Source organism: Pipistrellus kuhlii, unplaced genomic scaffold, assembly GCF_014108245.1.
Source record: "Pipistrellus kuhlii isolate mPipKuh1 unplaced genomic scaffold, mPipKuh1.p scaffold_m20_p_7, whole genome shotgun sequence".
Lineage (NCBI taxonomy): Eukaryota > Metazoa > Chordata > Mammalia > Chiroptera > Vespertilionidae > Pipistrellus > Pipistrellus kuhlii.
This window is the reverse complement of record NW_023425573.1, coordinates 17,186,017-17,462,473: the sequence shown is the minus strand read 5'-3', so window position 1 is coordinate 17,462,473 and position 276,457 is coordinate 17,186,017. Positions and strand designations below refer to the sequence as shown.

At 47.7% G+C, this 276,457-nt stretch overlaps 15 protein-coding genes and 5 pseudogenes across 57 annotated transcripts in view; 12 read left to right on the top strand and 8 right to left on the bottom strand.

The window, feature by feature from the left end:
* DES (desmin) overlaps positions 1-1,449 on the bottom strand; it is a 7,800-nt gene extending 6,351 nt beyond the window's left edge. The window contains exon 1 of the mRNA XM_036421798.2: positions 770-1,449. Within this exon, the coding sequence (XP_036277691.1) occupies positions 770-1,350 (581 nt within the window). The 5' untranslated portion in view covers positions 1,351-1,449. The remainder of the gene's footprint in view (positions 1-769) is intronic.
* Positions 1,450-3,849: 2,400 nt separating this feature from the next.
* Positions 3,850-4,551, top strand: LOC118709227 (annotated as a pseudogene).
* A 2,253-nt stretch (positions 4,552-6,804) lies between these two features.
* On the bottom strand, positions 6,805-7,277 carry LOC118709609 (annotated as a pseudogene).
* A 19,555-nt stretch (positions 7,278-26,832) lies between these two features.
* LOC118709590 (aspartyl aminopeptidase) lies at positions 26,833-37,667 on the top strand. 3 transcript variants are annotated; one of them, XM_036421799.2, is made up of 15 exons: positions 26,833-26,966; positions 27,527-27,620; positions 27,710-27,798; positions 27,913-28,026; positions 28,287-28,412; positions 28,621-28,751; positions 29,050-29,125; positions 29,224-29,349; positions 30,087-30,164; positions 31,340-31,423; positions 32,215-32,375; positions 32,747-32,786; positions 32,884-32,985; positions 37,019-37,186; positions 37,527-37,667. In XM_036421799.2, exons 1-15 carry the CDS (start codon positions 26,952-26,954, stop codon positions 37,575-37,577), a joined length of 1,455 nt encoding a protein of 484 aa, XP_036277692.1. In that variant the 5' UTR covers positions 26,833-26,951; the 3' UTR covers positions 37,578-37,667. The 3 variants fall into 3 exon arrangements, with proteins under 3 accessions (XP_036277692.1, XP_036277693.1, XP_036277694.1); XM_036421800.2 differs by lacking the exon at positions 26,833-26,966 and adding an exon at positions 27,003-27,119; XM_036421801.2 differs by lacking the exon at positions 26,833-26,966 and having other exon boundaries at positions 27,355-27,620; positions 29,242-29,349.
* Positions 35,120-36,590, top strand: LOC118709162 (annotated as a pseudogene).
* A 25,132-nt stretch (positions 37,668-62,799) lies between the features above and the next one.
* PTPRN (protein tyrosine phosphatase receptor type N) lies at positions 62,800-78,744 on the top strand. Of its 2 annotated transcripts, XM_036421772.2 has the most exons (23): positions 62,803-62,930; positions 64,383-64,433; positions 64,679-64,792; positions 65,752-65,848; positions 66,581-66,842; positions 66,927-67,281; positions 67,680-67,811; positions 68,536-68,570; positions 69,216-69,481; positions 69,676-69,762; positions 70,082-70,161; positions 70,337-70,401; positions 71,072-71,290; positions 71,716-71,916; positions 72,014-72,161; positions 72,313-72,386; positions 72,626-72,703; positions 72,779-72,898; positions 73,795-73,961; positions 76,892-76,945; positions 77,584-77,648; positions 77,781-77,854; positions 78,073-78,744. In XM_036421772.2, the coding sequence occupies exons 1-23, from the start codon at positions 62,816-62,818 to the stop codon at positions 78,142-78,144; spliced, it is 2,931 nt and encodes a 976-aa protein (XP_036277665.1). In that variant the 5' UTR covers positions 62,803-62,815; the 3' UTR covers positions 78,145-78,744. The 2 variants fall into 2 exon arrangements, with proteins under 2 accessions (XP_045431691.1, XP_036277665.1); XM_045575735.1 differs by lacking the exon at positions 64,383-64,433 and having other exon boundaries at positions 62,800-62,930.
* Positions 78,745-79,365: 621 nt separating this feature from the next.
* Positions 79,366-87,503, bottom strand: DNAJB2 (DnaJ heat shock protein family (Hsp40) member B2). Of its 10 annotated transcripts, none has more exons than XM_045575737.1 (10): positions 87,304-87,502; positions 86,924-87,024; positions 86,172-86,281; positions 85,094-85,147; positions 84,803-84,925; positions 83,600-84,005; positions 83,355-83,425; positions 82,301-82,507; positions 81,413-81,441; positions 80,265-81,201 (listed from the first exon to the last, which is right to left on the bottom strand). In XM_045575737.1, the coding sequence occupies exons 2-9, from the start codon at positions 86,986-86,988 to the stop codon at positions 81,419-81,421; spliced, it is 1,059 nt and encodes a 352-aa protein (XP_045431693.1). In that variant the 5' UTR covers positions 86,989-87,024; positions 87,304-87,502; the 3' UTR covers positions 80,265-81,201; positions 81,413-81,418. The 10 variants fall into 10 exon arrangements, with proteins under 10 accessions (XP_045431695.1, XP_045431699.1, XP_045431693.1 ...); XM_045575742.1 differs by lacking the exon at positions 81,413-81,441 and having other exon boundaries at positions 83,600-83,702; positions 83,913-84,005; positions 87,304-87,495; XM_045575739.1 differs by lacking the exons at positions 80,265-81,201; positions 81,413-81,441 and adding an exon at positions 79,366-79,577.
* Positions 87,504-94,462: 6,959 nt separating this feature from the next.
* On the bottom strand, positions 94,463-109,121 carry LOC118709593 (tubulin alpha-1D chain). Of its 3 annotated transcripts, none has more exons than XM_045575655.1 (4): positions 109,065-109,121; positions 96,715-96,937; positions 96,226-96,374; positions 94,463-95,497 (listed from the first exon to the last, which is right to left on the bottom strand). In XM_045575655.1, exons 1-4 carry the CDS (start codon positions 109,104-109,106, stop codon positions 94,514-94,516), a joined length of 1,398 nt encoding a protein of 465 aa, XP_045431611.1. In that variant the 5' UTR covers positions 109,107-109,121; the 3' UTR covers positions 94,463-94,513. The 3 variants fall into 3 exon arrangements, with proteins under 3 accessions (XP_045431611.1, XP_036277706.1, XP_045431612.1); XM_036421813.2 differs by lacking the exon at positions 109,065-109,121 and adding an exon at positions 99,896-100,035; XM_045575656.1 differs by lacking the exon at positions 109,065-109,121 and adding an exon at positions 99,896-99,913 and having other exon boundaries at positions 96,715-96,964.
* Positions 109,122-110,062: 941 nt separating this feature from the next.
* On the top strand, positions 110,063-112,118 carry LOC118709594 (annotated as a pseudogene).
* A 1,356-nt stretch (positions 112,119-113,474) lies between these two features.
* STK16 (serine/threonine kinase 16) lies at positions 113,475-116,863 on the bottom strand. Of its 2 annotated transcripts, XM_036421823.2 has the most exons (8): positions 116,753-116,863; positions 116,220-116,408; positions 115,430-115,649; positions 115,057-115,190; positions 114,768-114,888; positions 114,547-114,642; positions 114,031-114,152; positions 113,475-113,926 (listed from the first exon to the last, which is right to left on the bottom strand). In XM_036421823.2, exons 2-8 carry the CDS (start codon positions 116,303-116,305, stop codon positions 113,788-113,790), a joined length of 918 nt encoding a protein of 305 aa, XP_036277716.1. In that variant the 5' UTR covers positions 116,306-116,408; positions 116,753-116,863; the 3' UTR covers positions 113,475-113,787. The 2 variants fall into 2 exon arrangements, with proteins under 2 accessions (XP_036277716.1, XP_036277717.1); XM_036421824.2 differs by lacking the exon at positions 114,547-114,642.
* A 13-nt stretch (positions 116,864-116,876) lies between these two features.
* Positions 116,877-128,229, top strand: GLB1L (galactosidase beta 1 like). 5 transcript variants are annotated; one of them, XM_036421783.2, is made up of 17 exons: positions 116,879-117,046; positions 118,418-118,525; positions 118,699-118,865; positions 119,125-119,275; positions 119,643-119,703; positions 124,698-124,792; positions 124,892-125,066; positions 125,154-125,212; positions 125,318-125,439; positions 125,545-125,585; positions 125,763-125,881; positions 126,198-126,272; positions 126,377-126,466; positions 126,598-126,711; positions 127,007-127,138; positions 127,412-127,627; positions 127,792-128,229. In XM_036421783.2, exons 2-17 carry the CDS (start codon positions 118,457-118,459, stop codon positions 128,059-128,061), a joined length of 1,956 nt encoding a protein of 651 aa, XP_036277676.1. In that variant the 5' UTR covers positions 116,879-117,046; positions 118,418-118,456; the 3' UTR covers positions 128,062-128,229. The 5 variants fall into 5 exon arrangements, with proteins under 5 accessions (XP_036277678.1, XP_036277676.1, XP_036277677.1 ...); XM_036421784.2 differs by having other exon boundaries at positions 118,407-118,525; XM_036421785.2 differs by lacking the exon at positions 126,598-126,711 and having other exon boundaries at positions 116,877-117,046.
* ANKZF1 (ankyrin repeat and zinc finger peptidyl tRNA hydrolase 1) lies at positions 128,162-134,470 on the bottom strand. 2 transcript variants are annotated; one of them, XM_045575653.1, is made up of 14 exons: positions 134,224-134,470; positions 133,901-134,050; positions 132,774-132,886; positions 132,470-132,572; positions 132,159-132,352; positions 131,658-131,770; positions 131,419-131,566; positions 130,917-131,145; positions 130,581-130,727; positions 129,496-129,967; positions 129,227-129,338; positions 128,927-129,094; positions 128,705-128,790; positions 128,162-128,496 (listed from the first exon to the last, which is right to left on the bottom strand). In XM_045575653.1, the coding sequence occupies exons 2-14, from the start codon at positions 134,046-134,048 to the stop codon at positions 128,373-128,375; spliced, it is 2,157 nt and encodes a 718-aa protein (XP_045431609.1). In that variant the 5' UTR covers positions 134,049-134,050; positions 134,224-134,470; the 3' UTR covers positions 128,162-128,372. The 2 variants fall into 2 exon arrangements, with proteins under 2 accessions (XP_045431609.1, XP_036277675.1); XM_036421782.2 differs by lacking the exons at positions 132,470-132,572; positions 133,901-134,050; positions 134,224-134,470 and having other exon boundaries at positions 132,774-132,892.
* A 143-nt stretch (positions 134,471-134,613) lies between these two features.
* On the top strand, positions 134,614-143,949 carry ATG9A (autophagy related 9A). 3 transcript variants are annotated; one of them, XM_036421774.2, is made up of 16 exons: positions 134,614-134,763; positions 135,701-135,757; positions 136,141-136,272; positions 136,387-136,430; positions 137,194-137,258; positions 138,032-138,193; positions 138,387-138,528; positions 138,765-139,513; positions 139,596-139,749; positions 139,853-140,032; positions 140,414-140,662; positions 140,865-141,043; positions 141,145-141,268; positions 142,052-142,339; positions 142,460-142,605; positions 142,884-143,949. In XM_036421774.2, exons 3-16 carry the CDS (start codon positions 136,170-136,172, stop codon positions 142,897-142,899), a joined length of 2,601 nt encoding a protein of 866 aa, XP_036277667.1. In that variant the 5' UTR covers positions 134,614-134,763; positions 135,701-135,757; positions 136,141-136,169; the 3' UTR covers positions 142,900-143,949. The 3 variants fall into 3 exon arrangements, with proteins under 3 accessions (XP_036277667.1, XP_036277668.1, XP_036277669.1); XM_036421775.2 differs by having other exon boundaries at positions 134,615-134,763; positions 141,151-141,268; positions 142,052-142,277; XM_036421776.2 differs by having other exon boundaries at positions 134,642-134,829; positions 137,192-137,258.
* A 356-nt stretch (positions 143,950-144,305) lies between these two features.
* Positions 144,306-151,780, top strand: ABCB6 (ATP binding cassette subfamily B member 6 (Langereis blood group)). Of its 7 annotated transcripts, none has more exons than XM_036421778.2 (19): positions 144,312-145,171; positions 145,490-145,627; positions 145,879-146,065; positions 146,266-146,367; positions 146,544-146,727; positions 147,559-147,680; positions 148,188-148,297; positions 148,493-148,558; positions 148,725-148,850; positions 149,005-149,081; positions 149,165-149,228; positions 149,347-149,432; positions 149,642-149,699; positions 149,914-150,018; positions 150,416-150,590; positions 150,723-150,835; positions 151,084-151,178; positions 151,252-151,359; positions 151,402-151,589. In XM_036421778.2, the coding sequence occupies exons 1-18, from the start codon at positions 144,623-144,625 to the stop codon at positions 151,322-151,324; spliced, it is 2,430 nt and encodes an 809-aa protein (XP_036277671.1). In that variant the 5' UTR covers positions 144,312-144,622; the 3' UTR covers positions 151,325-151,359; positions 151,402-151,589. The 7 variants fall into 7 exon arrangements, 2 of the variants coding, with proteins under 2 accessions (XP_036277671.1, XP_036277670.1); XM_036421777.2 differs by having other exon boundaries at positions 144,313-145,171; positions 151,252-151,320; positions 151,506-151,780; XR_004985054.2 differs by lacking the exons at positions 151,252-151,359; positions 151,402-151,589 and having other exon boundaries at positions 144,309-145,171; positions 150,674-150,835.
* A 128-nt stretch (positions 151,781-151,908) lies between these two features.
* Positions 151,909-155,979, bottom strand: ZFAND2B (zinc finger AN1-type containing 2B). 7 transcript variants are annotated; one of them, XM_045575658.1, is made up of 10 exons: positions 155,888-155,959; positions 155,705-155,777; positions 155,339-155,433; positions 155,047-155,178; positions 154,275-154,426; positions 153,483-153,575; positions 153,318-153,378; positions 153,165-153,232; positions 152,510-152,582; positions 151,909-152,305 (listed from the first exon to the last, which is right to left on the bottom strand). In XM_045575658.1, exons 2-10 carry the CDS (start codon positions 155,757-155,759, stop codon positions 152,261-152,263), a joined length of 774 nt encoding a protein of 257 aa, XP_045431614.1. In that variant the 5' UTR covers positions 155,760-155,777; positions 155,888-155,959; the 3' UTR covers positions 151,909-152,260. The 7 variants fall into 7 exon arrangements, with proteins under 7 accessions (XP_045431614.1, XP_045431616.1, XP_045431617.1 ...); XM_045575659.1 differs by having other exon boundaries at positions 152,163-152,400; positions 155,888-155,960; XM_045575660.1 differs by lacking the exon at positions 152,510-152,582 and having other exon boundaries at positions 151,909-152,400; positions 155,896-155,979.
* A 1,801-nt stretch (positions 155,980-157,780) lies between these two features.
* On the bottom strand, positions 157,781-163,357 carry RETREG2 (reticulophagy regulator family member 2). Of its 3 annotated transcripts, XM_036421793.2 has the most exons (9): positions 162,949-163,357; positions 162,627-162,733; positions 161,937-161,967; positions 161,434-161,569; positions 160,947-161,031; positions 160,516-160,662; positions 160,256-160,350; positions 159,963-160,098; positions 157,781-159,472 (listed from the first exon to the last, which is right to left on the bottom strand). In XM_036421793.2, exons 1-9 carry the CDS (start codon positions 163,212-163,214, stop codon positions 158,847-158,849), a joined length of 1,629 nt encoding a protein of 542 aa, XP_036277686.1. In that variant the 5' UTR covers positions 163,215-163,357; the 3' UTR covers positions 157,781-158,846. The 3 variants fall into 3 exon arrangements, with proteins under 3 accessions (XP_036277686.1, XP_036277687.1, XP_036277689.1); XM_036421794.2 differs by lacking the exons at positions 161,937-161,967; positions 162,949-163,357 and having other exon boundaries at positions 162,627-162,732; XM_036421796.2 differs by lacking the exons at positions 161,434-161,569; positions 162,627-162,733; positions 162,949-163,357 and having other exon boundaries at positions 161,937-161,959.
* A 3,882-nt stretch (positions 163,358-167,239) lies between these two features.
* Positions 167,240-172,383, top strand: CNPPD1 (cyclin Pas1/PHO80 domain containing 1). The gene is made up of 9 exons (XM_036421829.2): positions 167,240-167,362; positions 167,630-167,717; positions 168,146-168,254; positions 169,038-169,119; positions 169,281-169,401; positions 169,490-169,618; positions 170,147-170,208; positions 170,802-170,919; positions 171,143-172,383. The coding sequence occupies exons 2-9, from the start codon at positions 167,649-167,651 to the stop codon at positions 171,677-171,679; spliced, it is 1,227 nt and encodes a 408-aa protein (XP_036277722.1). The 5' UTR covers positions 167,240-167,362; positions 167,630-167,648; the 3' UTR covers positions 171,680-172,383.
* Positions 172,384-174,299: 1,916 nt separating this feature from the next.
* On the top strand, positions 174,300-181,150 carry SLC23A3 (solute carrier family 23 member 3). Of its 4 annotated transcripts, none has more exons than XM_036421788.2 (12): positions 174,300-174,629; positions 174,762-174,919; positions 175,032-175,129; positions 175,277-175,350; positions 175,527-175,708; positions 175,970-176,084; positions 176,249-176,363; positions 177,555-177,808; positions 178,941-179,046; positions 179,343-179,510; positions 180,447-180,542; positions 180,633-181,150. In XM_036421788.2, exons 1-12 carry the CDS (start codon positions 174,465-174,467, stop codon positions 180,923-180,925), a joined length of 1,824 nt encoding a protein of 607 aa, XP_036277681.1. In that variant the 5' UTR covers positions 174,300-174,464; the 3' UTR covers positions 180,926-181,150. The 4 variants fall into 4 exon arrangements, with proteins under 4 accessions (XP_036277681.1, XP_045431248.1, XP_045431249.1 ...); XM_045575292.1 differs by having other exon boundaries at positions 175,032-175,152; positions 176,236-176,363; XM_045575293.1 differs by having other exon boundaries at positions 175,032-175,152; positions 175,527-175,712.
* A 1,690-nt stretch (positions 181,151-182,840) lies between these two features.
* NHEJ1 (non-homologous end joining factor 1) lies at positions 182,841-265,816 on the top strand. Of its 4 annotated transcripts, none has more exons than XM_036421827.2 (8): positions 182,841-182,946; positions 185,255-185,469; positions 185,836-186,048; positions 192,433-192,571; positions 193,183-193,241; positions 262,790-262,907; positions 264,103-264,224; positions 264,834-265,816. In XM_036421827.2, the coding sequence occupies exons 2-8, from the start codon at positions 185,293-185,295 to the stop codon at positions 264,906-264,908; spliced, it is 903 nt and encodes a 300-aa protein (XP_036277720.1). In that variant the 5' UTR covers positions 182,841-182,946; positions 185,255-185,292; the 3' UTR covers positions 264,909-265,816. The 4 variants fall into 4 exon arrangements, with proteins under 4 accessions (XP_036277720.1, XP_036277719.1, XP_036277718.1 ...); XM_036421826.2 differs by having other exon boundaries at positions 182,842-182,946; positions 185,293-185,469; XM_036421825.2 differs by having other exon boundaries at positions 182,844-182,946; positions 185,195-185,469.
* LOC118709608 lies at positions 218,181-219,396 on the top strand (annotated as a pseudogene).
* Positions 265,817-276,457: the final 10,641 nt, after the last annotated feature.

Sequence of the window (276,457 nt, the reverse complement as noted above, 5' to 3'; positions counted from 1 at the left end):
GTGACCTCGCTGAGATTAGGAAGCCCGTCTATTTTATCCACCTCTATGTCCCTGGTTCCTAAGCCCCAGCTGGGGGTGCGATTAATATTTATGACCTGGGTGGCAGGGTGGTGACTGCTCAGTTGAGCTGTCAGAAGCAGGACCCATGAGCCCTGGCTCATACTTGTTGCCCTTTCCTACCCAGAGCCCAGTGGAGCCCACCACCCAGGCCTTCCAGCTTCCTTGAGGGCGCCCCCCCCCCCCCCCCCCCCCCCCCCCGTCCCCTCTCTCCTTTCCTTTAGAATCTAGAGTCTAGATTATCTGTTCCCCTGGGAAATGGCACAGCCTCAGCTAGGCCCAGGGCCCAGCTCCCCACTCTATCCTCCTCCCTCCCCAGGGTCTCATCACAGATGAGCTGAGAGCTACTGCTTGGATTCCCCGCCCCCTGCCCTTCCCAGCTGGCCCCAGATTCCCTCCTCTCCTATCAAACCCCCTTTCCCTCTGCCTGAACCTGGGCCCCTCCTTCCTCCTCCACCAATCTGCCTGCCTGACAGCCAGCCACACCACCCCATTGTCTTAAGATGCTTCTTAAGGGGGGCTGTCTACAGGGCCTTCCGAGGTGTCCTGTTTCCACCCCGTGATGTCCCCAAGAAAACCCTTTTTGCAGAGGGGAGCGCAGGAGAGAGGCCTGGAGTCCCTCTGGCTCAGGGGACACAGGCAGATGACCTTCTCCCTGCAGGGCGCGCGGCCCGTGGGAAGGGGTTTCCGGGAGCCCAGGGTCCTCTCTCACTTGGCCTTGAGCCGCTGCAGGTCGTCCAGCAGGTTGTCGCGCTCCAGGTCGACGCGGGAGCGCTGGTTAGTGAGCACCTCCACCTGGCGCCGCAGCTCGCGCAGCTCCTCCTCGTAGATCTCGGCCACCCGCGTGGGCTCGCGGCCCTTGAGCCGGTTCACCTCGGCGGCGAGCGCGGCGTTCTGCTGCTCCAGGAAGCGCACCTTCTCGATGTAGTTGGCGAAGCGGTCGTTGAGCTCCTGCAGCTCCACCTTCTCGTTGGTGCGCGTGGCCAGGAACTCCTGGTTCACGGCGTCGGCCAGCGAGAAGTCCAGCAGCTCGCCCGCGCCGTAGGAGGAGGAGGGCGCGCGGGCCGCCCCCAGCCGGCTGGCCCGCAGCCCGCCCAGGCCCCCCGCCCCGCCGGCCGTGCGCGACATCTGGTACACGCGGGATGTCATCGAGCTCGAGGAGCCCTTGGTGCCGAAGCCAGCGCGCGGGAACACGGGCGAGCCCAGCGGGGAGCCGAGCGAGAAGGCCGGGGCGCCGCCGAAGGTGCGGCGGTAGGAGGACACGCGCTGGCTGGAGGAGTAGGCCTGGCTCATCGTGGCGGCGCGGGCGAGGCTGGGAGGCGCAGAGGAGGCGGCGGGCAGGCGGCCGGCTGGAGAGTGGATTCCGGCAGGGGACACCGGGCCCCCAGCAGCCGGCACTATTTGTATCCCTCCTGACATCAGCCCCCGCCGCCCCTCCCCTGACAGCTGCAGGATCCGGCTGTCCTGCCAGGAAAGGGCGGCCACTGGCGAGGGGGCGGGGAACCCAGCTCCCCCGCAAGAGGCCTGTGGGGGGCTTGTAAGGGGTGTGAGAGAGGCTGATCCATCTAGGAGGGCAGAAGAACGGGCCGGCCGGCCTGCCAACAGCCTCAGCAGGGCAGCAAGCACGCCAGAACCCCCAGGCAGGCCCCTTCAGCCTTTGGGTGCTGGCCTCATACTGGCGGTAGTCAGGGGAGAGAGCCCGAGAGAGAGGCTTCCATTTAGTTTGAGGGTCTCCTTTTTGCTCCAAGGTCATTGCTCCAAGAGACAGTGGGTCATTTCCGGAAGGGACACGGCCTGCTCTCAAGAAAGGCTCCACGTCACCATTTTCCCAAAGATTCTCTGGAAGTGGCAGAGGTTTGGGAGGGCTCAGGCAAATACCACCAGCCAGACCTAGAGGAGGAGGGTCTCTGGGCAGCCTGAGCGGGTCAGAGAGCAATCACGGCCAGAGCTGTCCGCTGGCCCCTGGGTTCTAGCTCTGCGCCTCAGTTTCCCCCCAGACAGGTGTAGGCCGTGATTTTCCTCCCCCACTTACTGATGAGGACATGGCCTCCAGTTTATAAACAACAGAGTGATTTCCCAGAATGGTCTGGTGTGCTTTCAGTTTCCAATGGCTACATGCATGCACTCTCACCCCCACACCACCAACCTCACCTGGCTTCTGCCCCCTTGTGTCCGCTCCACCCCTCTCTGACTCAACCCCATACCCACTTCACCCACGCCCACACACACACCGGGGGTTTGTGTTTTGTCACGAGCCGCATGTCAACCCAGCCTTCTCCCTGACAGCAACAGCTGCCAACCCGAAATACCAGAGCCGGTATTTATAGAGGAGAATGCACGGGTCCGGTAAACAAGCGCACTGAAGAGAAGCTCTGGGAGCGGGGCCCAGATACCTGAGGAGGAGGCACGCGTGTCAGATGGTGGAGGAAAGCCCCACTCACTTCCCACCCCCATAATGTTCCAAGCCCCCAGCAGGAATGGAGCCCGGCAGAGGTCTTGCCCATCTGCAAGGCCCTGGCTGGCCCCACAGGGCATGCCCACTTTTCCATGAGCACTGCTGCCTCTCCACACCTCCACCTGGCACTCCCTTAGGCCTGACCCTTTCGGAATGCAAATCCTGGAAATAGAGTTCTGGTCCTTCCCTAGTTCTGCCATCGCCAGCAGAACTAATTACTGGCAGACAAGCCCTTTACTTCTCAGTGTCCTCCTTATAAAGAGAGAATACTAGCCTTGCCATGTTTACCCTATACATGTTTGAAGAGCCTCAGGTAACAATATACAATAATAATAATAATAATAATAATAATAATAAATGTACGAAGCACCTACTCTATGCCACTCTGCTGAAGCAGTCTGACTCCAGAGCCCGTGCTTTGTCCCCAGGGTGGGTGTGAAAGTGCCGGGTGATCTTAAAGAGCTTTGTTACTGCTGTCTTTTCAAAGCCCTTTCACATTATGTGTCTAATTTTTACCCAAGAGACAAGCTTATGAGGTCGGTGGGGAGTTCCAGCTATTCTTATCCTTTCTTGGAGTCATTGCAAGCTGTTGCATTCTGGTTATTTTTGTGTCTCATCTCCCAAACTAGATTCTAGACTCCTGGAGAATTTTGGAGATCATGTGGGTTCTTAGTACATTCCAGGCAGCACTGTCCTTGTTGTAGTTCAAAGTAGCTTGTGAGCTTCCTTTCTCATTTCCTTATTTTGGTAACAAATGTCACACACACACACACACACCAGAAGTGAATAAGAGACTCAGCTCCCAGCCAGTTTTAGAACTGCATCACTTTTACTATAGTGATTGGCTCAAAGGGTGGTGCTGGAGCTGAGCAGGGCCAATCAGAGACCTTCCCTAGGATTTATAGATGGAACTGGGATTACTAAATTGGAGCCTGTGGCAACCATGTTTCCTACCTGCTGGGAAGGTCTTTCTGGAGGAAAAAGAGCTCAACAAGCAAGGAGAGGCAAAGACACCTGGAGAGGAGGAGAACTGCCAGGCAGGCAATCCCAAATTCTAGGCCCTGGTTCTGTAGCTCTTACTCAATTTCATGAGCTCTCTCAGTGTTCTTCCTTGCTTTGAGGCCAATAAACTTTTCCTACTTTTCAGTTAAGGAGCTTGGTGTTGGCTTCTGTCACTTGTAGTCAGACAATCTTGACTAATCTACTGTAGGAAAGTGCATATCTATTTCCACAATGCTGGAGATGACAAAACATTTGTGGGGCTCCTTTCTGAAAACAGTTTCCAGTTCACATAAGGAAATTGCCTTTCTACCCCGCACTGTCCACTCCTGTTCCCCATGTGCTACCAACCCCCTGAGCTGCCCCAGCAGGCAAGGGGCAAGTCAGCTTCATGTGTACGAGGAAGTACAGGCCTGGCCCAGTCCACAGTTCTGCATGTCTTCCCCAGGATTCTGCAAGGCTAGAAAAGGAGAAAGAACCTATCCAGAATCCCTGCAGGACAGGAAAGGAGGGCTGTCTCAGCAGGTAAAACTCTGCAGTGAAAATGACGGAAAGCTGGAAAGTGAGGGAAAGACTGAAGATGATATATAGATACACAAGATGGAGAAAAGTCTATGAGGAAGAAAAGCCAGAAATGGAGGGGAAGCCAGAGCATGAGGAAAAGCACCAGTAGGAGGGACAGCGATGATGAGGGGAAACAAAAAAAGCAGAGCAAGCTGGAAGGTGAAGAAAAAGCACAATGTAAAAGCAAGTCAGAACCCAGGCCAAGCCAGAGAGCCAGTCCTGCGCTGCCGAGGAGCGCCAGGCTGAAGATTGTGTGCCCCAGAAAAATAAAGCCAAAAACGGACAGGGGGACAGATGATTCCCCCAACAACTATCAGTCGGACTTACGGGAAAGACATTTGGGCAGTGAGGAGATGATGAGGAAATGTGGAGACACTGCAAGGGCTCAGGAAGAGTTAAGGGAAAAAAGAAAAGAAAGCGGATGTTTTCATTGGATGCCAAGAGATGTACAAGATCCATTCCTACCTGGGGACTAATGGGGTGGAGGCAGCGGCCAAAGGGACTTACATGATATCCCATACCTTTAAAGCCCTTGGGCTTTAATTCTGATTCCTCTGGTAAGAATATTCTAACCCTGTTTTCTCCGGTGGGCATTTGCCAGGTGATGTGCTTTCACCTTAAGCTGATAGTTTGCTTCAGGTGTCTGTCATTCTTGTCACCAGCAGCCTTTTTATCCATTTATACAGTACTCTATATCAGCAGGGGATTTTCACCCATATGCATGGAAGAGATGTTCATGGCACTTTGTAAAACAATAAAGGGAAAAGTTTACACACACACACATACACACACACACACACACACACACACACGAAATTGTCCTTCTGACTATTCCAGTAGCTCAGTGTAATTGTGAAATAAGACAGAAAGCAAATAAGTAAATAAATAAATCCACCTATTTTCTAGTAAAAATCAACATCTCTACCTTGGCTCTGAACCACTTGATTCAGTTTCCAAAGTTAAGTTTCACCCTTGAGGATTTGTTACCATGGAGGGCAGCAAAACAACACTCCGAGGCTTGGACGACAGGTGAAAAAGGAGCGCTCTGTTGAAGCAGCGATACGGCTGGGCTGGGTTTACTGGTAGCCTCCCCAGGAACCACGTAGAAGCAAATATACTAAAAAATAAAATAAAAACTTATTTGGATGGTTAATGTATCATCACAAAATGCAAGAGGCCCATTCTGTGGGTTGCCTTTTCATTCTGTTCGTAGTATCCTTTGATGAACGCACGTTTTCAATGTTTATGAAGTCCAATTTATCTATTTTTTTTCTTTTATCGCCTGTGCTTTTGGTTTCATATTCAAGAAATCATTGCTAAATTCAATATCATAGCTTTTACCCCCTGTATTTTCTTCTAAGAGTTTTACAGTTTTATATCTTTGACCTATTTTGAGTTCATTTTTGTGTGCTGTATGAAGGTAAGGGTCCAACTTCATTCTTTCACAAATGAATATCCAAATTTCCAGCATTTGTTGGAAAGACAGTCTTTCCCCATTGAATGGTTTGGACACCCCTGTTGAAAATCATTTAGCCATATATGTGAGAATTTATTTCAGAGCTCTCTATTCTATTCCATTGGTCTATCTATAATCTGTCCTTATGCCAGTACCATACTGTTTTGATTACTGTGTGTTTCCAGTGAGTTTTGAAATCAGGAAGTATGAATCCTCCAACTTTGTTCTTCTTTGGCAAGATGTTTTGGCTACTCCGGGTCCCTTGAAATTCCATATGAGTTTTAGGATGTAATTTTCTATTTCTTCAGAAAACCTTTTGACAGGGATTATACTGAATCTGTAGATCACTTTGAGTAGTATTGATAGTTTAACAATATTAAATCTTCATTTAATAAACATGGAATTCCTTTCCATTTATTTCTGTCTTCTTTAATTTATTTCAGCAGTGGTTTGTAGTTTTTAACATACAAGTCTTTTATCTGCTTGGTTAAATTTATTCCAAAGTATTTTATTCTTTTTGATGCTACTGTAAATGAAATTGATCATTGGGGGGGCTTTCCTGCATTCTGTTATTGTGGTGCATTATCCTAATTGATTTTTCATATCTTAAACCATCCTTCCATTCCAGGAATAAATCCCACTTGGTAAAATTAAGAAGTATGATTTTATCAAGTGGCATTTATTCCTGGAATGGAAGGATGATTCCATATATAATTTCTTTAATATGCTGCTGAATTTGGTTTCTAGTATTTTGTTGAGAATTTTTATAGCAATATTCATAAGGCTTATAGTTTTATTTTATGGTGTATCTTTGTCTGGCTTTGATATCAAGGTAGTGATGGGATGACAGAGGAGCTGGAAAGAAGTCTCTTATTTTCAAATTATTGGAAGAGATTGGTATAAATTCTGAAATGTTTGGTACAATTCACCAGTGAAGCCATCTGTTACAGCTTTTTTCTTTGATGGGAGGTTTTTAGTCTTACTATCCTCATTTGTAATTCACTGTATAAATTTGCAATAGTTTATTTGGCCATTTATTTTATTGATAGATATTTATATTATTTTTATTATTTTGCTATTATAAACAATGCAGCTATGAACATTCTTGGGACACTTTTTTTTGGGGGGGGGAGACACACTTTAAATATATAAATTTAGCCGTTACATTATTTTATGGTCACCTCTTAAGCTAATTGATATTGGAAATGGGAAGCTCCACCAAGACAGACCAGTTCATTCAGCACTTACCAGAAAAAGAAAATTCACAAATATCTTTTTCTTATTAATACAGTATTTATTTGTCTTCCTTCTGTCAAACCCTGAGCCAACTACTTTCCCCAGGCTGCCTGGGGAGATATAGGAAAAAGAACATACAGGGACGATAAGACACGGAAGAACTATGGGATGAGGAGACAGCTCCTTCACATGGCGAAGAGGATGAGAAAGGCCACCATTAGGCCGAAGAGCTCCAAGGCCTCTGAGAGGGCGAAGCCCAGATGGCTAGAAATAAGTGAGGTTGGGGGACATGGGCCGTCAGGCTGCTGAGGCTCTCATCTGTCAGTGTCTCTGAGTTTCAGCACCATTGCAGTGATCGGCTCAGCTGAGAGGTGCTCCTGACCAAGGAGGGGGTAGAGACACACTTGATGCAGGCATACATTTTCAGGGGATGAGGGGAACTGCTCCCAGTGCAGAGAAGACAGAGAGGGGTGGGGGATTGGGTGGGGGGGATTCACAAATTTGTGTATGTGATATGGTGCCTTGTACAGTGCTATCTGTATATCAATATATTTTGTTGAATCAAATAAAAAAGAAAGTCAGTCCTGAAGTTTGCTTGAGATCTTCCCAAGTTACCCGGACCTTGGAGAGTCTTGGAAACCCCAGGTTGAAGGTAACTTTATTAATCACGAGGTTGACCAGTCTCATGGCCCCACTTCTCAGTGAAGGCTTAAGTCATCTTCATTGTGACTCCAGCAAGCCTGCTCCAGCCCAAATCCCTCCACCGCCTGGGAGCTTGGCGTCCCAAGGCAGCCCATTCGATTCCATACAGAGCCACTGGGTACCTAGCGCATGTCGGGCACGAGACAGAGGCCCGTTCTGCTGTTAGAAAATATTTCTTTGTATTTGAACCCAGGTGATGTGTCTCTGCTATGCCGCTTATGGTAACCTCAGAGCCAAACAGAGCACGAAGAACCCCCTTTGGCAGACCTGCTCCTCAGCTACTTCTGGGGAGTGCTCATTCCTTTGGAGACAGCCTGTTTCACCATCACCACTTTCTCTCCCTTCCCTGACCCACTGCACCAGCAAAACCCAAGCTCATCATGGCCCCAAAGTCCCCGCAGGACTGGCCCCGCCCACCTTGCCTTCTCAATTCACTCACCGCCCCTTTGGGCTCCCCTCACCTCAGGCACGCTGCCCTCTTTTCTGTTGAATCATATTGCGGAGCTCTTTCCAGCCTCCAGGCTTCTTTGCATTTCCTGTTCCTGGCCTTCCCCTCTGCTGAGTGTCTGGAGGGCGAATGGATGCCTAGGCATGTCTCCGAACCTCACAGAGGGCTCCCTGGCAGACAAGGGCCCTGCCTAGCCGTACCATAGGACCGCCTAGGTCCCTCGGATGGCACGAATAGGGAGCAGTGGCTGATGTGAGTGGATGGCAGTGATGGGGACACTGCCCAGGACAGCACAGACAGAGCATTTAGAGCACATGTGTCAAACACAAGGCCCGAGGGCCAAATCCGTCCCGCCAGGCCTTGCAATGTGGCCCACACCACGCTGTCATCACTGCACTCCGCTGCGTTTCCATCACAATGACAGTTTATGACTGTTCAGTAAACCATTCGGCCCGCGATTTAGGCTGGATTTTAGATTTTGGTCCCTTCTCTGATTGAGTTCGACACCCCTAATTTAGAGTGAGGAAAACTGAAGGGGATCCAAAAGGAGAGAAATGGAAGTGACTCTTCCACTTTGCCCTGTCTGAAAGCACCTCACTTTACCCCAGGTTCACCCCAGAATCCCTGAGGGCTGACACCTCCCTCCACGATTTACACCCACAGGGCGGGGGGGGGGGGGGGGGGGGGGTTGGGGGGGGGCACGGACACATCCTTTGCCCTCTTTTCCAGGGCTAATCATCCTCCTCTTCTTTTTTTGTTTCCCAACTGAGGAGGACCTCATGCTTCCACCCTTAGCCTGGCCTGGAGACAGTGTGGCCCGCGTGAAGCTGGGGAGCCTGGCTCTGGGCTCAGCTTTAGTACTTGGTAGGAGGCCCAAGCCTGGGGCCGTGGGGGTGGCCCCCGATCCAGAGGCGAAGGCAGAGACAGCACTCATCCTGGGGTCTCACCAGCTAAACACCTGTGCCACCTGGGCAAGTCCTGCCCTCCCCCTCCCCAGTCAGGCCCAGGTGTGAACGGGGACCAGGCAGGGTCATCTCTGGAGTCCCTTAGTGTCTCCCATCCTGAGTCTCTGGGCGGGACAGGTCCCCAGCCGAGCCCTCGCTCCCAGGAGCCTCCCTGCCTCATTGCTCCAGAGCCCCTCCCGCAGCGGCCTCCCATGCCGCCCCCTCCACCCACCTTCCCTCAGCTGTGATGCTGCTTAACCTCCACCGGCCGCGGCCGCGGAGGAGCCCGAGTGACTGTAAAAGGGAAGGAATGTCCAGAGGCAATTGTTTCTCTCTGATATCACTGCGGGGAGGTTGGGTTGGGGGGCCCAGCCAGACAGTGGCGGAGGCAGGGTTCTGGCTGAAACGCATCTCCCCCTTGCAGCTCTGGCCCCTCTTCCTCAGGCGCAGGCGGCTACCCACCCCCTCGCCTCTGGTACCCTCCCCATCTCATGAGTTTAAGACCTCCAGGCGGCGGCCTCCTCGCCCAGCTTTCTCCACCGGACCCCAGGCCCTTCCCCACGCCCCCTCCTGCGCCGCACACCCACCCCGGTTCTCACAAACCCCTACCCCGCCTCCCCCTCCTCACCCCACACCCTCGCTCCTTCTCCCGGCTCCAGCCCCCGCCTGCCCGCGCTCCTTTTACAGCCATGGAGCGCTGCGGGTTTTCTGCCAAAGTAGGAGAAGTCTGAAGCTCATCTCACCTCCTCCCAGCCCCCAACCTACCCGACCAAATAGGACGTCTGGCAGGCGGCGGGGAGGCGGAGGAGGCCGCGGTGGTGGAGGAAAGAAGGGGGCGGGGGGAGGAGCTAATGAGAAGGGCGGAGGTGAAAGGGCGTTGTGGACTCTGAGCCCCCCTAAATTCCAGGTGTTATTTGCATCAGGCAGAGATGGGGTGGGGGGATGGTGAGAATGGCGTCGGAGGTCCAGTGGAGGAGAGGGGAGGAGACTTAGGTGGCATTAAGAGAAGATCCCCTGGAAGGCACCCCGGTGTGTTGGGAGCAGCATGTGGCTGGGAGTCGGGATGGGCTGTGTGACATTGGCTGGTTGCGTGCCCTCTCTGGGTCTCAGTTTCTTTCTTTAAAAAAAAAAAAAAATATATATATATATATATATAATTATATATAATTATATATAATTATATATAATTATATATAATTATATATAATTATATATATAAATATATATATGTTTTATTGATTTTTTACAAAGAGGGAGAGGAATAGAGAGCTAGAAACATCAACTAGAGAGAAACATTGATCAGCTGCACAACCAAGACACATGCCCTCGGAATCGAACCTGGGACCCTTCAGTCCGAAGACCCTTCAGTCTGCTCTATCCACTAAGCTAAACCGGCCAGGGCTCAGTTTCTCTTGCTTGAAGTGAAACATCTCTCTCTATTCTGAGCCCAAGGAGAGGAGTGACAGAGGCCCCTTTCTCAGAACGCACCATGAGGTGGGACCCAGATCACTGGCATGTCCCCAGAACAGCCCGAATCCCACCACAGGGTGATGGATGTGGCTGCACCTGCCAGCAGAAATGGAATCAGCTTCCTCAGACACGTGTTCTCCCTCTTTCCAGGTTCCTCCCTCCTTCACCCTCCCCTTCTTCGCCCTGCCCCCAGGCTTTCATCCTCCCTGTGTGAGCACCTGGTCCTGCCCAGTGCCCAGCACTACAAAGGCAGCCCCTGAGGGCTCTCGGCCTCTCTGTTGTCCCCTCACCCCCTCACCTTGTCTGGCCACCTCCTCACAATTCCCAGAAGTCTACCCTTGAACTTCTCCAAATCCACCCGCCTGAACCATTTCCTGAAGCAGCAGAGACTGGAGGCAGAGGAGCCCCAACACAAACATACAGCCCCACACACCCACATTGCAACCCCCCAGCACAGTGGTCAGCAAACTCATTAGTCCACAGAGCCAAATATCAACGGAGCCAAATATCAACAGTACAACGATTGAAATTTCTTTGGAGAGCCAAATTTTTTAAACTTAAACTTCTTCTAATGCCACTTCTTTAAGATAGACTTGCCCAGGCCGTGGAACCCTGCCTCCGCCACTGTCTGGCTGGGCCCCCCAACCCAACCTCCCCGCAGTGAGGAGGCCAAAGAGCCGCAGTTTACCGACCACGGCCCTAGCAGACAGGAGTAGGTGGAAGAGAGTAAGAGGTGTGAGAACTGAGGTGTGGGGATCAGGGTGAGTGGGAGACAGGTGAGGTGTGCAGGATGGTACTCAGCCCCACCCCAAGCAGACCTCACAGTCTCGTTCACCTATGCTGGGACTCGCACCTGGACAGCCGCTCACGAACCCTAAGCCCTCTGCTGAACTGTAAGCCCCTTCTTTCTTCAGACGGTAACCCAGATAGAGAAAAGCAGTTTCCTTTCTCTCTGGCATTCTCTGTCAGGTTCTTGGTGCCGTCATTCAGCCTTCTCTTCGGCCTGATTCATTCATTCCTTTCATCTTCCCTCATAGGCTTTTTTTGGTTCCAGCCCCTCCAGTTTGGTCAGATCCTTGCTGCCCTGGGCCCTTTCCAGGTTTCCTTTGAGGCTGCGGGGTTCTTTAAACAGGGCCCGAGCAGGCTGGCAATGACCTCACAGGGCCACTATGCACAGTTGCTATATATAGCCTTATAGGATCATCGTCCCCTTCCTCCAGCCAGCTGAGTCACAGTCAGCTTGGGGTCCACTCAGACCCCAGGACCTTCGCTGCCACTCCAGACCGCACCCCACCACAGCACCCTGAGCTGTTCCTTACTCTCCAAACCGTCCAAGTCTGCAATGAAAGTGAGTCTTGGGTCCAGAAGACCTTCTTGGGCCCTCAGTGTTTTTATAGCCTCAGTCGTTCATCCCTCTATCTTCTCATACCTGGCCAGATGGCCAGCCATGGCCTAAGTCCCATGTGACTCCACAGAGGTGTGAGCAAGGGGAGAGGTTTGGGGAGCAGCTGCTGGATCACCACCTGGGCTTAACTCCTCAACCACTCTTGGGTAAGTTATTACTTTTTGGAGCCTCAGTTTCTTCATCTGTAAAATGGTAATAACAGCCTAGGTTTCCTGGGAAGATTAAATGGGAAATTGTCTGCAAAGCACACCTGGCACACAGTACATATTCAGAAAGTATCAACTATCACTAGAATTTTGCCTCCTTTGATAAACAGCTGGTTCTCGGATACCAGGGACTGGCTTGAATCCTTGCTTCAGGTCAGCAGGTTTAGGGCCAAGACTGCGTAACTCCAAAGCTCTCTGTCAGAGGCTATGCTACCTCTAAGAATAACAGTTATACCACTTATCAAGTACCTACTGTATACGGGACACCTGTCATGTAAAAAAAAAAAAAAATCACAGTATCTCCAATCCTCATGATGCTGGGAAATAACTATTATCCTCATTTTACAATCACAAATTCTAGGCTCAGAGAGGTTAGGTAAGTTCTTTAAGGTTGCACAGCAAGTAAACACACAGTCTGGATTTGTATCTTAGATAATGGCTCCTGGAAGCCAGGCTCGTTTCTCTGCGTGGTCTCTCAGGCCTGGCTACAGACTGGCTGGGCAGGCTCCAGCAGTTTCCTTTCTAGGTACTTCTTTTAACTCCGTATTGGGGGATCTCCGCCGGAAAGCCCCTGGTCCAGTAGAGGACAAGTCCCTCCCAACACTCTGCCCTGCTCTTCTGCCCAGTCCCAGTGCTCTCCAGAAAAGGGCCCCGGCTTGGAGAGGGCGGGTTGTGGGGGAGTCAGGTCCCATCAGCCAGCGGAGGAGTCTGGCCTTTATCCCACAATTCCCCGGGGGGACACTGACGATCTCCTGTACGGGGAATAAAGAGGCCACGGTGGGGGGTGGGGGGTATTAGGGGGGCTGCTTTGCCTTGTGCCATCCTCAGACCAGCCAGGCACTGGGGCTCCCCTGCAAGCTGGAGAGGCGCCCCTGAGTGCGCCCGGGCCCCAGACTGCCCCCAACCGGCCTGGGGGCGGGCCTGGGCAGCAGCAGCACAATCCCGTCCTGGAGAGGCTGCCTGGAGGACTGGCACTGGGGGCTAGGCTTGCTCCTGGGGAGTCCACTGTCAGCTGCCGGGGATTTCCACCGCCCAGCTCCCAGGCCCCAAAGCCACCTACAAAGTCCCAGGCGCATCCCCTTCCCAATGTTAAGGACCAGGAGACAGAGTTTGTTGAGAATGGAGCACTGGAGCTTTCTCAGCCCTCTTGTCCCACAGAGCCCCCTGGTGCCCCTCCCCAGCCAGCCTCAAAGGGAGGGGCAGGGCTCTCCTCTGCTTCGGACCCGGCTCCGGCCACCCTGCGCCCCAGAATAGACCACTGACCACCTGCCCTGGCGGCTGGGAGGGGCCACAGCCGGTGCTGCCACTCAGGCTGGGAGTGGTGCTGGGAAGAGAGGAGCAGGGAGGCTGGGATTGTGGGAGGGCGTTCCAGGGACCCAGGCTGTTTCCAGCTGCTCCTGTGTGGTGCAAAGAGCTCTCCACCAGCACCCTGCAAACCACAGCCTGGAGAAGCATGGAGCCCCGGACCCCTCTCAGGGCTCAGGCTGAGTCTCCGCCCCAACTTCTTCCCCCTCTCAGTCTCTGGCCTCAGCCCCTCCCCGGGTCTGGTCCCTGCCCCTCCCCGGGTCTGGTCCCTGCCCCTCCCCACCCTCTCCAGACCAGGCCTCTTCCCCTCTCCCCCTCTTCTCAACACTCTCCCCTATGGTGCATGCCTCACCCCTCCCCTTCTCTGGGGTCAGGGTCTCTGCCCTCACCCCAGCTCTTTCTAAGAGGATGCCCTTGCTTGGTGACCCCACATTCCAGCCGTGCAGAGCTCACAAGGGCTTCCTGCCTTGGGTGAGATCCCTGCCCCCCACCCTGAGCTCCAGCAGCCGGCCATTCAGCGGCTGGCCCTCTGCAGTTCCCTTCTGGGACATCTCCCTCAGCCCCAGGCCCAATTTAGCTCCTTTAATCTTCCCTGTAACCCAATCCGGCCATTTCCTGGCCACACACTGCACTTCCAAACGGCCAGTCCCTGGAGAGGGGCAGGGCCAGGGTGGCCTCGGCTCTTCCCTTGACTGGAACAACCCCACCCCCTCCACTTCCTGGGCCCTTCTGCTATACCCCCTCCTCTTTCCCTCATGCCTATGAAACCCCAAAGGAACCCAGGCCTGAGCCAAGCCTGACTCCTCACCTCCTGCTTTTCCACCTTTGCTCAAGGAGAGGTTCCCCAAATTCCAGAGGACAAAATCGGGAACCAGACTACCTGGGTTCCTAGTCCCAGCTCTGCCTTTGACCAGCCACGTGACCTTGGGCAGGTCACTTCCCTCTCCTGGTCTCTGCTTCTCATCTGGAAATGAGGACCATATCAGCACATACCTCAGAGTCAGCAGTGAGGATTAAGTGAGTTACTTTATGGAAAGTGCTTAGAATAGCTCCAGAGACATACTAAGTGCTTTTTAAGTGTTAAACAAAAATTCCCTTTCCCAGTCTTGTATTACAATGAGTTTATTTCCTCCACGTTAAGATACCATGAATTGTGAAACACTTCATTTATTTAATAACATCATTTCGAGGGGTGGGGAGAAACATTGCCATATAAAATGTACAAAGTATCTGTGAGCCATCTTCCAATTTCTTATGTGTAAATTGTTCAGTAACAAAATTTGTGTAGCATACTCATCTCTCCGAGGTCTCTTCTTCTACCCAAGGAGTACTTTTTCAGCTTCTGTGCATTCATTGTTTTGTTCTGTTTTATTGATTTTTAGAAAGAGAGGAATTTGAGAGAGAGAAATAGAAACACCAATCAGCTGCCTCCTGCACACCCCCTACTGAGGATCAAGCCTGCAACCTGGGCATGTGTCCTGACCTGGAATTGAACCAGCTACCTCTTGGTTCATGGGTTGATGCTCAACCACTGAGCCACACCAACTGGGCTGTGCATTCATTGTTGAAGGTGGTACCCAAGGTTTTGGGTTCAAGTCCTTACTCCCTAATCATACTCAGTTGAGTCATCTCAGGCAAGTCCTTTGGCTTTTTTTAAGCCTCGGTTTTACCTAAACAGCCAAGATAACTCACAGAAAATGTAGTGAATATTAAATGAGATCAAGGAATTTAGCGTGTATAGAATATTCAATACAAGAGAGCTATCAATTTTGTGATGATTTCTAAATGTTTGTTGAGTTGAACCTGGACTCTCAAAGTCTGGGTTGGGAGTTGAAGACCTGGTATTTCATGGTCGAAGCGCCCTCCAGTGGCCATACTGTGAAACTGCAGGCTTCCTGATTCACTTGGGAACTAACTCAGCTACCCCACCCCCAGGCCAGACTTATCTCACCCAACTGGAATTCTTCACTTTATCTTTCCTTTTACAGAGGCCTTAAGGGGCTTTCTGAAGTACTTAATAGGACAAGACACCCGGGGCAGAGCTTTAGCCCGGGAAGGCTACAGCCCGGACATAAACTGTCTCTCAAAGCTGTGGGCGGAGGGCCCTGAGGCAGGGAGGGAGGATGGTGGAGTGCTGTGTGCTGGGGCTTAGTTCTCCTCTGACCTGGACACTGTGGGAGCTGGCTGGCCCACACCCAAATATTCAGCATAGAACTAGTATAGCCCACTTCACGAATCTGCTTCTGGACATTAGTTCAACCTTCCCTCCTCCTTCCCTCCGTTTTCTTTCCTTCCTTCCTTCCTTCCTTCCTTCCTTCCTTCCTTCCTTCCTTCCTTCCTTCCTTCCTTCCTTCCTTCTTCCCTCCATCCATTTTATTGAACGCTGGCTGTGTACCAAGCCTCACGTCCTAGGTACTGGACGTTAAAAAGATCAATCTAATACAGACACAAATACTGCTGCCACTGTATTTGTTCACAGTGTCCCAGACACCACATGCAGAGTTAATCCTTGCATCAGAGTGTTTACAGCTTCTTTCTCTGTGTGGCTGAGTGAGAGGGCAGAGGCGGGAACCTCAGATCCAGGCTGCCTGAGGCCCCTGATGAAATGTGTCCATACTGGAAGCTTTGTCTGGCCAGGTTTGGGGGCTGACTTCCTCCCCCTGGGCCACACTGCTCTTCTGAGAAATGTTCCCCGTCTCCAACATTAGACCAGACTCCCAGCTCCACCCGCACTGGGGCCCCGGACCTCCCCTCCCTTTCCCAGCACTGCCCTTCGCTCAGGGTCCGGGCCTGGGAGTCAGGGAGGGGTGGTGTGTTTTTAACCCACCTTGCAATGAATGGGCTGGGTTAACTTTCTCCATATTTAGCATCTAACCCCAGCTCACTGGCCAACTCCCTGTTGTCCAGGAGTGAGAAGGAAGCTTACTCTAGAGCCACTGGGTGAAGAGTGGCTGGAAGTGCTTCCGTTTTTGGAAGATGCCTTCGTGGCAGGAAGTGCTGGGTGAGTGTCTGTTACAAGTGCCCATTGTCCCTGGGACTCTGTTGCCTCTTGTGCTGCCATCCTCCCTCCTTCCATTCGCGATCAAAAGTCTTCTACCCCTTTCTTGGCACCCCCTGCTGCCCCTAATCGCCATTTCCTTAGAATTCTTCCCAGCTGCAGGAACACAGGTCCCTCAACTCCCAGACCAATGCTGTCCAACAGAAATATAATGGGAGCCACGTATGCCATTTTATTCCTTTTCATAAATAATTATTTTATTATTTTAGTTTATTTTTCAATTACAGTTGACAGTCAATGTTTTATATATAAGTAATATATATATAAAATATATAAGTTTCAGATATAAGTAATTTTTAAATAAAACGACAAACTGAAAGTTAGAAGTATCACTGTCTTAGCTAGTTCTTTGTTTTGCTGTGTTTCAGGAGTGGGTTTTGTGTGTGTGAATGTGTGTGACATTGGTTAGGATAAAGGGGGAATAAACGGTGATGGACACACATACAATATACAGATGATGTAGTATAGAATTGTACACCTATGCCATTTTAAATGTCTTAGTAGCCACATTTCGAAAAGGTAAAAAAGACAGACTAATTTTAATAATGTATATTTAACAGGTTTTATCCAAAATATTATCAAGAAGTGATCAATATTTTACACGTGAGGTATGTTATACATATCTTTGTACATTAGTTTACATGCCCAGCACCTTGCAATGTTCAGTTGCCACTTGTGGCTTCTGGCTACTGGACTGGACAGCACAGTTCCAGGGCCTTCATTCACTCCTTTGCATACACACTCTGTGTGGTTGACGGTCTCCCCCCCCCCCCCCCCCCACGTCCTGTCTCCCAAGCAGCCCCCTGGCTCAGAGTCCTCATTTCATTCTTCCCTGCATCTCCCACAGCCCCTTCCCACTGTACACCTAAACACAGCACTGTGCACCACACTGGGGAGGCCCTCCACACATGTTTGTTGATGGGAGTGAGCGTTGGGGATTGATTTTTGTGGTTTGGTTATGGCTGTAAATGGTGTCTTATAGATTGCTTCTAAAGATGCACCCTGCTGCAATATTAGCAGAAACGAGCAGCCGGGGCTGTCAGCAGAGACCGAGGCCTTGGGGCAGAGCAGGCCCCCTGGATGGAAATCCTGCCAGACCACATACAATTTCTCTGGCTTAAGAGCCTGTCATTGCCGCCCTGTGCTCCTCCCTGCAGCCCCATCTCTGTTAAACCTTGGATATATAGCCCTTGTCAGGGTGTATTACACAACGGATGTGTCTCCGGCGTTCCACCGCCAGCCTGGGAGCTCCTGGGGCAGAGAAGGAGTTACTCGGGTTGCCAAGAGCCTGACCCACAGCAGATGTGCAAAACATGCTTGTCGAGTGAATAAATGAATGGATGGCTGGAGCCCGCAAAGACTCGTTCCTGTGTTAGTGCAACCACCACACCTTTACTGAGCTCTCACTGTGTGCCGGGCACGGTGCTAGGCCTTGAGGATTTAGGAGCAAACAAGGCAGGGGTGGGTTGTGCCCTCCTGGAGCTCATCCTCTGGTGGGGGAAACAGACGATGCATAAGAAAACACATAAGCCGAAATCGGTGTGGCTCAGTGGATAGAGTAAGCCTGCGGACTGAAAGGTCCCAGGTTCGATTCCGGTCAAGGGCATGTACCTTGGTTGCGGGCACATCCCCAGTAGGGGGTGTGCAGGAGGCAGCTGGTGGATGTTTCTCTCTCATCGATGTTTTTAGTTCTCTATCCCTCTCCCTTCCTCTCTGTGAAATATCATTAAAAATATATTTAAAAAAAATAAAGAAAAAAGAAAGCACACAAATAAGATCATTGGCACACTGACCAGGGAAGGTAGCAAAGGGGCTAAGCTGGCAAATGAGGGTGGAGGTCTTCAAATAAAGCAAGTCTACATCTATAGCTTCCTGGAACACAACCTGCTCAGGGTCATCGTTTACACGCTGGCCACGATAGGCTAACCTGAGGCCTGGGTGCTGCGAGGACATCACTGTATCAAATCACCCCGAGGGTGTCATAATGGGTTCTGCAAGTTAAAGCAGAGAGGCCAAGACAGAGGGAGGGGCCGGAGGGGGGGGAGGCAGTAGGTCCAGGCGTTGTCCATTCAGCCTCTGAAAGACCCAGCCCAGCTCCAGAAGAAGCGAGCAGGTGACCATGACAATCAGCCTCTCCGCCACATCTGTCCCCAGCAATTGGCTCCCAGGCCACCCTGTGTCCAGGTCTGTCTTCGGTGGGAATGTCCCTGCCAGTGCAGAGCACCAACCTGTGAGCCATGCACACTCTCAGGGATTGGATTGCAGGAAATAAAAGATGAATGAGTCATGGTCCCTGCCCTCAAGTTAGTGTCAAGTTAGAGCCTGAGCAAGAGGTTTACCAGTGCAATACCCATCATCAGCCAAGTGCAGTATGCTAAATGCCCATGGAACCACTCCAACCACCCACTCTGGGTCCCAGAGCTTCTCTCCACATTCCCTACAATGCAGCAGACCACCCCTGGCATCAGTGTTTTCAAAATAGCAGATGAGCCGAAACTGGTTTGGCTCAGTGGATAGAGCATCGGCCTGCGGACTGAAATGTCCCAGGTTTGATTCCAGTCAAGGGCATGTACATTGGTTGTGGGCACATCCCCAGTGGGGGGTATGCAGGAGGCAGCTGATCGATGTTTCTCTCTCATCTATGTTTCTAACTCTCTATCCCTCTCACTTCCTTTCTATAAAAAATAAATAAATAAAATATATATTTTTTTAATAGCAGATGAGTAATCCAAGGATAGCTGAGTTATTTGCAGCCTGGGTTAAAACTGCATGTCCCCGGGCTGCAGCCCAAACCTTCCAAATCAGAATTTTCAAGTGTGGGGCTCACGAATCTCCCTTTTAAGAATCACTCTTGGTCATTCCTACCCCAAGCACTGCCCCAGAGTTGAAACACCTACCACAGTGCCCACATCCCATGTCTGACTGACCAAGGTGGGTCGGTTTCTCTGTCCAGGATGGGTGTGAGTTTTTCATCTTTTTATTACTGATGATTCACAGGCTGCTGGTAGACAGCTGACAGCTTGGAAGGAATCAGCAGCCACTGAGTACAGAAATCTCTATCTTTTCGACCCGTCTATAAAATGCTTACCTGAGCAGACACCGTTTAAAGGCCATTAAAATGCCAGACACAGAATAACCTAGTCCCCGGAACTTTATAGATATATTTACTCAAGCCCAAGTGCTTGCAAAGAGTAAATAAAAGGGAAGCAAAATGAGCAAGCGCCCCTAGAAGTAAGAGATGGAAGTAAACAGCCCCGTTCACTAAAACAAACAGGACAAATCCAGCGAGGATTAAATGACCTCTAGTCAGACAGGCCATAGGCTCGGAGCCAGATATGCCCCATCTTGGCTCCCTGAGGACGGAGATGCCCCAAGAGTGCCACCTGGACCAGGCCTGCAAAGCCTTGGGCATTACCTTGGGGGGAGTGCCAGTGCCGCCCAGACCTCCTGGCAGCCTGCCACAGGGCCTGGAAATCTCATGATGAAAGATCAAAGTGTGGGCTCATAGGTCTCTGATAAAATGCAAATTTCCAGGAGGTTGAGGACTTCAAGGCACTACTGTCATTTATTCATACATTTAGAGAGCATTCATTTAGCCTTTGCTGTGTTTCAGGCCCCGAGCCAGTCACTAAAGATATCGAGATGAGTAAAGCATGAACTTGGCCTCAAGTAACTCACAGTTTAATATGAGAGATAGTGATGTGAGAGATAAGAATAGCCAACATTTATTGCTCACTTACTATTTGACAGACTTCTATTTGATAGCAACCTCCAGATGTGGTCTCATTTAATCCTCAAAAACATTGTGAGGTGCCCTGGCTGGTTTGGCTCAGTGGATAGAGCGTCAGCCTGAAGGGTCCTGGGTTCGATTCCGCTCAAGGGCACATGCCTGGGTTGCAGGCCTGATCCCCAGTCGGGGGTGTGCGGGAGGCAGCTGAATGGTGATTCTCTCTCATTCTTGATGTTTCTATCTCTCTCCCTCTTCCTTCCTTTCTGAAATCAATAAAAATGTATTTTAATTTAAAAAAACATTATGAGGTTATGACTGTTATCTTCCCCCATTTTATGGATGAGGAAACTGAAGCTCAAAGTCTGTTGTGTGGTGGTAAATGTTGAACAACTAGCTCTCTTGAATAACATCCTATCTAATAAAAGAGTAATATGAAAATTGACCATCACTCCAACACACAAGATGGCCACCCCCATGTGATCAAAGATGGTTGCCTCCATGTGGATACAAGATGACTGCCACAAGATGGCCAGTAGGGGAGAGCAGTTGTAAGGGACCAAGCCTGCAGGGGAGGGCTGTTGGGGGAGACCAGGCCAACAGGGGAGGGCAGTTAGGGGTGACTGGGCCAGCAGGGGCAGGCAGTTGGGGGCAATCGGGCCAGCAGGGCAGCAGTTAAGTGTCAATCAGACTGTCAGGAGAGTGATTAGGGAGTGATCAGGCTGGCAGGCAGAAGCAGTTAGGGGCAATCAGGCAGGCAGGCAGGCTAGTGGTTAATAGCCAGCAGTCCTGGAATGTGAGAGGGTGCAGACTGGGCTGAGGGAGACCCCATCCGCCCCATGCACAAATTTCGTACACCGGGCCTCTAGTAAATAAATAAATAATCCTGCCGGCACCGGTTTGGCTCAGTGGATAGAGCATCGGCTTGGGGACTGAAGGGACCCGGGTTCGATTCTGGTCAGGGGCATGTGCCTTGGTTGCGGGCATATCCCCGGTGGGGGGTGTGCAGGAGGCAGCTGATCAATGACTCTCTCATAGATGTTTCTAACTCTCTATCTCTCTCCCTTCCTCTCTGTACAAAATCAATAAAATATATTTAAAATAAATAAATAAATAAATAATCCTGATTTTTCATGTTCGCCATTCTTGGTAGTATAACTTCTGTCCGATGTCACTGAGTGTGGAGTATGTGCTACTCCAGTGCACCCCTGCAAATATGGCCCGCAGCTAATCAGTGGAGCAGTCCAGATTTGAACCCACATTGATTGATCCTAAGCCCACCATATAACCACTTGGTTTTGCTGTCAATAACGATACAAGATCATTGACATTCAAGAAGGATACATCTCAGACCTTTGCAAAATGCCAATTTACAATGCTCCATAAAACTTCCAAGATTTAATAATCAGCACTTCTCTGTATCTCTTTGTTTTTATCACCAACAGGAGCAGTGGGGGTTTTTTTGAGGGCCATTTCAAAAACCTTTTTATTTTGAAAGAATTATACATTTCACAGATGGTTGCAAAAACAGTACGGAGAGATTCTGTGTACCCTTCATCCAGTTTCCCTCAATGGTTTCATTTTACATAACTACAGTCCAATCTCACAACCAGGCAAGTGACATTGGTGTGTGTATACTAGTAGGTCCATGTCATATATATATATATATATATATATATATATATATATATATATATATATATATATATTAGAATTGCCAGATTTAGCAAATAAAAATATAGGACACTGCCTGGCCAGCATGGCTCAGTGGTTGAGCATCCACATATGAACCAGGAGGTCACAATTTAATTCCCAGTCAGAGCACATATACGTCTGGTTGTGGGCTCCATCCCAAGTGTGGGGTGTGCAGGAGGCAGCTGATCAGTGATTCTCTCTTATTATTGATGTTTCAATATCTCTCTCCCTCTCCCTCTCCTTCTCTGAAATCAATAAAAATGTATTTTTTAAAGTAAATAAAATTTACTTATTTAGTTTTTTAAAGTAAGTGATATACATATGTAGGAAAAAAAATCAAAAGGTGCAAAAGGAGCCCTAGCTGGTTTGGCTTGGTGGAGAGAGCGTCAGTCTGTGGACTGAAGGGTTCCAAGTTCGATTCCAGACAAGGGCACATGCCTGGGTTGCAGGCTCGATCCAGGGCGTGCAGAAGGTAGCCAATCAATGATTCTATCTTAACATTGATGTTTCCCTCTCTCTCCTCCCCCCCTTCTCCCCCTCTCCCTTTCTCTCTGAAATCAATAAAATATATATTGTTTTCTAAAAGTGCAAAAGGATTTATAGGAAAAAAGAAGTGTGTCTTTCACCTTAGACCCTGAGCCCTTCCATTTCTCCTTTTCAGAGACAGTTACTATTTTCTTGTGGCATATTTTAAACAAATAAGAATATATATGTGTGCCTCTATGTTCACACACACATACAAATGGCCCCACATCATAACTGCTATTCTGCATCTTGTTCTTTTCACTTAATAGTCTATCTTGGAATTTGTTCCTTATTAACATCTATAGAGGTGTTCCATTCTTTATAACTACTATATGAAGTGCTTTGTAAACCTCCCTCCTAGAACATAATTGGTTGGAAATTATAATCTTGCCTGAGCCTCTCACCTCAAGGCATCCTGGGAGTTGTAGTCCTTGATCAATTTAGCCTTGCTTGGAAAACAGAACTTGAGCAGAAGATACACGTTAGAAACTAAAGTGCCCTTCCAACAACACTGTCAGAGGACAAATTGTACGGTTTATGCAGGTTCCTATCCTTTTACCCAAAAGCAAATTATTTATTCATTAAACCACCAAGATATCTACCAGCAACAAGATACCCAGGGCTGTCTTCACACACACTCAGCCCACACCATTCTTTCTTACTTTGGTCTCCTCTATCCCAAATCACCTTAATAATTATGTGACAAACTACTACTTAGAAAGTTCTCTCATAAACTGATGGGTCAGAAGAGACAGGCATATCAAATCAACGCACACTGAAGTGTGTATAACTGATTACAATGTTAACTCATAGGCATTTGTTAAACCAAAAAGATAAATAAATGGAAGATTTTCTCAGGATGCTGGAGGCAAGCATGATCCTCAGAAACTCTTTTCAGATAGCTAAGGTTCCCCCTTGGTCCTCCCACCTCAAATCCAATATCAACCCCCAGTCCAGACACAACCACTCTCCCAAACCTTTTCCATGCATTTTCATGTATATTTTTATAAAATCTAGAAATTAGCTTATTGTGTGAGTTTTACCTAAATGCCCTATAAACATTATTTTGCAAATTGCTTTTTTTCATTCAACAATATATTTAGAGGGTTTTTTTGTTTCTACAATACATGAAGATTGGCCTCACATTATTTTTTACTACCACATGGCATTCAAGCACTGTGTCTCACACTTTAACATGCATTCAAATCCACTAGAGATCTTGTCCCACATTTCTAAAAAGTGTCCAGGTAAAAAAAAATCACACTTTGAGAATCAAAGATATAGATAGATTATGGGTGAAGTTGTGTGCTAGAGCCAACTTGGACCAGCTCATAGAAACTATCAAATTTCCAGGAACTTGTGATCCCATTGTTAAAGACAGCAATCACTTAAAATTTCAATTACATAAATTATATTACAAACAGAAATAATATATACTCAGAAATCATTTTCCTAACTGTAAATCTATGCTTTTGGGGTTAATGTCTATTATATCTCTACTAGAGGCCTGGTGGGGTGTCGCTCAGCTTAGCCTGCACCCTCTCACAATCTGGGTCTGCTGGCCCCTAACCGCTCACCTGCCTGCCTGCCTGATTGTCCCTAACCACTTCTGCCTGCCTGCCTGATTGCCCCCTAACCCCCTTGCCGACCTGATTGACACTTAACTGCTCCCCTGCCGACCCAATCACCCACAACTGCCCTCCCCTGCAGACCTGCTCTCCCCCATCTGCCCTCCTCTGCCAGCCTGATCGCCCACAACTGCCCTTCCCTTCTGGCCATCTAGTGGCGGCCATCTTGTGGCAGCCATCTTGTGATGACGTGAGGATGTCTCGAGAGGGCGCAAGGACCACCTAGGCTTTTATTAGTATAGATGGTGGGAGGAATCTATACAATGCTGTGCTTTTGCAAATCTCTTCCCCATTCCACATTCAGTTCACATTGGCAACTTGGAATCACCCCAGGGAGCAGTTGTACCAAAGAAATTGGGCATAAACGCATGTATTTTCAAGCCTTCTCCAACACTTGATATTACCAATCTTTTTCATTGTTGCTAATCTGACAAATCAAAAAATGGTATGTCATTTTTAACTTGAATTTCCTTAATTACAGTGAGATTGGATTACTCCTATGTTCATTCCTAGGAATTTAATGGTTTTTGTTTTTTTTGTAAACAGAACGTTTTTACTATTACATATCCTAGCTGATTCCTGCACAGGAAAGCTGATAATTTTTAACATCAGGCCATCCCTTCCACCACTTCTTTATATATATATATATATATATTTTATTGATTTTTACAGAGAGGAATGGAGAGAGATAGAGAGTTAGAAACATCGATGATAGAGAGTCATCGATCAGCTGCCTCTTGCACACCCCCTACTGGGGATATGCCCACAACCAAAGTACATGTCCTTGACCGGAATCGAACCCAGGACCTTTCAGTCCCCAAGCCGACGCTCTATCCATTGAGCCAAACCGGTTTCGGCCCTTCCACCACTTCTAAAAGTTTGTCAGTTTATTTTCTTGGAGGTCCTAAGTAACCAAATATTCTACAAATAACTACAAATTGACTTTCCCATGTATAATTGTTTATTTTGTTCTGTGGCACTGGCTCCGACTGCAGGTCCATATTTGCTACCAGTGGTAACAGCTCACCAGTGTCTTCTGATGTGAATACGAGCAGTTCTGTACTTTCCCACCAATGTCTGCTAAGGATTTCTGGCAAATAGCCTTTATCCTTTCTCTTCGTGGTTTCTTAAGAGGGGTTTTGTTTGTTTGTTTGTTTGTTTGTTTGTTTTATAAAGAATGGATGCTCAGCTTGGCCAGTGTGGCTCAGTGGTTGAGCATTGACCTATGAACCAGAAGATCACAGTTTGATTCCCTGTCAGAGCACATGCCCAGGTTTTGGGCTCAATCCCCAGGAGAGGATGTGCTGATCAATGATTCTCCCTCATCCCTGATGCTCTATCTCTCTCTTCCTCTCTGAAATAAAAAATATATTTTAAAGAAAGAACAGATGTTCAGTTTATCTTTAACTTTCTAAGCTATGCATTTTGGTGATATTTTAATTTCTCACATTTACATGTACTCTTTTTTGTGACCAGAAGAACATTAAAGATTTTTCTTTTAAGTCTCTTTCCTTTACACATTGTACCCGTTTCAGCTCTTTTCACTGTCTCTGAATGTGTCCCTTCCCCAAGGACACATGTCACATCAACACTGAACCTTTATACATATGGCATTTCCATAAATGATTGGGGTATACCATGAATTTAATCTATCGCCTAGTGTGTATAATCTTTTTATTAAAATATGTTTTATTGATTTTTTACAGAGAGGAAGGGAGAGGGATAGAGAGTTAGAAACATCAATGAGAGAGAAACATCGATCAGCTGTCTCCTGCACACCCCCTACTGGGGATGTGCCTGCAACCAAGGTACATGCCCTTGACTGGAATCGAACCTGGGACCCTCCAGTCTGCAAGCCGACGCTCTATCCACTGAGCCAAACCAGTTAGGACCTAGTGTGTATAATCTTAAAATTTTTTTTTTTTTTATTTCACAGAGGAAGAGAGAGGGAGAGAGATAGAAACATCAATGATGAGAAAGAGTCATTGATTGGCTGCCTCCTTTATGCCCCACACTGGGGATAGAGCTTTGAGCCCCCATCCCAGGCATGTGCCCTGACCGGGAATTGAACCATGACCTCCTGATTTATACGTTGTTACTCAACCACTGAGCCACACCAGCTGGGCAAGTGTATATATTCCTGAACATTCCCCTGCAATATCTACTCCTTCGAAGTTAGAACTGCAGGATCTTTCCCACCCCAGTGCACACATGAAGATTTCTCCATCCAACTGTCAAAACTGGGATGCTCACAACACCCCTGGTTGCAGGACTTAGAGGCCTCAAGAGTCCTGATCAGAGCCTATGGTTAGGCAGGTGAATGGTTTTACTAAATTGCTACTCACCACTCTTTATACAGGAATATGAGAAATATCTCCAAGAACATATGGACCTAGGTTTTTATTTTTATTTTTATTCCTGTCTTAAGCTGTGGGAAGAGTACATATATTAGAGTCGAATCCCAGATGCTCCAAACAGCTGTGTGATCTTGAGCAAGTCATTAACTTCTCTGTCCCTCAGGGGCCTCCCAAGTAACATAACACTTACCAAGAAAAAGCAAGGCCCAAAAACGACCTGAGAGTGGGTTGTTCCAGGGCCCTGTAATTAATTAATGAGTCCAAACTCCACCTCTGCCATTGACTACCTTGGACAGGTTACTGGTCTCTGTTCATGTATAAATGATGACAGTAAAAGTACAAAGTCGATAGGGCAGTTGTGAAGATTAAGTGAGATGACACCTTAAGCTTTATCATAAAGCCCAAGCTCATGGTGAGACTCCGTGACTATTAGTCGTGTTGCTTTTGCCATCACAGGGTGCCTATGAAAGAGAAGGCACTTTGTACCGCATCGGTCAGACCAGATGAGCTGGAGGGGGCAAGCTTTTTCTGACTTTCTGACCTCCAGGAGGGGTGGGGACGGTGTTTGGCGGCTGTCCTACCACCTCCGGTGCGGCAGAGGGCGCCCGCAGGACAGGGCGGGCGGGGACGTGCGGACCGCGAGGCCGGGCTGGCGTGGAAAGAACGCGGGGCTGGCCAAGTGTAAGGGCCCAGCGAGTCAAGTCTAGCCCACGAATGGGGCCAATGCAGGTAGGTGGCCACCGCCCGCCCCGCTCCAAATTCGGTCTCAGACCCACCCACCCGGCCGGCTCGGGCCCCAGCTCCCCTGCTCGCGGGGTTGGGGCCGCGCCCACCCCTCAGCGAAACCGAAAGCCCAGCCCCGCGTGACCTGACCGTCCCGAGGTGGTAAAGGGGTGGCCTGCGAGAGACTGGGGGGCGGGAGAAGGGGGTGTGAGGGAGGTGGGGTATTCCCCGGAGAACAGGGCTGTGATTTCGGAAAGGGATCGCGCTCGTGGTGCCGGCGGGCTTGCAGTTAGAGACCCGACCGGGATCGCAGCTGGGAGGGCACGTGGGGCGGGACCCAGGGGCCGGGCCAAGGATTGGGGCGCGGCGTCCGGGACGAGCTGGGCGGGGACCGCTGCCGGGGTGGTGATACTTTGGCTGGAGCGCCGGAGCTTCCCGCAGACTGCGGTTCGCCCAGGCTTGCGTCTCTCCGTGGAACTCGGGGAGGCAGCATTCTGAGCCTTGGGGCGGCCCCTTTCGTGGTTGGGGTGGAAGTCCCTGGAGCCCCTGAGCGCCCCCTCCCCTAGGTGGCCATGAACGGATGGGCCAGCAAAGAGGCGGTGCAGGCTGCGGCCCGGGAACTCATCAAGTTCGTGAACCGGAGTCCCTCTCCTTTCCACGGTGAGTGAGTGCCCAGGGCAGCGGCGGAGAGGGGGAGCTGGTGCGCCCCCGCCGCCTTCCATCGCTGTGAGCAAGGCCTTTCCCCACAGTCGTGGCCGAGTGTCGCAGCCGCCTCCTCCAGGCTGGCTTCCGTGAACTCAAAGAGACGGAGACCTGGGATCTCAAGCCCGAGAGCAAGGTACCAGGGATGGGGCAGGGGCAAAAGGCAGGTTCCCTTAGGCTGGGGCTCAAAGTCCTCTATGCCTGGCAGGCTGGCTAATCCAACTCAAAACCGCCCCTCCCCCGCCCCCAGTACTTCCTGACCAGGAACTCCTCCACCATCATCGCCTTTGCTGTGGGAGGCCAGTATGTTCCTGGCAATGGTTTCAGCCTCATTGGTGCCCACACGGACAGCCCCTGCCTTCGGGTAAGCAACTGGGGCTGTGCTGAGATTGGGGGGGTGGGGGAGAGGGACAGAGAACAAAGCAGAAGAGAGCCAGGAGGTACATGTCTGGGGCACTATTCCCTGGAGCGGGGCCTCTTCCACACTTTGGGCCCTTCCCTATCCTGAGGATTCATTCTGTTTCTTAGCCTGTGAACAGTCTTTCTCAGATTTCTCCAAACAGATTTCTCCAAGTCACGCCAAGCAGCCTTCTCTGACATCTCATTCCCCGTCTTCACCCTCAGGTGAAACGGCGATCTCGCCGCAGCCAGGTGGGCTTCCATCAGGTCGGTGTGGAGACCTATGGTGGGGGCATCTGGAGCACCTGGTTTGACCGTGACCTGACCTTGGCCGGACGCGTCATCGTCAAGGTAGTGACGGGTGGAACCTGGGAGGTTCTCGGCTTCAACTGCCTGAAGGTGGTCACCTTTCTTCAGGGCCCCTGTGGAGAGTACCCTGGGGAAGGGGGGTGGGATGGTCCAGGCCAGAGGACCACCGTGGCTAGTTTGTGTGAAGCGGGGGCTTTAGCCAGCTGTGGGTGGGAGGCAGCCTGGGCTGACCGGGCCTCATTGGCCACAGTGCCCGACCTCAGACCGGCTGGAGCAGCGGCTGGTGCATGTGGAGCGGCCCATTCTTCGCATCCCACACCTGGCCATCCATCTGCAGCGAAATGTCAACGAGAGCTTCGGGCCCAACCCGGAGACACACTTGTGAGACTGGGCAAGGGCTGTGGTGACCGGGAGGGGTGGGTGTGGCACCCGGTGTCGGAAGGAGCTCCAGTGGGACCTGGGAGAGTACCACCTAATGGTAGCCGCCCTCAGGTTCTACTCTTGGGACCCAGGGGATGTCCAAGGCCCTCACTACTCTGCCATTGGGGCGGGGGTGGGGGAGAGGACTAGAAATTAAAGGGCAAGGGCACCCCATCAGGAGATGTCTGAGCTGAGGTATGCCCGCCCTGCTGTGCCCTCTAGCCCTCCCCACAGCCCCTCCTCATGTGTCTCCCCACAGAGTCCCCATCCTTGCCACAGCAGTCCAGGAGGAGCTGGAGAAGGGGACTGCTGAGCCAGGGCCTCTCAGTGCTGCAGTAAGACAGTCCCCTGTTCCCCGGGAGGGGTGAGCAGGTGGAGAAGGGACCGGTCCCCTGAGAATGGGAGAGGGAGGAGGAGCAGACCCTCCTCCTAGCATCCTTCTGCCCTGCAGGATGACCGGCACCACTCGGTCCTCATGTCCCTGCTCTGTGGCCACCTGGGGCTGAGCCCTGAGGACATCTTGGAGATGGAGCTCTGCCTTGCAGACACGCAGCCTGCGGTGAGGAACGGCTGCAGGTCTCATGGCTGGGGGGGGGGGACCTCAGGGACCCCAGCCTGTCCCCCTGTGCCCCCGAAGCCCTCACCCACTCTGCCAGTCCCCCAGTTCATCTCACTTCTGTTCTTCCCAGAAGACACCACCTACCTCTGTGTCAAAAAAAAAAGAAAAGGTAGTTTCCCCACACTAGGCCTGCTTCCGGGCTTTCTGGTGTGGGGTGATCTGTTTTCCCAAGATTCCCTAGGAGTTTCCACCACAGGTGGCCCTGCCCTCTGTACCCACACTGGCTCTGAACCTCCAAGGGCAAGAGGCCTCGATGTTCCCACCCCTTTTCCGGAGTCTTCCTTCACATCCCTCCCAGCTGCCGACCATAGGACATTGCTAAGGCTTTGGATGTTCGATCCTGTTTGAACGTGCACTAACTTTCTGTGTGTGGGCTGGTCTCTCTTCCTTTCTTTATTTCCTTAGCTTTTCTTGTGACCGTTCAAGATTCTCCCTTTTCCTGTCCCATAGGAACTTGTCAGGAACTACAGGCCTGCCACCTCCCCTCCCTCTGCTCCAGCCCAGCCCCATTCTGCACTCAGCCCTGCACAGCAGTGTCACAGCCCTAAGCCAGAGGTCAGGGGTAGGTTGCGCAAGGAACCGAAGAGGTAGCTCAGGCTCAGGCCCTTGAGAGCAGGGAGAAGCAGGTGAGTTGGGAGGAGGGTTTAAAGGTCAGGTTGACTGTCCTGTCGTCCTAGGTGCTGGGTGGTGCTTATGAGGAGTTCATCTTTGCCCCTCGCCTGGACAATCTGCACAGCTGCTTCTGTGCTCTGCAGGTGAGCTGGGCACCCCCACGGGGCACACAGCCCCAGGAGAGATGGAATAATAGGGTGGGGGGCGGTGTGAACCCAAACAGTTGTGAGATAACTGTAGTCCCCCCACCCTCACCACTCCTGGTCTGCTGTGCTGGTGGGCCATGGCGGGGAGGGGTCTAAATGCTGCAGACTCTTGGCTCCATCCTTGCACTGATCTGGGGGCTGGGGCTGCAGTGGGGAAGGCGGAGAGGCGGTTTGGGGCACCATGGTGTCTTGTCCTAGCCCTGCTCCTGCTGCCTCTTTTTTAAGTTAACTCTGCTTCCAGGGAAAGGCCTTAGCCCGCCAAGCAGTATCACCCACCTCTCTCTGCTCCTCTCCGCCCTCCTACCCCAGGCTCAAGCCCACCCAGCCTTCTCTCTTTGCCTGGGGATCTCTTCCTCCCGGCCACCCTGGCATTCCCACCGTTTCTCCTCTTACCCTTGCCCCCCTGCTCTGCCCTTTTTACACCTCTTCTTCCCTCCCGTCCTGTTCTTAGAGACAGACTCAGGGCTGTAATGGAGGCCGGAGCTAGACCTGGGACACTAGTCACTTCTGCCACCAGCCGGCCAGTCATGTCACCCTGATGGGACCAGTCACTCCCTTGGACCTCAGTCTTTTTGCTGAGGCCAATTAGTTTGCATGATCTGTGTGGTTCCTTTGACTTTATGAGATTCTCAGCCCTTTCCCTCTATCCTACACATCTGCCTGTCTTTTTTATTTTTAAAAAAATATATTTTATTGACTTTTTACAGAGAGGAAGGGAGAGGAATAGAGATCTAGAAACATCAATGAGAGAGAGAAACCAATCAGCTGCCTCCTGCATGCCCCCTACTGGGGATGTGCCCACAACCAACGTACGTGCCCTTGACTGGAATCGAACCTGGGACCCTTCAGTCCACAGGCCGACGCTGTGTCCGCTGAGCCAGACCGGTTTCAGCATCATCTGCCTGTCTTTTGCATGGGACGGTGTGGGAGAAGAACCTCATAGGGTGACTTCTCCCATCTCAGGGTCCCCCACCCCCACCCCTCTCCCAGGCAGGGCCCTCAGGCAGTTGGGGATTAGGCACCTCCGAGGTGTTGGTGGGCTGAGTTACAGAAGCAGGAGGGGTGAGGATGATGCTTTTGACACCCCCCCCCCCCTCTTTTCCCCAAACCAGGCCCTGATCGATTCCTGCGAGGCCCCTGCCTCCCTGGCTGCCGATCCCCACGTGCGCATGATTGCCCTCTATGACAACGAAGAGGTAAGCGGAGGGCTGAGCCGGAGGTTGAGGAAGGAGGCAGGCCGGGCGCCCACTGAGCCGGCAGGGGAGACGCTGCCTGTGCTCCTTCACACTTGGTCCCCTCCGGCTCAGCCTTTATCTGCCTCTGGCGTGACCATACCTCCCAATCGCTCTGTGCCCTTTTGTCCTCAAAGCCCCAGGACAGCGCAGGGTGGGCCCTCGTGCCTGCTGCTGCTTAAACGCCGCAACAGGACTTGAACAGCTGGGTGGTTCTCTCTCATGTAAACGCACGGGTCAGAGTTAGCAGCTCGGGGCAGGCCTCCGCCATCCTGCACACGGGACTTCCGGTTCCGGACCCAGGGTGGATGTTCCAGCTCATGCCCTCACGTCTATGCTGCGTTAGTAGGAAGGGAGAAAAGGGCACAAGGGGAGTGCCTGCCCATCCTTTTAAAGGGCATGACCCGAAGACCGCATTCCTCACGGCCTGCGTTCCACAGAACTGAGCGCGGCCATGGGTGGCTTCAGGGGAAAGCAGAAATGTCACCTCACCTTGGCACGCCACGCGCTTAGCTTGGATGTTCCGTTATAGGAGATGCCATGGACACATAGGAGATGCCTGAGGCAGTTTGGCCCCAGCCCACCGTCGGGTTTCTGGTGACACTAGGGTTGGGGAAGTTGCTGATAACATCCCACGTTCCTCACCCAATGCCTCAGTGGGGTCCTGGGCCGGTGTGCGCTGTAGGCCCCTCTCCCTGGCCTCCAGCGCAGCCCCCTCCGCCCAGGTCCCAGAGCCAGGTCTCTGCTGTCGGCAGGTGGGGTCTGAAAGTGCCCAAGGGGCACAGTCGCTGCTGACGGAGCTGGTGCTGCGGCGGATCTCGGCCTCGCCCCAGCACCTGACGGCCTTCGAGGAAGCCATACCCAAGTCCTACATGATCAGCGCAGACATGGCCCATGCCGTGCACCCCAACTACCTGTGAGTGTACCGTGCCCGGCATGCAGTCCTCACACAGCTGGACCACCAGGCGTAACCCTGAGCCCTGGCTTCTTCTCCCTCCCCCTTACTCATTCCACTGACTCATTCCACTGGGAGGTTCAGCGGGAACTTCCTCTGACTGCCCCCAGGCTGAGCTTGGTCAATGTCACGTAATGCCTGAGCTCCATCTGTGAACCTATAATAGAACCTAGAGTGCTAGAGGCTGCCTAGAGCACTGCTTGGCATGACTAGCTGCCGGGCTGGTGGGAAAGCATGCTGTGATCCATTAGTGATGTCTGCTGTGGAGGAGGTGGGTGTTGACAGGCCCGGCCCCTGGTTGCCATCTCTTGCCCTTAAACCGCCTCTTACAGGGACAAGCATGAGGAGAACCACCGGCCCTTATTCCACAAGGTGAGGTGCCCCTGGTTCTTCTTCAGAACTTGTCAGTTGGGCTGGTTCTGGGCCTCCCGGCTGCCTCACTGTTGAATCCCGGTTTCCCTCTCCCCAGGGCCCTGTGATCAAGGTGAACAACAAGCAGCGCTATGCTTCCAATGCAGTTTCAGAGGCCCTGATCCGCCGGGTGGCCAACAATGTCGGGGTGCCCCTGCAGGTGAGAGCGGGCACTGCCTCGGAAGGGAGCGGAGGGGCACAAGCAGATGGGCCCTCGATGAGTGGGGAGCATGGTAGACAACCTTTAGTGGAGAGGGTCCCAGTAGAGTGAGGAGGACAGGGATTTTGGATATAGGCAGAGCTGGGATCCGTGCTGATTCTGCCGTGGTACTAGCCCTGTGACCTTGGACTAGTCTAATTTCTCGGAGTCTCAGTTTCTACATCTGTAAAATGGGCCTGATGACGATGCTGGATTTCTTTGAGGATTAAAGGTACAGTGTGCTTATGGCACATGGTGAGTTAGTCCTGCCCTTTTCCCATCCATCACTCCCACCTCCCCTGTGTCTCTCTTACACACCCTGGGGCTTCCATAGGGGAATTTCAGGAATGGGGAGCTTGGAACTTTTTTTTTTTTTTTTTAAATATATTTTATTGATTTTTCACAGAGGAAGGGGGAGAGATAGAGAGTCAGAAACATCGATCAGCTGCCTCCTGCACACTTCCCACTGGGGATGTGCCCGCAACCAAGGTACATGCCCTTGGCTGGAATTGAACCCGGGACCCTGCAGTCCACAGGCCGATGCTTTATCCACTGAGCCAAACCTTGGAACTCTTAACTATTCAATTTCACTCTTGCTTTGGCAATGGTCCATCTAGTCATAGGTATAGGTGTAGACACAGGCACACCTCGGAGATTCTGTGGATTCGGTTCTAGACATAAGCTATTCACATGAAGTTTTTGGTTTCCCAGGGCATATAAAAGTTACGTTTATACTGTATTGTAGTCCAGTAAGTGTACTATAGCATTATGTCTAAAAAGAATGTATAGCCTGGCTGGTGTGGCTCAATGGTTGAGCGCCGACCTATGAAGCAGGAGATTACAGTCAAGGCACGTGCCCGGGTTCCAGGCTCCGTTCCCAGTAGGGGACATGCAGGAGGCAGCCGATAAATTATTCTTTCTCATCATTGATGTTTCTATGTCTCTCTTCATTCCTCTCTGAAATCAATAAAAATATATTTGAAATAATAATAATGTATACACCTTAATTTAAAAATACTTTATTGCCTGGTGGCGTGGTGTGGCTTGCTCTTTCTTTCTCTCTCATTCCCTCTCTGAAATCAATAAAAAATACATTTAAAAAATACTTTTTTGCTGGCCATAACTGGGTAGTTCAGTTGGTTAAAGCATTGTCCCTATACACCAAGGTTGTGGGATTGATCTCTGATAAGGGCACATATAAGAATCAACCAATGAATGCATAAATAAGTGGAACAACAAAGTGATGTTTCTCTCTCCCCCTCCATTCCTCTCTCCCCTCCTCACTAAAAAAAAAAAAAAAAAATCTGTAAATTAAAAAAATACTTTATTGCTAAAAAACGTTAATTATCATCTGGACCTTCAGCAAGTTGTAATCTTTTTTTCTGGGGGAGGGTCTTACCTCAATGTTGATGACTGTTGACTAATCAGGTGGTGGATGGTGAAGATTGTGGTGACTGGCAATTTCTTAAAATAAAACAACAGTGAAGTTTGCTGCATCAATTGACTTCTTTCACAAATGATTGTTCGGTAGCATGCAATGCTGTTTGATAGCATTTTAACCACAGTATAACCTCTTTCAAAAATGTAGTCAGTCCTCTCAAACCTGCAGCTGCTTTATCAACCAGATTTATGTTTTATTATAAATCATTTGTGGTCATTTCAACAATCTTCACAGCACCTTCACCAATAGTAAATTTCATCTCAAGAAACCACTTCATTTGCTCACCCTTAGAGTTGCATTAAAATCTTCCAAGATTGCAGCCATTCAGTCACATGTGCAGGCTCCACTGCTAATTCTAGTTCTCTTGTTCTTTCCACCACATCTGTAGTTACTTCCTTCACTGAAGTTGAACTCGTTAAAGTCATCCGTGAGGGCTGGAATCAACTTCTCCTAAACTGTTAATGTTGATATTATGACCATTTCCCCATGGATTGTGAATATTCTATAATGGTGAACCCTATTGTTTTCAATTGCTTTGCCAAATCCATGAAAGGAATCATTTTGTAAGGCTACTATAGCCTTGTAAAATGCATTTCTTAAATATAATAATAATACTTGAAAGTTAAAATTATTCCTTGATCCGTGGGCTCCAGAATGGATGTTGTGTGAGTAGGCGTGAAAACATGAATCTCTGTCTGTCTCCGTGAGAGCTGTTGAGTGACCAAGTGCATTGTCAATAAGCAGTAATGATTTGAAGGTTGAGGCAGAGGAACCGTTGTCCACTGCCGCCACTCCAGCCTGTTCCCTGAGGTCTATGTGGGCCCCATCTCAGCCCTGACGATCCCCACTTTCCAGAACAGCCACTAGGAGGATTTCTCCAGGCCCTGGAAGCTGGTGGCAACCACGACCCACATCATGAAGTCGGTGACCGTGGAGAAGCTAGCTCACATTGCATATGCCTCCTCTCCCCAGAACGATGTTTGGAGTCAGTGTTTTAAGAATCCAGCATGGCTTTGGGATTGAGTTCAGTGCACAAATGCCTGAAGTAGCCTGTGTGGAAGAGTGGCGGCGAAGCAGGACGGAGGGAGAACACTCCACAGAGGTTATTAAACCATACAACAGATTATAAGGAACATTTCTGGCGGAGAGTGTCTCAAGTTAAAGGTTGTACCTACAGCAGATCTTATAGATACAGAGAAATGGAAAGCCAGAAAACAGATTGGTTTGAAGAAGTTCTGTTTGAGAATGAGCTTCATGATCATGGAATTTCAAACCTAAGTATGAAAATTAGAGTAATGCCTTCCAGCTATTTTTTTCCCATTATAACTTTTCTTGATAATTGATGCAGTGCTTATCAGAATGAATGACAGGAGACCACCACAAGGCTAACAAAACATGTTACAAGTACATCTGTTGCAAGAGAGCAAAATTGCTAATTTAGTGCATGTTTCACCTTTCCTCTTCATGGAACCTAGTGAAATGTCACAGTATTTACTGATCAGGGAGGAGTTTGTGAGAAGCTACGATTTCCAGAAAGAATTGATCATCACCCCGTAGAGACAAAAGAAAATTCACCTGTGGAATAGAGTGTGTTGTACTGTATACTCGCCATGGAACCTGATGGAGATGGGTATTTTTATTTTGAGATTTAATTGCCTTGTCAATGTGCCGTTTTCAAAGGGAACAAAAAAGATTGTTGCAGGTCGGCTCCACCCAACTGCAGTTTGTACTGTCTGTCTTCAAATTCATAATAAGATTTATTTTTCCTGGAGTTACCAATGGCATATTTCACAGAATTTGAATCATGAAAGACCCTGAAGAGCCACAGCAGTCTTGAGAAAGAACAAAGTTGAAGGAATCACACTACCAGATATCCTTCCAGTGTAATGCCTGTGTATTTTGACATGGTTAAAGTTATTTTGCTTTTTTGACACTACAAGAATCTACAGGCTCATCTTGTTCATTTCTCTTCCCAGACTTGGTAGCTTTTAATAGATAATGATATCAGAGATCATGGTCTGGCATCAAGAGTGTTCATTGTTATTGAGAGGGCATAGCTAGAAGTGTCAAACTTCATAATATATACATTTTGAAAATCATGAGTTAATACTGTTAAAAAATTTTTTTAATACTGTAATTCTTAAAAAATAAGAGTTGTTATTACTTAATTTGGTTTTATAATTCTGTTTTTCCCTTATACTAATGTCTTGTTATCTAACATGATTTTCTTACATAGTTTTTTACCAGAATATAAAGAAAATAGTTTAAAAATGTCAATAGCAAAACTATGGAGTGGTTTTTCTTTATGTGTTATATGGGGGTGAGTATGTGTTAAGCGAGAGAATGGCATAAAGGATACTTTTTTCCTTTAATTCCCCTGACTGCTATCTAACGTTCGTTTTGTGATTTTAGCTGGTCACGTCCACTCTCTGGGGGGTAGAAGTAAACCATCTGCCAGGCCCCTTTCAGCCCTGACGTTGTAAGGTGACTTCCTCATTGGCCTTAATGAGTACAGACTACATGTTACTCAAAAACCTCTTCACCTCTCCCCAGGATCTCATGGTCAGGAATGACTCTCCCTGTGGGACCACCATTGGACCTATCTTGGCTTCTCGGCTGGGGCTGCGCGTACTGGATTTGGGCAGCCCTCAACTGGCCATGCACTCCATCCGGGAGACAGCGTGCACCACAGGAGTGCTCCAGACCATCACCCTCTTTAAGGTGACTCCCACTCCCACCCCACCATCGGGCTGGGCTCCTTCCCCCTCTAGTGCTTGGATTGGTTGCTGGGGCAACATCATCATCACTATGTGGCTGGCCTAGGTGATTGTGGTGGTTGTCTTGGTACTACCACGTAGAAAAAATAGGGTCCCTATTATTATCAAGACTTGGGCCTTGATCAACCCTCAGGGGATAATGAGGGGACAGAGAAGGGATCACTTGTAAGTGGGCGAAGCAATTATGCTTCTCTTGCTGGGGCCCACGTTGGTGGGAGGTGAGTGGTGGGGAACCCCGATATGGTTTCTACTGATTGCAAATCCCATGTTGCCTCTCATTTTAGGGCTTTTTTGAGCTGTACCCTTCTCTGAGGAGTAACCTCTTAGTGGATTGAGGCCTCTTGGAAAGATTTCTCTTGTACTTGAAGAAGGAAAGTTCTCAACTGAGTTGAAGCTAGAATATTAAAGTGGATTTTTCACTTAAACTCATGCTGTTGTGTTTATTTGGTGATTGGAGGGGTGGAGTTTGGCCTGGCTTAAACCTCTGGGACCAGAACAGGGGAGGTTGGGGTGCAGGTAGAAGAGACCATAACTCCTGGGAGCTGATTTCCAATCTCTTTTTTTCCTGAACCTCATGCCTGAAGTGTGTGAAAGATGGGTGGGCCCACAATGGAAAGGTCATTTCTCCCATCTTCAGTCCTCCCTCAGTGCTCTTACCGACTTCCATTCCCAGAATAGTCCTGCAGCCCAGCTTAGCCCTTAAGTCTCAGCGTTGAGCATTAGCCAGCCCCCCCACTTAAAAAAGGGGAAAATACTGAAAGCATTCCCCCTGAGGTCAGAAATGAGACAAGGATGTCTGCTCTCACCACTTTTATTTTTTCTATTTTTAAAAATACATATTTTTTATTGATTTCAGAGAGAGAGAGAGAGAGAAACATCAATGATGACAGAAAATCATTAATCCACTGCCTCCTGCACAGTCCCTATAGGGGATCAAGCCCGCAACCCGGGCATGTGCCCTAGACCGGAATCGAACCCAGGACCTTTCAGTCTGCAGACCAAAGCTTGCTCTACTGAGCCAAAGCGGCTAGGGCTGGCTGCTCTTGCCACTTTTAGTTAACATTATACTGGAGTTTCTATCCAGGGCAATTAGATGAGAAAAAAAGTACTACTAAAATGAGAGGATATAACAAATTACTTTTGCAAATCATGCAAAAAATATTTGACCATGTGACCACATTGCTAGGGCTTCTACCAGAGTCTTGGAAGAAGTCTGAAGATGAGGACCCTTGAACCTAAAGATTTGTTAGCTTCAAAGTACATCCTACTCTGAACTGTAATGTAATGTTATTACAAATAGAAAACTGTACAGCAATGAAGATGAATAGGACATAACTACATTCAGCAATATGGGTGAATCTTTATAATGTATTATTGAACAAAAGAAGTCAAACACAAAATAATACATATTCTACTGAGTGAATGGAATAGTGTCTCCCAAATAGTGTCTCATATCTACCTAGAACTTTAGAATGTCCTAAGTTGGAAATAGTCTTTCAGATGTAATTAAGTATCTTGAGATGATTTAGGGTGGGCCTAAATCCAATGATTATTGTCTTTATAAGTGAAAGGAAAGGGAGATTTAGAGACACAGGGAAGAAGGCCATGTGAAGATGGAGACAGCAATTGGAGTGATGTTGCCACAGGCCAAGGAATGCCAGGATTCCCAGAAACGAAGAGGCAAAGAAGGACCCTCCAGAGAACCTTTGTCAGAAGCATGGCTCTGCCAACACCTTGATTTCAGACTTCTGGACCCCAGAACTGAGACAATACGTTTCTGTTGTTTTAAGCCATCAAGTCTGTGGTAGTTTGTTGTGGCAGCCCTAGGAAGCTAGCACACGGTATAATTACATTTTTAAACACTGGTCTTTACAGATGTGTACTTATGTTTTACAACAAAGATAAAGAATGACGTTATGCCCACAATGTAGAGAGTGATTAACTTTGGGAGGAAGGAGAGGGAGGGATGTAATCTGGAAGGGACAAGGAGCTGTTTGGGGTACTGGCAGCGCTCTGTTGTCTGCAGAGTATCACATGGTTGTTCACACGAATAATCCGTTGAGCTGAACCTTTATATTTTATCCACTTGTTTATCTGCACTGCTTTTCACAATCATAAGGTAAAAATACTCTTTTTAAGGGAAAAAGAAAAAAGCATAAAGGCTTCCAAACACAAAAGGGAAGCATTCTAAATTGAAAGAGGAGTTGCTTCTAAAGTGATTGGATTGTTAGAAGTAAAGAAATGCCCCCCTTCTTGCCTAATAAACCCAGGAGCTCCCGGACTGGCCCCAGGTGGAGACTAGATGAGAGTTTCAATTGGGCTCGCCAAGAAAATCCCCTTCCCATGGCTCATCTCTCTGCTTCCCCCAGAGGGCGCTGCTCTCCACTGAACTCAGCTTCCAGAAACTAGAGTAACCCTTTTGCTTAGTGCACAGCTCAAGAAAGACTGAAATATTAAAACAAAATTTAACCAATAAGGAAGCCATTTGACAAAGGAGAGCCAAATGCAACCAAAAAGAAAAAAAGGAGAGCCAGATGCAGAAAGAACCATGAATCTGCACGTTCTGGACTCCTCCACAGCACATAGCAGGTGACATTTCTAAGCTTGCATGTATATACCAACACATTTATGCGTGCACACACACATGTACATGCTCACACACACATATTCAGATATACCGGAATTCATATATACCACAAATTTATATATACACACAAACATATATACATACATATGCACACACTACCCCACACACATACCTGCATGTACATACAGTCTTTTAACTGTCCAGGTCCTTCCTTTTACCTAACAGGTAAAAGGGATCACTGCCTCAAAGCCCAGCTCCCCCTGCCAAAGCCCCTTCTCCCACAGTAGGGTGCTGGGGCTTTCTCTCTCACTTTTAAATTTTCTTCTTTATTTTTTATAATTACTGTTATCTATAATAGTTAAAGAAATAATGATTTTTCCATTCCTTGAATTTAAAAAAAGTGAATCAACTTTCAAAAGTAAGCCAACCATAGTGCAATGATACAAAGATAAGCCAAAAACCATATTGGTGGTTCCTAAATAACTGGTTTGGAGAAAGCTATGTTAAGCTATAATGCTTTCATTTTGTTAAACTAAATATATTTGTGATTTTTAAATAACTGTATTGAGATATAATTGCTCATTTAATGGTTTTTAGCATATTTATGGAGTTGGGCAACCATCGCCACAATTGATTTTATCATACCCCAAAGAAACCCATACCCTTCAGCATCACACCCTGCCTATCCTGGACATTTCATATAAATGAAATCATGCAATACATATACACTGAGTGGCCAGATTATTATGATCTCTGAACGCATAATAATCTGGCCACTCAGTGTGTGTGTGTGTGTGTGTGTGTGTGTGTGTGTATTAGAGGCCTGGTGCATGAATTCGTGCATGGGTGGGGTCTGGCCAGCCTGGCCAGGGGGAGGAGACATGGGTGATTGGCCAGCCTGTCTGCTGGTCGAACTCCTGGTTGAGGGGACAATTTGCATATTAGTCTTTTATTATATAGGATATACACTAAGTTGCCAGATTATTATGCGTTCAGAGATCATAATAATCTGGCCACTCAGTGTATATCTTTTGTGACTAGCTTCTTGCTTAGCTTAATGTTTTCAAGGTTCATCCATGTTGGAGCATGTATCAGTATTTCATTTCTTTTAATTAATGAACTAGAGGCCTGGTGCACAAAATTTATGCACAAGGGCGTGTGTCCCTCAGCCCAGTCTGTACCCTCTCCAATATGGGACCCCTCAAGGGATGTCCGACTACCCATTTAGGCCTGATCCAGTTAGGACATCGCTCTCACAATCCAGGACTGCTGGCTCCCAACTGCTTGCCTGCCTGCCTTCCTGATTGCCCCTAACCATTTCTGCCAGCCTGATAACCCCCTAACCACTCCCTGATTGATGCAAAACTGCTCCCCTGCCAGACTGTTTGCCCCTAACTGCCCTCCCCTGCTGGCCATCTTGTGGTGGCCATCTTGTGTCCACATGAGAGCAGTCATCTTTGATCACATGGGAGCAGCCATCTTGTGTGTTGGAGTGATGGCCAATTTGCATATTATTCTTTTATTAGATAGGATAGAGGTCTGGTGCAAGGGTGGGGGCCAGTTGATTTGCCCTGAAGGGTGTCCCAGATCAAGGTGTCCATTCCCTTGGGGTGTGGAGTGGCTTGGGTGAGGGGCCTGTGGTGGTTTGCAGGCTGGCCATGCCCCCCGGCGATCCAAGCAGAGGCCTTGGTATCTGGAATTTATTTATCTTCTATAATTGAAACTTTGTAGCCTTGAGCGGAGGCCAAGGCACGCCAGGTCAGGTGGAAAGCTTGGCTTCCTCCATTGCCAGGGAAACTCAAGTCTCCTGCTCTCTCCATGGCTGCAGCCATCTTGGTTGGGTTAATTTGCATACTCACTTCTGATTGGATGGTGGGCTGGCTTGTGAGTATAGGGGTTACTGTCAATTTGCATATTACTCTTTTATTAGATAGTAGTAGGGGTCCAGAGCAAGAAATCACATGAGACCCAGACCCGGTGCATCATGGGATGCAGCGTCAAGGCACCTCCTGGTGACTGGTCTTTAGTCATTGTGGAGTTATGACCACTGGGTTTTTATTATATAGATAGTATTCTATTGTATAGATATATCACATTTATTCACTCATCAGTTGAACATTTGATTTGCTTCTACTTTTTTAGCTATATTGAATATGCTGCTGTGAGTTGGTTCCATAGTGTAATGGTTAGCACTCTGGACTCTGAATATGCTGCTGTGAACATTTATATAGAAGTTTGGTGTGGACATGTTTTCATTTCTTTTGTGTGGATACCTAGGAGGGGAAGTGCTAGATCATATGGTAACTCTATGTTTAACCTTTTTTTTTTTTTAATCCCCACCCAAGGATATTTTTCCATTGATTTTTAGAGAGTGGAACAGAGAAGGAAAAAAATACATCGATTGGTTGCTTCCTGTATGTGCCCCGACCAGAGCCCAGGCTGGGGAGGGGCCTGTAACTGATGTATGTGCCCTTGACTGGCATATGTGGGGATCAGGAGGGGTTCTGACTGGTAAAATTGTATACTTAACTAGTGCACTAAGTTAAGTATACAATTTTAGCTATATGTTCCCAAAAATTCTAGTTTAGCACTTCTTAATTGGGATTCAGGAATCTGTAGTTTAACAACTCCACCAGGTGATTCTCATCATGAGAGAAGTTTGGAAAACACTGGTCTATGCCAAGGGAGAGTGAGATCTAGAGGACACAACTGAGACCATTTGAAGGCTCTTATTCAAGGTCCCTGCTAATGCCATTCTCATGCCCTTAGAGCTGGCCAGACTCCTCCAAGTGGTCGTTGACCCAGTCTTCCAATCCTGGCAAGGTTGCTCCAGCAGCTTGTGCCTCAAGATCAGATCCGAATTGCTGGAGGAAAGAGGCTGGGCCTGTCAGATACAGGGGTAGAGAGGGAATCCCACCTCGACATTAAAAGCTCCTTCCCCAAACTTTTCTGCCTGAGCTTTCTCATCATACCCACCTCTGGAACCTTATCTCCCCATACCCTGGGCGAAACAGGGGTGGTGTCCTCTCAGTGTCACAGGGAAGCTGTTCACATTGGGTCTCTAGGGAAGCACAGTATCTGGAAAAGACAGCATCTATTTTCTTTGGGACTGGTCCAACCCACTGGTGCTATCTGAGTGCTCCAGAGCCAGGAATAATGGGGTCCCCTCCTCATCCCCACATATGCCAGACTCTGAATTGGGTAGTGGGCATCTCCGTGTATGGCAATGGATGACACGAAAGATGGGGGTGAAGAGTAGGAGGTGGGTTCCTCAGAAAAATATGCCTGACCCTTTCTAAAATCAGTTTCATGATTGCAGGGTTCAGAAGTTTTGAGTTCAAATTGCTACTACTATTACTAATAGTGTCTAATGTGCGAGTAATACCTTATGTTTTAAAGCACTCTTTCCATCCTCAACCTCACTGAAGAAACAACCGCCTTATTATTAAATTCCCATTTGATCACTTACTATATGCCAAGCACTGTGCTAAGAAAGTTATATGCATTATCTCCTTTAATTCTCTCACCAATCCTCTGAGATTAGTCATTTCATGGATGAGAAAACTGAAGCTTGACAAATTTAATTACGTTTCCCATGGTCACAGAGCTAATAAGAGCAGGGATTCAAATGCTGAGGTGGGCAGGATGCAAACTTCTGTACCCTAGCCAGTCTCTGCTCCTTCCAATGCCCTGTGGTCCCTGTGCACTTGAGGAAAGCAACTTCTGGTTTTGGGGGTGGGCCAATCGGACTCTCCCAAGTGTCAACTCTCCATCCTTTTACCCTGCAGGTCTGTTCTAGAAGGATTATTTCACTCAACATGTGAAGACCTGAAGATACGTAGGCTCTATGCCCCAGAGACCTGCATGAGGGATGGGCAAGCAGCCTTCACCACCAAAACCACTGGGCTGAGGCCTGTGGTCTGGAAGACAAAGCAACTGGGAAGAGCATGAGTGTTAGGGGTACAGGTAGGAGCTATGGGAAGTCCAGTGAATTGAATGAAGACAACACCTGTCTGATTTTAGCCAGAAACAATCTCATGCTCCATGAGTGATATCTGCAAAGGAAGGTATTAGGAAGTATGACTGCTAATGCTGTCTCCCATCTTTGTCTTCTAGGGGCAAGCATGAAGAGAAACTAACTATTGACCTCTAAGATGAGATTCTTTCAGAAATGTTGAAATCCTTTATTTGGGCTCTCTCTCCTCTCTCTCTCTCTCTCTCTCTCTCTCTCTCTCTCTCTCTCTCTTCTCTCTCTTTCAATATTTTTATTGATTTCAGAGAGGGAGGGAGAGGGAGAGGGAGGTAGGCCTGTTTGGGGCTACTGAATTGTCCAGGTGGGGTCTGGTGATACCTTGGACTAAGATCATGGCAGCAGCACTGGGAAGCTCCTAGCTGGGCTCCATCCAAAGGCAGCCTGCGTCTGAAAGGTGCTTTAGGCCCTCACCCCTTTCAAAGAAATTAGTCTCCACCCCTGTTACCATGGTAGCTGGGCCTCCTTAGCTTGGATTGGTTGCCAGATCACATGTTGGTCCTGTGACTGACCTCAGGACAGGAACTGGTTGCCATGGTTCCATCAAATACGCAAACAAGGAACTGCCATTTTTCTTCAGGCTCAGGGGACCATCGGGGCCTGTCTAATGGAAAATCCCAGGAAGGAGACAGGATTAGAGGTGGGGATCAGGGAAGCGCCCACAGAAATCTACTTTAGACTTTTACAAGTGTGTGAATCACTTGTCTCAAGGCTTATTTAGATCAAGACTGCTATTAAAACATTTTTTTTTTAATTTTGTGGGGGAGGGATAGGGAGGAGAGTGGCAATCCCTGCCTCTGTGCATTCATTGAAAATTCCTGTTTCTCCTCATTTTAGGATGTCCTCGAGCCATTTCCTTGTAGCTGACTAAAGCCTGGGGGCAGGGGCTAGAGAGGAACATCCAATCCCCCACACTTTCATATATATATATAATTGACTTTCCACAGAAAGGGAGAAGGATAGAGAGCTAGAAGCGTCAATGGGAAAGAAACATCAACCAGCTGCCTCCTGCACACCCCCCACCGGGGATGTGCCCACAACCAATGTACATGCCCTTGACCAGAATTGAACCTGGGACCCCTCAGTCCAAAGACCGATGCTCTATTCACTGAGCCAAACTGGTTTTGGCCCCCCCACTTTCCCTCATCTTCTCAAGAAGGGCAATTTCAGGCTGACTCAAATCTGGATTATAAAAGCCAATTCTCAATTAAGCTTTCTCTAGACTTTTCTGGAGACAAGATGGATGGGGTTTGGACATGATCAGAGTCCGGTGGGACAGGAAGGTTGGGGTGTCGTGTTCAGAGAGCACAGCCCCTGGTTTCAGATCCCTTCCTCCCACAGATCATTTCTAAAGCAGGTGAAACGCAAGGTGAACTTACAGCTGGAGTGACAGCCATCCCCACCCACAGCTTTCAAAAGTGTCTCGGTTTTTCTTCCATTTATAGAAGGAAATTGCTCCAGAAACCCAGGTCAGGCAGGCCTGGGAGCTTACTCTGCTTTTTTATGTTCACAGTGTCCCCTAAGCATTGGGGTCCCCTACAGAGCAGTCATGTCAGCCCTGACTCCAGGAAACCACACAAAGAATTCTGCAACCAGCCCTAACCAGTTTTGCTCAGTGGATAGAGCATCAGCCTGCAGACTGAAAGGTCCCAGGTTCATTTCCAGTCAAGGACATGTATTTTGGTTGCGGCGGGCATATCCCCAGAAGGAGATGTGCAGGAGGCAACTGATTGATGTTTCTCTCTCATCAATGTTTCTAACTCTCTATCCTTCTCCCTTCCTCTCTGTAAAAAAATCAATAAAATATTTTTTTTTTAAAGAATTCTGCAACCAAAGGTTATTCACATTTAACATTTAATGCCTGTGGTAAGTTTGCCCTTGGGAAAGGGGAGACCAGCCATCGAGCCATCGTTGCTCAGCTCATACATACTCCAAATGTCCCAATCCAAGTTAAAGGCCTGAGAAGCAGAAACATGATGTCTGGCTCAAGCAGAGAGAGCTAATTGACCCTTCCTCCACCTTTTGGTTCTATTCAGGCCATCAGCTGGGTAGCTTATAAACAGAAATTTATTTCTCACAGTGCTAGAGGCTGGGAAGCACAAAATCATGTGAGGTTACAGCAAGAAGGCACCTTCTAGGAATCAGGAAGTAGGCCTTCACCAGACACCAGTGCCTTGATTTTGGGCTTAATAATAGTTCACTCTTTCTTTTTCTTTTTTAATATATTTTATTGATTTTTTTACAGAGAGGAAGAGAGAGGGATAGAGAGTTAGAAACATCGATGAGAGAGAAAGATGGATCAGCTGCCTACTGGGGATGTGCCCGAAACCAAGGTACATGCCCTTGACTGGAATCGAACCTGGGACCTTTGAGTCCGCAAGCTGACGCACTTTCCACTGAGCCAAACCGGTTAGGGCAGTATTTTTAAATTATTGCCTAAATAATATGAGGCCTAGCAGCAAAATGAGTGTGAACATTCTTTGAGAAGTATAATACTATAGGACATAGTGACATATGCTCTTTGGATAGCACTGATGGAGAATGTATTGGTATAGGGCAAGAGTGGAACAGATCGACTTGTTAGGAAGCATTGTTTTGGTCCAGGGACACTGGGTGGCTTGGATTGGGCTTTCTCAGTAAAGCTGAGCATCTCCAGCTGGTCATGCACTCTACCCAGAGGCAGCCTGAACTTCAGAGGGAAGTCAGACTCTCATGCTCTCCAAGGAAACAGCTTTTGACTCCTGTCACCATAGCAACTATGCTTCATCTGTCTGGATTGGTTGCTGGGGTGACATCATCATCACTAAGTGGCTGATGCACTCAGAAAGAACTGGTTACCATGGTGCTAAAGTATGGAACCCTATTCTTCTCCAGATCAAGGTCCTTGACTAAACCTAAAGGAAAGGAGATCAGATGTGGAGCCAAAGGGAAGCCAGCTGGCAGGCAGTTGCTGAGTCACTCTGCCTCAGGACTTGCCCAAATCAGGACTGCTTTGTAGCATGTCATTTATTGGGGGAGGGGAGGTTTATGTTGTAGAGGGGAAGTCCCCAGGACAGAGGCACACAGATCACAAATCTCACGTTTTCTCCCATTTCAGAGCTGCCTTGGACTGTTTCCTTCACTGAGCAAAACTTTGAGGCATCCCCATCCTCCACCCCTGCATTGCCCGTCAGAAGAGACAGTCTAGGACAACTACATCTGAATTTTTAAAGTGGTTTTTGTTGAAATGCTTTTGGTGGCCTTGTTTGATGTCAGGGCAGGAGGGTTCCAGCCAGAACCTCTGAAGTAAACTACACAGGACCGGAACAGAGGGGAGTTGGGTGGGATGTAGAATAGATCCTTGGTGGAGGGTGGAGGTCTGGTATCTAAACCCTTTCTCCTTTCAGACATCGTACATAATGTGAATGCAAGGTAGCATAGGACCACAAATGATCTGCAATCTTTCCTCAACCACTCCCACCCTTCCATCCGCCACACTTTAGGATGGGCATTTTTCCCCTTGGGAAAGGAACTTCCTTTGAACCTCAAGGTCAAAAGGCCTGAGGATCTGCTTGGTCTTCTGAGAGTCTTGCTCTCAGAATCAGGGCCCCTCCAATAAATACCAAAAAGAAGCACAATATCAATGCACACATAATCTACCATTTCCATAGCTATTTCCCTGGTAGTTTGACATCTTAAAGTGGAGAGAGAAGCACTCCCACCTATGCTCAACCTACCCAAAGAGCATATGTCTGTGTCCTGTAGTATTATATTGTACTTCTCAAAGAATGTTCACACTCATTTGCTCCTAGGCTTCATATTATTTAGGCAATAATTTAAAAATATTATGCATAACACAAATCAATGATAACCAGATAAACCTCCAGTTCCTGGTGTGACAAAATCACTTGTGTCAGACCCTCCCACTAGCAAGACAAAATATAAAAATATAAAATATATAAAAATGTATGGAAGCATGGAGACCAGCCAAAAGCAAGAAAAACTAGGTGGAATATAATCCTTGAAAAAAGGGTTTTATGTGTTCCACATTTAACAAGCTTTCCCCCTGAAGACACTGCACCTACCATTCCCTGCAGCACAGGGAGAAATATGGCTCATGCAGAGAGTGGCAGTGTGACTGAGGAAGCAGAGGCTGGCAAAACACCAGAGCAACTGGAAATGAGGGAGGAATCTGGGAAATGAGTGAGCTACAGAGAGGGGAAACCAAATCCACGTGCAAAGTTCGCTCAAACTCTTAGTTGGCTACCTTCTAAGTGACACGTTTGTCTGTTGTCCATTTGGATGCAAGGTACCCTCTTGTTTCTGAGCAGAGCGCCTGGCAGGATGTCCCGCAGCATGTGGAGGAAAGAGCAGAGGGCTCTGATCCTAGAGGCTACGTACAAATTCTGGCCACCCTCCCAGTCTGAACCCTGAAGGGGTCTTTGGTAATACAGCGACGTGTCCACAGTTACAAATGCACAGAGGTGCTGAAACCAGTTTGGCTTAGTGGATAGAGCGTCGGCCTGCAGATTGAAAGGTCCCAGGTTCAATTCCGGTCAAGGGCATGTACCTTGGTTGCAAGCACATCCCCAGTGGGGGGTGTGCAAGAGGCAGCTGATCGATGTTTCTAACTCTCTATCCCTCTCAATTCCTCTCTGTAAAAATATCAATAAAATATACATTTTTTTAAATGCACAGAGGGCCCTAGAGTCTCCTGGAGTCGTGAAAATGGGGACCACACACATCAGCTGCAGAGACTGTCCTGATTTCCAATCCAGCTCTGCTCCATCCTGGCTGAGAAGTGCCGAGGCCTGGTTCTTACCTGTGAAATGGGAATGATGTGCTGGTCCGGCTGCTGGCGAGCACTGGCTGGGCGGCAAGGATGACTCTACCTTCTGTAGTATTAGGAACGGGCCGGCAGAGGGAGGCAGCATCTGCCACCTCCTGAGAAACCCAAAGCAGGCAGCTGGACTGGGTGGAAACCACACCTGATTTACACATCAGCAGGGGTAAGTGGGAGGCTGCACTATGGCTTTGGGGCCAAGTGTTCCGCCCACCACTCTGCAAATGGGTCCCCTCTGGTAGCCACACTGCACAGGCCGAGCCCTTCAGGAGGTGGACGTCAGCAGAGGTCATGGCTTTTCTGGGGGGCGGAGTGTCCACCTGGTGTCTGCACCCCTAAGTCTAAGGGGTTGATATGGGGATTTTGAACAGGAACGTCTTCCCCTGGGCAGGATGGCTTTTCCCGGGCTCTTTGTCGGAATTGAAGAATGAAATCCCGGACGGAAGATGGTATAGCAAAAATAGACATTTATCGAAGAACAAGTACAGACTCCCATCTGGGGACAAGGAAAGAGTCCCACTGAGTCCCTCTTCCCTACAGTTTATAAAGGCTGCAGATATGTGTGTCTTGATATCTCCTCTGATTGGTCACCATTCCCTTCTGATTTGGTCACTATAGCAACTTCTGAGTACAAAGGTCAAACCTCACTAGGACACGTGAGTCTCTCCTCCCTCACTGTTCTCCTATTCCCTATGGGCTTTCTTCCTCCTTCCCTTTATTCTATAAATACCTTTTACCTTCTGCTACTCCCAGCTTCCTTGTCTTATGGAAATGTAACTTCTGCTCCCTGCTCCCTTGTCTTATGGAAATGTCCCCTTGTGCAGTTCAGTAGTCCTGTGTTTTTTCCATGGGCCCCTTAATTTTTAAAATTTCCTAAACCTTCCCAAAACTGGTTTGGCTCAGTGGATAGAGCATCCGCCTGAGGACTGAAAGGTCCCAGGTTCGATTCTGGTCAAGGGCATGTACCTTGATTGCAGGCATATCTCCAGTAGGTGGTGTGCAGGAGGCAGCTGGCTGATGTTTCTCATCAATGTTTCTAGCTCTCTATCCCCTCTCCCTTCTCTCTGTAAAAAAATCAATAAAATACAATATATATATATATATATATATATATATGTATGTATTGTATATATATTTAAAAATTTCCTCAACCTGTCTATTTCAAAATTCCTATTTTACCCAAAAAAACTCCTTTCAGGGTCAACTCACCTGCCCCTCCCAGACTGGTTTGAGGACTCTGGGGCTGCAGGCAGGAACTGGGGAACTAGTGACAGACTGGGGCTGAATGGGGACTCCAGGGGATGAGAGATGCTGCCACGGAGGTAGGATGGCATCAGAGACTTGAACCAGGTGACAACAGGACAAAAATTACCACATCTCACAGATTGAATGCAGGAAGTCAGCCAGTTTGCAGACCCCAAATCAATTTCTTTTTGAGGTAAAATAAAATCTGCCAGAAGAGGCAGGCAGCAGAAGCCAGACAAGGGAAAAATAATGATACTTTGTAATCTAAGCCAGGGCATTCTCCACACAAGCCTCCCTGCACCCCCACCCCCACCCCAATGCAGAAGGACTTTGCAGAGGTTACCAGCTAGGAGGGACCACAGGACAAGGAGAGCCGCTGCCCAGAGGCACTGGTTTGATGATAGGACCCCTCTCTGCTGGGGGTGGAAGAAGAGAGGAGGGGGGAGGGGGAAGGCCATCAGAGCAAATGGCCACAGGGTGAGGGCTGCTTACCCAGAGGTCACAGGTAAAGGAGGCACAGGCTGTGGGCAGCCCAGGGTTCCAATTTTAGCCCTGCCCTTTTACTGCTGTGTGCTCTCAAGGAAGTCGCTCACCCTCTCAGTGCTATAGCAGCCTCACTTGTACAGTGGGCCACGCCTGCTCATCACAGGAGTCTGGGGTGATTTTGTGTGTGCCCACTTGTCCTGAGAGCTCTTCTCTGCCTAAACGGCACTCCTGCCTCACCACCTCACCATCCTTCCCTCCCCCACCTTCTAAGGACTGCACAGGCCCCTCTGGACCTCTTGCATGGCCTCTGGATGGGCCACCGCTCCCCTGTCTCCTTTCAATCCCAGCTGTCACAGTTCCAGCAGGAAAGAGATGGCACAAACAAACGATTTTCTGGAAGGACTTTGGCAAAGGGACTGTTGACAGGTGTGAGAGCAGGGGCAGAGAGCCAAATCAGGGAGGTAGCACCCTGGATACAGAGACCAACCAAGGTTTCAAGGGAGCGGGGCCAAGAGATCAGCCAGAAGTGGTCACGTGAACAGGGGGGCAGGCCACGTGATCAAGCAAGCGTGGGCACATGAACAATGAGGCAGGCTCCTGTCTCGTGAGGATGGAGGAGGGGCCATGTGAAGATCGAAAGGGTGTGGCCAGGAGCTCCCAGAAGCTGAAGAGACAGAAAGGACCCTCCCCTGAAGTCCTTCCAGGGAGCACAGCCTCAGAAACCCTGATTTCAGATTCTGGCCCCAGGACGGGGAGGGCACATGTTCCTGTTTGATTAGGCCGGTCTGTAGTCACCGGAGCAGCAGCCTCATAAAATAGACCCCTCCTTGCCCCTCCTTTTGGGGCTTTGACTGGGTTCTGGGAACAGCTGAGCCCTCTGCTCCAGGGGAGACCCCTAGACCTCTCACTGCAGGGGCTTACAGGGAGATCCATCCCTGTGTCTGAGCCTCTGCCCTGTCTCCTGCTCCCCGGGGGGCTCCTCAGCAGTGACAATGCAGTGGGCACACCAGGGCAGGCTGCTTGGTGGGAAGTGCAGGCTTCGTGGCTCAGAAATTCCTCACCACCTTGCCAAGCTCTCAGCTACAGGATGATGCAGGGTATTCCCCAGCCTGGCCCTTACCTCCCGGGCCCACCCCCTTTTGACTCCAGCCTGGGCCTCTGCTTCCTGGAGCACCTGGGTTGAGAGGAGCCAACAACTGGGTTGCCATACCCATATTCTATTGTAGATGCCAAAACTGAGGCTCAGAGATGGCGAGCAGAGCCTCACCCAGCCCACCTCCCCCTCAACTCAGCCCAGCTCACAAGTGGCTCCCCCAGCTGCCGCCTGGTTGCTAAGGTGTCCGGGAGGAGATTTCTGAGAAGCAATCCAAAATACACACCAGGTGGTCCCTCCATACTCACTCCCTCTCTCCAGCTTCAAAGCCTCCTTTTGAGCAGGTAGGAGGGGCCAGGCAGCGGAGGGCAAAGGAAATCAAGGAGGCAGAGGGGACAGGCACTGGGTCTGGAACCCCAATCTCACCCTGCAGATTTCCTGGGCCTGGACTCCAGCACCCTCCCACAGTTCCCCGACCACATGGGCTTTTTCTGCCTCCCTGCCTTCGCACATGCCGTTCCCTCCATCAGGAATGCCCTTCCTCATCCTTCAAATCCCAGTTCAGCTTTAACTCCACTGGAGAACCTTCCCTGAGTCACTTGGGGCTCCCCCGGCATCCCACACCCACCCCAGTCACAGCCGTTTTCTGGATGATGCTCTCACTGGGCGGTGAGGTCTTGGAGATGCTAGCTTTGCCTTTGTACCCCAGCCTCTGGCACAGACAGGTGCTCAGTAAATCTGGAAGGAGGGAAGGATGGGAGCAAAGAAACACTCTCGTAGGATTGGAGAGGATCTGTACCGTGAGCACCTGGCACAGGGATAGGCACAGAGCAAAGCCTACTCCCTTCCTGACACCTCCACTTGAGCCTGGGCTACAGCACCTTCTGCCTCATCGGATTGGAGCCAGCTCAGGGGTTGTCTCCATTCTGGCAGGCCTGTGTCTGTTGCCCATTTGGATGCAAGGTAATTACACCAGGATTCAGACATGCACTTGACTTCCTAAGGAGCTAGTGTGTTTAGGAGAAAGGCCTGAGAGCTGACCTTAAGCAGGGGTTTTCACACTGAATACTTTCTGCAAACAATGCCTTACCTGATGGCCTTTATATAAAACAGATGGAAACTAAGCTGACTTGGGAGACAGGACCAGAGTCCCCTTTCTCCTGTAGCTATGGGTTCTGGGGAGATGAGGGTTCGGGTTGGTCCTGATGGTGGGATAGGGCAGCCAGGAAAGAGGAAGAGACCTGAGAGTCCAGTGGCTGATATTTACTAACTGGTACAGAAGGGTTTCAATCTTTTCAGAACTGCGTGCTCATGCCAGTGTGTCTGGGCCAACGAACTCATCTTTCACAACAAGAGGTCAATCTATATAAGCAAAAATGAGCCAAAACTGGTTTAGCTCAGTGGATAGAGCATTGGCCTGTGGTCTGAAAGGTCCCAGGTTCAATTCCTGCCAAGGGCTTTGTGGGCACATCCCCAGTAGGGGGTGTGCAAGAAGCAGCTAATTGATGTTTCTAACTCTCTCTCTTCCGCTCTGTAAAAAATCAATAAAATATGTTTTTAAGAAAATGAAAATATGTCCTTGGAAAAAATCATAATACTTCAACCTTTAATGTTCCCACAGTTTCGTTTCGTTTCTTTCTTTCTTTCTTTCTTTCTTTCTTTCTTTCTTTCTTTTATCTTGAAGGAATATTTTAAGGGAAGTATCTCTTGTCTAGAAAAAATATTTATATGAACTCAGCAATTGCATCAACTTCTCTTTCTTTTTCTTTTGTGAAATTATTTTTGTCTAAAATAAATAAAATAAAATTCCAAGAGCAAAAGACAAAGAGAGAATATTAAAAGCAGCAAGAGAAAAGCAGGGAGTTATCTATAAAGGAGCACCCATACAATTGTCAGCTGATTTCTCAACAGAAACCATGCAAGCCAGACGGGAATGGCAAGAAATATTCAAGGTGATGAATAGCAAGAACCTATAGCCAAAAATACTCTATTCAGCAAAGCTATCACTCAGAATTGAAGGCCAGACAAAGAGCTTCACTAATAATAAATTAAAAAAAGCTAAAGGAGTTCATCACCGCCAAACCAGAATTATATGAATTGCTGAAGGGGGTTCTTTAGGAAGAGGAAGAAAATAAAGATAAAAATTATGAACAACAAATACATAACTATCAACAAGTGAATCTAAAAACCAAGGAATTTTTAAAAATCTGGTAAATATAATAGAATCAGAGGTATGGAAGGGGAGTGAACTGACGATTCTCGGGGGAAAGGAGAGTGGGGGTGCAGGAAGAGACTGAACATAAACTGTGCACTTATGGATGAGGAAAATGAGGGGTGGGGAAAGGGCAGAGGATGGGGTGGGAACCTGGTGGAGGGGAGCAATGGAGGGGGGGGGAAGTGAGGAACATTTGTAATAATATGAACAATAAAGATTTATTTAAAAATAAATAAGTAAAAATAGAAAAGAAAAAGGAGAAGAAGAAGAAGAAGAAGAAGAAGAAGAAGAAGAAGAAGCAGCAGCAGCAGCAGCAGCAAGATGCACCGCATGGTTAGGGAAGAGCTGCCCGGGGCTGTGGGGAGGACAGGGGACCAGGATCTCTGGGTACAGGAGCAGGGATTGCGGATTGGGGTCCTGGTTCCGGAGAAAATCTGGGCCAAGAGATGAGCCAGGGCTTGTTCATAAGCCCGCAGAGCCTGCTGTCTGGTATCCGGCTCTGTTAAGAAGGGGAGGGCTGCGTTAGGGTAAAAGTGACGCAAGCGGAAAGGGTCCAGCCTTTCCCTCTGCTCGGCTCCGCGCCAGCCCGAGACTAGCGCAGACTCAGCGCTGAGCGGCCAGAGACCATCTGCGCAGCCTCGAGGATTCCGCGCCTGGGGTACGGGGGGCGCGGGGAAGACGGCCGGATTCCTAGTCTGACGCCAAGTCTCCCCTCCGGATTCTTGGGTTTAGAGACCAATGCAGAGGGCTGAGGAAGAATTGTGGCAGGTGGCCTAGTGACGGAGGACAGAAAGGAAGAGTGGAGTTGTGGGGGAGGGGGAGAGGGGGGTGCAGGAGGAAGTGGAGGGCGGGGAAGTGGGGCGGTGGAGGACTGTTGAGCCTTGTAGTCTACCGCCCTGGCCGCCTCCATGATCCGGCACCTCTCAGCACCACGGACAACGCCTGGCCCAGGGTGCCCAAATCACCTCTTCTATTAATCCGAAAGCGTTGCTTCAGAGAATGATCTTCTCTTCCAGAAACTCTTTTTATTTCTCAGCAGGGTCCTGGAGTTTCTGCTCCTTCCTAAAGCCAGGAAATTGATATTAGGTTCCATTTGATTGGGGAAGAGAATTCCCTTTTCTTAAGGCTTGTACGTAATGAGTTATGATAATTCCACTACAGGAAAAAAGGACTCTGCCACCCCTACCACATCTAACTGAGCACAACATTAGGGACTCTCCTCCCCACCTTCTGTCCTTTTCCCAGGCACAGTAGGGCTAACTGTGGCCTTCAAGACAAGGGTCCAGACAATCAAACCCCATACTTTCTCCTATAAAGTATCCAGGCCTCCTCTCTAATACCCTTTAGGCTTCAGATTCTCTCCCATGATGCAGTTCACCTGCTTCCCAGGCCCCACCTGTTCACCTGGCTTTGTATTCCATGTGTATAGCTGCCTGAATCTGCTTACCTCAACCTCCTCAAGCTACTCTTTGCCTGAAAGCTTGGTTCTTACCTGAAGTCGGTACCAAAGGTGAATGAAAAACAGGACAGGTGGTGATGAGGAAAGGAAAAATCAAAAGAAGGAACACTTAAAAAGGGAAAGGGATCTGGCGAGAGGGACATAAGAGACCAGGAAACACAGGAGTCATCGTGGAAGGAAGCTGCTTTTCTTCAACTGGAATTTGGAAAGATTCTGGCCAAGCTCCATGCTGACACCATCACTTTGCCTTTAGATGATCAGGACCAAGTGGGAGTGGGGCAGCTCTGGCCCTTCCAAGGACTTACCACCCTAGTCTTCCAGTACTTGCATGTTGTAGTCCAGCAAACTGTGCCCCAAGGTGAATAGGAGCTGGAGAAGAGAGGCTGGGGCCTGGCCAGATACGAGGGGAGTGGGGATAGTGAGGGGCTGTTTGATCTGAGAATGGGCTTCCTTCTTCAAATGTCTCCACCTGATACTTTCCTGTCATGCTCACCTTATGGAGAAGGGGTGATATGAGATTAAGGGTGAAGTTGGATGGATGTGCTATTGAAGCAATATTTTACTGATGATTTCTCAATTTTCCATTTGTCTTCCAATAGCATACATATCAAACCACATATATATCAACATATGTATAACTCCATCGATTGAAAAAAAATCTGCATTATTAACTGGTACACCTAGTATACTACCGTGTTTTCCCGAAAATAAAACATCCTCCGAAAATAAGACCTACTTACAGATTTCCTTCTGAGTGAAATATAAGGCATCCCCCCCGAAAATAAGGCCCCCCCTCTAGGCTCTGTCTCAGAATGAAAATTAATTTACTGTAAACTGGTCGCTAGGGCCGCCCCGACTGACATCTAGAAACCAGTGACATTACGTGGAGTCCTGACGTCACTGCTGTGTGGAGGCGGAGCGGAGGTCGGAGTGAGTGGTGAGCACGGGACGGGAGAGAGGAGGAGACTTGCAGATGCTTGTAGAAGAACAGGAGGATTAGAGCAGACGGGACGCGGTTAAGGTGGTGAGTGCTGGTCTGTCTCTGGTGACACTACCTGATGCTCGCGGCTGCCCTCATGATGACTGAAGGTTCTCAGTCAGTGGCAGACCCTGTTCCAGTCCAGATCCAGGCCCCAGCAAGCCCAGTGACAGTCCCCAAGCAGGCCCCAGGGGGTAAATGTCTGATAAAGGGGTAGGGGGGATGTCTGGTGAAGGTGTTCAGTGGCACAGGGGGATCAAAAGGGGTTACTAAAATGGTAATCCCCCCTCTGATTCTCTTGTGCCATTTTGATTCCCCCCTCTAATCCCCCCTGTGTCATTTTAAGTGATCCCCCTCCCCCCACCTTGATACCTCAATTTCTTTTTTTTACCCCTAGAAATGAGCACAAAAAGAAAAAGCTACTCTGTGGAGTACAAGAAAGGAATCGTGGGAGACTCTTGGGGCCAAAATCTTACTGCTTTCTGCAAAGAGAAAATGTTGAGTATCTGATTGGTCCGAAAATGGCGAGCAGAGTATGGTAACCTCATTGAACAAGTGGACAAGGGAAATGCTAAAAAGTGCAAGTGTGGATCAGGTTGGCAACCATTATTTTCCAAGCTGGAAGACCTGATCTGTGAATAGGTTGTTGACAGGAGAGCAAAGGCTTTGGTTGTGAATAGGGCTCAGATTCAAGAATTTGCCCTTGCAATGGCACCACAGTTTGACATAGCCCCCAAAGACTTCAAAGCATCACAACACTGGCTGGATAATTTCCTTCAGCAAAGTGAACTGTCTTTAAGAAGATCTATCGATACAACATTGTTTAGGTTGGAAGATACTCAAGTTATTAAGCAAGCACTTGCATTCAAGTCCTTTATTGATGATGCTGACTTCTCTAAATACAGTCTTTCCAACATGATTGCTATGGATGAAACTGCAGTGTTTATGGGCCAATCACCTCAAACAACAATTGAACAGCGGGGTACCTCCTTAGTGTACATTCCCTCCACTGCTTACGAAAGTGCATGTGTTTCCTGTATTTTGGCAATTCATCTGGATGGCACTAAAATCCCACCTTTAATCATTTCTAAGGGCAAGAAGGAAAAGATTAAACGTGTTTTGAGCATTTTTATTCTTGAAACTGAAAAAGCCTGGGCCACACAAGCAGTTATAAGGAAGTGGGTCGATTTAATGCTGCTGCTTGTTATGCGAGGGAGCCAAAGAGGTCTGCTAATCTGGGATGCAGCCAGTACTCACCGCACTAAAGACATGAAGACATTTCTTCACGAAAGAAAAATAGATCAGATAATGATTCCCGCAGGAATGCCGGCCTATCTCCAGACTCTTGATATTGCAATAAGCAAGCCATTCAAAGACAATTTGCGCATGGAAATTAATGACTACATTGAAAATAGAATGGAGAGAAATCAGTGTGGAAACTTTGTGAAACCTAAACTGCAATTAGTTGTGACTTGGGTGAAGAATTCATGGGAGAAAATCACTGACAGTTGCATTGCAAATGCACTGCGAGCAGGCTACCTTGACAAGAAGTACTCATTTAAAGACAGTGCTATTGCTAAACATGAGAGATTTGGTCCACTGATTCTGAAAGAAATGGAGTCACAAGAAATTCACCAGGAAATTCAGGAATTGGATTGTTATAATGATGATGACATGATTGTCATTGAATAAATGAGTAAATTCTTGATACTGTAGGATTCACAGTTTGTCTGGTTTGTGTTGACAACTACCGTACTACCATACCGTATACAGGTAATAAATTTCCTTTATTTTCATTTAACAATAAATGTGTACCGTATTCTTCTTCATGAAAAATAAGACATCCCCTGAAAATAAGACCTAGTGCATCTTTGGGGGCAAAAATTAATATAAGACACTGTCTTATTTTCAGGGAAACAAGGTAGTAATCAGGTGGCAACAAGAGGAAAATATAAAGGAAGTCCTCCAGGGAGAGAGCACTGCAATGACAAGTGTTCTGAGACAGGGATACCATGACATGTTAGAGGAACAGATGGAAAAGTCAGGGGAGAAGATCATGTGGGAGAAGTAGGCCAAGGACTAACTATACGGGGCCTCATAGATCATGGTTAAAAAGCTTGAATTTTATTCTAAGTGTAGTGGCAAGTTAACAGGGAACTTTTAGGAAGGGAATTTCATAATGTGATATATGATTTTAAAAGACCACTTTAGTGCTGCTGGGGAATGGATTGTGAAGAGAAGAGTAAAACAAGCCTGTAAGGAGCCCATCACCCTGGTCCAGGGGAGACTGAGGAGGCCTGGACTCAGGTAGTGGCAGTGGAATCAGCACCTCCAGCTGGCCACTCCATCCAGATGCAGCCTGCATCTCAAGGGGCTTCCAGCCCACATGCTCTCCTAGGAAACTGGTTACCACTGCTGTGAGGTGGCATTTGAGCTTCCTAAGCCTGGATTGGTTGCTGGGTCAATGCACTCAGAGCCAAGTGACAGACCCAATTGTGAGGGACTGGTTACCATGGTGCTTCTGCAAATGCAAACAAGGTGCTGCCATTCTTCTCCAACCCTGAGCCCAAGGGAAAATCACAGGAGCAGAGAGTGAGCTATGTGTGGGAGCCAAAGAGACAGGCAATTGGTGGGCTGAGTCACTGGGCTTACTCAAACCAGGTGTTATTGAAGCTTTGGGGGAAGGAGAGTGAATGTGGGAGGGGTGACCTCACCACATACTGATTTCAATCCTTTGTTTCTTCTTGTTTTAGGGCTTCTTTGAGCTCCCGGATCCCCATAATAGGCCACAACCTTGTCACTGATTAAGACTTCGTGTGAAACTGCTCTATCCCATTGTCCTCCCCATCCTCCTCCAAAGGGGGCAAAGAGGGTGGTTCTAGGATGAGCCAAATCAGGACCATTAAAATGGACTTTCATGCAAGCTCTTTCTGTGATTTGTCTTGAGGCAGGATAGGTGGGGTTTGGACAAGGCCAGGGCCTCTGCAATAAAAAAGGTGGGGCCAGGGAAGGATATGGGGGCGAGGAGAGCACAACTCCTTAGTGCTCATAGAGGCTGGTCTGTCTGTTTTCTCTCAATGACCATTCTTAAAGTGGGGAGAGTGAAGGTGGGACTACAGCTAAAATGCCAGTCTTCCCAGCCCACACCCCGCTACACTGTGTGGTCTAGTTGCCCACCCCTCCGTGTCAGACAGGCCTGCACCCTGCTGTTTTATGAGGGTCTTCACGGCCAGCATTACAGTTTCTGCCAGGGCTCTCTCACTCATCCTGCTCCCAGGAATCAACAGAGAAGTGCTACAAAGTGTGCACACATTAACTATTTTGACAGCCCTTGACAGTTTGCTTCTAGGAGCTGAAAAATATTAAAAGGGAGTGGGTGAATCTGACCACCCATGCTAAGCCCAACCAAACACTGGAATATCCTTTTTGCAAAACTTTATACTTCTTAAAGTACTCTTACTCACTGTATATTCACAGGTATAAGCAACTGGGTAGGTATCAAGATTTGGTGTCGCACAGGAAAACCAAGATGGTGGCATAGGTAAATAGCGAAACTGCTGCCTTGTACAACAATTTCAAAACTACAACTAAACTAAAACCGGTTTGGCTCAGTGGATAGAGCGTCGGTCTGTGGACTGAAAGGTCCCAGGTTCGATTCCATTCAAGAGCATGTACATTGGTTGCGGGCACATCCCTGGTAGGGGGTGTGCAGGAGGCAGCTGGTCGATGTTTCTCTCATCAACGTTTCTAACTCTCTATTCCTCTCCCTTCCTCTCTGTGGAAAATCAATTTAAAAAATATATATATATATGTATATATACACATATATATGTATATATACACATATATATGTATATATACACATATATGTGTGTATACACACACACACACACACACACACACACACATATATATATATATTTTTTTTTTATTTTTTTATTTTTTTTTTTTTAACCTACAACTAAAAGACAAAACGTCTATCACCCAGAACCACAGGAAAGCTGGCTGAGTGGAAGTTCAACAACTAGAAGGAAAGAGAGCACAAGCGCTGAAAAGCTGAGGTAAGGAGGCATGTGTACCTTAATACATTAAATTAAGACTACTGCCCTGGCTGGTTCTTCTCAGTGGTTAGAGCATCAGCCCAGGGACTAGGGTCCCAGATTAAATTCCTGGTCAAGGGCACATACCTGATTTGCACGTTCCCCAGCCTTGGTGGGAGAGGCAACCCATCAACGTGTCTCTCTCATGTTGATGTTTCTCTCTTTCCCTCCTCCCTCCCTTCCATTTCTTTCTCCTTCTCCCTCCCTTTCACTCCCTTTAGAAATCAATGGGGAAAATACCCTTGTGTGAGGATTTTAAAAAAATATTATCTATAAACTCTTCCTTACACCTGAAGACTGTGAATACATTGTCTCTGCTGCTATGTGAATACAAACTTCTTCCAGCTGTCTGTTCTGATGAGAATGGAAAAGAAAGACTTTTTAAAGTCAGTGATTGTGCAGTAGAAATATAATATATCATTACATAGGTAAGTTTAAATTTTCTAGTAGTCACATTTTTTAAAGTAAAAAAGAAATAGGACTATGTCAACTCTCCTCTGCAAATTATTCAATTGGAAGCATACAAAATCACCTATGAAGTGTTTTGCTTTAAAATTTTTTAGACTTGATCCAATCAAGACTTTAGCCACAACTTCCAGTTTATAGGAAATAAAGGGGAAATATATATACAGGGGAAATATATCATGAAGAAATAACCAGACAAATTCAGAAGAAAAGTTGACTCATCTCTTCAACAAGAAAATATTAAAAATTGGGGATGGGGAAAGTGAGGAACTCTGCCTATGCTAATTTAAACAGAATTAAGAAAATAAACCAGCCAGGACCGGTTTGGCTCAATGGATAGAGCATCGGCTTGGGGACTAAAGGGTCCCAGGTTCGATTCCGGTCAAGGGCATGTACCTTGGTTTTGGGCGTATCCCCAGTAGGGGGTGTGCAGGAGGCAGCTGATTGATGACTCTCTCTCATCGATGTTTCTGACTCTCTATCTCCCTCCCTTCCTCTCTGTACAAAATCAATAAAATATATTTAAAAAAGAAAAAAAGAAAATAAACCAAACCAAATATAATGGTGGTCTATGGCTCCTATTTTATTACCTTTTTTTTTTTTAATGTAGTGCACAGTAAATAGATGAGCTAGTTTTTGTTTGTTTTTTACTTTTATACTTTATTGATTTTTTACTGAGAGGAAGAAAGAGGGATAGAGAGTTAGAAACATCGATGAGAGAGAAACATTGATCAGCTGCCTCCTGCACACCCCCTACTGGGGATATGCCTGCAACCAAGGTACATGCCCTTGAACGGAATCAAACCTGGGACCTTTCAGTCCACAGGCCGACGCTCTATCCACTGAGCCAAACCAGTTTCGGCTTATGACTCCTATTTTGAACAAAAGAGCTGAAAGGGGCATTTTAAAACACAGTTTGAGAAATTTGAAAAAGAACTGAGCATCAAATAATAGTGGACATTATTGAAAATTTTATTGGATGTCATAATAGCATTTTATTTATGTGAGAAAATATATTTCTTGGAGTTGCATACTGAAACATTTATAAGGAAAATTAGTACTGTTTACTTTTAAGTACTAAAAAGAAGCAAATATGACAAAATACCAATAACTGTTAAGTCTAGATGGTGAGTGCATGAGTGTTTACTATGCACTACGATCATTTTTTGTATTTTGGAAATTTTTTACTGAAAAGCAAGAGAGTAAAATGATCAAATTTGAACTTTAGAAAGCTCACTCCCTAGCTCACTGGGTGACAAAAGTGGAAGCCAAAAACCAGTTAGATGATTACTGCAACAGTCGGGAGGAAAGAGCACAGTGGTTTAGATAGAATAGTGAATATGGAGAGATGTGGTGATACAGTATTTTGCAGGTAGACCATTTTTTTTTTTAAATAGACGCAAAGTGGAAGAGGGCGAAAGGAAGGAGAGTCAAGGCTAATAGCGAAAGCAAGTATGCACCAAGTGTTTGGTATATGGCAGTGCAATCATTGTTTAAGCGATCCACAAGAGTTAGGTGCTATCAGCACTTCCATTTTATAGATCAGGAAAGGGCGCATAGAGGTTAAGCCACTTGCACAAAGTTATACCCTCAGTAGGTGGCATTGCAAGGACTGGAATCCAGGCACACACGCAGAACCATTGCTGCTCTTAATTTAGATACCTTTGTGGTCACTTGAATGCTCCTCATCTTAGGGTTTATACTCCCCTACTCGCGTATCTTTCCTGGTCCCCATCCACCCTTTTCGCCAGCCCTGTGGCTGGGTCATAGAGGCGGTGGTCTCTAGGGAAAAGCATAGGGATAGGGCCAAGTGGGAATTCTAGAGAGGCACATATTTGGTGGAGGAAGGAGGGGGTGGGTAGGTCCCCTGCTAAAACAGTGCTCTTACGCCACGTATGACGCACATAAGCTGAGCGTCAGAGCCGGGGGTGGACGTGTCGTCACTGCCCGCCCGGGGTTGGCCAAATTGCAGCGAGAGGGGCGTGTAGACCCCGCCTCGTAGGAGTGGCAGGCCCCGCCTTGGACCTTCCGGCAGGCTCCCGCCAGCGTCGCTGCAGCTCCAGCTGGGCGGCCAGCGCGCGGAGCCGGGAGGATGCGGCGCCCGCGGCGGCCTGGGGGTCCCGGAGGATCCGGAGGTCTCCGGGTGCTCCTCTGCCTCCTGCTGCTGAGCTGCCGCCCGGGAGGCTGCAGCGCCATTAGTGCTCACGGTCAGGAGGAAAAGGGGGAGCCGGGATAGAGGAGTATGGTGCCGGGAGCAAAACTCAGTGGGGGGTGCGGGGGAAGTGCGTCCAAGGTGGGAATCGCGGGTAGAATACGTGTGGAGCCGGGTAGGGGGAGGCATGGCGAGATGAGGACGACAAGAGGGCGTCAGACAGGAAAGGGGCGTAGGCCTGGAGGCTGGGCTGGGATGTGGGGCGGGACCTTAGAGAAGTGGGCTCCGGGGAAGATCGCGGGTTTTTTGGGGGGTGGAATGGGGGTCCATGGACAGAGGACTTAGAGACAGGCTCCAAGTCCACGGGAGAAGCAACTCGTGCCGAGGCGCCAAAGTGGCGACCGGTGCTGAGGGGTGGCGAGGTGGGTAGGAGGAGGGTGGGGGCATCCTGATCTCCGGGAGAGAGGCGTCGGGGCCGCGAGCTTAGGAGTCCCTGCTGCCTGTAGAAAATCAGGCCGAGGGGAGGGAGAGTCAGGGTTTCTCTTTGTGCCTAGAGAGCCAGATTGCTGTGTTCTGATCTCCGACAAGAGGGCGACAGCTGGGGGAGGGGACATAGGAGCGTGAAGAGGGAAGGGTCCTCTCCCATCCCCTTCCCCACCGCCTGGCCCAGTGCTGACTCACATCTCATCGGGCAGAGACAGTCAGCGCTGACTCATGGGCAGGGGGAGGGTGGGAGTTAGGGGCTCCTGGGAGAAGGGGTACAGCCTAGCTGTCTGGCGTCCTCCTTCACCACGGGCTTGGAGGCAAATGAAGGATACTTCCTGTGGCGCCGTGTTGGTAGGATGGTAGATGAAGGCTGGAGCGAGCGGTGGAGGGGTCAGATCCCGTGGAGACTCCTCGCCCTGTCACCCCTCCCTTCCCATAACTGCTTCCAGGCAAGCCCTCCGGGCTCCAGGCTCCAGGCTCCAGGCTTCAGCACCGCGGACAGCGCCAACGGGCGGGGGGGGGGGGGGGGAGCCGTCCAGAGTGGTGACCGTGTGGGAAGCACTGCCTTAAAATTACCCCACCCTCTTCCCTTTCCCACACAGAAGGGAGATGTGCTAGGGTTTTTACCGCTTCTGAGTCCCGGGCTATCATAGTTAGAATGCTTTTGGAGATTTGGGGAGAAAAATCCTCCTTTCCTCGGAATTTGGCCACAAACGCCCCCATGGTAATTCTATGAGCATAGAAGGTTTAATCCTACCCCCATGCACAGGGAAAGCTCCTTTTCCCCATCCTTCAGTTAAGTGAACTGAACCTTTATGGAAAGGATCCAAGACTCACAGATGCTTAAAACCCAAAGCCAGACACTGTGTTCCCTTCTCTTAAGAATTCTAGGCCTCTTACCTCCTCTTCCTTAGGATGGAAAAAATAGACCCATCTGCTTCTCCCTTTCCCAGCCTGTCCATCCATCTGACTATTCTATGTGTGGTTGTCTGAACCTCTGCTCACCTGTCTCTCTCTACAGGCTGTCTGTTCGACCGTAGACTCTGCTCTCACCTCGAAGTCTGTATTCAGGGTGAGGCCTGGGTATAGGATTTACAAGATGGGGAGGGGGGGGGGGAGACACACACACACAATAGACTTGGGGGGGACGCTGGCGGGAGAAGGGATACTGGGCTTGAGCAGAAGGGCAACTAGCCTGGAGGAGCAGACCTCTCTGAAGTCAAGAGAGGAGATGTGGAGAGTCCTGCCCATTTGTAACCTGGACTTTGAAAGGCTTTTTGTTCAAATCCTGTATTAACAAAAATTTTGTGCTCTTAGATGGCTTATTTGGACAGTGCCAAGTGGGGGTGGGGCAGGCTCGGCCCCTTTTGCAAGTCACATCCCCAGTTCTTCAACGCTTACAAGGTGTGCTCCGACAGCTCATGTCCCAAGGTGAGGTCTGTGTGCACTGGAGGAGAGAGATGGGAACTTGGTCAGATAAGGGTGGGGAAGTGAGGGGCCACCTGACTCAAGGATTTCTCTCATGAGACATTTCTATCACACCCATTCTTAGAGCCACACCTTTTCAGCCCTTGCTGGACAAGGAAGCAAGATAGGAGTGGAGTGGAACCCTAGAGATAGGCTCTTCACACTTAGACTCTCTGGAGGAGTCCAGAGGAGGCTTCTAGAAGAAGCCACTGGAACAAAGAAAACTAAGTTTCAGGATTAACAAAAAGACTATAAATAATAATTATGATAATAGCCGAAACCGGTTTGGCTCAGTGGTAGAGCATCGGTCTGCGGACTGAGGGGTCCCAGGTTCGATTCCAGTCAGGGGCATGTACGTTGGTTGCGGGCACATCCCCAGTAGGGGGTGTGCAAGAGGCAGCTGGTCGATGTTTCTCTCTCATCGACGTTTCTAGCTCTCTATCTCTCTCCCTTCCTCTCTGTAAAAAATCAATAGAATATATTTTAAAAAATAATAATAATTATGATAATAATAATAGCATTTATTGGAAGTTCACTATGTGACAGGCACTATTCTAACCACTTTATATTGTGTTATTTTAATTATCACAACACATCTTGGGAGGTATAAATGCCCATATCACAGATGAGAAAACTGAGGCTCAAAAAATTTCAGCAAATTGCCCAAGGTCACACAATTAGTGAGTGGCAGAGGGTTGAAACCCAATCTTACTGGAGGCAGTCTGACTCCAAAATCTGTTCCTGAGGGTGGGAGGAGGATAGCTCAGATCACCTACCAGGTCTCTGAACCTCTCCACTGCTCCTCTGCTCTGTCAAACTCAATATACTGCAGGGAAGGGGCACAGTGGTGATCTCTACTGATCCCTGTTACTGGACCCTCAGACTGTGCTGAGCCAACCTTACCCTATCCTGCCCCCTGGCAGGATTGTCCTGGCATGATGACCTCACCCAGTATGTGATCTCCCAGGAGATGGAACGCATCCCCAGGCTTCGCCCCCCTGAGCCCCATCCAAGGGACAGGTAGGCATTTTTTCTCAACCACTTAGCACCATAAAACTGGTGGGTCTGTGGCCTTGCTGGTGGACAGAGGGAGGGAGATGGGTGTCAAGGTCAGCAGGCTGAAGTATGGATATAAGAAGTACAGGAATGGACATAAACCCGGTAGGAGCAGAAATTGCTTAATGTTCAGTTTCATTATTGTGTTGAATTGTATATCGTAGGCGATACTGTCATTTTTTTGTGGTGAGGGCCTCTGAAGGCGTTGTTCAGACCCTGTAAAGCAGAGAAAGTAAATGAGGGCATGGGGCACAGATGATGATACAAGTTTGAAGAAGGTAGAGTGGGGTAGGGGTGCAGAGTATTGAATATTTGAACCTACATGGAGAGTAGGGGACATGCACCCAGGGGCAAATGGACAGTGCAGCCACAGTTCATCTAGAGAGGCTCCAGGCTGCCTTCCGCTGCTGCTGTCCTCCCTTTCTCCATCCCTACTCAAGTTTCCCTAGTTTCTGCCCCTGTGTTTCGGGACCCAGGCTTACCAGGGAGGCTGTCACTTCTTCCCCAGGCTTGGCTTTCTGGCCTTCCCCGTGCTACTCTCTCCTCCCCTGAGCTGCCTCATTTTTTAAGAGGTCAGCCTCACTCTAAACTGCTGAGCCTGTCTGGCCCCATCGGCTCTGCCTTGTAGGCTCCATATGCCCTTGCCCCACACACCAGCCTCCTCCCCTCCCACACACACTTTGCTTTCCTCCCCAGATCTGGCTTGGTGCCCAGGAGACCTGGTCCCGCTGAGGAACTGCTTTTACAGGGCATGCCCACTGGCCCCGCCCCTGCAGCCCCACACCGACTGCTTAGACCTCCAGCGGGTGGGGACGGGGCTGGGGCTGGCTCCTCCCTGTCCCCTCTGCAGGCTGAGCTGCTGCCCCCCCTCCTGGAGAATCTGCTGCTGTCCCCACAGCCCCCTCACCCTGCCCTGAGTTATGAAGCTACTCTGCTGCAGCCCTACCTGTTCCATCAGGTGAGCCCTAGACACTGCCCCACCCCCCTCCCTAATCCCCCAGCCCTGATGTCTGCTCTTACCTGGATTTCTGGTTTTCCACAGTTTGGCTCCCGCGATGGTTCCCGGGGCTCAGAGAGCTCCCCAGGGATGGTCAGTGTTGGCCCTCTGTCCAAGGCTGACCCCCCTGCCCTCTTCAGCAGAACTGCCCCCAAAAACATGTTTGGGGCTCACCCTGGCCACTCCTATGGGGACCCTCCAGGGCCTTCACCTGCTCAGCTTTTCCAGGAGTCAAGTCTGCTCTACCTGGCCCAGGAGCTGCCAGTGCCCAGCAGGGCCAGGGCACCAAACTTGCCAGCACCAGGGGACAGCAGCCAGGCAGAGGACTCCTCGGAGAGCTATGAGGAGGAAGGACTAGAGGGTCTCGGAGAGAAGACTCCTTCCCCAGCAGAGCAGCCAGGTAATAGTCCTCAGCATCTGCTTGTGGAGGCTGCTTCTGGGAGGCTATCCTGACTATCCTTGTACTTGTTAATTTGTCCTTAAAGCCATTCAAACACTGAATTAATGTTTATTGATATACTCATCTATGCCAGGCACTAGGTAGACAGTGTGGGTACAGAGTAGGTGGAGCTGACATGACTCTTTCAGATGGAGAGTCTAGGAGTCCATGGTCAGCCCAAGTTTTGTCTTGGCCCCAGGAAGATCTTTCCCCCAAAGTGTGGACAAGGGCTGGAAGGGGAGAACATTAGTGCCTTGGTGTTTGAAAAAAACCTCTTAAATGTGCTAGTCCCCTCCTACCCCCAACTCACACATCTGAGTCCTACAAGTCCATTTTACTACCAGCCCTTTGCTCTGCAGATGTGACTCTGCAGAGACTGGCAGCTGTGCTGGCGGGCTACAAGGTGGAGCTGCGTCAGCTGACTCCTGAGCAGCTCTCCACTCTCTCGACCCTGCTGCAGCTGCTGCCCAAGGGTGCAGGACGAAATCCGGGTGAGTCTTCAAGCAGAGAGACTAGCAGTGGTCTCGTGCCCCACCTTTCAAGATCAAATGTAGCAGCCTAGAGGGGAAGGGTCAAGGTTAGGCTCAGAGTTTTTTTGAGACATGGAGTCATTGCCAGCAAAGGGCAAGGAGCAAGGGGGTGCAGTGATGATAGTTTTGAGAGGTGTGGCCAATGACAGAGGGGAGAGTTAATAAACAATGAACTCCCAAACCTGAATAAAAGGGATGACAAGGCCAAAGCAAGGCTTAGTCTTCCCACTAGAGGTGGGCTCCCACCTGGTCCCCATATTCCCAAATTAAAAAAAAATAATAAGAAGAAAGAAGCACAGAGCCCTAGCCAGTTTTGCTCAGTGGATAGAGTGTTGGCCTGTGGACTGAAAGGTTCCAAGCTCGATTCCAACCAAGAGCACATGCCCAGGTTGTAGACTTGATCCCCAGTAAGGGCTGAGCAGGAGGCAGTTGATCAATGATTCTCTCATCATTGATGTTTCTATCTCTCTCTTCCTCTCTGAAATCAATTAAAAAAAAAAAAAAGCACAGAGACATGAGGCCATGCTAAGGATGAGACCAATGATAGAGTCTTGGTCACTGATGGAGAGGAAAGAGGCCACTGCAGGTGTAACAAGCTCAGGCCTCTGGCCCTTCCTGCCATCTGTGTTGTGTGGACCTTGGCCTTGGCCCTTTGCCCAGAGTCTTGTTTTTCCTGTCTCTACAGGAGGGATTGTAAACATTGGAGCTGACATCAAGAAAGTGAGTTCCCATTACCTCTCTGATTCATAAGTGCCCCATGGCAGCAAACCCCCTTGCTGAAGTCTAAACCTCAGAATCAGGACCCAGAATTGTATTCTCCTACCAAGGCCCATAGTCATTGCCTAAGTTTCACCTCAAGTTGATGGCAGAGCTCAGACTAGAAGCTAGCATTTCTTGATTCACTGCTTTTTTCAATACAATCATTTGACATCATGCTCTGAGGAGCCCCAAGGGAAGTGGGGAGCTGTGAGCAGGCGGGTTCCTAATGTTCCTGGAACTTGAGGAGCTCTAGCTGTTTCATGTCAAAGATTTTGTTGCCAAATCAGAGTCTAAAAACTATTGACTGCCTATTCACCTACCTACCAAACCACGCTCCCAAGATTCCCCGCACTCCAGCCCCATCCTGTGGATTATCACAGATCATATTCCACTCATTCACTCCTTCATTTATTCATCTATTAATACTTGGCTTACTTTTTTTGGGTGCCCTCTTTGTACCTAAACATGCACTGAGCCCTGAGGATACAGAAAGAAACAAGTCCTAAGCACCATTGTGTTCAAGGTCCAGGGTCTAGACTCCCAGCCCAAACCCACCCCCAGCCCTTCCACTATACAGAGACCATACTTTTCATCTCTTCTAAACAGACAATGGAGGAGCAGGTGCAGGGTAGAGACGCAGCGGAGCCTGCACCTCCTACACCCTCCCTGCCTGGAAACCCCACCGCCCACCCCATCTCCGATAAAGCCCAGCAGGTGCTGAGCTCTGAGCCCCCCAAAGCTGCTGGCCCCCCTGCCATGCCTATCCTGATGGAGAAGAAAAGTCCACTGAGCCAGAGCCAGCCCACGGTGGCGGGGCAGCCTTCAGCTCGGCCCTCAGCAGAGGAGTATGGTTACATTGTCACTGACCAGAAGTAAGGGCTCCAGCCTGGGGAGGCCTTCCAGTCCCCTGGGGGTTGGGCTGGCTTGCCTGGCAGGAAGCAGAGAGTAGAAATCCACGTGTGAAGTAGACAGGGGGTGGGCTGCTCTGCACCCTTGGAGGTGGCCTGTTTCAAAAAAGTGGCCAAGATGGTCTCCACCTCTTCCTCTGCCTGCTGCCCCCCTCCAGGCCCCTGAGTCTGGCTGTAGGAGTGAAGCTGCTGGAGATCCTGGCTGAGCATGTGCACATGTCCTCGGGCAGCTTCATCAACATCAGGTGGGGCTGGTATCTGGCTGGGGAGGCAGGGATCTAGAAGGCAGGTGGCTTGAGTGGGTAGGTGGCTGGAGGAACTCAAGGGAGGAGGGGAAGAGTCCAAGGTAGGGTAAGAGATGCTCCCAGGTGCATTGGAGGTACAGCCACACCTAGCCCTGCAGCTGGCCTCATCCAGTGTCTCCCTGGCTTCAAATACCCTTGTAAGGCATCTCTGATTGGCTTCAATCCCACTCCTCTAATTGGAAGAGGGTCAGAGCTGGCCTCTCTTTCAGAGTCTTGGGTCTATGGTGGGTGAGGCAGTAACATAGCTCCTATTTGGCAGTGTGGTGGGACCAGCTCTCACCTTCCGCATCCGGCACAATGAACAGAACCTGTCTCTGGCTGATGTGACCCAGCAAGCTGGTAAATCCTGCCTGGCCCCAGCCCCAGCCCTAGTAGGATATACCCAGGCCTATGATTGATGCCCCCTTTGAAATAGTCCAAATTCACATGGGCTCTGCCTGCCAACTGGCATAGCATGACATGAGGTGGGGACCAGATGGGACTGGAGATAGCCTGACCTATGTCCTCCCTGCAGGGCTGGTGAAGTCTGAACTGGAAGCACAGACAGGGCTCCAGATCTTGCAGACAGGAGTGGGACAGGTACAAACTAACTGCACAATCAGTCAAAGCCCTAGGACTGACATTTCCAACAAAAGGTGGAGGCAAACTTGACCGGAGAACAGGGAGCTGAACTCTTATATACTTGGCTGGCTCACCCACTTCTCCAAAGCTGCCCTTCCCCATGCAGTTTGTTTTTCTGGCCAGCAGATGGCCCCAGTGGCTCCTCCCTGCAGGACCAGCCTTCCATACATAGGAAGGTAGCATGTTTGGCAAGAACTAGTGGAGAGCCCATAGCCTTCAGAGCAATCTCTAAATTCCAAAGGACAACCTTGCACAAAAAAGACATTAAACTCAAACTATATCTCGATTTTTCATCCAACACCGATGCCTCACAGTCTATTTGATTCCTTAGGTTGTCTGTCCACTTCTCTAGTTCCATTTTTAAATGCAAGGACTCCTAGTGGGGTCACCCACTAAGCCTCCAGCAACTAAGTGTGGCTGAGTTGGTCTCATGGGGATTGAGAAGGAAGATTTGGGGTCCATCTGAGCCCTTCTGCCTGTACCATCATGCCTCTGCTCTCCCAGCTTTGCCCCAGGAGTTACCTTAGCAGGGAGTGTGGCATGGGACAGGGGTGAGAAGCAGCTCCTACATCTCTCCCTAGCATTGCCGCTCCCCCACCACCACCTTGATTCTACTTTGTTCCTGCAGAGAGAGGAGGCAGCAGCAGTCCTTCCCCGGCAGGCCCGCAGTATTTCTCCCATGCGCTCAGTGCTGCTGACTCTGGTGGCCCTGGTGGGTGTGGCCGGGCTGCTGGTGGCACTGGCCGTGGCTCTGTGTGTGCGGCAGCATGCTCGGAAGAGGGACAAGGAGCGCCTGGCAGCCCTGGGACCTGAGGGGGCCCATGGCGACACCACATTTGAGTACCAGGTGTGCAGCCCCAGAAGCTTGCAGAGGAGATGGAATGGAAGGGGTTTGGGAGTCTGGGTCTCACCTGGGATGAGGGTGGGGAATTGGATGGGAAGTGAGTGCCCATCCCTCGGAATGTTTGAGAGGATCTGGAGAAGCCCCAGTGGGAGTGTTGTGGGGTGTTTTGAATGGGTTGGAATAGGAAGCAGATGGTCCCTAAGTTCTTCCCAGTTCTACAATTCTGGGGTTCTGGGATCCCACTCTGTAATATCTGAGGTTGTCATAGGCACCACCCATGCAGAACAGCCCCGAAAAAGGACAAGGGCCAGAACAGGAAGATGGGTGTCATTCAAAATCAGCCAAGGATGAGCCTGGGGACCCAGAATGGAACCCAGGACCCTGTTGAAAAGGCCACCCTTGCACCCCTCTGGATCCTTCCTCTGCAGGACCTGTGCCGCCAGCACATGGCCACAAAGTCCCTGTTCAACCGGGCAGAGGGTCCGCCAGAGCCTTCGCGGGTGAGCAGCGTGTCCTCCCAGTTCAGTGATGCGGCCCAGGCCAGCCCCAGCTCCCACAGCAGCACCCCGTCCTGGTGCGAGGAGCCCGCCCAGGCCAACATGGACATCTCCACGGGACACATGATTCTGGTCAGGACCAGCCTGGGCCCAGAAAGGCGAGGGGCAGGATGGTGGGGGAGGCAGGGCTGACAGAGTGGCCCAGAGCCTGGCTGTGGTGTCCCTGCAGGCATACATGGAGGACCACCTTCGGAACCGGGATCGCTTGGCCCAGGAGTGGCAGGCTCTGTGTGCCTACCAGGCAGAGCCCAACACCTGTGCCACTGCCCAGGGGGAGGGCAACATCAAAAAGAATCGTCACCCGGACTTCCTGCCCTGTGAGTGAGTCCTGCTGGCTGACCGCTCTCTGCTGGGCATTCTGGAGGGTGTGGGGGAAGAGGCTGGGCTCCTGGTTCGAGCTAAGAGGCGGAGATGCCAGGACCCCAGTAACTGGGGGGCACCTGGGGTGGGATGCGGGGGTCTGTGCAGATGATCACGCCCGCATCAAGCTGAAGGTGGAGAGCAGCCCTTCTCGGAGTGATTACATCAACGCCAGCCCCATTGTGAGTGGCCCTGGCTCCTGGCCTCACCTCTGCCCCATTTTAATTCTTTTCCCATAAACTCCATTCCTGTATGATCACCACCCGCCCCACCGGAGGCCCTGGGATTGTGGGGCCTGACATCCTAACATGGAAATGGGGGGTTTTCAGGCTTCCCCAGACCCCAGCCTGCTCCCTTTGACCAACCCTTTCCACAGAGGCGTTTCCCATTCTGGCTCACGGTGTGTCTTCCCTGCCCTCAGATTGAGCACGACCCTCGGATGCCAGCCTACATCGCCACGCAGGGCCCGCTGTCCCATACAATCGCAGACTTCTGGCAGGTGGGCTCTTGCGGGGAGGGCTTCTCCAGGTCCCAGTGAGCTTAGAATGGAGCTTGCCTGAGTCTCTATCCCTAGATGGTGTGGGAGAGTGGCTGCACTGTCATCGTCATGCTGACCCCCCTGGTGGAGGACGGTGTCAAGCAGTGTGATCGCTACTGGCCGGATGAGGGCTCCTCCCTCTACCACATATATGAGGTCAGCAGGACCCCACGGACAGGGGACAATGGGAGTGGGGAACATGGAGGATAAGCATTCATACACGTATGGCTATAGAGGTATATACACATACACATGCATACACACATATACTCATATGCAGTCTAGGGCCCAGAAGCATGTGTAAGGACTTATCGTGAAAGTTACAGAAGTAAAACTATAACACTGCTGAAACTGAGGCAAGAAGTCAAGAGCCAAAAGACAGGGAAGATGAGTGTCCCCAAAGCCCATGATTTAAGATCTACTTCAATTAAGCCCAACTTGGCTCCGAGTTCCCTGGAAGCCAAAGTGGGGAAAGAAATACCATTAGTCACACGTGGCGTATGAAAAATAGGAATGTGCTTTTCCTTTAAGAGAGAGGGAACTGAGGCAAAGCAGGGGAAGGGAGAACCAATTCCCAACCAATGGGAGGGTCCCCCTGTATGACCCGAGACATAAGAGCACCACAGAAGCTTCTCATGACCAGACGAACACTAGTCTTTCTTAAAGAACAAAGTTTTTGTATTGGTCTTGCTCATAGTCAAAGAAAAAGTGTCAAATGAAAATATCGCAGAATTTCAGTTTATGTGTGTGTGGCACAGACACTTTCCTACACTATGTGAGGAAGAGGAAGGAGAAACTGGCCTCAAGAAGCTCATTCTAGTTATGTCTGGGTGGAAAAGCCACCAGTTGCCCTAAGCAGTAGGTAAGTGACACAGGCAGCTAGGATTCTTGGGCACAGCTGGGAGACTGGGGCAGGTGGTTGGGTAAGCTTCTCGAGGATTCAGAATTTGAAGGAGCCTCTGAGGCCGGGAGGATTTGAAGAAGCCAAGGAGCGAGCAGGCAGACATGGGAAGGGCCTGAGGTGCTCAGACCCGGACCCCATTCCTGGGCAGGTGAACCTGGTGTCTGAGCACATCTGGTGCGAGGACTTCCTGGTGCGGAGCTTCTATCTGAAGAACGTGCAGACCCAAGAGACGCGCACCCTCACGCAGTTCCACTTCCTCAGCTGGCCGGCAGAGGGCACTCCTGCCTCCACTCGGCCCCTGCTGGACTTCCGCAGGTGAGCTCACTGGATGTTATTGGCCCAACGATCAATGGGACGTCCTAAGGGAGGCTCCAAAGAGCCGGGGATCAGGAAGCTGGGATCTGGGTTCTCCACGTTCTCCTAGCTCACCAGGTCCTCCTGGCCTTGGGAGACAGACCCTTCCTGACTGAGAGCCTGGCCTCATCTCCAGCTCCCCCTTCCAAAGAGCCCCAAACCAGGACTGATGCTCTTTCTGTGCCCATCCCTCCACTCCTGTGGTCCAGGTCCATTTCTTCTCTATCAGATGTTCTTCTCTCTCTCTCTCTCTCTCTCTCTCTCTCTCTCTCTCTCTCTCTCTCTCTCTCTCTCTCTCTCTCTCTCTCTCTCTCGCCCTTTTTCTCCCCTGCCTCTCTGACTAGCTCCTTCTTATTTACCTACTTCTCCCAAGAGAGGCTCACCTTATTTCTGGCTCCTCCCCTCTCCTTCTCTCTCTCTCTGCTTGGCCCCTGCCTCCTGGATCTCGGGTTTCCTCCTGTCCTGCTCTTCCTGGCCTCTGGCACTATCTTGTGTCTGCTGTCCCCTCTCTGCCTCTTACTCCTGCTGCCCTTCTCCCCTCTTTATCCCTCTCTGCCTCTATTATTTCTCTTTTCCTGTCTTTCCCTCCCTTCCCTTTCCTCTCCACTCTCCCTCTCATTTTTTTAATCTCTCTGTATCACTGACTCACTTTTACCCTCTAGCCCATTTCTCTCTAACTGTACCCTTTCTTGTTCCCAACCATCTTTTCCCTCACTTCTGTCCCATCTGCCTTTTTTGTCTGTCTTCCCCCTCTTTATCTCTATGTCTTCATCTCCCCCTCCCTTTGTCTGTCTCCCCTTCTCTGTCCTTCCATCTCCCCTCCTTCTTCTGCCTCCCCCCCCCTCTCTCTCTCTCTCTCACACACACACACACACACACACACACAGCTGCCAGTGTCATTTTTGTGATCTGCAGCTAGTATTCTCGCTCCAGTTGCATAGTCACAAAAGTGATCATTGGCAGGTGTGGCCGCTGCATGGACAACACAGACAGAACACAGGGTCCAGGGACTACCCCAAAGGCTGCTGGGAGAGCGGGGGTTATGGGAACACAGAGAAGAGACAAATCAAAGGGAGTGTCCGAGGGTCTCTGGATTCTTGGGGACTCAGTGGAATGGGGTGGGGGCTGGGACAGGAAGCTGAGGGACTCACCCTGTCCTGACACCAAAACCACAACCAGGGCAGGCTCCAGCTTCCCGTGCTTTCCTCCCCCCGGACAGGGGGCTGAAGCCTGTCGCCCTGGCGGGGCCTCCCCCGCGCTGCGGCCTCCTCCTGCTTCTTTGCCCCTTGCCAGGCTAGCCTGAGGTCTCTAGGTGCTGGGCAGAGAGCAGAGGAGCAGAGTTGGGTGAAGACCTGGGGAGAGTTTCTGAGCCTCAGAACAACGGTTTCTAACTGACACCCATTGGGCCTGAGGCACTGGCTTCTCAAAACCAAGGCCAGGGGCATCAGAGCTATTTCCTGTTTTCCACATTTTAAAAATCTTTCTAGAACTTGGACCCATTTTAAGGCTGCCCAGGTAAGCTAAAAAGTTATGTTCCTTTGCGTTAGGCTGAATTATGTAAACCCCGTTTGCATTAGGCACCCAGAACAAATTGCCATTTAATATAGTATTTATTGAAGGTCCACCAGAGGGAAGTCTCAGAAAGTGACCCCGAGCAAGTTCATTGCCATCCTTCTGTTTCCTTACCTGCAAAATGAGATGATGACCCAGCCATACTTTAGTGGGTTGTGGCAAGAATCAAAAGGATAAAGTCCACAAAATCTAGTTTAAGTGCCTGGCACATAGCAAAGCTCGATTCTCAATACTGTTTATTATCATTATCATTATTATTAGATGGTTGGGAACCACTATTGCAACTTCTGTTCAACCCCAGCCCTCTAATGTGTAAATGAATGTGCTAGAAAAACTATGTGGACTCCTTTAAAACCACTCAAAGTCACCTTGCCCCTACAAGTCTGGGGAATCTTCCCCTGAAACAATTTATTAGCCCCTAAAACAGTCCTCCCTAGTCCTGGCCCATAGTGGGTATCAGGATTCTGCAGGTTACTCTCAAAGCAAGAAGGTTATAATGGGTAAGGGCAGGTCAGACTGGGTCACTAAAGGAAGGAGAAATCCTCTGCTTCTTGGTGAGCTGTGGTAAGGGCAGCAGAGAAGAGTCTGAGGTCCAAGTGGACCCCAAGTCTGAAATGTGACCCAACCACGGAGTGCCTGTGCTGAGGGGAGGCTGATCCAGGGGGATAGGCAGCAGCACTGCTTCGAGTTGAGGGATTGTCCTGGCCTGGATAAAGGAGCTTTGTGCCTAGAGCTATAGGACCTCCCAGCTATGAGCACTGAAGGGAACCTGAGTGGTGAAGGGGTCAGCCTGGGCAGTTGTTGAGGAGGGCAGAGGGGTGTGATGATGTGGCAAGACTGACACCTTTGAACGCACCAAAAAGCTCATTCTCCCTGAACTTCTGGGAGATGTGGCTGTTAATATTATGCATTATCGTTAATAGTAACTGCCATTTATTGAGCATCTACTGTGTGCTACACCTGGCACTTAGTTATTTACATGGATTAGCTCATGTAGACATGAGAAGAACCCTAAGTAGAAGTTTGCTATCATTATCACCCCCATTTAACAGGTTAGATCAGGGAGGCTCAAAGAGGTAAAATCAGTTGTTGCAGGTGTGTAGTCTGGGCACAGAGCTTGTAAGTGCTAAGGCAAGCCCAGTGCTACCTACACCGCCTCCAGTTCTTTGCCTCCGGCCCTGACTCCTCTCTCCAGCCCTCTCCCCTCCTCTGTTCTGGGCTTGTGGGGAAAAAAGAGAGAGGGGTCCACAGATGTGTGTTTCGCTTTTCCTTTCCCTCTGCTGATGCCCTCTGGCCCTCACACCCATTTCTTGTTGCAGGAAGGTGAACAAGTGCTACCGGGGCCGCTCCTGCCCCATCATTGTGCACTGCAGGTGCGTGCAGGGGGCTGTGAGATGGGGATGGAAGGGGACAAGATGGCTCGACATGGCCCAGAGGTGGAGCATTCCTGAAATTGGCCCCGCTGGCCCTATACCCTACCCAATGCGCATCTCCACGCACACCACTTGCCTGTGCCCTGGATGCCGGCTGGCCATCTGCAGCCCGTGGGCTACATTCAGCATACCATGCTTTTAATGGCCCATGAGCTAAGAATGGTGTTCACATTTTTCAATGGTTAAAGGGGAAAAAGAAAAATGAGCAACAGAGACTCTACGTGACCCACAAAGGTAGAAATATATTCCATCTGGCCATTTACACAAAAACGGGCTGGAAACCCATCCATTTCCTCCTGCCTCCTCCACCCTAGGGTTGAGCCAGGGCTCATCTTTCTCACTGGCCTACTGCCCAAGTGACACCCCAGAGGTCCCAGGCTTCCAACTCAGGGCCCAGTTCCCAGGGCCCAGGTGCTGTAACCGTTCCCTCAACCTTAGCTCACTGACACCCTCTCCGAGCCAGTTCTAATGGCTCCACCAGTGTCCTCCCACCCCAGGCCTTCACACCCTCTCCCCACCCCCCGCCCCGTCTGCTGGGTCCTGCGCTGGGCTGAGGCCGTGGCCCTCTCCCGTTTCAGTGATGGTGCAGGGCGGACTGGCACCTACGTCCTCATCGACATGGTACTGAACCGCATGGCAAAAGGTGAGGACCTTCCCCACAGTGCCTGCAGCCCAGCCCAGGCTTTGCCAAGCCTCCCACCCCAGGATGGCCCAGCCACTGGGTCCTGTCCTCCTCTGGACACCCCCTGAGCTGCCCTGTGCCCCCTGCCCCCAGGAGTGAAGGAGATTGACATCGCCGCCACCCTGGAGCATGTCCGCGACCAGCGACCTGGCCTGGTCCGCTCTAAGGTGACTGTTCTTCCCTGCCCCCTCCCTCACTGCCACCTTTCCCTGGGAAAACCAGCAGCAGCTGCCTCTCCTGCCTGCCTCCCTGCCTCCCTGCCTGCTGTGTGGCCACCTCCCACCCCCCCAACCAAGTGGCCACTCAGCTCCCCTTTTTAAAGGCCCCTTGAGGCCTGAGCAGAGATCAGGCCTTCCCATAACTCTCCTCCCACTCCCCTTCCCAGGACCAGTTTGAATTTGCCCTGACAGCTGTGGCGGAAGAGGTGAATGCCATTCTCAAGGCCCTGCCCCAGTGAGCCCAAGGGGCCCCCAATGGGCAGCCTGGCCCCGCCCCTTCTATGCCTGTGTGAGCATCTATCTGTGTACCCACTCCTCATTTCCCACCCGCACCTTGGTCCCTCCTGGGCAAGGCCCTTCCAGGAGTGTTAGGAAGGTACGGGAAGGGGGAAGGGGCAGGCCTGCTCAGCCTCACACACATGGAGCCCCAGGTGTCCCATGGGGGAGCTGGCAGCCAGCCAGGAGAGCTGTGGGCAGTCACTGCACCCAGAGCCTCCTCCTGCCTGATCTCCCTGGCCCGCCTCTCCCGCTCCTGGATGCTCCAAACATGTGTGTGGGGACACCCCCACCTCCCACCTTCCAGTGTGGACAAAACAGGGTGGAAGGGCCGCCATCCCCAGCTTCCCCTGCTTCTCCAGCCCCTGCTGCCTGCTGTTCCGGCGCCCTGACCCACATTCTGGCCCCTCCCCTTCCTGCCCTCACCCTCAGCACTCCTCTCCCAACACCCTGCCTTTTGTCACGTGCTGCTCAACTTTCTCCCTCTGGCACAGAACATTTCTAGAAAAATCTACTTTTGTATCGTTGTGAATAAAGTTAGTGTGTTGTGTGTGCAGCTGCAACCTGGACTCCCACGCACTCCTGTCTGCTCTGCTTCCAGACCGGGGCCGCAGCCTCTGTCTGGAGCCAGCCCATGGCCCTTGGGAGAGGCGCAGGCTCTCCAGGGTTCGAATGGGAGCTAATAACCTGGAGTTGGCAGAGTTAGGATTCAAACCCAGGCATGCCAAACCTCTTCAATGCCTCTCGTCTCAGTTCCCAGGCAGCTTTGTGCCCTTGGGCCTCAGGAATGATGTACGTCGTGCAGGCTTGAGATTAAGATTAAGCGAACTGCCTGCCACACCTTAGGCAAAATTACCTAAACTCAGGCTGTGAGATGTCACAACAGACAGTCGCCTGCAAGGGGCACCTCTTCCCTATCCCCTTGCTCCCAGAACTGTTTTTCCGGTATGGTCCCAGTTGCGCCCTCCCTTGTGTTTCATGAGCATCCTCAGACAAAGAAATGAGACAAAATGAACCTTGGGCCTGCAGTTACTTGGGAGTTACAGCCACTTCATCTTGCCAAGGCTCAGTCCCCTCACCTGGAGAACAGGGCAAGTCCTCTCTGCTCCTTGTAGGGAACGAAGGGACCAGCAATGAGACCCCCTGGTCCTCCTAGGCCTCACCTGGGCTCGACTGAGGCGCACGCATTCACTTGTTTAATCTTCATACATTCCAGTATGTTTGACCTCTCAAAGGCTAGAAGTGGGCAAAACCACCACTTGGCAAAATCCCAGAAGATCTCTCTCTCACTCCAGATAGAAGCTTGGGATTCTTCTTTCAGGTTAGGCTGCTTCCTTGCTCTCAGAAAAATACACTATGGACCTTTGGCTATTGACGATGGAGCCAAGCGTTTATCCTGGAATGGGAGAGAGAGTTGGTGGTGAGCCGCACCGTCCCGCTTGGCGATGAAAAGGTGCTTGCCCCGTGGCTGGAGGGGCATCTCTACAAGTGTCTAGAGGACAGGAGAGGTGCCTGGCTTTCTCCTCCCCGGGTCCTGAGGAGTTGGGGGCCTGGACTCCTAGGTCCTGAGGAGTTGGGGGCAGACCTGTGCCACTCCACATGGGGGAGGCGGGCCCCTGAGACTCGCCACTGGCTCTGGGCTAAGGAAACCTGGGAAAGGGCTTAGTCTACGTACAGTTGCACAGGTTCTCACCACGTGTCCCCTGCTTTTTGTTGTCCTTAGGCTTTCAGTCTAGTCATACCTTAGTCTGGTCCTAACTGTGCTGCAGAGTGTTGGGTGGTGGTCCCTGCATAAGAGGAAACGCAGCTGCCTGGCAAAGCCATTTGTGGGGCCCAGGAGATGAGTGAGCACTTTTTGGGATTCCACATGTGCTGCTTGGGGCGGTGGTGGGGGGTGGGGGTGGGTAGAGGGAATGTGAGAAGGGGCGGAGCAGACCAGTCAAAGAGGGGATGTCTGCCCTCAGCCGGGAAGGCTTGCAACCTCTAGGTGTTGGGACACTAAAGGAAGGTGTGTCACCCACTGTCCCAGAGGTCCCCGGGCCTCCCTGGAAAGGAAGGACACAGGCGCACAGCACCTCCGAGCTCTCGAAACTCAGCTTTATTGACTGACGTCCAGTGTTTCCCTCTGGCCTCTGCTCAGCCCAGCTGGCTTTGATAGGTCTCTGAGACACAATGACACAGAGTCTGGCATACCCCGGCTCCACCACTCCCCTCCCTGGCCACTGGGCTCCCCAGGCAGGGAGGAGGAGTGGCAGCTCAGCTGTGGTGCTGGAAAAAATGATCAGCGGGGTCAGAGGCCATAGAAGCCATACAAGCAGCAACATGCCTGGAGTACCCATCGCATGCCAATCCCAGATCCAGACACACACACACACACACACACACACACACACACACACGTGTGCGCGCGCCAGAGGGCCCTTCCCTTCAAGCTCTCTGCCGGTCCACACGCATCAACATTTTAGGGATCCCATCCCAGCTGTTCCTCAGACCCCAGTACTGTCCACAGAAAAAGAGCCTCTCCCAGATGCCACAGGGCTTTGATTTGTACACGCTAATCCCACTGCTAGCAAGAAGTGTCAGGGGAATGGAAGCTCGGACCATTACCCCTTCATCCACATTTTCAACATCCCTGCTAGGGACACGTCAAATGGTAAGTTCTCCCCATCTCACAGCCAGTGACAGGCTGACCTGGAGTGGAAATACATGTCCCAAGATGCACAGCTCCATAACCACACACCACTTCCCCCAAGCACAATCTATCAGAAATGAGGCCAGGTGTGTTGCATTCTGGGACTAGTAGTATCCAAGAGACAGCACTAAACACCCAGTGACGAGTTTACAGGCTAAGACTACTGACGCCTCCCACCCAGCCCCCACCCACCACCCAAGCCCAGCTCTATGCTCAGCACAGGTGAGGGAGAGGAATGGAGGGTCCCCTCCCAGCGCACAGAGGAGAGCGCTGTCCTGTAGGAACTGTGCATCGACTCTGGATCCCGGACATCCAGCTCAGAACACATCTGGGGAGAGAGTGGGGGTGGGTGACAGGAGAGAGGGTCAGCAGCAAGCCGTGGAGGATAGTGCCACAGAGCATGCAGACCTGGGCTAGCCCTGTGGCCTCTCCCTGAGCCCTGATGCATGGTGAAGTAAGATGGGGCACAGTCTCCTCGTAGGCCTCCCTCCTGGGGCACTCTGGCACTATCCCACTGTTCCAGGGTTAGCGGGCCTCACCTCTACTTAGTCCCGAGGCTTAGGGCAGGCTGAGGCAGCAAGAGGAAGGGAGGAGGAGTGGGCTCTGGTTCCAAATCTGGATGACCCAGAAGTTCCCACCCCACCCAGCTCGCCTCCCAGAAAGACCTTATGGCCCTACCGGCCACAGCATCTTCCTAGACACACAGAGAGGCCTTCCTGGGGAAGGAAAAAGGGAGTCCTAGCCAGAAAGCAGAGAAAGCAAGCGATGCGGCCCACAGGCAATTGCCGAGTAAGGAAGAGCAGCGGCACCAGAAGGGAAGCAACAGAGACAGTCAGAGTTCAACACAGCACAGAAACCAGGGCAAGGTGCCCGCAGCTGGACAGGGAGAGCTGAAGGCTCCTCCGTGGAGCTGGCGACTCGGGCTCAGAGAACCCCAGGCCAAGTCCTCCTTCCTTGACATCATCAGCAACACAGGTTGCAGAAGATCTGCGCACAGAAGGCCTGCCCCAAACCACTAATGCCCCTTAGGGAGCCCCCATCGTTTACGAAGTGCATCCTGGCTCCCCAGGTCCTCCCACAGCCATGGTGCCCCCAGCCTGGGCTTCACCAGGGACCTATCAGCCCAGCAGAGCAAAGCCTGAGTCCACACTGGAGTGCAGGGGACCTGGAGGGAAACTGTAGGGGGAGCATGGAATTGGAGGGGCCACATCACCCTCTGTTCTGACAGTGAGCAGGACCCAGGTCACCAGAATTGGGGTGGGGTGAGCCTGGTGATCAGAGGATGAGGCACCGAGAGGCCTTATCCTCCAGGGGTGAGCCAGGTTTGGCTGTGTCATCCCTTGCTCTCCCATGAGTCGCCCCCATGCCCGGATCTTGGTACTGGGCCTTGGGCTGCCCCTGCCGTCTTCGCTGTGCGTCCCGCCCACCTGCCGGTTTCTTCCCAGCTGCCTCCATCTCTGACAGGCTGTAGGCCATGGCAAGCTGCATGTCCTCATCCTCATCCAAGAGACTGCTGTCAAGAAGGCGTGAGGCAGGGGGCTGCTGCACCTGAGCGCCCCTGGAGCTGGAGGTGACAGCCTGTCGCTGTTCCCGACGGCTTAGCTCCAAGCCCAGTTCCAGGTCGTCTGGGATACCTGCAGGAGTCACAGCCACCATGAGGCCCTCTGGCCCAACCCAGGGGAATCCTGCCAGGCTGCCTCATGCAGCAACGACTCTGGCCACTTCCAGCTCCTGTTTTGGAACTGGCATCCATGCATGTGAACACCTAGCATAGTCGTTATGAACTTGGGCAGGGATTCAGTTCCAGCAGGAGCTACCTTCCTGGGCAAGTTATTCAACCTCCCTGAGCCTCCCTTTCCTCATCTATAAAATGGGAATGATGAGAAACTCTGCATTGCCAAATTGTTCCAATGATTACACAAGACAGTACAGTGTTCCCAGGGTCAGCAGGTCTGCAGGCATGAAAGGTTAGCCATGGCGACCACCCTGCACAAGGGGGAGTTGTGATAAGAGTTCATCTCCAGGAATCCTGCGTCCTGAGTTTCATTCCTGGATTTTCTCCGTACTAAGTAGGACAGAGCCTTGGACCCCAGGGTACGTGGGTTTAGAGCCATTTAACTGTGCTGAGGCGCAGCCTCCTCCAGTGAAAACTAGGGCAAACACCAACTGCCCTGCTTTTCCCTGGCTGTTTGAAGAATATAGAGGATGTGGTATGCATGCAAGTGCCTTAAAAACAGCAGAGTTCTACAAATGCACCCCACTAATGATAACAGTTATTAGCTGTGTCCTTGGAGGCTTCTCAAGCCCCTGTCCTGGTTCCCATCCCCATGATCACTAACAAGAGATCCTGCAAGTCTGGCCTGTGGCTGCCATTCCCTCCCTGCTCCAAGGGAGTGGAGACTGCAGCAGTGTGAGGAGGTAGCTTTGGGGCGTGGGGCTGGGGCTTCCTGCCAGGGACTGAGTGGCAGAGCTGCTCCTCACCATTGATTGACACGGACTTCAGCTGCCCGTCCTCCTCCACTTCCACCCGCTCCTGCCCGTTCTCCATGATTCTGGGGGAGACAGCACAGGTCATTCAGCGGGCATGCCTGAGTCCCACAGGCGCTGGTCCAGGCTCTGGGATGCTGCAGTGAACAGGACTGACTGGGCTCTGCCCTCAAGGGGCTGACTTTCTGGTTGTATGCAGCTCCCCCTCCACCCCGTATGGCCCCAGAAGGAGCCCTCACCGGCGTGTCGTGATGCGGTGTCCTTGGACAATGGCGGTGGATGTAGAAACAGAGCGGAAAGCACCAGCCCCAGGACTGAAGGAGAAAGACGAGGCGGAGATATCTGGCATTGGGACAGAGGAGGAGGAGGAGGAGGAGAGGTTGTTAGACCGGGGTTGTATGCAGCAGGCTGCAGTCACAATGGGCCAGAAACCTGTGTGCTCCCCCCACAGGCAGGGCTCCTGATGCAGCAGAGCGCCCTGGAAAAGCCAGGAGCTGAGGCAAAGGGTTCCAGGACACGGAGGTTGTGAAAATGGGAAGGGACAGCACTTACTAGCGCGTCCAGGGAAGGAGGTCGAGAAGGCAAAGAAGGGGCCTGCAGGTCGGGAACCCCGGCTGTGAAGATCTGAGAAGGGGCTCAATTCTTCTGCAACAGTAAGCATATTAACAATCATCTGGTGAAGAGATTTCCTCAAAAAAAAATATATATATATGTGTGTGTGTGTGAATCCTTCTTTAAAGTCTAGAAACATAAGCTGCTAATCATAAACCATAAGCCTGATTTTTTTTCTTTTCTGCTTGAACTTATTTATAAATTCCTTTTTAATATTATATGTGAAAAAGCTCAGTAGTGAATCCTGTCCACAATAAAGAATAAAGGAAGTAGGTGGGAAGGGAAAGAGTGAGGGAGGACAGATAGTTCCTTCAATAGAAGAAGAGCAGTATGGTGTGATGTCGGGCAAACACGGCGACGAGTCCCGCTCTGCTCTGTCCCGCTCTGCCGTCTGCTGTGCCTCTAAGCAAGTGATTTGAAAGTGCCTCAGTTTTGTCATCTGCAGATGAGGATAAAATTATCTGCCTCATAGGGTTCATATTACGCATTTCAAAAAATGGTCTCTGCTGTTGTTTGTGATGGCATTAATACTGTCACGTGAGGCTTTGAGCCTTGCTTCATGGCTGTCATTGTGGAGGCCTAACAATGTATCATTGTTATCGTTTAATATGACAAGTCTCCAAAGCGCCACTCCGGGGCCACGTGAGTTCAAGCCTGTGTAAGGTTCTGTCCCCACTCTCACTGGGCCCACCCCCACAACATCTTCCGTCTGTGGAATTCTGCTTCCCTCTCTGCCTCCCCCATCAGGACCTTCCAGCGGACGGAGGGCGGGCCTGCGGGGGGGTTGGGGGTGGAGTCAAGCTAGTCAGAAGCCTCCAGAGTCCACTCACCAAAGAGCTCCGCGAAAGGGTCTCCAGTTCCGAAGAACTCCCGGAAGACCTCCTCCGGGCTGCGGAAGGTGAAGGTGAAGCCGGGCCCACCACCGCCAGCTTCCGCTCGAGATGGGCCAGTTCCTGGAGAGGCAGATTGAGGAGGGGGCTTAGCGTGTACACCCTGGCAGAGCCAGGGCACCTCACCTAAGGCACGGCCAGGACCCCCGAGAGAGCATCCGCTGCAAGAAGCTGCCCTCCCCCTCTCCTCCCTGACCCACTTCCATTTCTGGGCCCCACCACCCCACCTACCTGCTCCAGTCAGCCCTTCCCGGCCATAGCGGTCATAGATCTCTCGCTTATGCTCTGGAAGAAGAGACCAGGTCATTTCTCCCTGCCTCTGGGGTGACAGCCTCCCCTTTTGGCCTAAGACTCTCAGAAGACCGCCCAGAGGCTGACACTTGGGGGTAGCAAGGTGCAAAGGGGACAGGGGCTATAGGATTTAGCTGCAGCTCATCTGTAAAATGGACATAACAGCACCTACCTCCTAGGGTTGTTGCGGGATTAAATTGAGACAATTCATGTAAACAGTTTAACACCATGCCTGATGCATAGTAAGTGTTCTGTCAATGTGAGCTCATTGTTACTGTGTTATTCTTGGTTAGGGCTCAGCCTACATGTCACTTTCTCAGAGAGGTCTCTGGGACCATCGCAGCCCCCTGCTACTTTCCTTTGGAATACTCTTGCTTATCTATTTATTTGGCGAATATCAATCTTCCCTGACCAGAAAGTGATAAACCCATCAGGATGAGGACAGTGCCTTTTTGCCCTCCATTGCTCCCCAGGACCCAACAAAGAGCAATGGAGGGCAAAAAGGTACTGTCCAGCACCATAAACATTCAATGAATATTTTCTGAATGAATGAAAAAAAGACTTGGATTCCTATTCCAGCTGTGTGATCTTGAGCAAGTCACTTCACCACTCCCAGCCTCAGTTCCCTTGCCAGTAAAATGGGGGTGATAGATTCTGCCTCGCAGGATGACTGTGAGTACCCTTGGAGATTACACCCACCAATGCCTGGCACAGAGGCGGCTCAGCATACATGCCCGGCATCCTTTCCTTGCTCAGGACCCATGTTGCAACTACTAGACATTGGGGAGCAGACACTGAGCTCAGAGGATCAGGGGAAGAACAAAAAAGTAGTTTGCACATAGTAGGTGCTCATTTGAAGGAACAAGGCCCCAGAGTCCCTGTGGGAAGTGCGTGTGTGTGGTGGGGGGGGGGGGGGGTACCTAAATGCCAGCTTGGAAAAGGCATGGCTTTAGGAAGGAATGCAATGGGGCATGAAGTGGGGGTGATGGGTGCTGCCCTGCTCTGTCCGTGGCCTTACGGTCTGACAGCACTTCATATGCCTCCGCCACTTCCTTGAACTTCTTCTCAGCAAACTCCTTATTATCCGGGTTCTTGTCCGGGTGCCACTGTAGAGCCTTGCGCCGATACCTACAGGAAGTGGGTTCAGAGGGGAGGGTCGAGGGACAAATGGGGGCACTTCCCATCAGAGAACAGAATGACCCACTTTCCCATTAGCCAGCCAACGTCCTTTCATACGTGAGCCTGTTCCACCCCAGCGGCTGGGCGGCCTCCGCTGCGGTGCTTTAACGAGTCCTATCTCTCCTCTGCAGCCGGTGCTAGGACCACTTGTAGTGACAGATGATAATGTGGGGGTGAGAAGGCCCAGCCCCCAACTCTCCCTGGGGCTCCATGGGGCTGGGGTGGCAAAAGTGTGTGTGTGGGGGAAGTGGGGGTAAGGGGGAGCGTGTACATGTGGCCATGGAGAGTAGAGGGGCTGTGGTCCCTCCTGGTCACAGTGCCTGGGCATCTTTGCCCAGCATCCTGAGAAAGCCCCCATCTAGGGGCTGGGGGTTGGGGGAGGACTAGAAGGGAGGAGAAGGGAAAGTTTACTAAAGAAGGACCCAGCTCCCAGCAGAACTTCACAGCTATGGACGTTCTCCTGCTCATCCGGGGGTCTCCCTCCTCCCTACAGATGTCAAGGACTTGGCTCTGCCTCTGACGGGCCCCAAGGTGCCGGTGGTGGGAGGCGGGGGTGGGAGAGGCTGTGCGGTGCGCAGGGGAGGCACTTACGCCTTCTTGATGTCATCTGCGGAGGCGGTCGGCGGCACGTCTAGGATCTCATAGTAGGATGCCATGGCAACCTGTCAGCAGTCAGGAGGGGCCTCCGTGGGCTGCAGGAGAGAAGGACGAGTCAGGCAGGAAGACCCAAGGGCGCCTCCCTGGGGCCGGAGCCCCCCAGGGTGGCTGGCAGGCGGCGCTCCCAGGGGAAGCGGAGCCCACCGGGCTCTGCTCGCGGCGGGGGACCGGGCTCGCTCGAGCAGCCTTATCGGCCCCCGCAGGCCGGTGCCACTGGCTATCTCGGTGCCCAGGCCCAGGGAGCCCTATCGCAGCAGCCCCTAACTCCGCAGCCCAGCCCAGAGCCCCCAGTCGGAACGGCACCCTGCCCGCACCTCCTCGGCCCGGAGTCCTCGGGCCCCGGCGGCGCCCCGCCCCTGCACCCCGCGGGGAACCGTCTGGCACCGGCTGCCTGGCTCGCGGCTGCTGCGTAGGACGCTCCCGGCCCAGCTGTGCGCGCAGGCATGCGTCAGCTGCACGGAAACTACTAGAGAGTCAGAGGAGGCCGGTCCGGCCAGTCACCGGGGTGTGGGGAGGCGAGGGGGGGTGCTGCTGCACGGGCTGCCGGGAGATGGGGGCGGAGCCGGCTATTTTGGGCTTGCACCGGGACGACGTCATCCCCAGCTTGGACCTGGGAGGCGGTGGCGAGCTCCTTCCAGGCTTGACACTGTTTGCCAATCAACAAGCCACCTGGCCCCTGGTCCCGCTGTCGCTTCTCTGTAAGCAGGCTCAATGATCAATAGTTACCCCGGAGGAAATCGCCACCTCAAGGACTCACAGATTTCCCCTTTAGGTCTAAATCCCCCCCCCCCTTTTTTCAGATTCCACCTCTAGCCCCAGGTCCTCAAAAGAGGACAGACCTGCCTCTCTCATAGCACCTTGAGGCATCCTTAATCACACTTGGCAGAGTTACAAATGACCATTTATTTGTTTATTTGATTGACATCTACTTTGCCCACTAAAATGTAAATTCCTCAGGGCAGAGATTGTGTTTTTTTGTTTATTTTGTTTGTTTGTTTGTTTGTTTGTTTGTTTTTGTACTAGAGTATTGGGGCTCAAATACAGTGGTGGGGTTCAAAAACAACCATTGGATGATTAAATAATGCACAGTTGCAAACCTCTTACTGACAGTTTTAACACGTTTGGGGAGGTAGGGTTAAAGGGTAAAAGGAAAACAAAACAACAACAAAAACAAAAAAAAAACAAAAGGAAAGGAAATTCCCTGGTTTTAAGATTTTCCTTCCCAATGTGATCCTATTAAGTAGACTTCTGCCTCAAAGTGACTCCTGGGTTCAGGCTTCCTGGGAGATTTAGAGAACTTCCAGAATTGGTTCTGCTTGATATCCACCAAGCATTAATTGAACATCTTCTCCATAGCAGAGGTAGCCAGGATATAAAAGGAAGACTGTGGCTCATTCCCTGCCTCCTCAGAGTCCCAACATGGTAAGATACTAGCCCATTAACACAGCTCACAGGGAAACCCCAAAGTTTTGAAAATAGATCTGGATTTGCAGCCTGGCACTACTATATGATTTGGGGAAACCTCTAAGGACTCCATTTTCCTCCCTACATACAGGGAATGTCCAGGACTGTTTGAAAGTCAGATGAGGTGGAGTGCGTAGTAAGTCTTAGCACAGTCCTCTCCGGCATCGTTATTGGCCCAAGCAGTAATGGCCGTGAATCCAGAGGAGTGTTTAGATTTTATGACCCAGAAACGCTTCTCTAAGGAGAAGGGCTTAAGCCAGAGATGGACAAAGAGTGGTATTTATTTTTTATTTTTTTAATATATTTTATTGATTTTTTACAGAGAGGAAGGGAGAGAGATAGAGAGCTAGAAACGTCGATGAGAGAAACATCGACCAGTTGCCTCTTGCACACCCCCTACCGAGGATGTGCCCGCAACCAAGGTACATGCCCTTGACTGGAATCGAACCCGGGACCTTTCAGTCCGCAGACCGACGCTCTACCACTGAGCCAAACCGGTTTCAGCAAAGAGTGGTATTTAGAAGTGGTATTCAGAGGGAGTATTTAGAAGCTCATTTTGGCTGACTAGCTCAGCTACGTCCTCAAATAAGAGAACTTTGTCCAGTTGTCCTGGCTGCCCACAGCCTGAGCCTCCTGCCTACATTTGGGGAATTCCTATTGCGTAGGTCTTGATGGCAGCCAGGCCAGCCACCGCCTGCCAGAAAGCCCAGACACTTGCTCTCCTAGACTTCTCGGCTCCAAGGGTGCAGGCAAAAGACACGGCTCGGCCAGTGGCAAGCTCCCACTGGGACTCTGAATCTGGATCAAGTCACAGAAAAGCTGGGGCAGTTGAGAAATCATTTCTGCATTGTGATGGCAGTGGAGGCAGCAGTGGCCTCTAGTGTCTGGAGGAGAAAATGTCAGCCTCGGTGCCTGGTGGGAGGGGCCCTCACTGCAGTGGGCAGAGAGACTCGCAGGCTATCCTGTGCCCTGACCTTCACTATGGTGCCAGCAGCCCACGTTCCCTTGGTGCTTACCTGTTTGCAGAGGCTTGTTTGGTGGTCCTCATATTGATTCTGTGTGCTACCTGATATCTCTCTAAGTCTGTGTGTGTGTGTGTGTGTGTGTGTGTGTGCTCCTTTTTTAATCTGCCAGGGTTAGTTTCTGCTGTTTACAACAAGAGTACTGACTGATCTTGGTTAAGAGCACAAGGTTAGGTTAGATCACTCTAAAATCTTCCAAATCTCTCTCTTCTTCTCTTATCCCCACAGACATTTTTCTAGCACCTTCCATATATGTGGTTATATTAAGAATAGGAATACAAAGAGGCTTAAGTTCCAGTCCCTATACTCAAGAAGATGAAAATACAGCTGGGAGAAATTATATAAAACACATCTAGCAAGCAGGATTCATCTCCTTTGTTCACAAAGAATTCCAACAAATCAATAAGAAAAGGCAAACAGCCAAAACTGGTTTGGCTCAGTGGATAGAGCGTCGGTCTGTGAACTGAAAGGTCCCAGGTTCGATTCCGGTCAAGGGCATGTACGTTGGTTGCAGGCACATCCCCAGTAGGGGGTGTGCAGGAGGCAACTGGTCAATGATTCTCTCTCATCGATGTTTCTAACTATCTAAGCCTCTCCCTTCCTCTCTGTGAAAAATCAATAAAATATATATTTTTTTAAAAGAAAAGAAAAGGCAAACAAAGCCATTTTTTTTAAATGGGCAAAGGGCACAGACAAGACAGTTCATAGAAGAAAAAGTACCGACTTTTATTTTATTTATTTATTTTTTAAATATATCTTATTGATTTTGTACAGAGAGGAAGGGAGAGAGATAGAGAGTCAGAAACATCGATGAGAGAGAGTCATGGATCAGCTGCCTCCTGCACACCCCCCACTGGGGATATGCCCGCAACCAAGGTACATGCCCTTGACCGGAGTCGAACCCGGGACCCTTCAGTCCGCAGACCGACGCTCTACCACTGAGCCAAACCGGTCTCGGCAAAGTACCGACTTTTAAACAATTGAAAAGATGCTCAACCTCATTCATAATAAGAGAATTATGAGGGAAATTATAAGTGAAATACTTTCACTTATCAGGTGATTGACCAAGATTATAAAGTCCAGTACATCATATGGGCAAGGCTGTGGGCACAGGCATCCTCATATACTGGTAGAGGGAGAATAATTTGGTATAATTTCTAAGCAGAGCAATATGGGTATATTAAAATTAAAGTTGCATAGCCTTGGACCACGATTGCAATGCTATGGTTGATTATACGTGCAAATAAGTATACACAAGGGTTGCAGCATTCTTTTCAATAGCAAAGAATTGGAAACAACCTGAATACCCATTTAACCAGCACACTGATAGAATGAATGGAATATTAAATTGCCACCAGGTAGAACAAGGTATGTTCTAACACAGACCATCTTCTAGATTTATTGTTAAGTGGGGGAGGGGGAACAGGTATAGAACAAAGTGTATGTAGATGTGTATACACGCATTAGTATGTATACTAGTAGATTCTCTAGAAGGAAACACTAACAAAAAAGTTACCAATGGTGGCTGCCAAGAGAGAAACCAATGAAGGAAACATTTTCACTGTATAAACTTATTTTTGTTAATCTCTTTAGTACTTTTAAATTCTGAAGCATGTGTACCTAATTGTACAGATACATACAGAATTAAAAAAAAAAAAAGTCTAGTTGGGAAAATGGGTTCCTAGTAAGAAGCTAAGCAGCCTATGCCAAGTACAAAATGAGTGACAGACACAGTAGGGGCTGGGAGAAGCGAGGGGAGACAGAGCTCCCAGGGTTGGATGGGTTCTGGGTGACCATGACCTAAGCTAGAAGGAATGACAACATTGAGACAAGCAGAGGGAGTGGCATTCCAGAAGGAGGGAATGGTGAGAATGCAGGCTTAGAGGCAGGCATGTTCCTGACACATCAGAGGCGAGAAAATGAAGGTATATGGTGGGATCCAAGGCTGGGAACCTGTTCTGGGTCTGCCTGCAAGAAATAATTGTAGTCTAGCTCTAGAAGCTTCAGGGATGAAAGCATCCCCTTCACCGAGGGAGTCCCCAGGAGACCGGCTAGGTCACTCCCAGCTGCCCCGTGGAGGTCTGAGCTGCCTCCTCTACATACCCACACCCAGTCCAACCTAGGCCTGCCAGCACCTGCCAGCAGAGTTTCTAGCTGGGAGGCCTCTTGGGTCTGAGAGGAGATGGCCTTATAGCTGCTCAGGCTGGGCTGGCTGGTACCGTGGACAGGAGGGGAGCCTGACTGCCTCTCTGGATGCCCAGCATCCTGGCAGGTGAAGCCCTCCCTGCTGGCCTCCCCAAGCCCTCACCTCACCTCCTATGAGATGTTGGGGGGTAGGGAGAGGACTTTTCAGAAGGCACTGACAGCCCCAAAACATGGGCCCGAAGACACCTCTGTTCTTGTTCAGCCCAGAAACTGGTCCCTTGTTACCCCCACCCCCACCTCCAACAAATGCCTGGGCAGGGCATTGTCAAGGGGAGTGTCACCCTCTCCCTGCCTTTGAGGCACCTGAGTCACTGTCTGGGAATTGAGGACTTGGCAGGCCCAAAAAAGTTGGTGTCTGGAGTGGGGCCTATAATTGCTATAGGCAGGAGAGGGGGGCATCTGAAGAAAGGGAGGACAGCAGCATAAGCTTTGGCCCAGGCTGGCCTGGTGTTTGAATCCTTATGCCTTCCTTTACTGGCTGAGTTACCTTGGACAAGCCTCAGTCTGCACATCTATAAAATATGCATTCATTTAACAAGTCTATTCAACAAATACTGAATAGCTAACATATGTTGGGCAGCATTCTGGTACTGAGAGTAGAATAGATCTTGTTCCCATAAGGCTTCCAGCCCAGTAGGTATAACTGTATTTACCTCAGGATTAAACCAGGTAATAGGGACATAGGGCCCAGTAGATGCTCAATAAATGACATGATTGCTTGAAGCTGTCTCCCCAAAAACCTCTCTTCCCTCCCCAAGTTTGAAACCAATCGAGAAAGACATGAGTCAAATAAAGATTTGAAGATCAGTTCTCTTAGTGAAAACCAGCTTTGAGAATATAGCTGAGCTATTCAGCCAAAATGGGCTTCTAAATACTCCCTCTGAATTAAATTGCCCCCTACCATCAGCTCTATACACAAATATACACAACCTCAGGCCTCCTCCTCCCAGCACAGAGCTTCCTGTGTGAGCTTAAATCCTCAAATTAAGAATACTTGCTTTTGCTGAAACCGGTTTGGCTCAGTGAATAGAGCGTGGGCCTGAGGACTGAAAGGTCCCAGGTTCGATTCCGGTCAAGGGCGTGTACCTTGGTTACGGGCACGCCCCTAGTAGGGGGTATGCGAGAGGCAGCTGATCAATGATTCTCTCTCATCGATGTTTCTAACTCTCTATCCCTCTGTAAAAAAATCAATAAAATATATCTTAAAAAGAGAGAATACTTGCTTTCTCTGGACAAATTATTCCAAACTAGAAGGAGGAAGTTGCTATGCCGGGCACGCCCATTTTCTTCTCTAAACCCCCCACTACTCTGTTGTTTCCACTCCACCCTCTACTTACCCCAAAGTAATTATTGGAACAAAGGTGACAGGGACAGGTAAAGGGTCTCTGAGAAGGCAGGAGTGACTCCATTTCTGGTGTAGCCCAAGGTGCAGGTATGTGTTTTATTAGCCTGCTTTCTCTGAGATCCATTCCTCCATCTTCCCTGCCCTGCTCTGTGTCTCAAAGACTGCACTTTCTTTTTCCTTGGCCCCTTTGCAAGCTAGCTTCTTGTCTAGGTTCAGCCAATGGGAGACATTGATCGAAGATTGAGGGTGGGAGGAAGAGAGAAGCCAAATCATGGGGCACCTTAGTCATTGAGTCTCCTCCATGGCTCTGAGTCTTGCCAAATGTCCCTCCCTCCTTATTCCCTCCTGGTTGCTCTGGGTAGCTCTGCTGTGGTTTCAGCTCCCACCTGGTGTCCCAGTTCAAAGCCTCTGGCATTATCATCTTACCCATTGGCCTCCAGTCTTAGGGGTGATAGCAGCTTCCTGGTGTTACTCACTTTAGGGTTGGCTTCCCAGCATCCCATCCTGAGAGCTGGAGGCTGCAGGAAGGACTGCAGAGGGCAACACTGGGCACTGAATCTCTCCAGAGGGTTGGGGGTAGGGTGGGGTTGCCCAAGTGTCAACAGCTCCAATGCCAATGACTGACCCAACCCTCCAGCCCAGGGGGACTTAACAGAAAGTCCATATACAAAGATTTTAGGGGCAGCCATCAGATTGGAAGTGAGGTCTGGAAGCTGTGCTGGTATAACACATGGCATTGAAAAAAAGGGTCAATTGTCTTCATGAAAAAATGGCGAGTGTTGATGGAGCTTGCCGGAGGGCAAGCCCAGCCCCTTCCCAGCCATTCTTCCATGGTTACTGCCACAGTGCCACTGTTCTGCCTTAATGCCAGCTTCTAGTCCCTCTAAACCCAAACCACCTGCCTGAAGAAGATAAACCCCTCTACAGGGTGAACACCAGCTATGTCAGACTGTGTCCGCTACATCAGACTACTCTAAGGCACCACTTCAGACCCTCCTGGCTCACCAGCTCCAGTTGCCATCTTGTGATGATGCTCTGACCAACTTCACACACATGCTGTTTAAAAGCACCTTACCTCCTGTCCCAGGGTTTCTTTGTTGACGCTGCAGCCCAAGTGTGTGCAATCCAGAAGTTGAGGGGGGTTCATGCTTAATGGACTGATGGTTTAACCAATGGAAGAGTGGAGTCGGTGCATAAACTCCCCCATCCTCACCACCACTCCTACCCAAGGAATTCTTCTGAGATGCCATTTATTCAGCTGCATCTGCTCTAAATTCTCCCCCCTTTCCTGCTTTACACCCTCTTCCTGGAATTGCACCCATTAATGAAATCTGAAACCAGATCTGTTTTCTGGGGAGCCCGGGCTAAGATATCAGTCTTCTTGTCTCACATTGAAGCCTTCACCCCATGGTTTTCCCCAAGAGAAAAAGACATTTGTGAGACAATAATGCCACAGCACTTTATTTAGGATAGATACAAAGGATTCCCCTAGTATTCATCCCCCTCATCCTCTTCTCCCTCCCCCTCCACACTATCCATGCCTACCTCCTCGTAATCCTTCTCCAGGGCAGCCATATCCTCCCGGGCCTCAGAAAACTCACCCTCCTCCATGCCCTCGCCCACATACCAGTGCACAAACGCCCTCTTGGCATACATCAGGTCGAACTTGTGGTCCAGACGTGCCCAGGCCTCGGCAATGGCGGTCGTGTTACTCAGCATGCACACGGCACGCTGCACCTTGGCCAGGTCACCACCGGGCACCACAGTGGGTGGCTGGTAGTTGATGCCAACCTTGAAGCCTGTGGGGCACCAGTCCACAAACTGAATACTTCGCTTGGTCTTGATGGCAGCGATGGCCGTGTTGACATCCTTGGGCACCACGTCTCCACGGTACAGCAGGCAGCAGGCCATGTACTTGCCATGACGGGGATCACACTTCACCATCTGGTTGGCAGGCTCAAAGCAGGAATTGGTGATCTCCGCCACCGACAGCTGCTCGTGGTATGCCTTCTCTGCGGAGATGACTGGCGCATAGGTGGCCAGGGGGAAGTGGATGCGTGGGTAGGGCACCAGGTTGGTCTGGAACTCTGTGAGGTCCACGTTGAGGGCCCCATCAAAGCGCAGGGAAGCTGTGATGGAGGAGACGATCTGGCTGATGAGGCGGTTGAGGTTGGTGTAGGTGGGACGTTCGATGTCCAGGTTGCGGCGGCAGATGTCATAGATGGCTTCGTTGTCCACCATGAAGGCGCAGTCTGAGTGCTCCAGGGTGGTGTGGGTGGTCAGGATGGAGTTGTAGGGCTCCACCACAGCCGTGGACACCTGGGGGGCTGGGTAGATGGAGAACTCCAGCTTGGATTTCTTGCCATAATCAACAGAGAGCCTCTCCATCAAGAGTGAGGTGAAGCCGGAGCCGGTGCCCCCTCCAAAGCTGTGGAAGATGAGGAACCCTTGTAGTCCTGTGCACTGGTCAGCCTAGAAAGTGAAAGCAAAGAGAAATGTGGGGTGTGACGCACAGCTGACAAATGGGAGAGAACCAGCTTGTGGTGTTTCACATCCCCGCCCCCCCCTCCCCCCCCATGTATCACAAAATCCAGGGAAGACTTTCTCCAAGAGCTCAAAACAGGGCCTGATAAGGTCGGCCCGCTCTCTCCTCCTCATCTCTCTTCCTCTCTAAAGCCTCCGGAGGTCTCTAACAAACAGCTCTCTTGAATCTTGTAACATAATCATTTTTGTCATCACAATTTGCCAGCTCTACCCATCATACCTGTGTCTCCCTGATTTAACTCCAGATATTTCTGGAGGGTTTCCCCAACAATCCAGAAACTTATCCCCGAAGTCAGTCATAGAGCCCTGGCATTATTTGGATCCCTGCTTTTCATAAGGCCTTCTACCCTCACCCCTACAATACAAGGTGATATTCTAGGAATGCTTATGGACCTCCATCACTTGGCCAGGCAGCCCATGGGCAGGTTTGCCCTGATGGCCATGCTGCCCAGGATTGGGCCTGCTGCTGGAGAAGATAAAGAAAACATCCAGCTCCAGGCTGCAGCTATACTCTGCTTCCCCTGACCAGGATACAGGGCCCTGATCCTGTGTGCTTAAGACTTTTCCAGGAGGTTCTCCCAAGGGCTAAAGCTGTCTTTCCCCTATCTGGCCTCCAAACCACAAAGAGAATTCCCAGCCTTTAGCCCTTCTCTCACCAGTTTCCGAATCCGGTCCAGCACCAGGTCAATGAGCTCCTTTCCGATGGTGTAGTGGCCTCGGGCGTAGTTATTGGCAGCATCTTCCTTGCCTGTGATGAGCTGCTCTGGATGGAAAAGTTGGCGGTACGTGCCCGTCCGAACTTCATCTGCAATGAACAGAGTTTTAGGCCTCACTCCTCTTGTAGCCTGGCTCCCAGAGCCCCAGGGTACCCAGGTGAAGTGGGATCTCCAGGCTCCAAGTCCTACCCTGCAGGAGCTCCATTCAGGTTGCTCCTATTGCCCTTGACTTTAAGTGTTCATTAAGAAAAGGAAAGGGATGTGGGGTGACATTGGAACTCTAGAGCGGAGTGACAGTGGCTCTGCAGATGTGGAGTTCTAATTGGCTGCAGTAACTGGGAACCACACACTCCAGTGCTCTCCAGTTATAGAAAAGGACTTGCTGTGGTATCTGAAATGAGGCCATGGAAGAGATGGATCACTACTCACCAATCACAGTGGGCTCCAGATCCACAAACACAGCTCGGGGCACATGTTTTCCTGCCCCAGTTTCACTGAAGAAGGTGGTGAAAGAGTCATCGCCTCCCCCGATGGTCTTGTCGCTGGGCATTTGCCCATCTGGTTGGATTCCATGTTCCAAGCAGTAGAGCTCCCAGCAGGCATTGCCAATCTGCACGCCGGCCTGGCCCACGTGGACTGAGATACACTCACGCTGAGCAGACAAATGGCAGAAAACACCCTTAGCAGAGAGAAACGTATCGTGCCTAGACACAATTCCTGCCTTGCTTCCTTGAGTGGTTCTCCAGCTGAGGGCAAAGATTCTTGAACTCTGCTCCAAGAAATGTTTGGCTAAACCCTGTGGCTAAACATTTACAGGTGGCATTGAGGACCAGCAGGCACTGGTTCTGGGGGCTGGGCCAAACCCCTCAGGGGAAGCAGAAGATGTGGGCAGTTCTCAGGTTATAGTGTCGTGCTCAGGAACTATGCATCTGGAGGAATGTTGAAGGGATCAAATGAGGGCAGAGAACCAAAGTCAACCCATTCGTGTTCAGAAAGAAATTCGGGGCCACTGGTGAAGGAAACAAGATCCAAGTGAAGTTTCAGGAGTCAAAGATAAGGAAGAGGTTTATAGAAGCAGAAAGAAATTTGGATGCATGTGACAGCCAGAAACTCCAGTGAGAAAGGAAAAGGGGTCCTAGAATGGATATGGAGGTGCTACTATTTCATCTTGGGTGTGCATGGCTCTGGAGTAAGGTGGGACTGAAAAGAAAGGTCTTCCCTACATGATTCAAGGCTGGTGGCCAAAGAACCCTTCGCCGCTGAAACAGGACTGTTGGGTCTAAGAAAAGAGGAAGGCCAGTGTCCTTCCTGGGGAGTCCCATGAGAATCAAGAAGGCTTGACTCTCTTGCTTCATCAAAGATTTATTGAGCCTCTACTATGTACTATGTACTGCACACTGAGCTGACACATAACACCTAACACTCAGTCCCTGCCCTCAAGAATCTCACTAAGGAAGAGAGAGTTTCATAAGTTAACAGATGTGTGGCAGTGTAGTCAGTGGGGTACCAGAGACGTCTCCCAGACGTACTTCTCTGCTTGATGAGTAGTTTCCACAGAGCTTTCTAATAAAATGAGCACATTCATCAAATTTCCCCAAATTAAGGCTTAACAACACAGAGGATGTAGAGAAATGTGAACTCTTACACTGCTAGTAGAAGTCTAAAGTGTTGTATCTCAAATTAAGAAAAACCATATAATATGATACCATTTCTATAACCAATACTATGAATCATTGATAAATTTATATATTTACTATATAGTCTTGTAATGTGTATATACTGCAAAAATAAAGAAAACAAAAGGGAAAAAAAGAAAGCAAAGGAAAATATTAACCAAATTTTGAATAATGGTTCTCTCTGGTAGAGTTTAATGTAATTGGAAAAAGATCCCTTTTCTTTCTTTCTCTTCTTTTTTTTTCTTTCTTTCTTTCCTTTCTTTTTCTTTTTAGATCCTATTTCTTGAAGTGGGTAACAGGTGTTCTTTATACCTTTTTACATATCTAAACTAGTTCGTAGTCGAAACCAGTTTGGCTCAGTGGATAGAGCTTCGGTCTGCAGACTGAAAGGTCCCAGGTTTGATTCCGGTCAAGGGCATGTACACTGGTTGTGGGCACACCCCCGGGGCCCGCAACCAATGTACAGTGAGGGAGAGGGGTGCAGGAGGCAGTTGGTCGACGTTTCTAGCTCTCTATCCCTCTCCCTTTCTCTCTGTGGAAAAACAATAAAATATATTTATAAATAAATAAATAAATAAATAAATAAATCGTAATTTTTTAAAATGAGGATACTTTCTCCATAAATTTGACATTTTTATCCTACATATAATAAAACCCCAATATGCAAGTCGACCAACCAGTAGAATGACCAGTTGCTATGAGGTGCACTGACCACCAGGGGGCAGCTCCTGTGTTGAGCTCCTGCCCCCTGGTGGTCAGTGTGCTACCACAGGCGAGCACTGCTCAGCCAGAAGCCAGGCTACATGTGGGCAGGAGGCAGGCTCTGTCTACAAAGTCAGACACTGTGCTGGCCCCAACTGCTGGCTTGTTCAAGGTGTCTCTGACCTCTCAGGTATTCCTGAGGTGCTAGAATCAATGCCCCTTATGGTGAGCCAGCAAGTTTGGGGCAAAGAACACCCCTGGTGTCACAGAGACTTGGCCTCAAAGCCCCCTCATTTGACCTCAGACAAATTACTTCACCTCAGCTGCCCTTGCTCTTTTTCTTGACTGTAAAAAGAGCACAATCTCCTACCTGTATCCAGCAGGCTTTGTCATTATGTTGATTAGATCCCATATATTAAGCATTAATCAGTTCCAGAAACTATGCTAAGTGTTTCACATACATTATCTCATTTGATCTTCACAACAGCCCCCTTGAGTAGGTATTTTTATTAATCCATTTTACAGATGAGGAAACTGACTCTCAAAGAGGTTAGGTAACTAGTTCAAGGTCATGAGTAAAATGAGGAATATTCAAAGCAGGGACAGTCTGGCTCCAACTATGTTCTTAATTGTTCTTCTATCCTGCCTATGTGGGGAGATAGGTTAAAGATATAAAATAATCCCACACCCAGACAACTCTGAGTAACTGGAAGAACCCTCCCTCCACTTCTCCATTTCCCCCCCTCCCCCGCCCCCACTAATATGTAACTGCAGTTGGGCAAGGCTTTGAGGGTGTATCCCCACAGATTCACATGACACAGTGAATCTGCCATGGGGCCCAGGGTTTGTAGGGCAGTGCCTACATTTTGTGCTCCAGTCCTGCTTACCCCACACTCCCTACTCCTAAATTCAGAGCCCTTTAGCAGCCCTGCTCCTGAGTTCAGGCTCAGGAAACACACACACACACACACACACACACACACACACACATACACACACACTCACACATCCTGGTTACCATTACCCTGCCCTTCTTCACCCCTGCACATAACCCCTTATATCAGCACATTTGGGAAGGGGTACAGATATCTGGAAGTCTCTTTCCCCCTTCCCCACCCACCTTCCCACACACTGTAGCCCCATGAGTACCTGGACTCCCAGAGATTCCTCACACCACCTCCTGGGCCCACCGGGACCCTCGCTCGCATGCTTAGCACCCCACCTTTGCTCACCATGCTGTTGGTTGAGTGCTGACTGGGATCGTCTGTCTGCTGCTAAATAGAAAACAGGGATGAGTTCGTGAGAGACCCACAGCCTCCGGCCTCCTTATGCTCTCTGGTCTGCTCTCTGGTGGAAATGTTGTTAGAAACATCCCCAGGAGGGCAGGCCTATTGACTCAGTTACCAGGCAGCAGGCAAGTCCTGGTCCGGGCCCAAATAGGGAAGTGAGGTGGAGTGTAGGCGGGGCTATGAGGAGTCTGTGGTGAACTAGAACAAGGAGTCCTTGGGCAAGAGACCAACCTCAGGGCCTTTGGGTGGGAACTCTATCATAGAACATAGGGAATAAGAGCTTGGGTTTAGCCTCATCTCTAGCATTTAACTTTTTTGCCTCAATTTTCTCATCTGCAGAATGGGAAGAGGTGGTGTTGTGAGGATTAAACATAAACTTCCTAAGTGCTCTGTCCGGAACTGCTGTTGTTCTCCAAAGGGAAAACAAGCTGATGATGCACTGCCTCCTGTTATTTGTCGGAGTCTCTCCCTATTTCAGTGCAAGTTGTTGCTGGTCTCGTCTGCCCTGATTTCTCCACAGAAGGACTCGCCCTCTGGCCTGAGGCAAAATTATGAAATAAAAATGTTAATCTCTCGCATTTGTATTCTGTGTTTGTAGTTCTTAAGGCTGCTTCACCCTTATCTCCTTTGAGACCCTCAACTTTGTGAGGTAGGCAAGGTGGGGCCTCCATTCCCATGATGTCTTGCCCATGGTCACATGGGGGTTAATTAGTGGTAGAATTAAGAATCTGGGGCTCAAGCCCAGTGCTTCTCCACTTTCCACATTGCAGAGTTGTCACTGTCCCTCATCCCCGTCCTGTGTCTCTACTTTCTTCCTTTCCTTTTCCAGTTGCAGTGATGATCATTCTCTTGCGTACTCCTCAACTCCCTGGCCTCCCTCTAGCTTCAGCAGCCTCATTTGACTAAACCACAACCCTAAATAATCCATTTATTCACCAAGTCTGTGCCTGTACTGACCCAGCGAAATAGGGGGGAGGGGGGGGACCAGAAGCAAGCTGATGAATCTGACTTTGAATTTATGACCTCAAATGGACCCTAATGCTGCCTGGAAACCACACAACATCTCGTCTGTCATTTTCCCAAATAGCAACCACGACCTGGAATAGGAATGCCAGATTTAGCAAATAAAAAAATTTTATCTACCAACCCTATCCACGAAGTAGTTGCTACTATGAGATTTCAGTCACTGTGGCAATTAGTGGAGGTTATTTTGAGGGAAGGGCTTTTTCAGAGTCCTTCTCATCACAGTTTACTAGGGAGTGACCTGAATATCAACGTGGCTAACTCTGATTTAGGTCGTAGACTGAAGTCTTCTCTCTTCCACCTGGACCTAAGAGGCCAAGATCCCCAGAGAGAAGACAGTCAGCCAGCACTTCAAAGGCAAGGAAGCCCAGCCTCCTAAAGGGCTGATTCATGAAGCCACAGACCTCAGGAATTGTCATCTTGGGAATTATTATTCGGATGGAAGAATTTGGGGCCTACCCACTTAGGCCCCAAACTCTCTTATCTAGTACTTTTTTAAACTTTTATTTATTTATTTATATTTATTTTTAGAGAGGAAGGGAGAGGGAGAGACAGAAACATCAATGATGAGAGAGAATCACTGATTGGCTGCCTCTTGCAACCCCCTCCTACCCCCACTGGGGATCGAACCTGCAATTCAGGCATGTGTCCTTGGCCGGAATCAAACCTGGGACCCTTCAGTCCACGGGCTGACGCTCTATCTATGGAGCCAAACCAGCTAGAGCTGTTAAGCTTTTTAAAAATGTTTTAATTGGCCGAGACCGGTTTAGCTCAGTGGATAGAGCATCAGCCTGCGGAATGAAAGGTCCCAGGTTCGATTCTGGTCAAGGGCATATACCTTGGTTGAGGGCACATCCCCAGTAGGGGGTGTGCAAGAGGCAGCTGATCGATGATTCTCTCTCATCGTTGTTTCTAACTCTCTATCCCTCTCTCTTCCTCTCTGTGAAAAATCAATAAAATATATTAAAAAAAAGAAAAAAAGAAAAAAAGAAAAAAGAGTAGAAGCAGAAAACTGATTAGAAGGCTACACAGTAGGTATCCAGAAATGGGGAATGGGGCTGGGACTAGAGTGGGAATGATGGGAAATGGCTAGGTTCAAAGTAATGGGACATGTTAATGTGTGCAGCAGACCACGCAACAGCCTTACCTGCCCCCTGCCTCCACTTCTTTGTTGACAGGGTCCTGATTTGTCTAATGACTCCCCTTCCACTTACTCAAGGAAGATAGTTTTCCCCCAGGCCCATGAGTGAGTATAGCGCAGTTTAAACCATTCATAGTCGTTCTAGTCCCTCTTTCCAGAGGTTAGTTTAGAAATGGGGCCAGTGAGCTGGAAGGGGAAGCCTCCAAGGAAGTTTTAAGGAAAGGCTTTTCTCCCTGATAATAAGAGATGTGGGAGGAAACTCCCCTTTTCCTGCCTCAGGACAGTGTCAGTCGGAGACATGATACTTGGAGCTGTTGCAGGCTTCTTGTGATCAGGAGGGAAGAAGTCACCAGCTCACCGAGGATGCCAGAGCAGAAAGCTGGAAATACTGGGTTATTAGTGACATCACTGAAGCAACCCTGGAACCGCCCTATACTCAGAATCCTTGTGGGACAATAAATAGCCTCATTGTTTAAGCTGTTGTTAGTTAGGCTTTTCATTATTTGCAGCCAAAAAAAGAAAAAAGAGATCCAACTAATAAAAGAGGAGAAGGAGAGAGGGAAAGAGGAATGCAGGATGATCCTAGGGTTTAGACTTAAGCATGTGGATGGAAGATGATACTGTTCACTCAGACTCAGAAGCCTAGGACAGAGCAGGTTTGGCAGGTACTGGGGTGAGGGTATTGAGAATTCTAATTCAAATCTGTTATGTTTGAGATGTCTAATGGCTTCCAAGTGGTGATGTCAACAATGCAAAAGTCACATGAGTCTGAAGTTCAGAGAAGTCCAAAATGGAGATGTAAATTTGAAAGTCATCAGCATGTAGATGTTATTTCTTTTTATTCCATTCTTTCACTATGGTTGGGGAAGGTATAGATTGTAGTTCTGTTCCTTTTGGATAACCCTAGAAATGTAACTTTTTATTAAAGACATTTAAAAATACACTTAGAGGAGAGATAATATAAAAAATCCCCTTACACTCATACTCATCATCCCCCTTCAACAGTTACTTTTTCAGGGGCAAAAACAAAGAAAAGAGAGAGCCCAGGACTGAGCTAGGGGAACTCCCTTTAGAAATAAACCATGAAAAACTACGAAGAAGTGGCCAGGACAAAAACCAGGATCGGGGTGTGGGGAGTGTGTGGGGGTGTGGTGTGGTGGTGGTGTCATTGAAGCCAAGAAAGCAGTGTTTCAAGGAGGAAGGGAGGACCAACTAAGTCAAACACAGCTGAGAGGCTGAGAAAGGTGAAGATAGAGATGTAAACATTGGCAAGATGGAAGTCACTAGAGAACTTGGCAGATCATCTCAGTGCAGCATGGGAACCAAGCCTGCATAGAGAGTGGGGAGGAGACCAGATATGGAGATATCCCTTGAGAAAGGTTGGCTGTGCGAAGGAAGACAGCTGGTAGGTGCTCCAGTCTGAAAACAAAAACAAAAACAAAAACAAAAAAAAACAGAAGGATGTGCACTGAGGCTCAGCTCCACCTCTCCCAGAGGGAGTCAGTGGAGTCATTTGAAACTTTGAGGACCTTATTGCTCTGATCCAAGATGGAGGTGTAAGGCCCTCGCTGGTTTGGCTCGGTGGATGGAGAGTACGCCTGCGGACTGAAGGATTCTGGGTTCGGTTCCAGTCAGGGGCACATGCCTGGGTTGCGAGCTCCATCCTCAATGGGAGGCATGCAGGAGGCAGCCGATCAATGATTCTCTCTCACCATTGATGTTTCTGTCTCTCTCTCCCTTTCCCTCTCCCTTTCTCTCTGAAATCAATAAAAATATATTCTAAAAATAAAGATGGAGATGTAAGATTCTGGGGAAAGGTTAAAAAAGACAGATAACAATGCACAAAGGGAAAAAAGTATAGCAATCCAGAGAATGTGTTTTACTGGACACCATGTACAGGATGGACTAAGCAGAGATTCAATGGGAAGAGTGAAGTGCCTGGAATCATCTAGATTCTGTACATGTATGTGAATGTCTAAAAGTTTTCAGTCTGGTAATATGGACCGTTACCTGCATATCCATGCAGAGCTATGACCCTCATTTAGAAGCATCTGTATACATCTTGAGGATATACACACTCACACTCATGCGTGTGTGCACACGTGTGCATGCACAAAATCAGAAGTAGAATCTCCATTCCACTAACATGCCTTGGATATTTCTCCCTGCACCTTTGTCTTCTCCATGTTCCCTGCTAGAAGGCCTGCTCAGGGGTTGTAAACTTCTTGCTACAGGGGCCAGGTAACATAAAAGTGTAATGTAGGCTGAGCATATAATGTTAAATGGCAACAGATACTTGTCTTCTGTGTCAGGAAGACACAAAATGGTGTGTACTGAGTGAATTGGAGCAACTTGTTGCCTATCATAAAGCTCCATTTGTTGCCATTTTGGTTTCCTGTTGCTGCTGTAACAAATAGCTACAAACTTAGTAGCTTGAAACAACATGAAGTTACTATGTTCCAGTTCTGGAGGCCAGCTATCCAAAATTGGTCTTATGGGGCCAATTCAAGGTGTTGGAAGTGTTGCCTCCTTCCAAGGACTCGAGGAGAATCTTTGCTTTTTCCATCTTCTAGAAGCTGCCCACATTCCTTTACTCGCGACCCCCTTCCATCTTGAAAGGAACAATCACACGTGACCTTTGCTACTGACCTCTTCTTCCCTGACTCTGACTCTCCGGGCCCCCTCTTCCATTTCCAAGAAGCCTTGTAAGGGCTGGTCCCACCCAGAAAATCCAGAATTATCTCCACATCTCAAGATGTTTCCCTTAATCACATCTGCAAAGCCTTTGCCATGTAAGATAATATAGTCACAGGTTTTGGGAATTAGGATGTGGATCTTTTTGCAGGGCTAGTATTCTGCCTACCACTGTTGGTAAATGGGAATGCAGGCCTAATATGGCCAGACCCACCAGTTCTTTTCAATTAAACCTAGAAATCTGCATTTTAATTTTTTTATTGACCCCCCTCCCCCAATTGACTTCAGAGAGAGGAAGGAAGATGGTGCCTCCTGCATGCCCCCTACTGGGGATCAAGCCTGCAACCCAGGCATGTGCCCTGACTGGGAATCGAACCCCAAACAGGGCAACTTCCTGGTGTATGGGATGACACTCAACCAACTGACCCACACTGGCTCACCTAGAAGTCTGCATTTTATATGACTGTGTAGAAAAAAGTTAACATTAAAGGCCTCAGACTGCTATCCTTAGAAAGGCCTGCTTACAAGATTGGCCGGTGGCTGGCATCTGGGAACTCGGCTTTTGAAGTCTTCCAAATCAGCAGTTAGCTGACAGTGATGGTTCGTTGTGCCTAGACTCTTCATCTAAATATAATTTATGCTAACACCTGCTTTTCTTCTAGGAGTCTGGAATTGTTGCATGTGCTAGGCAAAGGTGCTTATGTGACCGGCACCCAATAAAAACCTTGGGTGCTGAGTCTCTAATGGGCTTCTTTGAGCAGAAACACTGCAGAGAAATAGCGCTGTATTTTTATTCTGGAGGAAGAACACACTTTGTGAGCCCTTATGGGTGGAAGAAGGCATAGATTACTCCACACACCCTATGTTTTTTCCCCTTAAGATCAGGCTGTGTATTGTCCTATGTTTCTGTAATAAGCCTTAGTTGTAAGTACAATTTTATAATTTTATGCTGAGTCCTTCAAGTTCTTCTAGCTAATCTCCTAACATAGGGGTGGTCTTGAAAATGCCCCAACACAAAGACAATTCCTGAATTTTTTCATAGTTTAAAAGTTACATGGGGTTATTAACACTGTGTGGGCCAAATAAAACATTTCTGAAAGTAAATTTGGCCTCCAGGCTGCCAATTTGTAAATTCTGGCTTCTTAGATGTCTACCCTAATTTTAATCCCATCTCTGAAGTGAAAAATTCACCCGACACACTCAGCACACTCCTACTATGTGCTAAGCACCATGGTAGGAACTAGGGATACAAAGATGAATGAGAGCGGAAACCGGTTTGGCCTCAGACTGAAAGGTCCCAGGTTTGATTCCGGTCAAGGGCATGTACCTTGGTTTCGGGCACATCCCCAATAGGGGGTGTGTAGGAGGCAGCTGATCGATGGTTCTCTCTCATCGATGTTTCTAACTCTCTATTTCTCTCTCTTCCTCTCTGTAAAAAATCAATAATATATATATATATATATATATATATATATATATATATATATATATATATTTTTTTTTTTTAAGATGAATGAGATACAGTCCTTACCTTCAAGTTTGCTATGTAGTGGAGTGGAAGTGTACACAAATAAATGCAGCATGATGCGCTACACCCACTACTGTAAATAAAATGAATAAAATAATAACCCAGATAGCTGCTTACAGTGCTTTGCCATGTCTATACACATTTCTAAATCATCTGGTCCTCAGAATCTGAAGTTTTCCCACTTTTACAAATGAAGAATCTGAAAGTCAAAGACATTTAGGATTTTGCCTAAGCTAAAATCTCCTTTGGTATGCCTTGTGCTGAGGTGGGGTTGCACAAGGGAAAAGAGCCAGGGATGGTCTGCACGAGGCCAGATGTTCTGTTATCACTAAGGTTCTTGCTCTGTGGAGACCATAACCCCATTTCCCAAAGCAGCCTCAAACTATGCCCTTGTCAGCTCTTTTTTATAATGAGTCTTGTTCTTCCAACCAGATGATAAGTCCACTGGGAAGAGAGACCTTGTCATGTTTCAACATATTCCTTTCCCTGTCTTGCCTAAGTAAGATGTCGTTTAGCTATCTTGTTGAGAAAAAGTTGTCATGCTAGTTATTAATATTTTGTCCTACTGTGTTGTGTTGTCAGAGAGCCCTGGCCCTAGCAAACACTATGGTAGGAGAGGCAGGTGAATCCTTTCCAAGGGACTAGCCGGAGGGACAGGTTCCTTACGTGTGTGCCGATGAGCACATGGGGCACTTCCTGATGGAATTTCCCCAGTGAAAGGAGACAGCTAGGAAATGTAAGGCACGCCAAGGAAAACAGAAGTGAACTGAGACGTTCACTCTTGCAAGAAGTGGAAATGAAACACAGAAAGAGGGAATGGCTTCTGCTGAGGCCTGCACCTGAGTGCTGACGCTCTAAAGATGCAGGTTGTGGATCCTGCGCATGGCTGAGGGTCAGAAGAGGATGTGAAAGACAAAATCGGCCTCGGTATCAGAGTCTTCGTTTCCTTTTTTCCTCTTCCGAGTCAACAAGCATTCTGATACTTCACAACATTGCTTTCAGGGTGGAGTCGTCTCCTATTCTCTGATGAAGAAGCCAAGGGCTCAGTGACATTAAGTCACCTGCCCAAGGTCACAGAGGGCAGTCAGGATGCGAGTCCAGGTGCTAAGGACTTCAGGCGGAGCTCCCGCGGTTCCGGCAGCTGGAAGGCGGCAGGCGGTGGTGGCAAGGGCTGGCTAAGAGCTAACAGTGACGGCACTGATGACGAGGCCACTATCCAGCGGGCACCGGCCGCGCCGGGGCAGGTTCCCCGGGTCTGCCTTCGCAAAATGGCTGCAGGGAGTAGCTCGGCGGGGCCGTCGAAGGGATCGGCACCCGGGGCTCAGGCGGTGCAGCTCGCGGTCCTCGGCCTCCCACAGACGTTGGCCAAAGCCAGCTGTCCCGGGAGTGCAGCCGTAAGGGGTTCCTGGAGGACCGGCCGGAGCCAGATAGCCGGTTGGAGCCGCCGGAGAAGCAGGGCGGGAGGGCAGCTGCGAGGACCCGCTGCAGCCACCTGGAGCGAACAGCCTCTCCGGCACCCGCCCAAGTCAGGGCACCTGAGCGCCCGGCACCCCCAGGCCGCAGGTGCGGGCGAGACGCGCTCCGCCCGGGCGCCCCCTGTGCCTGCGTGTGGGCCCAAGACCCTGGGCGAGGGGTTCAAGCCCCGATTGCTCCACGTTCGACAGGTGAGGGACCGGGGCGCGACGGGCGGGAGGCCGCCGCCTGGCCCCACCCCCGGCGCCGCCTGCCCCTCGCGGGGCGTGGCCTCCGGGCCCGGGCGCCTAGTGGGCGAGCGGAGCACGGCCCGCCTCCCTATATAAGGCGGGTGCCGCACTGCAGCTAGCGCACTTCTCACTGAGACCCGTCGCCCGGACTCGACGTGAGACCCACCGCCCGGACTCAACATGGTGAGCGCGGGCCCCGCCAGGACCTTGCCCGTCCCCTAATGGCCCCCCTCCCTCCGGGGCGCTCCCCCTGGAGAGGCGCGCAGCCCGCCGCCTGGCGCTCCGAGTCTCCGGCAGGCGCCCGGGTGCTTGCCTCACCCCCACCCCCACCCCCACCCCGTCCGACGACTGCTGACTTTGGCCGGCCCGTGTTGTCCACTTTCATAGGCTGGGGAAGGGCGCGGGGAGGGGAAGGTGGAGTGAGACTCTTCCCTAGGAGAGGGGAGCGGTCCTGGAGGTCCCTTCCTGCTCCCTCAAGCGCTTGCGCCCTAATCCTCCCGAGGGGAGTCACGCGGTCCGGCGCCCGGTTCCCGCGGGCGAGGGAGACCCGCTTGGCTGCCCTCCGCCGCCAGCCTCACCCCACCCCGTCCCTGGGACGGGCCGAACACGTGCTTGGCGCCAGAAGGTGGAAGGGGGATCGGGTTACTGGATCCAGCATCCTCTTTTCCTCCGGCTGCGTGTGCATCCCTCCTGCCCACACACAGCCTCCCCCCGCCGTGACTCAGCACCCCGCTTCGGAGCCAGGAATGGGGTTCGGTCTCGTGCGGCGGGCGGGCCGGCCCCCCTCCGGCGGGAGCCCGGAGGCGCGGACGGGCAGAGACAGCTGTGGCTGAGCGGGAGCTCGGGCCGGGCCAGGTTGGGGGGAGGGGAAGAGGTGCGTGTAGGGGGTGGTATTTATAGCCCTGGAACGGGGGCCGAAATCCAATCCTCGCTTTCCGCTGGGATGTAATTGGAAAGAGGGGGGGCGAGTACAGGGCGGGGTGCAGGATGGCGTTCTTTCTGCCCCGGGGCAAGGCGGGTTACCTCTGGTGCCTCACCGCGGGTTCCGCTTCCTTTGCTGAGCATTTGGAAACCTTCACCCCGCCATTTCCGTGTCGGACTGGGCGGCCGCGCAGCCCCGTGCCGGGCCACTTTGGCGCGTCAGGGGTTACTTTAAGACAGGCATGGGCTAGCACACAACCCCTATTGCCCTCACCTGCCCTCTGCGCTCACAGCATGATCCGCTGCTATTTTCCCGAGGCCTGTCGACTCTGATGAAGGTGGTAAAGACTCCCAGGGTGCAGTGGGGGAGAGGGAGATTAGGGAGGAGGTGGAGAGGGAGCCAGATGGGATTTAAAGGTGGGGGAGAGGGCATCCTGATGCCAGCTGATGCCGGACTGGAAGGCTGAGATACCTCTGCAGCCCGCAGGAAAGAAAGGGGGAGAAGGTTATATGAAATGTTAGCTGTTCATCCTCAAAGGAAAGAGTTAAGCGAGTGAAGGCCTCTAGCTATAAACTAACAGATCTGGAAAACCTGTCTTTTCCCAGGCTCTGCAGAAGCTGTTTCTGGGAGGGTAGGAATCGGGAACAGCTAAAACGTTGCCTGCCTGAGTATTCTCTGAGTGTGGCAGGGTTATGTGGAGCCACAGCTCTTGCTTTAAAAAAAAAAAAAAAAGTTTTTATTAATTTTTAAAGCGAGGGGAAGGGAGAAAGATGCAGAAATAGAAACATCGATGAAGAAACATCATCAATTGGCTGCCTCCTGCACACCCCCCACTGGGGATCAAGCCCCCAACCTGTTCATGTGCCCTGACTAGGAATCAAATTGGTGACCACAGCTCTTAATCGACAAGCTCCCCAGGGAGTAGTAGGCTAAGGGGCTGGCCTGCCCTACTCGGTGCCTCCAGTTGGGGAGCCTGGTAGGCTGCCAGCCTTTTCTGACCTCTGTCCAGCCCCAAATTTCTACTTTTTGCCAACTGAGTCATCCTAGCTAAAAGGTTATAGGATGGCAGAGAGGTTCATAAGTGAGAACTTATGCTCTGTTCCCTCTTTTTTTTTCCTCAGCGTGAATGTATCTCAGTCCATGTGGGGCAGGCAGGTGTCCAGATGGGCAATCCCTGCTGGGAGCTGTACTGCCTGGAACATGGGATTCAGCCTGATGGGCAGATGCCCAGTGACAAGACCATCGGTGGAGGAGACGACTCCTTCACCACCTTCTTCTGTGAAACCGGAGCTGGAAAGCACATGCCTTGGCCGTTTTTGTGGATTTGGAGCCCACTGTAATTGGTGAGAGAAAGAAGGGGGTGGAATTGAGGGGAGTGGAGAGTGATTCTAACGCTTCTTTCTGGAGAGAGAGTACCTAGACCTGGTAGACCTGGCTTTCCTCACTCAGTTTGAATCTAATCGAGGGGTGACCTTGGCCAGCAGGTCTGGGGTTCTCTCACACTGGTATCTTGGACTGGCAGAAGGATGAGCTATTGCACATATCTCACTGCAGCTACCGCACTGAGGGAGGGAGGTCCGGGCTGAGCACAGCCTTGTGGTTTGGGCCCTGACATTGTGGTTTGTGCCCTTGCAGATGAGATCCGGAATGGCCTATTCTGGCAGCTCTTCCATCCAGAGCAGCTCATCACCGGGAAAGAGGATGCTGCAAACAACTATGCCCGTGGTCACTATACCATTGGCAAGATCATTGACCCAGTACTGGACCGGATCCGCAAGCTGGTGAGAGTCTGGCAGGGAACGGGAGTAGCTTTTGATGATGCTAAGGGTCAGGAACATTTTTTTTCCAGGCCTTTTTGAGGGAGTCATCTCTTAAATGTACTTGTTCCAGAGCATGTTGCTTATGGAATACTCATTAGTCTTTGCTCTCACTCCTGAGGTATTTAGGCTTTTGTGGAGCAAGAAGATAGAGTTCCTCAGGACCCTCTCCCACCTACACTGCTCTTTTTCTTTCTTGTCTTTCAGTCTGACCAGTGCACAGGACTTCAGGGCTTCCTGGTCTTTCACAGCTTTAGAAGGGGCACCGGCTCCAGCTTCACCTCACTCTTGATGGAGAGGCTCTCAATTGATTATGGCAAGAAATCCAAGCTGGAGTTCTCCATCTACCCATTCCCCCAGGTGTCCACAGCTGTAGTTGAGCCCTACAACTCCATCCTGACCACCCACACCACCCTGGAGCACTCAGACTGTGCCTTCAGTCTACGGCCATACCACCCTGAATGTGCCCGATCTCGTCTGATCTCAGACTGTACCTTCAGTCTACGGCCATACCACCCTGAATGTGCCCGATCTCGTCTGATCTCAGACTGTACCTTCAGGTGAACAATGAAGCTATCTATGACATATGCCTCTGCAACCTGGACATCGAACACCCCAGCTACACCAACCTCAACCGCCTCATCAGTCAGATTGTCTGCTGCATCACAGCTTCCCTGTGCTTTGACAGGGCCCTCAACGTAGACCTGACAGAATTCCAGAACAATTTGGTGCCTATGCGCCAGTCATCTCCGCAGAGAAGGCATACCACGAGCAGCTGTCGGTGGCGGAGATCACCAATTCCTGCTTTGAGCCTGCCAACCAGATGGTGAAGTGTGATCCCCGTCATGGCAAGTACATGGCCTGCTGCCTGCTGTACCGTGGAGATATGGTGCCCAAGGATGTCAATGCTGCTATCGCTGGCATTAAGACCAAGCTCAGTATTCAGTTTGTGGACTGGTGCCCCACAGGCTTCAAGGTTGGCATCAACTACCAGCCACCAACTGTAGTGTCCGTAGGTGACATGGCCAAGGTGCAGCTTGCCGTGTTCATGCTGAGTAACACAACTTCCATTGCCGAGGCCTGGGCCCGTCTGGAACACAATTTCGACCTGATGCATGCAAAGAGGGCATTTGTGCACTGGTATGTGGACGAGGGCATGGAGGAGGGTGAGTTTTCTGAGGCCCGGGAAAATATGGCTGCCCTGGAGAAGGATTATGAGGAAGTTGGCATCGACTCCTATGAGGACGAGGATGAGGGAGAAGAATAGACCAGCTGCCTGGAGCCCACTCACTATGTTCATTTCAAAATCCTTTCGAAATAAACAGTCTCCTTGCACGATTTCTTGTTCCCTCTGTGATGTGAATACTTGAGCTTCTGCTGCCTTCCTCTTTGTGCTGCTGCTGTTGCTGCTTCTGCCCTATTTGCTGCTCATGACCCGTTTCCCTTCCATGGCTGAAGGTGAGACCTGCCAAGGATCCCATGCCAGACTCAGGAAACATGACCCTGGGGACCTTAATGTAAGATCCTAAGGGGAACCCAGGATAGGGAGGAAATGAGGACTGAATCCTGGATCAGTCTGTCCAGCCACAAGCTATTGAAGGATATGAGTCTTCACTTCTTTTCTAAGTAGGAGTTTAAGTCCAAAAGTTTCTGTATTTGAGTTGGACTAGACCTATTCTTCCTGCTGCTCCTGCATTCACCGACTCTGGAAGCAAGGCTTGGCCCAGGCACCTCTGTTATGAGGGCTTGGGAGTGGGGCTGAGCTGGCCCAAAGTTCCTTGGCATGGAGCCCAGTCATAAGCTTGGGGGATGGGAGGGAACAGGGCCATGTCCTAGAGTTGTTTATGTCACTGCATAAACAGCCTTGCATAGCTTACTGTCTTGCTGCTTTGCTGGGGGCTAGGGCTGTGCTATTAAAAGTCAGGTCATCTCCCCTGTTTGTGCTTTCTTTCTGGCCTTGGTCCCTCTGCTAGCTGGTGGGATCCTCTTGCCAGGGCCCTGGGGAAAATTTCAACTTCACTAATAGGCACCCCAGGACCCACACTGACGTCAGCATGTGGGGGTTGGCAGGGTTGGGGGAAAGAAGCTTCAATCTCTGGAGCAAGCAATGCCAACCCTGCCCTTGCTGCCCCTCCCTGTGATTCAGGGACGCAGCGCCCTTCCCTGGGGAACAGGTTTCAAGCCCAGTAAGGCAAGGTCCCTGTTTACTCAGCAGAGCAGGCAGGAAGTGGCAGCTGGATACCGCCACGCCACACTGGCCTCATTAATCATTAACCATGCGTGAGCTAAAACAATCTGGGAGAGACTGGGCCAATATGGCTGCCTCCTCCACTCCCTTTGCCCCCAGGCTCAGGCTGAGACCTGTTATCTAGCTGTCTCAAGCTTCCTTGGATGTCTCCACCCAGAAGCCCTTGCCTGGCAAACCAGTTGGGCTGCTCTAAGCTATCCACTGCTGGGAATGAAGGAAGGTAAGAATGAGTTGAATGCGTTTAGGAGACCCTGGTTCCAGTTCTCGGCATAAAAGCCTACTCAAGCCAGAGCAACTTTAAGTTTTCAACTAAGTTAAGCTAGAACTGCCGGTAATCATGCCTCCTGACTACACTAGCCCCTCTTTTCCCCAGGCTGTTCCTTAGAAATGGCCAGACTTTGGGACCCTTATATCTCTTCTAACTCCAGGAACAATGAGACTTAGAGCCACACCAAACTGCTTTCACTTTATTCTATTTATACATTCTCCTGCTCCCTGATTTGGAAGCAGACCATGATGTAAGCTTGGCAGTCCTGCTCAGATCCTTTATCAGAATCTATCAGTTTGCCTTTCTCCATCCCCCACCCACCCCAATTCAGGTTCCGTGTCCAGCAGTCCTGAGGGTAAACAGCAGAGATAGAATGCACTGACTCTCGCCAGCCCCCTGTCCCAACTATGAGAGAGCGGGCCTGGATAGAAAGGATGGAGATTCCAGCGAAGGACAAGGCACAGGCCACCTCAGCGTGGCCATTGGTTTGTTCAGATTTGGGTAGTGTGCTGGCCTGGAGCTGGGGGTTGCAGAGCCTCCAACTGACTGAGGAGGAATGGAATATAAGGGCGCTGCAGGGGGTCCACAGTCATCATCGAGGCCAGCAGCTGCCGCAATGCTGAAGAATGCCTGTGGAGGGAGGAGGGCAGAGTGACTGAGGGGCACCTATCCGTCGTGCTGAGGCTCCAATGTCAAGGAGAGTCTAAAGTACCTGGTGTCCCTTCATCACTCACCTGGGGCTCTGTGGGATGCTGAGTTGGTTCTGTACAGCCAGGGCCACACTGTCACCCTTCTGAAACACCATGTCATAAGGGCCTTCCCCAAACATCATAGCATATAGCACACAGCCTAGGGACTGAGCATAACTTGGTTATTCCATAAAAGGGGACCAATGGAGATGGTAACTCCTAATTCTGTAGTGAAAGGAGACTACATCAACTAAAAGGACTACGCTAATGTCAGCCACATGACAGAAACTGCCAGTTAGCTGGAGGCCTCTGCAACCCTTGCTTAGCCACTGTCTTCAGCTATGACTCTCAGCTGTACCAACCCTGTTCAAAGGGCAGAGTTTTACCACTTCCTGAGCAATTCAGTACAGTGTCAGCAACCGTTCTCAGGAAGGAAGTTGAGGGGGATGGGGACATACATGGTTCCTGGGGCCCCATGCACTGAAAACCAAAAACCTGCTCCTCCACAGGAGGTACAAAGCAGCTCCCCTCCCCCCAGATTCCTACCCGCATGCTCCTCACCCAAACATCAGTCCGCTCATCGATGACACATTGGCTCTGCACAGAGAAAAGCTCCGGGGCCCGGTAGGAAATGGTGCACCGCTGGGCTGCCCAGTCCTGGAACAGTGGCCCCAGAGCTCAAAAGTGGGGCACGTGTCACAGTCATGTGACGAAATTGGGAAATGCACCAGAAGGGGTCAGGAATTGGGAACAGGTGGGCAAAAGAACTTGCAGACTCTTACCTGCAGGGCCAGAGCTTGGCGGGAGCTCTCCACTTGGATGCGTGCTTGCTTCATGGAACCCAAGTCCATTAAAACCGGCTGCCCCTCATCTCCAAGTAAGATATTGGTGGGCTTCAGATCCCTGTCGGGAAGTGGAAATAAGCCATGAGCATCTCTGGACAGGAGGCTAGAATCCCAGGGAGGCATAAGAATCACAGGGGCAGTTGCTTGGGAGGAGAGCTCAGACCTCTCATTTCTCTTAGTGGGGGCTCTTTCTGTCCCAGAAAGTACACAGGGCACTCCTACTGACCTGTGGGCATAACCCTGGGCATGAATGGCTTCAAGGCCCCTGCAGATACCCAGCAAAAGCTGAAGGATTTCATCTTCAGTCAAGAAGTTGCCTTTGTCTTTCAGCCTTTCTATCTCATTCCACAGCGTACCTCCCTGCAACACAAATATCCCCACAGTTGGTTTTTCAGCTTCTGTTCCGAGTCTTATCCCTTCTCTATGTCAAAAGTTATCAACCTTTTCACCACACAACCACACCCTACAGTCCCATTTGGAGTCCTCTAAACTCCAAATCTGAAGTGGTCAAACCCAAGACAGATAAAGGATAGGCTACTGATTCCTAACATACTTGACTGCTCTGTTGCAACCCCTCCATAGCCAGGAGACTTTCTGACCTTCAAGTAAGGTAGTAGCAGCCAGGCCTCATGTTTTGTGCCCCGCTCCTTCAGACAGTAAGCCACGAGGCGAAGGATGTTGGGGTGATTGAAGAGGCGATGCATATCTGCTTCTCGCTGGGCCTCCTCCACATCCTGCTTCTCATGACACAGGATTCGCTTCAGTGCGTAGAAGTGTCCATCATGAAACCCCTCCACTAGGTCCACGTAGCTGAACCCACTGTGGGCCAAAAGGGTCTGTGAAGGGCCATGGTCATCTCCCACATTGCTTGGACCCAGAGGAACTCCTTGGGGAGAATGGGGATGTCTTTCCCAGTTAGTAGAAACCCTCCCAAGATATGACTCTAAGAGAAGTTTGGAGATCATTACACTTTGAGCTCAAGGGCTGGGACATAGTAATACTGAAGTCCTGTGGTCTTAACCCAGTGTTCTGCACATGACAGATGCTCAATAAACATTAAGTGAATAGTCAACATATAGGTGCAGTGAACCAGGCACCGGCAAGACATTTTATATGCCTTATCTTATTTAATCCTCACAGCTCCATCAGTGTCACAAGATAGTAATTATCTCCATTAAGCAGATGAAGAACCCATGGCTTATCAAGGTCACACAGGTCGATTAGGAGGCCTGGCTCCAGGATCCACTTTCTTGACTAGCCTGTCACTAGGCTCTGTCAAGTGAGTTATAGGATAGGCTACAGAATAAAACCTTTGTGCCCCTAATCATGTGCAGACTGTTGTCCTTCAATCATCACAACCCTGGGAACTAGTCATTTCCAAACACTCACCCCTCCCCCAGTTTCTGGATGAAGAGGTAGCGCTTATTGTCAATGGTGACAGTTCCCGGCGAGCAGATACACAGCGCGTGGCCCATAGCGTCTCAGTCATCCTCCTCAAGGACGGTGTTAGGTGCCAAAGCGTTGGTCCAGGTTGAGTAGGCTCTTCCGAGCGATGCGCTGGGGGTCCAGCGGATCATGCTGGAAGGAAAAGAGCGGCAGGGTTGCGGGTCGGACACAATCCAGACGACCCTGAGCTACTGATGTGGAGAGCTCAGGCCCAAGTCTCGGAATCTAGAGAAAACAGGTCCTGGCGATACCATCTCCAAGAAAGCTGGGATCGGGTGTCTTAAAGCCTCAGGCCACGCAGCGACTACCAGACCGCTTCCTACACCTCCAGCCCACCTTCGGGCGGCCCCGTCTCCCACGCCCGCTCGTCGCGAAGGCAGGGCAGGGGAGTGCGGGGCTCGGGCCCATCCCTTGCAGAGCCCACCCCCGGCCTCGGCGTGCAGACCCGAGTAGGCCAAGAGAGCTTCTCCACTGACCTGGCTTGGGCAGCAGAGAAGCGCCAGGGACCGGAAGCGGCGGGTGCGTCATCATTCAGCGCCGGCGTAACGGCCCGCGGTGTCCTAGCAACCGCCGGGCCTGCGGAGGATGTAGGGGCGTGGAGTGGACAAGCCGGGGGCGGGCTAGGCCTGCGGGAGGACGGGTACCTGGGCCCCGGAGAGGGTGCCACACCTGGCCTTCTGTAGGGGTCAGGACGAAAGCACCTACACCAGCGGGGAGCAAAGCCGGGCTCGGCCCGAGGCCCCCAGAGCCTCCATTTCCCAATGCTGGAGGTAGGAGGCCTCAGACCTCCGGCGCGCTGGGTCGCCGAGTGCAGCCCGGAACGGAGGGAGGGAGGGGTAACGGGATCGGGGAGGGGTGAGGTGGGGTATTGCTGGCGACGTGGACTTCTGGAACTCTAACCAGTACAACCTTGGGGGCTCTGCCTATATCCCACCTCCCTAGTCTCACTGGTTAAGAGCTCAGGCTCTTGAACCAGACTAGGGTCTAAATATGGTCCTAATAATAGCCTACTAGCGGTGTGACCTCGGACAAGTTATTTAACATCGCTTTCCCTATCTACAAAATAGGTATACCCCTACCTAAGGTTAAGTACCTTAGGCCAGATATCTACTTCAAATTCCAGCTCTACTAAACTAGTTGTGTGACCTTGGACAAACTACTTAATATTTCTGTTCCTCAATTTCCTCATCTGTAAAATGCAAATAATAATTATCTACCTCGTGTAGTTGTTTGGAGATTAAGTGATATGTGAAGTGCCTAGCACAATATCTGACTAAGCATAGCCCTCAGTAAGTGTTAAACAGAAGTATTATTATTATCATTAGTATTATTATTCTCACATCTCAGTTTTGGGGACTGTGAAGGCAGGAGTAATGGAAATCCCCAAATTCCCAAGCCTTGGCACCAAGCAACTGTCCTTGGCATCTTTTGCACAGACAGGCAGAGGTAAATTAGAAAGGGGCGCCCACCCAAAGGAGATGGAATAGAACTTGATGGTGTCTTTTGCTGAAATAGGGCTCTCCAGGGAAAATATCTGTTTTGTAACCTGCCTCCCCAACCTTGCCCTCCCCTTACACATCACTGGGAAGATCTCCCTACAGTGTCCCTTGTTTCAAAACCTGTTTTACTCACCCCCTCGGGGTTCTGACGTTTGTTTAGATTTAACCTGCTACATGTGGGCCCTGTGCCTGATACTGAAGATTCAAGATGAACAAGGTCCCAACCCTTAAGAGCTCATCTAAGTCTAGTAGAGCACAGGTTCTCAATCTTGAATGTGCCTACGATCGCCTGGGAATCTTGTTAAAATTCAAATTCCGATTCTGAGGTCTGAGGCAGGGCCTGGGTCTCTGCATTCCTAACATGCTCCCAAGTGACTCTCATAAAGCTGGTTCAAAATGAAGAGGACTTTATCTCTTCCTAAAACTAATTTGCTCTATGCATTTCTATGGCACAGCAAATCAATAAATGAAGGATGGAATAAGGTTAATGATTTTTTTTTTTTGTCTAAATAAAGTAAACCACCTTTTATGGGGGGAAAATGTAGAGGACTTTACAAACTAGTAGAGGAGCCGAGGACGAAAGTCTGCCTGGCAACTTGAGGTGGTCTCCGCCCCGCTTTGCTCACTTAAGTTCCCTCCCAGGAATCTGCCACGTGACAGTTGGACCGCAGGCTAAGCGCCATGGCTCCCAAGAAGCCGCTCTGCCTTCTCTCCCTGCTGCTGCTGCTCCTGACGCTGCTGCTACCCCAGGTGAGACATGAGGATTGAACTAACCTGCTGTGAGACCGGATTAGATCTGGCGTAGGGAGACAAAGTGAAAATAACAAAACTCTCGGCAGACCTAGTTCCATCTCTCCTGCTCTTGGCAGACGCCCATTACCCCTCCTCCAGACCCCTGCTGAGCACCGCCTCTCCCTCCGCAGGCAGACACTCGGTCCTTCGTAATAGATCGGGAACACGATACATTCCTTCTGGACGGGGCTCCGTTCCGCTATGTGTCTGGCAGTCTGCACTACTTTCGGGTACCTCGCGTGCTTTGGGCTGACCGGCTTTTCAAGATGCAAATGAGTGGCCTCAACGCAGTACAGCTGTAAGAAGGGCTCAGGAGAGCCATGGAGGGGTGGGATTTACTTTTCCTACCACCCCCCTTATTAAAGGGGGTCGGGACAGGAAGACTGCTTGGGTGTGATAAAGAGTAGAGCTCCAGGGCTTCCAGGCCAAGGGGGGGGGGGGAGGGTAGACCAGGATCTGCTTCCAACAGCTTCCTCCAGGTTCCTTGCTGGAGCCCTTATGCCTCCCAAACATCCCCCAGTCAAGCTTTGGGCCCTGTTAACCTCTTCCTTTCTCAGTTATGTACCCTGGAACTACCATGAGCCAGAGCCTGGGGTCTATAACTTTAATGGCAGCCGGGATCTCATTGCATTTCTGAAAGAGGCATCTGTAGCGAACCTGTTGGTCATACTGAGACCAGGACCTTACATCTGTGCAGAGTGGGAGATGGTGAGTTAGTTAAAGGGATAGAACCAAAGCTACCCACGTGGGGTTCCTAGGCTATCCCCTTCTGCCCATACTCTAGGGCACATGTGTCAAACACAAGGCCCACGGGCCAAATCCGTCCCGCCAGGCCTTGCAATGTGGCCCGCACCGCTCTGTCATCACTGCACTCCGCTGCGTTTCCATCACAATGACAGTTTATGACTGTTCAGTAAACCATTCGGCCCGCGATTTAGGCTGGATTTTAGATTTTGGCCCCTTCTCTGATTGAGTTCGACACCCCTACTCTAGGGCCACTTCCAGCACTATACTTAATTTCTTCTCAGACAACAAAACCCATATGCTGCTTTTGTTGTCTTTATGTTTGTCTCAGGGGGGTCTCCCAGCCTGGTTGCTTCGTAAACCTAATATTCATCTGAGAACTTCAGATCCAGGTGAGTTGGAAAAAAAAATTTAACAAGGGGAAAAAAGCAAACAACAATGACAAAATGGGTCATTTGGGTGCCCAAAACAGAAGAGACCTTCCCCAAGTTGGAGAGCATTCATTCAAATATAAATTGAGTGTTTCCTTCGTGCCCAGCAGGATGCTAGAAACTGGGAAACCAGACAGACTTAGTCACTGTGCAATCGAGCTTACTATGTAGTGGAAGAAATAGATTTTTTAAGAAACCAAAAATCTGTAATATTATTGCAAATTGTAAAAATACCACACAAGGAAATAGACATAGACAAGGAGATGAGATAGTGAATTATAGAGAAGACCTCTTTTAGGTAGGGAGGTCAGGAAATGCTTTTCTGAGATGACAATCAGTTGACTAGGGAAGGAAACTTTCTGGTCATATGAAGAGTGAAGCGAGAATGACCAGGTAAAGGGGACAGTGTACTGTAAGGCCCAGAGATGGGAAAGAACCTGGCATGATTGAGGCCAGCATGGCTGGAGTGTAGTGGATAAGGGAGAGAGTGGAATGATGTGAAATTGGAGATAGGGACTGCCAATGCAGGACTTTGTAGGCCACTCCAAGGGGTTTGCATTTTATTCTAGCATAGTGGAAAGTCATTGAGTTTAATCAGAGATGTGACATGATCAGATTTGTTTTCAGACTACGTTAGCCTGTATATAGAGAATGGGTTGAGGGGAGTGAGGATCATGGTGAAGAAACCAATTGGGAGACTAAGCCTGTAGTTGAGGAGTTGATGGCTCCTGGACTAAGGTGATAGTAGTGGAAATGGAAAGAAGAGAGCAGAATTGAGGTATAGGTTGTGTACAGATTTGATTGAAAGGGTAGGAGTGGCAGCAGTGTGAGTACCCAGCCAAGATGGTGGTGCCAGCCCCACTGATGTGGCTCAGTAGCTGAGTGTCCACCTATGAACCAGCAGGTCATGGTTTGATTCCTGGTCAGAGCACATGCCCGGGTTGTTGGCTCTGCAGTTGGAGTGTGCATGAGGCAGTTAATCAATGATTCTCATCATTGATGTTTCTATCTCTCTCTCCCTTTCTCTTCCTCTCTGAAATCAATAATTTTTTTTTTAATGATGAAGTATTGATGGAGAATGTTGCCAACATGCATTGCATTTTTTTAAAAATAAATTTATTGGGTGGGGGGGTACTTTTATTTTTTATTTTTAATCTTTATTGTTGAAAGGATTGATTATAAATGTTCCCTTTTTTAAAATATATTTTATTGATTTTTTTACAGAGAAGAAGAGAGAGGGATAGAGAGTTAGAAACATCGATGAGAGAGAATCATCGATCAGCTGCCTCTTGCACACCCCCTTACTGGAGATGTGCCTGCAACCAAGGTACATGCCCTTGACCAGAATCGAACCCGGAACCCTTCAGTCCGCAGGCTGACACTCTATCCACTGAGCCAAACCGGTTTCGGCTGCAGTATAATTTTTAAAAATGGTTATGATGATGAATCTTATATGTAGTCTCTCACTTCCTTTTATTTATATAAAGATTTAAAATTGAGTTTTAGAGAGAGAAGAAGGGAAGAGGAGAGAGAAAAAAATAAATGTGAGAGGAAAACATCGATCAGCTGCCTCCTGCATCTACCAGGGATCAGATCTGCAACTCGGGCATGTGCCCTGGCTGGAAATCCAAACAGCAGCTTTTCTGTGCACAGGATGACACTCAACCAACTGAGCCCCACTGACCAGGGCTGCAGTCTCCTGTTTCCTCAAGAATACCAGTAACCTCTTTAATGTTAACTCCATGGTGCTTTCTCAGACCACAATCAGCGACATTTAGCACAGTTGGTCACTCTCCTTTGAAGTACATTTTTCTCTCAACTTCCATGATATTACACTTACCTGGTCTTTGCCCCTCTCCCCACAATCTTTCTGACCATTTCTCAATCTCTTACTGGTTCTTCTCCGTTTCCTTTTCTGCTAAATGCTTGAGTGTTTCAGATCTCAGTCCTTAGATGCTTCTCTTTTCTGTGTTCATGCTCTAGTCCAAGCATGTCAAACTCAAAGGCTAACACAGGCCAAATAAACAAGATTTAAGTTTATGTGGACCACAATAAAACAAAAGCTTCAATTTTCATAGAAATGTAGGTTTAGCCGAGACCGGTTTGGCTCAATGGATAGAGCGTCGGCTTGGGGACTGAAAGGTCCCGGGTTCGATTCCGGTCAAGGGCATGTACCTTGGTTGCGGGCACATCCCCAATAGGGGGTGTGCAAGAGGCAGCTGGTCGATGACTCTCTCTCATCGATGTTTCTAGCTTTCTATCTCTCTCCCTTCCTCTCTGTACAAAATCAATAAAATATATTTAAAAAAATAAAAAATAAAAAAAATAAACTTCACATTTAAAAAAAGAAAAGAAATGTAGGTTTATTTTGATAGAGACACGCTGAATACAAAGGGCTGAAATAAATGAGTAATTGTTAACATAAAATAATAGAACATTTTAATAAAAATATTTTTTCTTGAACATTAACTTACCAGACACTGAATACTAGTAACTGCACAAATTAATAAGCGTAGTGCAAATAAGCCTATTTTTCTTGTTCTCCAAAAGCAAAATATTTCCTGTTGCACACACCAAACAAGTCAGTACAAGACTAATGATGTGGCAATTGGCTGCTAAAATATTCACTGCTAGTATTAGTGGAGAGAAATGGTGCGCCTACGCATAAGGTGCATAAGGGAAATAAATGCAACACAATTATAGTAATCAGTCATTAGTAAACATTGTAATTCGTTATTAATAATCACGTATAGCAGAATATTGTAAAAATTAAGTTACAAAATTTTAATTAAAACGTTTCTTACATACCATTATATTGGCTGGGCTGCAAAAATATTTGTTGGGCCCGTGGGCCGAGAGTTTAACTTGCTTGCCTAGACAATCTCATCCATTTGCATGGTATTATATTCCATTTGTTATCTCCAAGATCTTCCTTTGGCCTACAAACACATTATTCAACTGCCTTCTTGACTTCTGCATTTGGAAATTCAATAGTCACTTGATATTGCCCCCCCAAACTAGCTATTCCAACAATCTTCCTGTTTCAGTTAATGGCTACTCTTATTTTCCAACTTATCAAACTAAACACTATAGTGTAATTATTCATGTATTCTTTCTCTTGCACCCCATGTTTGGTCCTTCAGAGAATTCTGTCAGCTTGACTCTCAAAATAATATTGAATTCAACTACTCATCACCTCCACTGCCACCACTCTGGTCCAAACCACCTCTCTTCGCTGGATTATTTTAAGCTTCCTAACTGGTTTCCTGTCGTTGCCCTTCTCCCATGTGGCCTATTCTCAGTACAATAGCCAGTGTGATCCTGTTAAAATATGTTTATCATATCAGATCATATAACGTCTTTGCTTAAACCTCTCCAACAGGTTCTCATCTCACTCAGAATATGAACCATAGATTCCTTAAAATGGCCTACTAGTTCCTTCCTCATTGTCTCAGGCACCTTCCTGACCTCTACTCTTATTGTTCACACTAGCCTCATTGCTGTTCTTTAAACCCACCAGGTCTTCTTGCAGAATCCCCTTCACAGTGAGGTCTTCCATGAGCCAGCCTCTAAAATTTAAGTTCCCCCACCTCACCATTTTTTAAAATATATTTTATTGATTTTTTTTTTTTTTTTTTTTTTTTTAACGGAGAGGAAGGGAGAGAGATAGTCAGAAACATCGATGAGAGAGAAATATCAATCAGCTGCCTCCTGCACACCTCCCACTGGAGCTGTGCCTGCAACCAAGTTATATGCCCTTGACCAGAATCGAACCTGGGACCCTTCAGTCCGCAAGCCTGTGCTCCATCCACAGCCAAACCGGCTAGGGCCCACTTCACCATTTTATATCTTCCTATTCTGCTTTATTTTTCTCTCCTTGGCATTAACCCACTATATTTTTTACCTCTTTATCAACTGCTTCCCTCACTGGAAAGGAAATTCCCAGGGGTTTTTGTTTATTTCTTTCTATTCTATATCCCTAACACTTAGAATATTTTATTCCTTTTTTTTGGAATTGTCTTTTTTTTATTTTATTGGTTTTTTACAGAGAGGAAGGGAGAGAGATAGAGAGCGTCCACAGACCGACGCTCTACCACTAAGCCAAACTGGTTTCAGCAAGAATTAAGTCTTTTAAGGATACAAAAATATCCACCAAAATATCTTTCATCAAATCCACCTTCAGGAGTTTGCTATCTGCTAGGCATTGTCCTCAAATTCTAGGGACCAAGCAAATGAACCTGACAAAATTCCTTCTCACTAGTGGGGAAGACCAACATGAAACAATTACAGAAATAAATGCTTACTTATAATTGGATATGTGTTTGAAAGAGAAGGTGATGTGAGAGTGTGTAACAGGAGGATCTACCCTAATCTGGGATATCAAAGGCTTTCTTAAGGAAGTGAAATACAAGTTAAGACCTGAAGACTGAGTTGGAGTTGGCTAGGTAAAGGAGGTGGGGAGAAAGTGTCAGGCAAAGGTAATAACATACATGAAGACCATGAGTATGAATCAACAAAAATCACAAATAGGAGTTGAGAATTTTAAGCCATGAAACCTAATATAATGTTCTTTCAGTTGATGACTTAAATCATGTCAAGTGTAGGCCAGGCATTCTATAGTTTGTGAATTCCCATGTTAGTTCATAGCAATCTTGTGTACATTGATTATACAATATAGCTCCATGAGATGTGTTTAACCTTTTTCTTACATTTAAAAAATAAATTTACAAGAAACATTGCTTTAAGGTTTCCTGTGCTCAAATTTCTTGCCATGCAAATAGGGTTGAGAGCTTCTTTTCACAAGTTACTGCTTCCCACATTTTGTTATGGACAAGTGGGATGCAAATGGCTGTTCCTGCAATCTCTCCTACAGTTGAGTTCCTAGCATTGGTGCTAGGAGTGGGGATGGTGGAGGTGGTGGTTCCCTAATATCAGAGCACTGCTCCTTCCTTTAGACTTCCTTGCTGCAGTGGACTCCTGGTTCAAGGTCTTGCTGCCCAAGATACATCCATGGCTCTACCACAATGGGGGCAACATCATTAGCATTCAGGTACAAGTGGAAAGTTGACTGTCAAGGGGAAGGAGGTTCCAGGGGTTCTTAACCTTCTCCACCTCATGGCTGAGCTCTACTTTTCCTTTCTCCTGGCAGGTGGAAAATGAGTATGGTAGCTATCAAGCCTGCGACTTTGACTACATGAAGCACCTGGCTGGGCTCTTCCGTGCACTACTAGGAGAGGAGATTTTGCTCTTCACCACAGATGGGCCACAGGGACTCAAATGTGGCTCCCTCAAGGGACTTTATGCTACTGTAGACTTTGGCCCAGGTCTCCTGAGCAAGGGTTAGGGTGGAGTCTGGGGAAGGAGCATTTGTTCTGTGATGTTTATCTTTCACCCATGCCTCCTTTCCGCAGCTGACAACATGACCAAAATCTTTGCCCTGCAAAGGAAGTATGAACCTCACGGGCCACTGGTGAGAAGCCAGAAGGGAGGGCAATCAAGGCAAGAATCACGGGTGGGAATGGGTTGAGCTCAGTTCCCCATCTTGCTCATGGTGGCTCCTTTCGCTTCACACTAGGTGAACTCTGAGTACTACACAGGCTGGCTGGATTACTGGGGCCAGAATCACTCCACACGGTCCATTAAAGATGTAACCAGAGGACTAGAGAAAATGCTGGATATGGGAGCCAGTGTGAACATGTAACTGGACATTGGAGCCAACATGAATGTAATTGGGTGTTGGGAATGACAGTTAAGATTACATGGGTCAGCTCATGTTTCCCCCCCCACCTTACCTCATTTCAGGTACATGTTTCATGGAGGTACCAACTTTGGATACTGGAATGGTGAGTCCAGTTGGTCCCTGGGGTGAAAGCAGGGAGGTAGCAAGGAATTAGAATTTAAGGGCTGAGTGGATTAGGATATCTATAAGATGGATATGACCATCACTGCCCCTCATCTGATGGCAAAATTCTCTGCATGTGCATAGATGTATTGAATTAATTAAATTGGTTTGATCCCAGGTGCTGATGAGAAGGGACACTTCCTTCCAATTACTACCAGCTATGACTACGATGCACCGATATCTGAAGCAGGGGATGTCACATTCAAGCTTTTTGCTCTTCGAGATGTCATCAGCCAGGTGCCCTACCACTTCATTAAGTGCCAAAGGCTTTTATTAATTTTGGGGAAGGGAGTGCCTAAATTGTTTGTAAAGAGTTCCCAGAAATCACTGGTAGTTGTTTAGGCCACTGAGCTCTGTGAGCATCCCATAAAAACATCTTCCACTTGCCCAAATGGGAAGATACTTGGGAAGATACACACAAGTATGTGTAAACTTATAGGATATTCATGACCCTAAAGCCATTCCCTGGATGCCAGGTTAAGAACCCTGTGCTAGGGTCTTGAAATAGGGATTGTGTGGTTTTTCTATGGCTCCTGAGAGAATTTGGGCTCAGTTCCAGGAAATTCCCCTGGGACCTTTACCTCCCTCCAGCCCCAAGATGATGCTCGGACCTTTGACCCTACACCCGGTAAGCTCCTCCCTATCTCTTCTGATTCTACCATATTATCCTCTAAATAGCCCTCTATTCTGAAACTTCCCTTTTATTCTGATACTGCTCCCTTATTCTAATAGGATGGATATTTGCTAGATTTCCTGCACCTACTGTGCCCCCAAGGGCCCATCCATTCAATCTTGCCAATGACCTTTGAAGCTGTCAAGCAGGTAAGGCATAATCCCACAGCCAGTAGGTAAGGCAACCTTCTTTACCAGCTATAGCCAAAGATTTCCTAAGTTTCACATCTTTCCCATTTTTTTTATCAGTTTATTATAAGTACTCATTTTTCCACACCCAGGACCGTGGTTTTATGTTGTACCGGACCTATCTAACTCAAAGTGTTTTTGAGCCAACACAATTCTGGGTGCCAAACAACGGAATACATGACCGTGCCTATGTGATGGTGGATGGGGTATGAACCTAATTTCAGGCTACCTTGTGAGCCCCCTTTCCTCTCCTCTCAAGCACCCTTTAACCTTAAGTTCCCCTATCTATCTTTTCCCACTGCCTGCCCACATTTGCAGGGGGTCCAGGGATAAGCTTGGATGAGAAAGACTTTGACGAAGGGTAAGGTCCAGAATGGAGAGTAATTGACAGATGGGCTACATTCTCTTTCCCCTCCAAATAAGTATCCTAATGTGGCTTCCTATTTGGTGGCCAGGAGCTAGATGCTGAACCCTTCCCATCATAGATCTTCTTATCCACAGGTATTTCAGGGTGTTTTGGAACGAAACACGAAACGCAAAGTATTTTTGACTGGGAAAATGGGGGCCAAACTGGATGTCTTGCTGGAGAACATGGGGAGGCTCAGTTTTGGGTCTAACTACAGTGACTTCAAGGTGAGCTGGCTTTGCCTGTCCCCTCACTCCATGACTTTATTGACCAAACTCCCTAGAGGGACGTCCCGTAGCTCCAGTGGCATCTGAACAGAGGAAGAAAAAAGGAAAGATAGGGGCCTAATGGAAGATAAGCAAGACCCCTGTCCTTACCAAAGTAGTGACTTGTAGGGATCTGGACATGGCAACTAATTGGATCTCAGGGCTTGATTAGGGACAATTTCACCTTAGAGATTATTGAATGTGATGATGAATTTTCATTTGTCTTCTTCACAGGGCCTATTGCAGGCACCACTTCTGGGGCAAACAATCCTTACCCAATGGCTGATATTCCCTCTGAAAGTTGATCAACTTGTAAAGAGGTGGTTTCCCCTCCAATTGCTGAAAAACTCACGTCCTAAAACTCCCTCTGGTCCCATCTTCTACTCCACAACGTTTCCAATTTTAGATTCAGTCAAAGACACATTTCTCTTTCTACCTGAATGGACCAAGGTATTGCTAGTAGTAGTAGTTGGGATGAGGATGGGAGGTGGTAAGACAGAAAAATCATGAAAGAAGGGGAAACAGAAATTATTCCTCTGATTAGAAACCCAAAAGAGGATAATTCTACTCCCCTGAGAACTGACCATTTTTTTCCTCTCCTCCCACCATGACAGGGTCAAGTCTGGATCAATGGGTTTAACTTGGGCCGATATTGGACAAAGAGAGGGCCACAACAGACCCTCTATGTGCCAGGACCTTTGCTGTTTCCTGGGGGAGTTCTCAACAAAATCACATTGCTTGAACTAGAAAATGTGCCTCCCCGACCCCAAATCCAATTTCTGGATAGTCCTATCCTCAATAGCACCTTGCATAAGACATACATCTATTCCCTCTCAGCTGATACACAAAGTAACTCTGAACCAATGAAGTTAAGTGGGCACTGAAAGGAAGGTAACCCTTGGACCTGAGACATGGAGTGGGCAAGATCCCTTGGTAATGGCCAAGGTGACCACAAAGAATCAAAGACCACAACAACTGTACAAGTGCAGTTTCCTTGCCAAACTTTATTGTGATTAAAATTCCAGAGACAGTACCAGCTCCACACATCTCAATGGCACTATCTTTGTCTGGGTTCCTGAGTCTCTCTCATCCCAATCTTCCAAATACTCTGGTTTCTCAGGAAGGAGAAACCTAGGACCAGTATAAATGTACCTTCTCAGGGTCTAGAGCTGGCCCTGGGTGGAGCTGTGAGAGATCAGGAACAGGGGTTCCTGGCCTGACAGCGATGATTCTGGAGGCAGCGTGTGGAGCAGAAAGAGAAGTCAAGGTAGTGAAAGGGAATGAGGCCTTGGAGGGATGTCCCACAGCTCAAGCAGCATCTGAACAGAGGAAGAAAAAATGGATGTACAGGTACCCATAAACTTTTCCATCCAAGTATCCCTGTCCCTATTCCTGCCATTTCTATTTCCACCCCATAGGTTCAAAGAACTTCTCACATCCCCTCAACAGCCTTTGTATGTAGGCACTCATTCTACTTGCCCAAACATTATGGTCCGCCCATCATCACTCCTGCCCCCCTCCACATACCCAGCATTGACGATTGCAGAATCAGGGGTCTGAGGGGTAGGACCTCCCAACTGAGCAGCCAGTCGGCGCTCTGCAGCCACAGCTCTCTGAGGAGAAGAGAAGTTATCTCAAGGACAAGGCCCCAGTGGTGGGTAGGGTACCCAAGAAGTACCAGTTGAACATTGGGAAGGGACTAGACCTCTCAGGAAGTCTCAGGGTGGAAGAGAAAACCTCCAGCCTCACCTTCTCTCTGTCACTGAGAGCAGCAAATCGCTGCTGCTCTTCTTGCTCCTGCTTCTCCTGCTCCCTCTGTTTCCGCTGCTGCTCTTCCCGTTGCCTCCGGGCTGCCTTCTGCTCCCTTTTCCGCATAGCCTTCCGTGCCTCCATTTCTGATGTCAGTGGCCCTGGCACCTGGAGGATTTCGGGGAAGGTAAAAGGTAAGACACATAAAAACTATCCTTGGTAAATCTAAGGAAGTAGAAGAGATCTAGTCGGGATATATGATGTCATCCCACTCTGCTGCTGCTTCCTTTCCCAGCTGACCTGAGCCTTGCTGTAATCATAAGCATTGGGATTCTTCTCCATGAACCTTCGGAACTCATTACGTGTTGCTTTGTCAGCTGCAACCATGTATGGCGGCCGAGTCCGGAAGTCCCTAGGTGTGGAAACCCCCAAAATGGGTTCAACTTGCCTATTGCATCTCCTAACATCATCACCTAACCAGACCAAGGGGAACAATGTCAAGTAGCTAATGCCAACGTCTTCAGATCGTCCTCTCTGTACCCCAAAGGGCTCGCCGTGGGGACCCTTACCGGACAGTGGGGTCAGCACCTGCCTCTAGCAGCAAGCGAACCACTGAGCCTCTCCCAGCTGCTGCTGCTGCATGCAGGAGGGTGAAGCCACTGGAGCCCAAGGGGGCATTGAGCAGCGACAGAACTTCAGGGTCTATGGGGCTGGCAGCTAGGTGGATTTTCAGCATCCCAATATCTCCAGCTCTGCAAGCAGCAAGAAGCATGTCCCAAAGGTCTGGCTGGCCAGGGACCTTGGCCTCATCCATGAAAGGCTCCAAGGCCTTGGTTGACTGTGAGAAGGCCTTGTCTTCTTGAGGTTGTTGGGGAAGAGCCACATGTGCCCCAACCTCCAGGTCTTGGCTTTTCTCTTTCTTATTCCTTTTTCTCCTCCGCTTGGGCAATATCTCAAATTCACGAAGATCCAGGGTCCCAATTGTCGACTCTACTAGATCCAACTCTACCTGGAAGTCATCCTCTCCCTCTGACTCTGAACCTAGGGAAAAACCCGATGTATTAGATCCATCTAAATAAGCAGAGTGTAAGGATGTGGGCTATCTCAAATGCATAAGAATGTACATAAAGAGATAATCCAGATCATCTTGAAATAAAATTATTTGTATTGTCACCCAAAATAAAGTAGCATATTGAGAGTTGAATCAATTAGTATGACATGCAGAAATGAAGCTCTCAGTCCCGACAAGTATAGTCCTTAAGACTTCCATGAGCAGCCTTAAGATGGTGCACACAGAGGAAAGCATAGAAGTAGTGACAGCTATGCAGGTCAAGAGTCTGCAGCCCAGGAAGCATCTAGTAAGACAGGTAAATTCTGTGAGATTCATGCAACACATATTTAAACATTTTCATGCTAAGACGTTTCTGAGTACTGGGGATACAGCAATGAATGGAAGCAGTAACAGGAGATTTGGGAAGGTCACTAAACATGTCTCCAAAATTGCTATCACATATCCCATATTATCAACAGACCTGTGTGTGTGTGTTGCATGAGGCTCGTCTATAAATAGGAAAGCAAGAGTAGGGGATTTGCTACTGCATTTCCAGGACAAACACCCAAATAAAGTTTGATAGTTGACAGATGGTACTCAAACCCTGTTTGGGAGAGTCCTCATTCTGCTCTACTGCCCCATTTTCATCACTGGGAACCTTTCTTTCTTCCTCAATAGCCTTCCTCTCTCTCATTGTCTTCCAGTATGACTGAGATGAGTCCAACCTGACTCTCTCCCGGGGGTCTTCTCCTGCCGTAAAACAAAAGATGTTGCTCAAGTTTAGCTGAGGAGAACCCAGCCCAGGTTTTCTCCATGAAGATGGGATTGGGCTGCAGTCCAAGGGCTAGAAAATCATCTGGATGCACAAATGAGAACCCAAGGTTTGGTTTAGAAGGTTCAGGAAGGTCTATGGAGTTGAGATCAGGGTCAAAGGCTCACCGTGAATATGCAAAGTGGTCAGCTTATGGAACACACGCTGTAGCTCTTGGAAGGTGGGTCTGCGGGTTGCGAGGGGGATATCCCAAAGTCGGGGATCCCCCCGTTGCAGGGGTGCCCCTTGGCCTCCGAAGAACAAGGACCGGCCAGAGCGGGGGGCACGCAGCAGTATTGTCCCAGCCTCCCCCAACGCCTCAGCCCAGCCTGGCTCTGCCAGCAGGTCACGAACATCCTAGAGAAGAAAGTCATAGTCCTGTATATCTTCACTTGTTATTTTTAAATCTCCAACCAAAAAATGGCCCCATGTGTAGGGAGTGAAAGGTAGAAATTAACACAGAGGGAGGAAGGACATGATTGAGATTCCTGAGGATCCATCCTATTCTACCTTTACCCAGAAATATTAAAGACTGGAAGATAAAAGAGTCAACTGCTTTACTGTACATTTAATAAGTTGAGGGGGAAAAGGTACATTAGTGGGCCACGAAATCTGAGATGCCTAACTTACCTTATATAGTGCAGCTTCATTGTAGCGCCTCAGGTTGGCTCCAGCAGAGCGAGAAGCCCCACCCCGGGCATCATGAAGTCCCTGGGCTGTGCCACGCTTGGCCCGTACTGTGTAGCGGTGAAAGGTTTTGTGTGTCACCACTTCTCTTCTATAGACAACACAGACTCAGTACTGGAAAACAGATACTCCCAGTTGAACAGGATCCATTCCATCCTTAACCCCACACAGCACCCTCTCACCCTTGGAAAATGGCACCAGCAAAGTGCCCAGCTGCAGCCATGAGTACCACACAGTGTCTAGGACCTCCGCTTTGCAGGTTTTGTAGCAGCAGTTCTGGCTCTTCTGGGACCACCTAGATGACAGGAGCAGCACAAACATATCTGTTACACTCATTGAGAGTAAGAAACCAAGTGCCAGTGCTAACTACTTCACATGCATTATCATTTAATACAACCACTTGAGGCATGGTCTCCTTTATAGACAAGGAAATGTGAGGCTTGTAGAGGTGATCAAGATCAAGTGGTAGAACTAGAATCCAAACACAGACTGGTCTGTTTCTAAACTTAATTCCATCACACTTGACCCAAGAGTCAGGCCAGTTCAATACAAGCCTGCTGTTAAGCCTGATACCCAAACCCAATAGGAATGAAGAGAAGTGAGAAATGGGCTGAGCGAAGTGAAAATCTGGGCTGAATGTACAAAAGGTTGGAGTTAACCACACAACCTGTGCCGTCACTTGCCTGGTGAGGGCCTAGGACACAGCGATACGCATAAAGAAACTGGCCCTGGGCATTTTGGAAAAGAACTCGATGGGAGCAGAAGCCTTGGGATCTGTTAGACTTCTCAAACTCAACCCTCTCCTCATCCAGTATCTGTAAGTCCTCCTCATGGGCTGAGTCTGAGTCTTCTGATCCTGAGATGCTGGAAAGATCTCCTGAAACATGAGATATATGTTTGATCCCTCATCTTTGAACTTTCCTCAAGCTCCTAAATGAGGGCCTTCCTCCTCCCCCATGTCCTACTCCCACAAAGGTCTCCCACCAGACATCACCTGTGGAGCTCTGCTTTTCAAAGTCCTGGGCAGACAGGAGAGGCTTGTCCTTGAGACGTTGCTTTAGGTTAAACCGATGCCAATCAAGCTTATAATGTTCCCTCTGGTAGGAGTCAATGAGGGAAGCAGACTGTGGAAATATGCCCCAGCCTGGCCTTTTATGGTACCCAAGACCAGTAACAGAATAAGGTAACACCAACTGCCTTATTCAAAATGTGAACCTTTAATCATTATCCATCAAATGTCTCCTTTCCCACTATTCTCCTTTTTAATCCACCATTTGTTTCTGCACCTGGTGTTTTACCTGTTCCTGATGGTTCTGGAAGGTCTGGTCACAGGTTGAACAAAATAGCTTCCCTGAAATATCTAGAGGACCCTGGAATCGTTTTCTTTCTGGGCTTGTTTTCACTCCTGAACCTAAATAAGGGAGGGTAATTAGAGGTGGAAAGGGAGTCCAAATGGATAGTACCTGGAATTTTATTTATATATATATCTTCCTCTGCCACATGCAAAAGAGATAGAATATCCTTGCCTTCAAGGAATTTATAGTCTAGTAATGAATCGATAAATGCCACATGCCCGGCTGGCATGGCTCAGTGATTGAGCATCAACCGATGAACCAAGAGGTCACGGCTCAATTCCCAGTCAGGGCACATGCCTGGGCTGTAGGCTCAATCCCCAGTGTGGGACATAAAGGAGGCAGCCAATCAGTGATTCTCATCATTGATGTTTCTCTCTCACTCTCCCTTCCTCTCTGAAATCAATAAAAATATATTAAAAGAAACAAATAGCATAGTAATCACTTTATACAATAAAGATGCTTCTGAAAAGATACATGTAAAATGAATAAGTCAAACATTGTATTTAAATTAACCAAAGGGTTTTAGAGGACTCTTGCAGAAAATATATGTTGGTATGGTTAAAATTATTTTTAACTGTTTAAAAACCACTTCCTGAATGCCAATTTTTTAAGTTTATGTTTCAAATTATAGTGTGCAGTTTGTTTAAAAAAGGTTCAAGAAAAATATAGCCAAACTAAAATTGTACATAACCAAATATGATATTGTTTTATATTCAGCATGAAGGAATGATTGATTGGAATTCGGTTAAATTTGTACTATATCTAGGAAATTAAAAAAAAAAAAAAGGTCTAGGAATTTTTGAAGTGTTTTTGTAGGTAGGGCATTACTGAGACAAGAACATAAGCAATGACAAGAGACTTATTTGGAGACACTAGTAATTGAGGGATCTGTGTTAGAAACAACCTCGAGACTGAGGGAATTTAAGATACATTTCATCCCGTAGAAGCAGATGTCAACAAGGGCTCCTAAACTGGGAAACTCCAATAGGAATGTGTTCTCTGGAGGAGCAATAAGCTGCAAAGAGCCCTGTCATGTTTCTCATGGGTTCACCCCAAATCTTCCCGGATACCTGGAGAGGAAGTCTGCAGTGCCTGGGCCAGAGCCTCCCCGGGACGGTGTCTCACTAGGACCAGGCCCCGAAGGACCGGAGCATCCACGCTGAGATCAAACAGGGAGACCGAGGTAGGAGCCTGGGCTGCAGCTGGAGCCGGCGACATGGCTGAGCAGAAAAGAGGGGAGAAAAGCAGAGCTCTCCCGGAGCGAGGTCCGACAGCTGCGTGTACTGCCTGCCAGACTCCGGTCTCCACCGCGCTGCAGGGCACCTCGTCCCTCACCCCGGGACCAGGAGTCAGCTGTGGGGTCAATACGTGACCCCTGCCCGCTTTCTCATACCTCCCGCCTCGTCTCCGGCCACACGAGAGTGAAACGGGAGAGCGTCCAGCTTTCAAATCGAAACCAACAGAGTTAAAAATCACTCAAAGCGACCGCTCTTCGTGATTCGTGCGATGAGCTCCATCCATGACTAAGCCGCGTGCGCTCCTCCTCGCCCGCGGAGGCTGTACCACAAATCCCAAACTGCAGCGAGTTACGCACGTCCACAGTTCCAAGCCTGGATTTCTGCTATTCCACGGCGATCTCGCAGCTACGGCGCCGCGGACGGGACAAACAGCACGCCCTCACCTGAGCCCCGCCCCACGCAGAGCGCCCTATTGGCCTTCCGGCCTCTCAGGACCCGCCCCCGAAGCGGGAGGGGGGGGGGAACGGCCGCCGTGTCTCCGCCCCGCCGTGCTCATTGGCCAGGCTGGCTGCCGGTGACAGTAAGTGGCAGACGCCGGGCCTAGCGCTCTGGGTCGGGTCGAGTCCTCCGGAGCTGCTAGATCCCCAGGATCCGCGGGGTCACGTTCCCGAGGTGAACCGCGAGGCCGGGTACTGGTATCTCAGGGCCTGGGCCGGGCCAGGCGGAGGGCGCCCGCGGAGACCGGAGTGAGCTCGCGGCGGGTAACGGGGGAAGGGGCGCCGCGGGCGGGGCGCAGGCGCGCGGCCGGAGTGTTTTGATAGCCGGGCACGCGGGCGGGCGCGCACCAGGCGGCGGGTGCGCGCGCAGGGTTGTCCGCTGTAGGGAGCCGAGCCCCTGGCCGGACCGTCCTGGGCGCGCTGGACTCCAGTCGTGGCAACTGGGTGTGGGGGGGAGCAACCCAGCCCACCGCGGGTGTCAACTGTCGAACGGGCTCTCACCGCCAACATCCGCAAGAACCCTTGAGCCCAGGCCCGGCCGGCTGGGGTTCCATGGGCCCTGGGTCCACATTGCCCGGTGAGTGGTGAGTTCCCTGAGGGTTTCATCAGCTCCTTTGGACCCAGGGCCCTCACGAACCTAGGGAATCCCACCCGGGGCAGGCTGGGCCGTGCTCCAGGGCCCCCAAACTGGGTGAGTGCCACCTGGACCATGCCTGGCTCCATGGACCTACAGAACACACAGTTCGTCCTGGATCTGAATCTACACGGACTTCCCATCCAGAACTTATGCTTGCCTGCTGTCCCTTCAGTGCTAGGGAAGCAGAGGAAGAGGTTGACGAGAAAGGTCTAATTGGGTTTGTGGCTTTGTGGACCCTGTTGGCCTAATTTCTGAGGCTGAGGTGGAGCAATGGAGAGACCTCAGGCCGGTACTGACTCAGTCTTCATAGCTTCAATAAGTCACTTCTTGAGTTGAATGAGTGGGCCTTTATAGTGCTACCAGAGGAAATGCACATAATCCTAGGCTTTCCCAGGCTTGGCCCTTTCTTAGTGGGGTTGGGAGGATGGGGGGGATGCCTTCGAAGATGTTTTTTTCCTTCCCCTCTCCTTACTCTCTGGGGCCTGACATCTTCTCCAGCAGCTGCAGAGCCAGGACATCAAAGCTGGAGTGAAACAGACACTGTCCATGGAGCTGGTAAGACCATGTGCTTATTTGTTTACAAAATGCTTCCAAACTGCTAGTCTCTTAGGAGACCAGGTTTCTCCAGAAGGGCAGGGAGAGGGCCCCTTCTCTCTACTAATAGAAAATGAAACAGATCCCCCAAAGGGGTGGAGTCTGGTTTCAGGCCAGCAGGCCTCAGCATATACTCAGGAAAGGCTCTTGGAATGACTGACCTCATTGGCCAGTTAAGGTCGCCCAAGCCCTGAACTTAACTCCTATCCTTTCATTACTCCTTCTCCTCTGTCTTTCAGTCAAGAAGATGGTAGTGGGAACCAAGGATTCTTTCTCACTCTTGGTCTAGTAGGCAGGACAGCAGACAAGCAAACCCTGGGTCTCTTTTTCCTCATTTCTGGCAGGTGGATAAGGTGGACCGGGGGCGGTGGTGATGGCGCAGTTTGACACTGAATACCAGCGCCTAGAGGCCTCCTACAGTGATTCACCCCCAGGAGAGGAGGACCTGCTGGTGCACGTCCCTGAGGGGAGCAAGTGTAAGTTCTTGGCCATGACAGCCAGAGCTGGGGCATGGGGGAGAGTTGGTGGAGTGGGGAGCAAGGGGCTTTCGTTCCTTCAGGGCTCTGACATCTCTGTTCCTGTGCCCACAGCACCTTGGCACCACATCGAAAACCTCGACCTCTTCTTCTCTCGAATATCCTTTGTGTCTTGTGTTGGAGCTGCCGGACGTTTAGCCGCTCTCTAAGCCAGGCCTCTGATGGGAAGTTGAGGTGGTTTTGACTATAATCCCTGTAAGGGGACGGAACTATTGAGGTTAAAAGAGGATGGGGGAAATAATGATTATTGTAAGTAATGATATCCCACATTTACCAAGAGCTATGTACCTTTTACTTTTTTTTAAGTGTTATGATTTTTTTTTTTGGTTTTTAATATTTATATTGATTTCAGAGAGGAATGTAGGAGAGACAAAAACATCAATGATGAGCAAGAATCATTGCCTTCTGCATGCCCCACACTGGGGATCAAGCCGACAACCTGGGCATGTGCCCTGACTAGGAATTGAACCGTGACCTCCTGGTTCATAGGTTGACATTCAACTACACTGACCAGGCTGTGCCTTTCACTTTGTGGTGTTTATTTATAAGGAACCACTCTGAGAATAATCCTCCTTTTTGATGGGATGCTAATAACCATAATAATTAATGTCTTTTGATTCATTCTGTGTCAGCTCTGTGATAAATACTTTACATGCATTGTCTTAGACTTAATAATCCTATGAGACAAGTGCTGTTTCCCCCAATATATCACTGCAGACAAAAGCTTAAAGAGGTTAATTACTTGGCCAAAATTACATGGCTAGAAAATCATTGAGCCAGGACTTAAGCTCAGGTATGTGACACCAAAGTCTGTGCTCTTAATTGCTATCTCTACAAACCACTTTTCCTTAAGAATTACACGTTTATAATCTACACCAGAAGAATGGCTTCACTTGTATGCTCATCGGGGAGATCTTTGAGCTTATGTAAGTATAAAAAGTGGTGGATCATTTGGTGAAGGAATACATCTCAGCCTTTATTCTCCTTGAGCTCCCCGCTGGCTCTACCTGCCAATGCATCTCAGCCCTAGGCTCAAAATGCTGCAAACCTTTCTATTTCAGGGACTGGATATGGCACCAAAATTTACAGCCTTCACCATTTTTATCTCCCATATAAGCTTTCCAAGTTCTGTCTCTTCTATGAAGAGAATTGAGACTTGATCATTTCATCAGTGCTCCAGTGGAATGGGCATGGTTCAGAGATGCCAGCCTCTTGAGAAAAGTGTCTCTGTTCTGCCTTGGTTGCGCCTTAGACCTGCTACTGGGCAGAGAGCCTTCTAAGAGGAAGGAGCCATATGGCCTTGCCAAAGAGGAAGGGGTTGGGAAACTGTCCCTCAGTAAGAAAAGAGTTCAAATCCCCAAAGGGCTTCTAACTACTATCTCAAAAGGAAGTCAGGGACCAGGAACCAGCGACAACAATCAAGACTTTTGAAAGAGTCCAGTAAGTAGTGGCAGAGATTACTGTGAGGCAAAAGACAGAAGCAAACTGATTCTATAGGGCCTGAAGCTAAAAGCAAAAAAAAATAGGAGCTTGTTTGTAGGGCTGAGCAATAGAGAGAGCCCACTAGGAGTTCCCTAGCCCCTCCGTTTCCCAGAGGCTGCTCCCTAATCTTTTTCTGCTGCTTCCAGACTCTCTTTTCTACGCTCTTTCACTGGTGCCTCTCTGACTCGGGCTGCGCCCCCTCTTCCTAATTCCCCAGGCAGTTCCTCTTTGTGGTTGCTTTCACCACCTTTCTGGTCAGCTGTGTGGACTATGACATCTTATTTGCCAACAAGATGGTGAACCACAGTCTTCACCCTACCGAGCCCGTCAAGGTCACTCTGCCAGATGCCTTTTTGCCTGCCCAAGTCTGTAGTGCCAGGTAAGGGCTGCAGATCAGAGGGCATCAGAGTCTGTAGTTCTGATCGAAGGTGGGGGGTGGAGTGGAATGTGAGGCAGTAACACATCCCCTAGAACAGAGACTCAGGCCCAGCCTTGCCGAATCCTCCAGGAGAGCAGCATAGCTGCCAAGAATCCTTAAAGATACCCCTTCTCACCATTGTTTACCCCACCAGGATTCAGGAAAATGGCTCTCTCATCACTATTCTGGTCATCGCTGGTGTCTTCTGGGTCCACCGGCTTATCAAGTTCATCTATAACATTTGCTGCTACTGGGAGATCCACTCCTTCTACCTGCATGCTCTGCGCATCCCCATGGTGAGCCTGGGAAGTTAGGCAGTTAGCGTCATAGCCCAAGATGCCTTCTTCACCTTGGTAAGGGTGGGGGGTATTCCTGAGCATCAGGCCTCCTCAGCTGTCATTGGCAGGTGAGGGAGCATCTGCTTAAGGGCTCCACTCAACTAAGCACAGGACCCCTGAGCCTCTCAGGTAATGCAGGGCAAGGGGTCAAGGCAACCATCCCACCTTCCACACCTTGTCTCTTCCCACCCCAGTCTGCCCTTCCATACTGCACGTGGCAGGAAGTGCAGGCTCGGATCGTGCAGACCCAGAAAGAGCACCAGATCTGTATCCACAAGCGTGAGCTGACAGAGCTGGACATATACCACCGCATCCTCCGATTCCAGAATTACATGGTGGCGCTGGTGAACAAATCCCTCCTGCCCCTGCGTTTCCGCCTGCCTGGACTTGGGGAGGTTGTCTTCTTCACCCGTGGCCTCAAGTACAACTTCGAGCTGATCCTCTTCTGGGGACCTGGCTCTCTGTTTCTCAATGAGTGGAGCCTCAAGGCCGAGTACAAACGTGGGGGGCAACGGCTAGAGTTGGCCCAGCGCCTCAGCAACCGCATCCTCTGGATTGGCATCGCCAACTTCCTGCTGTGCCCCCTAATCCTCATCTGGCAGATCCTCTATGCCTTCTTCAGCTACGCTGAGGTGCTGAAGCGGGAGCCTGGGGCCCTGGGAGCTCGTTGCTGGTCACTCTATGGCCGCTGCTACCTCCGCCACTTCAATGAGCTGGAGCATGAGCTGCAGTCCCGTCTGAACCGTGGCTACAAGCCAGCCTCCAAGTACATGAATTGCTTCTTGTCACCTCTGCTGACACTGTTGGCCAAGAATGGCGCCTTCTTTGCTGGCTCCATCCTGGCCGTGCTCATCGCCCTCACCATCTACGACGAAGATGTGTTAGCTGTGGAACACGTCCTCACCACCGTCACACTCCTGGGGGTCACTGTGACCGTGTGCAGGTGGGCAGGGTAGCAAGGTGGGAGCGAGCTGAATAGTATTCCCTGGCAAGGCAGACATCTCACTGTGACCCTCATCCTGTAGGTCCTTTATCCCAGACCAGCACATGGTGTTCTGCCCTGAGCAGCTGCTCCGCGTGATCCTCGCTCACATCCACTACATGCCCGACCACTGGCAGGGTAATGCCCACCGCTCGCAGACCCGGGACGAGTTTGCCCAGCTCTTCCAGTACAAGGCAGTGAGTGGAGTTGGAGTTAGGGCCTGCTAGAAACTGGCTGATAGCTTGGTGGTGAGGCCGGGGATCCCTCCTGCTCTCATGGCCGTGGTCCCTTCCCTTGTAGGTGTTCATCTTGGAGGAGTTACTGAGCCCCATTGTCACACCCCTCATCCTCATCTTCTGCCTGCGTCCACGGGCCCTGGAAATTATAGACTTCTTCCGCAATTTCACCGTGGAGGTCGTTGGTGTTGGAGATACCTGCTCCTTTGCCCAGATGGATGTTCGCCAGCATGGGCACCCTCAGGTACAGGGAGAGGAGGGGGCAGGCGGCTAGAGACAGTGCTGGCAAACTGCAGAAAGGTATCTATCCTGAGCCAACACATCAAAAACAGCAGCCCTGTCTCCAGGCACTCACTGCTTGATAAACAGGAGCCTAGGCTGCATTTTAGCCCTAAACTTGCAGCTTTGGCCAAGAAGCTTCCTGAGAAAGGCACACATCAAGCAATTAGCTCAGCGTGTGGCCACTCCTGGGGTGGGCACCAGGGAGTTAGCTGTGGAACACAGACAAGATACAGCAGTGCATTGCAGTCTCTGTCCTCCAGGGGCAAAAATCTCCCTAGCAGGAAGGGTAAAAAAAGGGTTCCTGTAAGAGGACTATCCTCTCACTGTGGCCTCTCTTGTGCAGTGGCTATCTGCCGGTCAGACCGAGGCCTCAGTGTACCAGCAAGCCGAGGACGGGAAAACAGAGTTGTCACTTATGCACTTTGCCATCACCAACCCTGCCTGGCAGCCACCACGTGAGAGCACGGCCTTCCTGGGTTTCCTCAAGGAACAGGTTCAGCGGGATGGAGCAGCTGCTGGCCTTGCCCAAGGGGGTGTGCTCCCTGAAAATGCCCTCTTTACGTCCATCCAGTCCCTACAATCCGAGTCTGAGGTGTGTTCCTGGGGGCTGGGAAATGATGGGCAGAGTGGACTCCAGGAGCTGGAGTTGAGGACTGGGCATGGGGCGGAAGGGCCTACCCTATTGTTTTCCTTCTCTCTGTTCAATCTGTGCCATTGGTTCCTGATGTAAAAAATATTGGGGGCCCCAGAGGCTTCCCTCCTGCCCTGAGAATTGTCACCCCTTTCTTTCATAGCCACTGAGTCTTATTGCAAATGTAGTGGCCGGCTCATCTTGCCGCGGTCCTTCATTGCCCAGAGACCTGCAGGGTTCAAGGCACAGGACTGAAGTCGCCTCTGCCCTGTGCTCCTTCTCCCCTCTGCAATCTGGTCAGGTTTCCACGGGCCGGGCGCCCAGTACCATGACAGGCTCTGGGTGAGTAGAGGTGGGCCAAGATGGGAGGGCATGGCAGTAGCACCTAGTATTTTTATATCAGTTCAGAAATGTTAATAACTGCTGTCTGTCTGTGCTGGGAGGGACAGGATGGATGCCAGGACAGCCAGCTCTGGGAGCAGTGTGTGGGAAGGACAGCTGCAGAGCCTGGTGCTGTCAGAATATGCATCCACTGAGATGAGCCTGCACGCCCTCTATATGCACCAGGTGAGTGGGCAGCAAGGAGCAAGGCCACAGACCCAAAGTAGCAGTTGAAAAATAGAATAGAGGGTTTTAGATGTGGAGAAGCAAGATGTAGGTTCAAATCTCTGCTATTTACCTGCTCTGAAATTTCCATTCCCACATATACCCTCTTACTATCCATTTAGCCAAGCTTATTCTCATCCAGGACCTTTACACACTGTGGTTTCTCCTGCCAAGAAGCCCCTTCCCTGAGATATTTACATGGCTCCCTCCTCAACAGATCTCTGCTCTTACCTTTTCCATGTGACCCGTCTCTGGCCACACTAAGGAAAAACTTCCCTTGCCCACCCTTCTGAATCTTCCCACTCCATTTTTCTCCATAGTACTTTACCATTTGACATATTTTATTATTTCCTTATTTGTTTATTGTATATTCCCCCTTCCTCCTAAGTATATCAGTATAAGCCCAAAAAGGGCTTGGATTTTGGTCTGTTTTTCACTGTTATATCACCAGCACCTAAAAGAGTGCCTGGCACTTAGATCCATAATTAGTTCCTGAATCAAGTGACTAGATTCAATGGGTGCTAGTATAACCTTTGCACAGGCTCATTCTAGGGATCTGCTAAGAATTTAACCTGTAAAACAGTGTATGTATGTATATTGTTATGTATATTAACACAGTAGACGCTCAGGTCAGTGATTCTAGGTGAGGTGGTATAAATGGGAACTGGCTGATACCATGGAGGGAAGCAGCTGTTTCAGACAGATATCCTTCTGTTCCCAACTAATGAGCCTTCCACTTCCCAGCTCCACAAGCAGCAGGCCCAGGCTGAACCTGAGAGGCATGTGTGGCACCGCCGGGAGAGTGATGACAGTGGGGAGAGTGCTCCTGAAGAGGGGGGAGAAGGTGCCCGGCACCTCCAGCCTATCCCCCGCTCTGCCAGCTATCCCTGTGCCGCCGTACCCCGGCCTGGAGCACCTGAGACCACTGCCCTGCAGGGGGGCTTCCAGAGGCGCTACGGTGGCATCACAGGTATCCAGCGGACGTTCAGGAGGACACAGTCTTTCTTCACATCCCTCTTGGTGAAGAAAGAAGTCAGAGGGACCAGGCCAAGGAGAAAAACACCTCTCTGTCCCCGCCCAGGGCAACCCCAGAACCCTTTCCCTCATTCCTGTTTGTATTCATTCTAAGAGTATGTTTACTTGTGTCTCTAGATCCTGGCACAGTGCCCCGGGCTCCCTCTCACTTCTCCCGGCTGCCCCTTGGCGGATGGGCTGAAGATGGACAGTCAGCATCAAGGCACCCAGAGCCTGTGCCTGAGGAGGGCTCTGAGGATGAGCTTCCCCCTCAGGTGCACAAGGTAAGGGCTCGAGGACCTATTAACAGCCCCAAATAGCACCTTCCAGGCTGAGGTCACAGCTCACACGAAGAAAGTTGGGCCTCTCAAGCAGAGATTCTGCACCCTTTCATCCAAAATACACTCCTCTTTCTTTCCTCACCTGCTCTGAAATACAGGCCTTGATTTTGCCTTTGCTTACCTCCCCAAGAATCAAGCTTTCCTTTTATCTCCAGGCTTCTGTTAAGCAAGCAGCAGATAGCTGAAAACTATCTCTACTACCAACCCTCTTCTCTCCACAGGTCTAGACAAGGCTGAGGAGGGTCCCTATGCCCCAGGATGGAGGCATCTGTTGCCCTGCCATCCCATCCACCTGCCACGGAGGGCTTCTCTGAGTGTTGCCTGGCTCCACGCATATGGTGTTTGTGTGTCCGTGCCTGGCCAAGAGAGGTGCCAATACTGGACTCACCACAGCTCCAGGAGAGAAATCGGGGGCCTAGGAACCAGGACACACAGGACTCGAGCCTCATCCCCAGGAACCCACTTGGCTCAGAGTGTGGTGCTAGAAACTGGTCCCCAGCCCAGCCCCAGAACTGCCACCTTTGCACCTACCCCTGCGAGTTTCCAGAGGACTGCCCACCACAGAAGCTGCCAACCAGGGAGAACCTGTGCCAACTGTGGAGTAGGGAGGTTGGGCCTGGACCCTCAACCTCTGTGGCCTCCCTCTCCCCACCCTGAACGGATGAGCAGCTCAGGCTGTGGCCCTTACCTCACCCCCATTTCTCCCAGTGCTACAGCCTGCTCACCCCTCCCTTCCTGCACATCACTGGCATGTGAGCTGCTTGCTCTGGTTCTGTTCGCTTGTTTCCCTTCTCTTCAACTTTTGGTTTGCGTTGGCGTAGAGGCCCTAGCTCCCAGCTCCTCACGCTATCTTTTGACACTAAGGATGGTTTCTAAATTACAGGAGCAGGATGGACATTTTTTTGCTGCCCTGTCCAATTTTTCAGATGTCCCCTGGGAAACTGAGGCCTTCCTGGCCCCCATTACTGCTTATTGTACCCCCATCCCTCCCTCCTCCTGCACAAGGGACGGTTGGAGTATGCCCTGGTCCTACCTCCCAGCAAGAGAGCTCTGGCCTGCCTCCTGTTGTCCCCTAGAGGGGGACAAAGGGGCGGCAGGATGGCTTAGCCCTAGGCTTTGGGCTGCCGCATTGCATGCTGGGACCCAGCTCTTACCCTCAGCCCCACCCTCACTCGACTCTGGTCCGCTGCGGTGAGTGGTGAGTTGCGCTGCCTGAAATCACAGTGAAACTGAACGTGGTGGGGACTGTGTACAGCTTGATTACACTTAATAAAGAAGGGACTTTGACCAGGTCGCGGCCATGTTGTCTCCACGGGTAGGGTTTTGGGGACAAGCGTTGTGGGGTACATGTGATCCCTCCAGGTGGCTGGGGACCGGGACAGGCCCTGTAGGAAAGTGGGCCTATGCGGTGTCTCGGGGACATAACGAGCCAGCGGACTTAGCAAAAGGGCCGTTTCCGATCCAAGACTCCTTGGAGGTCAAGGTCTCCAGCCGGACGGGCGGTCAGATTTCCCGCTCTGGGCACGTGACCTAGCTGACTCCGCTGGTTTGTTTTGCCTCTCTTCCCCCCTCCCCCCACAGCACCCCCTTACCCCGCCCCTTCGGCGACATCGCCAATGACTGGGAAGGGACTGGGCGGTTACGGTGGGCGGAGCTGCTGCAAAAGAATGCGGCTCGAGTCCGACACAGGACAGCCGTGCGGACCGCTCAGCCCGGGGTCCCGCCGGCGAGCAAGGGGCGGCCGCGGCCGGGAGAGACGGCGGACGTGCCCTGCGTGAGTGCGCCGAGAGCGCGGCGGCGGCGCACGCGCGGAGCGAGCAGGCGGTGTGGGGTCCACGTGCATCCCTGACAGCGACCCCCGCGGCTCCATGACCCGAGATTGCCCGGCGCCCGCGCCCCTCCCCAAGCGGCTGGCCCCGTTCGCAGTCCCCGCAGCCTCGGTCGGCGACCACGCATTGCCATGGTGACTGTGGGCAACTACTGCGAGGCCGAAGGGCCCGTGGGTCCGGCCTGGGCGAAGGGTGGCCTGAGCCCCTGCTTCTTCTTCACCCTCACGCCCTCAGTGCTGATGGTCCTGGGGACTCTGGCCTTGCTTCTTGCCCTTCCCTGCAAGCGCCGGGAGCGGCCAGCAGTCTCCGACGCGCTGTCTTGGGGGGCCGGGCCTCGTGTGGCTCCCTACGTGCTGCAGCTGCTTCTGGCCACACTTCAGGTGGCCTTGCCCCTGGCCAGCCTGGTTGGTCGAGTGGGCACCGCGCGGGGGGCCCCGCTGCCAGGTTACCTACTGCTGGCTTCCGTACTGGGGACCCTGGCCGGCGCCTGTGGCTTGGGACTGCTGGTTGTGGAACGGAGCCAGGCACGGCAGAAGCTGGCAATGGGCGCCTGGATCAAATTCAGTCACAGTCCCGGTCTCCTGCTCCTCTGGACTGTGGCTTTTGCAGCGGAGAACTTGGCCCTGGTGTCTTGGAACAGCCCACAGTGGTGGTGGGCAAGGGCTGACTTGGGCCAGCAGGTGAGGGACTCATGGGAGAGTGGAAGCATGGGTGGCAGGGGCTGGGAAGAAAGATGTCTAGTCTGGTCATACTGGCTCCAGGCTTTGTAAAGACTAAAGGAAAAGGGAGGGGCTGACTCTGGCTGGGAGCTGATAGCCAGCGGGTAGGGCGTGGTTGTGCTGAGTCATTGTGGGGTTTTTTCCCCCCCAACCCATTACAAGCTGGGCCCCTGAGGAGGAGCGGGTGCATGCCCTACCTATACCTGTCCCCAACCCTGTTTTAGTAGTAACAATGGGATTTGGCCCTGTTTGATACTCTCCTCACGTGTTTCATTCTAGGTACAGTTTGGCCTGTGGGTGCTGCGCTATGTGGTCTCTGGAGGGCTTTTTGTCCTGGGGCTCTGGGCTCCCGGACTTCGTCCCCAGTCCTACACGTTTCGGGTTAATGAAGATGATCAAGATGTAGAAAGCAGCCAGGTACACCTCAACTTCTGAACCTTAGGGTCTGTCTGGATTTCATTTCCTGTCATTTTTTCCTACCATAATAGACTGTTTCTTATCCAAATCTCTCGTTGTGCCTTGTTAGCCTTTCTGATCCCATCAGGGCTAGTGGGTCTAAAATGCCTGGGATCTGCAATCTCATACATTTTCCCTAGAAGGTTTCTATCTAGTGCACTTTTTTTTTATGATTTCTGAGCTCCCGTCTTCTATGTGTTTTGTCATCCTAGGTTCAGTCAACAGAGGGGCCACCAGCGTCTACCTGGCGGGACCTTGGCAGGAAGCTCCGGCTACTGAGTGGCTACCTATGGCCTCGGGGAAATCCAGCTCTGCAACTTGTTGTCCTCATCTGCCTGGGGCTCATGGGGTTGGACCGGGGACTGAATGTGTTGGTCCCCATCTTCTATAGGAACATAGGTGAGGGGGAGGAGTGCCAGCTTAGCTCTCTGGTCCTTCATGGACTGATTGGAGGGCGGGGGCGGGTGGTCAGTCCAGGGCAGTACGACAGAGTTGAGAGCTGGGTGGTCAGAAAAAAGCTATGGTTGGTGCCTGGGGTAGTCTCTTCTGAAGAGGGGCCTAGGGGGGCATTAAGTGGGCTTATACTCATTTTTCCATAGTAAACCTGCTGACTGAGAAGGCACCTTGGAACTCCCTGGCCTGGACTGTTACCACCTATGTCTTCCTCAAGTTCCTCCAGGGGGGTGGCACTGGCAGTACAGGTATGCAGGACTCTCACCCTGGTTGGTACGGGCCCCTCCCTCTCCTCCGGATCATTCTCTCCCATAGGCATTCCTCCCCTGGGCTCTTTGGTGCTTTCTGGCCTTTCACGTCTGGGTGCTGGGCTGATGTCAGTTGTCCCCTTAGCTCTACTGAAGCCTCCCCTGGCTCCCCCCAGGCTTTGTGAGCAACCTTCGCACATTCCTGTGGATCAAGGTGCAGCAGTTCACATCTCGGGGGATGGAGCTGCGCCTCTTCTCCCACCTGCACGAGCTCTCACTGCGCTGGCACCTGGGGCGCCGAACAGGGGAGGTGCTGCGAGTGGTTGACCGGGGCACATCCAGTGTCACTGGGCTGCTCAGGTACCAAGCCCATGGAAAGGGGATGTGAGGGGGTGAGGCAAGAAAAGCAGGGGGGCCTGAGAACGGATCCAGCTTGAGAAGCTGCCCCTTCACCCTCTTTTTTCTAATAAGATTAATGTGCATATGCTCTGTAATAACTTAAAGTGGATTGAGAGCAAACATCTTTTGAATTCTGCTCACTTCTTCAGAGGTTCCCACTGCATTTAGTATGTTGAGTTCTGCTTCTTGGCATTTTTACATGTATATGTGCATACTCCCAGAACTAAAGCGGTATTGTGAAGGTTTTTCTTAAAACAAGTGGTATCACAATATAGGCATCATCCTCAGAGTTGCATTATTATTATTTTTTTTTACTTTTGAAATATATTTTTATTGACTTCAGAGAGGAAGGGAAAGGGAGAGATGGAAACATCCATGAGAGAAAATCATTGATTGGTTGCCTCCTGCCCACCCCCCACTGAGAATCGAACCTGCAACTTGGGCATGTGTCCTTGACTGGAATCGAACCCGAGACCCTTCAGTCCTCAGGCTGACACTCTATCCACTGAGCCAGACCACTAGGGCCTTACAATCCCATTATTAACAAAAATGTTATGGAGATGTATTCTCGTTGGAGCGTAAATACATCTCCCTGTTTCATTATGATAGACCCAGAGCATTCTGTAGTTGGAGCATGCCGTGTTTACTGTAGCCATCCACCTCCTGAGAGGCATTTAGCTTGATTGCAGTCTGTTGCTGTTGAAAACAAAACACCACACTGAAACTGCTAGAGGTGGAGTTGCTGGCTCTGAGCCCATATACCTCTCTTTGTCACTTGACTTCCCCTCCCAGCTACCTGGTATTCAACGTTCTCCCCACACTGGCTGACATCATCATTGGCATCATCTACTTCAGCATGTTCTTCAACGCCTGGTTTGGCCTCATCGTGTTCCTGTGCATGAGTCTTTACCTCAGTGAGTGCCGCTTGGTGAAACCAGCTCCCTGAACTCTCCAAGGATCCCCTGAGCATGAGCTCTGACCCCACTTGGGTGACCTTGTTTGGAAGACTATAGATTAGTGGATTTGAATAGTTTCCTCAGCTCCCCTATAATGGTGGATGGGCATATTCCTCTACCACAGAAACTTTAGCTTAACCTGTGTAGAGGACCAGGGCGTTGTGGTCACATTAGGTCCTCGTTGTGCATATGAGTCAAGGAGAAAGCTCACTATGTCACAAATGCAGCTTGCCTTGACTTGCTCATCAAAAGCATTTTCACAGATGAGGCTTTGTACAGGCTGCAAAGGTATCTTGGACACAGCCTCTTCCCTCAGGGAGCTTAGGACGTTCTCCCTTTAGAACTCAGGTCCCTGGGATGTAACATAGAGTTAGTGTGTAGAAGGCAGCAGACATACATATGTGGTTTCTGCTGTTGAAAATGTTGTCTTGATCTTTGCTCCTTTTCCCTCCTTTCATGCTGTAGCCCTAACCATTGTCGTCACTGAGTGGAGAACGAAGTTTCGACGTGATATGAACGCACAGGAAAATGCGACCCGGGCACGAGCCGTGGACTCTTTGCTAAACTTTGAAACGGTAACAGAGGCCTCAGTGGCAGTGGTGTGAAGCATGGAAATATGGAGGCTTGTGCCTGGGACCCCCGAGGCTCCAGAAGAGCTGCGGGATACGAGATGTTTAAAATTAGGAAGGAAGGAGGGATTGGGGATCTGGAAGCAATGATTCGGGTGCTGAATGCTGCAGCCATGTCAAACGGTGCTTTGAATTCATCAGGTGAAGTATTACAATGCAGAAGGTTATGAAGTGGAACGCTATCGAGAAGCCATCATTAAATATCAGGTGAGCACTCTAGTTTGAGGCCTACTGACCGCAATGGCCTGGCCTTGTGGAATTGCCAGAGCCAAGAAGAATAAAATTTGGGCTATGAGGTTGAAGGTGCCTGGGCCCAGGTTTGGATTTGGTCAGCGCATATGTGACATTCTTCTCTCCCTTGTTATTTCCACAGGGTTTGGAGTGGAAGTCAAGCGCGTCACTGGTTTTACTAAATCAGACTCAGAACCTGGTGATTGGAGGTGGGCTGCTTGCTGGCTCGCTGCTTTGCGCATACTTTGTCAGTGAGCAGAAGCTCCAGGTGAGAGAACTGTGCTGGGGACAGGCAAGAGGGAGCCTGGGTTCTATGTCTGGTCACCAGGTTCCTGGGTGAGAAGCAGAGAGATGACAGGAAGTGGGCAGAGTAATAACCTGAAGGCCTCTTGTGCATGATCCTCTTCCCTGGATCTCCACAGGTTGGGGACTTTGTGCTTTTTGGCACCTACATCATCCAGCTGTATATGCCCCTCAACTGGTTTGGCACCTACTACAGGTAACCTGATCCCTGGCCCTCACCTGTGAAGTGCATAATTTCCCCAGCTCCTCAGAGGAGCTCCAACCGTTACCTGCTTGCAGGATGATCCAGACCAACTTCATTGATATGGAGAACATGTTTGACCTGCTGAAGGAGGAGACAGAAGTGAGTGAAGAGAGAGGAGTGGGGCTTGAGGGAGTGAGAGGAGCCGCGTGGTGGTGTTTGTGGTGTCTGGAGGATACCAGACCTGTAACAGCGCCACACCGTGGTGACACTCTCCCAGGTGAAGGACCTTCCTGGAGCGGGGCCCATTCGCTTCCAGAGGGGCCAGATTGAGTTTGAGAATGTGCACTTCAGCTATGCTGATGGGTGAGCCCCTCCCCCTTTACCGTCCCCTGGACCCTTCCCCACTCTACTTACACACTGCCTTCCTGCCCCTCATCCCTGCTTCTTAGCCATCCCTGCTTCTTGGGAAGAGAGCCTACTCAGGAGGGTCAGGGCCGAGTAATAGCTCTGGTGATGGAAGGGGGCAGTGGGAGTGCAGCAGGCCTGCTGACCACACCCGCTCTTCCTGGCAGGCGGGAGACCCTGCAGGATGTGTCCTTCACTGTGATGCCTGGGCAGACCCTGGCCCTGGTAAGAGGAAACCCAGCCACTTGGCCCAGCCTCCTCCATCTTCCCTTATTCCAGTGCCCATGGTAGCTTGTGACCCAGGCTGAGAGTTAGAGAGCCCTGTCATGTCTGGTCACGTGTGAGTGTGGCAGCCTCCATGGTCATTGATGCTCTATTGGAGAAAAAGCCTTAAAAGCCAACAGCCCTAAGAATGGGTTACCCTCTGTTTCCAATACAGGTGGGCCCATCTGGAGCAGGGAAGAGCACAATTTTGCGTCTGCTCTTTCGCTTCTATGACATCAGCTCCGGCTGCATCCGAATAGATGGTCAGGACATTTCACAGGTGAGGTTGTTTGGGAGGGAAATGTCATTGTCTGTAAAAGAATGGGAAGTGCTAAGCATCCAGGGAGAGGAGGAGACCTTACCTCTGCACAAAGCTGGGGCAGGAGACCTTAGCCTTTCTAACACCATTTACCTACAGGAAAGAGTCATGAACCGTGCTGGACAGGATACAAACATCTGCAGCAGTCTAGGGAAGCCAGGAGAGAATGGGTCTTTTCTCTTTTAGGGATGGGGAAACAGACTCAGAGAGGTTGAGGAACTCATCCACACAGCTAGGGTTTGGGTGGTGGAGGCAGGAATTTTACCCAGGGCCTTCCCATGTGCTTTCTGCCAGCCCATCCTTCCTCCTAGGCCTGGGGGGATCTCACAGGCCCGGGGATGTGGTCTCTTGGCCCCAGGTGACCCAGATCTCCCTCCGGTCTCACATTGGAGTTGTGCCCCAGGATACCGTCCTCTTCAATGACACCATTGCCAACAATATTCGCTATGGCCGCATCACAGCTGGGAATGATGATGTGGAGGCTGCCGCCAAGGCTGCAGGCATCCATGATGCCATTTTGGCTTTCCCGGAGGGTGAGCTTCCATGGCCCTGTTTTGCCCTGGGCTGTTACTCCCTCTGCCCCGTTCCATCCCTTCCTTGCCTTGTCTGGTCACAGAAACCAAGTTTATCATGTGTGACCTGAGGGAAGTGGGCAATATCCACAGGGTACGAGACGCAGGTGGGTGAGCGGGGACTGAAGATGAGCGGTGGGGAGAAGCAGCGTGTCGCCATCGCCCGCACCATTCTTAAGAACCCCAACATCATTCTGCTGGATGAGGTGAGGGCCCTGGGCAGTTTTCACCCCTCCCTCCCGCGCCCCCCTCCCCCCGACCCCCCTCCATGCCCATGCCATTCGTTTTCCATCTGGGAGAGATATCCAGGAATCCATGCTTCACAAAACACCTTACAGTTCTCACGTGCAAACAAGGTTCTTTTTGATACCCGAGACCTCTGCCAGCAGCTTGCATCCTCCTTCCACTGGGAATTTGGGTGGCAAGGGCTGTTTCACCCAGACCCTCTCTGTAGGCAACGTCAGCGTTGGATACATCTAATGAGAGGGCCATCCAGTCTTCTCTGGCCAAAGTCTGCGCCAACCGCACCACCATTGTAGTGGCACACAGGTACAGGACCGGGGCAGCAGGAGGCGGGGCCACTTTTGGGGGTGCAGTGGGTAACTGGTGTCTGACTTCTCAGGCTCTCAACTGTGGTCAATGCTGACCAGATCCTCGTCATCAAGGATGGCTGCATTGTGGAGAGAGGACGGTAAGGGGCACAGCAGGGTGAACAGGGCCAGGCCTCTGAATCATGGGCCCAGGATATGGTTGTGAAGTCCCAGGGATTTCTGAAGGAGCTCTCTCGCCAAATCCGTTATCTCTGTGGGCTGGTGGCGAGGACTCTTGTGGTAAAACCGATAGTTGGGACTTACACTACTTTCCTCCTGGCTCCAGGCACGAGGCTCTGCTGTCCCGAGGCGGGATGTATGCGGATATGTGGCGGCTACAGCAGCAGGGACAGGATGAAATCGCTGAAGATACCACAACCCAGCCTAAAGCATGGTGACCCAAGTCGTGGCTACTTCCTTCCCAAAAGGTCACTGAAAGGGAATAAATGTACCTTTCTTCCATGGCATGGTTTATCCCGGCCTCGGGGTGCTGTGCTAACCAAAGTGGGGGTAAGGGACCTTTCAGTAGTTATTTTTGGGGAAATAAAAGCGTGGACTGTGCTGGGAACACTGACTTCTTGATGTGGCATATTGCAGTAGGCCTCTACTCTTAGATTGGGTGAGCATTCTTGACAGGACTGTACTGGTTTTGGTTGGAAAAGAGAAAGAAACACACCACTTGGATGTGTTATTAACTACCACTATGCTTTATTCTCCCCAGGACCCTCCCTGTCCCTACACGTGCAGGCAGCCCCAGTGTGAGGGGGATGACATGATGCAAGGAGTTGAATGGGGCCTGGCCAGCATCCTCCAAGGGCCCAATCAGGGAACAGTCACAGCTGCTCTCTCCCACGCAGCTGGAGGGCCAGCAGGGCCTTCTATAGGCTGAGTCCTACAGCTGTTTCTCTTGATGCTCCCTGGAAACAGTCACTCCTCATCTTCACTGCAGGCTGCTCTTGGCCTCCTCTCCCTTTGGACCTTAGAGATGTGAGGGCCACAGTCCTCCTCAGCTAAGTCTCCCCCCCCCCCAAGCCCAAGGCCCTAACACAGGCTGCAGTTGGACGGCTTCAGGCTTCGGCTTTGGGCCTGGAGCAAGGAGAGGGGGAGGAGAAGACAGGTGTGATGTCATGGAAATGAGTGGGCAGTCCTCACTTCCAAGCTCAGCATGGGCCGGAGTCATACTGAAAAAGATAACCACCATTCCAAAACTTTCAACCACTTAGAAGAACCGCCCCCAAAACTCCCTACTCCCTCCCAGCGCACGACCCCATCTCTACCCCATCCTCATACCTGCTGCCGTCGGTACTCTGCCTCACTGGCTGACAGTGCTTGCGCTAAAGCCAAGTCTTCTTCCTCTTGAGAACTGGGAGAGAGGAGCAGCTTAAGTTGCATGACAATATTATCTAAAATATAAGCACCTGATCTGTTAGGCATCATTGTGCTGAACGCTTTTTTTTTTTTTTTTTTTTTTTTTTTTTTTTTTTGCTGAACACTTTTGAATATTATCTTAATTTCTATACAACTCTACAATGTAGGTATTAGTATGATCCCATTTTATAGAAGAAATTAAGACCGTACTGGGTTAAAAAAAACTTGTCAAATTTATAGTTAGTAAGCTTAATTTAGACCCAAGTATCTAGCAATTATCTTTTCCTTTTTAATACAGTTTCATTGCTTTCAGAGAGGGAGAGGGAGAAAGAGAAAAATCAATTATGAGAGAGAATCATTGATTAGCTGCCTCCTGCACATCCCACAAATGGGGATCAGGCCCAAAACCTGGGCATGTGCCCTGACTGGGAATCAAACAGTGACCTTCTGGTTCATAGGTCGATGCTCAACCATGGAGCCATGCTGGCCAGGCCTAACTATTATCTTGCAACAGATCAGAGTTCATCCCACCTATCTCTTTCCCACATCCCTTCCTCTTTCACCAGAGAGTAGATACCTTGGGACCTGGGTTTTGGTCTCTGCCAGGGACAATTCCAGGGCTCGCTGCAGAGCCTCATCCTCACTCTGCAAAAAAAGAAAAACAAGACCAGTTGCCTTGGATTTGACTCTGTGTGTTTGCTTCTGTCCTTTCAACTTCTGTTCAACTCACCAAGCCATTCTGCAAAGCAATCACTGGAGGGGCGGTCCATGATGGAGACTGGGCTGCGGCTCTAAGGCAGACAATCAGAAGGCAGAGGTCAAAAGAAAGAAAAATAAGACGCAGAGGTCAGAGATATGAAGGAGGAAAAGGGAGAGAAGAAATGGGGAGGCCTACCTGCTGGGAGAGGGAGATGAAGGCAAGGTCTGACTTGGGCTGGGGACGGTGCTTGTAGAAGCCAGACCTTGGTTTCTAGAGATAGCAGCAAGTCTGTAGGGAAGAGACATTCTTGGCATGTGTCCTAGAGTAATCAGCTGGCATGCTCCCCCCCCCCCCCCCCAGGCCTTACTAGAGAACTCAGGAGGGAGTTCCTCCAAACAATCTGGAAAAATATGCACTGGAAAGGAAGCTAAGACTCCCTAGTCAAAGAGGACAGGGTTTTCCGAAACCGGTTTGGCTCAATGGATAGAGTGGCCTGCGGATTGAAAGGTCCCAGGTTCGACTCTGGTCAAAGGTACATACTTTGGTTGCGGGCACATCCCCAGTAGGAGGTGTGCAGGAGGCAGCTGATTGATGTTTCTCTCTCATCAATGTTTCTAACTTTCCCTTTCCCTTCCTCTCTGTAAAAATTCAATAAAATATATTTTTAAAAAAGAGGACAGGGTTCAAACTTCCCAGCTTGTAGTTATAAAGACTGAGTCAGCCCTAGCTGGTTTGGCTCAGTGGATAGAGCATTGGCCTGTGAACTGAAAGGCCCCAGGTTTGACTCTGGTCAAGGGCACATGCCCAGGTTGCTGGTTTGATACCCAGTGGAGGACTTGCACGAGGCAGCCGATCCATGATTCTCTCTCATCTTGGATGTTTCTATCTCTCCATCTCTGAAAGCAATAAAAATAAAATAAAAAGACTGAGTCAGTTCAGAAGGATGGGACAGTCCCATAGGTAAGTAGAAGACTTGGCTGCAATTACCCTGCCAGGCTGGTTGGGTGCCCCTTCCCAGCGCAATCATGGTCCAGTGGGTGACGATGCTTGATGCAGAAGTTTCGGTCACAGCGTTCACAGGTCAGTTTCATCATTTCCCGCTGCCGGCAGCCAGCGCGTTCACACTTATTGGTGAAGATCTGAGGTGAAGTTGGGAAGGTTTGTCTCTGCTGAAACTCTGACCCCCTTTCCAACCCAAGAAGAATAATTGTTCAGCCCTAACCAGTTTGGCTCAGTGGATAGAGCGTCGGCCTGCAGACTGAAGGGTCCCACGTTCAATTCCAGTCAGGGGCATGTACCTTGGTTGCGGGCACATCCCCGGTGGGGGGTGTGCAGGAGGCAGCTGATCAATGTTTCTCTCATCGATGTTTCTAACTCTCCCTCTCAATTCCTCTCTTTAAAAAATCAATAAAATATATTAAAAAAAAAAAAAAAGGGAAAAAAAAAGAATAGTTGTTCAGGCCCTGACTAGTTATGCTCAGTGGATAGAGCATCGGCCTGCAGACCAGAGGGTCCCAGGTTGGGTTCCTGTGGGGGGGGGGGGGGGGGGGAGGGCGGGGGATGCATGCCTGGGTTGCAGGCTCAATCCCCAGTGGGGGGGGGGGGGCATTTAGGTGGCAGCTGATCAGTGATTCTCATCATTGATGTTTCTCTTTCCCTCTCCCTTCTTCTCTGAAATCAAAAAAAAAAAAAATAGTTGTTCAGATTTCCAGGCATCCATAAGCCCAGCTGGGTCATGGCCAACCCCTTCAATGCTTACCTTTCGTTTTTGCTGTGCTGGATCCGAGCGACAGTCTCGGTCAATGTGCTCCCCCACAGCACGGTCAGGGGGCTCCCCTCTGGCCACAGGCACAGGCACATTACAGAGTGGGCAGACAGGTACTTGGATATCCTATAGTTAAGGAACAGAGCTCAGTCTGTGACCCACTCCCACTTCAACCAAATCTCTGGTCCTGAGAAAAAACTCAGATAATAAAGAAGAGGAAGCAGGAGGCAGAGGAATTGCAGGGATTCTGCATGCATCCTTCATCATCCTCAGACTGCCCCCTCACCTTTTGATAAGCAGATCCACAGTGATGCTGAGCATAGGCCACATGGTCTGCACAGAAGATGCCTGAGCAGGCGTCGCACTTGAGCGGCAGAAAATCTGCAGGGGATATGGCAGAGTGCAGGTCCAGCGGGACCCTGACATCATTCCGCGTCAGTCAAGCCTCTTACTCGGAGGAAGGAAAACACCTCTTTGCTTGCAACAAACCACCAGCTCTAGTCCACTCTCCCTAGCCACGCCCCCTTTGACACCGTCTCACCTTCGAGCCCGCCCCTCCCAGCATTTCCAGCCCCCGGAGCCCACCCGACGTTTCCTCGGCAGCTCCAAGCCCCTCTCCACCCGGTCCCACCCCCTCGCGCTCCGCTCTCACCCAAGCGCTGACAGCTCGGCTCGGAACAGTGCGCCCCGAGATCCGGAAACTCCATCGCTGGGCCGAGCGGGGCCTGCTGGGAGAAGCGATGCTGAGCACCTCTAGGGTTCCCGCTCCGGGTCCGGACTGCGATCCCGGACTCTGGGGGGCTCCCTGTCCCTCCCCATCCTCTACCTACCTAGCCGAGGTACCGGAGCCTCTGCGCCTCCTCGCCCAAAGGTCCACTCCTCCCGCAGCGCGCACGCGCACTGACGTCATCGCGCAGGGCGGGCACATCTCGCGCAGTCGCAGGGCGACGTGGGGAGCGACACAGCAGGCCGAGCCCCGCCCGTGAGTGCTCGGCCTGGCTGGGGACTGTGCTCGGACTTAAGGACCCGCGAAGCCGAGAACAGGTGGTTTGTGGGGTAAGGAGGATTAGAGTGGTTTGGGGTCTTTCACAAGACGGTCCTTCGTTCACTTCTCACTCTATACCTAGTCCTAGCCATTTCATTCACGGCCACGGCTGCACTTACTCTCCCCAGCTGACTCCCATATTTCTCTGCAGTACAGATTTCTCTCCAGAGCTGCAGATCCTTCCTTCCAGGCTTAGCTCTGACGCCCTTTCTGTAAGGCTCCCCTCACCATCCCCAGTCTGAGCTAAGCACACCGTCTATGTGACCTCCCTGGTTCTGTTCTAGCATCCATCTTTTTTTAAAATTTCTTTATTATTTTAAATATATTTTATTGATTTTTTATAGGGAGGAAGAGAGAGGGAAAAAGAGCTAGAAACATTGATGAGAAACATCTATGAGCTGCCTCTTGCACACCCCCTACTGGAGATGTGCCCCCAACCCAGGTATACATACCCTTGACGGAATGGAACCTGGGACCTTTCAGTCCGCAAGCTGACGCTCTATCCACTGAGCCAAACCGGTTTTGGCCGTGTCATCTTATTGTAATAAGCTGTTAACACCACAAATATACTGGGAAGTCAGGAGCCACGTCTACCTGGTTATGTTAGGTTCCTAGCACCCAGCACAGTGCCTTACAATGCCTTGAACGGTATGACTTCAGTGTGAATGTGAATTACCTACAGTGCTGGTTTTATTTTTATTTTTTTTAAATATTTTTTATTGATTTTCCTTACAGAGAGGAAGGGAGAGGGATAGAAAGCTAGAAACGTCGATGAGAGAGAAACATCGACCAGCTGACTCTTGCACATCGGATGCACCTGCAACTAACGTACTTGCCCTTGACTGAAATCGAAGGAGGGACCTTTCAGTCCGCAGACCGACGCTCTACCACTGAGCCAAACTGGTTTCGGCGCGGACTGTGGCCTTTGGAATATTAAGTGTGTGTACAAAATACAGTGAATAACAGTATGTATCTCAGGATTGTGAGGGGGAAAAACAAGTATCAACTCATTTTAGAAAAGTGCAAAGCACATTTTATGTATTTAATTAGTGGTAGTTCTATTCTTTAAAAAATGTTTTTATTTTTTAAAATATATTTTGATTTTTTTACAGAGAGGAAGGGAGAATAGCGAGTTAGAAACACCGGTGAGAGAAACATCGATCAGCTGCCTCTTGCATACCCCCCATGGCAACAGCAGTGCTAGCCAATCAATATTTTATTTCTCCACAAGGGGATGTGCCCACATGCCCTTGACCGGAATCGAACCCAGGACCTTTCAGTCTGCAGGCCAACACTCTATCCACCCAGCCAAACTGGTTTCGGCATGTTTTGATTTTTAGAGAGGGAGAAATACCAATTGGCTTCCTACTGGGAATTGAGACCACAACCTGGGCATGTAACCTGACCTGGAATGAAATTGGCAACCTCCTGGTGCATGGGATAATGCGCTAATCAACCAACTGGGCCACACAGGCCAGGCAATAGATACTATTTCTTTCGTGTTACTTGGTCTGAAATCAATTTTGATACAGGTATATGTCTTGCTTGTTTGGTCTCTCTTGTATATATAATCCAGAGCTGAGTTATTGCATATAGATGGGTAAGAGTATTTAGGCTGTAGGAAACACAATAGAAAATAACTGTTATGGAACCAAATTTGTACTGATTGGGAAAATGAGGCAATTTCTTCCTGCATACTTTATTCATATATGCTAAATCTCACTAAACACATAACCCCATCAGGGAAAATAGCTAGGGCTGGTGGGTAATCCCTGTTTCTGGCCTTGTTTTGCACCAGGTAAATAAACAGCCAGGAATAAGATTGTAACAAGGAGGTAAGGGGTGAGGATGGCACAGAGCAGAGTGTAGCAAGCAGTTCAGGTAGGCAAGCAGGTAGGCAACAGCAGTGCTAGCCAATCAATATTTTATTTCTCCAACCAACACCTGCACAGATGTTACTGTCACTTCCTCACTCTAGTAGGGGGTCCCACCACACTTGAACTATTCATGGCCCAGTGGTACAGGTCTTCTTTTCTTCCCTGGAACAGTAAGAAAGCCCCTCTTCCCAACAAGACAGAGCTCCTGCTCATTAACACAGTGCCGGTCCATGTGCTGTGGGATCCCTGCTCTGCTCCTGTATATAAAAGGCTGGATAAACTAGGCCAAGGGTGCAGTGGAGGATCCACAGGCTTCAGTGACCTAAGTGCTCAACTACTGGTCTGACCCACCACCCCAGGTTTAGTCTGCACTTCCCAAACAGGAGCCTCCTTAAAGTTTTAGCCAGGGAGGAGCTGGCGGAGTGAGGATTGAGCTGCTAAGGACAAGACACAGTAGGGAAATGAAGCAGAGAAGAGCACAGGACAGGAGAGAAAAGTGATAAAGTGTCTAAACAAGTGGGACACAAGGACAGACCGGCATAGGTCCCTGAGGATAGGAGGAAAAAGATAGACCACCAGGGTTTAGGGCAGAGTGGAATGAGAATAGAGATGAGGCAGGGAGGCAAGTGCAGGCTATGGGAAGAACTTCCCTAGCCCTGTTCACATCCACTAACCCAAATGTAAAATTATTTACAAACTTAAAACCAATCCCAGGCCTGGGACAACAGGCAGGCAGGTAGGTAGAAAGTGGACTAGCTATCACCTGACAGCCAACTTCCCCACCTACAGCCACTCCTAATGGTAGAGAAAGGAGAGCAGTGACAGCCCTAGCCAGGAAGCCTTATTACTGTGCCTGCAATTTCTTCCATGGCTCATGGCTCTGCCATGGTCTCAGCTTCTTGGTCTGACTTTAGCAGAGAAAGGGTGTTGGGCCCTAGGGGTGGAGCATCAGGGAGCTCTGGGGATGTATCTGGCCCCAACCCCAGCTCTGCATTCAGCTGCTCCAGCTCCCCCTGATCCAGCAACTCGAAGTCCTCAGAGGCAAGTGCCTCTTCTTCCTCAGGGGCAGGCAGGGGCTGGGCAGAGTCCTGGGGAAGAGGTGGGAGCACTGAGATGGAAGGGACTGGGTCGCTTTCAGCCAGGCCAAGTAGGGGTGACAGGGTGCTTGAGGGCGTGGCAGGGTCACCACTCACTGCCTCTGGGCTCAGTGTCTCCACTGGTCCTCCAGGGGAGAGCTTTACTTCAACTGAGGGAGAACCTGCCCCATTGAAGTGTGTGTTCACAAAGTGAAGGGGGGATGAGAGCCGAAGCAAGGTTTCCTTGGCTGCCACAATTTCCTCCTCCTCCTCCTCTTCCTCTGAGTCCAGGTCTTGCCTTGAGAGGACCTCAGGGGGGCTCAGCAGGTCTTCAGGAGGGGCCATCTCTGTCTCCTCTCCCTCCCCCAGCTCCCGGCTCAGGGCTTCCTCTGGCTCACTTGGCAGGCTCTGCTGGTCCAAATCTGTGCAGAAAACAAAGGGTTAGGAATGAGCCTGCTATTCTGAATGGCCATAATAGGCCAATATGTTCAAGACTGAGAACTTGGGCCCTAGCCAGTTTGGCTTAATGGATAGAGTTTCAACTTGTGGACTGAAGGGATCCTGGGTTTGATTCCAGTCTGGGTGCAAGCTCAATCCCCAGTAGGGAGCATGCAGGAGGCACCCCATCAATGATTCTATCATCATTGAGGTTTCTCTTTCTCTCTCTCCCCCTCTCTCTTCCTCTCTGCAATCAATTTAAAATTTTTTTTAAAAAACAAAACAAAAAAAGAATGAGAGCTCAGACATGGAATGCTGGGCTAGGACTTAGGTGTTAAGGTCTTTTAGGATCTTGAAGTGGAATTAGAGGGTCAATTCTCCAAAGAAAACAGTTATGGGGCAACAATTAGAGAGCACGGTCAGTATCTCACAACAGGAACAGGAAGATCGGGAAGGGCAAAGGATTGCCCATACCTTCAGAGACATCAGTTAATTGTGGAGTTGTGGCCCGGGAAACTGAGAAGCCGCCACTCTCCAAGATAGATGCCTCCTCATCTGACAGCTCTGAGTCTGTAATGGCCAAAGCCAGTGCTGTTTTCTTCACATCCACCTGCAGGAGAACCAGGATGAACACACAGATAAGGGGATAAGAGAACCAGTTTTCTAGGAGCACCCCCCTTACAAGCCCCCAACGCTTAAGAGGTAACTGTTCTAGAGCAGATTCCTCTCAACCTTCTACTTGACACCCCATCTCCTTTGGATCTCACCACCGGGGAGAAGCCAGCCAGTTCTGCCTCGCTTTCACTCTCTGTGTCTGCCAGTGGTTCATCGCTTCCGGGGAGTGTGTTCTTCCCTTGCCGCTCTAGAGAAGCAAGAGCACCAGGGTACTCACCAAGCAGGGATAGTAGTGGGGGGCAAACCTGGCCAAGGGACTGGAGAATATCAAAATTCTATGGTGTTTTATGAAGCATAAGCTAAGGTCCTCCCCGTGCCCCCCTCCCCTCACCAGGTTACAGGAGCCCCTTACTCCTCTTGTCGTGTTTGTGATGATGCAAGGTGTCAGCTTCTGCCTTCATGCTGTAGTCCAGCTGCATGAGCAGGGGCTCGAGGCGAGTGTACATCCTCTGGATCAGCTCATGATAAACCACCAGGGGCCACAGCAGGATACTCAGCACTAGAGGATAGAGCATTCACTCAGAGCTCCCTGTGCTTATTTCCTAAGGGCCCTTATTCAGCTGGTCCATAAACAAAGGGCTGAAAGAAAATAAGGTCCTTTCCTGAGGCTGTATCCCCTGCCCTCCTCCTTGATGACTCTTCCGATGTTACTAGTACTATAGCATCCCTCGGGAATCTCTGTAAATGGGCAACTGAGCAGAGAGAGCACAGTCCTCCCTGTAGGTCAGTCCAGGAAAAGATAAGGAGAGGGCTTTGGGAAGGGCAAGGTTAGACCCTACTCACAGACAATGTAGGAAATCATAATCCCTGGAACATAGTGTCCCAGCACAGCCAACACAGCACAGCCAGAGCAGACTCGAGCACAGAACTGCAGAGAAGAGCACAGGATCAAAGAACTTGGGCTGAGGTATGTGCCCCATTCATTTGAGCAAGAAATCACTGCTCAGCTGGTGAGAGGAGGGCTATGTCCTCTAGGAATGCAGTGATTCAGTCTAGTCAAGAGGATGCCCAACACCACCAGGTCAGGAAGTTTATAATAGTTGCAATCAACACCTGTAATTCAAACTGATCTGCCTTGCCGGAAATAGTGTCAGGACATCAGCTTACTCCTTGAGGCAAGACTGCCTCCTGTGCAGGCTACTAGCTGTGAATGTTCCTTAAGCAGATGCTAGATCTCTTCCTAAAGTGTCCAAGCACTCCTCCCCACGCCACCCCCCAGCTCTTCTTCCCCACAGTGCAGGGAACTGTTCTATGACATGGGGGAGGTTACCTGAGCTGGATTCTGCCTCTTGTACTGCAGCAGCTCCTGCAGGTGAATCTGGAAGGTGAGCCAGCTCTCAGCCAGGTATCTGCACAACTCGGGCACACTCAGCAGGTGCGGCCGGGCGCCTGACCCCGCACCCTCACTGGGGAGACATGACATGACCCCTGGAGGCCTCAGACACCAGCTTCCTAAGCATTTATATCCCTCCGAGAATGTCAACGGGATCTTCAGTCTAAGGAAATGGATAACCCTACCTCCCAAAGGGAGGCTGTCCTGGTCCGGGGAAGCAAAGCCCAGAGCTCCCAACCCTGTACCCCCAAAGGAGAAGGCACACAAACACCTACAAAGGAACCTAGAACCGAGCTAATCAGCAGTCCATTCACTATGCTGGGGTCTGTGCCTACAGAAGCTGCAGTGTTGCCCTGCATCACGGTGACACTGGCACTTTGCAAAGCAAGACAAGATTTGCCCAAGACAAGATTTGTCTTCAAGAGGTGGCCTGCACTCACCTGTCAGAGTGTGGCTCCTCTGGGGATGATGCTATAGAGAGAGGAGGGGGACAAGTTACTGAGTGGTAGGGGCTCTGGGAGACACTCCCCAAGGCAGACAGTCCCAGAGGACTCTCTTCAGGTGCCAACTGCAGGGAGCATTATGGTGTATTGTTTGTATGAGTCTCCTTTTTTTAGACTTTACTCTCCTCAAACACAGGAACTACATCTTATTCATGTTCACACTCCAAGCAACTTGCACACAGCCTGGCACCTAGTTACTCAAAAAAGCCTAGTAAGTAAACACATGAATTAAACACAAACGCATAAAGCAGTGAGAGCTAACATGCATGTAATTCCTATCACATATGAAACCTCCTGATGAAGTAAGTTCTATCATTCCTGTTTTATAGATGAGGAAACTGAAGCAAACAAAGAGTGGGTGGCTTTTACAAGGTCACACACGTGGTAAGAGGCTGAGCAAACAATGGAACCCAGGAAATCAATCTACAGAGTCCACAATCTTTCCTACATTCACACTAACACCCGTTTTGAGAAAGGAGCAATTCTCGATTTCCTAACGGGGGGAGTGGTGATGACCGGGAGGCAGGTGGCCTGCTGTCCATGCCCCTCACCGCTCAACTCGTCCAGCGGAGTCAGCCACAAAGCGAGTGCACCATGGGCTTGCTAAATAAAGGAAGTGTCACTCACCTGGCATGTCAGGGAGGAAGCGAGGCTGCCAGAGATCCAGCAGAAAATAGGCCAAAAGTGAGACGCTGAGGAGGAAGATGGGCCGGAGGGACGACGAAGACAGCAACCTTCGGGAGAGATAGGCGCCTCAGCTGCGAGCGGGTGAGAGCGGCCCCCGCAGCCATCGCAAAGGGCGGAAAAGCGCCCACTGATGGGGCACTGCAACCTCCGGGCCTAACTCGGGACCGGAAGACAGAGTAACAGGGCAACCCAGGCGCAAACGGGGATGGTCACCCCCCCAAGACCAGTGTCCGGCCCCGCCCCCTTCCCCCGCGGCCGTTACCAGAAGAGGCCGTTGAGCGCGGCCGCCGTGACCAGGCTGTGCAGCGGCTTCTCCCACACCAGCAGCCGCTGCGCCGCCGCCAGCACCGACTCCCAGCCGCGGAGCCGCAGCCACAGCGCCGTGGCCAGGCGTCCCACCGCCTCGGCCGTGGCCGCCTCCTCGTCCGCCTCGCTGGTGGCCTCAGCCATGCTGAGGCTCAGAACCGGGCCCGGGCCTAGGCCCAGGCCCCCGCCCGCGTTACCCCCGCCGCCGCCGCCGCTCTCCATGGCCCCGCCGCAGCCGCCGCCCAAGCCCGCGAGGAGCCAGGGCTGCGCGGCCGCCGCCGCCGGGGGCGCGTCAGGCGGAAGGGGGCGCACGCCGCGGGGAGCGCCGCGGAGACAGCCGCCGGGCGACACGTGATGGCGGAGCTACGGGCCTGTCACGTGACGCTCCCTAACCGCCCGGATGGGGCGGCACGCGCCTGCGCGCAGGGCCTACCGGGGACTCCCGGACACCCCGGGCGGTGTTAGGTGGAGACTCTCTCCTCCGGGCAGGAGGTCTGTGTCTCCGTGTTTCCCACCCCAGCCCCGTTTTTGTTTTTGTTTTTAATATATTTTATTGAATTTTTACAGAGAGGAAGGGAGAGGGAGAGAGCTAGAAACACCGATGAGAGAAACATCATCAGCTGCCTCCTGCACACCCCCCACTGGGGATGTGCCCGCAACCAAGGTACATGCCTCCGACGGGAATCGGAACTCCGGACTTTTCAGTCCGCAAGCCGACGCTCTATCCACTGAGCCAAACCAGTTTCGGCCCCCCGGTTGTGTGTGTGTGTGTGTGTGTGTGTGTGTGTGTGTGTTTTCTCTCCCTGTGTTGGCAGGGCGGCTAGGGAGTCCCGTGTTGGCCCGGGATTCCCGGTGTGATGCAGCCCGAAGGGGCAGGGAAGGGGTTTCCAGATGCCTCCATCCCCGGTGGGATCTGCTGCTGCTGCTGCTCTGGCTGGGCGGCGCTGCAGCTTTACTCAACCCTCGACGTACTGGTCCCCCCAGTTTCCTCCTCGACGGGTAAACAAACCCCAGCACGTGACAGGACACTAAAAAACAGCGTCACCTACTCAGAAAAGTTGTTTCCTTCCTGTGTCTTTTTGTAAACTTTCCCGCCCCCATGTATCCGAGCTCCTTCCAATCCCCTTGCTCAAAGCAGGAGATTGTGGTCGGGGTGAATTTAAAAATAAAACGCTGTTAAAGTAAGTAAAAATAAAATAAAACGCTGTTTAAACGCTGCTTGCTCTTTGAGGCATTTTAACACCATTTATTGAGGCTTACAAGTACTCTGCAGTTTACAGTCTCTCGAATCACTTAATATTTGCAATAACCCTACAAGATACATATTTAATTAGGTTGAAAATGCCAAACTATACTAAAAGGTATATAGCAAAAAATAAGTCTTCCTGCTTCCTTGTCCACAGTTTCCCTGTTACCCATGAGACTTCGGTTCTTGTCTTGTTGAGGGAAAGAGTTCAATCAAGAGACAAAGTGTAGAAAAGCAAGCAAGAATCTATTGTCCGCAGCAAAAATATACTTAAGGGAGTGAAAGAAGGAAAAACATAAAAGTAACAGGAGAGCCCAGGTTGGGCTGCCCTAGCTCACAGGGAAGTTGGGAACAGGAGGTCCTGGAGACAGGTCCAGGCCCCTGACTGAGCTGCCGCTGCCCACTGCTCCCCTGGTTGCAAGTCTGTGGGGTCCCTTAGTGAGCCTTGGCTTAGGGGGGAGGGGGTATGTGTGGGGGAAGGAAAGGGAACGGGAATGGCACCGGTGTGCTCCCCAGAGGGAAAGCAGATTGGGACCTTCATTTTAATTTTTAAAAAATATATTTTATTGATTTTTTTTATAGGGAGGAAGAGAGAGGGATAGAGAGCTAGAAACATTGATGAGAGAGAAACATCGATCAGCTGCCTCTTGCACACCCCCTACTGGAGATGTGCCCGAAACCCAGGTACATGCCCCTGACCGGAATCGAACCTGGGACTTTTTTTCTTCTTTTTAAAAAAATATATTTTATTGATTTTTTACAGAGAGGAAGGGAGAGGGATAGAGAGCCAGAAACATCGATGAGAGAGAATCATCATCATGGATCAGCTGCCTCTTGCCCCCCCCACTGGGGATGTGCCCAAAACCAATGTACATGCCCTTGACCAGAATCAAACCTAGGACCCTTCAGTCTGTAGACCAATGCTCTATCCACTGAGCCAAACCAGTTTTGGCTTCATTTTCATTTTTAACCTGGTAACTGGGGAGTTCCCTTTTTAATGACGCAACCTGTAATGGGCGCATACTCTTTCATTAGGACGACACATCATGCCCGGAGGACGTAATTTCATATTATTTTTTTATTTATACTTAATGAAAATAAATGAAATATATATTTTTTCGTTTATTTATATATATAAAGCACAAAGGAAAATACAAAATTACAAAAAAATAGAAAAGAATACCGACAAAAAAAATGGACACGTCAAATTAAATTATAAATTTTACAAACAATGATAAAGATTACAAAAAATAGCCAAAACCGGTTTGGCTCAGTGGATAGAGCATTGGCCTTCGTACCTAAAGGTCCCGGGTTCGATTCCGGTCAAGGGCATGTACCTTGGTTGCCTGCACATCCCCAGTGGGGGGTGTGCAAAAAGCAGCTGATCGATGTTTCTCTCTCATCTCATCGATATTTCTAACTCTCTATCCCTCCCCTTTCCTTCCTCTCTGTAAAAAATCAATAAAATATTTTTTTAAAAAGATTACAAAAAATATATACCGTCCCTCTCGGGGCACAACATATATTTCAAGGACGTATTCATACGTCCTACCCATTCCCGATATTGTTTACGTTTGACGTTTTTATAGGTCCTGCTCGGTTAACAGGTTAAAGTTTGGACATTTAGGGGAGGTCTTACTGCTGATCAATAAGAATATTCATCAACTTTATGCTGAAGTACCAAATGAGATTTTCTTGACTTGTCCGTGGGTGTGGTTGCAAATGGCACTAATTGGATTTCAGTTATCTGTCTCCCTGAGTAGGGTGATTTGAACTACCCTCTGGCTGGGGAGAGGTGCAAACTGTTTACTCTTTAAGTATCCTTGGTTTAGGGAAGATAGGATTTACTAGGTGGTTGCAAACTGCTGTTCACCCTATATACTTGTCCTGGAATTTTCCTAGCTTCTTACTATTCTTTGACGCACCCACTGTTACGTTTCTTGTGTATCCGGGCCATCTCTTTTTTGGGTACATTGCTGTGTGTGTATATAGCTCCCCTTTTAGAAAACAATTGGGGCCGAAGCCAGTCTGGCTCAGTGGAAGAGCGTGAGTCCGATTCCGGTCAAGGGCATGTACATTGGTTGCGGGCACATCCCCAACTTTCCAGCTCTCTATCTCTCTCCCTTCCTCTCTGTAAAAAATCAGTAAGATATACTTTAATATATATTTTATTGATTTTTTACAGAGAGGAAGGGAGAGAGATAGAGAGCAGTAAGATATACTTTAATATATATTTTATTGATTTTTTACAGAGAGGAAGGGAGAGAGATAGAGAGCTAGAAATGTTGATGAGAAACATCGACCAGCTGCCTCCTGCACACCCCCTACCGGGGATGTGCCCGCAACCAATGTACATGCCCTAGACCGGAATCGAACCTGGGACCTTTCAGTCCGCAGACCACCGACGCTCTACCGCTGAGCCAAACCGGTTTCGGCAGTAAGATATACTTTAAAAAAAGAAAAAGAAAACAATTGGGGAGCTGAAACCGGTTTGGCTCAGTGGATAGAGCTTCGGCCTGCCAACTGAAAGGTCCCAGGTTCGATTCCAGTCAAGGGCATGTACCTTGGTTGCGGGCACATCCCCAATGGGGGGTGTGCAAGAGGCAGCTGATCCCAGAGGCAGCTGATTGACGATTCTCTCTCATCGATGTTTCTAACTCTCTAATCCCTCTTCCTTCCTCTCTGTAAAAAAATCAATAAAATATATCCTTCCTTCTTCTCTGAAATCAATAAAAATATATTAGAAAAAGAAAAAAAAAAGAAAACAATTGGGGAGCAACTCGCGGTCCTGCATCGTTGTTTCTTTCACATTGAAATCTACATTAGTACGAAGTCAGCCGGGCTCATTCACCTTCACTGTGGCACGGATCCCTAGGCAATGTCCCCACTTCTCAGATGCGGGGAGGGCACGCCGGGGCGCAGCTCGGTGACCGGCCCCAACTCAATGCGACCGGGCTTTGGGGCTCAGCGGCCTCCGCGCCTCGGGCGGCGGCGCCCCGCCCCGGCAGGAAGTGCCGACGGCTGAGGCCGCCGCCCGCGGCGTGTGGACGCCGGACAGACGCGCGGCGCGGCCTCGGCTCCGCACGCACCGCCTCGCGGCCGGGTCTCCTCTCGGCTGTTGGAGGTGAGCGATCGGCCTCGGAGCCCAGAGCCGGGAGTCCCGATCCCGGCGTCGGGAGCCCGGATCCCGGCGTCGGGAGCCCCGCCCGGGGCGGAACAGGAAGAGGCGCCCTCCCGCCCGGCCCTGCCTGCGGCTGCGGGCGCGAGGGGAGGGGCGGCCCGGCGAGGGCGGCGCCCCGCGGAGGAAGCCGAGGGCAGGTGGACGAACGGGCGGGCGGGGACCGCTCAGCTGCCCCCTTACCACCCGTTCCCTTCCCGCCCACCTTCGCAGGGCGGCGGCTGGCGGCGCGATGGACCTCGCCGGGCTCCTGCTGGACGAGGAAGGCACCTTCTCCCTCACCGGCTTCCAGGACTTCTCGGTGAGCGCGCTGCCCGCCGCCTCCCCGGCCTCCCGCCCTTGGAGCCCGGACTGAGCGGGGCTACGAGTTCGCTTGACAGCCCGCCTGGGAGTTGGGAGGCAGCCGCCCTAGCTGTGCTTGCTTGCCCCGGCTGGTTGGGCCCCGGGGGAGAGCCTCGGGGTACAGGATTGGGGATAGAGGTGCCCGGCGAGGGCTTTTCCCCCCGGAGAAGCTCACTTGGAGAGCCCTCAGTGGGGGAGGATCTTACCCCGGCGAATAGGCTGCTATTGGCCAACAAGCCCGAGAACACGGGACTGGGTGGGGCACCCAACCTACTAGCAGTGAGACAGGCCTTCGGCCCGCACCCCCTTCTAGCCCGAAGCCAGGATGTCCTCTCAATCATACCCTTCCTTGCCCTTACCCTCCACCTCCCTCTTGCCCTGTTTCAGTTCCTTCCAGGACACCAGAAGCTGAATGCCAGGATCCGGAGAAGACTCTACTATGGCTGGGACTGGGAAGCTGACTGTAGCTTGGAGGAGCTCTCCAGCCCCATGGCAGGTTGGACAATGTTGTGTGACTGGGCAAGTGAGAAGCAAGAAAATGGGGTTGTCAACAGGCATCCAAAATGACTAGGTGTATACACTTAATAGCTAGCTCATTAGTAGTTGGGATAAGCACTGGGTTTATTTATTTGTATTTCATTGTTTATTTATTTACTTATCACCAGCTAGGCTACTTACTTTTATTTTTTAAAAATATGTTTTATATTGGTTTTAGAGAGGAAGGGAGAGGGAGAGAGAGAAACATTGATTGGCTGCCTCCTTTACTCCCCCTACTGGGGATCAGGCCTGCAGCCCCCAGCATGAACCTTGACCTGGAATTGAACTATGGACCTCTCCGTGCATGGGACAAAGCTCAACCAACTGAGTCACACTGGCCATGGGTTTATATTTCACTTTTTTTAAAAAAATTTTTTTTAGCCCAAATGAATAAAAAACATTGCTATCTGACAAATCTTTATCCCTCTTCTTTCGTATAACAGAATTTCCCAAGAACATGTTTATTTCTCAAATGAACAAGAGTGGGAGACAAATTTAAGTAACTTACGGTGGCTGGGAAAAAAGCCTTCCTACTGGAAGGAACTGCGGTTCAAACTTGTCTTGGTGTGGGAGAATTGGATCTCGTTTGTTACTATGGTCCTGTCTCCACAGCCCACAAAAGAGAGCTGCCTGGGTCTTCTGCTGAAAGCAGTGGGGACTAGTGTGTGTGTGTGTGGGGGGGGGGGGGGTGGAGCGGGGAGAGGGGTTGTTTGCTTACTCTGTTTTCCTTCTGCCCCTGCAGACATTGCTGTGGAATTGCTCCAGAAGGCAGCCCCCAGCCCTATTCGCCGACTCCAGAAGAAATATGTAGCCCACGTGTCCCGGTGAGCCTGGAATTGAGGGGGGCAGGATGAAAGTGTTTGGACCCAGAGAGAAGGGAATGATTCTCTCTAAAGCGAAGCTGTAAAGACACAGGGATGGGCCTCATGAGTTACAAGAGCTGAAAAGCCCCAGGGTTTAATTACTGATCCTTTCCACCTCCCAGGGAGGCATGCATCTCTCCGTGTGCTATGATGCTAGCTCTGGTGTACATTGAACGGCTCCGGCACCGAAACCCGGACTACCTACAGCATGTGTCCTCCTCCGACTTGTTCCTGATCTCCATGGTAGGACAGCCCCTCCCCTTCCTTTCTCTGGTGAGCTAGGAGCCCAATGTGAGCTCTGTTGTTGACACCACCTCTGGTGCCTCTGCAGATGGTGGCCAGTAAGTACCTCTATGATGAAGGGGAGGAAGAGGAGGTCTTCAATGACGAATGGGGAGCTGCAGGGGGTGTGGCTGTGCCCACTCTCAATGCCCTGGAGAGGGGCTTCCTGAGTGCCATGGTGAGTAGCTCTCCTCTCGCTCTGTTTCCCTAGCCCATCTTTACGTTCCTTTCACGCTTTGTCTTTTCTCTCTCAGCCCTCTGTTTCTTAATTTCTCTTTCTGCCTGTCCTCCTTGTTAGTATCTTCCCTGTCTAGCCCTCAGGACTAACTATAGCCTTTGAAGGTGAGGTGAGGCCAGAAATGGAGTATCCCAGCTCCCCCATTCCTCCAAGCCCAGCTGGGTACACTTTGAGTCAAGAGTTTATCCTATTGGGTGCTGATTATTTGCTGCCAGACTTTCTCTACTCCTAGCCTCATGGACCATTAGCAGGATTATTTTCTCCCTGTGCCATTAATGGAGGGTGTAATATGAATACAGATATGTGATGATTAAATTAGTTAATACATAAAAGCTCTTGGAACAGTATTTGGCACATAGTAAGTGTCAAGTGAGTATTATGCACAGTGGCAGTTGTGCTATTGCTGCTCTGGTTATTAAATTATTGTGGCTCATGTCTAGTTTGGTGCCCTTCTCTTCATACCCACAGGATTGGCGTCTCTACACTGACCCTCGGGAGATATTTGAGGTGCTGAGCTGGTTAGAGAGCTGGTAAGTTCTAGGAATTGAGGGGCTTAAGGACTGAGGCCTACGCCATAGGAGCTAGACAGAGATAAGGGTCTGTGTAATGGGGTGGGGGTAAGAGGCGGGGCAGAGGGGGCAGACTGGGAAGAGAATTGTCCAAGAAATTGATTCCCAAACCTTTTTATAATTGGTCACCTTTGGGAGAGTGGGAGAAGCTTATAAAAAACACAGATCTAGCTGAGACCAGTTTGGCTCAGTGGATAGAGTGTCCACCTGTTCACTGAAGGGTCCCGGGTTCGATTCCGGTCAAGGGCATGTGCCTTGGTTGCGGGCACATCCCCAGTAAGGGGCATGCAGGAGGCAGCTGATTGATGATTCTCCCTCATCGATGTTTCTGACTATCCCTCTCTTCCTCTCTGTAAAAAATCAATAAAATATATTAAAAACAAACAAACAAAAAACCCCACAGATCTTGGTCTCACTCTCAGTTTCCGAGATCAATAGGCAGCCTAGGAATCTGTATTTTTAGCATGTTCCCCAGTGTTCCCTGGTGGGTCCCTGGGAGAATTACGGTGCCATTGGGCCAGCTGCAGACTCTGTCTTTTCTCCCCTCCCAACAGTGTGGCTGAGCATCAGGGACGACGACGGGGCTGGTACACCTACACAGACCTGTGTGTGCTGCTGGAGCAGCCAGCCTGGCAGCTGGCCCTGGGCTCCCTCTGCCAGCAGCTGGCAAAGGTAAGAAGGGGTCAGGAAGGATAGGAGGCTTGAGTGGGTTGGTGTGTGGGTGGGATGCTGTGAAGCAAATGCTAAAAAGCTCAGGAGATGGGGTTTTGGAGATGTTGACAGAGAGCTCTAACTTGAACTTCTAGAGACCCGGGTGGGTGCGTTAACGACTATCAGTCGCAGGTTTTAGGGGAAGGGTAATTGACACTGATCCTTCTTATCTTCTCTCCTGCAGCTGTCCTGCCTGTTAGCGGTAGCATATGTGAGCAGTGTGGCCCTGGCTGTGGCATCCGTGGCTGTGATACACCAGTCTTTGGGGCTGTCCTGCAGCCTGCCACCCGGCCCCCCAGACCTCGGACTGGCTTCCAAGTGCCTCTTGGAACCCTGCATACCTTCTCCTGTGCCACAGTGCCTGCCGTCTCCTGCTAATGTCTCCAGCTTCCTGGAAGGCGACGTAGGGCTGCGTTCACTCTGGGGCAGTCTTCTGGCCTCGCTGACCCCGCCGCCATTGCCTCCCCCAGACCCTCCTGCCCCTCCCACTCTTCTCCATAACTGTCCCTTTTGCCAGAAGCTCCAGAAAGACTCACCAACCTGCCATGCCTGCCACCGTTCCAACCATACGGGGCCGCCAAGCCCCTGGTACCATTCCCATGGCCTGGCTCCACCCTGGCCCTGGAGCCCAGTGCCTTCTCTGCTCCCACAGCCCCAGCAGTGTTCCATTTTCAGCATCATGGAGCTGGCCCGCCTCAAGTCTTTCATTTTCCCGGGCTAGGTAGGGTTCCGAGGAATGCATGAAGAGGACTTGGGAGTCCCCGAGAACCTGAGGAGCAATGCTTGATTTAGATCCTCTCTACCTCTCTGGGTCCTTGGCTGGTCCCTTGTTCTGGGTGAGGGAGCTTAAGGGGTTATGGGGCTAAAGGACTAAAGGTCTCTTGCTCTCCTAAGCCTCAGTAGCTGGCTGCTTGGCCAGGGCAGTGATGGTGCCAGGGGAAGCTCCGACTCAGTGACCAGGGGCATGGCACAAGTGGACAGAGGAGAAGCCCTTGTCTCTTCACCTCCTCTAGCTCTTTAGACTTTAGCTGTTTAGTTTCCTGGGATCTAGGAAAAGGTGGGAGATAGGAAATGTGGGCGAGGGAGGGAGGAAATGCTGACCAGGTCTGTGTGATGTCTCTGAGGCAAGAGAGCCAGGGATTGATAGGGCCAAGGTGGGAGCTCTGAGGGAAGGCAGGGTGAGGTGGGAACCCAATCCACACACCTGCCCCTGGGATGGAGTCTAAAGGAGCCTGGGACTGCTGGGACCTTCGACCTTGCCCTTTTGTCTTCCAACCTTGTCTTTCCAGTACCCTACTCCTGGGCTTCCCTCTCTTCTGGTTCCTCTCTGGGTGTTCTCTTCGCAGGCCTCTCTGGCCACTGCTTTGTATCTGGGTTTTTCACGCTTTTGTAGAACTGAGGTTTCAATAAACAGTTTCAGTTGCATGGCCTGGACTCTTCCTTCTCTGGCAGCCCTCGGAAGGGCTGACTTCCCATATCTGCCTTCTAAGCCTCCCTACTTCCCAGTCCCATTATCTACGACTCCTTCTGAGCTCCATTTCAGAACGTCCTGTTTAATAGTCACAGGCTTCCATTCCAAACTTCCCTCCATCCCTGCTCCCAGCACCCTGGGGTCACTAGCGCTGCCCAACTTGGGGACTGTGGCGCACCGATAGTGACTACCATGCCTGGGGCTGGCCATGACTGTTGAAAATTCTGGGTGAGCACCACCCTTGTAATTTCTGAATCACATCTGGAGAGAGGCCAAGCCCCATCAGCTCCTTGAGGGCAAACCCCAAGGACACCTATGAATCCTGACTTCCAATCCAGTCTGTCATGTGCAGGTAGTTGGTGTTAAGAGCAGTCCCAAGCTGGGTTATCATTGGAAGAAGGAAAACCTTTCTAGGTAGCTGGACTGCAAGTATTTGGGACTGCTTTCAATGACTCAGGGGAGTACTGCCTGCCTCCTGCGGGGCATTTTGAAAATGAATGAGGCATTTAAAAAAAAAATATATATATATATTTATATATATATATATTTATATATATTTTATATATATATATTTATATATATATATATATTTTATTGATTTTAGAGAGGAAGGGAAGGGGGAGGGAGAGGAACATCAATGATGAGAATCATTGATTGGCTGCCTTCTACACGCCTACTGGGGATCCAGCCCACAACCCAGGCATGCATTCTTGGCCAGAGTCGACCCCGGAATCCCCTGCAGGCTGACATTCCATCCAACAAGCCAAACCAGTCAGGGCTATGAGGCATTTTTTGATGCAAAAATTTGAAGGTATGCTACTGGCATTTAGTTGCCCTGGGCAGAATGCTAGACACATGAGATGCTCAGGACCCCGATTATTAGGAAGAATTCCCACTATGACTTTGGAGTGACCGGCTGCACATCCTGCTAGGAAAACCCTGTTTATATTGAACCCTAAACCATCTAGCTTCACATGTAAACACAAAGTCCTTTTTGCACATTTTGAAAAAGACTCCATTTTCCAGGAATGCACCTCCTTGCAAATTAAAACTTAACTTTGCTTTAGCACTTTACCATGAACTTGTTCACTACTTTGAAGCATAAGGTCACCAATGACAGCACCGCCTGTTGTCCAAGAGTGGACGGGAAAGGACCAGTATCGGCATCAGGCTACTGCATCCACAGTGATTCATATGGGGGTGGGGCCTGGATCACTTCACGGCCTTCTCTTTCAGTTGGGCCCCAACTTTCACATAATGAAATACCTTTTGTCATAAATTATTATCATCATCATCATTATTATTATTATTTTAAAATATATTTTATTGATTTTTAACAGAGGAAGAGAGAATGATAGAAACATCTATGAGAGAGAAACATCAATCAGCTGCCTCCTGCACACCCCTACTGGGGTTGTGCCCGCAACCAAGATACATGCCCTTGACCGGAATCAAATCTTGGACCTTCCCGTCTGCAGGCTGACAATCTATTCACTGAGCCAAACTGGTTTCGGCATAAATTATTTTTATTTCTCCTTTATATTACAGTAAGGGCATTTTAATTTGTCATGTATGTCATTCATTACCCATCCATTACCTTTTAAGGTAGTCCCAGGGCTTTGACCCTGAAAGGGTAGAGGACTGTAGTGTAATGATGGTTCTATTATACATTGCATTGGAGAGGAGGGAATAGAGTCTAAAATCTTCCCGGGTTATTTTCTAGGTCTCCTCACCTTTCTTATCCTGCTTTACAGAGACTGGAACAAGGGATCTATTATACAATAGATGGAGATTCTTGGGGGAGGGGTCCAGAACATGACTCTCAGTTAATGGGTGATGGAATTTGCACAAGAACTGGGCAAAGGTGAAAGTGCCGTGTCTCTCCCAAATCTCTCATTCCTTCGTTCTGCTTCATTGGCACTCCAACCACCTCCCCACTCCAGGCAGCCAAACTCTGACTTCACCCAAACTCTGACCTCTTACTCTACTTAATTCTGGCTCAGGGCAGTCAACACAAGACGGAAGGCAGGACAGCATGAGCCGATCACACCCCCAAACCATCCAACTCAGATCTGTGGGCTCCCAGCAAACCCAGGCTCCCCTGTCTCCACAGCTTGCTGTCCAAAATCCCTCCTCCCACTCTTGGGCCTCTCTCAGTGGGCCTCCTCCCTGGGGCCTCGGCTGTCTTCTGGCTTTGCAGGTAGGAGGCAGAGGTGCAGGAGTTGGTGCTGAAGGGGGTGTTTGGGGGATAGATGTGGCATTAGAGATTCTCTGGAAATAGGTATTTCTGCCTAATTCTGAAGACCACCCTTTTCCATACCTCCACCTGCAGCACATTTTGGTCCTGGCTTCTCTCCTCTGTGCCTCGCACCTGCTTCTGCTTCGAAGTCTCCCCCCAGGAGGACTCTCTTACTCCCCTGCCCACCTCCTGGCCTCCAGCCTCTTTGCATGTGGTGTGTCTACCATCCTGCAAACTTGGATGGGCAGCAGGTAAGGGGGGCTCCCTAGAGAGAGAGGGCAGGTCCCGGGGGTGGCTAGAACCTTGGGAAGTCCTGTTGGCTGCAACCTGTTTCCAGACCTGCTGGGGCTGCTGTTCCTACAGGCTGCCTCTTGTCCAGGCTCCATCCTTTGAGTTCCTTGTTCCTGCTCTGGTGTTGACCAACCAGAAGCTGCCTCTGGCCTTCCAGACACCTGGAAACTGTGAGCACCAAGCAAGGGTGAGGGTGGGGTTGGGGGCTAACCTGAGCATACAGGTGTAGGTAGGGACAGAATTGAGAAAAGGCAACTTGGGAGTCTTGAAGCTGTATCATTCCATTTTACCTCCTCTCCGTGCCCCCAACTTTCTAGCCTCCCACAAGCTGCCCCCGTGTGAGGGGCCTGGCTGCTATCGCCTGGAGCTCTGGAATACTTCTCTCCAAGAGGTAGTGCCTGGGGCTAGGGAGGCTCTGGTTTCCATTATGCAGGGAGTGAACTGCTCTGGGAGAAGAGAGAGGAGGGGGTGCTCTGGGGAAGGGACCCACCCTGGGATTAGAAAGACCAGCCAAGGTCAACTCGGTCAAGCAGAATGTTTTCTCTGTCCTGTCCTCCACTCCACCAGGTGTCTGGGGCAGTGGTGGTGTCTGGGCTGCTGCAGGGCACACTGGGACTATTGGGGGCTCCTGGCCACTTGTTTCTTCACTGCGGACCCCTGGTACTGGCCCCCAGCCTGGTTGTGGCAGGGCTCTCTGCCTACAGGGAGGTGGCCCTGTTCTGCTCCGGTCACTGGGGGCTGGCCTTGCTGTACGTAAGTCCTGAGAGGCGTGGGGTGGTGACCAGTGGGGTATGTAGGACAGGGGGCGGGGGTAGGGCAAAGTTGCTACCAGATTGAGCAGCTATCTGAGAAGGGACTACTTTGTGGACTAATTCAGTCTAACTTTCACACAGTATTCCTCTGACCCCCAAAGGCCGTCCTTCCTCGTCCACGGGAGTCTTTCTTCTCTTTTGTGGTATTCTGCCACTCCTGTCTCCATTGCCTGCCTCAGGATGCCTTCCCTCTCCTAGGCTTATCCTGCTCATGGTGGTCTGTTCTCAGCACCTGGGCTCCTGCCAGTTACCTCCATGCCCCTGGAGGCCAGCTTCACCTTGCACTCGCATCCCTGCCTTCCGGCTCCTCTCGGTATGTGGGGATCCGGGCAGGGGCAGTCAAGATTAGAAGGGCCAGCATGGGACACTTGCTCGACCCACCCCCTACTATCTGGCCTCTGTTACTCCTCTAAGGCTGGCCTGGAAGGATCTGGGGGGTGGAAGGAGGTTCTTTTCCATCTCAGTCTTGCCCCTCAGGTGCTGGTCCCAGTGGCCTGTGTGTGGATCATCTCTGCCCTTCTGAGTCTCAGCGCCATCCCCCTGGAGCTGTCTGCCCCCACTGAGGCACCGTGGCTTTGGCTGCCTCACCCAAGTACGTTTTCTCCTAGTCCTCCATCCTCTTGTTAAAATCTTGAATCATTAACTCAAGATTTAATGAACTTAATTTCGGAGTTAAATCCTGTGTTTTCTCAAAACACACAGGGAGAGAAATTGTCAGTCTCAGGATCAATGCAAGCCCCTCACCACAGATGTCTTATTTAGTGTTAAGAGATATCTGCAATCCCCTGCACTTCTACTGATACTCCTTATCCAATTTACTCAATTATGTTACCTACCCCACAGGCATTTGAGTTAGTGACCTGTATATAAAGATTGCTTTTGAGGCGTTGTATCTGAAATCCGCTCATTCATCCATTTAATAGGTACTTGATAAGGGGACACAGTGATAAACATGACATACATAGTACCTGTTCTCATGAAACTTATAATCTATTGGGCAATGCAGATCCTAACTAAGTAGGCATCCAAGTAATGCAAAATTTCATGTGGCAAGTGTAACAATGGGGCGGGGAGTACATTGTGTGATGAAAGCTTATAATGGGGAGTCTGACTTTATCAGAGAGTCGGGAAAGGTATTCGTTTTTAAAAAAATATATATTTTATTGATTTTTTACGGAGAGGAAGACAGAGGAATAGAGAGTTAGAAACATCCATGTGAGAGAAACAGATCAGCTGCCTCCTGCGCACTCCCTACTGGAGATGTGCCTGCAACCAAGGTACATGCCATTGACCGGAATCGAACCTGGGACCTTTCAGTCTGCAGGCCAATGCTCTATCCACTGAGCAAAACCGGTTTCGGCAGGAAAGGTATTCTTGAGGAAGTGATCATTGAGCTGAGACATGAGAGATGAGTAGGAGCTAACTGGGTGAAGGAAGACAGAAGAGCATTCCAGGTGGAGAGAACAGCATATGCAAAAGCCCTGTGGTAACCAGCAGCACAGCAAATATAAGGATCTTAAACAAGGACAGTGTATCTGGAATGAAGAAGTCGGGCAGAGTGTGGTGGGGATTGAGGCTAGAGGGACAGAGGTAAGGTCAGACCAAAGAAGACCTGTAGGCCATGGTAAAAGAATGGTTTTTATTCTAAGAGTGTGATGGTTTTGTCCTAAGATATCTTCAAAGGCAATGGGGCCTCTAGGATTTATTTAGCACAGTCCTTTGGAGGTAAGGGGATGCTCCAGACTTGAGTCTGGCCCCAAAGTGACTCTTCCTCTCTCTTCAGCTGAGTGGGTCTGGCCCTTGCTGACCCCGCGGGCTCTGGCTGCAGGCATCTCCATGGCCTTGGCAACCTCCATCAGCTCCCTGAGCTGCTACGCCTTGTGTGGCTGGCTGCTGCATTTGCCTTCTCTGCCTCCTCATGCCTGCAGTCGAGGGCTGAGCCTGGAGGGCTTGGGAAGTGTGCTGGCAGGGCTGCTGGGGAGCCCGATAGGCACTGCATCCAGTTTCCCCAATGTGGGCACAGTTAGTCTTATCCAGGTATGTGGATGGGATGGCAGGGGGGTGGAGGGGAGGGCTGTACTGGAGATGCAGAGAGGGGAAGGGAACTCACACTGACCGATTGACAGCTGTGTGCTATACTCTGTTAGGCACTTCATATCAGTGTTCTCATTCAGGGAGGTGCCTAGAAGTGGTAAGGGGCTAGGAGTGTAAGGAAGACACCAAATCAATATCGAACTTCTTGGAGAGCTACTGGAGGGTGGCAGTGAGCTACTGGCACATGGATTCATGTGCAGGGCTACTAGTGTTCTTATAATAGAGACAAGAAGAGAAACACAAGCACAGGAAAGAAGGCTATGTGACCACACAGGCAGCCACAAGCCAAGGAACACGTGGAGCCATCAGTAGCTGGGAGAGAAAAGAAATGCCTAGGATTAAACATACCATTATAGGTTTGGCTCCTAGGTATATGGGTGGAGAGTATCTCAATACTCTTTCCCACTCCATGATGAAAAAAATTATTGGAATTCTTTATCTGGTTAAAAATAAAGATTTATTTTTTTCTTTATTAAAAAAAAAAATCAAACTTCTATGCCTCGGGCACTGTATCAGGGCTGGGGTTCCAGTGAAGAATGTGTCAGATAAAGTCCCTGCTCTCTTGGGGTCTTCCGAAAGGGAGAGGCAGACTATTTTTAAAAAAATTTATTTTATTGATTTTAAAAAATATATATTTTATTGATTTTGTACAGAGAGGAAGGGAGAGGGATAGAAAGTTAGAAACATCAATGAGAGAGAAACATCGATTAGTTGCCTCCTGCACACTTCCTACTGGGGATGTGTCCACAACCAAGGTACATGCCCTTGACCAAAATCGAACCTGGGACCTTTCAGTCCGCAGGCTGACGCCCTATCCACTGAGCCAAACCGGTTTCGGTGAGGCAGACAATTTGAGAAACACACACACACACACACCCCAAAACATAAATAAGGTAATTTCCTGAAAACAAAGCAGTTAGTGGGACAGTGGTTGAGTAAAGAAGGCCCCTTTAGGTAGAGTGCTTGGGGATGCTCCATGGAAGAGTGACATTTGAGTTGGGATCCAAATGGTGAGAAGAGGCCACCAGGCAAACACCTTGAATAGTGTGTTTTCTAATGTCTCTTCTTCATGCAGTCTGGATCTCAGCGAGTGGCCTACTTGGTGGGGCTGCTCTGTGTGGGGCTTGGGCTCTCCCCGAGGCTGGCCCACCTCCTCACCACCATCCCACTGCCTGTTCTTGGTGAGTGAATGTATCAGCAGAACTGGTATTGACCTAGTATCCCCCCCTACTATCTCCTTAGTATTGACCTAGTGGCCCAGCTGTTGTTGTGGCTGGCACCCTTTTTTTCTGAATAGTCTCCCTGATACAGCTGCCTTCATTTTCTCAGACCAACAAGAAGCCCTTGATTTGGCTTTTGGCAGAATCAGAAACCGGCCTTTTGATCATCTCTCTCTGTCACAATCTGCCCCACCCTGCAATACTCCCCGCTGTGCCAGCCCTCTCTCAACTCCTTTGATGACTTTCCTATGAGACAGGTGGAGTGCTGGGCATGACCCAGGCTGTGGTTCTGTCTACTGGATTCTCCAACTTCCACCTGGCTGACATTGACTCTGGGCGGAATGTTTTTATTGTTGGCTTCACCATCTTCATGGCCCTGCTGCTGCCAAGATGGCTTCGGGAAGCTCCGGTCCTACTAAGCACAGGTGGAAGGGAGGGGAGGGGGGAGAAGTTGCTCAGTATTGGGAAACCAGGGCTTAAGGCTTGAGGCTCTCTGAATTGCAGGCCCTATACCCTTTTCTGGTCTTTCGTATAAATAGTTCATCCACTTGTTTAGCAAATATTTATTGAGCTCCATGCAAGTTCCTTGGAATCCAAAAGGTGCCTCCAGATGTTACAGTCTAGCAAAAGAAATTAGATGTGTAGGCACATAACAGGAAGGGTTCAGATAAAGAGCTTGCTGTTTAGTGGTGAAGGGATGGATGACTTATGATTTGAGATGACCCAGGTAAGTTTTATGGAGAAAGTAACATTGAGCTGGTCTTGAAGGATGCTAAGATTTAAGCACATTTGGTGAGAAGGTCATTCTTGGTGGAGGAATCATAAAGACGTAGAAGTAGGAAGTCATAGGGGATGTCCTGAGAGCAGAAATAGCTTAGTTTGTTAGTTCAGCTTAGCAAACAGCAGTGATTATCCATTAAGAATGACTTTGGCAATGTCTGAAGACATTTTTGGCTGTTACAAAAAGGGGATGGGGAATTGTTACAGGCATGTAGTGGGTAGAGGGATGCTGCTTAGTATCATACAGTGCACAAGACAGATTAGTAGTACTGAGGTTGAAAAACCCAGGCTAGAGCATAGAAGGTAAGTGGGAAATAAGGTTAGGGATTTTAATACAAAACTTTCCAGAGACAGGGAGCCTGGAACAACTAAAGCAGATGTGGAGGACATGGGGATGCTCAGAAGATAGGGTGTTGAGCAGGGATCCTGTGAGAAGGGCCAGGGTGGAGAGGGACAAAGGACAAAGGGGATGTAACTGCGATTCAGAAAGATCTGTCCTTAGTCCAAGACTTAGATTTAAGTCTGGAAGGATGATACTCATTGACTTTGGTATCAGAGTTTGCCTGGTCCCACTCCTATAGGCTGGAGCCCTTTGGATGTGTTACTTCACTCGCTGCTCACAGAGCACATCTTCCTGGCGGGCCTTTTGGGTTTCCTCCTAGAGAACACCATTCCTGGTAAGTTGAGGTCAGGCCCTAGACTGGGAATGGCCAGGAAGTCATCACTCCCTGGGTTGGGCAATGGCCTGACTGACTTCTGTTTTGCAGGCACACGGCTTGAACGAGGCCTAGGTCAAGGGCTACCATCCCCTTTCACTGCCCAAGAGGCTTGGATGCCCCAGAACTCCAGGGAGAAGGCTCCTCAAGAGCATGAGCTTCCTTTCCTCCTCCAAAACTTGTGTCCCTGTGTTCCCCAGCTGGCCCGTTGCCTCTGCCCACTGCCTGAAGAACCTGGGATTGAGGAAGGAGGGCCCGCTGAGCCAGGAGAGACAGCCGACTTGCTGCCTGGTTTTGGGGAACAGTGCCCCCGGTCTAGCAGAGAAGAACTTAGGCCCCACTAATTCCAGGATTCATATGCTCTGGTTAGATTGCTTTATCTCCCAGCTTGCTGGAGAGTCAGCTCTCGGGTTCTACGTTCTCTTAGGGAGTGTGTGTGTATGCAAAATGAGTCTACCTAAGGGTCTTGTTTCCCAATAGGTATGTTGCCTTTCCTTCTCTTAATTAGGTCCAACTGTTTCAGAGCAGGGGCCATGAATGAATAAATAAGATTTTGCCTGTAAATTATCTATACTTGAACTCCAGAATTCACTTAAATATTTATTGAGTGCTTCCCATGTGCAAGGCCTTCAAAACACTTATGGCCTAAACTGGTTTGGCTCAGTGGTAGAGCGTTGGTCTGCGGACTGAAGGGTCCCGGGTTCGATTCTGGTCAAGGGCATGTACATTGGTTGCGGGCACATCCCCGGTGGGGGGTGTGCAAGAGGCAGCTGGTCGATGTTTCTCTCATTGACATTTCTGGCTCTCTATCTCTCTCTCCTCCTCTCTGTAAAAAAACAATAAAATATATTTAAAAAAACATACAAAAAACAAAAAACACTCATGGTTTTGCCCTAGCTGGTTTTGCTCAGTAGATAGAGTGTTGGCCTTTGGGCTGAAGGGTCCTGGGTTCAATACTGGTCAAAGGCACATGCCCGGATTGCAGGCTCATAGGAGGCAGCCAATTGGTGATTCTCATCATTGGTGTTTCTTTCTCCCTCTCCCTTTCTCTCTGAAATCAATACAAATATATATTAAAAAAAAACCATTAATGGTTTTAAAAGACTTATGTAATTATTAACTAAAATCCAAAGCAGAAGGCAGTCTGTATCGAAGATTAAAACAATGCTATGGGAGCCGAAACCGGTTTGGTTCGGTGGATAGAGCATCGGCCTGCCGACCGAAAGGTCCCAGGTTCGATTCCGGTCAAGGGCATGTACATTGATTGGTTGTGGGCACATCCCCAGTGGGGGGTGTACAGGAGGTAGCTGGTCGATGTATCGCTCTCATCAATGTTTCTAGCTCTCTCTCTCTCTCCCTTCCTCTCTGTGAAAAATCAATATATTTTAAAAAATGTCATGGGAGCAAAGAGGAAGAAGCAATTAATTCTGACTTGGGATAATGGAAAAGGCTTTATTGAAAGATGCAGCACTGAAACTGGCCTTAGCAAGAGGAAGATTTGGGCTATGGAAAATGCACCAGAAGAGTTTTTCAGCTCAGGTATCCAGCTCAAGAAAAAATAACATAAATTGTACAAAGTACAAGATGATTTGAGGGATTTCCAGCTTCTCAGTGGTGATGAAGCCGAATTATGGCAATATAGGGGAGGCAGGGGAAGTGACATTCATTGACAAGTCCAAATACAGGACTTCTCCCCATGCACCTCAGAGCATTAAAAAACTAACAAACAGCCGAAACCGGTTTGGCTCAGTGGATAGAGCGTCAGCCTGAGGACTGAAAGGTCCCGGGTTCGATTCCGGTCAAGGGCATCGTTTCTAACTCTCTATCCCTCTCTTTCTCTCTGTAAAAAATCAATAAAATATATTTTAAAAAAGAATGATCACATTCACTTCTCCCAGGCTTTATAAAAAACAAACAAAAACTAACAAACAAAAAAATGATGAGAGAGAATCATTGATCAGCTGCTACCTGCACACCCCTTTATGGGGATGGAGTCTGCCATCCCGGCATGTGCGCTGACCAGAATCTAACGGTGACCTCTTGGTTCATAGGTGGACGCTCAACCATTGAGCGGGGCCACCCCCCCCCCCCCCCACATTCTTTCCACTGGGCCAGCTCCCCCTCCACCTCTCCATTAGCGGGCCGCCCTGCCTCTCCAGCTCGCGAAGCTGGACCTCCAGGTCAGAGCGCTCCTTCCATCAGCTCCGAGGGCCCAGATGTCCCGCCCAGTGGGCCCGGGCTCCGCCCTAGGTCCCCAAGGCCCGCCTCCCGATGGGGGTGGGGAATGGCTCTAGTCTAGGCCTTTCGGTTTGCGTGGGCGGCGGGCCTGCCGCGGGGAGGGTGGGAGCTGCTGCAGCCGCTCACGGTAGGTGGGGTCGTGCTCCAACCGGGACCAGAGCTGGGCCGAGCAGCGCGGGGCTACTCCGACCCTGGGCGCTGCCGCAGCCACGGGCGCTTTGTCCCCGGAGGGGCCTGCGTGGCCCACGCTCCCGGCCCGACCTCCCGGGGTGGGCGGGGCCTCGGGGCCGCGCACGCGCACAGCCCGCCTCCCGGCCGCGAGGCGGGGTCGGGGGAACAGCTCCTCGGCGGGCTGCTTTGTCGCATCAGGCAGCGGGTGGCTGGCTTTGTTAGCTCCTGAGGGGTCCCGAGCCGCGCCACAGTGCAGCCGAAGCTGTAGAAACGCTAAGGCGGACGGCGGAGGCCCTTCCAGCGAGGGCGCCGGGCGCGGCTCCCGGGCTGGGGCTGCAGTCCCGGGAGCGAGGGTTCGCCCCTCCCACAGGAGCGGGGCGTGGCCCAGCCCAAGAGCCGCCGGGGCCTTGCTGCCCTCTGCTGGTTGGCGAGGGAACTGCACTGAACTGCAGGCCGAGGGGCGGGGCTTGGTGCAAATCCGCCTTCCGTGGTGACCTCACCTTGCTGTTGGCTCTGGGTGCACCCTCACTTCCTTCAAGAATAATAAAAGGGTCTTCCGGGTGGCTCTGTGGTTGAGCTTGGACCTATGAACCATGAGGTCAGGGTTGGGTTCTATCAGGGCACATGTCGGGTTGCTACTGGATCTCCAGTTGGGGGGGCATGCAGGAGACAGCTGATTAATGATTCTTTATCATCGATGTTTATCTCTCTCCCTTCCTCTCTGAAGTCAATAAAAATAATTTAATAAGCGGGAAAATCTGGTTAATGTGAGGGTTAAAGGCGATCTTAAAGAAAAGAAAAAGGTGGGATAGAGAACCTCAGACCCAACAGGACGCGGGTGGCTGGGGCTGGCGCTAACTATCTCAGACCTTTTTATGGGGCCTGTTGACCCTGGCCACACTTTAAGCTCCTCCCCTACCTCCAAAACAAAACTACACACAAGCTCCACAGTTTGATGTTCCTGAGCTTCAGGGTTTTCTGAAGTGACCGGCCAGGATAACCCAATTTTGGTGAATCAGACAGTACGCTGTAGGTAGTGCCACTATGGGAGAAAAGGGTTTGGCGACTTCACTGTGTCTGCGACCTTTGTCAATGAGTTCTGGTACAGTGAGGAGTTGCTTAATCATTCCAAGGTCTTTTCTTCCCGGGAGGAGCAGCATGGTAGGCAAGGTGACCGATGTACCATTCAAGAAACAAAATTTGAAGCTGCTGCAAAAGAAAGTCACAATATTTCATTTGTCTACCCACAAGAATAATAGCTTTGACTGAGATGGAAATGATTGGAGCAAACCATGTTAACTTTGTTAATGAAACCCAAGGAATTTTCTTTATATTCTGAGGCGCAGAATATAAAGAAAATTTCACTTTGTATTTATATTCTGAAATGAGTGAAGTGGGTGTTCATCTCTAACTCTGTGATGTACTCTGTCTTGTATTCATGAGTCTTAGTCTTTCAGGTTCTTCTTGAAATGGGATTTGGGCTTTCGTGTTTGCTCTGGACACAGTGTTTATTTGCTTTTTATTTGTGTGTCATTGATTCCTTTGAGAATTTGTCAATAGCTGTGGACTTCTTCTCCCTGAATGAATATATGCATGTATGCACAAATTTTGCATGCAATTACAGAGGATTCACATGCATAGATTCTAGATTAAGAATCTGTCTTAGGGAATAGATATTTATATTATTTTACATATATCATCTATTATTATATTTGACATTGTATATATTTATAGAATATGTATTTCTGTTTAGTGAATATATATTCTGAGAGCTTCTAGAGTTTTGTTTTTAGATAAGGATCAAATAATTTGAATTTTCTCTGATGACACTTATGATTTATGATGTTTTCTGAGACAAGAACTATCCATTCTCTTCTAGAAGTTTTGGGAAAAGATAACATTGACATATTTCTTAGGAATGTGATAAATACGCAACAAGAATGGTTTAGGTTTCCACATTAAGTTATATTATTAAAAAGCAAAAATACTAATACCAATATGCTGAGGCTTAAACACTATTGCAGAAAGAGATATTTTATGCCCTCTAGGAACTTAATATAGAAAAAAATTTCCTCAAAATTCTAAATAGATTTTTAGTGGCAAAGAGGTACTAAGATTGGTGCTCAATTGGTTATATACTGGGGTTGGGGAGCTGGGGGTGATGAGTGGGGTAGAATAATAACCCATGTTTTCTGTTTTATTAGGGAGGAATTCCATGAGACTTATTTGATATTGAACTTTCTGCTGGTCTTCTCTGCCCCCAGGCCTATAATAAAATCTGCTGATTAAGACTTTCCTACAGATGGAAGAACTGGAGCAAGGCCTATTGATGCAGCCATGGGCATGGCTAGAGCTTGCCGAAAACTCCCTCTTGGCTAAGGCTTATATCACCAAGCAGGGCTATGCCTTGCTGGTTTCAGATCTTCAAGAGGTGTGGCACGAACAGGTGGATGCAAGTGTGGTCAGTCAGCGAGCCAAGGTAAGTGCGAAGGGAAGTACTGCTGTGGTAATGGGTATAATTTATGTCCTACGGATGGCCAGCGGACATTAACATCAACCAGCTTGCTAGCCTTGCAGTTGTCAAGGAAGGTTGAGTCAGGTTGAGATAATTCCATTTAATGTCTTGTGCTTCTATCGATAGTCCTGGGATCTCTCCACAGGGTCTCTGTATTTAATTTACCGTATGTGCTGCATACAGTACAAGGCAGAATTGTGAAGTAGGCCAGTTGATCTCTCTTCTCATGCCTCTGTCTTCAAGTTAATCAGAGCTTTCGTTTGAGGTTACTTATGAAGGAGTCAGTTTCCTCTTAGCACCCTCAATATACAACTCCTGCCACCTTTTTAGGAGCTGAACAAGCGCCTGACTGCTCCCCCTGAGGCTTTTCTCTGTCATTTGGATGATCTGCTTCGCCCACTGTTGAAGGACATTGTTTGTCCTGGAAAAGCTACCTTCTCCTGTGAGCGTGTGGCGGGGGCACTGATGTTACAGGTGCGGAGTGAGCTCTCTGGTCTCCCCTTCCATTGGACTTTCCACTGTGTCCTGGCTAGCCCTTCCTTGGTAAGTGAAATTCAAACACGGGGTAGGGGACGGGACGGCTAGCTCCTTTTTGGAATGATTTTAATTGAATTTCTTGGGACATTTTCCATCCTGTTTTATATACAGAATTTACCTCTTTTGTTTATAACTCCTGTAACTTTTTCTAAGGAACACCAGGGGGCATTGTTCCCTCAATAATGCTTGTCCTGGGACCAAAACATTTGAGAAGTCCAAATGATGGTTAATCTCATTTTGCACCAAACAGCCCTAGAAACTCAGAATAGTGAGATTGGGGAGGCAGTTCTCCTTGGAGGCGGATGAACTCTAACATTTTTTTTTTTAAAAGAATAATGATGTTACAATTGAAAATATCTAAAGAAAGAACTATTCTAGGCCAGTTCCTCTAATTGGGGAGCTTCAATAAGAGGCAATAGTTTTCTGAGTGAAATGAGTCGTGGTTGGCTGTGGGAGGAGTGAGTATTGAACAGTTGATTAGTGATTATGTTTTAATGTAAAATGAAATAATTATTTTTACAAGAAGAACAATGCCATCGCAGGGAAATCCCAGGACCTGAGGAAACTTTATAGGGAAAAAGTTAGAGCCAGTGGACACTGGCTAGGACGTAGGTGGATACTATTTCAAGTTCATGTGTGTGTCTGTGAGGTCACACAGTCATAATTTTTGTTTGTTACTCATTCTTGTGATAGCTTTAAAATTTTTTTGAATGAGTGATTCATGAAAGGACAAACATTTCAGACATTTAAGGATATACAGTGGAAAAAAAAATAGGTCTTCTTTCTACGCCCTTTCCCAGTCTCTCATTTTCCTTCTCTAAAGTAACTACTGATATCAGCTTCTTACGAATTTTTAAAAAATATCTTTATTGATTTCAGAGAGAAAGAGAGAGGGAGAGAAAGAAACATGATGAGCTGAAACTGGTTTGGCTTAGTGGACAGAGCGTCGGCCTGGGGACTGAAAGGTCCCAGGTTCGATTCCTGTAAAGGGCATGTACCTTGGTTGCAGGCACATCTTCAGTGGGGGGTGTGCAAGAGGCAGCTGATGGATGATTCTCTCTGATCGATGTTTCTAACTCTCTATCCCTCTCTCTTCCTCTCTATAAAAATTAAATAAAAAATATATATTAAAAAGAAAAAAAGAAACATGATGAGAGAGAATCATTGATTGGCTGCCTCCTGCATCCCCCTCCCCCACTGGGGATTGAGCCCACAACCTGGGCATATGCCCATGGCCGGAATCGAACATAGGACCCTTCAGTCTTCAGGCTGACCCTCTATCCACTGAGCCAAACCAGCTAGGGCTCTTGTGAATTCTTTAAAGAAAGTTATATATAGGTACATATACAGAATATGTATGTACGCATGTATATGTACACACAATCAAATATTATCTGGGTATATGTATGTGTTTTCACAAATGACAGCACACTCTTTACACAGTTCTTTGCTTTTTTCACTTAATTGTGTAGAACTTAGAAATCACACATCACAATACATTTAGTCAGTCAGGGTATTATAGGCCTGGGGGCAGGAAAGTAGGAGAGTACCTGTTTCCTCTCTACAATATAGTGTATTCACATTAATGATTTAATAGTTATCAGGTCTCTGCAGGATATTATGGAATATATAAAGCTTCAGGTCTCTGTTTTCCAAGTCTGAGCCTATTTTCACTCTGGCCAACCTCTCTTATCTTCTCCTCCTTTCCACTCTGTATTCTTTCTAGTATCTAATGTAATTCTTTTTGTTGCTTATATATATATTTTCCAATGTATTTCTTGGTATTCCATACTTTGACTTTTAAATGTGTCTCCTCTTTGGCCATTTTATAATTCATAGGACTCACATGCCAAATTTTTCTTCTTCTTTTTCTTTCTTTCTTTCTTTCTTTCTTTCTTTCTTTTTTTGTGTGTGTGTGTGTGTGTGTGTGTGTGTGTGTGTGTGTGTTAGGAAAAGCAAAGACCACAGGCTTTGGAACCAGAAGACCTGAATTTGTAACTCAGCCTTGCCACTTTCATTACTTATATGATCTAAGATAAATTACTGAATTCTTATGAGTCTCAGTTTCTTTATCTGTAAAGTGGAGATACCAATCATAACCTTACTATGGAGTTAAGAGGATTAAATAAGCCGAAACCGGTTTGGCTCAATGGATAGAGCGTCGGCTTGGGGACTGAAAGGTCCCGGGTTCGATTCCGGTCAAGGGCATGTACCTTGGTTGCGGGCATATCCCCAGTAGGGGGTGTGCAAGAGGCAGCTGATCGATGTTTCTAACTCTCTATCTCTCTCCCTTCCTCTCTGTACAAAATCAATAAAATATATTAAAAAAAAAAAGAGGATTAAATAAGAGGATATATGGAATATTACTTAGCCTTAGCATTACAGTGGACCTGTGAGGGTAAACACTGCCAACTTCATAATTTTTATTTTTTAGCAAGGATTGGGACCATGAGAGTACTTGGGATTAAGCCATTTTTACATCTAGGAAATCCCAGAGCCAGAACTACCCTGTTTCCCCAAAAATAAGACAGTGTCTTATATTAATTTTTGCTCCCAAAAATGCGCTAGGTCTTATTTTCAGGGGATGTCTTATTTTTCCATGAAGAGGAATATGGTACACATTTATTGTTAAATGAAAGTAAAGGAAATTTATTACCTGTATACGGTATGGTAGTACGGTAATTGTCAAGACAAACCAGACAAACTGAACCCTACAGTATCAAGAATTTACTCATTTATTCAATGACAATCATGTCATCATCTTCTGGAACATCATCATAACTATCCAATTCCTGAATTTCCTGGTGAATTTCTTGTGACTCCATTTCTTTCAGAATCAGTGGACCAAATCTCTCATGTTTAGCCTAGGGGGGGGGGTTATTTTCAGGGGGATGCCTTATATTTCACTCAGAAGGAAACTTGTAAGTAGATCTTATTTTCGGAGGATGTCTTATTTTCGGGGAAACATGGTAGAACCGAGGTCTCCTAATTCCAAGTCTGTAACCCTTTTCATTATATCCAGTCCTAATACGATTCATCTTGAGATTAATAACTGCCATTCTGCTCTCCTGCCTATGACTTGTGAACATTTCTATGAGAAATCTGAAGACATTGTGGGAAATGATAAACAGCTTTCCCTCTGGAGAAGATTGCCATCTCCTGCTTCTGTGTCCACACACTTCCTGATCTCCTTAACTCTTGTGCCCTTTGAGGTCAGGGGTCAGAGCACATATTAGGCACACAGTAGGTATTTGTTGCACTAACTTGTTGAACTACATCTCTTCCTGTATTGCTGTCTGAAATTGAGGGGGGTGGGGTGGGTGTGCCCCTGCCCTCTAAAAGCATTTCAAGATTTTTCCTTGTAGTGTCTGTGGATTTGCTTTGAAATCCATTCCTTCAGCCGCAATGTCTTGTTCTGATTAACTGATCTAAGTTAGTGTTCATCTAACTTTGAAGTGAGTTATACCCCAATGATTCAGAGTGATGTAACTCAAGCCTATGAAATATTTTAGAAATTAAAATATTTACTGATAAAAAGCTCCCCCGTCCCTTGCTGTATAGACCCTGGAGTCCAGTAGATCATTTTAGTTGCCTGGTATAGCATTACCATGTTTAATTAGACATGGCAAGGATTAAAACCTGTTTCTCATCATGTTTCATGTTGTTATCCTTGCTAATACTTAACAAATTGCTATTAAGGTGGAGGGAGGCTGCTTAATTAACTTTAGGAGTTTCTGTTATTTGAAGGCTGTCACCAAATGGCTGGGGATGCTGCTTGTGCAATTACTTTCTATTAAATCTATTTTTGTTGATTTTTTTTAGAGAGAGAGGAAGGGAGAGGGATAGAGAGATGGAAACATTGATGAGAGAGAAACATTGATCTGCTGCCTCCTGCACACCCCCGACTGGGGATCGAGCCGGCAACCCAGGCATGTTCCCTGACCTCTTGGTTCATGAATTTACACTCAACTGCTGAGCCACACTGGCTGGGTAGCAAGTGCAGTCAGTTCAGCCCACCAAATATTGATTTGCTTTCATACAACTATTCACCTGTTTTTCTTCCTGATTGATCTTGAACAGAACCAAAGTTACCAAAAACAATTCCTAGGAAAGAGGGTTGGGTCTAATGCAGATAAATTTTCCCAAAGCATAACTGTCACATTCTGAACAGTACTTCCTAGAAGCTAAAGTTTACACTAAAGATCTGAGCTGGCAGACAGCAGCAGTTGGGAGGTGCTGTGCGATGGAGAGAAGTGACTGGTACCTATAACTGGACTTGGTTTCTGGCCTTCCACTTCGTGCCAATGCTTCAGCATTTCTTGGGTCCCAACGCTGGTACAAAAGCTGCTGGCACTAATGCCTAACATCTAACACCCCCCATTCCCAATGAGAGAAATGTGGAAAAAGCCCTTTTCCCTCCAGTTGAGCCACAATAAAATTGGAGTGTTTTAGTAGGAAGTTTTACTAGAAAATTAATGGAAAACAAAAACACAAAAATCTGCAGAGTTCAGACTTCTCATCCTGATTGAATAAGTCTGGCTTTCACATTTAAAAAAATATATATTTGCCGAAGCCGGTTTGGCTCAGTGGTAGAGTGTCGGTCTTCGGACTGAAAGGTCCCAGGTTCGATTCCGGTCAAGGGCATGTACATTGGTTGCGGGCACATCCCCTGTAGGGGGTGTGCAAGAGGCAGCTGGTCGATGTTTCTCTCATCGACGTTTCTGGCTCTCTCTCTCTCTCCCTTCCTCTCTGTAAAAAAATCAATAAAATATATTTAAAAAAATAAAAAATAAAAAAAAATATATTTATTGATTTCAGAGTGGAAAGGAGGGGGAGAGAGAGATAGAAATATCAATGATGAGAGAGAATCATTGATTGGCTGCCTCCTGCACACCCCGTACTAGGAATTGAGACTACAACCCAGGCATATGCCCTTCACCGGAATCAAACCTGGAACCCTTCAGTTTGCAGGCTGACGCTCTATCCACTGAGCCAAATCAGCTAGGGCATGGCTTGCACATCTTATAGGACACCCCCAGACCGTTTCCCCACTTCAAGCCTGTGTAGGGTATCTTGTCTAAAAGTTCTCTGTTTTAGATTGAGGGCTGGGGTTGGTACACTATGGCCAGCAGGCCAACTCTGGCGTGCTGCCTATTTTTGTAAAGTTTTGTTGGAACCCAGCCACGCTCATTTATTACATGTTGTCTGTGGCTCCTTTCATGCTACCAAAGCAGAGTTGAGTATTGCGACAGGGACTTATGGGCCGCAGAACCGAAAATATTGACTCTCTGGCCCTTACAGAAAATGTTTGCTGACCTCTGGTCTAGGGCATTTCTTAGTGCCTCCTTCAGCTCATCTCCTTGGAGGAAGGGAAAGAAACTCTGATAACATCCTCAAGCCACAAATAGATTATTGATTTTAGTTGTTTTCTTTGGCTAAGGCTTTCATCTTTCAAAGACTAATGGACACTTTGCAATGGCGAATTAAATGATAATTTTGTATTGCTGTACATTATCACATGAGAGCATCATCCTAGCTGCACTGCAGTATGGCTGTGCTTGCGGCCTTCTTACCTCTTATTAAGACCAAGGTGTGTTGGTGGTTTATATCCTCCTAGCTGGCCTCTTAGTGACTGTCTTGCTTCTATGACAATGGCCTTAGACTTTGTGGCATTGGTGGAAACAGATTGAAAGTCTGGGCTCATTCTGGGCTATCATCAGCCCTGGAATGACTTCATTGGTGTCTGGATCAAATTCGACTTTGAAGTCTCTCTACTTTCTGTGATTTTTGTCTCCTTTTATACTCCAGCTAGCATACTCTGTTGTAGCCGCAATTACTTTCTTGAAGGTTAGTTGGCTCTTCTGCTTTTGTGCTTCAGTCTCTGCTAAAAACTGCTGCACCACATCCTTCTCTTGAAATCACACTTCTAGGTAGCTGTTCATGAATATTCTTTTTTAAAAAAAGTTTTTATTGATTTTTAGAGAGAGATATAGAGAGAGGGATATATAGAAAGAAACATCAATCAGCTGCCTCTCTATTGGGGATCGAGTCATCAACTCAGTCATGTGCCCTGATGGGGAATCAAACGACCGAGCTCTTGGTTCATGGGTTGATGGTCAACCCCTGAGCAACACCAGCTGGGTCATGAGTATTTTTTATTCTTCCCATCTTTTTTTGTCTGTGACTCAAAGAAAATCCTTGGTCTTCTTTAATATACTTATTTAATGATTATATTTGTGTATACATTCATGTAAATGGATTGCTTGCCTATGACACTTTAAGTTCCTGTGAAAACATTTATTCTTCAGTATTTTTTTTCTAGTTCCCAATGCAGTATTAGGGAGTATTTTATATGTAGCTCTTGGCTAATTGCTATATCTTCCATGAAAGGTCTCCCAACATTTGATTCGTCCTCTGATGGGCACGAGTCTGGCATTGCAGTGCCAAGTGAGGGAGCTGGCAACATTGCTTCGTATGAAAGATCTAGAGATCCAGGACTACCAGGAGAGCGGGGCTACACTGAGCCGAGGTGAGAGGACATTCTCTGAGATACTGAGTGGGAAATGGTACAGATAATCAAAGGTGCCCATGAAAAGGGGGGGAGGAGCTTTATTTGCATCAGAGAGGACTCCCCGAGGGTGGGCACTAGGTTCTGACCCAAACAAGAGACTTGATGCTTGGTGACACCTCTCTTTGCCTGGAACACCTGGCTGGCACCCAACTGGCCAATAGATGCTGTGACTAAGTCCAGACATGCCCTAGGCATTGGCAAGGAAAGACTTTGGCTAGGGGCCAGCAGCTATACAAAATTGTACGAGGGCAACATGAACTTGGGACTTTAGGAAATTGCATAGCTCCAACTTGAGAATAAAAATTCAGTTTGACCTTTGTCTTCATGTTGGGAATAACTCCTGGAGCACATGCTGCCACTGAACCTGTTGTTTGTTGCTAGTCACCCTCTGTTCCTCCTGTTTGCCCACACCCTCTCATCCCTTCTCCCACTGGACTAGGTGAGTCTGGGTATCACATCTTTGTGCTCTTTCCCAAGAAGAAGTGTTGGGCTCTGTTTCCTTTCCATCTCACAGGTAGGAAGCTTATCCTAAGATTCACGTTTCTTTTCTGTATCCCTTCTTATTACAGATCGGTTGAAGACAGAACCATTTGAAGAAAATTCTTTCTTGGAACAGTTTATGGTAGAGGTAGAGTATTTGTTATTTCCTTTGTCCTGTACAACTTGGCTTTACTTCCTTTTTCCAGGTGCCCAACTGGTGACTTGTGTTTGGGTGTTAGATTGCTTGCATGGTTGGAAAGTCCTTTCTTTGGAAAAGTTGCCTGTAGAAAGTCTGATAAAGCTTGAGATGTACATGGGGGAGATGGGGGAAAGAAGAGGAAAGAATGTAAAAGGCAAAGTGGGCCAATTAACATTCATAAAACATCTCTGTTAAAGTACCTAGGTATTTTAAAAAATATATATTTTATTGATTTTTCACAGAGAGGAAGACAGAGGGATAGAGAGTTAGAAACATCGATGGGAGAGAATCATCGATCAGCTGCCTCTTGCACACCCCCTACTTGGGATGTGCCCGCAACCAAGGTCCATGCCCTTGACAGGAATCGAACCCGGGACCTTTCAATCCGCAGGCCGACGCTCTATCCACTGAGCCAAACCAGTCCCGGCGTACCTAGGTATTTCATTTGGAATTTTCTAACCTTGGAAAGCTTGGTTGCCCAGTTGCTAAGTCTTTGATTGTTAAGATCTGATCACAATTCTGGATTGTGGATCAGTATGGGGGGGAGGGGTAGTTATTATTACTTGTTGAGGCCTCTTTAACATCCCGCAGTAGAGGAAGGTGGAAAGCACAGGGCTACCATTTGGGGACTGTCTTGTGGGCACAGTAGGCTGTGGAAAATCACAGTGTTTATACAAGGGGACTGGCAAAGGAATGAATGGGGAGTAGATAATTGTGGCCTGTCAGAAGCTCCTGCCTAGGTTTCCCTTCTAAGGATTGAGCTTGGCCAAAAGAAACATCTGTTAAATGCTAAACAGGGGGAGTATTATTAATAGTGACCTTTGATAATCCCAGTCAATATTGATCTTCTTCTCTAACGATTCTGGGACTTGTTGGTTGTATGGTTAGTTCCTCAGTATTATTGCCCTGTTTTCTAATTGTATATGTTACTCAAGTTGGTACTTTCTTATGTAAGTAAATAATGCTACTATAATACTATGTTATATATAAACTATTCATCTTTCTATCTTGTCTTCTAAGCGAATTTGTAAACTCCTTGTGAGTAGGAGCTGTCACTTAAACTTCTTTTGAACCCCAGATTAGTGCTTTCCACAGAGCTAAGCATAAATCAGGTGTTCTTGAGGTGGGACTTCCTGTTCTGCCTCTGTGTGTTGACTGAGCAATAATCCATAATGCTTGGGGTCTTAACACTAAGGACAGAAAAAAATGCGAGTTGAGTGCTAAGTCCATCTATTAAAGCAATTGTAACTCTGGAGAAGGAAAGCATATATTGTTAAGTCCTGAAGCAGAAAAGGTTTCAAGTATTATGGGGAAAGAGAGACCATTAAACCTAGATTTATAGTAGAGAGAGATTTCCTAGGTCATTTTCTGTCAGATAGCTTCCCTTGTCTCTAAGTTTGGTGATAAGGTTAACATAGGCTGGAGCGGACATGGTTCGTACATCAGTTAAACAATGCAAAACTTTTTTTTTTTTTTAAATATATTTTATTGATTTTTTACAGAGAGGAAGGGAGAGAGATAGAGAGCTAGAAATGTCGACCAGAGAGAAACATCGACCAGATGCCTCCTGCACACACCCTACTGGGGATGTGCCTGCAACCAACGTACATGCCCCTGACCGGAATCGAACCTGGGACCTTTCAGTCCACAGACTGACGCTCTACCACTGAGCCAAACCGGTTTCTGCAAACAATGCAAAACTTACTCTTAACTCAGCAGAGGGGTCCCTTCCTGATCTAGTGCCTACAACACTGTCCAGCTTGGTTTCTTGACATTTTTCTTTGTGTACCTCATGCTTCAGTCATTTAGAATGACTTTTAATCACCAAAGGTGCTTTTTCTCTAACTTTATAGCCCCGTATGCATTGTTCCCTTTGTCTGAATGCTCGATGCCCTGGACTAACTACCTTGTAAATTTCTATTGATTTTATAAAAATATATTTTATTGCTTTTTACAGAGAGGAAGGGAGAGGGATAGAGAGTTAGAAACATCGATGAAAGAGATATATTGATCAGCTGTCTCCTGCACACCCCCTACTGGGAATGTGCCTGCAACCAAGGTACATGCCCTTGACTGGAATCGAACCTGGGACCCTTCAGTCCACAGGCCGATGCTCTATCCACTAAACCAAACCAGTCAGGGCATCTATTATTTTTTTTAAGTGTCAGCTTCAGCCTCTTTAGGAGACCTTTCAGGACTCTCCTTTTATTTATTTATTTAAATATATTTTTATTGATTTCAGAGAGGGAGAGAGAGCTAGAAACATCAATGTTGAGAATCATTGATTGGCTGCCTCCTGCATGTCCCCTGTTGGGGATCGAGTTCACAACCTGGGCATGTGCCCTTGACCCGAATTAAAACCGGGATCCTTCAGTCCACAGGCCAACACTGTATCCACTGAGCCAAACCAGCTAGGGCTAGGACTCTGCTTTTAAAGATAATACTTCATCCCTGCTACTGTGGTACCTTGGTAAAATTGGAGGCTAATCTCTTCCATGCTGTTGGAGTGGGTAGAAACCTACAGACCTGAATGTGAAAGCATATAGAGCCCTGGCTGGAGGCTCAGTTGGTTAGTTAGAGTGTCATCCCATACACCAAAAGGTTTTGGGTTCGATTGCTAGTTAAGGCACATGTTTAGGTTTCAGATTTGATCCCCGATTGGGGCAATACGTAGGCAACTGATTAAATTTTCTCTCTCTTTCTCAAATTCAATTTGAAAAAACAAAACAAATAAAAAACCCCCACACATATCATCGAGTTAGAATAACACACACGTACACATGCACACAAACCACAAAAGAAAGCATATAGAATCCAGGTGCGAGTCCAAGGAAGGATCTCAGTGTTTTGGAACCAACCACTTCAAGAATACTGGTCCTTTAGGCTTTGGGTGGATATCATCCAAACCTCATAGACTTGTAGAATTTTATTATATTTGCAAATGATCTGAGAGACAGATAGCTGTAGCTTTCCATTTCATGGGTTAAGAAATTGAGCCTCTGACAGTGGATAGAGTGTCAGCCTATAGATTGAAGAGTCCCAGGTTCGATTCCAGTCAAGGGCACATGCCCAGGTTGAGGGCTCCATCCCCAGCAGGGGGTGTGCAGGGGCAGTCAATCAATGATTCTCTCTCAACATTGATGTTTCTATCTCTCTCTCCCCCTCTCTCTTTCTCTCTGAAATCAATAAAAATATATTAAAAAAAGAAGAAATTGAGCCTCTCAGAGGTTAAGTGCCTTGCCTCAGGACATAAAACTATAGCTGTATGTTTGGGACCTCCTACATTTCTTGTATAGGACTACCCCTATTTTGTTTTGCTACTTTGATTGTACATACCAATTAGAGGTGAGTTAAGGGCTAGGATAATGTGGAATTCTTATGACCTCTGGGATTACTGAATGTCCTGCATTGCTGCTAGAGCTGAAAGGTTTCCTAATGGGACTGCAGAATCTCTGAGGCCGCTGCAACTTTTCAGTTACTCTGCTTGCCTGGGGTCCTATAAACAGGACACAGAAGGGTCACGGGGTCACTCAAGACTGAGCTAAAAGGATGTGCCATCAAAATAAGCAACATAGGAAGATAAACAAACCAGGGACAGAGCTTGGGATGAAGGTTCAGGGGGGCCAGGACTGATGTCAGAGGGCCATGTGATCAGTGCCTGGGGTCTGTCTTCCCTAGTTCGAGTTGGGACTATTGCTGGATAAGAGGCCATAGAGATAGGGCAAGGGGCAGTAGGACAGGGAGGTTTCTAGAATAGTAAGACCAGGAAAAATATTTAAGGATTGAACAGGGTTATTTCTCCATATTTAGTCCTTCCCCCCTCCTCCTCAGCTCCCAAGAGCCTCTGATCTCTCATTTCCAGGGAGCCCAAGGGGCCAGTTGATGGTGGCCTAACTAGAGGGGGAATACCTGCAATGGTTGATACAAGTCACCTGGGTGAAGTGGCTGCTGGCTTGATTCTAAGAGAGGGCAAGAGCCCCATATAGAGTATTTCCTAGGACTAGGGGTTGAAAGTCACCTTTAGCAGTAGAAGATGAATCAAGGAATTGGGGACTGTTATTGCATGACAGTAGGAACTATGCAAAAGGGGAACTTTAGAATAATTGGGCTGGCACAGCCCACTCTCAGTCTAGTCCACTGGAGGGAGTTCCTTCCCCTGTCCCTGTCCATGCCTTTCTCTCTCCATCTGGTTGCCATCAGCCTATGCGGCTGCTGGCGGGGCTCTTTATTTATTTATCCCAGTGTAATGGGGTGAGGAGGGAGCTGGCCTAAGGCTGGCATTCCGAGGCCAGGCCACTGAGCCACAGGCGGTTTGCATGGGTGTGTGAGTCACTGGGGCTGCATGCTGCTCAAACCAGACTTGGCCAGGCTCAGGGACAGGCAGCCCAGAATAGAGCCCCGCCCTCTGCAGCTGGCAACCCCTGGCTAGGAATCAGCCCTTGACACCAAAACCTGGGCAGTTGCATGAAGTCGGCTTTCTTAGGGAGGGGAGCCTTAACAGAGAGAGTCATTTGGAAACCCTTTCCTTTCTCTTCAGAGGAGAGTATTCAACAGAGCAATCACTTCTATTGCTGCATTCTGTGAGATTTAATCTGCTCAGTATAATACTTGAGCCAACTTCTATAGAGTTTTGGTTATATAACTACAGTTAACATTGATTTGACTCAGCATCCTAAATGTAGCCATGGTCTTTGCGTCCTGTCTAGTTTTAGTTACTATCTTCATCCACTGTCTGGTTCAGCCTGATTCTAGAGTAGATCTTTTCAAGCAGTGGAGCTGCTCATTGCAATGAATTTATTGGTTGCCGGTCTTAGGAAGATTATATCAGAGACACCCATTGAAGATGGGGGGGTTCTCTAACTTGAAAATTGCTATCCTGCCAAAACCGGTTTGGCTCAGTGGTGGAGCGTCGGTCTGTGGACTGAAAGGTCCCAGGTTCGAGTCCGGTCAGGGGCATGTACATTGGTTGCGGGCACATCCCTGGTGGGGGGTGTGCAAGAGGCAGCTGGTTGATGTTTCTCTCTCATCGACGTTTCTAGCTATCTCTCTCCCTTCCTCTCTGTAAAATCAATAAAATATATTAAAAAAAAGAAAAAAAAGAAAATTGCTATCCTGTTAGGTTCATTCACAGGCAGCTTCTACTTGGTTTTGGAGGACTGGCTTGTCATTCTTTACCTGCCCCTTAAATGTTAGCGTTGCCTAGAATTGTGTCCTTGATCCTCTCACCCTTCACTCTCTGAGTTATGTCATCCAGATCCTAGTTTTAACTCTCATGGTGCGCCACTGAGCACCAGGTTTCTATCTCCACTGTGTTTCAGGCCATATTTCTTCCTGCGTGCTTGACATGTCCACCAGGATGTCCTACATGCAACATGTCCAAATTAATACTAGGCTTCCTCAAACCTATTTCTCTTCCTATATACCTTATCTTGGGGAATTGTACCATTACCCACTCAGTTGTCTAGCTAGAAATGTAGAAAAAGTGGGAGTTATGTACTTTGCTGTTTGTCCTTGCTTCTTCCAAAGCCCAACTTGTCAGCTGTCTTTTGAATCTGCTGTTTTTCTATTTCCTAGCTCCCATGACCTTAGATTCACCAGGCCCTGTTCTGTTTTTGGTGTGACCATGCAACAGCCTCCTAACTTTTCTCCCAGTCAGTACTGCTCCCCTCCAGTTGAACTTGCAGTTGTGTCAGAGTGATCTCCTTGAAACAAAACCTGATTGTGTCACTCTCTTTCTGAAAGTCCTGTAGTGGTTCTCAGTAGCCTTTAGGATCAAATTCAACATTTCTTGCATGTCACACAACATTATTCATGATTTGATCCTGCTGACCTCTTCAACCTGATCCTCAGTCACTTGTCCAGAGTACCCGCAATTTCACTATCCTGGAGTATTGACAATTCCTGTGCATACATCTCTGCACCCATTTGCTTTGTATTCTCTTCGCTCTTGTCCCTATGACAAGCTCCTATTTAACTTTCCCAACTCTGCTCAGGCATCATCGCTTTTATGAGTTTTCCATGACAATTTTTCCTTTCCTCAGCCCACTCTCCTTCCAAGCATAGGTATGCTATCCTACTATTCACAGCCACCTGTACCCTACCTCTGCCACTCTGGTCAGAGCCACTGTCGTCTTTTTCCTGCATTTTTGCAATAGCTTCTTTACTGGTATCCCTGCTGCTACTCCTGCCCAGGAATAAGCTTCTGGCCAACAAAAGGATCTTTTTTATTTTTATTTTTATTTAAAAAAATATTTTATTGATTTTTTTTACAGAGAGGAAGGGAGAGAGATAGAGAGCTAGAAACATCGATGAGAGAGAAACAACAATCAGCTGCCTCCTGCACACCCCCAACTGAGGATGTGCCCGCAACCAAGGTACATGCCCTTGACTGGAATCGAACTTGGGACCCTTCAGTCTGCAGGCTGATGCTCTATCCACCGAGCCAAACTGGTTTCAGCAAAAGGATCATATTAAAACACAAATCACATCATACTCCTTTCCTGCTCACTTAGAGAGTAAAACCAAGACCCTCCGATGGCCTACAAATCCCTGCATGATCTGGACCTCATTACCTTTCTGACCTCATCTCCTACTACTTTCTCCCTCACTAACATACTGCAGCCATACTGGCCTCTTCATGTTTTTCTAACACTATAAACATCACCTGGCTTTAGACCTTTACGCTGCCTGTTCCCTCAGCCTGGCATGCTCTTTCTTCAGATATTTGTGTGGCCAACTCCTTCACTTCCTTTATGTCTGTATTAATTATCTATTGTTCTATGACAAATTATTCTAAATCTAGTTTAGTGGCTTAAAACAGCAAACATTTAGTATCTCATACAGTGTGTGAGGGTCAGGAATCTGGAAGCAGCTTAGCTGGGCGATTCCAGTTCCTGGTCTCTCATGAAGTTACACTCAAGATTTTGGATGGGAATGCAGGCATTGTCATGGGCTGGAGAATTCGATTCCAAGCTCTCTCATGTGGCTGTTGGCAGGAGGTGCCATTTCCTTGCCACATGGCCTCTCCGTAGGGCTACTCACATGAATATCCCTGGCTTCCTCAAGAGCCAGCAATCCCTGAGAGACCAAGACTAAGACCAAGGTCAAGATCGAAGTGGAAGCTGTAGTCATGTTATAACCCAATCTCAGAAGTGACATCTCATCACTATCTTATTGTATTCTCTTATTAGAGATGAGTCACTAAATCCAGGTTATACTCAAGGGGAGGGTAATTAAGCTCCATTCTTAAGGGGAGGTGTGTTAAAAAAAAATCTGTGGATGTACAATATCTGTATGGACTACAATAATGTCTTTGTTCAAATATAACCTCTTCAATGGAGTTTACACTGACTATCCTATTTAAAATTTTGAGCCATATGCCTGCCCCTCTGCACTGGCACTCCCATTTTACTTTGTCATTTGTTTTTTCCTTAGCTCTTATTTTCCAACATATTACCACAATATCCATTTACTTGCTTATTGAGTATGGTCTGTCTCCTCCTCCCTGCTAGAATGTGCAAGCTCACCAAGGATAAGGGTGTATATTTTGTGCACCGATCCATCCACAGTGCCTAGCGCTCAGTGTCTCTGCATAGTGGGCCCTCAAGAAATATTTGTTGAGTGGATGAAGGAATCACATTTTCCCATTCCTTTTTAGTTTCCCTATCTTATGAATAGACCATCAACTTATCATTTGTTGGTAGCCTGAGGCTCAGACAGTCTTGTGGTAAATGGATGGGTAGCCTAATGAGAGGGCCGCTGTTAAATTGCCATTCTATTGCCTGCCTTGTTTCTTTCTTTCTTTCTTTTTTTTTCTTTTTTTAAAAATATATTTTTATTGATTTTTCACAGAGAGGAAGAGAGAGGGATAGAGAGTTAGAAACGTCGATGCGAGAGAATCATCGATCACCTGCCTCTTGCACACCCTCTACTGGGGATGTACCCGCAACCAAGGTACATGCCCTTGACTGGAATCGAACCCGGGACCTTTCAGTCCGCAGGCCGACACTCTATCCACTGAGCCAAAACGGTCCTGGCCTGCCTTGTTTCTTTGAAACTTAGTTTACTGAGAGAGAGTTCCCAACTCTGAGATGAAGCATAAACCTTTAATCTCTTACATTGGAAAGACCCTAGAACTTCTTTTCTAGACCCAGTTAAAAAGTATCTCAAAAGCCAAAGGAATAAGAACTTAACAAAACCCTGGAAAAAACAGTCATAGAGCCAAAAGTAAGTTAAGTTTCTTCTTTCCTCGGTCTTTCCTCTCTCTAGCTCTCCTTCCACAGTTGGGAGCACTGCTCCTCTGCCATGCACCTGTTGTTCAATATGTAGAGGAAGACATAGGATTCAGAGCATGTTTGTCAGTATCCGAGTTGGTATCATCCAGAAGGATAACTCTAGAGGCATCAGAATGTCCTCCCTACCATTTTGTGTGTCACTTCTCTAATCCAGAGACACTTGCAGTTAGTCCATTCTTCTGGAATTCAGTCTAGTGCACGTGCATTATGCTGGGTTCTGTGAGCATATAAAGTTTGATAATACTGTCACCAGAGAGTGTACTGTGCTTAATGAGTGATAGTAGGGGCACAGTAGTGGAGCGATTGAAAAAACCTTCCTGTAAAAGACAGCTCTTGAACTGGATTGTAAGGATTTGTTTTCAGTTTTGCTAGAGAAATATTTGGAAGGTAATTTAGGTGGAAAGTACGTAGGCAAAGTATATATGATACAAACAAGAATGGGTGAGGATTAGTAAGAAATAAAGTTTGCAAGATAATAATTAGAGGCCAGGTTGTGGAGGGCCTTAGATGCTGGTCTGGAAGATGGGCCCTTTGTTCTGAAAGTAAATGTTTTTCAGCTATTTTTCTGCCTGGAATTTGTTTATTTGCCCATTTCAGTCCCGTTAACACCTATCATTACATGCAGTATTTCTCAAACTGAGGCACGTCTCCTAGAAAGGAGATGGGGCACTTCCTTCTCACAGTTATTAATTACTGTTGTAGATAGTGGGAAACCATTGAAAGTCTTGACTGAAGAATTGACATATGAAAGTAATCTTTCAGGAAGATTAGGCTGTCAGTGGTATGCCTGTGTGATCTGAAGAATAGTGGTACCATTGACAGGCTGGGAAAAATCATGGGTGGGGCTCAATTAAATCTAATCTTGGGCATATAAAGGAATGGTTTTCCTTATTTATACACAAATCCACCAGTATTTGAGCTCTGGAATGAAAATCTCCAGGGAGGAAGGGATGGCTGCACATGTTTCTCAACTATATTTCTTCTGAATTTTGCCTTCTCTTTGGGGTTTTTCTCACTGTGACTCCTGTAGTCACCAGTGAGCCCTGCTGCCAGGGGACACCATTTCTTTTCTTTGGGCCCAAGAATATGTGAAAAGGCCCCTTTCTTTATTTTCCTTTTACAAAGCTTTTTAAGGGCTTAGACTTTCAAAAGGAAATTTATTTAAAATCAGAGGGAAAACGAAAAGGAAATCAATATAGAAAATACAATGGGTAAAATGACCCGTTTCCGAAAGTCAGGCTTCTGATTCTGGGAATCTCAATAGTGAAGGACTTTATCATGTTCCAAATTCTCTTACCTGAAAAAAACTCAAAACCATGCCGAGACCAGTTTGGCTCAATGGATAGAGAGTCGGCTTGGGGACTGAAGGGTCCCGGGTTCGATTCCGGTCAAGGGCATGTACCTTGGTTGCGGGCATATCCCCAGTAGGGGGTGTGCAAGAGGCAGCTGATTGATGACTCTCTCTCATCGATGTTTCTAACTCTCTATCTCTCTCCCTTCCTCTCTGTACAAAATCAAAAAAATATATTAAAAAAAACAAAAACAAAAAACAACTCAAAACCAAACTCAGATGCCTATAGAGGATAGGTACATATCATAAATACGTGTATCTGGCTGGACAAAAGATAAAAGATATTTGTGGGAGCCTGTGAAAAACTAAATCATATATCCCCGTGTCTAGACCTAGATAGGCCAGCACAGTTTAACAGACACTGCTGCAGGGAGTTGTGTGTCTCACTTCATTCAAAGGATGTTACCAGCTCTACCAGCTCTTCTAGAATTAAAAAAAACAAACCTATTTTGTTGTTTAGCTTCACCAAGTCTACTGTTAGTTTATCAGGTGGTTTTAATCTCCAGTCTGAGAAATGCACTTAGTTCAGAATTGAGTTTGAGGCAGTGCTGATTGATGCCTTATTTCTGGCAAATATCTAGCCCCTTTAAGCCTAACCTATAAGCTTCACATGCCTCTGGGGCATTTTGCTGTGATTCACAGTTGAATCTTCCTCTTTTCCTCTGGTAGAGAAAGGTTTTACAAAACTCCATTGGTTACCGTATGCCCATTTAATAATGCCTTCACTTATTAAAAAAAATTGGTGGCTTCTATAATTAATGTTAATTTGAAAACATAAGATGAAGATCTTTTAAAAATGTTTTTTATTAATTTATTTTTATTTATTTATTTTAAAAATATAATTACAGCAATTTTATTTGTAATAGTGATTTTTTTTTTTTCTTTTAGAGAGTGAGGAAGGAGAGGAATAGAGAGATAGAAACATCGATGAGAAACATCAGTCGGCTGCCTCCTACATGCCCCCTACTGGAGGTCAGCCCACACAACCTGGACATATGCCCTGACTAGAAATAGAACTAGTAACCTCTTGGTTCATGAGTTGATGCTCAACCATTGAGCAACATCGGCTGGGCAAGATAAAGATCTTTTTCAATACATATTGAATTTAAATAGATTGTAGGACATACAAGGGGAATTCAGGAAAGTCTAAAAAAATAGGATTGAAGCTTAGGTTGAAGAAAAGGACCTATAGAAATAGATTTAGGAGTCATGTGCAAAGGAGCAGAATTGGAGAATGGGTGTATCTTTTGTTGGGAAGAGCAAGGAAAAAAGAACAAAAGTCCAGTGATGAGATTTTGGGAACAGACATAATTGGAATGAGTTACAGGTGCCAGTGAAGGAAATGTGAGTGAGATAGGATGAGGATCTGGATAGAGGAGTAAATTAGCCAAGAGGGAGGAAGTAACCATTATCAAGTACATACTCTGTTTGTGCCAGACAAGGTGCTTTATCTAAATTATAACTTTAAAAAATATATATTTTAATTAATTTCAGAGAAGAAGGGAAAGGGAGAGAGAGATAGAAACATCAATGATGAGAGAGAATCATTGATTGGTTGCCTCCTGCACACCCCCTGCAGGGGATCCAGCCCAAAACCCAGGCATGTGCCCTTGACCAGATTCGAACCTGGGACCCTTCAGTCCGTAGGTGGATGCTCTATCCACTGAGCCAAATCATCTAGGGCTAAATTATAACTTTTAATCCTTACAACAAACCTGTGAGATTAGTAACATTATCCTCACTTGAAAGATAAAGAGGCTTAAGGGTTATGTAATTGGTTTCAAGTCACTTAGCTGATTTACTCTCATTTGTCTTTACCCATGCTCTTCCTGTCCAACCAAGCAAGGCGATTCACATGTAGGAGAGGGGCCAAAGAGAAAGGGCAACTGCCTGACTGTCTGAGGAAAAATCCTTTAGGTGATTTGTAATCTGGGCAATATCAGCAGATTGGGGCAGTTTAAGAAGAATCAGTTGATCAGGCATGGAGACATCGAATGTAGAACCCTCATCAGAGAAGGCTCACAATGAAAGGAAATGAGAGCTAGCTGGAGAGCTAGAAGGGGTTTAAGTAAAATCCTTTCTTAAGATGGGAAGACACATATGTTTAAAAGCACAGGAGAAGCCACTGGAAAAGGAAATTGTGAAAGCAGGGACCTGCAGAGCTGAGCAAGTGGAAGGATTAATACTTTCTCTAGGGTTTGTGGATGGCATGGAGGCACGGGATGTATTTGAAGATGGGTGACTTGATTTCTGCCTATTTCCATCCTCTTTCCCCAGGAGATGTAGCTTTTTCATCCCAGAATTATAAAGTCCTTTCCGATGGCGTTCAGTCTGCCTTACTTAAAAAGAGGATCAGCCCGGCCAGTGTTGCTCAGTGGTGGAGCGGCCAGGAGGTCACAGTTCGATTCTTGCCTGGGGTTGTGGGCTCGATCCCCAGTAGGGGGCTTGCAGGAGCCAGCCAATGAATGATTCTCTCTCATCATTGTTGTTTCTATCTCTCTCTCCTTTTCCCTTTCTCTCTGAAATCAACCAGTGAGCCTCACTGGCTGGGCTAGCTGTCCAATATGTAGAATTCGTGGGCGTCCTTATTATCTCCCATAGAGAACTGTCAAGGCAAGCGTCACTACAAAGTCTCAGGAAGCATTTTTTTCATTCTGCATGGGAGATCTTCAGTCTATTTGGAAGCTTCAGTTCTATGTGGATAGTACTTATTAAGCACCATCGAAAATATTAAACCATGATAGTTAATGTTTTATGATACGAAAAAAATTAAAACTTGGTTTCTGCCCTTGAAAAATGGACTTTTAAAAGAGATTAGACCACTGAAATTTATACATATGCAAAGGATATTCTAAATACATAAAATGTATGTTATTCGAGAGGAGGAAGAAATAGATTCATTTGGATGGGATCTAGGGTTCATACCAGGTTACTTTGGGTAAGGTATTTATGGAAGAGATGAATCTTGAGCTAAGAGTTCAGAGGGATTTTGTATAATAAGTGGCTGCTGAAGGGAAGACACACTGGGTGTTTTATTCAGTTACACAATCTGAGAGGTTCCCCTGAGGTGTGGTGGTTTGAGGGAATCCTTCAAAAGCTCTTTGGCATCTGTTACTCTTATGCTTGAAGCCAGAGCAGTTCTGATGTTGTACATGGTCGCTTAGAATCTTTTACTCCAAAGAACGCCTTCTGAGTTGATGCGAGTAAAGCTAGGAATGAGGAGGAGTTTTGAGATAATATTATGACAACACATCTTGGCTTAAAGAAAGAACAGTTGAACATCATCTTGGTATTTCATTTTGTGAAGTCCCCAGCTCCAAATTTAGGGTAGCCTCTAATAATGAGATAAGTAAGAATCAATATAAAATGGATAAGATTAGCCATTTATAGAAGTAACTCACCCAACTGTTTGTATATATGTTATTGCTTATGAGACAAGATTGCAAATCTTTTTTATTTATTTTTATTTTTTTAAATAAATCTTTATTGTTCAGATTATTACAATTGTTTCTCCTAAGATTGCAAATTTCATCAAAAGCTTAGGCTAGTATCTTAATGCAGTGAATCATGACATCTCTGATACCTTGTACAGAAGATTAGAGCAATCAAATTTTATGAGCTTTAAGGGAGTTTATCAATTTAAGAATATATCAAGCCTCTTCATTTTACTTATGAGGAAATTAGGGCCCACAAAGATAAAAGAACTCCTGTGTAGACAACTGGTAGTAGATTTTGGCACCAGGACTCAGAATTTAGCACCAGAACATAAGGCTCTGAACTTCCAGTCCAATATTCTTCCATCGCCTTGCCACTTGTTACATGGCTACACATGAACTTTATGTGGGCAGCAGGCAAGACTGGGTCCCACTTCTGAGCAGTATAGAGACCTAAATTAATTGCAGGATAGGAAAATGGTGCATGGCATGCCTCATTTATTATTCTACATTCCTTTCTTCCAACTCTTGGTCTTGCACACCTCGAGGCTCTTATATGCAATTTGAGAAAAACTGTTAAACAATTCATGACATTTGAGGAGATGTACTAATAGAGGAGCAGAATGGTATAGAATTAAAAAAGAAAAACCAATGAGTTGCACTTTATTAATTTATCTATCACGGTGCTAGAGCAATACTATAGTAGAATGCGGATTAATAATGTGTAGCTCTTTCCACACAGTGTCTATGAGCTATCCCATACAGTCATTTGCTGTTTTTTTTTTTCTTTGCCTTTTTCTGTGTTTTAACTAGTAGCACCCTCACTGTTTATTCAGCTTCCCAGGAAAAATCAGCTGAAGATATATCAGTCACTGGAATGATAGAGCCCCCACCTTGTAAAATTGACATTTTAATTTCAAAAGTACTCTCTTAGGATTTAAGTTAGCATCAGTTAACCCTCTAGAGTAGGGGTGTCGAACTCAATCAGAGAAGGGGCCAAAATCTAAAATCCAGCCTAAATCGCGGGCCGAATGGTTTACTGAACAGTCATAAACTGTCATTGTGATGGAAACGCAGCGGAGTGCAGTGATGACAGCGCGGTGCGGGCCACATTGCAAGGCCTGGCGGGACGGATTTGGCCCGTGGGCCTTGTGTTTGACACATGTGCTCTAGAGTCTGATTATCCTAAATTAACTAATGAACACCAAGTTAGGGACTCTGGACCTTTGGTCACCCCTGCAGATGCCTATAGACTCCCCATGAGATGCTGCTTGAGCAGCCACTCAGGGTCTCTCAGTCCATGTATCCATTGCCTTTCCCCCAACACTTCTTTTTTTTTTTTTTTTTTTTTAAATATATACCACTGAGTGGCCAGATTATTATGGCCGGCCAGATTATTATGACTACCCCATCAGTATAATAAAGTGAATTAGTTATGCAAATAATAATAATAATAAAACCTTGAGAGTATTTTCTTAGGAAGTTTTCAATATTCAGTATTTTTGGAAGTGTCAATGAAGTACTGATGGGGTGGTCATAATAATCTGGCCACTCAGTGTATATTTCTATTGATTTCAGAGAGGAAGGGAAAGGGAGATAGAAACATCAGTGATGAAAGAGAATCATTGATTGGCTCCCTCCTGCACGCCCCCTACTGGGGATTGAGCCTGCAACGCAGGCATGTACCTTTGACCAGAATTGAATCTGGGTCCCTTGAGTCCACAGGCTGACGTTCTATCCACTGAGCAAAACTGGCTAGGGCTTCCCCCAACAAATACTGAATGTTGGGGTTCCTCTAATTCCATTTTAGAGTATTAATCTGGCTTTAAAAGCATCGCAGGTCTGAGCAATAAAGATTTATTAAAAATAAAAAATAAAAAATAAATTGGTCCAGTCAAAGGGGGGGGGGGAAGCATCGCAGGAAAGTAACAGAGATTATTTATCGGATGCTGTGCCTTTTGTTCAGTGCAATAAGCGGATTTGACCATACAACTCCTTTCACTGAACCTGCCATGTACAGTAAGAAACCCTCCCGTCAATGTTGGGGCTTTGCCCAGCTGGAGAGGCCCTTTGGGAGATGGGGAGGGGGTCTCTCTCAGCACTCTCTTAACTCATAGGTTCCCTTCTTTGACTTCATCCACCAGTGAAGAAAGTACCCCTTTTACCTCTTTTTCTTTTCTCATTTTATGAAATTTAGTATCGAGGAGATCCCAGGGTTTTGATGTAGTGAGCCCTAATCGAGACAGTCAAATACCCCAGAGTTTGAAATTGGTTCTAGCTTTTCTGATATGGTCAGAACTACCTGGATCAACTAGCAGTGCTGTCTCCTGAAACTACTTCTGAGGCCTAAAAGCCTGAATCAAATAGCCATTGTACCAATTCGTATTGGGGCTTAGAATGTCAGTTTTCAGCTTGTCCTTATATATAAATATAGGTCTCTCTAGATATAAAAAGTGAGAGAGTCTGTAAGTTGCTCTTTTTTTCCCCTTTTTTTTCTATACCCCCTTTCATGGGACAAGCTAATGAGATGCATATCATTAAATACCCGATGTTTTGTGGGACGGAGCCTTTTAAACTGGATGTGCCTGGCTTAGTCATGGCAAATATTTACCAAAAAAAAAAAAAAAAAAAGAAAAAAAAAAGGGACATACCATATAAAATTAGAATTCTCAAAATAGTACTGAGAGAGGGAGAAAGAAAGAAAGAAAGAAAGAAAAAAAAAAAAAAACAGTGCAGAAAATACAGGCCAGTCTGTTTGGGGGAAAGGGAAAAAGAGATAAAATGAGAGAAACCTCGGCAGTAAAAACAGCATCTTGGTAAACAGACTATAAAAAAAATTGTGACCTGCTTTCTGGCAGCCCTGGCGGCTGCGGAGCGGGCGAAGGTGGCGGAGCTGGCGTCTGTGTGGACACACGGTGCCCCGGGCGCACGGCTCCCCTGGCCGCGCAGGGCGTTAAATTTAGCCACATAATGATGGGCCTGAGGACAGCCTCTTGTTGACCACGCCATAATTACTGCTTCACTTTATGAATTTTATTTTGCTTATTCTGTTTCCTCCTCCTTTGGCATGAAGGCGGCCTGGAGTGGGGGGAGTCCCGCCCCCACACTCCTCCCTTACTGGACAAATGAGTCTTCATAGGAACGTGGGCTCTTGGGCCCAGAGGGTAAAGAGTAAGCTCCCTTGATTAATCAGAAAGAGAGGAAGGTTTGCTGGCCCCCAAGGCTCTTGATGGTTCATAGCAGAGTCAGAAGTGGCACTTGCACGAAACCGGTTTGGCTCAGTGGATAGAGCCTCGGCCTGCGGACTAAAAGGTCCCGGATTTGATTCTGGTCAAGGGCATGTACCTTGGTTGCGGGCACGTCCCCAGTAGGGGTGGTGCAAGAGGCAGCTGATCGATGATTCTCTCTCATTGACGTTTCTAACTCTCTATCCCTCTCTCTTCCTCTCTGTAAAAAAATCAGTAAAATATATTTAAAAAGAAGAAGAAGAAGAAGTGGGACTTGCAAGCTCTACCTCTCAGAACTCTTGGAGAAAATCCCTGATGTCTTTGGTCTTAGAAGGCACGTTCATGTGTCTATAGAGGTTGATGCTCTTATTCTGTTTGTACCCTAAGAGCTAGTCTCCTAGGTTTGTTGTTTTTTTTTTTTTTTTTTTTTTTTTTGTCTTTAGTCTTAAACTCCTAGCAACCTACTTGGAAGTTTAGTTTGGTCAACCTCTGCATCATGAAGAGATACATTGTTTTATATAGGTTAGATGATAACTGGGTTCTTAAAGCGGAGGGTCTAATATAATCAAGTGACTGTTCAGGTAACATAATAATACTTGATCCAGATATTTTTGAGACCTCATGTTTTGTTCTTCTTGGGGGACGATGCAGATCTTCTTGGTTTTAGAGTTAAAACAACATGGTTTGGTAGAGCATATCATGGAGTTTGTCAGAGTGGTGCTTGGAGGCTTAGCTTTACCTACCACTCTATGGAAGGGGCCGGAAGCCCCTGGTCTCAGAAAAAAAAAGTACTATATTGGGGAGAGAAAGTAGGCTGTATAAAGGGCATTGAAGGGTTGTGTAGAATAGGTGCTGGGTCATTGGGGGTGAAGTTCTTGAATGGTGACCTAGGCTGGTGGCTACCGATGGCCCCACACTGGCCCTCCAACTGAGGAAGTGGTGGAAAAGGAAAAGCAAACAGGGGTTGTGGTCAGGGTACTGGCTTGTCTATCATTGGCCAGGACTGTCCTGTTTGTGTGTCAGGGGTGGTTGGGCTTCTCCGAAGCCAGGCAAGAACGTGTCAAGGAGAAGCTTCTTGCAGCTCTTGTTTTCCCAAAACAAAGGAAGCTCCTTGCATTGCTGGAAGTAGCGTGCTTGGATGCTGAGTTTGTTATTGCCTGATAACCTGGCCACCAACTCCTGCCCTCTTCTTCACCCCGGCATCCAGGGCCTTAGTGGGGGCAGCTTCCTCTTCCTCATCCCAGGAGCAGATTCACTCTCTATTGTATCCAGAGGGGGAAAGAAAGGAGAGCTAGCCCTCCTACCCCATATCTATCCTCTTGGTTTCTCATGGAACCTTCTAGAACAGTGCTTTTCAAAATAATCTGACACATGGTTTTACTGTGCATAGCTAATATGCAGCACATGCCACATGTGACAAGTTGAATAATACTCAAACCATTTTATACCCTGGCCATTGAAATGAGTCCTCTGAACCTGTGTTTGGATGTCATGGCAACGCCAGATTGCCATAAAAGTTTTGAAATGCTTACATTCAGTCTCTATCCTTACCTCATTATGGGCTAGTTACAAAGAGTTCCTGGATTAGCCCCAGGCTACTGATCACACTGAATAGCATTGTTCTAGAACCTTAAGACCCAGTGAGTTTGAGCTCTGTTGAACATAGAGCTCTTGCCCTAACCATGTTTCATAGGAGACGAATAGAAAAAGGAGTGATTAAGGACATTTTAGGCAGTATGAAATAATCTGACCTCAGTCGCCATGCCATGCCAAAGAACTCTGACACTGAGCTAGAATGTTGGACTAGGGGGTTCAATCTTTCTTTCCCAGCGCTGAGGTTCTGTTATTCTAAGGTTAAACAGTGAAGCCAAGAGATAAAGTTAATGACCATGATGATTTTCCTTTAGGCAGCAGCAATTTTCAACCGTGTGCTGAGAGAATTTTTAAAGCATGCAGCATCTGACCATTTAGTCAGGGGCACTGACCTCCTTCCCCTTAGATTGTCAAGTAAAAATGACAACAGCCAACACAACAATAGCCTTTTGGTGTGAATGAATCAAAAGTATACCTATTTATTTGTCAGATTGGCCCCCCAAAATATTTTTTGGTGTATCAAAAGGTTGAAAATCGTTGCCTTGGGGCATTGTTTCCAACCTCAACTGCCACTCTAGGTGACGTAATGAGGTAAAGAAAGAAAAGGAGTTATGTTTTCCATAGAGCTTATTTACTAGTGTGTCATTACTGCCTGGATATGAGGTCTTTCTTCTACAGATTGATCATGTGTTTGGTCAGCATTATCTTAATCTTCTGTTAGAAGGCCACCAAATTGTTTCTAAAAGTTGAGAGATCTAGGATTGAAGGGAAAAGTAAATATTGGCAGAGTTGGTGGAATTCAAGTAAGAGATAAGAAATGAGGCTTTGATTAGAAATGTGGATTATTGGCAGGGTTACCTGACAGCTCTAGTTGGGGGTGGGGTGAGGCTAATAGCCCAGGTCCATAGCAAAGCTGGTTGGAAAGACTTGGCACATGGTCAAAGGTTATTCTTTGCCAGAGAGAGGAATAAGGGGACGGAGAGGGAAAACTGTTTGGAAAACAAGACATGATTTTATTTATTTATTTTATTTATTTTATTTTTTTCAAGACATGATTTTAAAGGGCTAGAGAGTTCCATGAGGAAGGGAGCATGAACCTTCTGGGTTCCACCGTTGCCAGAGAATGGAAGGAAAAGAAGTAGGCCCAGTCTCACTTCTGCTTCCCTCACTAACCTCAGGGATCTGCAATCAGGAAAAGAAACCAGATGGAAGCCCCTGATTAAAATAGTTCTAGCCACGTATCCCTATTAAAATTGATCGATGCCGTGCTATTGACCTTAGGATGAAGTCCAAACTCCTTAATAAAACCATTAGGCCCTTTCAAAAACAAACAAACAAAAAACGCCATATATATCAATATATTGACTTCAGAGAGGCAGGGAGAGAGAGATAGAAACATCAATGATGAGAGAGAATAATTCATCAGTTTTCCCTTGTATGTCCCATACCAGGGATCCAGACTGGGCATGTGCCCTGACTGGGAATCGAACCATGACCTCCTGGTTCATAGGTCGACAACCATTGAGCCAAGCCAGCTAGGCCATTAGGCCCTTTTTTTTTTTTTTTTTTTTTTTTTTTTTTTTTAAATGTGATATATGTATACTTTCTTCTCAGGCTTCATCTTCTCTTCTGCTAGGCTATACTGCCCCCATTCATACTCTCTACCTTCTGTCCCAAATTTATGCTTCAGTCACATCGAACTACTGTCAGTTCCTAGAACCCATTATTCTCTCTCTTATCTCTGATCCTTGGCACATGCTATTCTCTCTGGAAACCCCCTGGCAGCACAGCAAACCTTCTCACCTGCATAGCTCCTATTAGTTGTTTAGATTTCAGTGAAGATGTTACTTCCTCTAGGGAATTTTCCCTGGCTCTCCAGTTCAGTTTAGTTGCCCTTCTTATGTGCCTCTTTATTTGGTCGATCACAGGCCCTGTCAACACTGCGTTGTAATTACTGGTTTTCCTGACTCCCTCCACTAGATAGTAAGTACCCCGAGGGCCAGGAATATTATCTATCTTTGTTTAACTTGTTTGCTCCGTTGTAAGAACTCAGTACATTTTGTGGTGCTATGCATTCTGCAGAGAATTTTTGTCTTTATTACTTAATTTAGACCTGGTGAAATGAGCAGGCTTCATTGAGTAACATTCAACACAAATATACTGATCCAACTACTCAGATAAAAAGAAAACTAAAAAAAAGAACAAATTTCCTTTTTTTTTTCTTTCTTCTTTTTACCTCATAGGACCACTTCAGGATGAGGAGCTCTGATGGACTGGCTCAGAGAAATTAAGTGATCCTGAATCCCACAAGTAATTGCAGTTGAAACCAGAACCTCATCCTTTGACTTTCTAGTACAGAGCTTTTTTTCCACTATCTCACACCGTCTCAAAGGCTCTGTTCTAATGAACTATATTTGAGAAGGGAGGATGCTCAGAGACTAAAAAGTGTTCCTGTAACTTCTTAAATCTGCCCATTGAAACAGAGACCTGAAATTATAGAAAAATGGCTAAGCACCAAACTGGAGTATCATCACATAGAAGGTCAAGGAAAAAATGTTAGGACCATGAGACATGGAATGAGCTGAGACACAGTTGGAGGGGAATCCTCTATCTTGGAGAAGGATCTGAGAAACACTGACATTTTCAGCTGCCAAAATGTTTTCCTTGGGGCCGCCCTGAGAACAGGATAGCCACGCTGGATGAGAACAGAACCGGGGGGGGGGGGGGGGGGGGTTGGGGAGAGTGATACTTGCTGGCTCTCTTCCCAACTCTAGTAATATCTTGGCCTCTGAACAAGCAAGGTAGATAAGCTAGAACCTTTAAGGCTGCCTCTCAGCCCTTTTTGTCCTTAGGTTCTTGGGAGCTGGAGGGAATTGGTATCCCCCAAATCAGCGGAAACCTAGTCTGTAGCAGAGTTGGCCATAGGCCAGGTTCAAAATTATTCCTGGGCCTTGGCCTTGGGCAGGGGAGAGCATGGCCCGGGTTCCCTCACCAGCGGGGATCAGTAAATTCTAGCCATACAGGACCCAGACGTTCTTTGTCCAGCAATGTTTTCCCAGTGTCTCCTGGGGAGTGATTCAGGGCCAAGGTGACAGTGGGTTTGGAGCCCAGATGAAAGGATCGCAGGGACCACAAGACAAGATCCCTTGTGTGGTGGCCGGCTGGAAAGAGGAGGGAGTGAGTATGTGTAGAGGTCAGTGACGCAATTCTCCTGGCTCGCAGAGATGGAGGAGGAGAAGGCTCGTGGTGTGTCTCCTTATAAAGAGGCCCTTACCACATGAAGCAGGGGGTGAAGGTGACCCCACCGTGAGTCACCCAGGAAGGGACGCCGTGTGCCCAGAGCCCAGAAGAGAGGACTTGTGGATTTCCCACTCTTTCCTTCTATGATGTTTTGCGTAATATGGTTGTTTTAGTCACTCAGACTGCACTGCTTCTCTGCCTTCCAGTCTATTCTTGCTTCTCACTCTGTACTGTTTCTGACGTGTATGGGTTTTTCGTCTACCAATTTGTTTTTGATTTCTATTATTTTTGTTGGTGGTGTTTTGTTTTTGTTTTTTGTTTTGTTTTAAATCTGAAGGTTGATATCTGTTGATTGCAAGAGACCCAAACCATACTAATTGTGTTTGTCTTTGAGAAGATGGCATGGGGGCTCTTTGCTAAGTGGGGTTGTTCTTAGATTGTGTTTGCTTTCCTTCTTATCTTCAACCAAGGCAGGTATCATATCCTGGACTGGAATCTGAAGGGATTCTAGGGGCCCCCTGGATTCAATTGCCTGCCCTTTGGTTGAAAGCAGCTCTAGTCTGGCCTTTATTGAGGTTTGGGATTGCAAAGAGCACTGGGGAGTGTCCCTGTAATCAGCCAGCCACCAACCCCACACTGCCTTGTAATAAAGCAGCTCTATATTTGTTCTGTTTATAGTCTCCTCTGTAATAATGCCATAGCCCTCACTGTTCTCTCTCTTTGGGGAGATTTTCTGGGTAATAGAAAATTTTGAAATGTTAAAGAGGATCGTAGACTCAGAATTTTTTTTTTTTTTTTTTTTTTTTAATCTAGGATGTGTCTTAAGTTGGGAAGATGCCTAGGAAATCCAGGCAGCAAGTGCTCTTGCGGAGGAGTGTGTTGTGGTGAGCTCGTTGTGTGTGTGACACTGTGGCTATAAGGACCATGGGTGAGGAGGGGAGGTCTGGGAGAAGCTGTGGGTGCATGCGGCGTGGTTGTGTAGGTGTGGAGCACTCTGCCCTCGTGGTGGCGGCGGCAAGTGGATAGTGTGGTTGGAATGGGGAGTGTGCGAGGTGTGCAAAAGGGCAAGTGCAATGATGGGAAACTCTAGTTTGGCAAATTTCAACTGTCAGGTATGTTGGATAGTGAGACCTAGAAGTTTGGCCTCAGAATGGAACCTTTAAAACCCACATTCCATTCATTCTTTCAACGGACAACCCCTTTCCTCTGGTCCCCAGACTTCAGGCCTAGGCTCCTCCGTTCCGCTGACATTCCTTCTTCCTTCCTGTGCCTTCCAGTTTTCTCATCTCTTTTCTTTGAAAACCAGGAAGAAGTCAGAGACAGACTGTTAAGGAGAGGAGGGGAACAGTAAGCCACCTTGATCTAGGTTAATGAGAGTGAGCCGGATGTCCCAGGCTGCTGGCTTTGAAGTTTACCTCGATGGTGAATACTGGGAGTTGTTGCCAGGGCTCTTGCTAACAATTCTGATTCCTTCTTTTCCTTCTCCCCCCCTCCCCCCTTTACCTTTGCCCACCCCCAACCCCCGGATTCTATAAATACTTTATTATATGGCACTAGTAAAACTTCAAGTATTTTTTTTTATTAGAGCTACATAATATGGTAATTGTGTGACAGAACACAGCTCCCGGGAGCAGCCCCACCCTCTTCCTAGGTGTGGCCTCTCACCACCGCGGCTAGGGCTAGGCCGGCAGGCCTCTCCATTCCTCTTAAGTGCGTGTGAAGGGGGCTGGGTCAGACTTTCAGGCAGAGCTGAGGGGTCAAGGCCTTTGAGTAGGATTAGGCAGAGGAGCAGAGGCACTTCTCTAATTTTAAGCACGGTCTGTTCTGATGTGTGAGTACAACAGGAATCTCATTATTAGCATTAATTCTAATCACTGCATAAGGCCACTTAACCTGCCTTTCCTTTACTAGTTTGGTCACATGCCATTGAATAGGTATTGAACTTAGACCCAGGTTAAGGGTGCATGAGTTTCTTTGGTTGACTCTGATTCACAGCACTTCTCCTTTATTTATTTATCTATAATAATAAAAGCGTAATATGCTAATTAAACCAGACAGCCAAACGACCTACTGGACGTCATTCCAGATGTCCTACTGGACAAAGCTGCCGTGGCAGGGGCTGAGGCAGAGGTGGTTAGGGGTGACCAGGCAGGCAGGCAAGCAGTTAGGGGCGATCAGGCAGGCAGGCAGAATGGTTTGGGGTCATCAGGCAGGCAGGCAGATGAGTGGTTAGGAGCCAGTGGTCCCGGATTGCGAGAGGGATGTCTGACTGCCAGTTTTGGGCCTAAACTGCTGCAGGATCAGGCCTAAACTGGCAATCAGACATCCCCTGAGGAGTCCCGGATTGTGAGAGGGTGCAGGCTGGGCTGAGGGACCCTTTACTCCCCCATGCATGAATTTCGTGCACCAGGCCTCTAGTTTTTAATAACAGGCACCATTCTTTCTGGTATCTCCTGGTTTAGAAGCTATCAGAGCTGAAAGAACCCGATGCCTCCTCTCTCTCTCTCTCTCTCTCTCTCTCTCTCTCTCTCTGCCCTGGGACATCTTTTGTCTTAAACCTAAGCCATTGTTCTCTGTGTCCACTGGTTTCGTGAAAGGCGTGGAGCTAGAAACTCCACAGTCTGTAGGTCTTTTGTTACTGTTAATGTGTGACTAGCTAACTGTGTATTTTGTTGCCTAATTGAGCCTTTTTATTTGATTCAGGTATTTGCCCAAAGAGATCTGACTTTGAACCTTCCTACCTCTCTCTCTACTGTAGTGATTGAACTATAATAGGTCAGTGTGTCTACCTGTTCTCCTTTGAATTGAGTAGGACCTGTTTCTGCATCCTTACTGCTGCAAAGCTTGAGGATTGGGGACTTCTGCCTGGATAGCAGCCAACAGAGCCCTCAGTGCCAGGGACTGGGGTACAAAATTGAGTCCCCTCTTAACTGCCCTGTGTCTAGTGTTTGCATAGGGTCCAACCCCCAAACCAGACTCTGCCATGCACCCTTTACTCCCCATGGAGACATATGGGTATATGCTCTTCCCACCTTTTGGGCTTAGCCAAGGTTAATATTAGACCTTCTTGCTGGGCTGCTGTTCCCGAAAACCACAGGGTGTTGTTAATATTCATGTGACCGCAAAGGTTCATCAATATTCATGGGTATCTGTAGTCTTCCTGTAGGCCCTTAGCTTGAAGAAAACAGGAATGATTGGAGTTTCTAGGACTTAAAACTAACCCTGTTTCCTGGAGTCTCTTGAGGAAGAGGCAAACCTTAAGAGTAAATGTCTGGGCCAAGAGAAAAAAGGAGTTTCCAAGCCAATATTCTGAACTGGTCTGACAGCATAGTGGAGGTATCCTGGCTGGCTGCTGGTAATATTACCATCGTTAGCCAGTGTTTATGGACTCTCCCCGGGATTAGGCTTTTGCACAAGGCGCTTCGGGGGCAAGGGAACTAGCAGTGTTAAGTACTCGTGAGTGCCAGGGAGATAGCATGTCTGTCGTGACTCCTGCCCTGAAGTACATGGAGGAGAAGGGGAGACAGGTAGGTGTGCTTATTTATAAACCTACATTCCAAGGTGAGAGTGCTATTCTCTGTGGGGAAATTGGTGAAGGATTTCCAGGGAGCTCCTAACAAAAGGAGGTGGATCTAAGTAAAGGAAAGCAGAACCTTCTGATTCCTTTATTAGCCCTCAGCCAGGCACACGCCCCCTCTAAATGCCCTCCTGGGCTCCCTGCTCACCAACCTTGCCTGCTACTCCTTTTATCAGATGCTTTAGCTACTCCAGTGTCTTATATAATAGAATGTCTTTCCTATAAAGTATCTTCTATTTCCTAGGTGGGAAAATGTCCCCCTTTTTCCTAAAAGATCTAACTAGGAAACGCTCCCAACTGTGACATAGTCTTTGGTGTAGTTTGGGTGAGTAAAAAGATGAACATCGTTCCATATTGTGTAAATAAAAGAAGGGCGTGAGATCCTGAGGCCGCCTTCCTATTGTATTTAGCACTAGTGAGCCTCCTAGGATTTGGGAGTCATGCTTGACCCCATAGGAAAATTGGGACAATAATAAAAGGGATGGAAACAATTTTTAAAAAAGTATCCAAGGAAAGTGGGCTTATTTAATTTGTAGAGTAGATTGATTAGGGGCAGTAGCTCTGTCTTTAAAATATGAAGATTTAGCACATGCAGGATGATAAATAGCTTTTTTTTCTTCTTCTTTCATTTCACTCAAGATAACACAAGAAAGAATGAACTTGAATTGTAGCAATAAGAATAAAGGTGAAGTAGAGAGAGGAGTTTTCTACCTGACTAGATTGCTACTAGGAAAGCTTTGGAAACTCCCTTCCTAGAATTCTTCAAAATTCTTCTCCTGACTTCCTTTTGTGGGTGGTGGTGAACGCAGAGAGAACCCTGTGCAGGCCTCGGGCATGGGCACGCTGCAAGAGTACAAGATGATGTGGTGCTGCCTGCCCACACCCAAGTGCCACCTCACACCATCCCTCTACCACACGCGCATCTTTGCACCTACCCATGTCGTTGCCAAGTCCCACTCCTGGTACTTTGTGTCTCAGCTAAAGAAGGTGAAGAAATCTTCAGGGAAATCACCCTTCGGGTGAAGGACTTGGGCATCTGGCTGCGCTACAACTTGTCTCCTGCATTGGCATCCACAACATGTACCGGGAGTACCAGGACCTGACCACTACAGGCACTGTCGCCCAGTGCCACCCAGACATGGGTACTGGCACTGTGCCCGTGCCTACTCAATCCAGAACATGAAGATGGAGGAGATTGCAGCCAGAAAGTGCTGCTGACCAGCAGTCAAGCAGCTCCACAACGTCAAGATCAAGTTCCTGTTGCCCCACTGGGTCCTTAGTGGCCAGCATGAGCCACGCTTCACCTCTTGAACACCAAGAGGCCCAACACCTTATTTTAGATGCAGGGCCTCCCCATCCCCTGGTTTACCCAAATAAACTCCTTGGGAGACGGGGGCGGGGGAGGGTGGAAGGAAGATTCTTTCCTAATGACAGGTGTAGTATAGAGCTGCTGGGATACAATTTGAGAGCAAGAGTAGGAGAGGGCATGCCTAGCCCTAAGATTCCTGAAAGATTCCTAGTAAATCAGGGGAATGATTGGCTCCATCCCCGTGATTTACTGGGCCATGCCAAGACCTATCAGAAGCGTCTCCTTCTACCAGATGACAATGGTTTTTATGGAGCCCCACATATTTCCTGTGGTGACGTTTGGGAAAATACTTGCATGTAATTTAAACTGTCAATCCCAGGCATCTCTCCATAATTTCTGCTGAAGGCTTTGTAAATCTTGAGGTCTGAGGAAGCTGACTTTGGAAGCTGCTTAGGTCCAGGAGTGGGTTTTAGTGGGGGGGGGGGGGGAAACTTATCTATAAGGAATATGATGAAAGAATAATATTGTACACATTCATTGTCCCATTCTGTATATCCTTACTTCTGTAGCCTTTTATATTTGTTATTCTGTCTCTTTACAAAGTCTGCTTACATTTTTGTCTTGCGCTTTGTTGTTCACACAGGTATTCTTTAAGATGAGTGAGAAATTGCTAAAGTTCCTTCATACCCCAGGTAAAGATGCTAGCGTGGAGGCTCTGTGAGTGTGTGTCTTACTCCCCACTGTACCTTCAGCTTGTTCCTGGTTCATATCAGGTGCTGCAGAAATATTTGTTAAATGCATGAACAAATGTTTATATTTCTGAGATGAACTAACGTCTCAGCGAGCTTACTGCTTATTAAATGTTTGCCCAGACCATCCTGAGGACCACAGGAATGGAGAGCAGCGTAAAATATCTAAGTTGTTGCTCTTTGGGTGACACTGCTTTCATTCTACTGTGTGATGACAAAGGGTCATGTCATCTCGGCGCAAAATTAGAATTTCTACCTAAAACCAAGAAAACCAAAACTGTGATAGAGACATAATTTTAATGTATATGGACTCTAGTAAACAGAGAAGGGCTTGCTGGGTATCCACAGTTCTCAAATCAGAAAGACTCTTGGAGAAGGACCTTCATAGACTAATGGCTGTTAAGACCGGACCTAAAAACCCACTGAGGAGATCCTGGCTGGTTCTAAGACTTCTGTCCCAGGAGACAGGAGGTGGGCACTGGAGTTGGCCATTGCATGCTGTGGGAGTATTCCCGTTGGTAGAAGGTTGGTTTCTTTTTTTCTGGGATTCCTTTCCTTTTGGGCTTATGATGAATTAAAGAAGGTGAATTTGAGGCCCATCCAATTTTAGGGTCTATTCTATTATATTAGTAAGCTGTCAGAAAAGGTCAGCAGGTGGCGCCAAAACATTGTCATACATCTCATGCTAGTTTTGGGAAAGGAGGTGGAGAGAGGGAAGGATTCTCTTTTGAACTGGGGTCAGAGGGGGCTCTGGCTGTTGCTCAGGTAGGAAAGCCTTGTGGCTCAGTGTTTGCTGCTCCCATCAGACAGTATCTGTACCTGCTGTGTCCTACTTCGGGAGAGGATTGGTGGAGAGAGGGGCGTCCACAAATCAAAAAGTGGAAGAAGAACCTGCTCACTTTTTGCCCCTGCGTGACAGAGTCTCCTTTAGGGCCTAATGCTCTAAGATGCCCTGGTTTCTTATAAGGCTCTTGCCTTGTTCTGTGAGCCTCTTTTTATTTTCTGTGAATCAGTTTCTATCTTTTGACAGGTTTCCATCTTAGGATATATATATTTTTTTGTTTCAGGACAAGTTCCTTATGGGTAGATTTCTGTTTTTCACCTCCCTCCCACCCCTGTTTCTTTGGGAGGCTGGGAGTGGGGTTAAGGGTGTGGGAATGGAGAAGGGTGGGAGAGGAGGTGCTGGTCCCTGAGAATGGAGGAGGACAGGGAAAGCTGGTTCATTGGTTCTGAGAAGGAAGCAGAGCACCATCAAGGCGGTAGGACGCCAAAGCAAAGAGTTAAAAGTCACCTCTAAATTGGCCCAGACTCAGAGTGAGGCCCTTTAGTGGCCACAGGCTGGAGCAGGCACAGCTCCCAGCCTGATTGATTCCCACAGCCTGGGCGCGAGCTTGCTTCCAGTATTGTCCCTGACGCCCCTCGTTTCCCCACTCCCTTTGCAAACCCGCCGGGCTGTCTCCAGCCTTCATTCCTTGAGCTTGTTCCTTGGGCCGCCCCCCTTCCCTGGGCGGGTTTAAGGGCTGGGCGGAGCTGTCCGCCCGAATCCCTTGTGGCCCCTTTGGTTCCTGGTTCTATATATATCCCTGTCCTTCTGTGAACAGGGTTTGATAGGGCTTTATGGGCATTTCCATCCGCTTCACAGGCACAGCCATCACAGAGACGTGTTTCACCCGAGAAACCTCAGCGGAGCCTGGCCTGTGGCGGACTCAGTCTGGCCCCTGAATCAAGGCTCTCTTCTCTTCCTGCCCTCCCCCGGCCCTCCCCTTCGGCTCCCCACTACCTACCCCCAAGTGAATAACAGAGCTCTGGGGAGCACTCAGCCTCATTGGCAGGGCACTTTGGAACTCCAGAGACTCATGGAGAATGCTTTAGTGTCTCTCTCTCTCTACTGAGCTGGCCAGGGAAGATATGAACCCTGACTTCTGGCTTAGATGCTGTCACAGGGCAGTGGGACTTTTCTGGAAAAGAATGGAACCCGATGTGTGCTGGCAGGTTCTCTTGAGGCATCAGAAGAGAAAGAAGAGCTGAAACCGGTTTGGCTCAGTGGTAGAGCGTTGGCCTGCAGACTGAAAGGTCCCGGGTTCGATTCCGGTCAGGGGCATGTACGTTGGTTGCAGGCACATCCCCAGTAGGGGGTGTGCAAGAGGCAGCTGGTCGATGTTTCTCTTCGATGTTTCTAGCTCTCTATCTCTCTCCCTTCCTCTCTGTAAAGAAATCAATAAAATATATTAAAACAAACAAACAAACAAACAAGAGAAAGAAGAGCCTTTCTGAAGAGAGGCTGGAGGAGCCAATGGGAGTTTAGTGAGGGAGGTCAGGGCCAGAACTGGGTCATATGAGTTCAAAGGGATGAAGGGACAAGGGGAATCAAGACAGGTGGTAGGAAAGAATACTTCCCCAAGAGACCCCCTTTTGGCTCATTCTTTGGCCAGGAGATGGGCCGATGGAGTCTGGTTTATTAAGGGAAAGTGTGCATAGAATAAAGGGAAACCTGTTAAGCAGGGCTAAGATTTGCATGGGGAAGCAATAGGACACCCATCGCAAACACATTTTAGGATGTCTAACATCCCAAGGAATAGCTGCAATTTTTGTACCTGTTGAGTGCCAGGCCCTCTGGCTGTAAATCTTGTTACTCTTCTCAACCTTTTTATGAGTTGGTATTTTCCCATGGTACGGAAAGCGAAACAGATTCAGAGAGTATAAGTTGACCAGAGTCACATAGCTCATAAATAAGTGATGAAGCCAGCTTTCAAAGCCCATGCTCTTTCCACTACACCATGCTACCTCCCCCAGGAGCCCATAAGAAGGTGACAGAGCTGATGCCGACTTAGTTTGTGGTCTGAATAATGTTTAGTCTCTTTCCGTTATTTAAAACTTCACATTTCCACATGGTTCTCCGAACCTTACACCTGTGTTTACTTGTGAGCTTTCTTGACATTCTGGCTGATTCCCTGAGCCTGGGAATTCCCAGGGCACTGGGGTGCTTGGCCATGCCCCATGGAGGATAGGCCCATCTGTGTGCATCTCTGTATTATTATCCGGATGAACTCAGGCCAGAAGGAAGCTCACCGTTGTTGCCTAAAAGGCCTTCATCCCTGGCTTAGAGACATCTGTGACTTTGCTGTGTCCTGCGTGGCCGAGCTAGATATTTTCTTTTCCCTGCTTTGTTTACTGTTCTTTCGTGGGATTTCAGATTTCCATGATGGCGGAAGGCTTGTAAAATTCAGGGGTGGGGAAGGGTTACCATGGCAGGAGCCCAGGCCAGGTCAGGTCGAGCCAGCATCACAGACAGCTTTTATAATGGTGTGCAAGGCTAGGAGGCTTGTAAAGGCAATGCAGGCAGATAGGGAGATAAATCATGCAAGCAGTGGGCAGGGTGGTGAGCCGAGGTTAGGAATTAACTTTGTGTTGGATGGAACCCAGGTTGTGGGATGGGAAGAGAGGCCTCTCCTCCTTTCCTCTCCTCTCAGCTCTGTTCTTTGCCTCTCCTTCTGTTGGCCCTATTCACTGCAGGCTGTGACATGTTTGCCCTGGCCTTTCCTGTCTCTCCTCCAAGTCGCCTGAACTAAATCAACAAGGGAGAGGGTACCCCAGAGCAAGGGAAGAAAGTACGCATGCTTCTGCCAGCCAGATTGCTTTGTTTTATTGCAAATAGGGAATGGAACTTCCTTCCTACGGCCATCAACAAGGATGCTCATCCCTAGTTCCTTTCTGCTTGTTCTCATCTATGATGGCTTTTACCTAGAAATTGGACCGGAATCCTTTGGGATCAGACAAAAAGCAGAAGATGGCCTCCACTCTGGGGAGGGAGGGGATGTGTGGGAGGGAAGGAGGGGGGCAAAAAAAAAAAATCAATAAAATATATTAAAAAAAAGAAGAAGATGGCCTCCAGCTATTCTAAGGCCCCCCCCCCCCCCCACGTGGTATAGGGTCTCAAGCTTGCCTGAGCCAGGGTGCGGACTTTGGCTTCTCTTGAGGGCTGAGGCGAATCCTGATAACCTCATTCAGGAATTATAGTTGATGATGGCATCTTTTTTGGGGGGTTGAGGATGTCTCTGTGTGTCATGTACAGAAATGAGGAAGGAGCTGGGAGAAATGCAGAGAGAGAGGCCACGTGAGTGGCCAGAGTGGACTTAGTATAAAAAGAAGTCGAGGTTAAATTCTCTGCAGACTGTGCATGTGTACGCAGTGGCGGAGTCTTGAGAGGTGGATATTCATTGCAGGGACAGTCTTCAGGTCAGAGTTATGGCTGTTAGGATCTTTATTTCTCCTCATTGCCCCTTGTATAATGCTTTGCAAATTGTGGGTGATCAATAAATGTTTTAGACTATCTTTTTTGGGCTCTTGATCGACATAATCAGCCAGCCTTTAAGTCCTCTTCTGTCATCCCTCCCTCTCCTTCCAACATTTCTCACCATAAAGTGTCCCTCTAATCATCACAGCTTTCAAGTGGATGGCTCAGCCCAAACTCAAGTCATTGACTGCGTTTCTTCCTCCCCAGATCTGTAATAACAGCACTGCCATTTTTCTTTCTAATTAGGCCCTAATTGAAAACCGGTTGCATTTGGACTTTTCTTCTTCTGCTCTGCTTTTTCGTTCCAGTGGTGGAAAAACATTCAGCTGAGGTTTGGGTTTTTCCTTTCTTTCCCCCCCCCCCCTTTTTTTTTCTTCTCCCCCTGCTTCTTCTTCTTTTTTTTTAATACGGTGGGATTCTTTTGGAAAAGCTGTCCCCAGCCTGTTGGAGCCCCGCTCACAAACCCCAGCCTTCTCCAAGAAGACCGGGCCTTTTCAAGTGGTTTGCGTTGAACACGTCGGAGGCCCCCAATGCCTGTGACAGTTTCTGTTAATTATAGAGGCTCTTTCCCCCTCTCACATTAGTCAAAGGAGTTTTGTGTGTTTTAACAGCGTTTTCCCTTGGCTTGAATAAGACTCTGTTCAGACATTTCCTAGCGCTGGTGAGTCGGCAGCACACACTGGTACCCGGTAGCAATGTTTCCTTATTTGCTTCTCTAGGGGCTTCAGAGATTACAGTGGAGGGATGCTTCCTACTAGGCCTGAAATTTAGTTGTTTCTGGGCCCCAGACATAGTGCTTACACAAGCAAATGCTTCTGCAGTGCCTGGGCCTCAGATATAAAATAGACATTCCCTTGTGTGTTGAGGTGCTCTCCAGAACTCTGGATTTCTTCTTTGTGCTTTCAGTCTGCTTTCAGTCTTATCCAGTCCCTGTAAGAGTCCCCTTCTAATCCTGTTGTCCTTGTTGTCGGGTTATATCAGAGCTTTTCTGGGGACCCTGGCTTCCATTTTCTATTTATCTTTTTAAAAAGTATGTTCTTATTGATTTTAGAGAGAGAGGAATGGAGAGAGAAACATCTGTGTGAAAGAGAAACATTGATTGGCTGCCTTTTGCATACCCCCTATCAGAATCCGGCCCACAACCCAGGGATGTGCCCTGACCAGAAATCAAACCAGTGACCTTTTGGTGCTTGGGACTACGATCAGCCAACTGAGCCACACCAGCCCGGGCCATTTCCTATTTCTTAGGCCTTGCTAGCATTATCTCTTGTAGGCCTTGGAAAACTTATGTTGCTATTATCTTAAAAAAAAAAATTTATTGTTGAGAGTATTACAGATGCTACCCCCTCCCATGTCTCCCTGGTATTATTTTTAATATTGAAATGCTCTTCTGTCTTGAAGCCCCCTTAGAATGACATTTTGCTTGCTTAGGTCAAGGCGTTCTAAATAGGAATCAGCTCTGGCACACGATCTGCATAGACTTCTCTGAGAGGTCAGTCTACCCCGGTTTAGCTAGGAGAGAACAGGAGACCAAGGAGACAAACAACATTGGACTAGACCTCCTATGTGGGGCTGCATTTTGCTAGATTCTGTTGGATGTAGGTAGCCTGATTTAGTCTGGGAGGGCGTCAGCAGGGTCTCATACATGGAGCTGAGGGTCAAGGGACCTCCTCACAGGCAAAGCATCATGGGCATAACACTTCTAAGTCCTGGATGATAATTGCTTCTCCCATTGTGGACTTTATTTTTTTTTAAATTTTTTATTTTATTTTATTTTTTTATTTCAGAGATTTACTTAGCTCTGAATTTCCCTTTAAGAATATTTTGTTTTTGACGATGCTTGTTTTCAGCACCTGCACCATTTTTCTAGCCTAGAAACCTCCCTGTCTGGGGCGTGGATTTTATTTGGATGAGAACATGGTGGGAGGAGGACCTTGAAGAATGATAGACTAATGGGCTCTGTTTAGGGCTTCTTCTGTGAGCTCTGTCGCTTAGAGTAAGAAGGATGAACTTTTTTTGGAGTATTAGGTGGGTGACAGTCATGCTGATGCTCATTTCTCCTTTCCTAGAAGTATGGTATACTTGAAATTAACATCAGTTCTGGCTGTAGCTTAAGAGATTTGACTGGGAGTCTTAGGCCATACAGGGAAAGTCAGCTATCTCAGCTTCTCCATTGCTTATAGAAGATGGAACTAAGACCTGTGGAGGTCATTTCTCGTGGAAAAGATGGGCCTGGAGTATGGAGAGACCTCTCTTCTACATTAGAAAACAGAAGCCTTAGGGGCCCTGAGTGGCTGCACCTGCAGGCATGTCACTCCTCTGGAGCCCCCGGAGAAGGACGGAGCCGCAGGAAGAGGGTTATGGAAATGCATAAGGATTACATTTTGTAAAAAGACCTTGGACCCGAATTCAAGGAAGCTGGCTCCCCACGTGGAGTATGATTTCCCCGTTGGCTTTCCCTTTTCTTTCCTGTCTGCCTCCCCCTCCGCAGTTTGTTTGGATTCCCGTGTAGCACACGTTTGGTACACCAAATGCAAAACATCTCCCTGCCCTGTGACCGGGGAGACTGCAGCGTTGGAAATTCTTCCTGAATTGCTGACATGGTGCTGTACATTGTTTATGTTTTATGACACACGTTTAACAATATAAACTGTGATATATTAAGGTCAAACATTGAACAAGTAAAGCAGAGTCAAGAGATACTAGTGACATGTTGGGTCTGCCCGAGGAGGCGAAGGACTTTAACTTCATCACTGCAGTTTCCCTGTTCCATAAAGTGACAGGCGCTTGTCTGCCCCAGGCTTTGAAGGTGTGGAGTGTAAACAGTATACCACATAAAGGCACAGGGGCTTTCTGTAAAACCGGGCAACTAATTTCAGCAACATCTTTTCATGTATTTTTCAAAGTATATTTATTTGAAATATTTTCAGATTGTGATTCTTGGTGGCACGGTGTTGGCGGGAGGGTGTTGTCACGCTCTACTTGGTGGTGATTGGGTCAGACTTTTATGCTTCTTATTAATCGTGGAAGTCATGAGTGTAAGGAAAATATAAAAGAGAGTGAAGGCAGCAGAGATTCAGAACAGAACTAAGTAGCCCAGCAGCTGTGAAGTTTGTTCCTGAAAAAAACCGTGGGTTGCCAGATCCGCCATCAGGAAAATAGTATTGATGAGTCCTTCCTTCCCCTTCGTATTGGGACCGTTTGCCGCTGGGAGTATGGCTTTTGGGGCATCGTTCGGCAAGTTGGCCTCCTCGTTATTCTGCAGCAAAGGAACGGTTTAGGTGTATGCTTTTAGGAGGCTTTTAACAAGTTCAGGGGAAGCTCAAGTTCTCCCTTCTGACCTGGCTCTGCTCTTATAGAGACGGCAGTTCATTGGCCAGTTTGGATTATAAAGGTGCATGGTTAGCTGGGGTAGAATTAATAAAAGTAATGATTTATATCCGAGTGGTGTTATAGTTGGCAAAGTGCTTTCACTCTCACTGTCTTCTTTGGGTTCTGTCCTTGTGAATTAGGACAACGTACTTGTATTATTACCTCTATTATGTAGATGGAGAAATGGGGTGGGGGTGGGGGTGGGGGTGGGGAGGGGTCCTTCAGCTTCCCAAAGCTGCATAGCAGTGAAGCAGCGGAGCCAAGACTCAGACCTGGTTAGTTTCGATCGTTCCATTAGGTTAAGTTGGTCACCTGGTCTCCTACCTTATGACTCTTGGTTTGACCAAGGGCCAGAGCTCAAGAGGATAAGCTCTTAGTGCTCTCTCCATTCAGTTTCAATCTCTGTTATATTTTTCACTAGTTTTAGTAAACTTTTTCTTTCTGACACTTTCTTTTTCCTCTCTATTCCTACTTTTCTGACCCCCCCACTTTCAGGGACTGCCTTATTTGCTTTCCTAGAAATTTCTCTCTTAAGGCTTTTGGGAACTTTGACCTACCAGTAGTAACTGCGTTTAAGAGAGTGTTTAAAATCTCTCCTGCCCCTCTCATTCACCCCCCACCCCCAAAGCATGGCCTCGCCCCATCCTGCCATGTGCTGGCCAAGCGCGTGGGGCAGCTGTGGTCAGTCCCATTTATAAAACTGGTAAATATGGGACCAGTTTCTGTCCCCTCCAAAGGTCAATATTTGTGCAGAGTTTAATTTTAACTTAACAAGCAGTTGTTTTCTGCAGCTGCCCTAGTGTGTTGTGTTGTGTGTGCTTTCCTTTCCCCTCCTTCCCACTGACTGTATGCGTCTGTGTGTGTGTATCTGTGTTCACACTGTAGACTCAGTTCTGGTCTTCAGAACCTGCAGCCACGGGCTTGGCTGGGCTGTGTATCACCAAGGACATTTGGGCTGAAGGGAGTTAGATGAAGAACAGTGACCTTAGCATGTGGAGACAACACAACCTTTTTTTCTAGAGGTCATGAGACAGAGAACACTATTTAGTCTTCGGTAATCCTAATGCCATCACCATATCATCCTTTTTAAAAGAGGTTCTAGAATGCAGGATTTGTGTTTTTATTGATTTCAGAGAGATGAAGGGAGAGTGAGGGAGGGATAGAAACATTAATGATGAGAGAGAATCATTGATCGGCTGCCTCCTGCATGCCCCGTACTGGGGATCTAGCCTGCAATCTGGGCATGTGCCCTGACCGGGAATTGAACCTCCTGGTTCATAGGTCGACACTCAACCACTAAGCCACACTGGCTGGGTCCTACATTGCTTTCTAAGGAGTGTTCACCCCTTATCCAAGAACCCTAGGCTCTAATTTCAGCAAATGCTTCTGGAGTAAAATGAAGGGAATGCTTAAGATTATCTCTTAAGGCCTCTTCCAGCTTTTAATATTCTATGGTTTTATGAATATTAGGGCATTGGACTGGGTATCAAGAGTAAATTCTATTCCAGTTCCTAGCTTTAACCTCATTTAAAAAAGGATTTCTTTGGGGATACGATTTTTGTTCCTTACAAGGATCTTGTGTGAATGGATGAGATTTTATTTAAAATAACTCTGTGCCGTTTAAACAAGGAGAAATACTTTAATACTAAGCTCTTCTTATCTACCTGTGTCCCCTCTCACCAAGCTACTTAAGTTCCTCCTGCTTGTGAGCACGTCCCTGGCTTAGACAATTTAGTCCAACAGGTGATCGGCCCAGCTCCTCAGAGCCATAGGATGTACAACAGAGGAGGAACTGTCACCAAGAATGGCACAGGGGCTCCAGGCATAGTGGCCTCCTTATGACTGTCCCTTGAGCATACTGGACATGTGCCGCACCTTAGCACCTTCTCACTTGCTGGTCTCGCAGCTGAGGATGCTCTTTCCTCAGAGACCTGCGTGGCCCCTCTCCTTCTCTTTGTTTGGCTCTTTTTTTCATTTGCTACCTTCTAGTTGAGGACTTCCTGACCACCCTCTGGAAAATGTCATCCCCACCCCCTCCAGCACTCTCCGTTCCCTTTTCCTGCTCTGTTTTTCTCCTCAGCACTTATCATTACCCAACATACCACAGATTTTGCTTTTTTTATTATGTTGTTTTTCTCCCCTGCGAAGGCATGGATTCTCAATGAGGGCAGGGATTTTTGTCTGTGCGCTCATTGCTGTCACCCCAGTGTCCTTAGAACAATGCCTGGCATATTGAAGCTTTTAAAATGTGTTTGTTGAATACATGGAAGGAAGGAAGGGAGGGAAGGAGAAGTAGGCTCCCTAAACGGACGATTCTTCACAAGGGGCGGGGCACATAGCCCATAGGGGAGGTGGTCAGAATAATTTGGAGGCCTTTTCAAACTATTCATACCCTTGCCAACAAATTATGATATATGTCCCCTCTATCCCAGGATGGTTAGGAATCATGATGTAATGACTTAAAGTTACTGAGGAAAATAGGCGATATGCTTCACGTGTGTTGGGTGGAAAAAAGTCGGGAACCACTGTCCTCGGCAGCCTGACAGGCCTGTCCCCTCCTGGCCTGTGAATTGCAGGCAGCCATCATGGCTAGGAAGAGATTTGTTGTTTTCCTCCCCCTTCCCATCTCCTCCTACCTCCTATATACCCCCAGCCCATGCCTCCTCACTCTCCCCTTTCCTTTATTCCCAGCCTCAGCACACAGAGGTTGCCTACATTGTGAATGGTTGTAGTTGGGACACAGAGAGCCCTTGATGGCAGCAAGTGCTTCTTGTGACATCAGCTCCATGGCTTTAGGGGGAAGGCTGTGGCTCTGGGTCCCTGAGGGAGGGGGCTGTTTTTCTCTTCTTGATCGTTCACGTTGGTGCCGTCTGACTTATAAACTTTAATGGCCAGTTTTAAAGGTTACTGCCATGGGGCACCTTTGTTGCCAGTTTTAGTTTTTTAATTTGGAAACTTTTTTCCCCTTGTGGTCTTGGGAGGAAAGATTTGGGGCCATTTGGGGCTGGGAATTGGCATTCGTGGGTGATGATGAGATAGCACAGCAGCATTCTGGTTCTGGCTCCAATAACCAGAGTCCCTGGCATGTTAGCCAGTGGCCCAAATGAACCCCCAAATGAGAAGGGGAAGACTGACATCGGGATGTAGAGTCTTGGGCAGTATCGGTCAAGGCCGTACAGGGTTGGTAGCTTGTTGGGCCGTCTGAGAAGAATGCTAACAATAACACTGAGAAAGGAAGGAGACTTCTCTTTCTTACTCTGAGCCTCTTAATTCTTCCCTCACCTGAGTCCCAGTCCTTTGCCCTGAATATGAACCTCATTGACAGTGGTCAGGTTTAATTGGGATGGACACAAGGCTTCAGATATAGAATTGCTAGTCGGGATGTGGGCCCGTTGGTTATTGCCCAATGTAGCATGGATACAGAACTAAGAGAAAGCCGAGTCTTTTTGCCAAGAGGAACCTGCTATGGAAGGAAGGGATAGCTCAGATTTCCAAGATGTGTAGTACGAGGGCAGGGCCTTCTGGTTATAATCAGGGTCTTGGATTCAAATCTCATTCCTCGCTATCCTCCCTGGGCCGGACAAAGCTGGATTTGCTTCTTGTTCCCTGTGTTGCAGGGCGGGGGAGGAGGTGTGGGATTGGCTCGGGGCTGGGCCACAATTAGTGACCTGGAAGCTGGGCTGGGCACCCAGAGGCTATAAATAGCAGACGTGGAGCAGTCGCTGAGCGGACTCGAAGCCCAGCCAGACTAGCCGCGTTTCAAGTGGTCTGGGTGGGATTTTTTTTTTCTCTGTTAACCATTTGTACATCTGGTTTCCTCCGTGTTGGTGGGGGCAAAGGAGGAGGGTGGGGTTGTGAGCAGAACCAGAAGTGCGTATGTGGAGTAGCTCCCTGATTAGTTTTGTTATATGTGTGTCTTGGAGCTTCCAGGGTCCTTGGCAGGCATCTGGGATGGCGGCTGCTAGAAGTTAAGGTCTCATAGCAGGACATGTGCTGTGGGAAATGCAGAAGTTCTGCAGGGCTCCAGTCACTGGGGAGTCCTGGATGTTCCTGAAGAGGGAGAGAAGTGGAGTCTCAGATGGAGCCACTCAGATCATTTGGGAGTAGACCGGGGCTTCTTATTGCTCAGTACCCTATGGAACTCAGTACCAAGGACCTCAGTACTCAGTATACTGTGGTCTCTGTGGCAGCCAAGCCAGTCTGCTCACCTTCCTTACAGGCATTGCTCCTTCTTGCTCCTCTGCATTTGTTCTTGTCACCTGCCCTGGGTTTGAAGTCAGAATAATTTGATTTGAATTCCAGCTCTTCCACTTACTTATTTGTCACTTGGACATATTTTATTTAAGCTCCCTAGGCTTCTGTTTAGTTCATTTGTCAATGAGCACTTTTCATAAAACATACCCTAAGGTTCCTTGTAGCTTTTATAAACCCATAAATTGAATTCAGTCAGTCCATTTCTGTTTTTCTTCTTCAAGAAGAATATTCACCTCTGCCAGGAAGCCTTCCCTGAATTACCAACTGAATCTTATTTTCCTCTCACTTCACAGACCACGAGGAGTTACATACCAATAGTTTGTCCTATTTCCACCTGTATTTATCATCTCTTTCTTTGTAATTATTTTCTTGCTATTTTCACATATTTATATTTTGTCTCTGCAAGTAGATTACGAGTTCTTTGAAGCAGGAAACCATATCTTTTCCAGCTCTACCACTCACAGCACTTACTGCTGATTTGTAAGCACAATCAAAGCCTACTGAAAGTTCCTGAGAAGCAGGCAGGCAGGCGGGCTGGAGTGGAATGGGAAATGGGAAGAAATGAATATGTTTTCAGCAAACTCCACTTTGAGAGGTGGCTTTGTTCGAGTAAAATGGAAAAGAGCGAATGAGAACACAGAGGGGAGATTTCCTGCATTTTACCTGACCATGGGACTCCTTCCAGTCCCACTGCTTTGCTGCTTCTCTTTCTCGCTCCTTTTTCTTCTTTCACCCCCAGGTGCTTTGACTTAAGGGTGCAGTTCTACATCGGTGGGTTCTGGGGACAATGCTTTAATGACACGGAGTATGGGGCTATATTTTGTGCAATGGCAAAAGGACTTTCTGTTCCAGGCATACGCTCTTTGTATTCAGTTTCAGTTCTTCTAGTTTCAATAATCCATCTGTTTGCAGTCTTCTTTATGCCTGAAGATAAGGATAATAACACTTGTTGGTATCTGTGAAAATGTATTGTTTTCTCTGGGTCCAAGGAGAGCCGTGTCTCTCCTGGTTGGCTTTTCTGTCACAGGACTTTGATCTTCTATCCTTGTTTCATCCTTTCTCCTACTTTGAGCTCCTTGGGCCAAGCTAAACAATTCCTCTCCACTTGGTGTTTACACTCTCCCGATGTTAGCAGAAGGTTATCGTGTCTAGTCTCAGACATCACTTAGGCCATCTGCCTGGCTTAAGCCCCAATCGCTCCTTTTTCATTCTTCCCTCCCCCACCCAGGTCAGTTATGTTCTTCCTGGAATTCCCTCACACTTATCTCTATGGTTTTGGTGCCAGAGTGCCCGATTCTGGGCACATGAACCAGGCAAGGTCTCCTTACACCAAGGGAAAGAGACGATTTCTCTGTCTTCAAGGTCTGATGTCTTTTAGCCGTGGGGGTTTTCAGGCAAAGAACCTGATTTTGCTGTATTATCTTTCTTTCAGTTCAGTTATGTAATAAGCATTTATTGAGCCTCTGTACTGTGCTGGCTTCTTATTAGATACCAAGAATATAATTCTGTTTTATTAAACTTAGCAGACACTTAAGTAATTGCTATTTGCAAGGCATTATGTTAGGAGATGGGGATTCAAGAAAATTGAATCCAGAATTTACCTTCAAGGAACGTATAACCCAGGAGGAGGTTCAGACATGTAAACATTAAACTACAATGCAGTGCAGAAGGAAACGAGTGCAAATATAGGTCCAAGTAAGGCACTTTGGACGAAAAGAATAAAGAAGGTTGAACTTTGGCTTTTTGAAGGAGGTAGGTTTGTGGGCAGCAGGAAGCAATCAGGGAAGACTTTGAGAAAGAGAAGAAATTTAAGCTGGAGCTTGAAGGATAAGAATTTCTTTAAGTAGAGAATGTGAAAAAGAATATTAGAGTGAGCAGCATTCATTCTTTCTTTCCAGGTATAATTTTTGAGAGCATGGGAAAAGGGAGTATTCAACGAATGGCACTGTTTTTTTAAGTATAATATATTTGAGTGCCTCTTCTGTGTCCGTTACTGTTCTAGATGCAGTGACAGAGCAATGACCAAAACAAGTTTTACTCTCCTAGAACTTACAATCTAGTGAGTTGTCAAAATAAATGTGGTACTTGTTTCCCATTGCTGTTATTCACTACCCTTTTTACTGTACTAAGGTCTTTGAACTACAAAGGAAATAATGTCTCATAACCGTTTGGGCATTGTCATCTCCTTATTCGATGCCATCTACATCTTTCTTGATTGTTTCTTTCTAGCCAGGTTTTTGCCAGGTCAGTAACTGAGACCGGATCCTGTCACTTCCTTAGACAGTAGTGACAATTGATAATTTTGATAAACATCCAGGTCATTGAAAGATTATGTGGTGTCTTATATTTCAGTGTTACTTTTATTTTACAACGTACTTTCAAATTCTTTGAAAATGGATCATCTGTATGAGTAGCAAATGGTAAATCTTAACTAGAATGCCCCTTCTCAATCAAGCCAGTGATTGGCACTCACTATTATGGTGTTTTACCTTGGTTGACTCTCCTCCATTTCTTCCAGTTGCTGTGCTGATCCTCAGGGCCCATCTTTTGCCTAGCTAATGTGTGTTTCTGTTTTACCCGTGGTTGCTTTATGGCTTTAGGCCATTTTAATTTGGTCAAGTTAAGCCTTTCTTCCCCAAGTCTGCAATTGCCTTTGCCTCAATTCTAAGAGAGGCTGACAGTAGGAATGAATCCAAAATTCCATTCATTTTATATTCACCACATCTGGGTTTCTTTCAGCATCATTTTCCCCCTTGAGAATATTTTCAAGGTTCTCCTAATTTTCTAGTGGCTTTTTATTTTTATTTTATTTTATTTTGGTGGCGGTGGAGGGGTGCCCTTTGGAAGATTACTAAGACATTTCCAGGGCTGATTATCTAGTCTTGAGTCTATTTATGTCTATCTCCATGCTTCTCTACCTCCTTCTCTCATGTAGTAAAATCATTTCCTTTTCTCTCTTCATTTATGATGCAGGCATCTTATTCTTGAGACCTGAGCTGTTGGTGATACTTATAATACTCTAGGTTCCTCTTTGTGGCCTAAGGAACCATTGATTCCCCAGAGAGGAGTCTTGATTTATCTTGCATTCTCTTTTGTGGGAACACTCCAGTTAAAGGAAGCAGCAATTTGTTTTCATGTCTCCTGATTTTAAATCAGCAACTACCTTAGTTCTGTCAGTGCTGGAGCTCTCTAGCTAGATCTTTGTAGTTGACAACACTATTCTCAACCACTAGGGGACACTGTGCTGGCCTAATTGTGGGGAGAAATCTCCCTTTTCCATTAGTCAGCCTGTATCTGGTCCTGGGGCCCACACTCAGCTCTGTAGGTTTTGTACTGCACAACTCCAGTGAATTCCATTCACATAAGTATGATGGCCCTGGAGTCATGTGGTTGGGCTTAATTCAAAAGTATTGGCTATGTATGTAGTTATTATTATTCTCATGTTTCTTTTCCTTTAGCAATCAGTATATTTCATGAAGATGGTGTCCTCTTGGTTCAATGTTTAAATATACAAGTTTGAAAATAGTTTTTATTATTCTTAAACTGATATTTCCCCCTCCACCAAAACAAACAAAAAGGCATTCACATTAAAAGATAAATGAGATTCTCTCCTCTTATTAGTTGGCAGAAACTAGGATTGATTATTATAGCTCTGGTAGGAGTATGGGGTATTGGGCATTCTACATACAATTTTGATGGGAAGGTAAATTGATACTCGATTTTTGGAGAGCAATTTTTTTGGGCAGTATCAGATATATATTTTCCTTCAGAAGGTGAGGATATAATATGTAGAATTATTAACATATGAAGACATGCACAAGTATTTCAAAGCAGCATTGACAACATTTAAAATGCCCGTTGTTGCCTTAACCGATTTGGCTCAGTGAATAGAGCATAAGTCTGTGGACTGAAGGGTCCCAAGTTGGATTCTGGTCAAGGGCATGTACCTTGGTTGCGGCCACATCCCCAGTAGGGGGCGTGCAGGAGGCAGCTGATGGATGTTTCTTTCTCATTGATGTTCCTAACTCTCTTTCCCTCTCCCTTCTTCTTTGTTAAAAAAAATCAATAAAATATATTAAAAAAAAATAAAATGCCCATTGTTACATAAATCTGAAAAATTATGGCTTGTACAAACACTGTAGTACAGTGAACCCATTAAAAAGAATGAGGCAGACCTGGATATACCTCGAAAAGATGGCCATGATATACTTACTATTAAGTGAAAAAAGCAAAATGCATAAGAATATATGTGATGTGATCCCATTTGGGGGAAGGGAACACCTCAGTGTGTGTATGTTTGCATAAGAATAGAAAAAAAAGGCCCTGGCTGGTTGCTCAGTGGTTAGAGTGTCAGTCGTTGGTCCAAAGGATCTTGAGTTCAATTCCCAGTCAAGGGCACATACCTCGATTGCAGGCTCCATCCCCAGCCCTGATTGGGGTGCATATGGGAGGCAATCAATCAATGTATGTCTCTCACATTGATGTTTCTCTCCCTCTCTCTCCCCCCCCCCTCTCTTTTTCTCTTTCTGTCCCACACACCTCTCTCCCCTCGACGCTCTCTCTAAAAAAAAAAATCAATGGAAAAATATCCTTGGTAAGGATAAAAAAAAGAATAGAAAAAAGTCTGGGAGGATACATACCAAATTGTGTACAGGTTACCCTGAGGAGTGGGTTGGAGGTGAAGAGAGGGGGTCTGTTACTTATATACTTCCATAGTTTTTAAACTTAATGTTAAGCATAAACTTAAGTGTTAAGTCGGTATGTTTTGTGGTGTGTGAGGTTGTTTGCTTGTTTTGTAACTTTTTAAAGGGAGGAAGCTAAATGGATGAGTTTACGCAGCACAATTCATTTGCCATTTCTTAGCTCCACTGGTTTAGCTTCCTGGGCTCACTAGTGTAGGTTCCTTTCTTCAAATCTCTCTGGGCTGGGAGTGTGTGTGTGTGTGTGTGTGTGTGTGTGTGTGTGTCTGGAGTGGGGGCGGGATTCTCAATTCCTCTGGGAATTTACATTCTAATTATCTTCTAGAATGTAAGCACTGATGAGTTCCTCTTGGCCATATTAATAGTCTCTTTGCTACTCTGCCCTTTTTAGAACACCCTAATTTCTAATTCTCGAATGAGGAATGCATTTTCCTAATTAGTCCCAATAATTCTAATTATGGCTTTAAGTCTATCTGTACTAACCTTGCACAAGTTTCTCCTTTCTTGAAGATTTCCATAGTTCCTGAACCCTTGAAAACCTGTTCTCAACTCTTGATAGAGGTGTGTCTGGTTGACTTCCTGATATCAAAGCTGGTACTGTTCTTTGGTGAAGCTCAGAAGATTATCCTTTTGTTCTAGACTAGTTCTGGCCTAGGGTTGGTAATAGTGTGACTTCTAGTGGCATAGCCACATTCCTAGTATATTCTTACCTATGTTTACCTTCTTGCCAAAATAACAGAAGGCTTTTTTCTGGTTTTGAAGATCTGTGTTCTGTACCCCCACCCCCCCACTCCCCTTAGAGGACCTCTCACTGGACTCCACATTTTAGTCTGCACTTCTTCATCCTGTCCTCTTTTCCCAGCCTTCCCCAATTCCTGAACCCTTCCCCTGTGCCTTGTGGAATTAATAGTGCATCATCAGCAAAATCCTATCTCCAGTCTCTTCTCTGAGCATTTTTCTCTCCTTCTTGCTCAGAAACCTGGCTTTGTCCTCAAGACACTTCTTTCTCTGCACCCTTCTCACAGGGTGGCTGTATTTTCTCCTACAGTCCTGTAACCACTGACTATTGAGGTGGGGTGTGTCCTCCTTGCTTCTAATTGCTGCTTTCTCACCATTCTCCTTCCTCCATAAAAAGCCCGGTTTTGAAACTCATATCATCCGGTCCTCTTCATTGTTGTAGTGCACTGACTGAGCCATTCCCATTCATTTCTTGAGGACTTTAGCTTCTGACTCACTGCCACTTTCTCCAGTTTTCTCTGGTTATCTTGACTTCTGCTCCATCTCATTCACTGATTTCTATGGGCATGCTCTAGAACAGTGGTTTTCATCAAGGGGAGATTTTGCCCATAGGGGAAATTTGGCAATGTCTGGAGACTGGCACCTATAGTACAAAGGATGCCCGCTCCCCTCCCCCATGGCAAAGGCTTGTCCAGCCCGAAGTGTCAGGAGTGTTGCTGTTTAGAAACTCTGTTCTAGAGTCTACTCTAGACCTTGTCATCACTAAAACTGCAACCCCCCCAGAAGTTCAATTTTACACATCCTCCTTTTCAACCACTTCTTCCTCTATTGTTCCTGCTCTTTCTTTACCTCTACTCGGCATTCCCTTAATCCCACAGAGACCTGCAGTTAGTTCATTGATCTTACCCTCCTTTCATTGTCCTGGCTCCTTTGATGTCCTGCTTGCCTTCCTTACCCAGATTCTATGGGCAATCATTATAATCACTTTCCTGCATGGACACTTGATTCTATTGTCCGTCTCTTATGTTATGTACAGTTAAATCCAAATTTTCTACCTATTCCATTCCTGCATATACATTCAAGCATAGTCAGAAAAAGAAACATAACAACCAGGTTGACTAGTTTTAATTTAAATTCTTGAATGTGAATCTCAAATGCACCCTTAATACTGCCAGGTAATCATAATATTTTCCTAATCTATTGATTCTCCCATCATTCTAGATGACTTTCACACATTTTTCTCTTTCCTCAAGTCCCTGTTACCTTAACCTTACATCCTATTTTGCTGGGGGGGGGAGGGGGAAGAAAAATCAACCAGAAGTGAACTCTAACAGACTTACACCATCACTTATATTTACTCTAATATCTTTTCCCTCATACACTGCCTTTCTGCCTATTACATAGATGAATGAGCTGTCTGTCTTTCTGAAGGCAGTCCCTCCATTTGTGCATTAGATTCCATGTCACCTATCAAAGAATTCTGTCTGGTACTTCTCCTCTCTCTAACTTTTTTCTTCCTATAGGCTTATCTTATTAATACACAAATGTGTTATTATGTTCCCCATTTAAAAAATCCTCCTCTTGATACCCCAATTTGCCCACCAGTGACAACCCTACTTCTTTGCCCTCTTTGCTACAAAATTCTTACAAGAGTTGTTTATTTTTATTGTGTTTCTCTCTTCCAGTTCTCTCTGGTTCTCATCTTATCTGGTCTATAAGCAGCCATTGATGTAGTGGTCATACAGTTCTCCTTTTCCCTTTTTCTTTTCTTCCTCCTCCTCCTCCTCCTCCTCTTCCTCCTCCTCCTCCTCCCCCTCCTCCTCCTCCGTCTTCTATATTGTATTTGGGATTGACAAAACATTTGGAACTGAAATAATCATCCTACAGATAAAGCTTTAAGCACAGAGTCTGTCCCCAATCATAAAGTTTTACATCAACTTAAAAAAAAATAGCAATAAGTGATCTTCGGCACTAGAATGGGTAATTCCTTAGCTGTTCATACAATATCCAAACAGCACACCACATGACATTAGATTGCTGGTTAACAGTTGAATTTTACATTTAAGTTACCTTAAAAAATTGTAAGTCCTAGCTTAGTTTGTCAGTATCAATATACTAACCATAGCTAACAATGCCTAAGGTAGAGACTTCTGTGAGCGATTTATTAAAGAAAACACAATTAAGCGTACAATAAAGAAAAATATTTCCAATCATGGAAGCATATAGCCAAACATCTTTGTTCAACAAACCAACCTTTGAAATGCAGAACTCTTGCTTCTTTAATTTCTGTAGCAATTTTGCACAGGAGTAGAATTTTCTTCTGTTTGGACTCCTGGATTTTGGAATATCTCAGTTATTAACTGAGTTTGGGTCGTGCACATTCATGTTAATAATCACCCAGTCCTTCTTGACACACTTACTTCATTTGGCTTCCAGAGCTGTGCACCTTCCACTATTTATTTTCTACTTCTTGGTTACTTCTTCACAATCTCCTTTGCTGATTCCTTCTTTTCTGCACCAACCCCAGGCTCAGTCTTTGATCCTCTACTATTCTCTACAAATATTTACTCTGTTGGTGATTACATTCAATCTCATGGCTTTATTTTTTTATTTTTAAAAATATATATATTTTATTGATTTTTTACAGAGAGGAAGAGAGAGGTACAGAGAGTTAGAAACATTGATGAGAGAGAATCATTGATCATCTGCCTCCTGCACACCCCCTACTGGGCATGTGCCCACAACCTAGGTACATGCCCTTGACCGGAATCAAACCCGGGACCTTTCAATCCGCAGGCCGACACTCTATCCACTGAGCCAAACCGGTCTCAGCCAATCTCATGGCTTTAAATGCCATCTTTAACTATATCTCTAGCCCAGATCCTCCCATATCCCAAATTTGTGTTTCCAACTGCTTATTTAACATTTCCACCTGAAAGTCTAAAAAATATCTCAAACTCAACATATTCAACCTGAACTCCTGATTTTTCCTCCTTTGCCTATCTCACATACTCCAAGCATACTTCCCCTATAACCTCCTCCTCCTCAACTGATGGCAACTCCATCCTTTCACTTGCTTGGGTTAAAATTTTTGGAGTCATGTTTGACTCTGTCTTTCTCTCATACCCCACATACAGTCCATCAGGAAATTCTTTAGGCTCTTCCTTAAAAATAAATACAGGCTTTGCCACTGCTTCTACAACCTTGATCTGAGCCACTATAATTTCTTGCTTAGATGACTGCATTAGCCTCCTAACTTGTCTTTGTGCTTCCTCCTTTACTCTTCTAAAGTCTTTTCTTAACTTGGAAGGTGGAGTGATCCTTTCAAGTTCTTACAAAAGCCATCTTGGTAATTAGACTCAATGGGAATGAGAAAGGAAAAAAGCTGATTATGCCAAGTGTTTCCTTAGCCTTTCTTTGTATCCACTGTCTACTATTCCTTTCTTGTTAGGGATGGATACAGTCATTCACATCCCTGGTCAGCCTTTTCTTTAGATCCTGCCTTAGGTGCTCTTCTGCTCTATCTAGTGACCTGCGGGGGACGGGATGGTATTATTCCCTGGTATGGGAATCAGAAGGAATACAATTTCTCTCCCACTCTCTTCTGTTCTGGTGGCTGGAGGGCCCGAGCCTTGACAGATAATGTTTTATTATCAACAGGTGTTCAAGATGCCCTGTAACCAGAGCCTAGATTTGGTCCTTCCTTCATCCCCTCACCTGGAGATGAACCCTGGAGTAGCTGCTCTGTTCCCTAGGGTCAGCCTGGTGTCAGGGCTGCCTGTTCTCGCCTTCTAAGTGAGCCTGAGGATAGGGGGTTAGCAACTCGGGAATATATATATATATATATATATATATATATATATATATATATATATATTTGATTTCAGAGAGGAAGGGAGAGGGAGAGAGAGAGATAGAAACATCAATAAGAGAGAATCATTGATGGCTGCTTCCTGCATCTTCCTGCATGCCCCCTTCTGGGGATCGAGCCCGCAACCTGGGCATGTCCCCGCAATCCTGACTGGAATAAAACCCAGGACCCTTTATTTTATTATTATTATTATTATTATTATTATTATTGTCTTTTTGTTTTTCAGTTTATTTTTTTCATTGATCTTTAATTTTTTTATTTCTCATTTACACATTTTATTTATTTATTTATTATTAAATTATTATCTGTGTACATATCTTACCATCTCCCCCTCATAATACCCTCCCTCCCCAGAATTTTGTGTCCATTAGTTGTACTTACATGCAAGTCCTTCGGTTGATCTATTAAAACCTGGGTCCCTTTAGTTCACAGGCCAACAACGCTCTATCTGCTAAGCTAAACCAGTTAGGGCAGTGGGAATCTTAAACCCACACAATTGTGGCTTCCTGTATCAGTTAGGAAATGCTAAATTAGATAATCAGGCATTTTCTTCTCCTCAGTACAACCTAGATCCAAAAGAGTGTGTCATGTACTGGACCTACAAATGATCTGGAGTTTTCGGTTTCAGCACCATAGCCAGGAGAGGGCAGGGGACGTGTAAGTCCTGGCCCAAGGGGCCAGGAATCTCAGGAAGGAGCTTTTAGCCTCAGGCCTGTTCACATCCATGTAGGAGAGTTTCCTGCTAATCAGACCTGCAGATGCACGTTTCTCTCCTTCTCCAGCCCCTTTCTCCCACTACCCACCCCCCTTACTGCCACCACACTTATGCTCTGAGTTGAGGTCTGACTTCAAGTCTATCTTTTTTTTTTTTTTTTTTTTTTTAATATATTTTATTGATTTTTCACAGAGAGGAAGAGAGAGAGATAGAGAGTTAGAAACATCGATGAGAGAGAATCATCGATCAGCTGCCTCCTGCACACCCTCCACCGGGGATGTGCCCGCAACCAAGGTACATGCCCTTGCCCGGAATCGAACCCGGGACCTTTCAGTCCGCAGGTCGACGCTCTATCCACTGAGCCAAACCGGTCCCGGCTCAAGTCTATCTTTTAATCTGTTTTTTTCCTCCCTATATTTCATTTTTTCTGATATTTCTTTAATGCCTTGTTGGACCTGCTTAGTTTTTCCTAGGCATTAGAATTTAGAGTCATCTTTGAACAATTTTAGGTTACATCCTTCTATTGCTACCTCAGCCATTTATTAGGCAGGCGCCCTGTTGTGAATGAATATTTTGAATTAATAACTAGCAATTGACCTTCTAGCATTTCAACTTCCTAAACCCACAAATACCAGTCTTCTTGACTTTATGGAAAATGACTTGATATCCAGAATGGTGTTTTTCCCCCTAGAACTTCTGACTCCTTAGAATCCTGTGCTTCTTTAAACTCTGAGTCCCCGGGGCAGGCATAGGTACAGTCTGGAAAGCATGTCTCTCAATGTACTTGCAGTGATTGGCCTTCAGCAGTCAAGTGGGTGTTGTGTTAAATAATGTTCACCTTTTCCTTTGGATGTTTGATTTGGATTTCACCATTAAAAAAAAAAAATCTTTTTTTGTTCAGGTTATTACAAATGTTTCTTTTTTCCCTCCACATAGCTCCCCTCCACCTGATCCTCCCCCCATGCCTTAACCCCTCCCCCCCCCGCCACTGTCCTCGTCCATAAGTGAAAGATTTTTGTGCAATCTCTTCCCGAACTCCTCACGCGGCCCCCCCCCCCCCAGATTGTCAATCCACCCCCATTCTATGCCCCTGATTCTATTATATTCACCAGTCCATTCCGTTCATCAGATTTTTTTATTGACTTGATTTTTAGATCTACTTGTTGATAGATATGTATTTGTTGTCACTTTGTTGTTCATAATTTTTATCTTTACCTTTTTCTTCTTCCTCTTCTTAAAGAATACCCTTCAGCATTTCATATAACCCTGGTTTGGTGGTGATGAACTTCTTTAGCTTTTTCTTGTCTGTGAAGCTCTTTATCTGACCTTCAATCCTGAATGATAGCTTTGCTGGGTAGAGTAATCTTGGTTGTAGGTTCTTGCTATTCATCACTTTGAATATTTCTTGCCACTTCCTTCTGGTCTGCATAGTTTCTGTTGAAAAATCAGCTGACAGTTGTACGGGTACTCCTTTATAGGTAACTAACTGTTTTTCTCTTGCTGCTTTCAAGATTCTTTCTTTGTCTTTTGCCCTTGGCATTTTAATTATGATGTATCTTGGTGTGGTCCTCTTTGGATTTCACCATTTAAAAAAATATATTTTATTAGAAAATATTTAATACATATAAAAATCTATGAGTATAAAGAATAATAAAATACATTATGTACCCATCACTCAATGCATTTTAAAACACTTAATTAATAGTAATATTCAATCTCTTATACCCTGACTTCCTGTTTGCCCTCAGTGGAATTGCAAACAGTGGAAAGAGCACTGGACAAAACTATTGTGGCACTAGCAGTATCTGTGATTTTGTTACCAAAGAAATCACAGATATTTTTCAATATTTTTATAGTTGCTGGGTATGTCATGCAATGAGTTTATGCTCATTACTACTTGAAATATGATAGTTGTTAGAGCCATTACTAGATCTTGTACTTTAATGTGTCAATAAAGAAACACCTGTTATTACAAATTTTTGAAAAATATTTGGATAGCCCTAGCTGTTTTGTGTCAGTGGATAGAGCATTGGCCTGTGAACTGAAGGGTCCCAGGTTCAATTCTGCCTAAGGGCACATGCCTGGGTTGTGGGCTCGATCCCCAGGGGGGACATGCAGGAGGCAGCCAATCGATGATTCTCTCTTATCATTGATATTTCTTTCTTTCTTTTTAAAATATATTTTATTGATTTTGTACGAGAGGAAGAGAGAGAGACAGAGAGTTAGAAACATCAATGAGAGAGAGTCATCGATCAGCTGCCTCTTGCACACCCCATACTGGGGATATGCCTGCAACCAAGGTACATGCCCTTGACCGGAATCGAACCTGGGACCCTTCAGTCCCCAAGCCGACGCTCTATCCATTGAGCCAAACTGGTCTCGGCTTATCATTGATATGATATTTCTATTTCTCTCTCCCTCTCCCTTCCTTTCTGAAATCAATAAAGAAATATATATTGTAAAAAAAATAAATAAATTTGGATAATGGAATTTTAATTAATTGGTTTATTTGATAATGCTATATATTTTATTTTATGCATTTAAAAAGGACCCAGAGCCTTCACCAGATTGCCAGAGGATTCCATAGCATAAAAACAACAACTAAGAGTCCATGCTCACGACTTTCAGGTCACATGACTGGAGAGAGTCTGGTCCAGGGATTGAGTTTTTTTGGGTCAGGTGTCCACCTTTCGTGTAATTTTCTGGGGTTGGGGGATTTTGGTCACATAGTACAGATCTTCCCCCTCCCTCATCTTGCCTTTTCAAGGAGGGCTATGGGTGAACAGGACATACTTCCAAAGAAGAGAGTTTTCCTGAGTTGGCCACCTTAGTTTATCTGCATTCATTTTTACTTGATAAAGAGAACAGTTTTCTTTCTTTCTTTCTTTCTTTTTTAATATATTTTATTGATTTTGTACAAAGAGGAAGGGAGAGAGATAGAGAGTTAGAAACATCGATGAGAGAGAGTTATCAATCAGCTGCCTCCTGCACACCTTCCACTGGGGATATGCCCGCAACCAAGGTACATGCCCTTGACCGGAATCGAACTCGGGTCCCTTCAGTCCCCAAGCCGACGCTCTATCCATTGAGCTAAACCGGTTTCGGCGAGAACAGTTTTCTTTCATAGTCAAATTGTATCATCCATCTATAATAGAAAATAGGTGCTATTGATAATCAAAGGAACCAGGAAGTAGAGTGTAGACATATCAATATGAATTTAGAAAGAGCCATACTGATGGCACTAAGTTACATTATATTGATATGGTAAGAAAATATAGTAGTGACTGGAATAATAGCAAAGTTTTGATGTTGAGTGAAAAAAACATATTTCCCTCTTCCCGTACTCAGGATCATGGATCTCGGGAGAGCCACTCTTCCACACACATTTTCTCCAAATTGTAGTATTTTCCATGTTGATTATGGAAGAGCTCAGTGTGTTTATCTAAGATTTGCAAGCCATTACACTAGGAGGACAACATGACCCTACCTGCTCAGAGAGGGGCAAGGGAGAGTAATGCCGAGATTAATGCTGGGCTGAGTTCGGAATTTGAGCAGAATTTCCGGAGAATCTCATTTTCCGAGAACACTCTCACACAGATTTAGTTGCAGAACATCATTTCCCACATAACATTGTTTCTCCTTGCCAGCTTTCCTATGGTCCCATCATTAATTCTGCTAGACCTGGCAGCAGTGATTTGGGCTGAGGCTATTAGTTGTCTAGTTCCTGTGGATTTTCCTTCTGTTTTCAACTCAACATGCTATTCTGATTTAATGGACATACCTTGACCTCATTCCCACCCTCCAGATCTATCCCATGGTCTTGCTTCTGTTTGCTGCCAGTGCAGATTAAAAGGAGGGAGTTTGGGGGGTGGAGCCAGTAAATCCCTGACAAGGATGAAAAATCCTGCCTGCTTTCTGCTGTTCTCTCATAGTAGATGTGCACAGACCCCTATCATAGAACTGAACATATTTTTCCCGAATGCACAATCATTCAGTATTTCTTTGGACCTAGAACAATCTGGCTTAGAGATGTCTAGTAAGTGATTCTTGAATGAATAAATGTATTTGTTTCTGTAGCTTGAGAGTTTTCCTCTGATTCTGTTTTTGGGACATTATCTCCTGTTATTAAGCAAGGACTTATTCTGTGTGTGTGTGTGTGTGTGTGTGTGTGTGTGTGTGTGTGTGTGACACAGACACATAAACACACCCTTGTTCATTTAATGAATTTGAAGCACCTTTTTCAATAATCCTTTGATATTTGTTATCTTCCAGTCCTAGAAAACAGTGTCTTTTTGATGTATCCTAAGAGTTCATAGTATAATATACTCACTGGAGATTAATTCAGCATTCCTAGACCTCAGGCTGGCTTTAGCAGGAAGTACCCTTTGGGGTGAAGTCAGGCTGAATGGTCTGAGAACCTCAGGACACTGACGTGGGAAAGTGATGTGGGCTCAGCACTTCTAGGTCTAGTTATTCCTTCTCTGTGGGTCTTAGAGAGACTCTCATCAACCTGCTGCCCCCTCCCTTCTTCCCAGCCAGTACATCTCTTGCTTGATACCAGCTGCTCTTGCCCTTAGAATGCCTATATGAAGTGCTTTATAAGGAAAGAACTTGCAGAAATGGCTCTGAGGCTGTGCTGCTGGCCCTAGCTTAAACTTCACTGGCTGTGAGCATGGGGTTCCAGGGCTGCAAAAGGAAGAGCTGAGAAGTCCCCAGATTCAGCCGTTTGCTTTTTGGGCTCAGTGAGAGTGCCAGCCAGGGGCTCATATCCACCTGGTCTAGTCAGAAGAAGGGCCTCCACCAGGATTGGGGTAGTGTTCCACCACAAAGCTTTGCCCCAAGTATATACCCATAACATCCGTGAGGGCAGTGGCCATGTCTGCACCCCTAAATGGAATTCCCAGCACCTACTTCAGAACCTGGCACATAGTAGGTACTTGGTAAACATTTGTTAAATGAACCTGAACTCTAGGAGCTCGCAGCCTGGTGGGGGAGATAGGAAACAAGTAAAAAAATAAATAATTGAAAAAGACAGTCATTTCGAAGGAAAATAATAGTGTGATATAAAAGAGCAAACACTTTAGATGATATGGTCAGGGGCCTGAAGTGACATTTAAACTGAGATCTGAAAGATGAGAAAGAACCAAGCACTTGAAGATCGGGGGAGATAGTATTATAGGAGGTGCCCTTAAGCCCCTGGTCAGTTCATGGCAATGCTGAGGAGGCAGTCTGCATGCCTATTTATCTAGATTTTTGTAGGCTATTTATAGAAAAAAAGAAGGGTCTACTGTTGATTCATGGTTAGTCTGTTCACCGCTGCCCCCACCCCTCACCGTTCCTTACATATCCAGCTTTGTTTTATAATGCCTTAGCCCTAGTGTTATTGACTGGGAATCAAAGGCTCCAGTGTGTGCCTGGCCATGAAGAACAATTATTTGTTTATGTGTCTGACTCCCTAGCCAGACTATGAGCTCCTTGAAGGCAGTGAACTCCATCTTCTCCTTAGGACACAGCACGCTATCTGGCCCACTCAACAATTTTGTTTAATGATTGAATTAATAATAACAGTTAATATTTATTGAGTGCTTTCTATGTGCCAGGCAGTCTAGTGACACTTTACATGCATTATCTCAATTAATCCTCATCCTAACTCTGTGGTGCAGGTGGTGTTATTATTCCCATTATCCAATTGGAGAAACTGGAGCTTAGCAAGGTAAAGTAATGGACTTGGGGTTTGAGCAGTTCAATTCCAGAGCCTACGCAGTTTTGGTTAAATGAAGTGTGTTTTCTGGTTGCCTTCAAGTAGCTGAGATTGATTGGAACTTTCAAGGGAAAGGACTTAATATGCTACTTACACAATCTCTTTTTAACAATCCTCACAGCAAGCCTCATTGAAAAGAATTATTTTATTCATTTACAGAGAGAAAATTGAGGTTCAAAGAGATTAAGATAACTTAGCCAAGATCATAAAAACAAATATGTAAGTGGTGGACTTTTTTTCAAAACTAGTCCCATGTGACTCTACCTCTTGTGCTCTGTCCCCATTCTATGCTAACTACCGTCACTCGTAGTCGCTAGGCAGTAATCTGCTCCACTGACTGTGTTTAAGTCATTCAAAAGTTGTCCAGGCCTGTTGGGAGCCAGAGAGTCTATTCCTGAAAAAAGGGAACAGAATGGAGAACAGGCAGAGGAAAGGGGGAGAGTAGAGAGATTATCTTTTTAAAATCCTTTTTCAAAATTGAGAAATAATCCATATACCATAACATTTACCAAAAAGTATACACCGAAAGTGTCCAATAGTTTTTACAATAATAAATTGTTTTACAATATTCACAAGTTGTGTAACCATAACTACTATCTACTTTCAGAACCTTTTCATCACCCCCAAAAGAAACCCTGTTCCCATATGCAGTCATTCTCCATTCCCCTTTTCCCCTAGCTGTTGGAAAACACTAACCTACTTTCTGTCTCTATGTGGATTTGCCTATTTGAAATATTTTATACAGATGGAATCATATAATATATGGTCTTTTGTGTCTGAATTCTTTCTCTTAGCATTGTTTTCAAGGTTCATCCATTAAGACAAGTATCAGCACTTCATTCCTTTTTAAAAATATATTTTTATTGATTTCAGAGAGGAAGAAAGAGGGAGACAGAGATAGAAATATCAACAATGAGAGAGAAGCATTCATTGGCTGCCTCCTGCATGTCCCTTACTGGCGATCAAGCTGGCAATCTTGGCATGTGCCCTGACCAGAATTGAACCATGACCTTCTGGTTCATAGGTTGATGCTCAACCATTGAGTCACACTCACCGGGCAGTACTCCATTCCTTTGTATGACAGAATAATATGCCAATTTTTGGCTATCTCATATTTTGTTTATCACCATTTGTCAGGTGATGGGCAATTGGGTAGTTTTCACTTTGAGATTATTATGAATAATGCTGCTATGAACATTTGTGTGCTAGTGTTTGTTAATCCTTACCCAAGGGTATTTTTTCCCATTGATTTTTTTAGAGAGAATGAAAGGGAGGGAGAGAGACAGAAAGAGAAACATTGATGTGAGAGAGACACATCGACTGATTGCCTCCTGCATGTGTCTCAACTGGGACCAGGGATGGAGCCTGCAACCAAGGTACTTCCCCTTGCCTGGAATTGAAACCATGACCCTTCATTTTGCAGGCCAACACTCTAACCACTGAGCCAAATTAGCTAGGATGTATGTGCAAGTGCTTGTATGAACATATGCTTTCAATTCTTTTGGGTATATATGCTAAGAAGTACAATTGCTGAGTAGTATAGTAACTCTACATATAACTTTTAAAAAATATATTTTATTGACATTTTACAGAGAGGAAGAGAGAGGGATAGAGAGTTAGAAACATCGATGAGAGAGAAACATCGATCAACTGCCTCCCATACTTCCCCCCCCCCCCCCCCACTGGGGATGTGCCCACAACCAAGGCACATGCCCCTGACTGGAATCAAACCTGGGACCCTTCAGTTCGCAAGCTGACGTTCTATCCACTGAGCCAAACCAGTTAGGGCTACATATAACTTTTTGAGGACCTGCCGAATTGTTTTGTATCATAGTCTACGTTTTATTAATAGTTTTTATTAATTGAAATATAAGGTACATACTAGTACAGAAAAGTGCCCATATCACAAGCATATAGGTTAAAGAGTTATTACAAAATGAACATAGCCATATAATCAGCACTCAAATCAAGAACTAAAAAATTGTCAGTACTTAGTACCTACCACCTTCAAAGGGTAACCACACTTCTAACTTCCAACATGATAGATTAATATGTCTATTTTGAATTTCATATAAATGGAATCTTATGGTATATACTCTTTTGTGTCTGATTTCTTTCACTCAACAAAATGTTTATGAAATCCATCCATGTAGTGTGTAGCAGTACTTTGTTAATTTTTAAAAAATATGTTTTTATTGATTTTAGTGAGAGGGAAGGGAGAGAGAGAGATAGAACATGGATGAGAGATGAGAAAGAAACATCAATATCTATGGGCTGCCTCCTATACACCTCCTACTGGGGATTGAGCCTGCAACCTGGGCTTGTGCCCTCACCATGAATCAAACCAGTGACCTCTTGATGCATGGGTTGATACTCAACCACTGAGCCACATAGGCCAGGTTAATTTTCATTTCTGTGTAATATTTCATTGTAAGACTGTACCACAATTTATTTATCCTTTTATGTTGGATATACAGGATGGGGCAAAAGTAGGTTTACAGTTGTGAGTATGCAAAACACAGTTTATTCTTGTATTATTATTTATTATTATTACAGCATTTTCCATATGAACAACTGTAAACCTACTTTTGCCCCACCCTGTATACACGGGTGGAATGGTTGTTTCATAGTTATGCATATGTTTAGATTTAGTAGCTATTTCCAAAGTGATTATATCAACTTATACTCACACCAGCAGTATTATGAGAGTCCTAGTTGTATCATATCCTTGTCAACATTTGTGTTATCTGTCTTTTTCCTTTTAGCCATTATTGTGGTTTTGATTTCCCTAATGACTGAGGTCCTGTACATTTGCATGTAAATATTAGTCATTTAGATATGACCAAGCCCTTTGCTAATTCTCTGTTGTGTTGTCTTCTTCTTATTGATTTTTAAGAATTCTTTATATATTCTGGAAACAAATCTTTGTTGGTTACTTGTATTGTAAATATTTTCTCCCATTTTATTTATTTATTTTTTTTTCCTTTTACATTTTTTTTTATTAAATTATTATCTGTGTACATATTTTAACATTGCCCTCCCCCCTCCCATAAGTACCCTCCCTCCCCAGAGTTTTGTGTCCATTGGTTGTATTTATATGCATGCATACAAGTCCTTCGGTTGATCTATTATCTCCCCCAGATCTCCCTCCCCTCCCCGCTGTAATTCGACAGTCTGCTTGTTGTTTTACTGTTTCTATATCTATCTTTTGGTTCATCAGTCTATAATGTTCTTTATTATCCATAAATGAGTGAGGTCATGTGGTGTTTCTCTTTCATTGATTGGCTTATTTCACTCAGCATGATGTTCTCCAATTCCATCCAGGTTGCTGCAATTTTCTCCCATTTTATAGCTTACTTTTTTTTTTTTTACCTTTTGATGAACAGAGGTTCTTAATTTTATTCTTTTCACCTTTTTTTTTTAACCAGACTTTTTTTTTTTCTTTAAAAAAATATATATTTTATTGATTTTATACAGAGAGGAAGGGAGAGAGATAGAGAGTTAGAAACATCGATGAGAGAGTCATGGATCAGCTGCCGCTTGCACACCCCCTACCGGGGATATGCCCGCAACCAAGGCACATGCCCTTGACCAGAATTGAACCCGGGATCCCTTAGTCCCCAAGCCGACGCTCTATCCACTGAGCCAAACCGGTCCCGGCGACTTTTTATTTTTCTATTACAGTTTACATTCAATATTATTTTGTATTAGCTTAAGGTGACCAGCATAGTGGTTAGAAAATCACATACTAGTTCTGCCCAGTGTGCTCAGTGGTTAGAGTGTTGGCCTATGCACTGAAGGATCATGGGTTCTATACCTGGTCAAGGGCACATGCCTGGGTTTTAGGTTCAATCCCCAGCCTGGATCGGGGCATGTGAGGGAGGTAACCAATTGATGTGTCTCTCTCATATGGTTATTTCTCTCTCTCTCTCTCTCTCTCTTTCTCTCTCTCTCTCTCTCTCTCTCTTTCTTTTTCTTTCCCCCCTCCCCCTTCCTTCCTTCCACTCTCTCTAAAAGTCAATGGAAAAAATATACTCAGGTGAGAATTAACAAAAATGAAAGTTATATACTTTACAAAAGGTTCCTCCTGATGTTTTATTTATTATTTATTATTATTATTTTTTTACAGAGAGTAAGGGAGAGGGATAGGGAGTTAGAAACATTGATGAGAGAGAAACATTGGTCAGCTGCCTTCTGCACACCCCCTACTGGGGATGTGCCTGCACACAAGGTACATGCCCTTGACCGGAATCAAACCCGGGATCCTTCAGTCTGCAGGCCGATGCTCTACCACTGAGCCAAACCGGTTAGGGCCCTCCTGATATTTTCTTTAAAAAAATTTATTGATTTCAGAGAGGGAGAGGGAAATAGAAACATCAATGATGAGAGAGAATCATTGATCAGCTGCCTCCTGCATGCCCCCTATTGGGCAAGGAATTAAACCATGATCTTCCAGTTCATGGGTTGATGGTCAACTACTAAGCCACCCTGGCTGGACCCTCCTGATATTTTCAATACTCACTTGGTACCATACATAGTTATTGCAATAATATTGATTATATGCTATACTTTACATTCCTGTGACTATTTTGTAACTACCAAAGTCCTTTCACTTTTTTCACCCAGTCTCCCAACACCCCTTCCCTCTGGCAACCATCAATCTATTTTCTGTATCTATGTGTCTATTTTAATTTTGTTTGTTCATTTCTTTTGTTCTTTAGATTATACATATAAGTGAAATGATATGGCATTTGTCTTTCTCTAACTGACTTATTTTACCTAGCATAATACCCTCTAGGTCCATCCAGGCTGTCACAAATGGTAAAATCTCATTTTTTATGGCAGAGTAATATTCCATTTTATGTATGTACCACCACTTTTTTTTCCTTTTTTTTTTTTTTTTTTTTTTTTTTGTCTATTTATGGGCACTTGGGTTGCTTCCTTATCTTGGCTATTATAAATAATGTTGCAATGAACATAGGGATGCATATAGTTTTTCAAATTAGTATTTTGGGTTTCTTCAGATATATATCCAGAAGTGAAATCACTGGGTCACAAGGCAGCTCCTTAGTAGCTGCACCAGTCTGCATTCCCACCATCAGTGCATGAGGGTTTCCTTTTTTCCACATTCTCAACAGCATACTTGTTTTTGTCGATGTATTGATGATAGCCATTCTTATGTGTGTGAGATGATGTCTCATTGTGGTTTTAATTTGCATTTCTCTGATAATTAGGATGTTGAGCATCTTTTCATTTATCTCTTGGCCATCTGTATGTCCTCTTTGTAGATATGCCTATTCAGATAGAGGTTCCTAATTCTAATGTAGTCCAATTTATCAAATTTTTTTTCTTTATGATCTGTTAAGAAATCTTTACCCACCTAAAGTCATGGAGATCAGGCCTTGCTTGTGTGTGTGTGTGTGTGTGTGTGTGTGTGTGTGGTGTGATGTGTGGTGATTATTCTATCACTCTATAGAATAAGATGTTGCAGGGTGGAGAGGACACTGTGTCATCCTACAGGGAGCAGGCAGAGTGGTGTCAGGGAACTCATGAGATCACAACCTCAGTGGGCTGTGTTCCCAGCTGTCAAGCGTGTAATCTGGAGTGAAAGAGAATCCCTTTGGTGGTAGATGTTCTACAGAGAATGCTGCTGGGTCCTCTAAATCACCTCTGTGCCCTGCAGCCCCAGCTGACTGTCCTCTGACTCTACTAAAACAGAAGAGAGAAAAAGAAAAAAGGAAATGGCACTTACGAGCTGAGCTCGTGGCACAGGGCAGGGATCCGAGCTCTCGGAGCCAGATGCCTGCCTTGGAGCTGTGTGTTTCTTTTTGTTACTAAATCTGATGCCTTTTCCTTCCTGCGCTCGACCACATTGCTTCATTTCCATTTGGGAAAAGGTTGGTGAGATGGCTGGATTTGAGAGAGGTGCAAAACTATCATTCCGACTTATACCACCCACCCCCCGCCTCCCCCCAGGCTGGTTGGAGCCCCCTCCCTGAGCCGGAGCCAACAGGAACTGCTTGTTCTTCTTGGAGAAGGAGGGGGGAGAGAAAAGAAGGAATGAGAGTTTGCTACTGCACTTTCCGAGGGCCTCTGAGGATCCCCCCCCGCCCCCCAGGAAACCACTTTTGTCCCCCCAGCCCCTTTGCTGCTGTCAGTCGCTCTCCAGACTAGAAAGCCCTGGTTTGTGCTGTGCCTGGGTGGGGCTTCGGGACAGTTAGGGCTCTGGCCCCCGAAGGGGAGGGGGTGCTTAAGGAGTGAGCAAAGGGTCACAGCTTAGGCTGTACCATTTGCTTGTCACCTTGAGAAGTTCCACCTTGTCTAGCAAAACCTCCTTTCAGAGGCAGCCACCACAAAGGGCTCTTATGAGAGCAGCGGCCCCTGCCCCCACCTTCACTTCCACTCCCTTTGCCATTATTTTTCTTTTGGGGCAGAGCTGAGGGGCCTTCCTGCTATGACTCTGAGGGGCTGTACTTATTTTAAAAGCAATTTAGAATCTAGAGCCTCCCCATACCAGAGATTCGTTTTCCTGATTTTCTGGTGCCATTGGAGGATATTCAAGGGGTTCAGTCAGCTTTCCTTCTCTGGAGTGTCTTTTCCCTCTTCAGCCTTTTGGGCTATTTGGAGATTTAAGGAAGAAGGTGAAAGCTAGCATCTAGTAGGACTCGACCTCAGAACAGGGACCAGCCTTCTTCCGGGATGGGTGGGAGGGAGAAATGGGGGTCTCATTGGGTGATTTTAAAAGGTGTCAGAGTGAATGGTTCAGTGTGTGTGCTGGAGCTCAGCTTCCTGGGTCTCTCCCTTCCCCATACTGCCACTTTTAGCTGTGGGCTTGGCCAAGTTACTTAACCCCTCTGAGCCTTTGTTTTCTCAAATACAGAATGAGAATGATTTTAGTGTCTAACTGATAGGGTTGCTGTGGAGATCAATTGGGATAATGCATTAAATGCTTAGCCTAGTGCCTAGTACCTCAAACACATTACAAAATGTCAATCTTACCAATATCATCCAAGCATTTTGTTTAGACCTCTCTATGTTGTTTTTCTTCCCACCTTTCCTCTTTTCTGACTGTATAGTTCCGGGTGCTAAGTAGGTCTCGAGTGGAACTACAAAAACATAAATAATATCAACAAGACTTGTCTTTAATCTCAAATTGTTTTGAACTCTGCACCTATCTTATCTCCATTGTATGTCCAGGACCATGAGAGAGAGAGTGAAGCAGCAAAGGTAACCCATTTTGGTAGGCAGCCACAAAGCAAGTGAACTAATGATTTGACTAGATTGCATACATGCATGCTTGAGTGTATGTATATGTGCATTCATCCATCCTCCCACCTTGCTTTAAAAGGGTGGAGGGGTGACTAGACTATAATTAATTTGCAAGTTTCAAATTCAAGATTAAGTTCAGGCCTCTGTTTTTCCTTAGCCAAGCCCAGCGTTGAGTGGGTGGTGCTCAGGAGTCAGAGGCGGATGGGAGAGCACGCAGAGGTCAGTGGCGGCAGGCGGAATGGTCAGGGTAGGCCTCATGCGGCACAGACCCAAACAAAGCTAAACCAGACCAAACACAGGAGCAGTGTCAGCCGTCTCGTCGACTTCACATACGATCTTCAAGGGCAGCGTGCCTTGTATATTTAGGGTACTGTGTTCTCTCCCAAATCACCAAGGCTTGTGCTCAATGAACTGAGAGAACAGAGGGGTATTCTGTGAGGAATAAAACAGAGGAACCCCTCGGGGTTGGATCTTGCTTGAAACTCAGAAACAGCTCATCCAAGTGAGATGCTGTGCAAATATTTGAAGTGAGAAGAAGGGAGAGGGAGATGCTTTTCTTTAAAAAATCTGAACATCACCACCATCTCTCTCTCTCTTTTTCTTTATCTTATCAAAAACCATTTGGCTGTGCCCTGGCTGGTGTGGCTCAGTTGGTGGTTGAAGCATTGTCCTGTGGCACTGAAAGGTTTTGAGTTCAGTCCCTGGATTGATGTTCTCTCTCTCTCTCTCTCTCTCTCTCTCTCTCTCTCTCTCTCTCTCTCTCTCTCTCTCTCTCCCTTTTCCACCCCATCCCCCGCCCCTTCCACTCTCTCTAAAGATCAATGGAAAAGTATCCTCATGTAAGGATTAACAACAAAAAAATGTAAACCAGATAATTTCACTTTTTTGTTTATGAACTCTAATGGCTTCCCATCTTACAAAGGAAAAAAGCTGATAGATTTCATTATCTCACAATCTATATCTATAAAAGCCTAAGTGACCTGCTGGTAGCTGTAATGTGCACTGACCACAAGGAGGCAGATGTTCAACGCAGGAGGGGAAACCACAGGCATGGAAACATGGAACAGACTGATGAATCTCAAAGAGAAAGAGGGAGGAGATATGGCAGGAAGAGATTAATCAAAGACCTTATATGCATACTAGAGGCCCAATGCATAGAATCATGCATTGATGGTATCCCTCCACCTGAGCTGCAGGGATTGGGCCGAAACTGGCTCTCCAACATCCCCTGAAGGGTCCTGGATTGTGAGAGGGCTCAGGCCAGGCCGAGGGACCCCACTGGTGCACAAATCCGTGCACTGGGCATCTAGTTTTAAATAAATACAGATACACGTGGATACCTGCCATGCTCTGATATAATGTGGCCATCTAATTTATTGTCCAAATTGGGACACTTACAAGAGAAAAAGGGAGCTCTGTTAACAAACAATAAGCATAATCTGGAATGAATCCAGGCAAACAGAGCCTGGTCACTTGACCCAGATATATAGATTATACTCTCACTTCCACTTAGGTCTTTTTAAAATGTCACTTATACAACTGAAACTAGCAAAAATAAGGTTGAGTGCAAACTATAGTTAAAGAAAATTTTAAAAAATGTCGCTTTCTCAGTGAGTCCTTCTTTGACCTCTATTTACATAAAGTTGCAATACAATCCTGTCCCTGTACCGTTTTGCTTGTGCAGATTTATTTTTCTCTGTGGTGCTATCATGATCTTGATCTCCCCTCTCTAGAATGTACACTTCAAGAGGGCAAGTTTTTTTTTTTAAATAAATCTTTATTGTTCAGATTATTAGAGTTCTTCTTCTCCCCCCACTCCCCATAGCTCCCCTCCACATGTTCCCACCCCACCCTTGTCTCCCTCCCCCACTGTCTCATCCATAGATGTATGATTTTTGTCCAGTCTCTTACCGCACCCCCACACCCCTTTCCCCCTGAGAATTTTCAGTCCACTTTCTTTCTATGCCCTGATTCTATGATATTCACCAGTTTATTCTGTTCATCATATTTTTTATTCACTTGATTTTTAGATTCACTTGTTGACAGATATGTATTTGTTGTTCATAATTTTTATCTTTACCTTTTTCTTCTTCTTCCTCTTTTTAAAGAATACTTTTCAGCATTTCATATAATAAAGGGTGATGAACTCCCTTTAGCTTTTTCTTATCTTTGAAGCTCTTTATCTGACCTTCAATTCTGAATGGTAGCTTTGCTGGAGAGCTAAGAGAGTAATCTTGGTTGTCGGTTCTTGCTGTTCATCACTTCGATTATTTCTTGCCACTCCCTTCTGGCCTGCATAGTTTCTGTTGAGAAATCAGCTGACAATTATATGGGTGCTCTCTTGTAGGTAACTAATTGTTTTTCTCTTGCTGCTTTTAATATTCTCTCTTTGTCTTTTGCGATTGGCATTTTAATTATAATGTATCTTGGTGTGGTCCTCTTTGGATTCCTTTTGTTTGGGGTTTTGTGCACTTCCTGAACTTGTAAGTCTATTTCTTTCACCAGGTTGGGGAAGTTTTCTGTCATTATTTCTTCAAATAGGTTTTCAATATCTTGTTCTCTCTCTTCTTCGGGCACCCCCATAATTCAGATGTTGGTATTCTTTAAGTTATGCTTCTTACACTACCTTCATATTTTTGGATTATTTTTTCTTTTTGCTTTTCCGGTTGGGTGTTTTTTGCTTCTTTGTATTTCAAATCTTTGACTTGATTCTTGTGATCCTCTAGTCTGCTGTTGGATCTCTGTATATTATTCTTTATTTCAGTCAGTGTATGCTTAATTTCTAGTTGGTCCTTTTTCATATCCTCAAGGGTCTCACTAAATTTATCGGCGGTTTCTAGAAAATTCTTGAAAAAGCTTATAACCGTGTTTTTGAACTCTATATCCTCCATTTCTTTCGTTTGTGACCTGTTTCTTTGTCTCCACATTTTGGCTGCTTCCCTGTGTTGATAGAGTGGCTTTGTGTGCTAGGTGTCCTATAGGGCCCAGTGGCTCAGCCTTCCCAGTTACCTGAGGTGCATCCCTTTGTGGGCTGTGTGCACAGTCTTGTTGAATTTAAGCCTTTATTGTTGTTGGTATCACTGGGAGGAATTGACCTTTAGGCCAATTGGCTGTGAGGATCAGCTGTGTCTACGATGTGAGAACTTCAGTGCTTGAGACACTCTTATGAGGCAAGGCTTGCTTCAGTGGGGCTTTTGTGCTCACTGATTCTGCTCCCTGAGTGTGTCCCTTATGAATCTGAGGAGTTGTAATCTGGATAGTCCCACTCTGACCACTGGGTACATTGGCTCTTGGATCTCCAAGTAGATGCTAATTTAGCCTCTGCCTGAGGCCACCCAGCAGGAGCTATGGAGAGATCTGCAAATTCCTCTTCTTTGTTTGGGTTTTGGAGGTGCCCAGATGAGGCCCAGCTATGAAGCAATGCAAACTATTGTGGGGCCTTAGGCCTTCTTTTGGATGCTCTGGGCCTCTCTATCTCAGTTGCAGTTTGTTAGGTAAGTTTAGAATTCAAAGGATCAGGCCATTCATATGCAAAAGCTTCTGTGCACAATTTGGGTGGGTTGGGGTCTCAGGGCAGAGCAAACAGCAATGACTTCCCGTCAACCCTTTCCTAAGAGGCCCCCAGGTCTCAGTGTCCCTTGGTAATCGCTGCAAGCATCTCTGAGAGAAAGCCGCCCTAGAGTTCTGCCTGATGCCAGACAGTCCAGTTTCTCCCCTTACGAGTCTGGGTCCCCAGAGTCTCATCTGGAATTGGAGTTCAGAGCAGTTGGGAACTTGTGTTTCCCTCCCAATTGAAAAAGACAGCCGCATTCTCAGTTGCCAGCCCTTTCCGTTCTCATGTGCACCTTCATACCTCTGCACTTTACATCCGCAGCTCCTCTGAGTCTCAGTGTGCATTTCTTTTTCCTTCTACTTGTAGAATTTTCACTCAGCCAGCCTTCATGTGGTTCTGGATGATGTCCGTTTTTTAGTTGTAGTTTTGAAGTGGTTGTGTTTACCTATGCCGCCATCTTTGTTTTTTCCAGGTTTTTTTTTTTTTTTTTTTTTTTAAGTTTCTGTTGTTCTGTATACTATATCCCCAGCATCTAAATCATCCTGAACACTGTAGGTGGTCAGTAAATATTTGGTGAATAAAGTACGAAAAGAGGTCACATAGATGTAGTGGAAAGACTAAAAAGGGAACCTAGAGGAAGCTTCTGATTCCACTTTATTGTATCAGTTTGGAGCCAAGGAAGCCATGTCAGGCAGTTGTATTGTAGAAAAACAAAAGGAAATTCCCACAGGCACATCTTTACTTCAGAATGCAAAGTCCTTTGCAGGCTGGTGGATATGAATTAGCCTCCTGGTCTCATTCCCCGGAGATACATCTGTATAGCCTGTCTTTTCACACCTTTGTGCCTCAGAAACTTCTAGCACATTCATAGTCTAACCTAGCAAGGCTGACCTTGATGTCCCCACCTCCCAAGCTTTCTGAGGACTTTCAGTGAAGATTCGTCCCCTTCTCCTCTGGTTCCTATTACCTGTTGTTTATAATTCTCTTATAGCATAACACTTAAAAAAATGTATCTTCATATATATCTCCTTCTCTCCCTTCGAGACAGGGACTCTGACTCACTCCTTTTCTGAGGAGGGGAGGACTGATGCTTCCATTTCCCTGCCCTTAGTCATGCAGGGCTTGGCACATGGTGGAGTCTCACCTTTGCCGAGTAGCATTGATTCTGGTTAATCAGATGAACACATTATACAGTAGAACACATTACACAATATTCTTCCCCTCCCCATCCTGGGCAGTGACCCGCTTTGTGGCTGGTACACCTTGCTCCTGGCTCAGTCATACTTAGAGCAGGGGCACTGCTATTTGCTTTTCTTAGTCCTGACTCCAGCATTCTCCCTTTGATCTCTGCCACCCGCCCTGGCTCGCCCCTGCCATTGTCCTGGGCAAGGAACTTAAGTTTCTCCTTCCCAGACTCAGGCCTCTATACCTCTCTCCCTTAGCACATTCTGCAGATGCTGCCCAAGGAATCAGTGGTGACAGGGAATGGTTAGAGAAAGATTAAGGTTATGGCTTTTCAGCTCCTGAGGCTTCCAGGGAGGGCCAGCTGTCTTTTTTTATGTGTTCCCTTTTTTTCTTGTCACCAGAGGAAGCTTGTTCCTGAGCTGGATGGAACATATAAGCAGATGATCTGTGATTTGAGGGATTGAGGGTTGTGATCCTGGGAAAGGCCATATTTCCCTTTTTTTAAAAAATTTTTATTTTATTTTATTGATTGAACAGGGGAAGAGAGAGGGAGAGAGAGATAGAAACATCAATGATAAGAGAGAATCATTGATCAGCTGCCTCCTGCATGCCCCCTACTGGGGATATAGCCTGCAACCCGGGCATATGCCCTGACCAGGAATCAAATCATGACCTCTGGTTCACAGGTCAACACTTAATAACCACTGAGCCAAGCCAGCGGGCTACATTTCTCTTTTAATGAAAATTCTGCTATTCAGAGAAGTAAGTAGAGTAGTCATTATATTTATGGGCCCTGAAGTCAGACTGGATTCTAACTCTGTCCCATCACTTAATAGCTGTGGCTTCCTCAGGGAAATGGGACATATTATTGCCAACCATGTTCATTTATGCTCAAATAGTTATTGCTCCCTTACTGTGGGCCAGGTTGTTCTAGGTGCCAAGGAAATATCAGTGAATAAGACAAAATGGTCTAGAACAGTGTCTAACACACAGTAAATATCAGCAAATGGACAAATATTCATTTCCTAGTCCTTTGGCAGCAACTGTAGTACCAGATTTCTCTGAGAAGGGGAAGGATAGAGGGAGGGCTAACATATATAGGTTCTAGATTTGGACTCAGGTCAGGACGGCACTGACATTCGTGGCCTCTCAGTCCTGGCACTTCATTTTTAGACTAAGTACGTGAGCTGACTACAGATCACCCAGGAAAATGGATAAGTCTGTTTAGTTCCATAGAAAGGGCAGGAGGAGATGACCCTGGCTGGCAGGTTCAACCTAGCCCATTTGTACAAACAGTACAGTGCCAGCCAAGCTGTGTATGGATGACGCAGAGAGGCCACATCTCTTGAGCAAAATGAAGGGAGATACTAGAGACATGAGGTAGAAGGGAGGGCTCTCTGGCTGTGGAATAAGGACCTTCTGGGGGAGGAGGTGGCCTGGGGATTGGAGAGCTGAACCTGGAAGGAGAGTCAGGTGAGGTGGAGGTGCATGGCTTGATAGTTGGCCTTTCCTGCTTCAGTTCTTTCCTCTGATAATGATGCAGATGACAGCTGTTTTACTCCTAGTGTGACTGGCTGGAGTAAAGTTTGCACTCATGGCTTCTGATTCATTGTCTGTGGCTTTCGGTGCAAGTCCAAGACTGGTATAATCTTTCCGGTGGGAATCGAGTTAGAGTAGAAATATATGTTACATTTCTTGGGATCAGCAAGTTTTTCAGCTGCCACCATAAGATAACTGTATAGTCTTGACTATGGTTCACAATTACTTCAGTGCTTCTCCTGCGAACTCTTCTATCTTTCTCCCACCGTGCATTTTCAGAAATGAATGCCCTTATAGCCCAGAGAAAGTGCCCTTGACAAGAGATATGGGCCAATCCAGGATTCTTGGGTTGGTTCCCATATGAGCTACTGGCATGGCTTCCTTGGAGACCTGCTAACTTGGCTGGGAACCATAACAATTTGCATGCATAGGGATAGATGAAGTAGTTCTGGACCATTTCCAAGTGGCTTAAGTGCAGCCAGGTTTGGGGACACCGGATACCATACTCTTTCATCTTGTTTTTATTGCCCTTTTTTCAGTCTTCAGTATTATTTCACTTCAGTTCAGCCAATATATGAAAGTCAAACTAGGCAAAGCATTTTGCTATGAATATAAATCCATAGTTTATTCTTTATTGAAGGAAACATAAATATAATGTGATTTTAACAATGTTTCTCAACTTTTTTTTTTCATTATCACCTCCCTAAGGAACCTTTTAAGACATTTCCCCCTAATCAAGCCCCTCAGCAAATCTTAACATCAAAAGGATACAAAAATTCTGTTTATGTTTATACGTATCTGTGCTTTATACTTTAAAGAGTAAGATTGTTTTCATCCCCTCAAGAACCAATTTTCACCCCGTCGGGGGCAATATCTGTCATGTGAGTTCATGGATATGACAAATCACAGTGGGATTACAGTAGGAATATTATATGTCAGTTTAGCCTCCAAAGCTTTGTAAACTATTTCTCCCATCACCTCTGATGGAACATCATGACTCCATAATTTTTTCTTGTCCCTCAGTCTGTCATTCCCCTATTGCTCTCACTTTCCTAACCTAGATCCCATGGCTCATCATTTTTCTCTCTAGTATGGAGACTTAGGAGTGAACTTAATTAAAATAGTAATCTGTGCAGCTCAAGGATAATTTAGGGACAGTGATTTCCTAAAACAGTCCTCTAAAGATCACCCATTTAGAAGAAAGAGCCTAGAGACTTATGGGGTATTAATGGTAAAACGTAATAGATCTAAATATTGGAGGAAAGAAAGATATACATTTGGAACTTGCCTTTCAGAGAAGAAGATTACTCAAGAGTCCTATGTATTGGTCTCATCAGGCTTGGATATGGGTGCCCTCAGATATGGATCTGACTTCTTTATGTAAATTCTTTTGGGGTTGATGCCAGTGGAATATCAAGTCCCTTTTCTCTAGAAACAATGTAATCAATGACAGCATCTCCTCTCTGCTATAGAAACTATCAGAGGCATGCAGTGTTGGTGATGGGAGACCCTTTGTCACAAATCTACAAAATCTGTATATGGCAGTCACCAGACAAGAGGTCCAAGTGAGACAGAAGCATCAGGACGCTGGTGAGTAGCTCCAGAGGAACTTGGTCTCCCGGGGTTAAAGTTAGGGTCTAGGTTTGTACAGTGTAGGTCTGTGTTAGCTACTTGTGACTAAGTTTAGATTAATAAGACGTAAATAAAATGAAAATGTTATTTCCTCTCTTGCTCCAGCCACATTTCAAGTGCTTAGCTGCCGCTAGAGGCTGCAAGTTGGACAGCAGAGATACAGACCATTTCTGTCACTGCAGAAAGTTCTATTAAACTGATCTAGGCACTTAGGAGAATTAGTAAGAGAACCAGGAGAAAGATGAATCTCCATGCCTGACTGAGACTGATAGAAAATGTGTAGAACAGTTGGCTATTTTGAGTCAAGGAAGCTCTTTTCCTATCTGGTGAAAGTGGGCCTGGGACTCTTCAGAGTAGAAACAGAGCTTGTTGGAAGTCAGCTGGAAGTTGCATGTGTGGCTACTTCTGTCTGTTTATATATTAATTAGAGGCCCGGTACATGAAATTCATGCACAGGGAGAGGAGTCCCTCAGTCCGGCCTGCACCCTCTTGCAATTCAGGACCCCTTGGGGAATGTCTGACTGCCAGTTTAGGCCCAATCCCACAGGGATCCCTGCAGAATAGGGCCTAAACTGGCAATCAGACATCCCTCCCGCAAACTGGACTGCTGGTTCCTAACTGCTCACCTGCCGGCCTGCCTGATCGCCCCTAACCGCTCACCCTGCCTGCCTCATCTCCCCTAACCACTTGCCTGCCTGCCTGATTACCCCTAACCCCTCTGCCTGCCTGCCTGATTACCCCTAATCCCTCTGCCTGCTTGCCTGATTGCCCCTAACCACCTCTGCCCGCCTACCTGACTGCCCCTAACTGCTCTCCTGCCTGCCTGCCTGACCACCCCTAACCACTCTGGCTGCCTGCCTGATTGCCTCTAACCACTTGCCTGCCTTCCTGATCAACCCTAACCATCTCTGCCTGCCTTCCTGATCGCCCCTAACCACTTGCCTGTCTGCCTGATCACCCTAACTGCCTCTGCCTTGGCTCCTGCTGCTGTGGCTTCATTTGGAAGGACAGGATTTCCAGAATGACGTCTGGGAGTTTGATCAGCTGTCTGGACTAATTAGCATATTAAGCTTTTATTATTATAGATACCAACCCTAGCCTTTGTCAAATGCCTGGTAAATTCTGATATCTTCCTTGATCTTTCCGAGTTTAGGAGATCCTCAGACCTCAAGTAGTGCCTCTGCACAAGGAACTGATAGCCAACTTCTGAACCAGCCAGAAGAGCCAGTTTCCTCATCACTATCTCTCCCAGTGCCTGACAAAGAAGAGCCCACAGTGAGTCCTGAGGAGCTTTCTGGATGGAGTTCTAATCATTGGATAAGTCCATAGCCTCTAAGTCTGTGGTTCCTGGAATTGCCACCTAGTTTATTCTGCTTTAATAATATTGGGGGATATTTGTCACCAGGCTTCCAAACTGTGGCTTTCTGGATGGACTTTGACTTCTTTACTATATTAGCCACTTCCAGTGATGGTCTGTGAGGTTATTTCCTAGAGGAGAAGGGATATAAGCACTTCCTGCATATATTTTTTAATTGATTTCAGAGAGGAAATATCAATGATGAGAGAGAATCATTGATTGGCTGCCTCCTGCATGCCCCACACTGGGGATTGAGCCCATAACCCAGGCATGTGTCCTGACTGGGAATTGAACCATGACCTCCTGGTTCATAGGTCAACCTTCAACCACTGAGCCTCACTGGCTGGGCATCCTGCCTAGGGTTTTTTTTTTTTTTTTTTTTTTTATCACATAGACTCCAAAACACTGTGTCAACTACCTCAAGAAGGCCTCATCCTAACCAGAGCTGTAGGAGGAATAAAGGTCCTTTCCTAACTGAAGTGGAACTGTTCAAAACCTCTATTAACTTAGGTTGCTTTTTTCTCTAGGATACTTCAGGCCCTGTGAAGAGACCTCAGCTGTCCAAGGTCAAGCGGAAGAAGCTAAGGGGGCTCTTCAGTTAAGCCACTGTCTCAACTGCTGAGGATGGACCCAGAGAACAGTTACTGGTGCCACTTTGAAAGGAGCTTCTGGGGCAACAGGATCTCTGACACAGTTATGTCATCAGAGGCTGGATCACTAAAGTTCATATTCACAGGCCACCTGAATGAGTGCTATTAACTGAGAGAATCTTGGCTCCACCCATTGGGCATTGGCCTGTCCCAGTGGAAGCCAGGCTCTGGGATTCCCATACCTTCCTCTCTTTTGGTGGAGGCTCTCTAGACCCACGACCCTACCATGGACTTTAGGTGTACAGAACAAGTCAGCAAAAAAAAAACAAGGCAAAACATGCTTAGGAAGCCTTGCCTACCTTTCTCAAGAGTCCCTAACCAATTCCAGGTGCTCCTCAGAGACCCACTTCTCTCTTTAGCATGGAACAAAAAGCATTCACACTCCCCTGCTTTTGAGAGTACTTATTCTTTGGAACACATTACCCACTTCACATTACTGGATCCCACTCCATTGTTGTCTCTTATAAAGTCTAGGGCCTCAGCCCAATCATTTTGTTTCTCATATGCTTCTCTAATATGGCTTGTGCTAAGCTTCCATGTGGGAACTTTGATCTTGAGAACAGTCTTCATGGTGGGCACAGGACAGAGCAGATGGCTTATGCTCTCTTTTGCCTAATTGATGTGGTGGTGGTTTTTTGTGTTTCTAAGGCATAGACAACAGGTTAAACTACAGTAGGGCCAAGATAGTTTCCCACTGGAATGAGAGAAAAAACTTTTTTACCTTCCCATCTTTTGCTCCACTTCAAATAACATAGTAACTAGAAGACCTAGGAAAGATAGGATGACAGGGAACAGGAAATTGCCACAGGAGTTCTCTGGAACAACATAATTGACTTATAGAATGAATAGTGCTTAGTAAGGCCAAATGAGATAGTCAGAATCTTAGAAAGTCAACTCCGACAGATCTGGACAATGTAGCAGACCAGATTGGCAAAATCCCTTGTCCTTCTCTGCTAAGTTTTCCTATATGGGTATACCATCTGAAACTCTACCTTGGAGAGACAGGAAGGAAAGTAGAACTCAGATGGTAACTGGGCTCTGTAGGGTAGAGGAAGGGGTCAGGGGCAGAACCCACAGAGGCCTTTTCTGGTTTATTTACATATGGTGGTCAAATACTTCCTCACCCTCATATTCTCTCTGGGATTGGTGTTTCTATTCTTATTTCAAGTTCTGGGGGGAGTGGGCAGTCCAAGCAATAATAAAATAATGATTATAAAGAAAATAACAATAACATTTATTGAGCAGTTAATGTATACCAGGTTAATAAGTGCCTGACATTGATTCCTCACAGCATCAAATGGGGAAGATACTGCTAACCCACTAGGAGATGGAGTCTTAAAGAGATTAAGTGGTACCAAAACCGGTTTGGCTCAGTGGATAGAGAATCGGCCTGTGGACTGAAAGGTCCCAGGTTCGATTCTGGTCAAGGGCATGTACCTTGGTTGAGGGCGCATCCCCAGTGGGGGTTGTGCAGGAGGCAGCTGATCGATGATTCTCTCTCATTAATGTTTCTAACTCTCTATCCCTCTCTCTTCTCTCTGTAAAAAATCAATAAGATATATTTAAACAAAAGAGAGAGAGATTAAGTGGCTTATCACACAACTTATAAGTAAGAATTTGAACCAGGCAGCTGAGTTCCACATTCTATACATTACTGAAAACATTTTCCTGGGAGGATGCCAGATTCTCCTTTCCTATCTTTCACTGTGACATCCTTCAATGGCCCTGCCTACTTTTAATAGGATGTTCTAGTCTTCATTGCTCTTCAAGGCAGGAAACTTTAAAGACTCCGGGACTTACCTCCATATCATCGCCTGCTGGTACAGTCGGAGAGCATCACCAGAGTTCATCCCAGTTGCTGCTGTTAACTTTCTTTACCTCCAGACCTCTGTGTCGTAGGGTGTACTCAGTCGTGACTGTCATTGAAATGAAGTCATTAGGAATCAAGTGAAATCAATCTATAGATGCCTCATTTTGTTCTTTAGTCTCTTTTTTGCATAATCAGGCGTCTTCAAACTATGGCCCGTGGGCCACATGCGGCCCGCAGAGGAGTCTGATCCGGCCCGCCAGGTTTTTTGGGCAGTGAGCGCAGCCGAGGTGTTACAGTAGGAATTAGTAGTTCATATAGTCCGGCCCTCCAGCTCTCTGAGGAACCGTGATCTGGCCCCCACTTTAAAAAGTTTGAAGACGCCTGAAAATTTTAGGTAATCAGATTCAAGGATCTACAAGATATGAGACCACATGGAAAGTGGAAAGACTTCCCCAGCAAGCTGGGTGGAAATATGGGTTCTTCACCTGGTAACCCCTCTACCTTAAGAGCACAGTTTCCAGAGTAGGCCTTTCTCATCACAAGAGATTCTGGGGTTTGTGAGTCCCCCCAAATTATAAGTAAAATTCTAGAAGCATAACTGTTTCATGTTCTCAAAGAATGTGTACTTTTTTTTTTAAAGGTTAAGTAAGAATATGCCTAATCACCTCTCTGTCCACTGCCCCCAAAAGTTGCTGTCTCCATGGGGATATTGCCCAAACACATCCTTCTATAAACATTGCTTCCAGAGGCCCTACCTCAGGCATTCTTGCCTTGAACCTCTTACCCCCAAAACCTAGGGGTGGTGGTTGAGAATATTTCGTCCCAGGGTAACTCCAGGGAAATCCCTGCCTTGACAAATTGGCCTAACCAGGCTGTATTCCAGCCCTGCCCCCTGGCTTGGGCCCCTCCCCAAGGCCCCCAGCCTGGCCCAACCCCCACTCCACATGCACATAAAAGGGTCGAATTCTCGTGGCTGCTCCATAAATTTTATTCCGTAAATATTAGTTTTCCCTGTGTTTAATAAAGCAGTGGCCCACCTCCCCGCCTACCCGCCCGCTCCCCGGGGCCGGGGCTGGGGCCAGGGCTGGCTGGTGGGAGAAGGGACTCTTTCAATTGCTTTGGAGTATTTTTAGAAAAAAAAATAATATAAGGTGGTTTACACGAGCGAGCCAGCAAACCAGGAGCAGGACTAGAGACCTCGAGGAAGTTCCTGCAGGAACTTGACCTAAAAAGTAGAGAAATAGCGCCACCTAGGCTGCAAGGCCTACTTGGCCTGGCTGGCCGGCTCCCCCCTCCCCCACGGTCAGCTAGGACTGGCCCGCTCTTTGCTGGAAGAGAAATCTTCACCCCTTAGCACTCCAGCTGGGCAGCATCTCCTTTCCTCAGGCCTCACAGAGGGCTCTCCCAGCAGTCATTGAAGGCAGAGCTCAAGCTGGGTCCTGGAAAATCCCACTGGGGTCACTCTCTTTCCTCCCGTGACAGGTAGCCAGTCTCCCAGATCAAGGAATGTTTCCAAAGGATAGTGACATTATTGAGAAGGTAGGAAGGAGCGCCTAGTCTCTGTCTTCCCACTGAACTCTGAGGCTGGCCCTGGAGTTCTTAGGGTTTAAGGTGGCAGAGAGTGAATTGGTGCTCCTTGGCTCTGCACCTGGAATCTCTCCCTGTCAGATCTAGAGCCTCCCACGCATCTAATGCAGGTCCCCACAGTGAGATACTCAAGTCTCCTGCATACTTAGCCCTCCTGCTTCTTAATTTTATCCTGTGGTACATCTGAACTCCCTTTTCTTGCCTTTTTATTCATTAAGACCTCCCATTTTCCAAAGCCCTTATATCCTCCTCCTCCTCACTGGTCCTCTGGAGATAAGCAGGAGTTCATGTGTCACTATCCATAGGAAGATGGCAGAAGGAACAGGAATAAAAGTCATGCCTTTTCTGGTCCTGATTCAATCTCCTTCTTAACATTGTCACCAGTGCATTTTCTTCTTTCCAATTATTATGTTTCCCATTTTCTCCCAGTTTTTTTTTTTTTTTAACTGGGTTTTGATACAATTAGGAGATGCTTCTCTAACCTTCGAATTTTCCTGAAAAAACTGTTCAAAAGGAGTAAGTGACACACTACACAGAAGCCACCATACTCAGAGCTCAAGGCCCTTGGTTCCTAGTCCCTGGTATCAACATCAGTAAACCTTCAGACTCACAAGATTTTAATGAATCATGCCAGGCACCTAGATACAGAGAGAAATATCAGAGGAGAAGGGAGCCACTCTTGGGAGGAAGGGTTTTTTCTAAGACCACCTGGGAACTTCTGGGTATTTCTTTTGAAGGCTCCTGCTGCCCTATTTTTCATGTTCTCTTGGACAGGGCCTCCAAAGGTCCAACCCTGATTGGGAGGGTGTGAGGTGTCCATGTCTGAGGGGGAGGGACCTGAGAGAACCCCTCTCTACTTGAGGAACCACAAGCCCATCTAGCCTCCCTATTTCACCCCACAACGTGGAGGACTACTTTCTCATCTCCTAAGACTTTGCTTTGGCGGTCCTTTCTGCTTCCCCTCAATTCTGGGGTCTCATGTATCTACTAAGGCTCATGGGGAGTCATTAGGTAGCATGACTTCTGAAGCATTCTAGCAAAGGTTCCATTGCTTTTCCAACCTGTTAAATCCTACCTGCGCTCAGTAACTCTGGGAGGGCAGCAGGTTTTGCTGTGCTCTCCACACTCCCTTTGAATGAATGCTCACTTCTCCTCACCGAAGTTTCATGGGTTTTGAAGGCTCTGGGCTAGCCTGGGGGAACCCGGAAGAGGCATTGGAAGAACTCCAGGGTGTGGGGAGCACCCAGCCATTGACTCACCTGGGAAGACTGGGCCAAGGGCCAGGAGTTAAAAGAGCATGCAGTACCATACTCTTCCTCCCTGCACTCGGGCCAAAATCAGTAGCAGGGTTAGAATTGGGGACTAGGACTCTGGGGCTGCTTCGAGTCCCTTTTGAAATCTGGGTGTTGTATTTACTTTTTCATACTGGCAGCTGGAAGGGGAAGCCCATCCCAGCTCGGCATTGTTGTCTAACATGGTTAATCAGATCCTATAATCCTGCTGTGGAAATATTGGGCCTCACTCAAAACAATAGAGACCAAGAATATTGTGGTTAAACTTCAACCAACTGCCTCCCTGGCCTGTTTGCCTAACCTCTACCCCCCTCTCCCGGGCCAGAGTCCTCCTAGCTTTATGGACCCCTGATAGGATCGACAGCGGTCAGAAATTGGTGACGGGAGAAGAAGGGAGAATGGAGTAGGGGAAGGGTAATCCTCTTGATTGGCTCTCTATCCTGCCTTTCTCCTCCCACCATAGGCCTTGAAGGGTGAGCAGGGGGTGGTGAAAGGAGCTGGAGTTGGTGGGGAAATCCCACAGGGTCTGGATCTGTGTTCAGGGGTCAGGAGCAGTACTTCTGGGAATCCTGGGTGGTAAGGAGTTCCCTTATCCAAGACAGAAAAGACTGCTGCTTCAGTTTATTACGGCTGCCTGGCACTTTTAAGGCACAAAGCAATGCCAGTTTGTCCTATGTCACATATGGGACAAATAGGAAGGCACTGGTTGGGGGAAGGGGAGTTGGCAAAAAGGATTTGTGTTTGATTAGTAATCTGGTGTAACAGCAATATAAATAACAATACTCTGATGATGTGTGAAGGTGATACTGGTACCCTCACTGGAGTTTTCTGGCAGTGCTGATGTCCACTATGTTCTCTACAGAGAGTACAAATTAAATGTGGCAGGATGGGACTAGATAAGCTGTACGTGACATTGTGAATCAAAGGGTGCAGTGTCTGGATGGGTGGGCGGAGAAGGAGGTTGTAATACATGGTAGCAGGGGAAGATGTGACTTTGGGTGGTGGGCACACGGTGCAATATATACAGATCTTGTAACAGAAACCCACACCTGAAACCTATATGTTCATGTTGACCACTGTCACCCCAATCAACTTCATTTTAAAAATAAAGAAAGGTGGGGGAGTTAACATGGCAATATGTTCACCAAAAGATGGAGAACGTTCCTCTTGGAGATACCTGACTTGTGAAGTAGTCTACTTTGAGATCATACTAGGCTGTCAAGCATCCAGGATGCACTGGGCGCAAGTTGCAGCCACGCTATGTTTGGAGTGTCAGCAGTCAATGAGGTAAAGCACAGTGAGGCCCCAGATGCTGCATCATGGACAATTGAATGGTCAAAGTGAATGTGCATTTTTAGGATTAAATATTTTTTTATTATTATTGATTTCAGACAGGAAAAAAGAGGGAGAGAGAGAAACATCAATGATGAGAGAGAATCATTGATCAGTTGTCTCCTGCATGCCCCCCACTGAGGACCAAGAATCGAACTGTGACCTCCTGGTTCATAGGTTGATGCTCAACCACTGAACTGCACCATTGGGTCATTTTTAGGATTTGAAGAATGAAATAGCAGAGCTGTGCCAAATGAAACTATATTTACTTAATCTATTCATACAGCATGGGGATGGAGGAACAACAAAGAGCACTTGATGTTTCTCACTTAGGGCGCTATGAGATAATTCAGGGCCTGACATGGTTCCTATGGATCACTCATCAAAGCCATTTTAAAGCAGGGGCTGCTTGGTGGGGGCTGTGCTTCGCACCAAAAAAACATGTGGAATATAGTGAGAGGTATATTTGCTCATGGATAGGAATCTCAAAAGTAACTTAATGGCAGACATCAAATGGCATTGTTGAAAGTATGAAACTGACATCAAAATGATTTAATGAGCCTGGCTGGTGTGGCTCAGTGGTTGAACGTCAACCTACGAACCAGGAGGTCATGGTTCAATTCCTGTTTACGACACGTGCCTGGGTTGCAGGCTTGGTCCTCAGTGGGGGGCATGCAAGAGACAGCTGATCAATAATTCTCTCATCATTGATGTTTCTTTCTCTCTCTCCCTCTTCCTTCCTGTCTGAAATAAATAAAAATATTTAAAAAACAACAACATCTAATGATGGAAAACATTTCAACAGTTGAGCAACTAGTGCAAATAATTCAATGAGAAGAATGATCCCCAATGGAAGCTTCAGAGAATGGGCCATGTTCCTGACTGAGAGGGGGAATGAAGAAGCTGAAATAGTTGGTTTAACCTTAGGCTACACATAAACTTGAACTGCAAATGGGAAAGTCCAACAGGAAAATCCTGGGTCACTACAAAGGAATTCAAAGAGATGGCACAGCCTTGTAGGAAATGTGTGGGGAATGAGATTGAAAAATCCACATTCAAGCCCTAGCTGGTTTGGCTCAGTGGATAGAGCTCAGCCTGCAGACCCAGGGGCCGGTAACTCAGATGCAGGCTCCTCCCTGGCCTTGGCCCTGGTCAGGATGCGTGCAGGAGGCAACCAATTGATGTGTTTCTCTCACATCAATATTTCTGTCTTTCCCTCTCTCTTTCACTCTCTAAAAATCAATGGAAAAATATCCTTGGTGAGAATTTAAAAAAAGAAAGAAAGAAAATTCATATTCAATAAGAAACAGGAATAATTAAAATGCACTTACTCAAGTCATAAATATACTCACTAGCATCTCACCAATAGGCATTATGCTACATATGTATGTTCATGCATACATATATATGGCCACAAAGACATACTCCTGCTTTCAAGGAAACTACAATCCAAAGATGATTTTAAAAGGTTGGATTTTTTTTTCCTAAAAATTTTCAAGCATATGAAATACAAAGTGAGAGCCATGACTATATACCTCTTTTTTTTTTTTTAAACAAGTTTAAAAGAATTGTATGTATAAGTGGTATTTGTTACCTGCTTTTACTTTTGCTTAACTATATTGTGTCTATATTTCCATGTAACACCAAGTTCTTTAAAGCGTACATTATCTTCATGCTGAGCTTTATAAAAAGTTTGATAACCACCCTCATAATCATAAAGTAGAGTCAAGCTTACTCACTCCATTTCCCCCTGTGGCCTCATCTTCCACCACACTGGTCTCCTTGCTACTTCTATAATATGCAAGCATGTTAGGGTCTTTGCTCTATGCAGTTCTCTCTGTTAGAATGCTCTTCCCCCCAGTTAACCACTTAGCTAAGCCCTTTCCTCTATCAGGTCTTTGCTTAAGTCCCACCTCTCACTGAGGCCTCCACTGACCACCCCACCAGGTAGAACACCTGGTTCCTGACCTTTCACCCTCTTCTCACAATCTGGCTGTGCTCCCAATCCTTTTACACTCTGTGCTCAGAGTCTTTCCTTAATCTCTTCTACACCATTATATATTTTACCTATTTTTATATTTATGTTTCATTTCTGTCTCCTGACTGCCTTCCACTTGAATAAAATTCCATAAGAGCAGAAATCTAGGGTTTTGTTTTTATTGTTCTCTCACACCCCAAGCACCTTGAACAATGTCTAGCACTTAGTAGTTGTTCAAAAATAGTTGTTGAATGAGTAAATGAAGAGATTATCTCTCTTACATGCACACCAATACACACATCTGCTCACACCAGTAGTATCTTGAAATGGTTTTAGAAAATCGTGGAGATAAATGGATGTAATCTTTGTTGTTTGCAGCAACCAGTTGTAAGGTGAGAGTTGGGTAAATATCATTTTGTTAGTTATAGCCATAAGGGAGCAAATTTTTCATTTTGCAGAAACTAAGAATACAACTTATTTTTTAAAATATATTTTTATTGATTTCAAAGAGGAAGAGAGAGGGAGAGAGAGATAGAAACATCAATGATAAGAGAATCATTGATTGGTTGCCTGCTGCATGCCCCCCACTGGAGACCAAGCCTGCAACCCGGGCAGGGCATGTGTGTGCTCTTAGCCAGAATGGAACCTGGGACCCTTCAGTCCACAGGCTGATGCTCTATCCAATGAGCCAAACTGCTAGGGTAAGAATACAACTTATTAAAAAGCCAGTGCCTATGTACTTTCCTTATTTGGCTACAGAGCCCCAGCATCCTTAGGGTGCTATCTCTACCAAGAGAGACTGGTGAGGCGGGTGACCAGCATAAACCCAATTTCAGAACGCCAACAGGCATGTCAGGAGCATCACTTGAGCATCAAGAGTAGTACCCCTATCCCACTTTACGGAACATTCGATGGACTAGTGTTTTCCAAGATTCTCTTTAAGCAACTCTTTCTTCCCAAGTAGAGACACTGGGGTGAAAATAAAGCTCATTATGGATAAATATGTTATTATCCATATTTATAGGTATGTCTTCCTGTCTATAAGAGTTTCCCACAATCTTTAGTCTCTGATGTGAGGAGAAAACACATTCTTTTTTGTAACTAATTCTGCTGCCTTTTCCTCCCCTTTCAAAGTCATCAAAGCAAGGTCTTTAATGCTTGGAGCTCTCTGAAGTGCCTTGTAATGAGCTTATTGTTTGGGCAAAGGTAACTTGACATTCCCATTTCTAATCAATAGCTAGCTTTCAAAGCATTGTTGGTTTTGAGTGGCTCTAATTGGATCTCTGAATGCATTCTGGACTGATCTGAGGCTTGACAGACAGGCATGCTCCCATTTCTGCATTTGGTGGAGCTGCTAACTTCTTAAAAAATCCAAAGTAGAAGTTAAGAGTGCACCCAACTAGCTGGGGAAGAGGTCAGTCAAATAGAGCTTGAAGTCTTAAAAGCCCAAGATGAAGATAACAGAAGAGTCCCCTAGATGTAGAGAGAAAATGAGTGACTTGAACAAAGGTCAACAGCCCAGCATGCCTGTCCTAGGAATCACTCACCAAGATACTGATTATTATGGAGTCAAACAAGCCTGGATTCCAACTTCAGTTTCCTTACTGACAAGCTCTGCACCTCAGTTTCTCATTCATAAAAATGAAGATAATGGTGTCAACTGCATCTGTTTTTCATGAAGGTTACATCAGATGATATTAGGGTTTCTCCCCTTTACTAGATCATCCAGCATGGTTCTTCATCATTACTAGTGCCATCATCTTTGCTTGGACCCCTGCCCTTTTCTGTGGATCTTCTTCATTCTTGTCAGTCATTTCTCCTCCTCCTTCAAAATAGACTTTTTCTGCAAGAGATCTCATCCCAGGTTCATCGTTTCTTTTTATTTTTAACTTAAAAAAATTTTAAATTACAGTTAGCATTCAATATTATACTTTTTCAAGCATACATCATCAGGCATACGTTTCTCAATTCCATATTCTTCTAGACCAAGTTCAGCTTATCTATTAACCAATATGATTTGTAATACATTATTCTGTACTCACTAATGAGTGGCATTTATGGATTTGTAACTGCCTTTTATTTTCATGATTTATCCTTAGGTGTAAATAATGAATTCCTTGAGAATAACAACTGTGTCTTTTACTTTTCTGTTTGCATTTTCTATCCTTATGAAACTATAATACTTGTTTGTACGTGGTAGATGCTCCCTAATAGAAAGTAGTAGAGCCTCCTAATCCCCACTACTGTTTTAGGGAGAACATATATGAGTATCCTAGATGGGTAATAGGCTGCCTCTAGTGGACCCAGCAGAGAATAAAAATGAATTATATATACGATTTGTACTTTAATCCTTTCAACAACCCCACAAGGTAGGTGATATTAATTTTCACTTTATAGATGAGAAAACTAAAATTTAGAGAAGTCCCATGACTTACCCAAGACCATGCAGGTTGACAGTCTCAAAAACAGTGTTCAGGCACAGATCTGCCAACTCCAGGCCTAGCACTCTTTCTACTGGCCAAAGCTGCTGTGCACTGAGTCATGGGAGTATATTTTTCTGACCACATTACTGAAGCTTGTTTGGTTGTGGCTCAGCACCCATGGATTTAGAGTGAATTGATTTGGTCAAATGGAAGGATTAGGAGAAAAAAGACTAGTTGAATATAGAAGTATGGTCTTAGTGGGTATGTGAATATATACATAACATATATATTTACATATATATGAATACATCACTATATGTACACTATTTTTGTATGAGATCATTACAGTCAAGATTGACTGAAAATACTAATGTGGTAGTCTACTAAACAGAAGTTAAATGATCAGGTTCTACGGTGTATTTTCCTCCCTCCCTTTGCTTCCAACCTATTTTTCCAACTTCCACTTTTGGGAACAAAAAAAAGTTAATCATGTTATCCAAAGAAATATATTTTACTTTGTTCTCTTCGAAATAGAGATGTTTGAGGAGAACAGAGCTCTAAAAGTGAGAGCAGGAAAGTGATTTTACCTGTTGGCCCAGGACCCAGATCAGGTGCCCTGATCAGGCCCTGCCACGTCTGCCCAGACCCCAGGCCTTTGGTGCCTCCAGAGTGGATGCCTCAGTTCCTCAGGTTCCCTGCTGGCAAGAGCCTGAAAGTGTCCAAAAAGAGAGCCAGAAGTTATTTGATAGATCTAATGGATTGGCCCAATTCAAAAGCTACCACACATCTACTAAACAGCTAAGAACACAGGCAGCCAAGAAATGATCAGGGTTCTTAGGCCCAACTTGGATTAACACTGCTGCAGGGTCACTGCAGTAGAAGGTATGATGCTTCTAATTTCTCACTTCCTCTCCCCCTTCCTCTGCTGAAGGCTATTGGACTGATGTTGATCTAAATTTGAGCTTCAGCTCCTGAACCACCATTGTGTCCTGAGAAGAGACTACAGCTTTGGAGTAAAAAAATCTCCAGGTTCGAATCTTTAACTGTGTGATCACAGGCAAGCTACTTTACTACTAAAG

Coding starts and splice junctions, on each gene's coding strand:
- LOC118709590 (XM_036421799.2), top strand. Junction 27,799..27,912: donor ATCTCAAGCCCGAGAGCAAG/GTACCAGGGATG, acceptor CCCCGCCCCCAG/TACTTCCTGACCAGGAACTC. Junction 28,413..28,620: donor CCGGACGCGTCATCGTCAAG/GTAGTGACGGGT, acceptor CATTGGCCACAG/TGCCCGACCTCAGACCGGCT.
- PTPRN (XM_036421772.2), top strand. CDS start 62,816: ATGCGGCGCCCGCGGCGGCCTGGGGGTCCCGGAGGATCCGGAGGTCTC. Junction 67,812..68,535: donor GGGTGCAGGACGAAATCCGG/GTGAGTCTTCAA, acceptor CTGTCTCTACAG/GAGGGATTGTAAACATTGGA. Junction 77,649..77,780: donor ACTGAACCGCATGGCAAAAG/GTGAGGACCTTC, acceptor CCCTGCCCCCAG/GAGTGAAGGAGATTGACATC.
- DNAJB2 (XM_036421815.2), bottom strand. CDS start 86,988: ATGGCATCCTACTATGAGATCCTAGACGTGCCGCCGACCGCCTCCGCA. Junction 84,926..85,093: donor GGAAGGGCTGACTGGAGCAG/GTAGGTGGGGTG, acceptor CTGCCTCTCCAG/GAACTGGCCCATCTCGAGCG. Junction 84,006..84,802: donor CCCTTTCGCGGAGCTCTTTG/GTGAGTGGACTC, acceptor TTACTGTTGCAG/AAGAATTGAGCCCCTTCTCA.
- LOC118709593 (XM_045575655.1), bottom strand. CDS start 109,106: ATGCTCAGCAAAGGAAGCGGAACCCGCGGTGAGGCACCAGAG. Junction 96,375..96,714: donor TCTGGAGCCCACTGTGATTG/GTGAGTAGTGAT, acceptor TGTTCATTGCAG/ATGAAGTTCGGACGGGCACG. Junction 95,498..96,225: donor TGGACCGGATTCGGAAACTG/GTGAGAGAAGGG, acceptor TTCACTTTCTAG/GCTGACCAGTGCACAGGACT.
- STK16 (XM_036421823.2), bottom strand. CDS start 116,305: ATGGGCCACGCGCTGTGTATCTGCTCGCCGGGAACTGTCACCATTGAC. Junction 115,650..116,219: donor ATCCAGAAACTGGGGGAGGG/GTGAGTGTTTGG, acceptor TTTGGCCCACAG/TGGGTTCAGCTACGTGGACC. Junction 114,153..114,546: donor ATGAGCGGACTGATGTTTGG/GTGAGGAGCATG, acceptor AGTTATGCTCAG/TCCCTAGGCTGTGTGCTATA.
- GLB1L (XM_036421783.2), top strand. CDS start 118,457: ATGGCTCCCAAGAAGCCGCTCTGCCTTCTCTCCCTGCTGCTGCTGCTC. Junction 118,866..119,124: donor GGCCTCAACGCAGTACAGCT/GTAAGAAGGGCT, acceptor TTCCTTTCTCAG/TTATGTACCCTGGAACTACC. Junction 126,467..126,597: donor CCTTTGAAGCTGTCAAGCAG/GTAAGGCATAAT, acceptor TTCCACACCCAG/GACCGTGGTTTTATGTTGTA.
- ANKZF1 (XM_045575653.1), bottom strand. CDS start 134,048: ATGTCGCCGGCTCCAGCTGCAGCCCAGGCTCCTACCTCGGTCTCCCTG. Junction 129,968..130,580: donor TGAGGACTCTCCCAAACAGG/GTTTGAGTACCA, acceptor GTTTTTCCCTAG/GTTCAGAGTCAGAGGGAGAG. Junction 129,095..129,226: donor ATGATTACAGCAAGGCTCAG/GTCAGCTGGGAA, acceptor GAAATCCTCCAG/GTGCCAGGGCCACTGACATC.
- ATG9A (XM_036421774.2), top strand. CDS start 136,170: ATGGCGCAGTTTGACACTGAATACCAGCGCCTAGAGGCCTCCTACAGT. Junction 136,273..136,386: donor CGTCCCTGAGGGGAGCAAGT/GTAAGTTCTTGG, acceptor CTGTGCCCACAG/CACCTTGGCACCACATCGAA. Junction 137,259..138,031: donor GGGGAGATCTTTGAGCTTAT/GTAAGTATAAAA, acceptor CTAATTCCCCAG/GCAGTTCCTCTTTGTGGTTG.
- ABCB6 (XM_036421777.2), top strand. CDS start 144,623: ATGGTGACTGTGGGCAACTACTGCGAGGCCGAAGGGCCCGTGGGTCCG. Junction 146,066..146,265: donor CATCTTCTATAGGAACATAG/GTGAGGGGGAGG, acceptor ATTTTTCCATAG/TAAACCTGCTGACTGAGAAG. Junction 149,229..149,346: donor TGCTGAAGGAGGAGACAGAA/GTGAGTGAAGAG, acceptor ACACTCTCCCAG/GTGAAGGACCTTCCTGGAGC.
- ZFAND2B (XM_045575660.1), bottom strand. CDS start 155,759: ATGGAGTTTCCGGATCTCGGGGCGCACTGTTCCGAGCCGAGCTGTCAG. Junction 153,233..153,317: donor TTGCTTTGCAGAATGGCTTG/GTGAGTTGAACA, acceptor CTTTTTTTGCAG/AGTGAGGATGAGGCTCTGCA. Junction 152,401..153,164: donor ACCAAAACCCAGGTCCCAAG/GTATCTACTCTC, acceptor TATCTTTTTCAG/TATGACTCCGGCCCATGCTG.
- RETREG2 (XM_036421793.2), bottom strand. CDS start 163,214: ATGGAGAGCGGCGGCGGCGGCGGGGGTAACGCGGGCGGGGGCCTGGGC. Junction 160,663..160,946: donor TATGATTTCCTACATTGTCT/GTGAGTAGGGTC, acceptor TCTATCCTCTAG/TGCTGAGTATCCTGCTGTGG. Junction 159,473..159,962: donor ATTAACTGATGTCTCTGAAG/GTATGGGCAATC, acceptor TTTTCTGCACAG/ATTTGGACCAGCAGAGCCTG.
- CNPPD1 (XM_036421829.2), top strand. CDS start 167,649: ATGGACCTCGCCGGGCTCCTGCTGGACGAGGAAGGCACCTTCTCCCTC. Junction 169,120..169,280: donor TATGTAGCCCACGTGTCCCG/GTGAGCCTGGAA, acceptor TCCACCTCCCAG/GGAGGCATGCATCTCTCCGT. Junction 170,209..170,801: donor CTGAGCTGGTTAGAGAGCTG/GTAAGTTCTAGG, acceptor CCCTCCCAACAG/TGTGGCTGAGCATCAGGGAC.
- SLC23A3 (XM_045575292.1), top strand. CDS start 174,465: ATGAGCCGATCACACCCCCAAACCATCCAACTCAGATCTGTGGGCTCC. Junction 177,809..178,940: donor GCACAGTTAGTCTTATCCAG/GTATGTGGATGG, acceptor TTCTTCATGCAG/TCTGGATCTCAGCGAGTGGC. Junction 179,511..180,446: donor TCCGGTCCTACTAAGCACAG/GTGGAAGGGAGG, acceptor CCACTCCTATAG/GCTGGAGCCCTTTGGATGTG.
- NHEJ1 (XM_036421827.2), top strand. CDS start 185,293: ATGGAAGAACTGGAGCAAGGCCTATTGATGCAGCCATGGGCATGGCTA. Junction 186,049..192,432: donor TCCTGGCTAGCCCTTCCTTG/GTAAGTGAAATT, acceptor CTTCCATGAAAG/GTCTCCCAACATTTGATTCG. Junction 193,242..262,789: donor TGGAACAGTTTATGGTAGAG/GTAGAGTATTTG, acceptor TCTCTGCTATAG/AAACTATCAGAGGCATGCAG.